Source organism: Notolepis coatsorum (assembly GCF_963971535.1).
Source record: "Notolepis coatsorum genome assembly, chromosome: 5".
Lineage (NCBI taxonomy): Eukaryota > Metazoa > Chordata > Actinopteri > Aulopiformes > Paralepididae > Notolepis > Notolepis coatsorum.
This window is the reverse complement of record NC_140169.1, coordinates 125564415-125852772: the sequence shown is the minus strand read 5'-3', so window position 1 is coordinate 125852772 and position 288358 is coordinate 125564415. Positions and strand designations below refer to the sequence as shown.

The window sequence follows — 288358 nt, the reverse complement described above, 5'->3', positions numbered from 1 at the left end:
GTTCAGCTAGCATCATACGCTAGGATGATTTGTCTAAGAAACTTTAACCTGCAGGGACAAAGGTCTGGTGTTTTTTAATAAAATAAAAAGAGATTGATTGTCCTGGCTAGCAGAGGATTACTACTACCACCACTACTACTACTTAGTGTTGTCACAATACTGGAATTTCGACTTCGATACGATACCTTGAAAAGTATCGATAATTCGATATTATTTCGATATAAAAAAAAAATATATATATATATATATATATATATATATATATATATATATATATATATATATATATTTTTTTTTAACAAATTTAGCTTCAAATTTAGCTTCTCTCTGGTACTATAAGAGAAGATAAATATAACAATTTTAAAACCCTTTGTTTATCTTTAGATCACACATTTAAAAATAACTGTTCATCTCACTTCAATCATTTTTATTGCAAATGCAGAACATGGTATTTTCTCAAGCAGACAGATGTAAACACTGTAATCTGTGTTGCATGTACCTGACAAACTGAACTGTTTGTATTACAACAGTATTAGTAACAGTTTCGATTTTTATTTAAAGATAACGAGAGAGAGAGAGAGAGAGAGAGAGAGAGAGAGAGAGAGAGAGAGAGAGAGAGAGAGAGAGAGAGGCTATGCTCGGAGCATTTTAGTAACGTTACATTTTCAACAAGATTGCTGCTATTTAAACACTTGATGGAAACGGGGTAACGTTAACCTTATGTCGACTGTAGTATTGTATGACCTCGACATAACGTTTAAACGTTAACGTTACTCCGTTTCCATGCAGTAGTTATAAAAGTGGCCAGCTAAGCTAACAGAGCTAGCAGTAGCTAACGTTAGCTGGTAGCTGTAACGTTACAACGAATCAGCTGTTGATATTATGCGCCATCAGTAGACAACGTATCATGTATTAAACTAGAGTTAATGGTTTAATGCTTCAGTCACAGTGACGTTGAAAGAGCAGCTGTCACGAACCTCTTTCATTTCTTTATGGAGATCGGCGCTGGCACTGCTCTAACACCGCTTGCAAATAGCATTGGGGCATTTGTAGCTTGTCCTTCGTTGTTTACTTGAAACCCGAAGTACCTCCAAACAGCACTTCTGCTGTTTTCTTTATCCACAAGCACAAGTTGCGGAGGCTCTGCATTTACCATCTTCAGCTAAAATGTTTGTTTACTAACTGAAGACTGCTCTCTGTGACTCTGTGAGGGGGAGGGCTGGACTCGGAGGAGCCGGGGGGGCAAGCGCGCTGAGCGCTCTGAACAGCGCGTCAACAACTTGCGGTAGAACACTCTATGTATATATGTATCGATACTTCGATATTTTTGACAACACTACTACTGCTGCTGCTGCTGCTGCTGCTGCTGCTGCTGCTGCTGCTGCTGCTGCTGCTGCTGCTGCTGCTGCTGCTGCTGCTGCTGCTGCTGCTGCTGCTGCTGCTGCTACTACTACTACTAGTCGCGGCGTGGCTCAGGGGTAGAGAGGGTCGTCCAATGATCAAAGGGTTGGTGGTTCGAATCCCGCTCAAGCCCATATCCATCCCACTGCCGTTGTGTCCTTGGGCAAGACACTTAACCTACTTGCCTCGTATGAATGTGTATGCATGTGAATGAATGTTGGTGGTGGTCGGAGGGGCCGTAGGCGATGATTATTCGCCACGCTTCCGTGAGTCTGCCTCAGGGCAGCTCTGGCTGCAATTGTAGCTTACCACCACCGGTATGACTGTGTATGAACGAATAATGGACTCTGTAAGCGCTCTGGGGTCACTGGGGTGTAATGAAGAGCGCTATATAAATCCAATCCATTATTATTATTATTTTACTACCACTACTACTACTACTACTACTACTACTACTACTACTACTACTACTACTACTACTACTACTACTACTACTACTACTACTACTACTACTACTACTACTACTACTACTACCACTACTACTACTACTACTACTACTACTACTACTCAATAAAAACTTAAAAATGTCAGCCTATAAGGCAGAGCAGAGAACAATATTGTACTGCTAGGATTAGCTCAAAGTTATGATTTTTCATTCATCGTCTTGCTCTGATGAAGTAGTAAATATAACTTAGAAGCTTCAAAGCAGCTCAGGGTTATTTAATTATCTATGATAAGCTTTAAGGAGATTTAAACCTGCACTGCCAAGCACATTTCTGTCTCGCTAGGAGTTCAAATATGTTGACCTTTTCATTTCAACAGTTGGTTTTCATTTTATTCCAACTCTATCTTTGGCTCCAAGGCTCAAGCCGTGGGTCAGAATCAGAAAACAGTCCAAGTTTCACAATTACGCCCATATTTCCTATACGTCTCTCTTGGATGCTCTCTTCTCTAAAATAAATGGGGGGGGGTCAAGTGGGGTCTTTGCTAAACAAGTGACCTGAGGGCTGATAATAATAATACACTTTATTTGTATAGCACCTTTCATACAAGAATTGTACTTCACAACAGTAAAAAAGAAAAGAAAAAAAGAGAGGCATAGAATTAGCACGAAATTGGCAGATCAAGAGCAATGCATAAAGTGCATAATAGCATAATCATAAAAATAGATAGCAGCAAAATAGACAAAGTCAAGGTAAGGCATCTAGTAATTTCTTTATTATTGCATAACAAAACATTTCTATGTACTGTTTTGACACCAAGAGATGTCAAATAGAGGGTTATTTCACTTACATGGCATCCACTACAGTTCAGCTAGCATCAGAAGCTAGGATGGTTAATCTAAGAAGGTTTAACATGCAGGGACAAAATAGCTGGTGTTAATACCTCTTCCTAAACAAGTGACCTGTCATGAGGGCTGATATCTGGGCTTTACCCCCCTCCATTCCATTACATGTCCCACCCTCCTCCTCCAGCCTCACATAGACCTCTACTCGTGCCACAGCTAGTGAAGGTAAAGGTGCAGAGATGTAACCCCCAAATGGACCAATCACAGTGCGTGATGCTGGGGTGGGGATGTCCGGCCCCCTGCCAGGTCAGTGGCCTTCTCATCTGTGTCATGGGCCCTGGTTCTCTTGCTCAAAGGAATGCCAGATGGGGTGATTCTACTAGGCCACTTGCCATAAAAGCCCCATATTCGTAGAGACTAATGGCAGGGAGCAGCTGTGGAAGACCTTTGGACCAGCCAAACAGAGGGCTCAAAGTTCCTCTCCACTCTGTTTTCACGAATCCCAAGTAACTTGAACTATGGGTTGATTGACGTCGACGTGAATAACAGGGGTCTCATTTCCACTCTTACGACCGATTTTATTTCTTTATTTATGTGCATTAGATGTGAAACCAAAACATAATCAGCAGGGAGAAAGACGAAGCTGATAAAAGTGATGTTTATCAGGACGTCGTGAAACCGACACATTATTGACAAGAACCGAGCTCCGCTGTCGGGGTCAAAGTAAAAAATATTGTTTCAGTATCGCAGACTGCTGAGAGGGCCCACTGTGCTCTGGAGTGTTGTGGAAGCTCTGTCGGCTGACCCCTGGTGGCCGTGGGGTCCGGAGGGTGTGAAGGCTCTGCCTTGCTGCTGGATATTGGACCGGGCTTTGCCAATATTACATTCAGCGTCGTGAAGTCCTCCAAACAATGACTTTGACACTGTGACTACTACGCAGCGGCGTCTATGTCTGTGAATTCCTATACGTCTTAAAGCTGCAGTAGGCAACTTCTGAGAAATTAGCAGGTACACACAATGTGCAAAACCACCTGCCGATCAGAGGCTGGGAATTATGTTTTGTTATATATTTCTTTGAATTCAGGTTAACCGTCTGTAGTGTGGTAGTGAAAGGGTTAACCTTCTGCATTGTCGCAGTAAAAGGGTTAACCCTTTGGTAGTGTGGTAGTGAAAGGGTTAACACTTTGTCGTGTGGCAGTGAAAGGGTTAATCTTCTGTATTGTTGCAGTGAAAGGGTTAACCCTTTGGTAGTGTGGTAGTGAAAGGGTTAAAGCTGCCGGTGCCTCTGGGAGTCTGTGGGAAATCTTTGTTGCGCCTGCATGGACATGGAAAGTGATGCAGAGTGCGCTCTATTTCTGCTGGCCAGGTAAACTCACTCTTTAATTTCTCCAAAGTTGCCTACTGCAGCTTTAACAAAACAAGCGTGACACTATGTTCGGCAGCGAGTGATTTACACTTTCCTCGTTGTTAGCAAATGAGGAAGCAAATGAGTGGCGCTGCAGCATTGAGGGATCAAGATGCATGTTGAAGATAATCCCACATCTCAGCAGCACAGAGCTCTTCCTCTGGATAATCCTCCCCGGCTGTCTGCTGGCAAGGTGGTTTGTTTAACCCCGACCCGAGAGTTATTATAGATATGTTACGGTCAAGGCTTGGAACGCATGGAGGACAAGAGGAGGAACAGGGAACAAGGTGGTCCCTGGGTGAGGCCTTCCTCTCTCTGTCCTCTGTGTCTCAAGGTCCACAGTTCACCTATCCTGGCCCGAGGCGGAAAAACATGCATGTGGTCCCGGCGAGGGTCCTGCCATGAATTGTTCAAGAGGAAATCTTAAACGGACCCCTTAAAGCTGTATGACAATATCACTTTCTGTAGACCCTTATCCTGGGCTTAGCCCCACTCAAGCACACATTCCAGGACAGTTTCAAAGTAGACATTAATGACCTATGGCCTCCTGGGTTTGAATTGAACAATGGATCTGTTTTCACTGCGCTGTTGCAGTAAAAGGTGCATATAAGACCATAGAGCCAGGTGTGCAAACACTTTGTAACAAGCAAAATATGTTTTAATTTTTTTCAAAGCAACAACGCATGGATCAAAGCTCTCCAAAAACGTTGATCTACAGTCGCACACACAAGTTAATATTCAACAGGACATTTGATCTCTGTCTAGTGTGAGTTTGACTTGAGTTCAGGTGAAGGTTGTTGAGAGATAAAGCGCAGAGCGGGTCAACACACCGCCAGCAGAGCGCAGCTTCGGGGGCACAAGTGACGATTGTTTGACTTCCTAGCCGTGACAGTCATCATCAGCCCATCGACTGAGGGGCTGTAAAACAGACAGCAGCAAATGGCAGATGATGACATACAGTAGCCTTTATAATGTAAACATGGGGGTTAACTGGGAGGAGCCACTGATACTTCAGCCCGCTGCAGAGTAGCCCTCCCCAGGTAAAAGAGCCAGAACACCCCCCCCTGACCCCTTCACACCTAGGAGATAACTATAATATTGAAATAGTTATTTAGAATATCATCGAAGAAATACTGCATCTTCAGGTTTATTTGTGTAGATCAAAATCACATTACAATGGGCTTCAGAAGCCCATGACGGAACAACACCCCCTAACCAAACGCTCAGTGAAGATGAGGAGATTGTTTATAGTTATAGTTACCGTAGAGATGTTCCGATACCATATGATTTTTTTCCTTCCCGATACGATACCGATACCTGAGTTTTGGGTATCGGCCGATACCGAGTACTGATCCGATACCAGTGCATACTTACATTTCTTATACAAATATTATTATATAAATTATAAAACGTTATATATATTTTTTTACAGCTACAGATACTGTTTTACATATTGTTTTTTAGTAATAACTAGAAAGTAATGGTATTTATTCAACAACGTTGATTGTATAGATTAGTATCATTAATTGAAAACTGTGCTCAATGAGTTAGGGCATTTGCCATGTTGTATGGCAAAACACACGGAACTGTTGTTGGGACATTGGTTCCGCACGGATGTTATACGTTGTTGCACTTGCTATCCTGTCGGCTCCGGTTCAGTTAGCTACTGCTAGTAACGCTCTGTCGGGACGATGGCATTTGCTGTTAAAATGACAAACAGCATTGACACTTTAATTCACGGTCGATTAAAATACGTTTGTTTTATAATGCTCACTCTCAGCAGGAGGATACCACACGTGTTGTTGATAAATTACGTCATATGGGATCGGAGCATAGATTTGACGCATACTCGCCGATACCAGCATTTTAGGCTGTATCGGAGGCATTTCCGATACTGGTATCAGTATCGGAACAACTCTAGTTATAGTTCTCTGTTAGCGTTGGGGTAGGTGTGCTGGACCCATGTGCAGAGGAGAGTCGGAATTTAAACGATGGTTGCTCTTTCACAATTTAAACAATGTCTTTATTGTGAACAACGGAGGATAGAGTGGCACGTAGCAAATTATACGGGTGAGATGCGCAGTCTCCACAACCCGGTATAATGAAAGGAACGAAAAGGCGAGACAAACAATCTCCGCAAAAGTCTAATACGAAAATAAATACTTTAAACAGGGGAAAGGAAATGGGAGACAGTCAGTCTCCAAAAACGGAATAAACAATCAGAAAGCGATACTGGATGATGTTGCAGGGCACACATAAAAAAAGGTACATATAATAAACACAAACACAATCAGGCTAAGCACGATACCGACCGCGGTATGACGAGTATCCTCCAAACGGGAGCGATTGCAAATGCTTCTGATAGAGTACTCACGTAGGTGATCAGTGAACAACTGACAACGTTAACAGCATACCAGGGGAACATATGAAGGAGGGCACACAAGACACAGCAGGCATTAATCAGAGCAATTAGGACAATCAGGACAGAAGGATAGGTGATATACCCCAGGGCAACGCCAGGGCTTTTGCTCCCAGGTGAGAGCAAAAACCCCAAAGGTCACAGTTCTCTATAGTTTATAGAGGGTACGTCACAGTTCTCTATAGTTTATAGTCACAGTTCTCTATAGTTTATAGAGGGTTAGGGGTACTTTGCCGTGACAGTAGATCGGTGACTCGCAGTTGGTTTTCGGGGAACCCTTTTTCCTGGAACAGACGACCATAACATTAGAACTCTAACATTAGAACATGCATAAAGGCACAAGTAAACTCATCTGCATCAAAGGTGTTCTGTGATGTGGAAGCCATCCCCAGGAATAGTTTATCTGACACCTCTGGCTCTGTTGAGATTAAAATAATATTGGTTCACTAAACAACTCCTTTGAATAAACATCGGCCACCTGCATGTGTGTCCTGGCAGGTTTACATGGCAGTAGCCTACTTTTGGTTTGGGTTATCCCTCTCTCCCAGGACATGCGACTGGGTTGGGTTATCCCTCTCTGTACCAGGACATGCGACTGGGTTGGGTTATCCCTCTCTGTACCAGGACATGCGACTGGGTTGGGTTATCCCTCTCTGTACCAGGACATGCGACTGGGTTGGGTTATCCCTCTCCCAGGACATGCGACCGGGACGCGTCATTACTTTTACCAAACGGTTCGTGCGTTTTGCGAATCTGATTGGCCACTGACGTTTCTGGTCCGTTTCTGGTCATGTGACATGTGCGCCCAATCGTGTGACGGCAAGTTCTTTGGACGGTTAAGCTTAGGCGCTCTTTCGAAGTTGGTTAAGGTTAGAGTTTGTCTTAGAGCATGGCGATAGAACGCCAGCCCTGATTCCAAACTCTAACCTTAACCAACTGCGAAAGAGTTGCCTAAGCTTAACCAGTGATAAACTAGGGCGGCGTTAGGTCGTTTGCAGGCTGTTCGACGCGGAAATGGGCTAAGACACTGCTCGTCATGCGATTGGGCGCACATGTCATATGACCAGAAACGTGTGTGGCCAATCAGAGCGCAAAACGGGAACGTGGAAACACGAAACCGTTTGGTAAAAGCATAGACGCGACTGGGACAGGCAGCCCCTGCCTCCGTTCAGCTTGTGACAAAGTGTCCGTTTTGATTGAACCGCACTCAAACCGATATTGAAATGTTAAAAACCACACGTGTGATCAATTTAAAAAGAATCATCAAAAGAAAAATGTGATGCTTGATGGTTGAGATTTGGCCGGCGTGCAGGGATCGGACTCCAGCTGTTATGCAGATTTTCGAAATTGGAACTGGAGATAGTGACTACCAGGGAAAAAGGCGAAATGAGAACCATGCATTAACTGTGGCCTGGTGGGGCGGCTAGGTGGTGTAGTGGGCAAGGCGCTCGCCATCAACGCTGGAGACACTGGGTTCGAATCCAGCTCTCGGCGTTGCTATCAGCTTGGCTGGTCGTTCATACTAACACAATTGGCAGTGTTAGGGGTGGGAAAGCTGATGGGTGGGTCCTGGGCGTTGTGGACAGCGACCCCTACAGTTCGGTCGGGGCGCCTGCACAGCGAGGGTAGGATCTGGAGGGAGGTAGTGTGACCTTCCACACGTTACACTCTCCCGGTGAGAATCTGCGCTGCCAGGCTGGCTGCCGGCTGGCTGCACATGCGTCGGAGGAAAGCATGTGACAGTCTCCGGCCTCCTGGACCAACAGTAGGGGGGGGTGCGCAACAACCAGGAAGGGGGTTGGGAATTGGCATAACGACTAAAACAGTGGGATGGGAGAAAAATCGGAAAAAAGGAGGGGGGAAAAAGATAAAAAAATTAATAAAAAACTGTGGCCTGGTGCCATTTCTACAGAATGTTCGAAGAGAGGCGGAGAAGAAAACTCCCCAATCACCAGCGACCCTGCGCACGCCACCCCCTTCCCTCGCGTCTGAGACCCTCACACAACTCCCGCTTAATATCTTACACATGGGACTCCAGTATGCTTTGTCATTAAAATGCCATGCTAAGCATGTGCTGGTGTGTTTACCCCTTCGCTTGAGTTCAAGTCATACATTCCTCTGCACCCTGCCAACTCTATTTCGCAACAGCAGAAACTTGTGGACGTTCCAGTTCCACTTCTCTTCACTTCTCCTGCGGCCGTGAGGCCGGAACACGCAAGCCGGGTTTTCGAAAGTGCTGGCCATGTGTGTTTTTCAGGCTGACCTCGCTGTTTCTCAGTGCTTTCGAGTTCCTCTTTCCAGAACCTCCTATAGAAGGCCCCCGGTGTAATGGCTTCCAGCTGGGATGGAGTCGAGGCCCGTGGCAATACTGTACGGTCGAGTTTAGTGAGGCCCCGCTTTTGCGTTCTGATTATGAGGGTAATTGCAGGCCAGGAGCTGCGGTAGTGCACACCCAGGGCTTTTCTCATTAATGGTGACATCACAGGGGGCAGGGCTGGCGTTGGGGGGTAGAGCTGGCGTTGGGGGTCAGGGCTGGCGTTGGGGGGGTAGAGCTGGCGTTGGGGGGTAAAGCTGGCGTTGGGGGGCAGGGCTGGCGTTGGGGGGCAGGGCTGGCGTTGGGGGGGTAGAGCTGGCGTTGGGGGGTAAAGCTGGCGTTGGGGGGCAGGGCTGGCGTTGGGGGGTAGAGCTGGCGTTGGGGGGGCAGGGCTGGCATTCGGGGGCAGGGCTGGCGTTGGGGGGGTAGAGCTGGCGTTGGGGGGTAAAGCTGGCGTTGGGGGGCAGGGCTGGCGTTGGGGGGCAGGGCTGGCGTTGGGGGGGTAGAGCTGGCGTTGGGGGGTAAAGCTGGCGTTGGGGGGGCAGGGCTGGCATTGGGGGGTAGAGCTGGCGTTGGGGGGGCAGGGCTGGCATTGGGGGGTAGAGCTGGCGTTGGGGGGGCAGGGCTGGCGTTGGGGGGTAGAGCTGGCGTTGGGGAGGCAGGGCTGGCGTTGGGGGGCAGAGCTGGCGTTGGGGGGGCAGGGCTGGCGTTGGGGGGTAGAGCTGGCGTTGGGGAGGCAGGGCTGGTGTTGGGGGGTAGAGCTGGCGTTGGGGGGTAAAGCTGGCGTTGGGGGGCAGGGCTGGCGTTGGGGGGGCAGGGCTGGCGTTGGGGGGTAGAGCTGGCGTTGGGGAGGCAGGGCTGGTGTTGGGGGGTAGAGCTGGCGTTGGGGGGCAGGGCTGGCGTTGGGGGGTAGAGCTGGCGTTGGGGGGGCAGGGCTGGCGTTGGGGGGTAGAGCTGGCATTGGGGGGCAGGGCTGGCGTTGGGGGGGTAGAGCTGGCGTTGGGGGGTAAAGCTGGCATTGGGGGGCAGGGCTGGTGTTGGGGGGTAGAGCTGGCATTGGGGGGCAGGGCTGGCGTTGGGGGGGTAGAGCTGGTGTTGGGGGGTAAAGCTGGCATTGGGGGGCAGGGCTGGCGTTGGGGGGTAGAGCTGGCATTGGGGGGCAGGGCTGGCGTTGGGGGGGTAGAGCTGGCATTGGGGGGCAGGGCTGGTGTTGGGGGGTAGAGCTGGCATTGGGGGGCAGGGCTGGCGTTGGGGGGGTAGAGCTGGCGTTGGGGGGTAAAGCTGGCATTAGGGGGCAGGGCTGGTGTTGGGGGGTAGAGCTGGCGTTGGGGGGTAAAGCTGGCATTGGGGGGCAGGGCTGGCGTTGGGGGGTAGAGCTGGCGTTGGGGGGGCAGGGCTGGCGTTGGGGGGTAGAGCTGGCATTGGGGGGCAGGGCTGGCGTTGGGGGGGTAGAGCTGGCGTTGGGGGGCAGGGCTGGCGTTGGGGGGGTAGAGCTGGCGTTGGGGGAGTAGGGCTGGCATTGGGGGAGTAGGGCTGGCGTTGGGGGGTAGAGCTGGAATTGGGGGGGTAGAGCTGGCGTTGGGGGGTAGAGCTGGAATTGGGGGGGTAGAGCTGGCGTTGGGGGGTAGAGCTGGCGTTGGGGGGTAGAGCTGGAATTGGGGGGGCAGGGCTGGCATTGGGGGGGTAGAGCTGGCGTTGGGGGGTAGAGCTGGCGTTGGGGGGGCAGGGCTGGCGTTGGGGGGTAGAGCTGGCATTGGGGGGTAGAGCTGGAATTGGGGGGGTATGGCTGGCATTGGGGGGTAGAGCTGGCATTGGGGGGTAGAGCTGGAATTGGGGGGGTATGGCTGGCGTTGGGGGGGTAGAGCTGGAATTGGGGGGGTAGAGCTGGAATTGGGGGGGTAGAGCTGGCGTTGGGGGGGCAGGGCTGGCGTTGGGGGGTAGAGCTGGCATTGGGGGGTAGAGCTGGAATTGGGAGGTATGGCTGGCGTTGGGGGGTAGAGCTGGAATTGGGGGGGTAGAGCTGGAATTGGGGGGGTAGAGCTGGCGTTGGGGGGGCAGGGCTGGCGTTGGGGGGTAGAGCTGGCATTGGGGGGTAGAGCTGGAATTGGGGGGTAGAGCTGGCGTTGGGGGGTAGAGCTGGCATTGGGGGGTAGAGCTGGAATTGGGGGGGTATGGCTGGCGTTGGGGGGTAGAGCTGGCATTGGGGGGTAGAGCTGGAATTGGGGGGGTATGGCTGGCGTTGGGGGAGTAGGGCTGGCGTTGGGGGGTAGAGCTGGAATTGGGGGGGTATGGCTGGCGTTGGGGGAGTAGGGCTGGCGTTGGGGGGTAGAGCTGGCGTTGGGGGGTAGAGCTGGAATTGGGGGGGTATGGCTGGCGTTGGGGGGGTAGAGCTGGCGTTGGGGGGTAGAGCTGGCGTTGGGGGGTAGAGCTGGCGTTGGGGGGGTAGGGCTGGCGTTGGGGGATAGAGCTGGCGTTGGGGGGTAGGGCTGGCGTTGGGGGGTAGAGCTGGCGTTGGGGGGTAGGGCTGGCGTTGGGGGGTAGAGCTGGCGTTGGGGGTAGAGCTGGCGTTGGGGGGGCAGGGCTGGCGTTGGGGGGTAGAGCTGGCGTTGGGGAGGCAGGGCTGGCGTTGGGGGGTAGAGCTGGCGTTGGGGGGCAGGGCTGGCGTTGGGGGGTAGAGCTGGCATTGGGGGGCAGGGCTGGCGTTGGGGGGGTAGAGCTGGCGTTGGGGGGTAAAGCTGGCATTGGGGGGCAGGGCTGGTGTTGGGGGGTAGAGCTGGCATTGGGGGGCAGGGCTGGCGTTGGGGGGGTAGAGCTGGTGTTGGGGGGTAAAGCTGGCATTGGGGGGCAGGGCTGGCGTTGGGGGGTAGAGCTGGCATTGGGGGGCAGGGCTGGCGTTGGGGGGGTAGAGCTGGCATTGGGGGGCAGGGCTGGTGTTGGGGGGTAGAGCTGGCATTGGGGGGCAGGGCTGGCGTTGGGGGGGTAGAGCTGGCGTTGGGGGGTAAAGCTGGCATTGGGGGGCAGGGCTGGCGTTGGGGGGTAGAGCTGGCGTTGGGGGGTAAAGCTGGCATTGGGGGGCAGGGCTGGCATTGGGGGGTAGAGCTGGCGTTGGGGGGGCAGGGCTGGCGTTGGGGGGTAGAGCTGGCGTTGGGGGGCAGGGCTGGCGTTGGGGGGGTAGAGCTGGCGTTGGGGGGTATGGCTGGCGTTGGGGGAGTAGGGCTGGCGTTGGGGGGTAGAGCTGGAATTGGGGGGGTAGAGCTGGCGTTGGGGGGTAGAGCTGGAATTGGGGGGGTAGAGCTGGCGTTGGGGGGTAGAGCTGGCGTTGGGGGGTAGAGCTGGAATTGGGGGGGCAGGGCTGGCATTGGGGGGGTAGAGCTGGCGTTGGGGGGTAGAGCTGGCGTTGGGGGGGCAGGGCTGGCATTGGGGGGTAGAGCTGGCATTGGGGGGTAGAGCTGGAATTGGGGGGGTATGGCTGGCATTGGGGGGTAGAGCTGGCATTGGGGGGTAGAGCTGGAATTGGGGGGGTATGGCTGGCGTTGGGGGAGTAGGGCTGGCGTTGGGGGGGGTAGAGCTGGCGTTGGGGGGTAGAGCTGGAATTGGGGGGGTATGGCTGGCGTTGGGGGGGTAGAGCTGGCGTTGGGGGGTAGAGCTGGCGTTGGGGGGTAGAGCTGGCGTTGGGGGGGTAGGGCTGGCGTTGGGGGGTAGAGCTGGCGTTGGGGGGTATGGCTGGCGTTGGGGGGTAGAGCTGGCGTTGGGGGGTAGGGCTGGCGTTGGGGGGGGTAGAGCTGGCGTTGGGGGGTAGAGCTGGCATTGGGGGGGTAGAGCTGGCGTTGGGGGGTAGGGCTGGCATTGGGGGGGTAGAGCTGGCGTTGGGGGGTAGGGCTGGCATTGGGGGGGTAGAGCTGGCGTTGGGGGGTAGGGCTGGCGTTGGGGGGTAGAGCTGGCATTGGGGGTAGGGCTGGCATTGGGGGTAGAGCTGGCGTTGGGGGGTAGAGCTGGCATTGGGGGGGTAGAGCTGGCGTTGGGGGGTAGAGCTGGTGTTGGGGGGTAGAGCTGGCATTGGGGGGGTAGAGCTGGCATTGGGTGGTAGAGCTGGCGTTGGGGGGTAGAGCTGGCGTTGGGGGGTAGGGCTGGAATTGGGGGGGTAGGGCTGGCATTGGGGGGGTAGAGCTGGCGTTGGGGGGTAGGGCTGGCGTTGGGGGGTAGAGCTGGCATTGGGGGGGTAGAGCTGGCATTGGGGGTAGAGCTGGCGTTGGGGGGGTAGAGCTGGCGTTGGGGGGTAGAGCTGGCATTGGGGGGGTAGAGCTGGCGTTGGGGGGTAGAGCTGGCGTTGGGGGGGTAGAGCTGGCATTGGGGGGTAGGGCTGGAATTGGGGGGATAGGGCTGGAATTGGGGGGTAGGGCTGGCGTTGGGGGGCAGGGCTGGCGTTGGGGGGTAGAGCTGGCGTTGGGGGGGTATGGCTGGCATTGGGGGGACAGGTCCAAGCAGCGGTGGAGAAGGAGAACAGCTGGGTTGGTAGCAAGAGGAAGGCGGTGCCATAACGGTGCCATGACTGGTTCAGTGTGACACTCAAGAGGCCCCCGGAGAATGTTGCTGTTTTTGGCTCAGTTTCCAACACACATTTCCTGTGAGGTAAAAACAGTTCTAGAAAAATTGTTGAGAATGAGTCCGTGCAACCTTCATCTTTCTTTCCAACGCAGCATTTTTGTGAATACCAAATCGTTCGCATTGGAAATGATCAGTGGAAGGATTTGCTGTCTCTTAGCGGTGAATAGCTGTGTTTTAGCAGTGAATACCATCGTGGCTGCTCTACGTCTGCAGTTCCTCCACAGGCTCCCAGGGGAGACATAAGTAATGAGCCTCGGCTATGTGCCAAACATGTTCAGCTCAACACCAGGCCACAGCACACAAACCCATTAACCCTGGTGGCTGGTCCCCCCCCCCCTCTCTCTCTCTCTCTCTGAACACTCTCGCTGAACACTTTGTATTCTCGCTCTGTAGTTTAGTTTTTCCGCTTAGTGAGAGTTTGGTCGTAGTGGTTGGTTTAGGATTGTACAGTTAGTGCAGTCATCTTTATCATCATCATCATCATCATCATCATCATCATCATCACCACCCTCAACTATGCCGGCAGGCGTTAGCGATCGTGATTCTCCACAGGTGTCGACCTTGTGTTAAGTGTTAATAGTTCATTCACGTTGCAGTCAAGTCCATCTTTTGAAGTGACCCGCTAGCGTACATCTCCGTCTTCCTACATTTCTAGTTCACTTCTATGTATCCTGTTGTGATCAGGTTTTCCAGTCCATCCGCATCAACGAGGTGCCCCGCGGAAACTCATTTGTCTTTTAATAATCATTCTCATTAGTCTCAGCATTCACTCCTGATATTCTCCATACTCCTGATCTCAGTGCTGTACAGCTTCTGAACCCAGGTCACTGGGTCTAAAATTAGTCTGTGTGATCATAATGGAAGATGACTGTGAGGGCTGGCGGGGTTGTCTTTACTTCCACCCATGGAGTTGCATTAGGTCTGAGTCACGGAACTGAGGTGGGCTTTTCCTAGTGAGTCGTGGCGATGTCCCGCGGTAACCTTGAGACTGCTTGCATAGAATGTCTGATGGTGTTGTCAAGGAAACAATGAGCGTTGTGTCCTGTGTGGGCCATGCGTGAGACTCACCAGATAAGAATCTTGCGTCACAACGGCCGCCAGAATGTTCATCGTTCAAATGATGCTGTTGCCATGGCAACACTTCAGTTCCCTGACTCTCAGCGCTAATTTCCATGACCGATGCCGTTTTCTTTCTCTTTACATTTTTTTTTTTTTTTTACATTCTACGGCAGCCATTTCCAGTTGTACCATTCGAGATTCAAGTGTAAATTGGAATGGATATACAGTTGTTCTTCCAATCAAAATTCTTTGGTCCGAGTCCTGTCCTGAGATGACTGCGTCCCTGCTCTCCAGCACGAGCCTGGCCGGAGGTGCTCACCGGCCCCGCAGGAGGTGCTGGACCTATGCCAGTTTGGCAACATCAAGCAGCTTAGTTTCCCCAGATCAAACCAAGCAGCACTGATAGCGGGAGAGGCCCTGTGGAGGCTGCTGCTGCAGACTGAGCTCGTCCAGCACCTTCTTATCAAACATCTTTCCCTGGCATCGCTAGATGTCATCCTACATCACCACACTCTTGATTGATTGATTGAAAAGTTTATTAACAGATTGCAGAATGGGTACAGTACAGTACAGCTCAATACATACAATTGTTAAGGGGATGCAGACCAGAGAAAGACTTTCGTCTTGTTTACATCAGGGTCCCCCATTTTCAATTCATCATAACATATAATACATGACATACAGATAGACAGTACTGCTACATCTATACATTTATGACATATCAGATTTGCAAATACAGTACTGTTTGTGATACAAAAGTGTCCAGAAAAAGAGTGTATATACATTTGACGTAGAAACTGTACATTGGAGGAGGTTGGGTGGGTGGGGTGTGGTAGGGTCGGTGGGTGGGGGATGTACATTGGAGGTGGGGGGGGGGGGGGGGGGGGGGGGGTTGGGTAGGGGGGGACACACATTGTACACTGTACATTGGAATACTGACAAAGCCATACTTGGTCATTTACTGTACAACTAGGTTAGGTTAGGTTGGGTAGGGGGACACACACACATTGTACACTGTACATTGGAATACTGACAAAGCCATACTTGGTCATTTACTGTACAACTAGGTTAGGACATTTGTAGGGGCCAGTTTTGAATTGCAGTCTCCTGCAGGTGTTTTTTGAGAGTGTTTTTGAAAGTGGGTAGTGATTCACATTCCTTTACAGCTTTGGGTAGGGCGTTCCACATTGATGTGGCATAATTGCGAAACGTGTTTAGTCCCTTGTTTGAGCCGAATCTGGGTTTAACATGATTTGTGGAGCTCCCTCTGGTGTTGTGATCGTGGTATTCACTGACCTTTGGGAAGTATTTTGACATGTACATGGGTACCTTGGTCGCGTAGTGTATCTTGTAGACCAGGCCCATTGCAAGTTGCTGTACTCTGTCGTCTACTCTAAGCCATCCTAGGTTGTCAAAGTGGGCAGTGGTGAGGTGGGTTCTAGGAGTAAGGTCAAGCAGTAGTCTGACCAGCTTGTTTTGAGATGTTTGTAATTAGTTTTTTAGTGCCTTTGAGGTGCTTTGGTACCATGATGTGCAAGCATAGTCGTAGTACCCTTGAATGAGTGCTCCTGCTAGAGTCTTCAGGGTATTCTTGTTTACCAGAGAGGAGATCCGGTACAAGAATCGAGTTTGTTGGTTGACTTTTTTTATTACATTGGATGCCATTTTGTCACAGGAAAGATTAGCCTCTAGGATGGAACCCAGGTAGGTAATTTCATCTTTCCTTGTGACAATATTGTCACCCACTGTAACTGAGAAGCCGTCGGTCTTGCTGAGTTTGTTATTTGAACCGAAGAGAATGGACTCTGTTTTGCCCATGTGTAATGATAGTTTGTTGTCGGCGAGCCATATGCAGATTTTGCCTAGTTCCGAGCTGAGGGCTTTTTCAACCTGTAACTTGTTCTTGTCAGAGACCAGCAGGGCTGAGTCGTCCGCAAACAGGAACAAGTTGCAGTCACAAGCTGACGACATGTCATTTGCATAAATTAGGAATAGTAGCGGTCCTAGTATGCTTCCTTGTGGAACACCACAGCTCACTGTGAGGGGGGGGGATAGGGTACCGTTTACCTCCACCATCTGTTCTCTCCCCTCCAGGTAGGATTGTATCCAGCTCACTGATAAACTATCAAAACCAATTGCTTTTAGCTTGTCAATCAGAATGGTGTGATTGACAGTGTCGAAGGCCTTTTGTAGGTCCAGCATGACCATGCCGCAGTATTTGCCCGCGTCCACCTCTTGTTTGATGTGGTCGTTCAAATAGAGAAGGCATGTGTCAGTGGAGTGGGATTCAGCATGGACATTTGTAATGTATTTAATATACAATTAGATTTCAGTCCCGATTTGTACCGTTCATATTGCTCATAGATGTGTTTTTCAGTGAACGTGAGACTATGCACCTATGTGAGCTAGATAAGGTCTCAGCCTACTTCCTGGTTGTTAACCCTAACACCCCGCACCTTCACTCCACCCCCAAGTCCAACCTTTGCAGTTTTGGGGACAGCCTTCTGCAGGGCAGCTCCCAGGCTCTGGAACTCACTACCCAGGACAGAGCTCTTCTGCAGGGCAGCTCCCAGGCTCTGGAACTCACTACCCAGGACAGAGCTCTTCTGCAGGGCAGCTCCCAGGCTCTGGAACTCACTACCCAGGACAGAGCTCTTCTGCAGGGCAGCTCCCAGGCTCTGGAACTCACTACCCAGGACAGAGCTCTTCTGCAGGGCAGCTCCCAGGCTCTGGAACTCACTACCCAGGACAGAGCTCTTCTGCAGGGCAGCTCCTAGGCTCTGGAACTCACTATCCCAGGACAGAGCTCTTCTGCAGGGCAGCTCCCAGGCTCTGGAACTCACTACCCAGGACAGAGCTCTTCTGCAGGGCAGCTCCCAGGCTCTGGAACTCACTACCCAGGACAGAGCTCTTCTGCAGGGCAGCACCCAGGCTCTGGAACTCTCCCCCCCAAGTCATTAGAGACTCAGAGTCTCTCCCAATTTTCCAAACCCGCCTTAAGGCCCATCTCTTCTCCACTGCGTTCTCTTAGCCCCCCCTCCATCCATCCTGGTGTGTTTGTGTTACGCTTGTCTGTTGTTTGTCTCACTACCACCTTGTCTGTTGTTTGTCTCACTACCACCACCCCTTGGTGTAAAGTGACTGAGTTCTAGAAAATGCTCCGTGCAATCCATTCTTTGTGGATCTAGCCCTAATTAGTCTAGATGTTAAACTCTTTTTCAAGAGTAGTCAGGTGTTTTACCAGAGTTAAAGTAAAACAAAATAACAGTCAGTTCTGTCGATGGTTAAAACAGTGAAAATGCTGAAAATTACTCGTTCTGCATGAAGTGAGTGCACAGTGTGTGCATTATGTAACAGCCTCTGAGGTGGCCGTTCTGCAGACTGTTGAGTCTGTCTTGTCATTCTCTATAACATGCCTTGACCGCCTCTAATGAGTAACTGAGTTCATATCACCGGCAGCCTCTTTCCCTCTGCTCTCACACTTTCTCTTATTTTTGACCATCACTGGCTGCACTGTAACAAGTAGTGATTGACCGATTCATCGGTCTGGCCAATTAATCAGGCCTGTATCTGGCTTTTTCTTTTATAATCGGCTGATTAACAAGATATGTTAGTTGATTAAAACAATTATTCTCAATCAATTTATTTTGTTCGATTCATCTGTTGATTTAAAAAATAATGAATAGAGTGCAGATCTACTAAAGAAAACACACTTTCAAGTGTTTTGAGGGAATATTTTAATAATGTGTTCATTTAAATTCAGCAATTATGTGTCAGATTTATTATTAAATTGTTGTATTTTATCCTATGCAACAAAAAGAAAAATCATTGTATCGCCCATCAGCGGCCCTGCTCTCTAAATATCAGTCTCAGTCACTGAAAGATCAATATCGTTAGACCACTAATACCAAGTATCACAAGGAGGCCGACAGACGGGGTTCCTCTGGGATTCACTCGTGTTGCCGTATTTCGCTATTGAGTGAAAATTATATTCCAACCCAAGTCTCATGGGCTTTACTACTAGGGAGGCACCAACACCTCTTCTTCACTGCCCATTTCAGTGCTGATCCAATCCCTTACTTCACAGTTTACAACAGTATAGACTTAGACCATAGGCTTCCTCTGGGGGTTATTGGACAACAATCATAGAAATATAGGCTAATCCATTGTTTCACCATTAAAGACACTCTTCTCAAACATCAGATTTTAATATTGGAGAAATTCTCTGATACCAATACCCTGGGCTGATGGATTATCCCTATCTACTACCCTGGGCTGATGGATTATCTCTATCTACTACCCTGGGCTGATGGGTTATCCCTATCTACTACCCTGGGCTGATGGGCTATCTCTATCTACTACCCTGGGCTGATGGATTATCCCTATCTACTACCCTGGGCTGATGGGTTATCCCTATCTACTACCCTGGGCTGATGGGTTATCCCTATCTACTACCCTGGGCTGATGGGTTATCTCTATCTACTACCCTGGGCTGATGGGCTATCTCTATCTACTAGGGGTGGACGGTATAAACGGTATACGGTATAAACGGTATGAATTTGCTCTACGGTATGGATTTTGACTATACCGAGTAACCGGTAGGGCAGCTCTAAAATAGCAATGACGTCATGTAACCACAGCGCGACTATTTCAATCGCATTTGCCCCTAAAAATAGATCGAATTAGTCATAGATAATAGATATGTGCAAACTGGAAAAAGTTATTTAGGAGGCTTCGCGCAGTGGGCGCACTGGGCGTGTCAACACGCAATTGTCATTTCATAATAAACACATATCACCGCGGCGCACAGCAAGTTTCAATTTCAGTTCCTGGCATTTTTAACCAGTGGAGAAAGGTAAGAGATCTTTTTTACCTTTTCTTATATGAATTATTCTACGTTAATAAAACATACCTGGTGATCAACTACAGTTTGCTGTAAACATTATGATATGTGTGTAGTGTTATGATAACGACGGGAGGACGGCTGCTGCAGCAGTGGATTTGCGAAATAGCATGCAGCTGCAGAGCCGCAGAGCCAGTGGCTCTTTCAGGTCTGGTCACAGGCCCGCTCAACAGCGCCCCCCCACCAAATGGCTGAACGACCTGAAAGAGCCACTGGCTCTGCGGCTCTGCAGCTGCATATGCTTCTAGCAAAATCCAGCCCCGCTGTTTGCAATGGGAGCAGCACGGAGTCTCGACTCGGGACTTATTTTATTTGGAATATAATGACTTTATACGCAAAAGTAGCCTAGTTTTAAGTTAAAATATTATAAATCTACATGCCTTGAGGATGTCATTCTTTATATAGCCTGCCTATTAGGCAAAAAAAAATATTCTAACGGAAACACTGATACCGTGATATATACCGTTACCGTCTATGCTTTAAATTATACCGTGATATAAATTTTAGACCATACCGTCCACCCCTACTATCTACTACCCTGGGCTGATGGATTATCCCTATCTACTACCCTGGGCTGATGGGTTATCTCTATCTACTACCCTGGGCTGATGGATTATCCCTATCTACTACCCTGGGCTGATGGGTTATCCCTATCTACTACCCTGGGCTGATGGGTTATCCCTATCTACTACCCTGGGCTGATGGATTATCTCTATCTAGTATCTACTACCCTGGGCTGATGGGTTATCCCTATCTACTACCCTGGGCTGATGGGTTATCCCTATCTACTACCCTGGGCTGATGGGTTATCCCTATATACTACCCTGGGCTGATGGGTTATCCCTATCTACTACCCTGGGCTGATGGGCTATCTCTATCTACTGTACTACCCTGGGCTGATTAAGAGTCTCCTCTTTGACAACCTAAAATCAAGCCATATTATTTGGTCTTGTCCCTTATAAATGGATACTCTTTTCAGTGTTAAATCATTCTCTCATGATTTATAGAAGTTATTATTAGATATTGGCTAGATTTTTTAAACAACCGACTTTTGAAGTTTAAAGTCCCGCTGATTTTGAATTTCTTGTGGGTTAACCGTCTGTAGTGTGGTAGTGAAAGGGTTAACCTTCGGTAGTGTGGTAGTGAAAGTGTTAACCTTCTGTAGTGTTGTGGTGAAAGGGTTAACCTTCTGTAGCGTGGTAGTGAAAGGTTTAACCTTTGGTATTGTGGTAGTGAAAGGGTTAACCTTCTGTAGTGTGGTAGTGAAAGGGTTAACCTTCGGTAGTGTGGTATTGAAAGGGTTAACCTTCTGTAGTGTGGTAGTGAACGGGTTAACCTTCTGTAGTGTGGTAGTGAAAGGGTTAACCGTCTGTAGTGTGGTAGTGAAAGGGTTAACCTTCTGTAGTGTGGTAGTGAAAGGGTTAAGAGGGTTGCAGACGCATAACAATTTATAGGCAATAATGTTTACGTCACAAGGTTGAAATATAGTTATGGAGTCCAGAGCTACTGTACAGAGGAGAAGCAGCTCAGGCAGAACAGTGGCAGCCAGACAGACTCGTCTCCAGAACATTCAGAATAGATTTAAATGCACCCAATGAGACCAGCTCCACAAGATTCAAATCATTCTGCAATACATTCCAAGTAGAGGGAGCAGCATACATTAAGGCCCTTTTTCCACACAATACGTAGATGTTATTAACGGACAACACAAAACGTTAGGTTATGACTATAACCAAGTTCTGTTAGTATAGCGACGCTCGGCGTCACTCTCTGCACTGTCCTCGCACTGAATAAAGACCACAATGTACCTTTAATCCCAATATTTGTCTGACCACACCCCTATCAGCTTACCCATATAAGCAGGGGTGGGGCCACCCACTCGCCTCCTTCCCAAGCTTTCACCACAAGGCGAGATCAAGGGCTGCAGCGGCGTCGGACGCCGAGCGTCGCTATACTAACAGAACTTGGTTATAGTCATAACCTAACGTTCTGTATCGTATAGCTCTCGCTCGGCGTCACTCTCTGCACAAGGGAGGCCGAGCGAGAGCCATCGGCCGACAAATACACCCCGCTGAAAGCCCCCCACAACCATCAGAACAGGGAGGGCCGAGCCCCCCCGACCCACCCTAATGGAGGGCACCCCCCCTATTGGGGGCTTCACGGGAGGGCGACGGACCCGACCGTGCGAAGAGGCACTCAAGCAACTCAACGCACAGGGTGAGCAGCCGTGGCTTGACCCCACGACTACACACACGCACAACCCGCATGCCACCCGGGAACGAACGGAGGGAACAACCTCGTTACTGCCCCCAGAATCACGGGGTCAAGGGCAAACCCAACCCCGTGGCAAGGCCGTAGCAGCGGAGCGCGAAGGAAGACCCAGACCCACCAAAGGGACTGGACCCCCTGGAACGGGGGCCCGGAGAAGTCCATGATGCCAGCATCAAGACCCCACCAGGTGGGCACTTAGTGACCCCGCCCCCCACATCGCCAGCGTATTCGGACAAAGGCCCCTCAGCCGAGCGGGCCCTGTCCCCCCAATAGTACACCGCCTGGCACACTGACCCTGCAGAACAGGCAGTCAGCATGGCCGTAAGCACACAAAAAAGGTTAACCAACGGAAGCAGGCAGCGCACCGGGGAAAAACCAGGCAACAGGCTGTTAACCCTAGCCTGGAGACTGCGGACGAGACAGGCGCCAGAGGGGACAGCTGAACACAGCCGAAGGGGCCTAAGCTGGCGGTGTTGCATGACCAAGCCTCCATTTAAAAAAAACCCACCCAGAGGGGTTGAGGCAGAGAAGGCTGACACGATTGGCAGACGTCATGAACGTGCAGGGGCACCCTCAAACGGTGAACCCGGGAGTTGACACTGCTCCAACACACCAGGGAATCAACCACCTTGGTGTTACCCAATGCGGTGGTTGTTCCTATAACCCCTCAAGAAAAAACTCCAAAACACACCTGCGGGTATACACCGGCTATACCGCAGTACAAGTGTTTCAGTTTTTCAAAAAAGGGTTAACCCAGGCCTACGGGTCGACGAAAAAATTACTTCGGACCGGGCCCGGCGATACGGGAAGCACAGGGTCACCAGAGGAGGTCAAAGACCACCCCAACAGGCCCCTCTTCGCCATGCGTGAGAGAGGAGCGAAAAAGAATGGAGAACCAGCCCCTAAGCACACCGTACTTGGTATTCCCAGGCGGTCTCCCAACCAAGTACTAACCAGGACCAACCTGTGTAGCGGCCGAGATCTGACGAGATTGAGCGTGTACAGGTTGGCATGGCCGTAAGCCATTACGACAATGCTGAGTAAAAAACGTACCCAACCAGGGTCTCCATAGTGCTTAACCCTGTGACACCCGGACCAACCTGGCATTTTTCCCCCTGAAAAAAGCCCAAGTCCCTCAGGGTACCAGAACAGCAGATCTGCATCCCCGGCGGACAACGGGTTCAACTGATCCGGACCAGCGTGACCAGAACCAGTCCCGTGCCCTAACCACGCCGACATGCCTACTCCAGGAGAAGGGGCAGATATGCGTGTTGATCTCAAACATGAAAAGAAGGCGCCACCCAGACGTTCGGGCGAACCGCGCCCGGTGGCCCACCCCCAGGGCGTGAGACCCCTCTACATATGTTCAGATCCATTCCGTCATCATCCCCCAGACATGAACGAGAATCCGTCGATGACAAAAAACCAGGTCGTTGGATTTGGTCGTCGGAAGAGGAAAAACCTCCATCCCAGTTGCTTTATAAAAACGCCGTTTTAACCTCAAGCAACCAAGGCGTGCCAGTCAGTCGCCTGTTTACAGAACACCCCGAGCTAGCACTATACGTGCGTCGGGACACACCCACATCAATGAACAGGCTATTTAGACCTGTCATTGAATCCCCAAGGCGCCATGGGGAACGACAAGAGGGGTGTGACACCTAACTCCAACTCTTTTTAGTAGAAAAGAAGGAAGCACCAACAGTATGTATCCCAGTCTACACAGCCGGGGGTAAAAATTGTTCACATTTTTACATCCCACCACCCTCCCATAGGAAGGAGATGGGAATCCCCAGAGAGACTTCCCACGCGAGCTGTACAGATTGAAAAGAATATATTGCACCTTGAGCCATGTAAAAAATTGGATTTAGGGCTCTCCGGGGAGGAGGCACTGAACCCATACACACTCAATAATCGATTTGAATCGAATACATACACAATAGAGTAGGACTCCTTCTAGAGGGTCCACTCACCGTGACAATCTGAGGAGGAGGCTCTGTACTCTGAAGGAGGCTCCCTCACATGGAAGGAGGAGTCCCGACTCACAGAAGGCCCGAATAGGAGCTTGGTGAGGAGGAGCCCTGACCACCCCCCGAAACAGATCCATCACATGGACCTGAACAGCACACGGAAGTCCTACCAACAGAGACGCGCACGGTGACGTACTCTATGGCGGGGGAATTTCTGCAGTGCACACGCCCAATATTCCAGGCCGTGGGACCATGAAACTCCCCCCCCCCCCCTCCCCCCTCACCCCGTAACGTGCGGGACCGCAACGTGACAGGAACCTTGAAGGACAGGGGGTGTACCCCTGACCAACAGAAAAAAGGGGGAGAGGAAAGGTTACCAGTTCACCCCTTTACGACCCCACACCCATGATACGATGTAATGACAAAAAGAGAGTATGACACAGTCATAGTCAGCTCTATGAAGCGTCTGACAGCTTCACACAGCGCATGAGCTAACCTGCTATCTGATTTTTACTAAGGAAAAAACACAGAATAGAGAGGGCTCTCTAAGAGCCCCGGTCCAAACTTACACATGTGCTTCTGTGGCCAGTCCAACCCAGTTGTAGGTCACATGACACACACAACCCATCATCACCTATAAAAAATGGCAAAAACACTCTACAGAGGAACGCCGTTTTTCATAATGAGAGAATACATAGTTCTCGATTAGTATCGGCCACAGGCCTTGCTAAGCACACACGAAAGCGACCAAACAATCTTTTCTTTTAGGAAAATAAAGTTTCTCCAGCAGTCTTAGCACAACCTCAGCAATCAAGCTAAGGGTTACATCGCATCCCTACCACACAAAGACACAATGTAGTGCAACAACATGTCTGATAGGAGGATGAAGAGGTCCCCAGGGAACCGGGGGGAAACACAATCCTCCTACTTTACCCTTAATACGGCCAGTTAAAACAGGAAAACCTGTTAATATGTGAACACACTGTTCATTGTCATTACAGGCTGAGAAAAGAATATTCTTTACTCATTTGTCACTAAGCATAGCTTTATAGGTTAGTTAACCCCCTTAGTTGTGAGTACACGGTACATATAAACACACATGATGTTTCTCAACACAACAAACCAGATCATTTTCACATCTGAAACAACAACTCGATTTGCACGGAGAACCTAAATACCTAGTGACAAGACAATTCACACACAACTCGCGTCGTATCCTAAATGTAGTGCAGTAACACTCGTTTTGGAAAACATCGTTATTTACAAAACATTTAGAAGGGAAAGCCAGAAGAAGTGTACAAGGTCTGGTCAGACCTGGCCTACCCGGAGCGTAGATCAACGAAGTGCAGTCTCAAGACACCGTAGAAAACACAGCCGTCCTGTGTTGTTCGATCTGGGCAGCGTCGCCGCTCCAGCCCGTCGCTACGGTCCCCTTTGTTGACGCAGGCTTTGCCGTCCTGGCCCAGGGCAGGTTCGACGAACATCCTCTGTCAAAGATGACGTCGTAGTCAAGAGTGTTTAAAACATGTTATAATCAAAGCACGTTCAACAGAGTAGCATTAAGCTAACGGCCGCTCCAACCGTCGGTCGCTACTGCCCCTGCCCGCGAGACGCCGAGCAAACGGCGCACGCGACCAGAGGGGAGCTTGCGGCGGCGCGCGAGGAGCCAGAGCTACCCCGCGCTGGGCCTTGGCCGATAGCAGCAAGCTAACGTTTCCTAGTGATCACAGCAGGCTAGCGCCGCAGCTAACAGCTGACTGGCTAACAGTAGGCCCAACCTATGTAGGCCACGCAGTGATCACAGCAGGCTAACGCCACAGCTAACAGCTGCCTGGCTAACCGTAAGCTAAGCAGCTATCACCTGAACTTGTACACAATGATATAACACTCACCCAGACAGGCCGCCGTTCTGAAACCCTCCTCACTTTTAAGAGAAAAGAGAAACAAAGTTTTACAATGGTGATTTTACCAACACCCGACGGAGCCAGCACAATACCCAACTGGCCTGTGTAGCTGACTTGAACACAGATCTTCCGCTATCGAACATCTATGCCCATATCTCCTCGTGAGGGAATACTCTCATTTGGATATGAAAGATGGGGCCTTAACACGGTGACAGAGAGATATCCACTCGTCCAGAAAACACAGGGATCACCAGTGTTAATGGTCGTGGCCCACTAGTTAAAACTATAATGGGCTTCAGACCAAGGTCTTCTGTCGCCTAAGAGGCTGAACAAAGGACCCTAGCCTGGGGCCGGTTTTCATAAACATTGTCAATTAGCCCCCATAGCACTAACAGACAAGTGGAGCCTGCCAGCAAAACATAACTCACCAAACCTGGAACCCACCGCTTCTCACAACAGCGGCGCGTCCTACAGCCCAGCTGTGCCTTTACCGCAACCAGCACACAGCAAGGACTGCAGTTGGAAAAGCATGTAGCGGCGCGAACTCCCAATACGAAAACCGGTGGAGGATTTTTAGAATGATCATCATCTTCCAGACACTCCAGTACGAAGAAAATATCGCCGTATTTTCTCGAAAATAGTGAGAGAGAAAATAAAGATATGATGTCAACGTATCCTTGCTTTCCAACTCTTCTCCTACCATCACATCACTTCAAGTGTGGGGATCTACCGAGGCACTTCCTTGTGGTGAAAGCGAGAAGGAGGCGAGTGGGTGGCCCCACCCCTGCTTATATGGGTAAGCTGATAGGGGTGTGGTCAGACAAATATTGGGATTAAAGGTACATTGTGGTCTTTATTCAGTGCGTGTGCACGTGTGCGAGGACAGTGCAGAGAGTGACGCCGAGCGAGAGCTATACGATACAGAACATTGCCTCTTTCTGAAACATATACTGCCCCAAAGTCCCGTTCGTCATGTTGACTCTGTGGGTGACTTGACTTGGGCAGTGAGATACAGCTGGCTTCCCTGCTACCTAGTTGGCAGAGTGTGCGGTTGGTTTCTCAACAGATCCTCGTCTTGACCTCATGTTTTTGCCAGGGTAATAGGGTGAGATGAAGAGCGGCGCTAGGTCAAGCAAGCTTCCCTGGCTGACCCGGGTTTCTGCTGTTAAACGAAGCCGGTCTTCTTTTGCTGTTGTAGAGCATCAGGAACATTAGCTTAGTAATTATTCCCAGAGCGTGCCGGGAGGACAGCTTGTTTATTGGACCGACTCAGTGAAATGGCCTGTGGTGGAATCACTGAAGAAGTAGCAATACGAGCCGCTCTGCCCGGCCATTAAATTTTTCCATTGGCAAGTTAATAGTTAACCCACCGTCCGACTAAAGTGGTCTAATGTGGGCTGTTTGAATTTACTGGAATCGGGTCAAAATCACCGGGATCCATTAGCGCTCTTAGACCACTGGACTGTGCTTTAGACTCTGGTTTTATTTGATGTTCTCTCTGACTTCTTTGGGGACAATGTGGGGAAATCAGCAGGAAACTAATACCGTTTTATTTTTTTATTTTTTTTATTGACTGGGATCGTTACGAGCCGAATCGCCAGCGTACCAATGAGATGGGGTTTACAATCACTTACAGTACATTGGGAACAAATGATGTGAGTTCAAGGAAGGACCCCCAAAGCCAGAACAAACTGGCTCAGAAACAGTTTCTTCCCCAGAGCCATCACCACCTTGAACTCTAATATGCACCAATAACTCCCCCCTCCCCCCTACTCCCACACTGTGCAACATCCCTCAAGTGCAATATCCACAGTGCAATACCCACCCACTACCGTCTGACACTGTGATTGTTATTTTCTATTGTTATTTTGTATATTGTTATTTTGTACATTGCGTGCGTGCGTGTGCGTGCGTGCGTGCGCCGCTGGGCTTCTCTTTTTTCGCTGATGTAGGTTTGATCTCTTGTGGGGTGAACTGGGTTCAGCGGTGCAGACAGACAATTTAGCGCAGCTCTGCCCCAGTCTGCCTGTGACCCAGCGGGGCCCGCGGCGGCCAGCGGATGTCACCTGGAAGGAGAGCATCCTGATATTACATTTTCAATTTGGAATTCCTCCTCGTCTGAAAGCGTAAATGCTCTTTAAATCGAGAGAGCCGGCAGATGAAAACGGGACAGCAATTTCCTGTTGACTTTGAGGGATTCCTTGCCCCCTTTTTTTTCTTCCCTCGGTGTCCACTGCCATTATTACTGAGGCTACGGCGGACTGATGTCTCAGCAAATGTGAGACCCACTCAGCAAAGAGGACTCTGTTGAACTCTGAGGCTTCTGCGACTGTCTTGGTCTTTGGAGTGGGTTGAGGAGGCTGCCTTGGCATGTCAATGTGTTTACAAAGATAAACGTAAACAACGGGAAGAGGCTCAGGACATTACGCAAGAGGGTGGAAAACTAAATTTAGACGACACGCTGGCCTCTCCATTAATAAATAATACACGAGGAACTATTTCAATACGTAACACAGCTTCTACCGAGGAGTGATCTCACCTGCTTTCAGTAAACAAGCTTCTAAGCGACGTAGCAGAAATGTCTGTAACCTCCCCCGCTCAGTGCATTTAAATAAATAATTTCATTTGGATGATCAGCCTATTCCTTTTCTCTTTTTTTTTTTTTTTTTTTTTTTTTTTTAATATTTTTGCACAAATCTTACAAATATTCAAAGATATCTTTCAACAGCATAATATGCAAATTCCAAGATTTGTTTTTTTTTCTTTTTCGTATAGACATATAAAACATACAAAAGACTTATACAGACATACCAAAAACAGACATGGAAATTATAAAAAATACTTACAAAAAAAAACATTACTATATGTGCATATATAACCAAGATGCATATACGTTAATGCATATACATACATAATACAATATAAAGTATAGGTACCATCAGGTCAGATCCCATTTTTCACCTTCATCATTGATAATACTGAAACCCCACCTTAATCATTCGTCCCCAGACCGTTCAGTCAGGTGTAGAAAACTGTCCCATACCTCAGCGAAGATATCCTCTCTTCCTGCGACTATATGTCACCCTTTCATATGATGCTGTCCGGAACATTAGTTCCATCCATTCTTTAAAAGTAATATCAACAGGTGATTTCCAATGTCGTAATGCAATTCTACATCCTGATATCATGGCCATTCTATACCACATTCCCCGGTATTTAGGCAGTTTAATCCCTTTCGGTACTATACCCAAAACACATGCCATTGGGGCGTTATTTATCTTCACATTCAGAACCTTACTTATGAATATCACAATTTGATCCCACATTTTCCGGACCTTCTCACATTCGTATAGCATGTGTAGTAAAGTGCCTGTCTCCTTCTCACATCTCCAGCAGATGTCACTGTCCCTTAATTTCAGTCTGGCCAGTTTACTAGGCGTCCAATAGCTTCTGTTCAACACTTTGTAAAAAATAAGTTGTAATTGCGCCTCCCGAGAGAATTTACCCCATTTGGACACCAGCTTCTCCCACATTTCCTCAGTAATATCCTCACGTACATCGTTCTCCCAGCTCAGCCTCAGACCCGCCAACTTGGGTGCATTGTATTCTCTTATAACATCATAGAATCTTGACGCACCGCCTTTCCTACGCCATCCTTTATAAAATATTTCTTGAATTGCAGTAATCGGGCCACACTTTGGCCCTCCCATTGATGACGATATACAATGTCTAATCTGTAGGAATTTATAGACGTTTTTATTATCTATACCAAAATCCTCTTTAATATCCTCAAAAGGTAAAACCCCATCTTCCCCGGTTATATCACCTAGTACATGTATCCCCCTTTTAATCCAGTCAATCAAATATGACTGATTTCTTACCAATCTTTAGTTTTTTATTATACCATATAGAGGCTCTTGTAGTCAGATATGGGCTATCACCAGTCAGCCTGTGCGACTGATTCCAAGTTTCCCTGGCAAACACCATTAGAGGGTTCTTAAGAGGTATAGGTCTGTCTGATTGTGTCAGGAAGGATTCCAGAGACGAGGGATACACCATTTCCTCCTCTATCTTGACCCAAGCAGGTGCCTCCTCAGTCGAGTGATTCAATTTGGAGAGCTGGGAGAGCGAGAACGCATAGTGATACCAGTCTAGCTTAGGCAGGGATAAGCCGCCATTTTCCTTTGCTGCATACATTTTGGCCCGACCAAATAGTGGCCTTTTGCCCCCCCACAAATATACATTAATGACTTTGTCATACTGTTTGAGTAACTGAGTCGGGAGAGTCAGCGGCAGCATATATAGGATATAATTTAATTTGGGAGCCAATATAATTTTTACTAAGTTTATCTTCCCCAAGGAGGGACATATTCATCTTGGCCCAATTCTGGGTCAGAGCACTAACGTGTTCGATTATAGGGGCAATATTGGCTTGTACTATCTCTTTCAGACCTGGGATCAACTTTATTCCTAGGTATATCAACCCTGACGGCATCCACCTGTACTGCCATCCCCTCCTAATAGCAGGGGGACAGCACTTAGAGAGAGGCATTGCTTCTGATTTGCTCCAGTTGATTGTGTATCCAGAAATTTCGGAGAAGGACTCGATAACAGTTCCAATGACCCCAGCTGCTGTTTGGGGATTGCTGGACACCAATAAGATATCATCCGCATATAAAAATAGTTTATGTTCCACCTGTCCCGCTACTACCCCTTTGATGTCTTGATTAGTCCTTAGTGCGATAGCAAGTGGTTCAAGGAAAAGCGCGAACATTTGGGGAGAAAGCGGAGAGCCTTGTCCCCCGTCCTAGATTAAAGGGCGAGGATACGATCCTGTTAGTCAAGACAGAGGCCATCGGATTTGTGTACAACAGCTTTACCCAACCAGTAAACGATGGTCCAAATCCGAAGCGCTCTAGCGTGTGAAATAAGAATGCAAATTCCACCTTATCAAAGGCCTTTTCGGCGTCCAATGAGAAGGCCACTGTAGGCTCTACATCATTCCTAACCTTCCACATTATGTGTAGGAGTCTGCGAATATTATCAGCTGAGTTTCTCCCCTTCACAAAACCCACTTGGTCTGAGTGTACCAAACTTGGTAGTACATCTTCTATTCTATTCGCTAGTATTTTTGCCAATACTTTTTCTTCCAAATTGCTCAGTGATATAGGCCTATAGTTCCCACAGTATTGAGGGTATTTGCCCTTTTTCTGTAGTAACGTAATAGTGGCCGATCTCAGGCTAGTGGGCAAGCTCCCTTTTAACAGTGAATCTTGATATACTTTCAATAGTCTTGGAGAGATTATATCACTGAATTGTTTGTAGAAATCGGGAGTAAACCCATCGTCTCCTGGTGCTTTACCTAATTTAAGGCTGTTGATTGCCGCATGTATTTCCTCTATCGAGACCTCCCCCTCCATTGACTTTACTTGTTGTTTCGATAACAACGGTAATTCAATCTTGTTGAAGAACTTGTCCATTTTTACCTGATCCACCGCTGCCTGTGGGGTATATAAGTCCTGGTAAAAGCACCTGAAAACATTATTAATTTCCTTTTTGTCCGTAATAATTTTGTCATTCTTATTACGAATTGAGGATATAATGCTTTGATTTTGCATTTGTTTAACCCGATTTGCTAGTATTTTACCCGCTCTCTCCCCTTGTTCATAATATCTTTGGTTGGTCCTAAATAAAGCATATTCAGCCTTTTTTTGGTATATGTTGTTCAATTCATATTTGGATTTGTTCAAATTTCTCCACGTTTCTGGGTCTGGTCTCTGACTGTGCTGTTTCGAGAGTGCTTTAATTTCCTCGTCCAATGCTGTCATTTTTTGTTTCTCTGCCCTTTTTAGTATTGCACTGTATTGTATGAGTCGTCCTCTCATGTATGCTTTACATGTGTCCCACATTATGCCACTATCATCTATTGACCCTTCATTAAGTTCCCAGAATTCCTTAAATATAGTTCTAATGTATGCACATGACACTTCATCATTCAACATTAGGTTATTGAATCGCCATCTCCGAGACCGTTGCCCCTCCTCTATGGATGTGACTACCAAATCAACCGGAGCATGATCAGATATTACAATGTTCCCTATCCTACTATCTGCTATTTGTTCTACCAGTGCGCTAGAGATCAGGAAATAGTCAATTCTAGAGTATGAGGCATGTGGGTGAGAGTAAAACGTGTAGTCTCTTTCCTGTGGGTTCAGAACCCTCCAGATATCCACTAGACCCAATTCCTCTACCAGTACACCGACCGCAAGTCTCCCTGCGTTGTCAGCGGTCCTGGGTTGAGATGACTTGTCCAGCAAGGTGTTTCCAACCAGGTTGAAGTCCCCCCCTATGATTACGTTGCTATTCCCTATCTTCCTAATCACCTCACATACTTCATGAAAAAAGTCTGAGGACGACACGTTGGGCGCATATATATTAGCTAATGTAGTTCTCTGTCCCTCCAAATCAGCATCCAATATAACCCATCTCCCCTCATCATGTGAGAAATTGTTGTGCACCTTAATGTCTATGTTTTCTCTCACTAATATTGCCACCCCCCTCTTCCTAGAAGAGAACGTACTATAGAATATTTGTCCCACCCAATCCCTCTTAAGCTTGGCCGACTCTTCCTCATTCAGGTGTGATTCTTGAATTAGTGCAATATCCGTCTTTTTTTGTTTCAAGAACGTCAGTATTTTTTTTCACTTAATGGGATGATGACATCCGTCTATATTCCACGATACTATTTTAATCAGCCCCATATCCCTTGTAATGTATCTCCCCTGTGCACTCCTGCACATAGTGCTTCTATGTCTGGGGCGCTATATCCCATATTTCCATATCTAGGACCTGAGACTGTGATGATATACATACAACAGCATAGTATATGATGAAATAAAAAGGAACACATAAAAACATAAATACATTATATTATTTTATTATTACTCACCCGTGCACTTTGGTCCCTCTCGTCTAACAGAGGAGTGCATTTGGCACAAGGCAGGTTGCCCAAAACTGTGCCCCTACTATTTTGTATACCCTAATGTAACGTATGGTTCACACTGTAGTCTATATACAGTGTGATCAATTCAACTGAACTTGTCAAAATGGTGACGTTTTTTCTCTTCCAACAATTAACATTTGTATATCCCCTAGAGATACATATTGGTACATTGTAACTTCTATGTCATATCCATATTGGACTGTGGTTCATTTCGTCATCCCTTTTTTATCTATCCAGGATATATATATATTTGTTTTTTATACAAATTGGCACTTTGCGATGTTTGTTACTCTATGACGATGCCCCTGCGACTTATCTGTATCCATGTGCTTCTTGATCGTTATCTTAATTGACCGCCTCCGACTGTCCCCGTCTGAATCCCTGGGCCCTCATTCATCAATGTGTGCGTAGAACATGTTCTATTTCCACACGTAAGCACGGAATGTAGAACCAGTGTACGCACAGGGAAGTCGGGATTCATCACACGTGCGTACGCAGGCTCTACGCACACCTGTCATGATGAATATGACTTTGATCCTACGTTTGAGCTCGTGCACTGTTTTAAGTATTTGCATACCAGAAACGCCCCGATTAACCATATACGGTAATGGAATACACCCATGAAATGTGGAAAAATGGACTAAGCCGAGGGAAGCGTGTCATGAGACAGGCTGACAGACGTATACACTTACGGTGTATACGTATACACTCAGTAATATCCTCACGTACATCGTTCTCCCAGCTCAGCCTCAGACCCGCCAACTTGGGTGCATTGTATTCTCTTATAACATCATAGAATCTTGACGCACCGCCTTTCCTACGCCATCCTTTATAAAATATTTCTTGAATTGCAGTAATCGGGCCACACTTTGGCCCTCCCATTGATGACGATATACAATGTCTAATCTGTAGGAATTTATAGACGTTTTTATTATCTATACCAAAATCCTCTTTAATATCCTCAAAAGGTAAAACCCCATCTTCCCCGGTTATATCACCTAGTACATGTATCCCCCTTTTAATCCAGTCAATCAAATATGACTGATTTCTTACCAATCTTTAGTTTTTTATTATACCATATAGAGGCTCTTGTAGTCAGATATGGGCTATCACCAGTCAGCCTGTGCGACTGATTCCAAGTTTCCCTGGCAAACACCATTAGAGGGTTCTTAAGAGGTATAGGTCTGTCTGATTGTGTCAGGAAGGATTCCAGAGACGAGGGATACACCATTTCCTCCTCTATCTTGACCCAAGCAGGTGCCTCCTCAGTCGAGTGATTCAATTTGGAGAGCTGGGAGAGCGAGAACGCATAGTGATACCAGTCTAGCTTAGGCAGGGATAAGCCGCCATTTTCCTTTGCTGCATACATTTTGGCCCGACCAAATAGTGGCCTTTTGCCCCCCCACAAATATACATTAATGACTTTGTCATACTGTTTGAGTAACTGAGTCGGGAGAGTCAGCGGCAGCATATATAGGATATAATTTAATTTGGGAGCCAATATAATTTTTACTAAGTTTATCTTCCCCAAGGAGGGACATATTCATCTTGGCCCAATTCTGGGTCAGAGCACTAACGTGTTCGATTATAGGGGCAATATTGGCTTGTACTATCTCTTTCAGACCTGGGATCAACTTTATTCCTAGGTATATCAACCCTGACGGCATCCACCTGTACTGCCATCCCCTCCTAATAGCAGGGGGACAGCACTTAGAGAGAGGCATTGCTTCTGATTTGCTCCAGTTGATTGTGTATCCAGAAATTTCGGAGAAGGACTCGATAACAGTTCCAATGACCCCAGCTGCTGTTTGGGGATTGCTGGACACCAATAAGATATCATCCGCATATAAAAATAGTTTATGTTCCACCTGTCCCGCTACTACCCCTTTGATGTCTTGATTAGTCCTTAGTGCGATAGCAAGTGGTTCAAGGAAAAGCGCGAACATTTGGGGAGAAAGCGGAGAGCCTTGTCCCCCGTCCTAGATTAAAGGGCGAGGATACGATCCTGTTAGTCAAGACAGAGGCCATCGGATTTGTGTACAACAGCTTTACCCAACCAGTAAACGATGGTCCAAATCCGAAGCGCTCTAGCGTGTGAAATAAGAATGCAAATTCCACCTTATCAAAGGCCTTTTCGGCGTCCAATGAGAAGGCCACTGTAGGCTCTACATCATTCCTAACCTTCCACATTATGTGTAGGAGTCTGCGAATATTATCAGCTGAGTTTCTCCCCTTCACAAAACCCACTTGGTCTGAGTGTACCAAACTTGGTAGTACATCTTCTATTCTATTCGCTAGTATTTTTGCCAATACTTTTTCTTCCAAATTGCTCAGTGATATAGGCCTATAGTTCCCACAGTATTGAGGGTATTTGCCCTTTTTCTGTAGTAACGTAATAGTGGCCGATCTCAGGCTAGTGGGCAAGCTCCCTTTTAACAGTGAATCTTGATATACTTTCAATAGTCTTGGAGAGATTATATCACTGAATTGTTTGTAGAAATCGGGAGTAAACCCATCGTCTCCTGGTGCTTTACCTAATTTAAGGCTGTTGATTGCCGCATGTATTTCCTTTATCGAGACCTCCCCCTCCATTGACTTTACTTGTTGTTTCGATAACAACGGTAATTCAATCTTGTTGAAGAACTTGTCCATTTTTACCTGATCCACCGCTGCCTGTGGGGTATATAAGTCCTGGTAAAAGCACCTGAAAACATTATTAATTTCCTTTTTGTCCGTAATAATTTTGTCATTCTTATTACGAATTGAGGATATAATGCTTTGATTTTGCATTTGTTTAACCCAATTTGCTAGTATTTTACCCGCTCTCTCCCCTTGTTCATAATATCTTTGGTTGGTCCTAAATAAAGCATATTCAGCCTTTTTTTGGTATATGTTGTTCAATTCATATTTGGATTTGTTCAAATTTCTCCACGTTTCTGGGTCTGGTCTCTGACTGTGCTGTTTCGAGAGTGCTTTAATTTCCTCGTCCAATGCTGTCATTTTTTGTTTCTCTGCCCTTTTTAGTATTGCACTGTATTGTATGAGTCGTCCTCTCATGTATGCTTTACATGTGTCCCACATTATGCCACTATCATCTATTGACCCTTCATTAAGTTCCCAGAATTCCTTAAATATAGTTCTAATGTATGCACATGACACTTCATCATTCAACATTAGGTTATTGAATCGCCATCTCCGAGACCGTTGCCCCTCCTCTATGGATGTGACTACCAAATCAACCGGAGCATGATCAGATATTACAATGTTCCCTATCCTACTATCTGCTATTTGTTCTACCAGTGCGCTAGAGATCAGGAAATAGTCAATTCTAGAGTATGAGGCATGTGGGTGAGAGTAAAACGTGTAGTCTCTTTCCTGTGGGTTCAGAACCCTCCAGATATCCACTAGACCCAATTCCTCTACCAGTACACCGACCGCAAGTCTCCCTGCGTTGTCAGCGGTCCTGGGTTGAGATGACTTGTCCAGCAAGGTGTTTCCAACCAGGTTGAAGTCCCCCCCTATGATTACGTTGCTATTCCCTATCTTCCTAATCACCTCACATACTTCATGAAAAAAGTCTGAGGACGACACGTTGGGCGCATATATATTAGCTAATGTAGTTCTCTGTCCCTCCAAATCAGCATCCAATATAACCCATCTCCCCTCATCATGTGAGAAATTGTTGTGCACCTTAATGTCTATGTTTTCTCTCACTAATATTGCCACCCCCCTCTTCCTAGAAGAGAACGTACTATAGAATATTTGTCCCACCCAATCCCTCTTAAGCTTGGCCGACTCTTCCTCATTCAGGTGTGATTCTTGAATTAGTGCAATATCCGTCTTTTTTTGTTTCAAGAACGTCAGTATTTTTTTTCACTTAATGGGATGATGACATCCGTCTATATTCCACGATACTATTTTAATCAGCCCCATATCCCTTGTAATGTATCTCCCCTGTGCACTCCTGCACATAGTGCTTCTATGTCTGGGGCGCTATATCCCATATTTCCATATCTAGGACCTGAGACTGTGATGATATACATACAACAGCATAGTATATGATGAAATAAAAAGGAACACATAAAAACATAAATACATTATATTATTTTATTATTACTCACCCGTGCACTTTGGTCCCCCTCGTCTAACAGAGGAGTGCATTTGGCACAAGGCAGGTTGCCCAAAACTGTGCCCCTACTATTTTGTATACCCTAATGTAACGTATGGTTCACACTGTAGTCTATATACAGTGTGATCAATTCAACTGAACTTGTCAAAATGGTGACGTTTTTTCTCTTCCAACAATTAACATTTGTATATCCCCTAGAGATACATATTGGTACATTGTAACTTCTATGTCATATCCATATTGGACTGTGGTTCATTTCGTCATCCCTTTTTTATCTATCCAGGATATATATATATTTGTTTTTTATACAAATTGGCACTTTGCGATGTTTGTTACTCTATGACGATGCCCCTGCGACTTATCTGTATCCATGTGCTTCTTGATCGTTATCTTAATTGACCGCCTCCGACTGTCCCCGTCTGAATCCCTGGGCCCTCATTCATCAATGTGTGCGTAGAACATGTTCTATTTCCACACGTAAGCACGGAATGTAGAACCAGTGTACGCACAGGGAAGTCGGGATTCATCACACGTGCGTACGCAGGCTCTACGCACACCTGTCATGATGAATATGACTTTGATCCTACGTTTGAGCTCGTGCACTGTTTTAAGTATTTGCATACCAGAAACGCCCCGATTAACCATATACGGTAATGGAATACACCCATGAAATGTGGAAAAATGGACTAAGCCGAGGGAAGCGTGTCATGAGACAGGCTGACAGACGTATACACTTACGTGATGTCGGATATGATATCTATTAACCATTGCTGCCTGGGCAGCGCAAACACTAATAAATACCGCGCTGGAATATGACTGCCTTTTCCCGTGTTGTTTGATTAATACCCAGGGATTAAAGTTATCCTCAATTTTATTCCAAATCGCGATGGATCTCCCGTCAATTTTCTACCTGCTGCATATGATTTCTAGAGGCATACTACAATCTATTTTGATGTCAGTATTGGGTAGCCTATATAAACAATAATACGAGAGCATATACAAGAACAATGAATCTCACTGCATGTATGATGTAGCCTGCCTTTCAATACATGAACTTGAATTCCATCATGTTTGTGTGCGGGACTCACAAGGCTGTTGTTACAATGGGTGGTACCGGTACAGTAATAATAACAGTCCACACAATATCACGCGATCCATGCCATAGCCTATGTTCTATTAGGACATGATCTGTGACGACAAATGTTCTAGAATGTTTGATTAAGATATCATACTCTGACAGCATGCCTATGATCAACAAAAACGCGAACTTGAATCCCATCATATACATAGTCTGTCCGCGTGAATATTTTAGGCAACCAACTTGTGTTTAGCGTTTCTCTGATTGGCCAATACGCCCATGTGACCATGGCAGCGCGAGAGAGCGGCAGCGCGGAAATAGGCTGTCTATTGCCTCGCGCTGCAGCGCGGAAATAGGCTGTCTATTGCCATTCTCTAAGTCAAACTCTAACCTTAACCAGCTCCTTAACAGCGCCTAAACTTAACCCTTCTAACCTTAAGCAACTCCGAAACAATGCCTAACCTTAACCAACTCCGAAACAATGCCTAAACTTAACCGGCGAAATGAATGCACGTTAAAAAATATTGCCATTCTCTAAGTCAAACTCTAACCTTAACCAGCTCCTTAACAGCGCCTAAACTTAACCCTTCTAACCTTAAGCAACTCCGAAACAATGCCTAACCTTAACCAACTCCGAAACAATGCCTAAACTTAACCGGCGAAATGAATGCACATTAAAAAATATTGCCATTCTCTAAGTCAAACTCTAACCTTAACCAGCTCCTTAACAGCGCCTAAACTTAACCCTTCTAACCTTAAGCAACTCCGAAACAATGCCTAACCTTAACCAACTCCGAAACAATGCTTAAAGTTATGCCTAAACTTAACGGCGAAAGAATGCGAATGCACGTTAAAAAAAAAATATATATATAAATTGAAGGGAATCGAACTAGCCAGCAACGAGCCGTAGGATCCACAGCCATGCAGCGTTGCCAATTGAGCTATTTCTGGATACTGAATAAGGGGCGGTTACTGGCATATAATGCTGCCGCGACGGAGCTCCGCGGCCGAGCTCCGCTCTGCCGCTACGCTCCGTGGCAGAGCAGCTCCGCTCTGCTGCTGCCGCGTCGCCGCGGGGGCGTGGCTAGACGCAAGTTGGGCGTGGTTAGACACAAGTTGGTTGCCTTTAATATTTAGGCAGTCTGTCCACTATCTGGTGTCATTGCAATGCGTTTTCTATTCTTTCTTATACAGTAAAAAGGGGGAAGAACACTATATTCATATGACTTGTATTCTGCTTACAGCTTCGAAATTCCACTTGTTTCGTTTAACGTAAAGCCTTTTAAATATAATCAAAACGTTCCCGTGTTTCTGCCGCTGCGGTCTGTGCGCAAAATAATAACGAGTTGAGCTTTATGATTTATGATGAATTGAAAATGGGGGACCCTGATGTAAACAAGACGAAAGTCTTTCTCTGGTCTGCATCCCCAATTAACAATTGTATGTACTGAGCTGTACTGTACTGTACCCATTCTGCAATCTGTTAATAAACTTTTCAATCAATCAATCAATCAAGCTACGCGGAGCGCAGTCAGTCAGTAGCCTACACCCCGTATATTCCGATAACGCTATATAAACCATGCTGCATTCATTCTGAGAGAAAGATCTATTATTCCAAATGCTATTTATAGGGTTTTGACCATAATTACACTACTGTTGCTATTTTACAATGAACTATAATGAATTACGCTCCGCCAGTGTTATTATGCACAGAAGCTCATTTCCTTGTTGTAATAATATATTCTACCACTGGGCGTCAGGTAAGTGTGCTCTGACCTGTGCGTAGACGTAAGCACGGAGTCAAGTTCAAGTTGAAATTGATGAATCCCACTCTTTGCTTAGAAATGATCGTACGCACAGGGTAAGCACAGATCTGTGCGTAGAACACGTTGATGAATGAGGGCCCTGGAGTTTCTCCCGGTACCCGTGCTGTTCATTGCCCTGCTGTGCGGGGCCTTCATTCTCCATCGCCTGTATGCCGCCTCCCGGTCCCCGTTTTCTTCCCACTGTCTGCCAGGTAGACAGCCGCAGTATCTCCTCTCGATCTGGGTCGGCAGTAGGGTTCACCACGGTGATCTTAAAGCCACGTCTTGCCATATCCGCCGTCGCCTCCGCCGCGTTCTGGTACAGGCAGGTGCCATCTTCGTAAAATACCCTAATTTTCGCAGGATACGGTGTCTGGAACTTGAGATTCCTCTCCTTCATCACTCTCTTGGCCTCGGCATATTCTCCTCGTTTCTTCAGTATTTCAGTGGGGAAATCATGATCGACAAAGAAACGTTCATTGTCACATGAGACGTTTTTCTTCTGCCACGTCCGGCGTATTATCTCTTCCTTCATTTTGTAGCTCCCAAACTTAACCACGATTGACCGTGGTTTCAGCTGCGGGCTGGTAGGCCTTGGGGCTAATGCCCGGTGTGCTCGTTCGATATGAAGGTCCATGTCACGAGGCAGGCCGAGTGCGTCCTTAAACAGGCCGTCTAGAAATCCATGCATGTCTTTTCCCTCTTTATCCTCTGGGATACCATATACTCGTAGGTTCTCCCTCCTCGCTCTGCCCTCCTGGTCGAGCAGTTTAGCCTCCGTGTCGGCCTGTCTTTGTATTAGCTTCTTGATCAAAACCGTCGCCGCATCAAGCACATCTTCATTTTCTCCGATTCTCCCCTCCGCCTCACCAAGTCTGTCGTTCATTTTGTTCATCTAATTTTTTATTTCCCGAAATTGACGCTCATTATCTCTTCTGAACTCTTTAAGCTCCCTGTAGATGTTCAACAGCGTGGCTTCTTGTTCAGATTCATCGTCGCCATCTTTTCCTCCCGTTGTATCGCCATTCTCTGCCATTCCGTCGTCTTTTCCAGTTGTAATTGTGTTCGCCCTACGTCTTGTGATAGCCCCTTCTTTCATCCCTATTAAATATATACCCTGGTGTTGTTAATAAATGTTTTCCGGGGCTATATCATTTTGCTGTCGGGGAGCTCGTGAGTTAAGCTGCCATTTTCTTCCGCGGTCAAACCGGAAGTCATTCCTTTTCTCTCTTTTTTTTTTTAAACTTTGACCAGTCACCTGGTTCTTTTTAGCGTTTATCGCTTTTTCTTCGCATTCATACTTGGTCAAGTTCGACCGACAGATGCAGGCTGAAAGGGTTCAGATGGGGGGGAAAGACACTCTGGGAAAGGCACGGCTGCCGTCCGGGATTCGAACGCGCTCAGCCCCAGATCCGCGCGAGCGCGGTTGTCCACGGCGCTGAAATAGCACTCGCGGTACGTGGTGAGCTACTGGAGCTCCCCATTCCTTTTCTCTCTTATAATCATAGACTGTATCTGTTAGTGGTCTCCACACTGGTGGGGGGGGGGGGGTGCAGATATAGAGGAGAGGAAGGAGAAGAGAAGGGAAGAGGTGGACAAGATAACCTTTTCAGAGCTCTTTTTGTTTCATTGGTCGATGTCGTGAGTCATCGGGAGCGATGTCTCCTTGTCACAAAGGTTCAAAATAACACAAAGGCGGAGCAAGAGGTTCGTGCTCTCGCTTAGAACTTCCAGTGAAAGCGTCCCACGCACACAGTGACTTCCCCCCAAACAGGCTACTCACCCTCTGCCAAAATGACCTCTCTCTCGTGGTCATCTTTGTGATCAAAGGCCACTCACTGTGTGGCCTTGTGTTGTGAGTGAGTGAGTGAGTGAGTGAGTGAGTGAGTGAGTGAGTGAGTGAGTGAGTGAGTGAGTGAGTGAGTGAGTGAGTGAGTGAGTGAGTGAGTGAGTGAGTGAGTGAGTGAGTGTGTGTGTGTGTGTGTGTGTTGTGAGTGTGTGTGTGTGTGTGTGTTTGATTGATTGATTGATTGATTGAAAACTTTATTAACAGATTGCAGAATGGGTACAATTACAGTACAGCTCAATACTAACAACTGCTAAGAGGATGCAGACCAGAAAAATCCTTTCGTCTTGTTTACATAAGGGTCCTCCATTTTCAATTAATCAAGTGTGTGTGTGTGTGTGTGTGTGTGTGTGTGTGTGTGTGTGTGTGTGTGTGTGTGTGTGTGTGTGTGTGTGTGTGTGTGTGTGTGTGTGTGTGTGTGTGTGTGTGTGTGTGTGTGTGTGTGTGTGTGTGTGTGCGTGCGTGCATGCGTGCGTGTGTGTGTGTCTTGTGAGTGTGTGCATGTTGTGAGTGTGTGCGTGTGTGTGTGTGTGTGTGTGTGTCTTGTGAGTGTGTGTGTGTTGTGAGTGTGTGTGTTGTTCTTATCCCATGATAAGAATAAAGGCCGGAAACAATATTTCTGACGGCCATGTGATCTGTTTATGTCTTCTAAGTGTTCTCAGAAATAAGCTAGTTTTTCCAGACATATGTACGCCGGTGAACGACCACCTGCTGTGACAGACCAGCAATAACATCCTGATACCTCTCCAACGTTTTTTCAGGCAATGTACTGTAACTTAGCGGGTGGGTCACAGGGTACTGTAAGTTAGCGGGTCACAGGGTACTGTAACTTAGCGGGTGGGTCAGAGGGTACTGTAACTTAGCGGGTGGGTCACAGGGTACTGTAAGTTAGCGGGTCACAGGGTACTGTAAGTTAGCGGGTCACAGGGTACTGTAACTTAGCGGGTGGGTCACAGGGTACTGTAACTTAGCGGGTGGGTCACAGGGTACTGTAACTTAGCGGGTGGGTCACAGGGTACTGTAACTTAGCGGGTGGGTCACAGGGTACTGTAACTTAGCGGGTGGGTCACAGGGTACTGTGACTTAGCGGGTGGGTCACAGGGTACTGTAACTTAGCGGGTGGGTCACAGGGTCCCGTTAGAACGTGGATTGTTTTATATTCTTGCGCCGAACCAGATTCTGATATATGCCTGTGTCCCTACACATTGGCGAATGAAGTGATTCTGACTATATGTTTTTCAACATTTTTAGGCAATGTGAGTTAGGGGAGTTAGGGTTAGGGGAGTTAGAGTTAGGGGAGTTAGAGTTAGGGGAGTTAGGGTTAGGGGAGCTAGGGGTAGGGGAGTTAGAGTTAGGGGAGCTAGGGGTAGGGGAGTTAGGGTTAGGGGAGTTAGGGGAGTTAGAGTTAGGGGAGCTAGGGGTAGGGGAGTTAGGGTTAGGGGAGTTAGGGTTAGGGGAGTTAGGGGAGTTAGAGTTAGGGGAGTAGTGTTAGGGGAGTTAGAGTTAGGGGAGTTAGGGTTAGGGGAGTTAGAGTTAGGGGAGTAGTGTTAGGGGAGTTAGAGTTAGGGGAGTTAGGGTTAGGGGAGTTAGGGGAGTTAGAGTTAGGGGAGTAGTGTTAGGGGAGTTAGAGTTAGGGGAGTTAGAGTTAGGGGAGTTAGGGTTAGGGGAGTTAGAGTTAGGGGAGTTAGGGTTAGGGGAGTTAGAGTTAGGGGAGTTAGAGTTAGGGAAGTTAGAGTTAGGGGAGCTAGGGGTAGGGAAGTTAGAGTTAGAACGGAGTTAGGGGTAGGGGAGTTAGAGTTAGAACGGAGTTAGGGGTAGGGGAGTTAGAGTTAGGGGAGTAGTGTTAGGGGAGTTAGAGTTAGGGGAGTAGTGTTAGGGGAGTTAGAGTTAGGGGAGTTAGAGTTAGGGGAGTAGTGTTAGGGGAGTTAGAGTTAGGGGAGTAGTGTTAGGGGAGTTAGAGTTAGGGGAGTAGTGTTAGGGGAGTTAGAGTTAGGGGAGTTAGGGTTAGGGGAGTTAGAGTTAGGGGAGTTAGAGTTAGGGGAGTCATGGTTAGGGGAGTTAGAGTTAGGGGAGTTAGGGTTAGGGGAGTTAGAGTTAGGGGAGTTAGAGTTAGGGGAGTAGTGTTAGGGGAGTTAGAGTTAGGGGAGTTAGGGTTAGGGGAGTTAGAGTTAGGGGAGTTAGAGTTAGGGGAGTAGTGTTAGGGGAGTTAGAGTTAGGGGAGTCATGGTTAGGGGAGTAGTGTTAGGGGAGTTAGAGTTAGGGGAGTAGTGTTAGGGGAGTTAGAGTTAGGGGAGTTAGAGTTAGGGGAGTAGTGTTAGGGGAGTTAGAGTTAGGGGAGTAGTGTTAGGGGAGTTAGAGTTAGGGGAGTTAGAGTTAGGGGAGTAGTGTTAGGGGAGTTAGAGTTAGGGGAGTTAGGGTTAGGGGAGTAGTGTTAGGGGAGTTAGAGTTAGGGGAGTCATGGTTAGGGGAGTTAGAGTTAGGAGAGTTAGAGTTAGGGGAGCTAGGGTTAGGGGAGTTAGAGTTAGGGGAGTTAGAGTTAGGGGAGTTAGAGTTAGGGGAGCTAGGGTTAGGGGAGTTAGAGTTAGGGGAGTTAGAGTTAGGGGAGTTAGAGTTAGGGGAGTTAGAGTTAGGGGAGTCATGGTTAGGGGAGTTAGAGTTAGGGGAGTAGTGTTAGGGGAGTTAGAGTTAGGGGAGTTAGAGTTAGGGGAGTAGAGTTAGGGGAGTAGAGTTAGGGGAGTCATGGTTAGGGGAGTAGTGTTAGGGGAGTCATGGTTAGGGGAGTAGTGTTAGGGGAGTAGTGTTAGGGGAGTTAGAGTTAGGGGAGTTAGGGTTAGGGGAGTTAGAGTTAGGGGAGTTAGAGTTAGGGGAGTAGAGTTAGGGGAGTAGAGTTAGGGGAGTCATGGTTAGGGGAGTTAGAGTTAGGAGAGTTAGAGTTAGGGGGTCATGGTTAGGGGAGTAGTGTTAGGGGAGTTAGAGTTAGGAGAGTTAGAGTTAGGGGAGTAGAGTTAGGGGAGTAGAGTTAGGGGAGTAGAGTTAGGGGAGTCATGGTTAGGGGAGTAGTGTTAGGGGAGTCATGGTTAGGGGAGTAGTGTTAGGGGAGTAGTGTTAGGGGAGTTAGAGTTAGGGGAGTTAGAGTTAGGGGAGTAGAGTTAGGGGAGTCATGGTTAGGGGAGTTAGAGTTAGGAGAGTTAGAGTTAGGGGGTCATGGTTAGGGGAGTAGTGTTAGGGGAGTTAGAGTTAGGAGAGTTAGAGTTAGGGGGTCATGGTTAGGGGAGTAGTGTTAGGGGAGTAGTGTTAGGGGAGTTAGAGTTAGGGGAGTTAGAGTTAGGGGAGTTAGAGTTAGGGGAGTTAGAGTTAGGGGAGTTAGAGTTAGGGGAGTTAGAGTTAGGGGGTCATGATTAGGGCGTTAGAGTTAGGGGATGGGTCATTGTTTTCTCTTCCGACAAATAAGACCACTATGTACAGTATGTAGAGCCCACCCTGGTATAATATACACTCTATCAATAATATCACTATGTGTGTATGTACAGCCCACCCTGGTATAATATGCTCTATCAATAATATCACTATGTACAGTATGTAGTACAGTCCACCCTGGTATACAGATTCTATCCTAAGTCAACCCCAGCTAACTTAAGTGTACTCTGTACAAATATACAATAATTCATACAAAATCTTAGTATATCCTCGTATAAATAAACAGATTAAACAGATTATCAAAAATATATAAATGTGCGTATACAAATATAATTGAAGACGTGAATGAATGAATGATATGCAAGTCCCTGCGCCAGAGTTCATGCACATACCTCAGGATGTCCTATGTTTTCCCTGTCCTATTTGCTGTTGACATACTAAGTGTTGTTCCTGATCAGTCCTTCCGTTTCCCTGGATGTGTCTTCCTGCTTCTCTGTCCAGCCTCCCTATAACTGGGAGCAAAAGTCCTGTGACTTTAGTGGACTATGACACGTGTCTTTAGTTGTGGACAGCTCTAATGACTATGTTAGAGCATATCTGGGTCTAGGACAGAGTTTAGTGCTCTGAGTTCAAAGGTCACATCCATCTTCATAACCTTATTATGCCAGAGAGCGTTTCAGGAATAGATTGCTTTATATAACCTTATACATAGCTTCATGTGGAATTGTAACCGTCCCATAAGCATGGAGAGTTAGCAAAGAAAGACCTTAAGTCAACTCTACTGTTTGTTTTTTTGACAACCATAATTCATAGTGTTTGATGGTGATCACCTTTATGGAGGGTTCTACTTTAGGAGCAAACATAAGGCAAATCAAACCCATCAGATATCAAATCCTGCCTGACCTTGATGACCTCCTCCTTTAGCGTTACCTGCACTTTTCATAGACCTCACCCACCTTAACCCTAACCTTTAAATCTAACCCTAACCTCAACTAGAGATGAGAAAAATATGTTTTTGTTACCGCTACTTCCTGCAAAACCATGCCAAATGTTCAACAACCCTATCGGCTCCAACCTACCTATTTGCACTGTGTAACAGTATGCAAATGTTATGCTATTGTCTTCTGTTTTAACGTTTTACTCTCTCTCTCTCTCTCTCTCTCTCTCTCTCTCTCTCTCTCTCTCTCTCTCTCTCTCTCTCTCTCTCTCTCTCTCTCTCTCTCTCTGTCTCTCTCTCTGTCTCTCGCTCTCTCTCTCTATCTCTCTCGCTCTCTCTCGCTCTCTCTCTCTCTATCTCTCTCCCTGCAGCCTTGGTGGGCTCTCTCTCCATGGGGATGATCTTCTTCTGCTCTCCCATCGTCAGTGTGTTCACAGACATCCTGGGCTGCAGAGTGACAGCAGTGGGCGGGGCCGCCGTGGCCCTGGTGGGCCTCCTGGCCAGCTCCTTTGTCAAGTAAGGATTGATTGATTGATTGATTGATTGATTGATTGATTGATTGATTGATTGAAAAACTTTATTAACAGATTGCAGAATGGGTACAGTACAGTACAGCTCAATACATACAATTGTTAAGGGGATATATTGAAATTCTTTATTGGGAAAACCACATTGAGATACAGTATCTCATTTTCGAGAGGGTCCCACATTTTGTGCAATGTAATTCAGAATCAGAACACATAACACACAACAAAAAAATTAAATAAAGGACACGTACAAAAACACAACAGAACATGTACACATTATAAGAGGATATGTCTCATTATAAGAGGATAAGAGGATATGTCTCAATCTCCATCATAATAGGCCCACTCCACGGCAGTCACATGACGGTGCCACCGCAGGGCAAACAAATATGCTTTACCCCGCGATGACACCGCCAGGCAGCCGCCACGAGAAAGGCCCAACAAAACATTCAAAGGGTTAGTAGAATACAGGATGTAATAGATATTGTAGGAGAAGGCCAGTCTAAGGTTTGATACATAGTACAATGGTGTGTTTTGAATGGACAGTCAAGAACAAATCTGCATAGTCTATTGTAAGCCACATTTAGAGGTGATAAGTGGGTTTTGGAGGCAGCTTGATAGACAACATCAGCATAGTCCATTAATGGCAAAATAAGTTGTTGTGCAAGTTTCTTTCTAACAGTGAAGGAAAAACAATGTCTAGCTCTATAAAGGACTCCAATGCTGCAATTCATTTTAATAACAGTAGAGGTAATATGGAAATTGAATGAGAGTTTGGGGTCAAGCCATACTCCCAAATACTTGATGCGTTCAGCTTTTTGCAGAGGTGTATTATCTCGGCACATAAAATAATGCATGCCTTAGATTCGGTTGCCTTCAGTTTTTTCCGAGTACCAAAAATCATAAAGTGTGATTTGGTTTTGTTTAGTATTAGTTTATTTTCAGCAAGCCATTTCTGTAGTGTCTTAAAGTCAGATTGTAAGGCTGATTGAATCTGCTACATTCTTTTTGGATGTATACAACACTGTATCGTCTGCATAAAGATGAACGCTGCAATCAGAACAAACAGAAGGTATATTATTTATAAATATTGAAAAAAGAAGTGGACCAAGTAAAGGGTTGAACCTTGCGGCACACCACGTTCTTGGACCATTGTATCCGATTGGAACCCTTGGATGACAACACATTGTTTTCTATTATGAAGGTATGTGTTGAACCAGAGTAATGCATTGCGTGATAGGCCAACAGAGTGAAGTTTATCTAGAAGTAGGTGGTGGTCAACTAAGTCGAAAGCTTTGCTCAGATCGATAGAAATTGCACCAGTTAATTTACCATCGTTAGTTGCAGAGAAGATGTCATTCGTGAGCTTTAATAGAGCTGTTGATGTTGAGAATTTTGACCTAAAACCAGATTGATAAGGTGATAAAATATTGTACTTGTCAAGAGATTTAGAGAGCTGATTATATATCAATTTCTCAAACACTTTGGCAATAGAACAAATAATTGCGATTGGTCTATAATTATTTATTTCATCTCCACCTTTATGCAACAGGGTTTATTATTGTTGTTTATTGTTTAAAAGGATCCCCATTAGCTGTCACCTAAGTGGCGAGCTAGTCTTCCTGGGGTCCACACAGAAAGACAACAGAAAACACAAAACATAACAACATGAGATACATATGACAATCACAATTAACAATGATAATCTAAAAACAGTAAAACATTGTAGACATCATTAGAATCAGAATATTTTGCTCACATATTTAAGTAGTGCATTCTCAGGTGGTATTTGAAAGACACTTTACTATTCAATTTACTTATGTTCAGTGGGCAGTTATTCCAATGATTGATGGCACGATAAACAACAGTCCTCTTTAAAGCATTTGATTTTGGACATGGTAACATAATCTGTCCATCATCAGCTGACCTAGTAAAATAAGAATGAACCTGACTGCATCTGACAATTTGTTTGTATAAGAAAACAGGTTGAGATGAAAAGACAGTGTTCCTGAAAAATTTAACTGTGTTGAAAACCAGCCTATTCTCTACTGTTAACCATGAGAGTTGCCGGTGCATAGTGATGGTGTTTGTTCTCATGGAACAATGTAAAACTAACCTTGCAGCTCTGTTCTGGGCAGTTTGCAATTTTTTTAGTTGACCCTTGGATGCAGAGGACCATACTGGTGCACAATAATCTAGGTGACATAAAATTAAAGATTTCGCCACCTGTCCCACAATATATGTAGGGACATAAGAAAGACATTTCCTCACAATGGAGATACCACTCCCCATCTTCTTCACTATGGTATCAATGTGTTCTGCCCACGACAGCTGGCTATCAATTATTATGCCCAGTAATTTTACTTTATTTACCTGTTCTATGGGTTCGTCAGACACGTTCAAACTCATTTTTGGTATTGATGACAATTTATGACTCGAACCCAAGATAATTGATTTGGTTTTTGAGATGTTTAGTACCAACTTATTCCGTTTTATCCAATCAAACACCATATTTAACTCAGCTGATAAAACATTGTCCAGTTCACTGACAGTTTTTGCAGCATAGTACAATGTGGAATCATCAGCATACAGGGGTAATACGAGAGCACTTCCATATGTCAGGCATTTCGAATGTGGACAGTGACATATTAAACAGATCACATAATGGGTACATTAGAATATGGAATGCAAATTTGAGGAATTTAGATTCTAAACCATATAATCCAGGACCACCACTTACTTTTAGGCTATTGATGGCATCAAAGACTTCAAAAGGTAAAATTTTCCTGAAAGAGAAGCTATGATCAGGAGGCCTATTACTGAAGAGATCAGACACGGGATCGAGTGATGATGCAGCAGTGAAAAATGTTGGATAAATGTTGATCTCGTATAATAGTATTCACTTTTATCTGGTCAATAATATTATTTTTGGATACACCAGTTAAAGTTTTAATCTTATTCCAAAATTGCTTGGGATTTTTGAAATCACAAGCTAAGGATTCTTTAAAATAATTGGATTTGGCATTTCTGACCATAGTCTTGCTAACATTTCTCAGCCGTTTATACTCCTCCCAGACAGCTGGGTCCTTTTCTTTTCGGAATCTGGCCCAGACTCGATCCCTATGCCTGAAGCTGCTTATAAGATCCGGTGTTATCCATGGAAGATGACTTCCCTTAACTTTAACAGATTTTAGTGGAGCATGCCTATCCAACACTTCAGACAATTCTGAGTAAAATAAATCCCAAGAGTCATGAACATTTGGTATTAATTGATACCTATCCCAGTTGATTGAGATTAGGTCATTGATAAATTGATCCACATTCATTTTCTTATGTTGCCTGATTTGAATCACTTTGGGTGGTGCTTTAGGTAGTCTAATTTATAATAGAATGATCACTAAGGCAATCTGACAAAACCCCTGCTTTTAAAAATCTGTTGGGATGAGAGACTAGGATCCAGTCAAGCAAAGATTCACTGGTAGCTGTGACTCGGGTAGGCATATCAATTAACTGGGTTAGGTTTAAATTAAGAAATATATTTGTACCTTTGGTTAGTGATGTAGCTAGCCAGTTCTTATTGAATCACCAAGAACTATAAGTTCATTATTACATGAGATAGAATTTAAAGTAGCTTTAATAGAATTAAATGATTCTGCAGGTGCTGAAGGAGGTCTATAAATATTTCCAATAGTTATGTATTTATTCTTATGCAGGGTGACTTTGACAAAAATGCATTCAAAGTCTAGAGGCCCAACTTCAGGGATGATTAATTCAGAGACCAAGCTAGATAAGACACATAAGTGGCAACTCCACCACATTTATTAAGGGATCTGTTTGTTCATTTGTTATTTTATCGTTAAGCCAGGTCTCGGATAATGTAATTATGCTTGGCCTGTGTTGAAAAACCCATGCCTTAAGTAAATCCATTTTAACAGACTTCTGATATTCTGATGAACTATTTTTAGACCTTTAACACCATCCATTGGATGCAGACCAGATAAAGACTTTTGTCTTGTTTACATCAGGGTCCCCCATTTTCAATTAATCATAACATATATGACATACACGACATACAGATAGACAGTACTGCTACATCTATACATTTATGACATACCAGATTTGCAAATACAGTACTGTTTGTGATACAAAAAGAGTCTAGAAAAGAGAGTGTATACATTTGACGTAGAAACTGTACATTGGAGGAGGTTGGGTAGGTGGGGTGGGGGTGGGGGGGGGGGGGCTGTACATTGGAGGTGGTTGGGTGGGTGGGGTGGGGGGGTTGGGTAGGAGGGGTGGGTGGGGGACACTGTACAACTGTACAAGCAAAACTGTACATTGGAATATTGACGAAACCATACTTGGTCATTTACTGTACATTGGAGGGGGTTGGGTTAGGACATTTACATGGGCCAGTTTCAAATTGCAGTCTCCCGTAGGTGTTCTTTGAGAGTGGTTTTGAAAGTGGGTATTGATTCACATTCCTTTACAGCTTTGGGTAGGGCGTTCCACATTGATGTGGCATAATTGCATCTGCTCTGTCTTCCTTCTCTATCCTGGGTTCTTCTAATAGCGCTGTGAGGGCAGATGAGTCACACAGGCACCGTTATTAGGCAATGATAATAATTAATTTGGGAACGGATATCAGGAAAAGTATTTTGATAGAATGTAGGCTCCCCCCCTTTGCCTAACCGTAACCCTGTCTGACAGGGACTAGCTTACTGTAACTGATTTACCCCATAATGCGATTTTTTTAAACCTTCTGGATTCTCCATCCTGGGCTGTTTCTTTTATAAATCAAATCAAATCAAATGTATTTGTAAAGCCCGCAATCACAAGTTAATGTCCCCATGGGCCGGACAAGTCTCCTTTAAACAAGTCAAGAAGAAACATCACAATAAATCAAGAACAAAAAACGCATCATGAAATCCAAATACGACAAAAGAACATTTTATAATCCTTGACGGGGGACTTACATATTGTTCCGGGGTTCTGCTGACATGATATGATTCCCTTTTATACAATACTAGAATTCCTCATTCATGTCATTTATGTAACAACCTCACACTGTAAAACAGGTAACGTCAGCCAAGATACATCAATTATAAAGTCACAGTCCCTGATAGCCCCGGTAGGAGCTAGACTGAAGACTGAAGACACTGTGAGGTGTCTTAAACGACCTGATTACAGCTGCTGATGCAGGAAACTCATCCCTACTATTACTCCTTGACCTCTCAGCCGCCTTTGACACGGTAGACCACCACATCCTTATAGCTCGCCTCGAGCATTACGTAGGCCTTAGGGGCCCCGTCTTAGACTGGTTCCGGTCCTACCTGAGTAATAGGACCTTCTCTGTCCAACTCTGTGATCTCACTTCCTCTGTGGCCCCCCTCACCTGCGGGGTGCCCCAGGGCTCGATATTGGGTCCCACTCTCTTCCTCCTATACATACTCCCCCTAGGCCAGATCTTGGCAAAACACAATATCTCATTCCACTGCTTCGCCGATGACGTGCAGGTTTACCTCCCCTTAAAGCCCACCCAAGGGAAGACATCAATAGAACTACTGCTTGACTGCCTGGCAGAAATCAAGTGCTGGATGTCCGAAAACTCCCTGACATTGAACGAAGGGAAAACCGAGGTCATTGTTTTTAATAGTGCCCCCCCGCCCCCCCCTCATTGACGCACTTGGTCCCCTGGGCCCAAACCTCTCCACCTCTGTCAGGAACCTCGGGGTCATCTTCGACAGTAATTTTTAATTCGATAGACAGGTCAGCGCCGTAGTGAAAAACAGCTTTTACCACCTTAGACTCCTGGCGAAGACAAAGGCATACCTCTCCCAAAGTAACCTGGAGACGGTGATACATGCCTTTGTCACCACCCGCCTCGACTACTGCAATGCTCTGTACACGGCCATCGACAAGTCCCTCCTCCGCCGCCTACAACTGGTGCAGAACGCAGCCGCGCGCCTCCTCACCAAAACAAGAAAACACGAACACATCAGCCCAGTTTTGGCCTCGCTCCACTGGCTGCCTATTAGCTTCAGGATCGATTTTAAATTAGCACTAAATGTTTTTAAATCATTAAATGGCACAGCTCCCTCCTATCTGTCCGAGCTCCTGCACCGCCACACCCCCCACCGATCCCTCAGATCAGCTGACCAGATGCTATTGGTGGTACCCAGAACCAGGCTCAAGACTAGGGGAGACAGAGCTTTCTCCACCGCAGCGCCTAGACTGTGGAACAGCCTCCCCCTCAGCGTACGGACTGCCCAGACCGTACAGGCTTTTAAATCACTCTTGAAAACCTACCTGTTCTCCTTGGCCTTCCCCCCTACTTAACCACCACTAGACCCCTGGCCCCTCTATCCTCTTTGTTTTACTGTGTCCTACCAGTTTTTATTACTTTCATTGCTTTATTATGTTTTTAATCCTATATCTTGCACCATATTGTTTTGTTTTTGTTGCTTTCATTGCTTTGCTATGTTTTTTTTTCTTTCTTTTAATCTTATACCTTGCCTCACACTAATTTGTTTTTATCAACTTGCTTGTGAAGCACTTTGGTGTCAGCTGCCGCTGCCTGGAAATGTGCTATACAAATAAAACTGACTTGACTTGACTGAAGGTGCTTCTGTAGAACAGTGGTTCTCAAAGTGGGTTTTGGGGGACGCCCAGGGGGGCCACTACGACGATTTCATTTAATGAGGAATGTTTCACTATTATATGATTTGTTATTTTCACTTGGGAAGTTAGCCCAATGAGAGAATGTGTAAGAATGACTATTCTGATGATATCTCCCCACCACCATTATAGACAGTTGTGAAATTGTGGACTAAAAGTTTAAAACCATATGTAACAATAGACAACAGTACACAACAGTAGACAAAAAGATTGTGGAGAGGAGAGCAGAGCCGTGGCCGTGGTGATAAACAACAGTATAACCCGTGGCTTCGCCCCATCACAGGTCCCTCGGCCCCCTGTACTTCACCTACGGCATCGTGTTCGCCTGCGGCTGCTCCTTCGCCTACCAGCCCAGCCTGGTGATCCTCGGCCACTACTTCAAGAAGCGCCTGGGCCTGGTGAACGGCATCGTGACGGCCGGCAGCAGCGTGTTCACCATCACGCTGCCCTTCCTGCTCACCACCCTGCTGCACCGCGTGGGCCTCCAGAACACCATGCGTGTCCTCAGCATCTTCATGTTCGTGCTCATGCTGGCCGGGTTCACCTACACGCCCCTGCGGCCCAACAAGCCACGCAACTCCCGCACGGGGAGGCGCTGCCCGCCCATCGGTGAGATCTTCAACTTCAACATCTGGAGGTCCCTGGGATACCGCATCTGGGTGTTCGGCATACCCGCCGCCCTCTACGGTTACTTTGTGCCTTACGTTCACCTGGTGAGTCGGCGGGGGGCGTTCTAGAGGAATGTGTTTGTGTTTGTTTTACGTGCTTGTCGGATGTCAGGTGATTCATTGACATCCTGGCTTGTTTATGTGGCAGGGTGTTGTTTACGAGCGTTGCTCCTCATCCCTGGGCCGAAGGTTACTGGGATATTATATGATAACGTGTCTTGGAGAGAGAGAGAGAGAGAGAGTAGAGGTCCTACAGTATGACTCTCGGCCTCCGGACAGAGGGAATCCATCCTACGATTTCCCAGTATTCTAATCCTGTGTTTTGGACGTGTTCTATGTGAGAAGGGGAGGAATAGGCATGTAAAAATAAATGGAACTGTCGACCTGTGCGCTTCATCAACACAGATATGAAAATATATTAGTGACACAGGAGTTATATTAGTGTGAAAGGTGAGACGATGAGAAGGCTGTGTAGAGCTTCAGGGCTACATTGTGCATGCGTGCGTGTGTGTATGATGTATTACTGTTATTACCACAGACAGTGTGTGTATGATGTATTACTGTTATTACCACAGACAGTGTGTGTATGATGTATTACTGTTATTACCACAGACAGTGTGTGTATGATGTATTACTGTTATTACCACAGACAGTGTGTGTATGATGTATATATTACTGTTATTACCACAGACAGTGTGTGTATGATGTATTACTGTTATTACCACAGACAGTGTGTGTATGATGTATTACTGTTATTACCACAGACAGTGTGTGTATGATGTATATATTACTGTTATTACCACAGACAGTGTGTGTATGATGTATATATTACTGTTATTATCACAGACAGTGTGTGTATGATGTATTACTGTTATTACCACAGACAGTGTGTGTATGATGTATTACTGTTATTACCACAGACAGTGTGTGTATGATGTATATATTACTGTTATTACCACAGACAGTGTGTGTATGATGTATATATTACTGTTATTACCACAGACAGTGTGTGTATGATGTATTACTGTTATTACCACAGACAGTGTGTGTATGATGTATATATTACCGGTATTACCACAGACAGTGTGTGTATGATGTATATATTACTGTATTACCACAGACAGTGTGTGTATGATGTATATATTACTGTTATTACCACATACAGTGTGTGTATGATGTATATATTACTGGTATTACCACAGACAGTGTGTGTATGATGTATATATTACTGTTATTACCACATACAGTGTGTGTATGATGTATATATTACTGTTATTACCACAGACAGTGTGTGTATGATGTATATATTACTGTTATTACCACAGACAGTGTGTGTATGCTGTATATATTACTGTTATTACCACAGACAGTGTGTGTATGATGTATATATTACTGTTATTACCACAGACAGTGTGTGTATGATGTATATATTACTGTTATTACCACAGACAGTGTGTGTATGATGTATATATTACTGGTATTACCACAGACAGTGTGTGTATGATGTATATATTACTGTTATTACCACAGACAATGTGTGTATGATGTATTACTGTTATTACCACAGACAGTGTGTGTATGATGTATATATTACTGTTATTACCACAGACAGTGTGTGTATGATGTATATATTACTGTTATTACCACAGACAGTGTGTGTATGATGTATATATTACTGTTATTACCACAGACAGTGTGTGTATGATGTATATATTACTGTTATTACCACAGACAGTGTGTGTATGATGTATATATTACTGTTATTACCACAGACAGTGTGTGTATGATGTATATATTACTGTATTACCACAGACAGTGTGTGTATGATGTATATATTACTGTTATTACCACAGACAGTGTGTGTATGATGTATATATTACTGTTATTACCACAGACAGTGTGTGTATGATGTATATATTACTGTTATTACCACAGACAGTGTGTCTATGATGTATATATTACTGTATTACCACAGACAGTGTGTGTATGATGTATATATTACTGTTATTACCACAGACAGTGTGTGTATGATGTATATATTACTGTATTACCACAGACAGTGTGTGTATGATGTATATATTACTGTTATTACCACAGACAGTGTGTGTATGATGTATTACTGTTATTACCACAGACAGTGTGTGTATGATGTATATATTACTGGTATTACCACAGACAGTGTGTGTATGATGTATATATTACTGTATTACCACAGACAGTGTGTGTATGATGTATATATTACTGTTATTACCACAGACAGTGTGTGTATGATGTATATATTACTGGTATTACCACAGACAGTGTGTGTATGATGTATATATTACTGTATTACCACAGACAGTGTGTGTATGATGTATATATTACTGTTATTACCACAGACAGTGTGTGTATGATGTATATATTACTGGTATTACCACAGACAGTGTGTGTATGATGTATATATTACTGTTATTACCACAGACAGTGTGTGTATGATGTATATATTACTGTTATTACCACAGACAGTGTGTGTATGATGTATATATTACTGTTATTACCACAGACAGTGTGTGTATGATGTATATATTACTGTTATTACCACAGACAGTGTGTGTATGATGTATATATTACTGGTATTACCACAGACAGTGTGTGTATGATGTATTACTGTTATTACCACAGACAGAGTGTGTATGATGTATATATTACTGTTATTACCACAGACAGTGTGTGTATGATGTATATATTACTGGTATTACCACAGACAGTGTGTGTATGATGTATTACTGTTATTACCACAGACAGTGTGTGTATGATGTATATATTACTGTTATTACCACAGACAGTGTGTATGATGTATATATTACTGGTATTACCACAGACAGTGTGTGTATGATGTATTACTGTTATTACCACAGACAGAGTGTGTATGATGTATATATTACTGTTATTACCACAGACAGTGTGTGTATGATGTATATATTACTGTTATTACCACAGACAGTGTGTGTATGATGTATATATTACTGTTATTACCACAGACAGTGTGTGTATGATGTATATATTACTGTTATTACCACAGACAGTGTGTGTATGATGTATATATTACTGTTATTACCACAGACAGTGTGTGTATGATGTATATATTACTGTTATTACCACAGACAGTGTGTGTATGATGTATATATTACTGTTATTACCACAGACAGTGTGTGTATGATGTATATATTACTGTTATTACCACAGACAGGTGGTTCCCCATGGACCTGCCGTTCTTCAGGACTAGCAAGTTATTTTAACCCCCACCTCTTACTCTTCCACCTGATCCAGCTTTAAAAACGACTTACTGTAAACTCTACATTGCGATCATTCAAAATCCATGTAGTGTATTTAAACCGTTGCTTGGTCGCGATGATGTTTTGATTGATTGATTGATTGAAAAGTTTATTAACAGATTGCAGAATGGGTACAGTACAGTACAGCTCAATACATACAATTGTTAAGGGGATGCAGACCAGAGAAAGACTTTCATCTTGTTTCCATCAGGGTCCCCCATTTTCAATTCATCATAACATTATGACATACACGACATACAGATAGACAGTACTGCTACATCTATAAATTTATGACATACCAGATTTGCAAATACAGTACTGTTTGTGATACAAAAAGTGTCCAGAAAAATAGTGTATATACATTTGTCGTAGAAACTGTACATTGGGGAGGTTGGGTAGGTGGGGTGGGGATGGGTGGACATTGGAATACTTACAAAGCCATACTTGGTCATTTACTGTACAACTGGGTTAGAACATTTGTAGGGGCCAGTTTCGAATTGCAGTCTCCCGTAGGTGTTCTTTGAGAGTGTTTTTGAAAGTGGGTAGTGATTCACATTCCTTTACAGCTTTGGGCGTTCCACATTGATGTGGCATAATTGCGAAACGTGTTTAGTCCCTTGTTTGAGCCGAATCTGGGTTTAACATGATTTGTGGAGCTCCCTCTGGTGTTGTGATCGTGGTATTCACTGACCTTTGGGAAGTATTTTGACATGTACATGGGTACCTTGGTCGTGTAGTGTATCTGTAGTGTATCTGGGTTCTAGGAGTCAGGTCAAGCAGTAGTCTGACTAGTTTGTTTTGAGATGTTTGTAATTTTGTTTTTAGCGCCTTTGAGGTGCTTTGGTACCATGAGGTGCAAGCATAGTTGTAGTACCCTTGAATGAGTGCTCCTGCCAGAGTCTTCAGGGTATTCTTGTTTACCAGAAATGTTAGCTTATCCACTGCTCCTGAAATAGGATAACAGAGATATGAGATGTATCTGATGTTCTTCTTTTCCTTTGGAAGAGTTTGGTTGACAAAGGGTGAGTTTGTATCATATTTAGCAAGAGTGATACAGATGAGGGGGGAAAAAAGATTGAGAGCAACAGGCTCAAATACTGGAGTCGAAAAGTCAAGGTTGGTATGTTCCTCCTAGATGTTAAGTTTGCTAAAGCCTGCTACATTTTGCTTGCCAACATAGAAACTGTATTTCACATGAACGTCCTAATCCATTGGTAGGTATAGGCCAGACAGTCTCAGATGTGTGGTCCGTTGGATGTAAGTAAATATGGTAGGCAGCCTCAATTTCAGAGAAAAACAGAGAGTCCCATTTCAGTTACATAAACACGTGTCTTATTTTTCCAGCGTCCCACCATAGTATTTAGGCTATAAGATGGGAAAATCCGATTTGGGGCAGAAAACATCTTCTTTGGCGGGCCGGGTAGGAGAGGTGGTTTATGTGTGGGACAGGGGTCCGGGAGGTGGCTGTTTATTTGGACGTAGTGACTGTGTTATTTGAGGGAGGTCAGTCTCTCCTGGGGATCCCAACCTGTGTTTTCCTAACACTCCTACTGTGTCAGCTGCTCAGGCTGATACTCTGCATGATTCTGCCCGGGCCCAGCTGCAGTCCTGTCCTCTGCCCCGGCACCTGCCCCAGTCATAGACCCAGACCCCAAGCCCCATGCAGGCCCAGCGATAAGCAGAGGGGAGGGGGGGGGGGGGGGTTAGAGGACCCAGCCTGAAAGGCTGGATTGTTCAGTCTTTTTAGGAAGGGAGTAGTGCACAGTGTGAAGGGACTAACAGCTGTCTAGCCTACTGGGGAGAGCTGGCGAGGCTAGCTAGCTGTTTTCCTCTGTCTCTCACCCCCCCCCCCCCTCTCTCCCTGACCCTCTCTTTCTCTGGTCTCTCTCTCTCTCTCATTCACTCTCTATCTGTCTGTCTTTCTCTCTCTCTGTCTATGTCTGTCTTTCTCCCTGTCCCTCTATCTGTCTGTCTTTTTCTCTTTCTCCCTCTTTCTCTCTCCTTCTCTCCCTCTCTCTCTATGTATGTCTTTCTCTCTCCCTCTATCTGCCTGTCTTTTTCTCCCTCTCTCCCTATCTTTCTCTCTCCCTCTCCCCCCCCCCCCCCCCTCTCTCTCTCTCTCTCTCTCTCTCTCTCTCTCTCTCTCTCTCTCTCTCTCTCTCTCTCTCTCTCTCTCTCTCTCTCTCTCTCTCTCGCTGACTACAGCCTTTTTCATTCTAGCCCTCCTTAGCATGTGTACCTTCCCCCTTCACGCACAGCCAAGCCTCACCTATCAGCTCAAGACTATAGAGTGTAAAGTCCAGCCACCTCCATGTATTGCTGATATTGATGGATTAGATAGTCTTTCAAGTACAAGCGCGTTGATACTGTCGACAGGCTGATAATAGGTGTGGGACTAGCCAAGGACAGAGCGAGGTAACAGCCGTCAACTCTCACTTCTCACTTGGCAAATAATACTGCAGGATATGGAATATTCTCCTACGCAGAGAGTTGGATGACGTCATTCCACTGTCAAACATATTTTGCCAAAAGAGGAAGTGCTACCTTTACTTGTATCATTATGGTTATTTGTGATACTTTGATAAACTGTATAGCATACACCCAATTAAAAGTTAGAGTTTCTTATGAACTAATTTGGTCGCGGATGTCTGGGTGTGGTACGTATTTTTTCTCTCTTGGCTGTGACGTACACGGACGGTGTAGGATCAGTGACACCATGTCACCCTACAGTTACCATATTAGTTTCATCTATCAACACGGCTGCCCTCCGTTAGTCAATTGGTTGATTTTCTCTTTTTATTTTTTATGGTTTTGTTTCTTTATCGCTTTTTTTTCTCCAAAAATAATAGGAACATCACTCGCATCACACTAATATTCATAAAGAGGAAATGCAATTTTACAGATCCAGTGATTAAACAGACTATGTAGACGTTGGCTATTTGCTGATTAAGAACGTCTTCAGTGGAAGACAGCCCTGTTCATTAGTAGACTACATTTACTGCTTACTAGATGTGACAGTCGTCTTACTGGGAGCTAATCTCGACATGCTTTACGAGGTGCACCTGCTGCTGCATGCAGGCCGGAGAGGGCTGTGGTTAGTGGTGAAGCAGACGGGTGGGTTTAACAAGCTACCCAGCTCTGTGGAGCCGCGGCATAAAATTACAACATGTTAATGGCCATGTTTGTGTACAGTTAGTAGGCCTGGTGTGTGTGTGTGTGTGTGTGTGTGTGTGTGTGTGTGTGTGTGTGTGTGTGTGTGTGTGTGTGTGTGTGTGTGCGCGCGCATCTGTGTGTGTGTGTGCGTGCGTGTGTGTGCGCGCGTCTGTGTGTGTGTGTGTGTGTGTGTGTGTTACTGTTTAACCTATTGGGAATACAGTATTACAATACAGTTACTTGAGACAAGGTATAATGCTCTAGGTAAAATAATATTGTTTTAAATACATTTTCCAGTATTATCTTTATATTATGGTAGAAAAATAGCCTTTTTTGAGTACCTGATTGGTGGGGATACAGTATGTTTCAGGTGTCCTGTGTCCTTCTGAGAAAAAACAATAAGGTTTATGTCGACTGATTTTGTGTCATCTGCCTCAATGTGTGTATTTGTCTGTGTTTTATTCAGTTAGGATTAGATGTTCCAATAGAGCCACCTGGCTAGCACTAAGTAAGCTACTGTACATCACATGGTGCCAGGATACGTGATTGCAGACAAAAGTCAACATGACTCCAGAGAATTTGGTTCTTTAGATAGTACTGGACTTCTCTGGTTCAGGTGTGGATGTTAGTTCCATCTCATCAGATGCATCTGCTCTCTTCAAACAAACTGTTTTGACGGTTTGTTTGAAGAGAGAGAGGGAAAAGAAATCAACCCAAAGACTGACATAGCACTTGTTCCTGCGGTGCAAACCAGTGAGTAAAGCTTTAGTACACATACTAAAGAGCTCTAACCAGTGAATAAAGCTTTGGTACATACTAAAGAGCTCTAACCAGTGAGTAAAGCTTTGGTACGCACTAAAGAGCTCTAACCAGTGAGTAAAGCTTTGGTACATACTAAAGAGCTCTAACCAGTGAGTAAAGCTTTGGTACGCACTAAAGAGCTCTAACCAGTGAGTAAAGCTTTGGTACATACTAAAGAGCTCTAACCAGTGAGTAAAGCTTTGGTACGCACTAAAGAGCTCTAACCAGTGAGTAAAGCTTTGGTACATACTAAAGAGCTCTAACCAGTGAGTAAAGCTTTGGTACGCACTAAAGAGCTCTAACCAGTGAGTAAAGCTTTGGTACATACTAAAGAGCTCTAACCAGTGAGTAAAGCTTTGGTACGCACTAAAGAGCTCTAACCAGTGAGTAAAGCTTTGGTACGCTACGCACTAAAGAGCTCTAACCAGTGAGTAAAGCTTTGGTACATACTAAAGAGCTCTAACCAGTGAGTAAAGCTTTGGTACGCACTAAAGAGCTCTAACCAGTGAGTAAAGCTTTGGTACGCTACGCACTAAAGAGCTCTAACCAGTGAGTAACGCTTTGGTACATACTAAAGAGCTCTAACCAGTGAGTAAAGCTTTGGTACACACTAAAGAGCTCTAACCAGTGAGTAAAGCTTTGGTACATACTAAAGAGCTCTAACCAGTCAGTAAAGCTTTGGTACATACTAAAGAGCTCTAACCAGTGAGTAAAGCTTTGGTACACACTAAAGAGCTCTAACCAGTGAGTAAAGCTTTGGTACACACTAAAGAGCTCTAACCAGTGAGTAAAGCTTTGGTACATACTAAAGAGCTCTAACCAGTGAATAAAGCTTTGGTACGCACTAAAGAGCTCTAACCAGTGAGTAAAGCTTTGGTACGCACTAAAGAGCTCTAACCAGTGAGTAAAGCTTTGGTACATACTAACGAGCTCTAACCAGTGAGTAAAGCTTTGGTACATACTAAAGAGCTCTAACCAGTGAGTAAAGCTTTGGTACGCACTAAAGAGCTCTAACCAGTGAGTAAAGCTTTGGTACGCACTAAAGAGCTCTAACCAGTGAGTAAAGCTTTGGTACATACTAAAGAGCTCTAACCAGTGAGTAAAGCTTTGGTACGCTACGCACTAAAGAGCTCTAATCAGTGAATAAAGCTTTAGTGCATACTAAAGAGCTCTAACCAGCTAGTAAAGCTTTGGTACACACTAAAGAGCTATAACCAGTGAGTAAAGCTTTGGTACGCACTAAAGAGATCTAACCAGTGAGTAAAGCTTTGGTACGCTACGCACTAAAGAGCTCTAATCAGTGAATAAAGCTTTAGTACATACTAAAGAGCTCTAACCAGTGAGTAAAGCTTTGGTACATACTAAAGAGCTCTAACCAGTGAGTAAAGCTTTGGTACGCACTAAAGAGCTCTAACCAGTGAGTAAAGCTTTGGTACGCACTAAAGAGCTCTAACCAGTGAGTAAAGCTTTGGTACATACTAAAGAGCTCTAACCAGTGAGTAAAGCTTTGGTACATACTAAAGAGCTCTAACCAGTGAGTAAAGCTTTGGTACGCACTAAAGAGCTCTAACCAGTGAGTAAAGCTTTGGTACATACTAAAGAGCTCTAACCAGTGAATAAAGCTTTGGTACATACTAAAGAGCTCTAACCAGTGAGTAAAGCTTTTGTACATACTAAAGAGCTCTAACCAGTGAGTAAAGCTTTGGTACATACTAAAGAGCTCTAACCAGTGAGTAAAGCTTTGGTACGCACTAAAGAGCTCTAACCAGTGAGTAAAGCTTTGGTACGCACTAAAGAGCTCTAACCAGTGAGTAAAGCTTTGGTACGCACTAAAGAGCTCTAACCAGTGAGTAAAGCTTTGGTACATACTAAAGAGCTCTAACCAGTCAGTAAAGCTTTGGTACGCACTAAAGAGCTCTAACCAGTGAGTAAAGCTTTGGTACGCTACGCACTAAAGAGCTCTAACCAGTGAGTAAAGCGTTGGTACATACTAAAGAGCTCTAACCAGTGAGTAAAGCGTTGGTACATACTAAAGAGCTCTAACCAGTGAGTAAAGCTTTAGTGCATACTAAAGAGCTCTAACCAGTGAGCCATGATTACATACGAACAAGCTTTTGGTTACAGTGTTAGCTGTTCCAGTTTGACAACATGATATCATGGAACAAGATAATATTTATTCTCTCTCATGGTAAGAGTATTTCTATGATAATGGAAAGACACTTGAGGGTAGTGCAACAACAGCCTACCATAAACAAACCATTAAACCATTGGCGCTTTGGTTTATCGACTGAGCCCTATACCTAAGTGGGAGGGTCAGTTAGTCTGTGTTTATACATCATTGTACAATGATTAACTCAGATAACATGGTAATGGCTTGACCAAGATGTAACCGCTGCTGTCACTCCGTATTATAGTGACTGTTTAAGATGAAAGTGTATTTATTTTGCAAAGGAACAGCAAAGTCATAATTAGTTTAGTTTGGTTTAGCTTGTATTGGGCAACACTGGGATACAACCCCTCCACCCCCAACCTTGCAAACGAACAAAAGCCCTCTAATACATACAACAGACGTAGTGTATATGTTCAATGAGTTTAGGAAACGTCCCATGTGTTGCCTTACATTTTTTTTATTCTTTATTATTTTATTCCTTCTTACCAACAATGTTTTTTTTCCGCTTTAGTTTAGTTTTAAGATAAGATATTCCTTTATTGATCCCCTTTATATATTCCCTCGTCCTACTGTATCAGTTATTTCCATAAGCAAACATTATATCACAAATAGGCTGTAAAGACGGTCTATCTACTTGACCAGACGAGATGTAACGGTGTGTGATACTGGTTATGTGAAACTAGCCTACGTGTTTCAGACAGCAGACCCTAAAGCTCAGCGCTTTGCTTCGATGTCAACATGGCCCCTGATGGTGACTCAGCAATAAGAGATCTGACTGAAGTACTGCTGATCAAAGCTCGATTTTGAATGCCATCTTCCATTCACTGCTCTCTCAGGGCTTCTAGGGGTCAGAGTTCCTTTTTTTCTCTCAATGGTTTTTATTTTAGAGACAAATCTTTTGCTTTTCCTCGGATGAGGCTCTGTTCCCTCCCTTGCTTGACTGGTGATCTGTTGACCATGCACGCCTCTGCCCAATGCTTGCTTTGGCTGGATACTGTGCACCACAGTGCTGTGAGGTTTGTCACAGGCTGCAAAGCTCTCTCACCATTGCACGTAGGCCAGAGTTCAGTGGCCTTCACTGGCCTTGTGCAGTCTCACTCATTGGCGCATATTTATTTATAAGTCCATTTATGGTCTGCTTCCCTCTTACCTTTATGTAGGCTAGTAAGTATTGTCAAAGCACTCAAATGACCATCCTCTTACCCCTAAGGTTCGCACTTGTATGCTGTTTGCTACACTGTATTGCTGCTACCTTGGCCAGGGCTCCCTCAAAAAAGAGATCTTGTCATCTCAATGGGACTCACCTGGTTAAAGGTTTAATGATAAAATAATAAAAAGTGTGTTTACAAACTTTATTATGTTTTTATCATGTGTTATCTGATCGCGCAAACATCCTGCCTTCAGGATATCCTTGGTTTCCTTTGTATTGGGGGAAATCGTCTGCTTCCAAGTCAATGAAGACAGAGTTAGCCGTACTTGACATAAAGGAGTCTCTGGTTCATTGTCCTGTCTCAGATAGCGAGTTAAGAGATTAGCAAAAAATTCGGATCATGATGTCATAATGAAGCCACGGCTGTGTTTGGATCCTGGTTTCTTTCAACAATAGGTCAGGTCGGACAACCAAAACGATCTGTGGGGCCGTTTCAGAATCCTACAGATTTCTGTTCAACCATCGTCTGGCGCAGTGGCGCAGTGGTTAGCACTCTTGCCTCATAGCAAGAAGGTCCTGGGTTAAAATCCCAGCAGGGGGACTTTCTGTGTGGGGTTTTGCATGTTCTTCCCGTGTTTGCATGGGTTTCTTCTGGCTACTCCGGTTTCCTCCCACAGCAAAAGACAGGCTATGTTTCCTGCCATTGCCCTTGACCAAGGTACTGGAGTTACAACTGGAGTTGGTCCCCGGCCGCCTCACTCTGTGGCTGCCCACTGCTCCTAAATAGTTAGGATGGGTCAAATGCAGAGGATGAATTTCCCCAAGGGGATTAATAAAGGTTCAACTTAACAACCTAACTTAACCTATGGGTGATGGTGATCAGCAGAAGAGGAAACGTGTCTTGACCATGTGAATCGTTTAACACAAAGTCTCTTTGTTTTGAGTGGGATCATATTGAGATATCATGATACACAAATATGTTGTCTACATTGATCATAACAAAGCTTTCTCACAAAATGGGATCTGAAATATTTGAGAGAAGTACATTTCTCATTTGAAAAGTTTAGTTTTGTATGTGTTTTACTTTATATTACCACGCAGTTCAGTGAGATGCACTGGATTACATATAACCTGCGATTTCATATACGTGAGCAGATATCGTGATGTACTTTGAAATCAAGGACAAGTCCTTATGATTATCCATATCACCCAGCCCTATGCCTCAGTGGAAAACTACCTGAGGGAATAGCTGCTGGACTTATCATGAAAGTTAAATTTGAAGGGCTGACGTGATGAAACTTGTGCTCCAACAGAGCGTTCCGGTCCCATCTGCTGTTACCTCTGTGGTGTCACATGCTCCCCAGGAGGGGGGGGGTTCACGTGCACTGAGGGGAGCATCAGAGTAACTGAGCAGCACACACATGCACACGCCCAGACACACACGGCCACATATATATACACATGCATAATATGCACGCACATGTGCACATATATTAACTAGTGCTGTCAGGCGATTAAAAAAATGTATCTAATTAATTACAGGATTTGTAATGAATTTATCTAATTAATCGCATTTTAATCGCATAACCATTTTAGGCCTGATATTCTATATTCTATAATCATATTTCAAATTGCATGTGACCGGATGGCAGAATTCAGTACTGTATCTACAAAACCTTCTGTTTAATCATCTTCCCTTTATTCATTTGCTTAGATTTTTCAGGTCTGGTCAATTTTAGCATGGTGTTATTCACAGTCAGAGAATTTTATTGATATTCTCATTTGGTTCATTACAATTTACTCAAGCCTAGTAACAGACACAGTATTTCTGACACTGGGAATACATTCCCTGAGATCCATAGATGTCCCTAGAATCAGATAGCAAATTAAATTTTTAAACGTCTGTAAATGTTTATTATACGTTCTTATGGAATGAATGAGATTAAAAAAAATGTAAAAGATTTATAATAGGGGCGGTCAGGTGGCGTAGCGGAGATTGCGTTCGTCACCAAACGCCGGAGACGCTGGATTCGCCTGTTCGAATCCAGCTCACAGCTCCGGCGTTGTCACCAGCTTGGCTGGCCGTTCACACTAATACAATTGGCAGTATTAGAGGGTGGGAAAAAGCTGGCGGGGTGGGTCCGGGTCGTTGTAAACAGCGACTCCTACAGTTCGGTCGGGGCGCCTGCTCAGCGCGGATAGGATCTAAGGGGGGTAGTGTGATCCTTCCACACGTTACACCCTCTCAGTGAGAGTCCGCGCTGCCAGGTGAAAAGAAGCGGTTGATTGGCTAGACGTGTGTCGGAGGAAGCACGTGATAGCCTCCACTCTCCCAGACCGACTGTGGGGGGTAAGTGCGCAGCGACCAGGAAGGGGATTGGGAATTGGCATAACGACTAACATTGGGATGGGAGAAAATCGGAGGAAAAAGGAGGGGGGGAAAGAGCAAAAAAAAAAGAAAAAGAAAATTTATAATAATAAAAAAAAAAAAAATGCGATAAACTGACAGCCCTAATATTAACTCATTGACTGCCACGCTGTTTTCCCATCTTTACTTCAATGTTACTCAGCGTTATTGAGCGTTTTCGCAATGTTTGCGGACCCATCGTGTGTTCTGTATTATAGCTATGGAGTATGGCTCATTTGACAGGCATTGTTCATAGTCCAACATTGACAAACCAGTTAATTTCTACATACTTTAGTTTGTGCGCTATTACACGCTAAACATCGCCCCTTTCCAAAATAATCCAGTCTTTTTTCATAGATCGCAAGATATGACGCGTTATATGCATTATGCCCAAATCGTTCGGGTTGCTCGCCTGAAACCCCAAATACTTCCAAATCAATCAGGTATATACCATATACATATGTGTCTTCACAAAATCATCAAGGGGGGGGGGGGGGGGGGGGGGTCGTCTTACCCCGAAACTGCGATTGTTACCAAAAGCATGTTTTAGGTTAGGTAAAATAGACATAGAATAGACCTTACCTTAGCCAGAAGGTACTCCAAAAAGAATAATCCCGGTGATCCCATCGCGATCGCAATTACTTGTGTATATGTGTATACTCATGTATACGGGAAACAATAGGTTTGAGGCGATAAGCGATTGAGCGATTGCTCTGTCCTGATTCCCTCTGAGGGGGAGGAGTTCTTGCAGACACTCCCCACACTAAAGTGGCCCCACACTAAACTATCCCAGTTCAAAAGGTAGGCGCCACTGCCACCTGGCGGGATTCGATCGTCATTGCAATTCCAACGTAGGCAGCTGTGCCAGGGAGACCCAGACAGCTCCGAGCGAGTGTTTAGAACGGGAATCAAAGGAAAAATATCAAAGGATCAAAACCAGAGAAAAGAGTTAACACATTTTCAATACTTCACAGATTATACATCTCACACACACACAGTCACACACACACACACACACACACACACACACACACACACATTACTAACTGAGGTTCCACCATGCTTTCAAGGACATCTCATGAGTACAAAAACACATTGTCTCCACCACTCTGCACACATACACAGTCACACACACATACCATGTGGCCTCCATCCTATCCCACCAGCCCGTTGATCCATACAACATATGGTGGAAAACCCCTCGGAGCAGCGAAGCTATGAATAGTAAATGTGTTTTCGGCAAAAGATGATGATCGATCTAGAGGTCCTAATGGAGGAATGTGTGGCCTGCAGGGAAACACAGGGCTTGGGATGGTGGGGGGTATAATACAGCTAGACTCTTTGACTGCAACTGGGGGGGGTGGGGGGTTGACTCTGGGGCTTCACTTCATGCTCCACGTCGCCCTCTAGCTGTGGTCACAGTTGTCAATTCAATGTGACCGCTGAGATGTGGTCATCGTAGCGATGCGACGTGGTGGTGAGACGGTATTGTTGTGTGTGTCCACGCTCGGTCTGAAATCGGCCGTTACCGTTACGTCAAATTTAAGTCTGACGCCACGTTCTCGCTCTCTCTTCCTGTCCTCTGGATTGCGTCCAGATTCTGTGCGATTCTGACCGCAATGCGAGGCCAGGCCACTTCATGGTTGTGGTCCGGTTCATTAGATCACAATGCGAAGGTGATCCGAAGGTGATCCACCTCCAGAGAGTGTCCAGACCTCACCGTGCGTCCCGGGGGGGATACAATGATCACATTAAGATAAGACGTGCAGGGGTGTAAAGTACCTGAGTAATTGTACTTCGTATAGTACATGCACCATAGACATGCATGTTATGAGTGGGCGTGCTCCACCCACGCAAGATGGCCGCCATGTGGCAACCTCGGTCTCCGTTGGCCAGCAGCGCAGGTGAGTCATCTAGTGATATATATCTATGGTGCTAACCACTTAGATGTGTAACCATAGCCTCTCTCTCTCTGCTCGCCTGGCTGTGGGGGTGACAGATTTGTGCTTACCGGTCAGAGGGACAAAACAGCTGGAACCAGGGACCGAAACTAAAGCCCGCCGCCCGCCAGGGGCGCTCAGTTTTTACCTTTGGCGCTTGACACTTAGAGGGCTGCCCGCCGTGTGGCGTGTAGACGTGTAGTTCATAACGATACTCTTATTTTGATTGTGCGAGTACAGATTATAGCCTCTCGTCTTTTTTTTCTCCGCTGCGAGATCGTTAAAAAACTACAAGTCCCACATTGCACTCAAGTCAACGGTCCAATCACAGTAGAGTGACGTGACAGGTTTCATGAGAAAGAAAGCAAATGACCAATCGGAAGCTCTCATTTGGCTTGTTTACTTCCTGAAACGCCACCATTGCGATATGCAGGCAGTCTGCTCTAGTCTATATCAGACCTCCATGAGCTACCGTTACTGTTTAAACAATGACCCAGTCAACTATTCACTTTTAGTTTAATACATGACGAGGCATTGTCTAACGGTATCTAGCTGGCTAGCTACTGATAGCTGCTGATATCAACAAATGCTCCAGCAATAGTCTACTCGAGTGCATAATACCTCCGTTCCCTCGTTAGCTAGCTCACGTTAGCTAGCTCACATTAGATCTATCTGTCCCAGTAAACTAAATTGTCTTAACGTTATCTACCGGGCTAGCAGTAGCTACAGATAGCTCCTGATATCAATGTCTTATAACATTGATTGAATGCGTATTCTAGCTGAGGGCATGTTGAATGTGATTTGACAAAAGAATCGTAATGTTATACCAATAGGGTCCAGCTGCATCGCCGGAGAATCCTTGCATGCTGAATGTAGGGTCTAGCTGAATATAGGGTCTAGCTGCAGGGCCGGAGAATCCTTGCTGGAGCTGGAGGCTACTCAAGTATACACAGACAGTGGAGCTGTTTGCAGATAGCGAGCATTTTGACTTATTGCGTGGTGGCGATGTCTCGCAGATAATACAACTACAAGTATGATTATATAATATATATTTTATTTAAAAAGTTTTTTTTTTATAAAATATATATATATATTTTTTTAATCAAAAAAAATTTGGCAGGTAAGAAATATGCTTGGCGGGTAGATTCTTCCCATCTACCCGCCACTGGCCGGTGAGTCAAAAAGTTAATTTCGCTCCCTGGCTGGAACACTAGCATCTGGACTGTATTTCTCTCACTCAGATAGACAGAGGCGGGCAGGAGCCGCGTGATAGCATGGAGAACACTCCTCGTTGGCTGAGGGAGGAGAGTGGGTGTAGACTAGAGCACAGCCTATATGAAATATGGCTGCAGATATAATAGATGACGGTGGGACTGTAGGGGTTGGCTTTGGATAGGAATGGCGCTGCCAGGCCAGACCCCCGCCTGTAAAGTGAGCGTGGAGCAGGGGGAGGCAACCCTCCCTCTCTCTGGGGGCATGTCTGGAGAATGGGAAGGCTGTGGAGCCCCTTGAACTGGCCCCAACCCCACCCCGCCTTAAACAACCATGAACACATACTTGATACTGTACACTCTCTCTCTCTCTCTAACCCTCACATACAAACCCGTTTCCAACAAAAAAGCAGGCACTGTGCCGACGCGCTCATAAAAGTGACAATTCCTCCGAAGTTGCGTAAGAATCTTCTGCGCAAATGTCCTCTTCCTGTTTTTCACAGTAAGCCTTTTATTTGACACCATCTCCTCTCATCTTTCCATGAATAAATCCCATCCTTTTATAATTTCCAAGAATGGAATTTGAAGTGCTTCTTCCACATTCTGACCCCCAACCCCTCCCAATCCCCTTGACATGATCTCTTACTGGGCGAGACGTTATACTGTACGTACCAGGCACTACTGTACTGTACTGTAGGTATCAGGCAGATGTGCCGTTGCGGGTTCATGAAGAGGTCTGCTAGTACATTTTTATGTTGTGATATGTCGTTCATGATTTAATGTCCCTGTGCATCTCAGATGAACCACGTGGAGGAGCGCTTCGGGAAGGACGCCAACAAGGAGGTTCTTCTCATGTGCATCGGCATAACGTCCGGAGTGGGCCGCCTCATCTTCGGCAGGGTGGCAGACTACGTCCAGGGAGTCAACAAAGTCTATCTACAGGTGAGTGGCCAGCGACGACTCACAGGCCACCCTTAATGTGAAGAACAAAAACATAGGGGCTCTTGCCTCTGGACCTAGTCTAAAAAGAAACTCCATCATACTAGTGTTCTAGTGTGGAATTATACAGTTCCCCCCAAACATACTACCATCCCAGATTTAATCCCCAATACCCAAATGTCCTGTCAGTAAATCCCTTTGTCTCCCCTGATCAATCAGGCACCACCCTTTGTCTCTCACCTCCTCCCCCCTTCAACCCTCTCCAGCCCTTTCCAACTCACCTAAACCACCCCCCTCCTCCCTCCTTCACTCCTCCAACCCAATCTGTCCTATCTCTCACCTGGCCAGTGGCCACAACCCCTTTTATCCTAGTATAAAGTCTACGTTTAACATGATTCCTGGAGCTCTATGGAGGATACTAGGCCTGTGTCTTCCTGGAGTCATCCGCCATAACTCTTGTATTCCGATACTCTGTTTGAGTTAAATAAACCTGTGTTAACAAAGTCTATATTTGACTGAGTACATCCTTGATCCGGTTAAATTCCTCCACACTAGTCATGTGGGGGACCCAAAGTAAACGAGCGTGTGACCCGTTTTGGGTCCGGATCTCATGTCTTCTCAACCCTGGGCAACATGTCTTCCATCTCCGTCCTCTCAGGTGTCCTCCTTCTTCGTGATCGGCCTGATGTCCATGATGATCCCCCTCTGTCACATCTTCGGCGGCCTGATCGCTGTGTGCCTGCTGATGGGGCTGTTCGACGGCTGCTTCATCTGCATCATGGCACCCATCGCCTTCGAGTTGGTGGGCTCCAACGACGTGTCCCAGGCCATCGGCTTCCTGCTCGGCATGATGTCCGTGCCCATGACCGTGGGACCTCCCATCGCAGGTACTGCGGATCGGCCCATTTTGCACAGTGACAAAAGCCTCTCGGCATCTGTGGCTTCAAGTCGCCACCTCCTGGCGGAAAAGGGGACTAATAATTCATCTGAAGGAGTTCAAGCTCTTTTGCGCCGCCTCACGTTCATTTGTTTATACTTTTATTCAATATATGTATGCTTAGAGTGAAAGAGACATTGTTTTCACACATTCCTTAAGCTTGCGTGAGCAGCATGTAAATAATTCACCCGGCAAACGGTTCACCTCTCAAAGATAACAGGACATAAAGAGGAGAAAGTTCTACTCTGTCAGCGTGGCTTTGAAATATATCGTTTATATAAGTGCCCATGGGCTGCTCTGGTGAGCGACATGGAAGATGTATGTACATTTCACCACAGGAAACGCGATTGGACAAACTATCTATTCATCTGAAGGTTTACCCAACCTAGATATCGTTCATATCTGTGTGAGTGCATGCAGGGCCACCTGGGAGAAATGCGAGGCCCTGTGCGAGATTTAAACGCGAGTTTAAATCTCTTTTACCCTAAAAGGTAAAAAAAAAATATATATATACATATATATATATAATTTTTTTTTTTTTTTATACAGTCAACATATTCTTAAATAATAGCGCTGCCCGAGGCTGGGCATGATACAGTCAACATATAGCAAGAGAGAGAGCGAGAGAGAGCTCCCGTTCTACAGTCAATATACAGTGTTATCGCTGCACAGACCCGGCAATGCCCCTGACCCTCCACCAGAGCAAGGCCAGAGAGAGAGAGACACATTGGAAAGAAACAACCCAAAACCAGAGCAAATTGAAATGCTATTTGGCCCTAAACAGAGAGTACACAGTGGCAGAATACCTGAGCACTGTGACTGACCCAATACTAAGAAGATCCTTGACTAGGTACAGACTCAGCGAGCACAGCCTAGCCATCGAGAAAGGCCGCCATAGGCAGACCTGGCTCCCAAGCGAAGACAGACCCACTGCACACAAGATGAGGTGGAAACCGAGCTCCACTTCTTAACAACCTGCCCACTATACCAAGACATACTTCCCACAAATTGCAAACACCCAAAGAGACTTTGAAAACATGGTCAATAACTCAAAACTCCCATACCTACTGGGAGAAATACAAGAATGTGAAATAAAGCCCATTTGAATTGAAGAGAGAGAGATAGATAGAGCATGTCTGTGTGTGTTAGAAAGAGAGAGAAATATATAGAGAGAGAGCATGTCTGTTTGTGTGTGTGTGTTAGAGAGAGAGCATGTATATGTGTGTTAGAAAGAGAGAGAAATATAGAGAGAGAGAGCATGTCATTTTGTGTGTTAGAGAGAGATATAGAGCATGTCTGTGTGTGTTAGAAAGAGAGAGAGAGCATGTGTGTTTGTGTGTTAGAGAGAGAGAGAGCATGTCTGTGTGTGTGTGTGTGTGTGTGTGTGTTAGAGAGAGAGCATGTATGAGAGAGATAAGCAAAGATGAGCCCCTAAAGGATATTCAACTTTTAATGGAAGAACAAAACAGAAGGAAAAGATAACTTCACAAAGGCAACATGAATATACATAGATCCAAAAGGACAAAGATCAACACTTAAATCCAAAGAGAAGGGGGTCTATACCAGAGAAAACAAAGTAGCAAGGAGCCAATGGCCGACATCAGCTAAATAGGCTAACTGCAAATAGAGTAGCCAGGTACTGACACCAGGCCACACACCGTTAGCTACTACAACAGCTAGCCGGCCCGTTTGGCTCAATATAACGTTAGCTACGTTAGCTAGCCGGCCCGCTTTGGCTCAATATAACATTAGCTACAACAGCTAGCCGGCCCGTTTGGCTCCCGAGAGAGAGAGAGAGATATATCCACGGCGGGAATAGAATAGAGTGCATTAAAAACTCACCAAACGTCCAAGAGGATGGAGACAACCGCGTGGAGTTGACGAAGTTCATCTGCCGAATGACCGTCCTCTTCACGCGCTCTCTCTAGGTTAGCTAACGCTAGTTAGCCTTTAGCTAAGCTAGCTACTAGCCGACATCATCATGGCTATCCCGACTGAACCACACGTTAGCACTCGATATTATAACGTAGCTAAAGCTAACTAGCTGTCCCTGCCTTTAGATAAGCCAACATGGCTAGCCTGACTGAACTGTCTAACATGCAACAACTTTCATCTTCAGTCCATCTGCCGAATGACCGTCCTCTTCGTGTTGGCTGGCATAACTAAGCATAACCTCAATGCTGCACGTGCGAAATAGTCAAACGCAGCTGACGCACGCCGGCGTACACATGATGTAACCCCTCCCTTCGTTGAAACCAATAGTATGTCTGCTGCAGAGCCCCAGAGCTCCAATAGTGAGTATGTCTGCTGCAGAGCCGCAGAGCCAGGAACAAGTCAGACACATTCTACAAACGTGTCTAATGTGAAATATATAAGCAAAACTAGATTTTAGGTCTGTGATGAAAAAGGGCCTCACGGGAAGGGGGGCCTCGCAAAAAATTTAAAGCAAATAAAAAAACAAAATAAATAAAAAATATTTTTTCTTTCTTTTTTTAATTTTTTTTTTGTGCGAGGCCCCCCTTCCCGCGAGGCCCTGTGTGACCGCACTGCTCGCACACCCCCTGAGGCGGCCCTGAGTGCATGGGCCGCGTGCAACCTGTGCAAACAGTACTATAGACAAGGCGTTCCTTTTTGCTCAGAATATGTGATATGTGCATTCCAGGGCGAATTAAGACAAAGTGATAGTGAGAGACCATGTCTCGAAGCCGTCCTGTCTTGTCAATGCAACGCTACAGTATGAATCATGCCCGGGGATGAAGGCTCAGGAATACAGCTCAGGATCCAGCGTTTGAATTAGTTCTGACCCTAATCCACCCACTGTTAGCCTGCTTCTAATCAGCTCTGCTGTCTTAAGACACAGACACCTTGCTTAGTATTACTCCAACTGCTGGCCTCTTAATGATTCATTCCTGTACATTTTATTACATGACAGATCTGACTGACTGACTCACTGTGTGTCTGTCTCTCTTTCTCAATTCAATTCATTTAATTTCAAAGAGGCTTTCCTGGCATGACCAAAAGTTTAAGGGAAAATATGCCCATTTTAAAAATGCATATACTCTATTCCTGTGGTCTAAGACAGTCGTAAAATATTTGTTAAAATAAATCGAGAGTGCTAAAACTGAGATGTGTGGTGTCATTGCTGTATTAAGTCGGAAACAGCTCCCTAGACAGAGATGTTTTTTTTTATCCACTTTTTCTCCCATTTTCTATATTTTCTCCCATCCCAATTTCGTATCATCCAATTCAACCCTCCCCTGTCACAAACGCTGTTTCTTGCCTCCCACAAGCCGGCTGCAATGTGGACTAAGTCATACATAGCACAAGTCCCCTCCGGTACTTGAGGTAACAGCAGTCGCATCTTTTCACCTGCGCAGCTCGATCTCTCAGTGGCGAGGAGTAACGCGTGGGAGGCTCACGCTGCCCCCGACACTTCCTGATTCTACTGCGCAGGCGCACCAACCGACCTGTAGGAGTCGCTGTCCACAACGCCCGATCCCCACCCATCAGTTTCCCACCCCCTAATACGGCTAATGTGTATTAGTATGAACGACCAGCTAAACTGAAAGCAATGTGGAGCGAGCCCAGCGTCGCTGCATTCGTGGCGAGCGCCTTGCCCACTACGCCACGTAGCCGCCCCCCTAGACAGAGATGTTAAAGGTGAAACAGGGAACAATCAGGGGATCTTTTAATACATGAATACAATGTTTCAGAACTGAGAACACTACTATGTATAGAATAAAGCTAATTTGGGTATTACAAAAATAAAAAAGAACTAGAAAACAAACTGTTGGTCCACAAAATCAGTCTCCCATTCATTGTCAGTGGAGCACGGAACTGGCAGTGTTGTAAATCCGCTGGATCGCATGGGTTTGATGCATTTCACGACAAACAGATGTCACATTGTCAAACTTCAGGCACTTTCTGCAAAGTGCCTGCTGGTGCAGAGCAGAACCTGCACCTTCCTCCTCCAATCTTCTTTGGACGAGCGCTACCAGTCATCGATGGTAGGCCGCCTGTGGTTATTCCTACGAGCGATTTCCACGACAGACCAGCTGCCCAATCGTGTCACATGGTGGCTGAGATATACCCTTGGCCTAGCATGGGGAAAGTAACTCTTCTGTCACTTGAAATGATCATTAATACCGTGGACAGAAATGACAAGCTTTGCATCTAAAAACTAATAATCTCTCCCTCTCTCTCTCTTCGTCCGTCTCTCTCTGTCTCCGTCCAGGTTACCTGAGAGACAGGTTGGGGAGCTACGACGTGGCCTTCTACCTGGCAGGTATCCCCCCCATCATCGGAGGAGCCGTGCTGTGTCTGATACCCTGGGTGGAGGCGAGGCGCAAGAGGAGGGAGAAGGAGGAGGCTCTCAAGAAAGGAGAGGAGACGACCCAGAAAATGCTAGACTACGAGAAGCCTCAGGGAGACGCACCTTTCAAGGGCGGAGACCCCGAATCTGTCTTCTAAGTCTCTGCCACAAACAAACTAAAAAACAAAGACACACAGAGGAGACTGCTGACGAGAATATTTTATGATACAAGTATGTATGTATTTACCTGTGTATGTATGTTATGTATGTATGTACGTACGTACGTACGTATGAACCATATTGTAGTGGCTGCCTTCATAAGAGAATGTGGAAAAGAAAATGCCAAAGTAATGATACATATCAGATATAGAGTAATAGGATGAAATACAGTATACAGCAGGGGTCTCAAACTCAAACTGGCCTATCTCAAACCCTGTCCGCTTTTCTTGGTCCTCCAATCACAACGGTTGCGATTGCAAAAGAGAGCAGAGTTTGAGATAGGTCCATCACCTGTGGGCCGCTGACCGTCCAGTCTTCTGACAAGGGGGCCTCTTCAAGTAGTCTAACCAAACTCAACATTAACTATTTACAGGCATTCTTGGCTTTTCTTGCCTAATGCTTGCTCTGGAAAGGATGGAGGTCATTCTCTCAGAGATTGTCCAAGCATGTCTGCTTTCCCATAAGCCTCTCTGAACTTGGCTTTGAGCTCAGCACTGCACTGCAGGTCACCGAGCTCCATTTGTGGCACACTGGGGGCATTTTGCACAGCGAAGGAGAAGAAGAAGAAAAGAGACTTTTGCAAACGTCTGGAAAGTGGCACTGTGTGTCCCAATGTCTGCAAACCGCTGGTCAAATCCCTGCTGTAGCTTATTCATGGGATCAACATCTGTGCCCTTCCTCCACAAGAGACCTGCATGCTGGGAAATGGCAGTTTCTTTCTGTTCTCAACTCAAAAGAAACCTCTTCAGGACATTTCCCTTGCTGAGCCAACGTACCTCTGTGAAGCACAGGTGGTGCTGCAAAAGGCCCTGGATCTGATGTGATGTTTCACGACGACAGACAGACAAATCCTTGTCAAACTTCAAGCACTTGCTGCAAAGTGCCTGCTGGTGCAGATTTCCTCCGTCTGTGTCTGGTGCAGAGCAGAACCTACACCTTCCTCCTCCCCTCTTCTCATTGATGGCATGACAGACCAGCATGCTCAATTGTGTCACACAGTTGAAATTATATCCATGGATGTGGTATGGCCTTGCATCAGGGGAGTAACTGTTCTGCCACCTTGAAATGGTCATTAAGCATGTTTTAGCACTGAGAAAAACGCTATATAAATTGAATGTATTATTATTATTATTATTATTATTATTATTATTATTATTATTTAATACCACGGACAAAGATGCCAAACTGAGCCTTATCAGTTAAGTCTGTGCTCTCGTTGAGAGCCACAGAGTATGCACTGAAACCTTTGGCTTTGTCACGTAACTGATCACATGTCAGTCGTTAGCTCAGTAATCCTCTCTGCCATTGAATTGGCTGACAGACTGACTGTTGCTGAATTGACTCCTCTTTTCTGGACAGACAATATTTGCAACCTGTAGCATGCAGTCTTTTAGAAACAGGCCTTCAGTAAATAGCTTTCTTACTCTGGCTATCATTTCACTTACCACATCATTTACTTCAAAAGCCACACCGGCTTCCTTGCTTTCTGGGAGAGATTTTGTTGCATCGATAGGCCTTTCTTCGGCTGTGTAGCTTGTTTCTTCCTCTCATTCCACTACATGTTACTTCACATACTGCTCCTCATGTTTAGTTGATTCATGGCGCTTGAGGTTATATTCCTTTTGAACAGCGATTTTCTCTTTGAAGTTGAGGCAGGTGGCATTTCCATTGAATCCATCACCCACTTCTCCTGAAACTGCCTGTACTCTTCATCAACTTTTCTTCTGGCTTTTGAAAGAGACATCTTGGACTGTTTATGTGCAATACAAAAAACAAACAATGAAAGATAACGTTAGCATGCCAAATGTTCTCTCTTTCCACATGGTTCCACTCTGTGGTTAGCCGCTAACCAAACAGAACATGGAAGGCAGTGGTTAGCCGCTAACCAAACAGAACATGGAAGGCAGTAATTAGCCGCTAACCAAACAGAACATGGAAGGCAGTAGTTAGCTGCTAACCAAACAGAACATGGAAGGCAGTAGTTAGCTGCTAACCAAACAGAACATGGAAGGCAGTAGTTAGCCGCTAACCAAACAGAACATGGAAGGCAGTAGTTAGCCACTAACCAAACAGAACATGGAAGGCAGTAGTTAGCCGCTAACCAAACAGAACATGGAAGACAGTGGTTAGCCACTAAAAAATATCACTTGGGTATGCAAATTAGTCATTGTGAACAACCACTAATTTGCATACCGAGGTGATATTTTTTTATTTATAATTTCGTTTTTATGTATTTGTTGTGTGGAAATTGAATAATAATAAGAATACATTTATAAATAAATAGAATAATAATGAGAGAACATTGCGGGCCGGATTTCCCTATAATTTAATATCACATGGCGGGCCGTATAAAAACTGCACCGTGAGGCCGTGTCTGGCCCGTGAGTTTTAGACCCCTGGTATACATGAATGTGATCTTGAAGAACTATGCATCGGATTGTTGCTTGTCGTTAATCTTCCAGCTGTCAAATTAACTTGAAAAAAAAATGGAAAAGAGGAAAACAGATTTTATATTTCTTACAAGGGAAAGCATGCTTTACTGAGCTGCATTATGAAGGCCGCGAGCACAGAAGGATTGGCCAGTTTCACTACCAAATTCCCCAATTTTCAACAATGCATTCTTTGGTATCGGGTTTCTACGTAATCCACTGCTCTTCTCAGCATGATGAGCTTTTAGATGTATAACTTAAAGGATAAGACCGGTGTCATTTGTTGGATTGTCAACATGGATATGAGCTATAATGGCTGGACGGACCTATACATTGTAGGTTTAGGTCTTTTCGTAGGCTATGTTGACACAAGGACATTTTATTACACAGGTCTTATCCCTGTGAATAAATAAAAGAATAACTAGGAAGAATATTATAAGTAATGTACATGTAACTAAAACACTTGTTGGTAAATATCCATTGTTTTTCTTCTAAGAACAACGTTGTCAATGCCAAGCAGACATTGGCTGCTCAAGATTTAAGACAAAGTTATTGAAAGTTAATCACCGTTTTCTCCAACGGTGCCTAATGAGATATTTTGTGTGCACATGATTTGCGTGCACATTCTTAAAGCATGCCAGGATTGTAAATGTTGGGGAATTTGTGAGTGGTATTTTGAGGAAATATGAATATCACTTCAAAGAAGTGCTTTTGTGAAATATCTGGGTTTTGAGGTAAATTGTAGTGGTTATTCTTAGTGCTATGATTGTCTCAATCTTAAAGGTGGGTGGAACACCTCAATACCAGAGCAGCTTAACAGCACAATGACATCACAGTGTCCATCGTCATCTCAAGAAAGAAGTCTTAATAGGCCTGTTTGTTCCCCAGGCTGGATCCAATGAATCTGATCTTTGATAGAGTACAACTTGAATGATTAATCCATGAGGTTGCCTTTATTATAGTACGCTCACTTGACACAGTGCCCAATGATCCTCATCAGCTTTTTACATCAGTATCTTTGACACTGTCCTTGTCATTCACTCTAGCCAGCGCAGGGCAGGATACCAAAGTGTTTCGCTATGCAACGTGTCCAATGGATGAACGTGAATATTGATTTATAAATAACTTGTTGATATTGTGTTTGTATAACTGCATTTTATTAATTGGTTTTATTTTTGAGGTAAAGCAGTATTCATTTGAACCACATACAATCATGAGGAAAAAATATATTTTTTGTTGTTTTTTGGGGGGTCCATTTTGAATTGTGTTCCATCACCCCACAAATCCAAATACGTAGATAAGCCATAATGTCAAATAATAAATTATTCAAAGGCATACTACTTTTTCCAAAACTATAGTACCCCGACTGAGAAAAAGCAAATTCATTCGTTGTTAAAATCACATTTGTAGCTCATTTTGCTCTGGTACAATGTGGACTACATGGTTGGCTTAATGATTACCATCATGTCCAGGTCAGGAGGAGCAAGCAAAGCAACCCATAATCATTAACCTATAACACAACACTTAATGTTGATAATGGGTCATTTGTTCTTCCCATTGAGTTTAGAGAGAAACTAACAATGCAAATGAGTACCATTTACAGTATATTACCTACTTGAAGCCTAGTGTTATGGTAACAGGTGATGTTACGGGCAGCTTGACCCTAGACATCAAGTCAGCCATTGAGCTGACCATCTATTCCACAATGCAACAGTGGTGCACTGCCAGTAAGCAAAGTCTACTCTAAATGTGTTTTTTACTGATAGTGGTTTTCAGCTGGACTAACACAGTGTTGTTGATTTGTTGAAATAATGAAAACATAGTGTGCATTTACAGTGTATATATATATATATATATATATATATATATATATATATATATATATATATATACAAAAAAAATCATCCCCCCATCCCAAATAGACCACAAAACATCTCAAACGCAGCTCTCTTTTCTTGATCCTCCAATCACAACTGTTGCTTTGCTGTCTGAGGAAAGCAACAGTTGTGATAGGAGGATGAAGAAAAGAGGGCAGGGTTTGAGATTAGCAAGACGTGCACATACTCTTTCTCACCACTGTGTTTTACAGTAATGATATACATTTACATAAATAATAGTTTCTTATGATTTGAGATTCAGTCTCCACCATATTTGAAATATAAGTGAAGACATAACTTTGACTAATCATTAACAAATTGACCATTAGTCGTGGTTAAGTCAAGTTAACCATTGACTATGGGCTTGGTTCATGAACCTCTGTCATAAGAAAAAGGGTGTTTGTTTAGATTTTCATATTTTCATACTTGTATTTATTTTAATTTTTTTTCTAGAATTTGTTTAGCATCGATGTCATGCCATAATTAACGGGCATTTGCCTTTAGCATTCATTTATTGGAGACCAAATGTTTGAATTGAAAATGGCTTACTTCATCAATTCTATTTTCCAAGGACCATGCTGTCATGCCTACCTATAGCCCCCCCAGGATAGTGTAACTCAGTGGTTTTCAAACTGGGGTCCAGGGACCCTCAGGGATCCTTGAGGGCCTTCCAGGGGGTCTTCAGAAGAATGGGGAATCGTAACGTCTTCACTAGACGTTAAAGGAACATGCCAACTTTTTGGGAAATTAGCTTATTTGTCATCTACCCTGGAGTTAGACAAGCAGATACATACCCATTCTTCTCTGTGCATGCATTAGGCTTAGGGAACAGCCACACCGTTCCACGTGGTAAATACACAGGTCACAACATGTTTATAGGAAAGTTTTGGAGTTGTATTTGGAGTGTATTTTGTGACTGTTGGGAACTAGGCTACACTGGCACACCTACTTCCAGTGAATGACGCTAAGCTAGGCTAACGGTGCGGCTGTTCCAAGCCTAATGCATGCACAGAGAAGAAAATAGTATGTATCTGCTTGTCTAACTCCAGGGTAGATGGCAAATAAGCTAATTTCCCAAAAAGTTGGCGTGTTCCTTTAACAATGAAAGAATGTATAAGAATGGCTCTCTTCTGTTATCTCCACACCTAGAGACAATCAAGTTTCAAGTTTGTTTTTTATTTGTACATGTACTCATGGAATTCTAACTTAGATAACTTCATATCTAACAACAATATCCTATCAGATTGGGGGTCCCTGGGACAAGATCTTATGAAATGGGGGTCCCTGGCCTACTACGTCAGTTTGGGGGTCTTTGACATCAAAATGTTTGAGAACCACTGGTGTAACTGAACCATCTCAAAATGTTTGGAAATCACTCATTAGCATTTCGCCAGCTATTGACAATGACTGGCTGCTCTCGGAAAACTCAGTGACCCACTCTTTTCAGAGTGAAGGATTTAAATCAGACAATTCTTTTGACCACTAAACAGTCAGAAAAGTCATTCACTATTGCAAACTTAAAGCACCAAGCATTGAATGACTTGGGTCAGTGATTTTTTCATAGCAAGACTTGTGACACTATCTACCTCAGATGTCATAAAGAATTTGAATATTATTTCCCCTGCTGGACAATGTTCCATTCCTAAACGTGTGTGTGTGTGCTCGTTAAGATGGACACTAGCCTTCCTGCCCTCACCGTGTGTGCACTGTAAGCAATGGCAGGTGCCTCCCTAGCCAAGCAGTAGCTCTCCTCCCTCTCAGGATCAGGGGTCGAGCTTCCAACAGGGCAAAAAATGATTGCGCTCTCCCTCCATGAGGCCCTGGCCTAACTAGTTGCATCACCATGAAGCGTTAACAGTTGAAAAGAGTATATGTTTTTTTTTACCATTCCATCATTTTCAACACAGCATTCCGCGAGTTAGGCGAGTATGGTTTCTTTTTCTGAAAAACTACTCAAAATGGCCACGCTGGCTCTTCTCCGGCTACTTCAGTGGGTGAATGGCAGGTATCAGTGCGCTGTGGCACGTAGCACCATCTATTGATACCAGCCATTCACCCACTGAAGTAGCCCAAGAAGGGCCAGCGTGGCCATTCTAAGTTATTTTTGAGAAAAATAAATGTTACTCGCCTAACTTGCGAAACGCAGTATTGAAAACTATGGAATAAAAAAAAAAGATAATAATAATAAAACATATACCCTTTTCAACTGTCAACACTCGTAGCTTCATGGTGAGTACTTTTTATTTAATTTTTGTAGCTAGTTAGGAAAACAGGTCTCGTGGAGGGAGAGTGCTTCTTTGCCCATTGGAAGCTTGACTAATGATCCACGAGAGAGGAGAGAGAGCTAATGCTTGGCTAGTGCCTACAGTACCTGTATCACAGAGCAATGTTTGTGTGGCATGCTTATGGAATTTTGTGACTGGGGAAAATAAATCACAAATTCTGTAGCTGCATCTTAAGGTTTGGTGTTTTGTGTAGCTTACCCCCCCCCCCCCCAGAATCAGAATCCCCCTTATGCACCAAGTATTATGAATTTAACTTAGTGTTTACATCTTTGCTCCACAGTTTATGTTTTCCTTTGCGTATATGATTAGATGATACCAATCTGGGGAGGTTAGCCTGTCATGTCAGGAAGACACCTTTCCGTTTGCTTATCCAGAATCTACTGGAGATTTACTGTTTAAACGACCTATCATACATTATGTTCCTCATGTCATGTTGATTCGTATGTTTGATCGTGTTGATGTGGATGCATAATCAATTTCCTGCTCTTTTTTACACTATAGAAGTGCTATTTACCAATGAAAGCCTCAAGTGATTTCTTCGGTGAAAGAAATTACTTAATTTGTACCTCAGAGGTTGTGTGTGAAGCCTCTTTGCCATACATGTTGTTGATTGTTTTAACATAGTTATTAATTCAGATTCATATCTTGAAATACTCCTTGCCATCCAAAGAAGTTTAGTCACTTGGGAAATGTCCCGATATAAACGAGACTCAAACTTTTGTCTATACATGTTGTCTTTATGAAGTAGTGTCTTTGGCTTGAGACCAAATTCAGCAGCATATTGTTTTAATGTTATGTGATAAATGTTTTACAGTATATAGTTCATAGGATATGCAGTACATGTGGGTTGGGAAGGGAAATGGGGATCTTGTGCCTTCATTTTTGGAGACTTGTAGTAGCACCCTTGTTCAGATTTGTGTGTGTGTGCATGTGCGTGTGTGTGCTCTCGCTTGTGTGTGTGCTCTCGCTTGTGTGTGTGTGTGTGTGCTCTCGCTTGTGTGTGTCATCATCTCGTCTAACGCCTGGCTTTATTAAAATAAGAATCTGTATACAAGTCATTTCTGTGCATACAATGATATAACTTAATTCTTGTATACTGTTATGTTGCAAGAATATACATCCTTGCTGCTTTCACCCCATGTTATATATGCCTTGTTATTGTTTTGTCTCACTTTAATGTTCATTTAGATAAATATGATTTAGTTAATTGCTACATGTTGCATATTGTTGATAATTCAAGTCTTTATGCTTCATTCAAACTATGTTGTGTTATTCTTTCATCTTTTTCTCCAGTAGTGTATGATTTGGGGCTTTGATTCATGCAACAGGATGTATCGTATACTACAGTACATGCAATGTAGCACAATGTATAACAAAAATGATTCACTATTTTCAAGAAAGTAAAAGAAAAATATGTTAAAGTATTCAGTGCCATTCTCATTATTCATCCTCTTATCTCTGGGCAGTCATGCTACAAGACACATTCGCTTTTAAAACGTAAAAAAAGCCACAATATATATATATATATATATATATATATATATACATATATACAGCCTATAGAGGTACAAGCCAAATCACTTATATTGATGTTATGACTCATGAACTGGAAAAAAATATGAACATTATCATCAGCAAAAAACACTTTATCACCCACAATACCTTATCGCCTAAAACAGTGGTTCTCAAACTTTTTCATGTCACAGACCCACAAATTGATATGCAATGTCATGTTGTCCCAGGGAGGGACCACTAGCTGAGAAGATAGTTGTTGAATATGATTTAGTTGACTGTAGGTGTGGATATAGGAGAGAGTGGAATCAGTATACCGTAGTCCTTGTGCATTTTTGCATTGTGTTTACTTCTGAAGAAATTATTAGTGCAATTCAAATTCCCCATTTTGCTGGGGATCCCGTGGAACCCCCACAAGGAGAGCTGGGTGTCCTCGGACCCCACTTTGAGAACCAATGACCTGGAATACCATTATGACCAACAACACTTTATCACTCAAACCACCTTATCACTAGGTATGCGCAGAACGAGGCTTTCAGAAAGATAGAACAGGATTGTATACAAAAAGGGCAGCTAATTAGACCCAGGCAACTACCGCCCTGTTTCTATTCTCACCTCCATCTCGAAAGTCATGGAAAAAATTGTCTACGAACAGGTCGAAAAGTACCTAGCGGAAAAAAATCTAATCTACGAATTCCAATCTGGCTTCAGAACATCCCACTCCACTGACACATGCCTCCTCTATTTGAACGACCACATCAAACAAGAGGTGGATGCGGGCAAATACTGCGGCATGGTCATGCTGGACCTACAAAAGGCCTTCGACACTGTCAATCACTCCATTCTGATTGACAAGCTAAAAGCAATTGGTTTTGATAGTCTATCAGTGAGCTGGATGCAATCATACCTTGAGGGGAGGGAACAGATGGTGGAGGTAAACGGTACCCTATCCCCCCCCCCTCACAGTGAGCTGTGGTGTTCCACAAGGAAGCATACTAGGACCGCTACTGTTCCTAATTTATGCAAATGACATGTCGTCATCTTGTGACTGCAACTTGTTCCTGTTTGCGGACGACTCAGCCCTGCTGGTCTCTGACAAGAACAAGTTACAGGTTGAAAAAACCCTCAGCTCGGAACTAGGCAGAATCTGCATATGGCTCGCTGATAACAAACTATCATTACACATGGGCAAAACAGAGTCCATTCTCTTCGGTTCAAATAACAAACTCAGCAAGACCGACGGCTTCTCAGTTACAGTGGGTGACAATATTGTCACAAGGAAAGATGAAATTACCTACCTGGGTTCCATCCTAGAGGCTAATCTCTCCTGTGACAAAATGGCATCCAATGTAATAAAAAAAGTCAATCAACGAACCAGATTCTTGTACCGGATCTCCTCTCTGGTAAACAGGAATACCCTGAAGACTCTGGCAGGAGCACTCATTCAAGGGTACTACGACTATGCTTGCACCTCATGGTACCAAAGCACCTCAAAGGCGCTAAAAACAAAATTACAAACATCTCAAAACAAACTGGTCAGACTACTGCTTGACCTTACTCCTAGAACCCACCTCACCCCTGCCCACTTTGACAACCTAGGATGGCTTAGAGTAGACGACAGAGTACAGCAACTTGCAATGGGCCTGGTCTACAAGATACACTACACAACCAAGGTACCCATGTACATGTCAAAATACTTCCCAAAGGTCAGTGAATACCACGATCACAACATCAGAGGGAGCTCCACAAATCATGTTAAACCCAGATCCGGCTCAAACAAGGGACTAAACACGTTTCGCAATTATGCCACATCAATGTGGAACGCCCTACCCAAAGCTGTAAAGGAATGTGAATCACTACTCACTTTCAAAAACACTCTCAAAGAACACCTACGGGAGACTGCAATTCGAAACTGGCCCCTGCAAATGTCCTAACCCAACCCCCTCCAATGTACAGTAATTTACCTAGTATGGTTGTCAATATTCCAATGTACAGTTTTGCTTGTTTGTACAGTGTCCCCCCCCCCAACCCCCTCCAATGTAAATTACCTAGTATGAAGGTCAATATCCCAATGTACAGTTTTGCTTGTACAGTTGTACAGTGTTTCCCCCCCCAACCCCTCCCTACCCAACCCCCTACAATGTACAGTTTTTACATCAAATGTATATACTCCCTTTTCTGGACTCTTTTTGTATCACAAACAGTACTGTATTTGCAAATCTGGTATGTCATAAATGTATAGATGAAGCAGTACTGTCTATCTGTATGTCATGTATGTCATGTCCTGATGAATTGAAAATGGGGGACCCTGATGTAAACAAGACGAAAGTCTTTCTCTGGTCTGCATCCCCTTAACAATTGTGTGTATTGAGCTGTACTGTATTGTACCCATTCTGCAATCTGTTAATAAAGTTTTCAATCAATCAATCAATTGAAACACTGGCTCGTTGCTTCATGAAACGCTCAACATCTTTACTCGACAGTGACATCTGGTGGCAGCCACAGTCATAGCAGCTATTGAGGGTAAGATTCTGTAGTCAAGTGACGTGTAGGTTTTGTCAGCAATTTAATAGGCGTGGTATAGATTCATTATCCAGGTATTTAGCATTTTGCCCAAACTGTTTCTTTGAATGATTTGTGTGCAACAGAATGCTCTACACAACAACAAATGTCTTTGCAATGTAACATTAAACAAGTGGCATGCCTATTGTAAAATACATGTTTGAGTGAGTGGATTTTGAGCAATAGTGCAGTTATTGGCAGCCACAATCATACAGTACCTAGCCTTCTCAAACACTGAGACAATCTACTGGCAGTCACAGAATCTATTGAGGGTTTTGTAAATCTATTCTGTTGTCTATATGACGTTTCTGTGGTTGAGCAGTAAGATGCTGGTCTGCTAAATAACATCATGATATAAAAACTAGGCTTTTACTTATCAATATTTGTCCAAAACTGTGTTTCATTCATGATTTGCATGAAAGGGAATGTAAAAATGTCTTTGTAAAGTGTCATAGGCCTATAATTGTACATGGTTGAGTGGGTTGATTTTGAGCAAGAGGTTTCATAGTGTTTGTTCAGAGAAGAGTTACTGGCAGCTGCAAGCATATCGGCTTCTGCTGAGACTCTGCCAGCAGCTATTGAGGGTCTTGTGGATATAGGATATTCCACAGATGTACATTAGTTTCATATGCCATGATGCCAAAACAGTTTCATTGAATGATTAATTGAATTGTGTGAAAAATAATGTAACAATTGACACAACAACAAATAACTTATTGTGAATGAGTGGATTTTGAGCAAGAGGTTTCATAACATTTGTTCAGATAACAGTGGTACACCTTATCAGCCACAACACTTTATCACCACCGTATCACCACCTGGGAATGTTTTTTTTTAACTGATCTGTAAACGTTTGCCGCCATTGTAACCGACTGAACTGAACAACTTCCATATTGGAAACAAAGTCATGCGAGCGACTTTTGATGTTCATGTGGTCATGCATGTATTTTGCAGCATTTACACAAACGTAATTGTTTGTTCACAGCACCCGTGTTTTTCAACCGATTCAGCTGGGTTGGACAAACAATGCATAAATATGTCCCCTAAACATATGCAGAAAGTTTGGTTCAAATTGGGGCAGTAAATAGCCTTGTATTTTCCTCTCTGTGCGTTCAGTAGAAAGCTATCTGGCTGCACGTTAGCCTAGCTTAGCACAATGAATGGAAGCGGACAGTGCCGGTTAGCTTCCATTCATTGTGCTTGTTCCTTTAAGTTCAAGTTCAAGTTCTTTAATAGTTGTCATACAGAAGTACAGAATACTTTCATACAAAATGCTTCTTACTGTTACGCTCCAGAGACTGTGCTAGACAAGATAGTATCAAATAACATAATATAGCATGTAATTTAGAAGAAGAAAAATGAGGTCACAGTGTTCGGTATAGACATATGTACAATGTTCTGAGTTACCATATAATATACAATACTATGCAGTGTACTAATGTACAGTACTATCTAGTGCAAAGCAGAAATGGGATGAGGTACAATTTTAGGTACAATTTACAGTAAGGTGTACGAGTTGTAGTGCAATCCTTCATCAATAAATATAAAGTGTGGGGAGTGGGTGCTACAGTGTGTTTGTTTAAAGTGGGTGTGTGCTATAAAGTGTGTGGAGTGGGTGCTACAGTGTGTTTGTTTAAAGTGAGTGTGTGCGTGTGGATGTGTGTGCTATGTGCGTTTGGTGGTTGTTGTTGTGTAGTGTTTTGTTCGTTTAGCAGCCTGATGGCCTGGGGATAGAAGCTTCTTCTGAGTCTTTCTGTGCTCGCCTTGAGACTCCGGTATCGCTTGCCTGACCGCAGCAGTTCAAAGAGGCAGTTGTTCGGGTGACTGGAGTCTTTAATGATTCTCTTAGCCTTGCCCGTGCAACGCTTGTTGTAAATGTTCTGGAGGGTGGGGAGCCCCCCTCCAATTGTGCGTTCGGCTGAACGTGTCACTCTTTGTAGTCTGCTTCGGTCTTGTGCAGTGCTATTCCCAAACCAGGAGGTGATGTTGCCGGTCAAGATGCTCTCAATTGTACATGAGTAGAAGTTCTTAAGGATCTTCTGACTGACTTGGAACTTCCTTAGGCGCCTGAGGAAGTAGAGGCATTGTCGTGCCTTCTTCACAACACTGTCAATGTGTGTGGTCCATGTCAAGTCCTCGGATATGTAGGCTCCGAGGTACTTAAAGCTGTTGACTCTCTCAACCGGTGCCCCGTCGATGCTGAGGGGGCTGTAGTCCTTGACCCCCGACCTCCTGAAGTCCACAATCATCTCCTTTGTTTTGCTGACGTTCAGGGAGAGGCTGTTTTCCTGGCACCATCCCGCCAGGACCTTGACCTCTTCCAGGTAGGCCCTCTCGTCGTTGGCAGAGATCAGGCCCACCACCACTGTGTCGTCAGCAAATTTGATGATTGTATTGCTACTCCGCTGAGCCACACAGTCGTGTGTGTACAGGGAGTAGAGGAGGGGACTCAGAACACAGCCCTGGGGGGCCCCTATGTTGAGGGTGATGGATGAGGAGGTGCAGTTGCCTGCTCTCACCACCTGGGGTCTGCCAGTCAGGAAGTCCAAGACCCACTGGCAGAGGTCATAGCCCAAGCCCAGGTCCCTGAGCTTGGCTATGAGTATGTTCTAGTTAGATATAATTGCAGTATCCCTAGAGAGGAAACCAGGTACATTTCAGAGTAGGTTATTTTCTTTCTAAATTTCTAGTGGCAGCATGTGGTGGCATTCGCTGGCCTTTGCTTTCTGTGTGAATGTAGGGCGAATTTTCTGTGTACGTTTTATTTTGTTACGTGCTGTAGTTCCTGTAAATCAATATAGTTGTGTTCTTTTAGAACATTTGTAACCCTGAATAGACTGGCAGTATGTATGTATGTATGTATGTATGTATGTATGTATGTATGTATGTATGTATGTATGTATGTATGTATGTATGTATGTATGTATGTATGTATGTATCGCTGCTGTCGGGACAAAACCTCATAACTCCATTTTTTTTAATTTTTTTTTTATTATGTAAATCAACTCCGTAGATCATCCTCCATATGTGTGTGTGGGTTTTACAAAGTTTAAACAATGGGAAAGCATTAAACCGATCATCTGTCTAAACCTCCTAACTCTATTCACCCTCAAATCTGTGTTAGTTTTTTTCATCTGCTGAAAAGTTGGGTTTTTGGAGTTATGAGGTTTTGTCCCGACAGCAGCGGTATGTATGTATGTATGTATGTATGTATGTATGTATGTATGTATGTATGTATGTATGTATGTATGTATGTATGTATGTATGTATGTATGTATGTATGTATGTATGTATGTATGTATGTATGTATGTATGTATGTATGTATGTATGTATGTATGTATGTATGTGTGTGTGTGTGTGTGTGTGTGTGTGTGTGTGTGTGTGTGTGTGTTGTGTTGTGTTGTGTTGTGTTGTGTTGCGGTGTGTGTGTGTGTGTGTGTGTGTGTGTGGTACCGTGAAGCACAGTCACGATGGACTTCAAATGTTGTGAAGTGGCTGGGGTGAGTAGCAGTACTATGGGTTAAACTCACTCTCACCCTTAAAAGACACATAGACACGTTGCAAAGAAGTGAGTTCACCTCTTGGTATAGCGGTCTGTGCTGTTGCCCGCGGTGTGGGAGACCACGGGTTCGAAACTCCCTCGGGCATCAAAGTTTAAGGTGACGATATGACTACCGTTACATGTATGTATGTAAGGGTAGCTGTACTGTGTGGCCTGGAATTGTTTTGGGTACTGTTACTGTTATCAGTCTAGTGCTTTGTAAGTCTTGATTGCTGACTCTTGACTTTGTGTAGACCCATTGTTCATTGTCCTCTACTTATAGGTAAGTGGCTTTGAATATGGGTTCCATTGTGAATGACTCCTGCAAGGTACATACAATTGTTTAATATTATGAACTTGACCTTGGTGGAAAAAGGCTGTGTTCCGGTGGTGCGTCAAGCCATCCGAGTACCTGTTAGCCAGGATGTTTGCCACAGAATACTAAGCATGGTAGTGCCTGCTTGTTTTGGCTTAGGCAGAGCTTTGGTGAAAGTTATGGCATTTTGGTTTCGAATGCTGCTCCTATGGGGGCAGGGGCCATGGTATGTGTGTCTGGAATTTGTTATCTCCTATGCAAGGCCTGTGCTGTGAGGAGAGAGAGATGGGTCAAGTCAAAGGGGGTCGCTATGGTGACCAGAGATATACCTTCACTCACACACCACGACCCTCCAGATATGGTGGAGGCACTGGTCTTCTGACCTCTCCCTCATGGACTACAGGCATAATATCACTACATGATCTCATGCAGTATCTGTCTTTAGTCCATTTAGTTGTTATTCTATATCACCCTCCAGGTCCACTAGATAGAACACTTTCCAGATCAGCTGGACATGCTTTTAAGATCTTTCCCAGAAGATGGCACCCCACTGGTGCTAATGGGTGACTTCAACCTGCCTGACTCTTCCCAGTCTGCCACAGTGGTCTATCTCCTACAATCCTTCGACCTGTCTCCCACTGCCATGCCTCCCACCCACAAAACTGGCAGCTTCCTGGATCTCATATTCTCTCGTGACTCCAGCATACAGTAATTAACACCACAGTAACTCACCTCCATATATCAGACACTTCTTTGTATCCTTTTCACTGACTATTTTAAACCCTAAACCACCCACTCCTATCCCCCCACTCCCCACTCTCCTCTGACATCCTCAGCTCTACCCTTGAGTGAGACTTTCTCTACTCTCCCCCCAGATACGGCAACCTCCACCCTCCTCTCAGCCCTCTCAACCTCCTTCGACAAGCTCTGTCCCCCGCCAAGAAGCCTGTCAGCTGTTCCACACCCAGACCATGGCTGACAGATGCAGTGAGATAAGAAAGAAAAAGAGTGGCCGAGAGGAAGTATAAAAAGACCTGCCTCACTACTTATCATAACCTCTTGTTAGCATTCTCCAAAAACATTACTACTGCAAAGATTGAGGCCTTGGCTAAGAACCTCCACAAACTGCACACGACCATGTCCTCCCTCCTGACACCCCCCCCCCCCCTCCACTCTCTCTGCGAAGGACTTTGCCACCTTCTTTGGGAAAAGGGTAGAGAACATCTGTAGCTGCTTTTCCCAACCCCCACCTACTTCAAATGATGAATCGAGTCATTATCTGTATCTGTATCTGTATCTGTATCTGTTCAACCAACAAAATTATCTGTATCTGGATTCAGATTCAGAAATGGAGATGGTTTATACCAGATTTATTGTAGAGCAGGGCTGCATCAAAGGAGCTCATAACATTACAAATATGTTTCTATTTCTAATATTATATCTGTGTAATACAAATATTTGTGTCCATTCTCATTATCTGTGCTTTCCCCAATTCATATTAGGATTCGGGCTTATCCCTACTCCAGACCATAGCAACAGACATCCTCCCATTCCTAACTGCATTCTGCAATCAACTCCTCTCACAATTCCGGGGTGGTTGCCACCAACCCTGAACCCCACCTTCATAGATAACTATCACCCTGTCTCTCTTCTCTCTTTCCTCTCTAAATCACTTGAACATGCTGTATCCAACCAGCTCACTGATTATCTATTACAGCCACTCAACTCCTCCTGCAATCAACTGTCATGTCTTGCCTCGACTACTGCAATGCACTGCTAGCTGGTTTACCGGCTACCATCACCACTTTTTTTTTTAACCTTTATTTAGCCAAATAAAACATTAAGAACCGGTTTCTTATTTACAATGTTGATCTGGTCCAAGAGGCCCCAACAGGAATACAATATATATATATATATATATATATATATATATATATATATATATATATATATATATATATATATATATATATATATATATATATATATATATATATATATATATATATATATATATATATATATATATATATATTATTATTATTATTATTATTATTATTATTATTATAATAAAAACACATCATACACATAAACAAACAAATAAACACATGCACAGCCTACAGTATGTACAAAATAAATACACATGGGAGGAGTAGGGGGGGGGGGAGTATGTGTGTGTGTGTGTGTGTGTTTCAAGTTTCTTTAATAGTTGTCATACAGAAGTACAGAATACTTTCATACAAAATGCTTCTTACTGTTACGCTCCAGAGACTGTGCTAGACAAGATAGTATCAAATAACATAGTATAGCATGTAATTTAGAAGTAGAAAATGAGGTCACAGTGTTCAGTATAGACATATGTACAATGTTCGATGCAGAATAGACGTAACTGAGTTACCATATAATATACAATACTATGCAGTGTACTAATGTACAGTACTATATAGTGCAAAGCAGAAATGGGATGAGGTACAATTTAGGTACAATTTACAGTAAGGTGTACGAGTTGTAGTGCAATCCTTCATCAATAAATATAAAGTGTGGGGAGTGGGTGCTACAGTGTGTTTGTTTAAAGTGAGTGTGTGCTATAAAGTGTGTGGAGTGGGTGCTGCAGTGTGTTTGTTTAAAGTGAGTGTGTGCGTGTGGATGTGTGTGCTATGTGCGTTTGATGGTTGTTGTTGTGTATTGTTCATTGTTCGTTTAGCAGCCTGATGGCCTGGGGATAGAAGCTTCTTCTGAGTCTTTCTGTGCTCGCCTTGAGACTCCGGTATCGCTTGCCTGACCGCAGCAGTTCAAAGAGGCAGTTGTTCGGGTGACTGGAGTCTTTAATGATTCTCTTAGCCTTGCCCCTGCAACGCTTGTTGTAAATGTTCTGGCGGGTGGGGAGCCCCCCTCCAATTGTGCGTTCGGCTGAACGTGTCACTCTTTGTAGTCTGCTTCGGTCTTGTGCAGTGCTATTCCCAAACCAGGAGGTGATGTTGCCAGTCAGGATGCTCTCTATTGTACATGAGTAGAAGTTCTTAAGGATCTTCTGACTGACTTGGAACTTCCTTAGGCGCCTGAGGAAGTAGAGGCGTTGTCGTGCCTTCTTCACAACACTGTCAATGTGTGTGGTCCATGTCAAGTCCTCGGATATGTAGGCTCCGAGGTACTTAAAGCTGTTGACTCTCTCAACCGGTGCCCCGTCGATGCTGAGGGGGCTGTAGTCCTTGACCCCCGACCGTGTGTGTGTGTGTGTGTGTGTGTGTGTGTGTGTGTGTGTGTGTGTGTGTGTGTGTGTGTGTGTGTGTGTGTGTGCGTGTGTGTGTGTGTGTGTGTGTGTGTGTGTGTGTGCATGTGTATGCAAACAGATGCATGTGTCTAGGTGCCAGTAGCACTTGGGAATAGCACCGCACAAGACCGCAGCAGACTACAGAGAGTGGCCCGTTCAGCCGAATGCACAATTGGAGGTGGGATTCCCATTCTCCAGGACATTTATAACAAGCGTTGCAGGGCCAAGGCTAAGAGAATAATCAAAGACTCTAGTCACCCGAACAACTGCCTCTTTGAATTGCTGCGGTCAGGCAAGCGCTACCGGAGTCTCATGGCCAGTACAGAGAGACTCCGAAGGAGTCTATCCCCAGGCCATCAGGATGCTCAATGACAATGAGTCAAGTGAGTCAAGTGCCAGACAGACATCAATTTATCTCCCTCTCCGGCCACACCTCTTCCCCCTCCCCAGTCACACAGGGGGTCCCCCAAGGCTCAGTCCTAGGCCCCCTGCTCTTCATCTGCTACATTCTCCCCCTCGGTCACATAATTCGCAAATACAACCTCAACTTCCACTGCTATGCTGATGACACCCAAATTTACATCACTACACAATCCCCCCACAGCCCTCCCCTCAGTCACATTGAATCCTGCATCACTGAACTACAAACCTGGATGACCCATAACCTCCTCAAATTAAATAGCGACAAGACAGAACTCTTCATCATCGGCACCAACACCACCCTCACCAGATCCGGACCCATCACACTCACCATCAATGACTCCACCATCACCCCCTCCCCCCTAGTCCGCAACCTCTGTGTCATCCTCGACCCCACCCTCTCATTTGACCCCCATGTCTGCTCCATTGTCAAAACTTCATATTTTCACCTCCGCAACATTGCCAAAATCCGTCACTGCCTCTCCCCCCCTGCTGCTGAATCCCTCATACACGCCTTCATCTCCTCCCGCCTGGACTACTGTAACTCCCTCCTCACTGGCATCACCTCCCGCTCCCTCCATAAACTGCAGATGGTCCAAAACTCAGCCGCCCGCCTCCTCACTAACACCCGGTCCCGCGAACACATCACTCCTGTCCTCCACTCTCTCCACTGGCTCCCGATCAAGGAACGCATTAACTTCAAAACACTACTCCTCACCTTCAAAGCCCTCCATAGCCTGCCCCCCCCACCTGACTGACCTCCTTCTCCCCTACCGCCCCACCCGTTCCCTCCGGTCCTCTTCCACTCTTTCCCTCACTGTCCCGTCATCCAAACTCAAAAGTTTCGGTGACCGGGCATTCTCACGAGCTGCACCCCGACTCTGGAACTCCCTCCCTCAGACCATCAGAGACTCTCCCTCACTCTCCACCTTCAAATCCAGACTCAAACCTACCTGTTCTCCCAAGCATTCAACCTTCCTTACCCATAACCACCCTCCTCCAACTCGCCACCATTTCCCCCTACCCCACTTTCTCTCCTCTCCTGCCCCCCCCCAACCCCCTTGGTTTTTCCTTACTCTCCTCCCGACTGTCTCCCCTACTCACTTCCGTATTTGTTATCCGTTACTCATGGTTTTATGTTTCCTGTGCATTCTTATTGTCCTCCGTTTCCCTGTGGTTCTGTTTCTTTGTTTTTCTTTGTTTCTTTTTTGCCTATTGTCAGCGACTTTGGGTCTTTGAAAAGCGCTATACAAAATAAATGAATTATTATTATTATTATTATTATTATTATTATTATTATTATTATTATTATTATTATTATTATTATTATTATTATTATTATTATTATTATTATTATTATTATTATTATTATTATTATTGTTACAAAGGGTCAGATTAAACCGAATATATGTATTTATTGATTGATATATATTGCATGGTATTTGTGTATCGTTTGATATCCCTTGTATATTCCTTGTACATATACACGGAATATCCCTTTAGCCTACTATAGCCCATAATATTTCATTCTCCTATTGGATGGCGTGCCACCAGCGCCAGTGCCGTGCCTCTAGAGCCGACTTGAAAGCTACCGACAGGACTTGTCTCAACATGCCCGCTTCTGCCCAGGGCTACGAGACAGTGAGCAGGCTGGCACTTGATTATTCCCCGTACATATAAATATGGCGTAGGTGAATACTGAGTTAGTTCCTTTCAGTTCGAGTTGGAGTTCAGTCTTGTTCAGTTACCCAAGTGACGTCTCACCCACTATGCAACGTGCGGCAGAGTAGGGCTCGTATTGCCCCAAAATAGAGTCGTGTTATCCTACTACGTTTGTTCAACGTATCGTTCGCTATTTATTATACAAAGACCACGTGAAGTGAGTAATTGTGCGTCTACATAGAGCACTTATTGCCGCGTGCTAATAGGATAGTAACGTCAAGTTCAACCGTGGACCACCGCGCACCGGAGGATCTCCCCGGCGCCAGCAGAGCCACTTTCCGGCAGGATTATTATTATTATTCTTCATTGCTTTGACTGTGGCTGCTGGAGCAGAGAACCGTCTACCCCGCTGCTGTGTGGGATCTACCGTGAGGACATCATTCGAGCCCGTCTCAAGGAGAGACTCCACGGCTTCACCTGTGCGGCGCGCACCCTGGGATTACAGCTGCCGTTTTCATCCGCTGCTCCAGGGAGTAAGATCGCCCCCCGAGCAGGGCTTGTTGAAGTCCCCGTGGACCCATTGACTTTGCATAGAGCATTGCCTCCCTCTGCTGGCTTACAACCGGTAGTAAACCCCCTTCCCAGAGTACCAGAGATATAATTCCTAATATCCATATTGACTTGCCTACGCACATTCTTTGCCTTATAAGCGCATCTAAGTAATGTAATATAATACCTTTGCTGTAATAAATATTCTAAACGAGTATTTGTGTGGAAACCGTTTCATTGTGGAGGTGTTCTCATCTGATATACTTGTGTACGGTATGGCCAGTAATGTACATACGACGGTAGTGGTTTAATGATACCATACTTGATTAATACAGTCAGGGAATTGTACCCCTCAGTTACAATTATTATTATTATTATTATTATTATTATTATTATTATTATTATTATTATTATTATTATTATTATTATTATGTAACAACCCATCATCTACACTCACTGCACACACATCCACATGTACACACTCACTTTAAACAAACACTCACCTTACTCACTTTAGACACTTTAACACACTTTATATTTATCTATTATTAAAAAGATTTGCACTACATTCATACCTCATTTGCACCTTACCCTAAGTTTTGTACCTCATCTAATTTCTGCATTGTACCTCACTGTTACTCATTTTACTCTGTATTATATATTATATATATGTATATTGGCTGAACATTCCTTTACTTACTTTTTCTACTGTATGTAGCACACTCTCAGGGGCTCATACAGAAACAAGCATTTCATCATAAAGTATTATGTATTTTATTATGACAAATAATAAACAAACTTGAAACTTGAACTTGAACTTGAGTATGAAGATGAATGAGTGCTTGTATGTTGTCTGTGAGAGGGAGGGTGTATATGCAAGTGTGAAACTGGGGTATCAGCAAGAGCAGGAGGGGTCTACTAAGAGCATGTTGAGTATATTCTTGAAAGCAGTCAGTGAAGTAAGAGCTGTACATTTAAGGGTGTCTTGAAAAGCGTTCCAGTCATAAGCTGCTGCAAAGTGAAAGGAGTTTCGGCCGAAGGTGGTCTTGGATCTTGGGATGTTTAGTTTGATGAGTTCGCTTGATCTTGTGCCGTAAGTGCTATGAGAAAGGTGGAGCAGGGAGGAAAGATAAGGTGGGGTCTTGCCCAGGATTGTCTTGTAAATGGAGTGGAACCAATGTTGGAGTCAGTGGGTGTGGAGGGAGGGCCAGTCAACTAGTTTCACTTCAACTCATACAGAATGCAGCGGCCACCTGATCTCAAATCTACCAAAGTCAGCCCACGTTACCCCACTTCTTAGAGAGCTGCACTGGCTTCCTATTGCTGCATGAATCCATTTCAACGTCCTTGACCTGGCATACCAAGCAGCGATGGGAACAGCTCCCTCCTATACCTCCAGTCAATGGTCTCTAACTACACACCCTCAAGACCCCTGCGCTCTGCATCTTCGAGCTCCTGGGGGGTCATCAAAGTGAAGTAGGCTATTCTCTGTCCTTGCTCCACAAGATTCAAGATTCAAGAGGTTTATTCATCACATACATACACAAGACATATAGTGAAATGAAGGTGGCCATGCCCTCTTCGATTGTGCAAAAAATACAAATAATAATAATAGAATAAAATATAATAGAAATAAAATAGACATGATCAAAATAAAGATAAAATATAAAAGGCAATGAGTCCTAGGTACACTTTCTATACAATATACAGTTGTGCCCTATGTAACTGTGCTATCCTAACTATACTATACAAAAACATTCAGTTATGTTTTGTTTTTTTCCTTTAAAGTGACCTTTTTCCTTTCTTTTAAAGTGACCTCTTCTCATGTGATTAAAGTGACCTGTGGTGTGTTTGTGTGTGAGAGAGTGCAGATGTGTGGTGTGTGTGTGTGTGTGTGTGTGTGTGTGTGTGTGTGTGTGTGTGTGTGTGTGTGTGTGTGTGTGTGTGTGTGTGTGTGTGTGTGTGTGTGTGTGTGTGTGTGTGTGTGTGTGTGTGTGTGTGCGTGTGTGTGTGTTCATGTGTGCTTGTGTGTGTAGAGATCAGTGTTCAATGTTCTGATGGCCTGGGGGAAGAAGCTGAGCTGTTCTTGCTGCGTGTATATGCAGAGGCGCTTGCCTGACTGAATGAACTTCCCACCACAGTCAGGACAGCCCAAACCCGCCCAATTTTCCACCATCGACTAAAAACACACTTCTTCAATCAATATCTGAAGAACAAAATAAATAAATACTAACCTTTGTACTGCCTTTTACTATTATGCTCTTTTCTACTAAGTAATCTACCTTGCCTATATTACTACCTACTACTATGCTAATGTAGCAGCCTGAATATTCTACAAAGTATTCAGTAGTGCTAACTAACTGTTACTTTCCCTGTGTGTGTATAACGTGTGATTGACAGTGTTCCTTTGGATAGCTCACCCAGTCTAACGACGAGGTGAGGTGCTACTCTTCTCCGGCTGCAGTATGGATTACTAACAATAACATTGAGCCCTTTTTCCCTTTCTGGAGCGGTCCTTGAGTGGGACCAGTGGAGGTTGCCAGCAGGGGGCGGAGTGGCAGTGGTGGCAGGTGGAGCGGTGGAGAGAAGCAAGCAACGAGGAAGAGGGAGTTACCTGGAGGCAAAGGGAGCAGGAAGCTCTCTTCGGCGTTGGACTTGGCCGTGAACAGTCGCAGCCACAGCGGGCGTGTGCTTTGGAATAGCCCTGTTGAAGAAGTTAATGAAGGAGAGCCCCGCTGGAACGAGCAACGGGTGATGAGAAGTACTTGCTAGTGATGGGTTATCCTAGAAGTATCAGCGATAGTGTGTGAGTAAGAGAAACCGAACCAAAGGACTAACGTCTAGAGTTAACGAGACTAACGTCTAACGTTATCGGGTTATAGTAGTTACTGTGTGCGGTATAGTAGTATGCTGCTAGCGGCTCCGTCTGACTTGAGTAGACTACCGGGCGCGCGGCGCTGAAGAGACCGGTGGTATAGCCAGCCACGTTGCGTTAGCAGTGTAACCGATATAGCAGGAGGGTGCGTCGAGACCCAAAGCTTAGCTGTGTTTAGGGTAGCCACAGTATTATCTCGCTCGACAGAAGCAAGCCAGCAACAGCAGCGGTGGACGTTTCCCAGACGGTACAGAGGACGCCTCTTCCCACCAGCAGAGGACGCCATACAGCACGCTCCTCCAGCTAACCACTGCCTGCTGTCCGCCCAGCCTGCTGGCTGTGCTCGCGGGATCGCCGACGTCATCTTGTCACCCGGACGAGCGGTGACAAGAGCGGGTCCGCCATCTTGGCTAAGTACTAACAGTACCACGTGTATCAACAGCAACGTCCATTGAAGTGAACGCTAACAACCAGTGTCTAAGGGGTACCCCGAACAATTTAAGCCGGCTTAGGTTAGGTTTTCTTTTGGTAACGTGGGCCCACATTTACTTGGTTTTATTTTGTTATTTGTTTATTTGATTATTTGGTTCTTGAATTCCCAATGTGTCTCCATTTTATGCCTGGGTTCCCCTAGTACAAGCGGGGTGTTTTAATGTATTGAGCACTCGGTGCCTATGGTGGGAAGAGCTTCCCCTACATTATAATAACAAGAGCACCCGGTGTCATGTATTAATGAATAACAGTGTAATGGATAACATGCCCAGGCTTCTATATAAAGTAGACATAATCGGGATCATTGTGTGTGTCTGTTTCTTCAAGTTCCATTTGCTATTCTAACCCCTGGGTAAATATTGTGACTGCATAATTATTTAACCCTTACACCCCATTTACAGAATAGCATTTGAAGGGTCTATACAGGTGGTCAAGGAAGGGTACTGCTTAAAGGGAAGCCCAATAATACTATTGAACTGACAGTCACTGGGTGTGGGAGGGCTGTCGGAGGTACTGGGGGAAGTGAGGGTGTGTGGGGAGCTACTGCTGACCGCCTTGGAAGGCAAGGGAGACCAGAGTACCAGTCCCCAGGTTAGTAAATCCTGGGCCCCATCCACTCCAGCTGCAAGCCCTCCAGAACGACGTTCCGGGCCAAAGACGGGGGTACTTATAGGTCCAATACTATAGTATCCTACTACCCAGTGTCTGTGTACTACTACTCCCACAAGCAGGGATAATCCACCCTTCTACACTAATATCTATACTACTATGCACTCAAGACTGTAGCACTCAAAGTTCAAACAACTTACCCTTAGCTACCAGAGTTGTACCCTTCCTGCTGACCTGTTGTACAGAACTTGTAAATCACTTTGGATAAACATATTGGTTTAGAATGTTGTCTGACTAAGTATTGATAACATATCTTACAATTTTTATTTTTTTTATTTGATGAATGTGGGCACTGATATGTGAAAATGAACTAATGGTGTTTTTATAAAAATGGGTTTTATGAATGAATGAATGAATGAATGAATGAATGAATGAATGAAAACTTTATTTAACAGATTGCAGAATGGGTACAATACAGTACGGCTCAATACATACAATTGTTAAGGGGATGCAGACCTGAGAAAGCCGTTTGTCTTGTTTCCATCAGGGTCCCCCATTTTCAATTCATATAGACATTTATGACATACACAACATACATGACATTTATGGCATAGGGACATATATATTTAGTACTGATACATTTGTGACATAAGCGGTATTCAAATATACAGTACTGTTTCCCCTAGATCCTGACAGAGTATATACATATACACATTAGGAGGGGGTGGGTGGGTGGGAGAGAAATATACATACGGCGGGGAGGGAATATATACATGCAGTGGGGAGGAGACTGTCTATTAGGAGGTGGTGGGGGTTTTGGGCATTTACGGTGGCCAGTTTCGAATTGCAGCCTCCCGTAGGTGCTCTTTAAGAGCGGTTTTGAATGTGGGCAGGGATTCACATTCCTTTACAGCTTTGGGTAGGGCGTTCCACATTGTTGTGGCATAATTGCGAAACGTGTTTAGTCCCTTATTTGAGCCGAATCTGGGTTTAACATGATTTGTTGAGCTTCCTCTGGTGTAGTGGTTGTGGTATTCACTGACCTTTGGGAAGTATTTTGACATGTACATGGGCACCCCGGTCGTATAGTGTATCTTGTAGACCAGGCCCATTGCAAGTTGCTGTACTCTGTCGTCTACTCTAAGCCATCCTAGGTTGTCAAAGTGGGCAGGGGTGAGGTGGGTTCTGGGGTTCAGGTCAAGTAGTAGTCTGACCAGTTTGTTTTGTGATGTTTGTAATTTAGTTTTAAGCGCCTTTGAGGTGCTTTGGTACCATGAGGTGCACGCATAGTCATAGTACCCTTGAATGAGTGCTCCTGCCAGAGTCTTCAGGGTATTCTTGTTTACCAGAGATATATATATATACAGTATATAAATGACGTCTCGACTCAAATAATCTCAGTTGACTGATGGGTCTCTGACTGAGGAGTCAAAGCATCGACTTTCGCAATGGAATACACAAACATCATATAGAAAACATAATCAAAAATGCATCTCAACAACACAGTCAACTTTAGCCTAACTTGCAAATTATGCTCAGCATAGAGAACGTTTAATTTAATGACAGTTTGTATGACATCAGTGTGTGTGTCCCCTTTAATTTCAGTAGTTCAAATTAAAAGTGTGAAATATTGAAGGAGGGGTAGCAGAATGTATTTCATGAGTGAGTTAATAAAAAAAACACATGTAACCTACATTATTATTTTCTAACTGTAGATGACGCCATTTCCCTTCGACTTTAATCGTGTGACAGCCACTTCCTGTAAGGTGACGCGTCAGTTCAGTTACGCGACCGGGCCGTCCGTGTTGTAAAGATTTGACATATTATGGACTCTCTCCGCGACTGCTCGGGTCCCATTGCCTCTTTAATGTCCACATGTTCATGATGGCTGACTCAATTTAGCGACTTAATTACAAAACCTTCCGCGGGGGGAACGGAGGTTCACTTCAACGTTGAGCGCGAGCCTGTTTACCTCTTGATATCAGTCCATCACCATCTGACAGGTATGTCTGCGTCGGCCCGCCGAGATCCCGCTGGTGTCAAAAAGAAGCATGTTCATTTCGCCAGAATGGAGGACGAGGAGGACAACGACGACCAAGAGGAGGATACCCTATTTGACAAGAGGAAAGACACTAGGCGAGGTCTGAAGAGTGCACTGAAAGCGGCCAAGAGGAGCACCAAACCGGGGTTGGATGCTGTTAAGATCATCGGTGGAAGAGGCGGTCGCTGGCTGGTCACCTTAGCACTGTGTGCCTCCTTCCTCGGATTGGTAATATGGTTTAATGGTTGATTGTTGTCATTATATGAAGTGTAATTTGAACCTGTCTGCAGGGAGATACATCATACGAGGGCTAACCTTACCCCCGTGACAAGTATTTTCCAGTCCGGAGTCCGGACTAGAACAAAAGTATTTTTTATAACCCGTCATTTGAATGGGGGCTAAAGGAGATGGCGGTTATCTTTGTAATTGTTACTCTCTGGCAAGCAGTGTGTATGTGCAGACTAGGTGTGTATTTTTGTATTAGCTGTACTGGGAGAACAGCAAGGCTACTGTCAATAATGTATGCAAAACTATTTTCCTCAATGATCTTCCAATTGCACATTTACGTTGTTATTATTGTGTAAATAATGTCTGTATTACTACACAACACTCATGAAGTTATTGTATGACTTCCTTCCCATCCCCCCAATCAATGTGACTGCTGCATCCTGGCCCAACAGGATTTTGCATAGCTGTAAGACTGGCTCTTCAAGTTCTCGTCCACATCAGATTACCTCGATCCAAAAAAAAAAAAAGCCTACTTACCGTATTTGCCTATCCGCTTTGTGAAGGCTGCTAAGCGTGTTTGCTTTTCTCTCTGTTCCAGGGTATGAGTATCTCTGTTCTGGGCCCTACGTTCGAGGACCTGGCTGTGAACGTCAACAGAAACATCAGTAACATCTCCTACATCTTCGTGGGGCGCTCTCTGGGCTACATCGGGGGCTCCCTCCTGGGAGGCTTTCTCTTCGACTGCATGAACCCCCATCTCCTGCTGGGTAATAGCACCCATTCAATATATTCAATGTATATGTTGTTGCAATTATGACCTTTTTTTATTTGATATATTGCAGTTGCAATATCTGGTCAAATAATGGCAATATGACATTTTGTCGATATGGTTCAGCCTTCCTGGGTAAGGCTCAGTTTATGTACATACAGTACATTTATGCAACAAAAGATCATTGTAACCAGGTACCACAGGTCTTTATTCCTCACAGCAATACGGCTGCTTTATAGAAGGCTCCCTACTCCCTCTGCCAGAGGTGGACAGAGTGCTGTAGCTCAGAGGTGGACAGTGGTTTTCAACCCTTTTGGTCTGCGGGTCGCAATCCCTATAGAGGCATGCCTGTATAGTCGAACCCTCTATATAGTCAAGCATAGTGACTTTCTTTTGGTTTTGGTTTGAGTTGTTATGCCAATACCCTCCTGGTCATTGTGCTGCCCTACTGTCGGTCTGGGGAGGGTGTAGAGACTACCACATGCTGCCCTACTGTCGGTCAGGCAAACGCCTGCGAACACCAGCAACTAGGACAGAGAGACTTCGGCTCAGCTTCTTCCCCCAGGCCATCAGAGCCTTGAACACTGAACTCTCCACACACAAGCACACATGAGCACACACACAACACACACACTGTACACGCTCACACACTAGTAGCCACTTTAACATGAGCACACACACACTCATGCTGCACACGCTCACACTTATGGTCACTTTACAAAAGGAAATGTCACTTTAAGAATAGTATAGTATAACTTGAGATTGTATAATATAGCATTGTATAGCAGTGTACATAAAGACCCAGTGCCTCATCCGTAGCTAACAGTGTATTGCACTACCACAGGACCTAGCATGTCCTTATCATGCTCTGTAAATAACTCATGTACATATACCGATATGCCCTACTTTGTTTACTTGTTTTATTGCACAATGTCGTTCTATTGGATTCTTATTATATATTACTATTGTATTATGCACAATCATTGCGGGCAAGACCCCCCGCATTTCATTGTATACTTGTATGCCATGACAAATAAAACTCTTGACTTGACTTGGTCTGGGGAGGGTGTAGACTACCACATGCTGTCCTACTGTCGGTCTGGGGAGGGTGTAGACTACCACATGCTGCCCTACTGTCGGTCTGGGGAGGGTGTAGACTACCACATGCTGTCCTACTGTCGGTCTGGGGAGGGTAGACTACCACATGCTGCCCTACTGTCGGTCTGGGGAGGGTAGACTACCACATGCTGCCCTACTGTCGGTCTGGGGAGGGTAGACTACCACATGCTGCCCTACTGTCGGTCTGGGGAGGGTAGACTACCACATGCTGCCCTACTGTCGGTCTGGGGAGGGTAGACTACCACATGCTGCCCTACTGTCGGTCTGGGGAGGGTAGACTACCACATGCTGCCCTACTGTCGGTCTGGGGAGGGTAGACTACCACATGCTGCCCTACTGTCGGTCTGGGGAGGGTAGACTACCACATGATGCCCTACTGTCGGTCGGATGAGGGTGTAGACTACCACATGCCTCCTCCGATACATGTGGAGTCGTCAACCGCTTCTTTTCACCTGACAACTAGGAGCATAGCTGTCAACATTGGGATTGTAAAATAAGGGAGATTTACCTGTGAGGGATTTTTTTTTTTTTTTGGGTCAAATCAGTTGCGCAATAGTCACTTTTGGTGAGTTGTTTCTATACAATTCACTTATATGACATAGGTATGACACAGGACTACAAAAGCATTTAGTATAGAAATGTGTCAACTGACTAAAGCAGGGAACCACAATATTTTGCATACAAATTATGCTGAGCAGAATGTAATATCATAACTGTATATAATTTTTCTTGAAATTGAGCCAATTTTCCTTAGGTACGGTTCTGAGGTGTGTTCAACAGAATGTAGTATCAAAAACACATTCACAAAAAGTATGGGTTACTGAATGCTGAACTGCACTGTTATAATCACTAAGCCATTGTAAGGCCGTACCTGTGTCCCTGTATCACTTGTCTCTGCTGCCCTTTGACAAAAAAACTTCCCTATGTCCATTTTCCTTTTTTTTTTGGCATATTTGAGTTAGTCACCTAGTAAAAGTGAGATAATTGACAATATCAAAACATGCTAGGGCTGTACCGAATAGTTCTGTTGTGGAATATTTAAAATGAGCCATGACAGTAAGCTGTAGAAATTGAGATTGAATCAGTTGTTATAAAAATACAGAAACAGTAGTGTTTGAGGTTTTGAAAAGCAAACTGCATATTTTTCACAAAATGAAGCAATGAGACACTAGACGATTGCATGTTAGTGTGAAAACATGATAATTTAGTGTCCCTGTCCTTTACAGTTAGCTAGCTAGGATAACTGAAAACAACGTGAGACCAGATAGCTAATGTTAGCTGGAGAGTTTTAACTATCTCACCCAGCCTGCCCGTCGTCTTCACAGCGGGTAATGTAGCCTTTTTAGTAAGAATCGCAAAATACGGGAGATTTACGGGAAAATATTTAAACGGGAGGACGGCGGGAAAGAAGGGTGAAATACAGGAGAATCCCGGGAAAAACGGGAGGGTTGACAGGTATGACTAGGAGCTTCACTGGGAGAGTGTAACGTGGTGCGGTGGTTCACACTATCACCCCGACACAGGCCAGACTGACCAGTAGGAGTGGCTATTGCAACAACCAGGACTCATACCCCAACGGCTTCCTCTCCCACGAACACTGCCAATTGTGTTCGTAGGGATGACTGACCAAGCCGGAGGTATCGCGGTTAACCATCTGTAGTGTGGTAGTGAAAGGGTTAATATGATCCCATGTCAAAGACAGTTTTCCGTCTCATGCATTGAGAATGTCTGAATCTTAGCCTCTTTTATTACTGTAATACACAAGTCCTGTGATCTGACTGGTTTCTCATATTGAATGCAGTTTTCCTCGCTCCATCTCACTTCCCAGGGTTTTCAATGTTGGTCACAGCCTTTGGAATGTGTGCCATTCCTTTCTGTAAGAAGGCTCTTCTCCTCACTGGTCTCATGTCCAGCATTGGAATGTCTATGGGTGTTCTAGATACAGGTAAGAACAATATTTGTACGTGCCATTTGGCATCACTGTAATATATGTTTTCATGTACAATAGTATGTATATTATGTGCAGGAAGTGACGTTTTCTCCCCTCCGTTCTTCTTGTCAGGTGGTAATGTCCTGATCCTGAACACATGGGGCGACCAGGCTGGTCCTCACATGCAGGCTCTGCACTTCAGCTTTGCAGCCGGGGCCTTCGTGTCGCCCATCATAGCCAAGCTGCTGTTCGGTCCCGACTTGGGTAAAAACAGCAGCATGGAAGCCATACTAACTACCACCATGTCTCCTGCCACCACAGAGCAGGCCACCAAAGTCCCCTTCACTCTCACACTCGTCCGCTACATCCACAGCAGGACCGGCTCGCTCAGATCCATGTGGGCTTACATTGTGATCGGGTCCTTCATCCTCCTCACCTCCCTCCTCTTCTTCATACTCTACTACCGCAGGAGCCCGTCACGTGACCGAGCTCGGACACCGTCTGGGAAGAAGCCCCTGGTGGCCAGACATCACACGGCTCTCATCGTCCTGCTGTTCTTTTTCTTCTTCTGGTACGTGGGAGCCGAGGTCGCGTACGGCTCCTTTATATTCATCTTCGCTAAGGACTACGCCGGGATGGACCAGCCTCAGGCGGCGGGGCTCAACTCTCTGTTCTGGGGGACATTCGCCGCCTGCCGGGGCCTGGCCGTCTTCTTCGCCGCCTGCGTGTACCCGGGCACCATGATCCTCCTGAGCCTGGTGGGCTGCACTCTCTCCGCCCTGCTGCTCTGTCTCTTCAGCGCCAAGTGGGCGGCGTTGTGGGTTTGCACCGCCATCTACGGCGCCTCCATGGCCACCACCTTCCCCAGCGGCATCTCCTGGGTGGAGCAGTACACCACGGTGACGGGTCGCACGGCGGCCGCCTTCGTGGTGGGGGCGGCCCTGGGGGAGATGGTGCTGCCCGCTCTGCTGGGGTTCCTGCTGGGGAAGTTTCAGGAACACCCCCTGCTGATGTACCAGGCCCTGGTCGCCGCGACCATAACCTCCATCCTTTTCCCCGTCATGTACAAGTTGGCCTCCGCCCCTGCCGGCCAGGGTTTGAAACCCCACATCAGGGGCCGCCCCGAGGCCGATGACAGCGAGTACCGCCAAGCCTTGCTGGACTCCGGAGCCAATGAAGAGGAAGAGGAGGAGGAGGAACAGGGAGACGACGAGGCGGCCGACCAGTGGAACGATGCAGACTTTGAGGTCATCGAGATGGATGACACCAGCCTTATGAATTCGCCTAACAAGGAATCTTCCCCTCCTCACGTCACGTGTCCAGCCTCCTCCGTCCTCTCCCCTAGCCAGGCCACAGACCCCTCAGCAGGAGCCTCCTTCTCAGACTCTCTCCCCCTGATAGGAGACTCGCCCAGACGCAAGCTACTGCTCTCCCTGGACAGGGAGAAAAAAGACTAAAGGCCTTTGGGTGTAATACCCCCCCCTAAGTGCTGTCGAGACATTACTGTGTACTAGATGAGCCATGTCCTCAGAGGAACCTACCTGTTCATGTATGTGATGTGTGATCGCCCATGTGTCCAGGAAGCCTGAATACTTTAGACAACAAATGTTTGTTTCCGTGTTCGAGTTTTGCGCTCCGATTGGCCAGGTCATGTGACATGTGCGCCAATCGTGGGACAGCAAGTTCTGCGCCTATTTCCGGGTCTAACAGCCTGCAAACTACCTGGCGTTCTATCGCCCTGCTCTAAGACAAACTCTAACCTTAACCAACTTCGAAAGAGCGCCTAAGCTTAACCAGTGTAGAAACTTGCGGTCCCACGATTGGCGCACATGTCACATGACCAGAAACGCGCGGGCCAATCAGAGGCGCGGAAACAAACATTTGTTGTCAAAAGTATTCAGGCGTCCAGGAATCCTTCGAGTTTGTTCACACACTACCATGTAAATGTATGAGACTGCAGATTTACTGTGCTTTTATATTAAATATCGACTTTTCTCTGAAAACATACAGAATCAGCTTTTGTCTGCCATACAAATTAGTCTGTTTGGACCCCAAATGTACAGCCTGAAACAGCCAATAATTGTAACTGTTTTAAGCATTTAAACCATTTGGACAATGGATTAAAATAAATTAATATTTATGAATGACTAATACGTTTAGTTTGTCATTTTCTTTTGCACAGAGTTTAAAGTGAATTAATTAACAGCAGTTGGTTACATCTAGCCTAATGGCTTGCTTCGTCAGATCTGAATGAAGTATGGTGTTTGCACTTTTTTTGTAAAAACCTGCATTTTCTAAATATTTTCTGTTTGTAAATGCATCATGTGGTTTGCTGTAGTCCATATCAGATTTGTTGTCATGAAGTTGATTTTTTTTATGGAATCATTGAAATAAATACATTTGAATACATTGACTTTTTATTATATCAATCTCAAACCTCCACCCACAGCAACGTTCATTAAAAACGAACCAAAAAAGAACACATTTCCTTCATATGTATTTTTTTCTTTTTTTTCTTCTTTACATTTATACAAATACACAGATCCTGTGTACGGTTGTACAGAAATTACAGAATGGATCTTTACATGATTGATGACAAAACCGTTTTGAGGTGGAGAAAGCATTATTTAGAAATGTATACAAAACAATATGCACAAGGAAATAATATACTCTTCATGCCATAAATTATCAAAATACAGTATTGCAACAGTCCCAGATGTAAAAACTGAAATGAATACTCCAGTCCACCCCCCATCACCCCCTCTCTCTGGATAGACATCAGAATATAAAGTGTTAAGTCAATACAATCAGTATGCATAAAAAAACTGTTCTGATCTCAAGTGGCTGAAGCCTTATCAATGCTGATGCACAGTGAGATTTTAAGATAGCTGCTGTACAGTAACTATTTACAAAACATTGCAGTTGGTATAAAAAAAAAAAGTAAAGTCAATCAGTGGTTTAATGTTGTCCATCTTTAGAGAAATGTTTATCAGACTTTCAAGTCTTGCATTTACAAATTGCTACAGCGCATACAAAATGAAACTAAATATACTGTTGATTGGACTGCATGTAATGCCATATGATGCAGACGAGACTAGTGTCTCCAGAGACACAATCTGAAGACAACATCAGCTTCACTCACAACCAATAGCAGCTAATGGAGATGGCAGCGAATGAGCATGGAAACCAACACAAGCCCCCGGGGGGGTAAAAAAAAAAAAGGATACCTTGCCTCCCACAGAAGGTCAAAACCAGACAGTCTGCACACGCAGAGAAATACTTGTATAACAAATAACAATAACAAGACAGAATGAAAACCCAACAGGGTTCAGTCAAAGCACCATTGAAGAGAACACAACTGAGAGGACACACAAACACTGAGCTGGATGGGGCAGCGTTTTAGCACCAAAAAAAAAAATAGCAGTAAGCTCCGGGACGTTCAGAACTGCTCCAGGAGCTGGCGGAGGTAGGGTGCCTTAGAGAGCTGGCGGTTGACCCGGGACAGCTTGTAGAGCACGGGACAGTCCAGCGACACGCAGGGAGCCTGTCGCTCTGCACTGCCACTGCAGTTCCTACAGATCTGGAGACACGCAGACAAACATGACGTTAAAAAGAGTTTGAGCAGAATTACCTGGAGCCTAGTTTCTTAAAACTATGACGTTAAAAAGAGTTTGAGAATTACCTGGAGCCAAGCTTCTTAAAACTATGACGTTAAAAAGAGTTTGAAAATTACCTGGAGCCAAGTTTCTTAAAACTATGACGTTAAAAAGAGTTTGAGAATTACCTGGAGCCAAGCTTCTTAAAACTATGACGTTAAAAAGAGTTGAGAATTACCTGGAGCCTAGTTTCTTAAAACTATGACGTTAAAAAGAGTTTGAGAATTACCTGGAGCCAAGTTTCTTAAAACTATGACGTTAAAAAGAGTTTGAAAATTACCTGGAGCCAAGTTTCTTAAAACTATGAAGTTAAAAAGAGTTGAGAATTACCTGGAGCCAAGTTTCTTAAAACTATGAAGTTAAAAAGAGTAAGCAGAATTACCTGGAGCCTAGTTTCTTAATTAAAACTATGAGTCACAACTAAGTAACTCTTCTGCTGGCTCCCCTCATGACAACAATGACATGTTTGTGATATATTTCAATACGCCTGGGTTACTTGAGAGGTTTAAGACAAAGAGATGTTTTTTCAAGTTCAACTTTCTTTGTCCCTGAAGGACAATTGGGTTTGCAGCATGAAAACAAACATGAATTAACTCACATGACTAAGAGTAACAGACTCAGCAGAACTGCATCAATCAACAAGCATAACCATCACAACACCGATAAGAACAATACAATGATGACTATCCTGTCATCCCCCTGCATAAAGTATGACCAGCATAGCATCACAATCAAAATATAACTATGATAGCATGTCCAATAATGCTGTACATTACATATATTTACCATATATATATTTCCACATCTGTCTGTATATACCTGCATATAACCCTTTTTACATACCCGTAGATACATACTATATCTGTACATATCCATTACCTACTGTTACGAATTATGCCACTGGCCAGTATGACCCAATAACATAGTGTCTTTATACCTGTATCACTGTACATAATACTATAACACTGTACATACATCTGATGAAGCACTATTACTCAGTAGCACTAATTTATATCCAGTTTAATCACCTGTACATTGTATATTGCACTTTACTGTTCAAATGTTATTTTCACATTCAAAAGTGAGATTGATACGATGGTGCTCTGAGAGGGAGGAGGGTGGTGCTGAGAGGGAGGAGGGTGGTGCTGAGTGGGAGGAGGGTGGTGCTGAGAGGGAGGAGGAGGGTGGTGCTGAGAGGGAGGAGGGTGGTGCTGAGTGGGAGGAGGGTGGTGCTGAGAGGGAGGAGGGTGGTGCTGAGTGGGAGGAGGGTGGTGCTGAGAGGGAGGAGGAGGGTGGTGCTGAGTGGGAGGAGGGTGGTGCTGAGAGGGAGGAGGAGGGTGGTGCTGAGAGGGAGGAGGGTGGTGCTGAGAGGGAGGAGGGTGGTGCTGAGAGGGAGGAGGGTGGTGCTGAGAGGGAGGAGGAGGGTGGTGCTGAGAGGGAGGAGGGTGGTGCTGAGAGGGAGGAGGGTGGTGCTGAGAGGGAGGAGGGTGGTGCTGAGGGAGGAGGAAGGTGCTGAGAGGGAGGAGGGTGGTGCTGAGTGGGAGGAGGGTGGTGCTGAGAGGGAGGAGGAGGGTGGTGCTGAGAGGGAGGAGGGTGGTGCTGAGAGGGAGGAGGGTGGTGCTGAGAGGGAGGAGGGTGGTGCTGAGAGGGAGGAGGGTGGTGCTGAGAGGGAGGAGGAGGGTGGTGCTGAGAGGGAGGAGGGTGGTGCTGAGAGGGAGGAGGGTGGTGCTGAGAGGGAGGAGGAAGGTGGTGCTGAGAGGGAGGAGGAAGGTGGTGCTGAGAGGGAGGAGGAAGGTGGTGCTGAGAGGGAGGAGGGTGGTGCTGAGAGGGAGGAGGGTGGTGCTGAGAGGGAGGAGGGTGGTGCTGAGAGGGAGGAGGGTGGTGCTGAGAGGGAGGAGGAAGGTGGTGCTGAGAGGGAGGAGGGTGGTGCTGAGAGGGAGGAGGGTGGTGCTGAGAGGGAGGAGGGTGGTGCTGAGAGGGAGGAGGGTGGTGCTGAGAGGGAGGAGGAGGGTGCTGAGTGGGAGGAGGGTGGTGCTGAGAGGGAGGAGGAGGGTGGTGCTGAGAGGGAGGAGGAGGGTGCTGAGTGGGAGGAGGGTGGTGCTGAGAGGGAGGAGGAGGGTGGTGCTGAGAGGGAGGAGGAAGGTGGTGCTGAGAGGGAGGAGGGTGGTGCTGAGAGGGAGGAGGGTGGTGCTGAGAGGGAGGAGGAAGGTGGTGCTGAGAGGGAGGGTGGTGCTGAGAGGGAGGAGGGTGGTGCTGAGAGGGAGGAGGGTGGTGCTGAGAGGGAGGAGGGTGGTGCTGAGAGGGAGGAGGAGGGTGGTGCTGAGAGGGAGGAGGGTGGTGCTGAGAGGGAGGAGGAGGGTGGTGCTGAGGGAGGTGCTGAGAGGGAGGAGGAGGGTGGTGCTGAGAGGGAGGAGGGTGGTGCTGAGAGGGAGGAGGAGGGTGGTGCTGAGGGAGGTGCTGAGAGGGAGGAGGGTGGTGCTGAGAGGGAAGAGGAGGGTGGTGCTGAGGGAGGTGCTGAGAGGGAGGAGGGTGGTGCTGAGAGGGAGGAGGAGGGTGGTGCTGAGGGAGGTGCTGAGAGGGAGGAGGGTGGTGCTGAGAGGGAGGAGGGTGGTGCAAGTCTTACTGCACTCTAGGTGTTTGAATAAAAGGTCAAGCAAGGTGGCAGTAAGTAGCATCCTGTACACCCGGCCCGGCCGCGTGTAGCCTTTTTACAACGCATCCGCGTTTCCGGCGCTCTGATTGGCCAGGTCATGTGACATGTGCGCCCAATAGCGTGTTTGCCAATTTCCACGTCAAACAGCCTGCAAACTACCTGGCGTTCTATCGCCATGCTCTAAGACAAACTCTAACCTTAACCAACTTCGAAGAGTGCCTAAGCTTAACCAGTGGCAGAACTTGCCGTCGCACGATTGGCGCACATGTCACATGACCTGGCCAATCAGAGCGCAAAACGGGAACCCGGAAGCGTTGTAAAAAGGCTTCAAGTGGCCCGGCCCTGTATGCAAACTGAAACTAATCAAGAAGCCGTCAGGTTTAGTCCAGAAGTTCCTATTTTATCAGTTTCTCAAAGCACTTCATGACCAGGGAGGTCGGGGCAGCTGACCTGTAGTCATCGAGGACCTTTGGGTGGTTGTTCTTGGCAACCGGACTCACAACAGACTTGTTTACATTATCTTTGGAGCCCTCTGCTGGCCGTGTGACAACATGAACACAGGATTAAGAATGGGACGTAGCGAGGCTTCCTGGTGGCTCACCACACAGTGGCACATACCACAGGGTTACAACGTCCTGTTTTATAGGCAGTCAAGTTCTGAACGGTTGCCCTGCATAAGTGCTTGTTTTTTTTTATTTTATTAATTTAACAAACCCTTCAGTGACTTACTGACCCAGAGCTTACTATTCTGGTAAATCTAACAACATCAGTAAATTCATCGATGTCAACAAACACGACCCAGTCAGAGTACAGTCCATACTCCCGGAGGGAATTTTTTTCATAGTTCAGGAACTGTTGGAGGAAGTACCCCCTTTTTGTTGTGTCCGCACTGCAGGAACTGAAGACCATCGTAGTTCCTGATCCCCGTTTTTCTGGGATTTTCCCATCTCATGGCAGGGCTGCTCCCAGCACAGAGGAACCATGAGTGACGCAAGTGTTGGTCCAGCATTCTCCCAAGTGTGCTCAACCTCGTATTATAATTGAAATACCAATAAATGAAGTGCGGTCAGAACAGTCTCATATTTGTAGGTTATGTATTTCAAGTTCGTCATTGGCCATTATAGCGCTCTCCTCTTGTGTGATCTCCGCTCTCCGGGGAGAGAAGGCAGGGTTGGCTTACGTCACTTCAGCGTATCTATTGATGGCATGAGTGCAAACAGAAGAAAAGCCCTGAACATATGTACTTCTCTCCCCAGGGGGCAGTACCACTCTTCCAGAACAGAGTTCCAGAACTCCAGTACAGAGAGGTGACGTGCAGGGCTGTGTGGTACAGAGAGGTGAGGTGAGGGCTGTGTGGTACAGAGAGGTGAGGTGAGGTGAGGGCTGTGTGGTACAGAGAGGTGAGGTGAGGACTGTGTGGTACAGAGAGGTGAGGTGAGGTGAGGGCTGTGTGGTACAGAGAGGTGAGGTGAGGGCTGTGTGGTACAGAGAGGTGAGGTGAGGGCTGTGTGGTACAGAGAGGTGAGGTGAGGGCTGTGTGGTACAGAGAGGTGAGGTGAGGGCTGTGTGGTACAGAGAGGTGAGGTGAGGTTAGGGCTGTGTGGTACAGAGAGGTGAGGTGAGGGCTGTGTGGTACGGTGAGGTGAGGTGAGGGCTGTGTGGTACAGAGAGGTGAGGTGAGGACTGTGTGGTACAGAGAGGTGAGGGCTGTGTGGTACAGAGAGGTGAGGTGAGGACTGTGTGGTACAGAGAGGTGAGGACTGTGTGGTACAGAGAGGTGAGGTGAGGGCTGTGTGGTACAGAGAGGTGAGGTGAGGGCTGTGTGGTACAGAAAGGTGAGGTGAGGGCTGTGTGGTACAGAGAGGTGAGGTGAGGTTAGGGCTGTGTGGTACAGAGAGGTGAGGTGAGGGCTGTGTGGTACAGAGAGGTGAGGTGAGGACTGTGTGGTACAGAGAGGTGAGGTGAGGACTGTGTGGTACAGAGAGGTGAGGTGAGGACTGTGTGGTACAGAGAGGTGAGGTGAGGACTGTGTGGTACGGTGAGGTGAGGTGAGGGCTGTGTGGTACAGAGAGGTGAGGTGAGGACTGTGTGGTACGGTGAGGTGAGGTGAGGGCTGTGTGGTACAGAGAGGTGAGGTGAGGACTGTGTGGTACAGAGAGGTGAGGGCTGTGTGGTACAGAGAGGTGAGGTGAGGGCTGTGTGGTACAGAGAGGTGAGGGCTGTGTGGTACAGAGAGGTGAGGTGAGGACTGTGTGGTACAGAGAGGTGAGGTGAGGACTGTGTGGTACAGAGAGGTGAGGTGAGGGCTGTGTGGTACAGAGAGGTGAGGTGAGGTTAGGGCTGTGTGGTACAGAGAGGTGAGGTGAGGGCTGTGTGGTACAGAGAGGTGAGGTGAGGGCTGTGTGGTACAGAGAGGTGAGGTGAGGGCTGTGTGGTACAGAGAGGTGAGGTGAGGTTAGGGCTGTGTGGTACAGAGAGGTGAGGTGAGGGCTGTGTGGTACAGAGAGGTGAGGTGAGGTTAGGGCTGTGTGGTACAGAGAGGTGAGGTGAGGGCTGTGTGGTACAGAGAGGTGAGGTGAGGTTAGGGCTGTGTGGTACAGAGAGGTGAGGTGAGGGCTGTGTGGTACAGAGAGGTGAGGTGAGGGCTGTGTGGTACAGAGAGGTGAGGGCTGTGTGGTACAGAGAGGTGAGGTGAGGGCTGTGTGGTACAGAGAGGTGAGGGCTGTGTGGTACAGAGAGGTGAGGTGAGGACTGTGTGGTACAGAGAGGTGAGGTGAGGTTAGGGCTGTGTGGTACAGAGAGGTGAGGTGAGGACTGTGTGGTACAGAGAGGTGAGGTGAGGGCTGTGTGGTACGCGTGAATACTTTCCCTAAGCCAGTTGTACTTTTGCGCGATCCGATTGGCCACTGACGTTTCTGGTCATGTGACATGTGCGCCAATCGTGGGACGGCAAGTTCTGCCACCGGTTAAGCTTAGGCACTCTTTCGAAGTTGGTTAAGGTTAGAGTTAGTCTTAGAGCAGGCCGATAGAACACCAGTCCTGATTCCAAACTCTAACCTTAACCAACTTCGAAAGAGTCGCCTAAGCTTAACCAGTGATAAACTAGGCGTTAGGTAGTTTGCAGGCTGTTAGACCCGGAAATAGGCGCAGAGCTTGCCGTCCCACGATTGGCGCACACGTCACATGACCAGAAACGTCAGTGGCCAATCAGATCATGCAAAAGTACAACTGGCTTAGGGAAAGTATTCACGCGTGTGGTACAGGGGTGAGGTGCACCGTGCTCAGCGGGTAGGCGTGTGGTAGAGAAGGAGGTCAGAGAGGTAGGAGGGGGCCAGGTGATGGGCTTTGAAGGTGATGAGTAGAATTTTGAACTGAATCCTGTACATGATGGGGAGCCAGTGGAGATCGTGGAGGATGGGGGTGATGTGGTCGGAGCGGCGGGTGGAGGTGAGCATGCGAGCAGCAGAGTTTTGGACGTATTGTAGTTTATTGAGGATTTTTGGTGGATGTGCCATACAGAATGCTGTTGCAGTAGTCCAGTCGGGAAGTGATTGGGTCAGTGTTTCGGAAGCAGAGAAGGATAGTGAGGGGCATAGACGGGCAATGTTCCTGAGGTGGAAGAAGGCGGTTTTAGTGATCTGGATGACATGCAGGAGGAAGGAAAGGGTGGGGTCGAGAATGATACCTAGGTTGCGGACGTGTGTGAAGGGGGTGACAATGCAGCTGTCAACGTTGACTGAAAATGGGTTCTTCTATGAGTACCCACGAGCCCCCCCCCCCTTTACAGACGCCCACTGTATGCTAATCCCATGCAGTTTGGGGTAAGAGCCATGCAGTTCTTTGCACAACAAATGTAGTACAAATGTGTTATTTTCACCTATTCTATGTGTATTCATACTGTCCCTGAACAGTATGGGTATGACTGGAAATCTGAGACTCTCGTCTCATCCAATGAGCCCAATGATATTCATGTGTGATGATGTCAATCCCCATAGTAGCCATTTCAGTGTAGTGAGACAATTATAATTTTTTTTAACTTGACCTCACTGTATAAAATGACCGATTGTGACCTCTAGTCTGTGGTTTTATGAGGCTGTCATTATCTTAAGAGACCTGGGGCTTCAGGCATTCATGTATGTATTTTCTAGGTTTATTGACCATCAGGGGGGTTTGAGCAATTTCCAGAACAGAAGAGCTCGCCATCCAATTGCAGAAAAATGCAATTCTTACAGAAATATCCAAATGTCAAATGTTTTATACCAAATCACAGCATGACATTTTCTATGGTGTTCAAGGTCCTGGTGTGGTATTTGAGGGATTTTTGACCATGTTTATCAATTCTTGAGTTGTCAAAAATAGTTAGATTTTGCACCAAATCAATCGTTTAGTTTGCGATGCATTTTTTTTCATTATAACCATGAAAATAATACAATGTTAGGTGTTGCCATGATTATCTTGTTCACAGATAGGAATGTAGCCAGGAGGGGCCCTTTGTACATCAGTAAACCTGGACAGACAGAAGTCAGAGACCATGATGTATCATTCACATTCATTTTCCCAAATGTACAGGATGTGTCAGATGCGTGTGCGAAAGTTCCCAGCACTACGCTGGGTTTTACATAGCTACTAGTATAGCAAAACATTTCATATTGTTTCAGTATTTTCAACTGTTGGTGTGGTTGATATGTCTATTGTTGACATGTCTTATTTGTACATGAAAGCTTTGCTTCGTTCACACAATAAAGATGCTGTTTGTGAAAAAATAATGTATCATATCTGGACTGATTCACAGTGCCCCAGGTAGCGATCCACTGTACCCCGTTACTGGGGCACAGTGGATCAAATATATTTTTACATTCAACCCCATCTCAGCATCTCATATTTGGCAGTTGGCAGGATATGATAGACATGTTTTATAGAGAACATATTCTGCTATCAATTCCACAATAGACCAGAACCATGCTGTCATCAAGCCAGGAAAAAAGCTGAAATCTAAGATTTCTGATCCACTGTGCCCCGGTCTCCCCTATAACAAATGGTATCAATTGCTGCAACAACGTATGAGACATAACTGAGCATGGGAATGGCTATCATATGCTTCCATCATAATGTCCCTTATACACTCTACACTTTCAAAATCTTAACACTTGTGCCGCGGACGCTTTGTCATTCGTTCGTGCCGTCAGTTGAATGCCAGCAACGCTATATAGCGTTTGTTTGTCGTATTTCTTTTTATTAGCGATTTTAATTCATATTTCATCAATTGAGCCTCACGCTAGTGCTGCAGACTCTCTCTGAGCGCCATTAGGAAAATACCGCCCCCTATCGTCTCTCCCTGTGGTACTGCACCCCATTGGATTAGACTGATGGGGGGGGGGGGTCCAGTTTCCTCATTTTACTTTTCCGGCGAGGCATCTGAAGAGACCGAAGTGATTGCAGAGCCGCAAAACAACGTGGAATACATATTTACAGTACCCAGCGCTGAATCAATAAACACGATTGATATTTGGAATGGCGATCAGGAATTGGAATAATCTTTTTGGAGAACATCTGATCTGAGGTAAGCAATTTATTTTACCAGTCTTGGGGTAATCGGATCTGTTTTCACCTATATATCAGCGTTTGCCCCATGTGTGTATGTGTGTGTGTGTGTGCTGATCAGGAAATGAGAATATATTTTTCAGCCCGCTTCTCTAGCGTGCATAAGTACAAATATACTATCGATAATCTAGCGTTTATTTGAAAACTATTCATAAATAGGCCAAAAAATTACAGTTTTGTGTATTCCAGAATATTCCAGTAAATGCCGTTTATCACGGAATCTATATATTTTCCTGAAACTTAAGAAAACGAGGGCTTTTCAAAATGCTATAAAACGGAAATTAACCGATTAAAAAACAATCCGTTTCAACAATGTTGACTGCAAACAAGTCATTGATAAGCGACGGGCAGATTAGACACATAGCCATAATTTAAGACATAGATTATGCGTTTAGAGCGCTATCATTGAAGTGGCATTCAACGATAAATAGTGCACGCCATGCTGGCAATCAAAGTGTTAATGGGCGACTACCCGACATCTGACATCTAGCCACACTGTCCTAACACAGTAACCACCTGGACATGACATCTAGCCACACTGTCCTAACACAGTAACCACCCGGACATGACATCTAGCCACACTGTCCTAACACAGTAACCACCTGGACATGACATCTAGCCACACTGTCCTAACACAGTAACCACCCGGACATGACATCTAGCCACACTGTCCTAACACAGTAACCACCTGGACATGACATCTAGCCACACTGTCCTAACACAGTAACCACCTGGACATGACATCTAGCCACACTGTCCTAACACAGTAACCACCTGGACATGACATCTAGCCACACTGTCCTAACACAGTAACGACCTGGACATGACATCTAGCCACACTGTCCTAACACAGTAACCACCTGGACATGACATCTAGCCACACTGTCCTAACACAGTAACCACCCGGACATGACATCTAGCCACACTGTCCTAACACAGTAACCACCCGGACATGACATCTAGCCACACTGTCCTAACACAGTAACCACCTGGATATGACATCTAGCCACACTGTCCTAACACAGTAACCACCTGGACATGACATCTAGCCACACTGTCCTAACACAGTAACCACCTGGACATGACATCTAGCCACACTGTCCTAACACAGTAACCACCCGGACATGACATCTAGCCACACTGTCCTAACACAGTAACCACCTGGACATGACATCTAGCCACACTGTCCTAACACAGTAACCACCCGGACATGACATCTAGCCACACTGTCCTAACACAGTAACCACCTGGACATGACATCTAGCCACACTGTCCTAACACAGTAACCACCCGGACATGACATCTAGCCACACTGTCTTAACACAGTAACCACCTGGACATGACATCTAGCCACACTGTCCTAACACAGTAACCACCTGGACATGACATCTAGCCACACTGTCCTAACACAGTAACCACCCGGACATGACATCTAGCCACACTGTCCTAACACAGTAACCATAACCACCCTGACATCTAGCCACACTGTCCTAACACAGTAACCACCCGGACATGACATCTAGCCACACTGTCCTAACACAGTAATCACTTCGACATCCGACAAGTAACCACGCTGTCCTAACAGGATGTCCACCCTGTCCCCGTTCCCCTCTAACCACTAGGGGCTCGGGAGTTAGAGCAGTCGTCTGGTAATCCGGAGGTTCCCGGTTAGATTCCCGCTCCTCTCTGGCAGAGTGTCGAAGTGTCCTTGAGCAAGACACTTAACCCCTAATTGCTCCAGATGAGCAGGTTGGCGCCTTGCATGGTCGCCTCTGCAGTCGGTGTGTGAATGTGTGAGAGAATAGATACAAATGTGAGGAACAAAATTGCTTTGGATAATAAATCACAAAAAAAGAAATGCACCATTTACCATGACATCTAACCACCCTGTCCCCGTTCTCCCCTAACATCTAACCACCCTGTCCCCGTTCTCCCCTAACATCTAACCACCATGTCCCGTTCTCCCCTAACATCTAACCACCCTGTCCCCATTCTCCCCTAACATCTAACCACCCTGTCCCTGTTCTCCCCTAACATCTAACCACCCTGTCCCCATTCTCCCCTAACATCTAACCACCCTGTCCCCGTTCTCCCCTAACATCTAACCACCCTGTCCCCGTTGTCCCCTAACATCTAACCACCCTGTCCCCATTCTCCCCTAACATCTAACCACCCTGTCCCCGTTCTCCCCTAACATCTAACCACCCTGTCACCGTTCTCCCCTAACATCTAACCACCCTGTCCCGTTCTCCCCTAACATCTAACCACCCTGTCCCCGTTCTCCCCTAACATCTAACCACCCTGTCCCCGTTCTCCCCTAACATCTAACCACCCTGTCCCCGTTGTCCCCTAACATCTAACCACCCTGTCCCCGTTCTCCCCTAACATCTAACCACCCTGTCCCGGTTGTCCCCTAACATCTAACCACCCTGTCCCCGTTCTCCCCTAACATCTAACCACCCTGTCCCCGTTCTCCCCTAACATCTAACCACCCTGTCCCCGTTCTCCCCTAACATTTAACCACCCTGTCCCCGTTCTCCCCTAACATCTAACCACCCTGTCCCCGTTCTCCCCTAACATCTAACCACCATGTCCCCGTTCTCCCCTAACATCTAACCACCATGTCCCGTTCTCCCCTAACATCTAACCACCCTGTCCCCGTTCTCCCCTAACATCTAACCACCCTGTCCCCGTTCTCCCCTAACATCTAACCACCCTGTCCCCGTTCTCCCCTAACATCTAACCACCCTGTCCCCATTCTCCCCTAACATCTAACAACCATGTCCCGTTCTCCCCTAACATCTAACAACCATGTCCCGTTCTCCCCTAACATCTAACCACCCTGTCCCCGTTCTCCCCTAACATCTAACAACCATGTCCCGTTCTCCCCTAACATCTAACCACCCTGTCCCCGTTCTCCCCTAACATCTAACCACCCTGTCCCCGTTCTCCCCTAACATCTAACCACCCTGTCCCCGTTCTCCCCTAACATCTAACAACCATGTCCCGTTCTCCCCTAACATCTAACCACCCTGTCCCCGTTCTCCCCTAACATCTAACAACCATGTCCCGTTCTCCCCTAACATCTAACCACCCTGTCCCCGTTCTCCCCTAACATCTAACCACCATGTCCCGTTCTCCCCTAACATCTAACCACCCTGTCCCCGTTCTCCCCTAACATCTAACCACCCTGTCCCCGTTCTCCCCTAACATCTAACCACCCTGTCCCCGTTCTCCCCTAACATCTAACCACCCTGTCCCGGTTGTCCCCTAACATCTAACCACCCTGTCCCCGTTCTCCCCTAACATCTAACCACCCTGTCCCCGTTCTCCCCTAACATCTAACCACCCTGTCCCCGTTCTCCCCTAACATTTAACCACCCTGTCCCCGTTCTCCCCTAACATCTAACCACCCTGTCCCCGTTCTCCCCTAACATCTAACCACCATGTCCCCGTTCTCCCCTAACATCTAACCACCATGTCCCGTTCTCCCCTAACATCTAACCACCCTGTCCCCGTTCTCCCCTAACATCTAACCACCCTGTCCCCGTTCTCCCCTAACATCTAACCACCCTGTCCCCGTTCTCCCCTAACATCTAACCACCCTGTCCCCATTCTCCCCTAACATCTAACAACCATGTCCCGTTCTCCCCTAACATCTAACAACCATGTCCCGTTCTCCCCTAACATCTAACCACCCTGTCCCCGTTCTCCCCTAACATCTAACAACCATGTCCCGTTCTCCCCTAACATCTAACCACCCTGTCCCCGTTCTCCCCTAACATCTAACCACCCTGTCCCCGTTCTCCCCTAACATCTAACCACCCTGTCCCCGTTCTCCCCTAACATCTAACAACCATGTCCCGTTCTCCCCTAACATCTAACCACCCTGTCCCCGTTCTCCCCTAACATCTAACAACCATGTCCCGTTCTCCCCTAACATCTAACCACCCTGTCCCCGTTCTCCCCTAACATCTAACCACCATGTCCCGTTCTCCCCTAACATCTAACCACCCTGTCCCGTTCTCCCCTAACATCTAACCACCCTGTCCCCGTTCTCCCCTAACATCTAACCACCCTGTCCCCGTTCTCCCCTAACATCTAACCACCCTGTCCCCGTTCTCCCCTAACATCTAACCACCCTGTCCCCATTCTCCCCTAACATCTAACAACCATGTCCCGTTCTCCCCTAACATCTAACCACCCTGTCCCCATTCTCCCCTAACATCTAACCACCCTGTCCCCGTTCTCCCCTAACATCTAACCACCCTGTCCCCGTTCTCCCCTAACATCTAACCACCCTGTCCCCGTTCTCCCCTAACATCTAACCACCCTGTCCCCGTTCTCCCCTAACATCTAACCACCCTGTCCCCGTTCTCCCCTAACATCTAACCACCCTGTCCCCATTCTCCCCTAACATCTAACAACCATGTCCCATTCTCCCCTAACATCTAACCACCCTGTCCCCATTCTCCCCTAACATCTAACCACCCTGTCCCCGTTCTCCCCTAACATCTAACCACCCTGTCCCCGTTCTCCCCTAATATCTAACCACCCTGTCCCCGTTCTCCCCTAACATCTAACCCCTCTGACGTCTCTCACCTTTAGCAGCTGGTCTTGCTGGCTCTCCCACAGCCGCATGTCCTGGTACAGTGTGACGGCCACGCGTTGGGGCTCAGCACGGCAGCGCGCACACACCCCCAGCTGGGTCAGCTCGTCGCACACGGGGCAGTGCAGCGTGGTGAAATACTGAGAAATGGTCCCCTTCCTGCCGGCTTCCTCCCCCCCTGCCGCTGTGGAGCAGGACGCCTTCTGGATCTGGACACGGAGACGAAAGACGTGGTTAGGAAACACCGTCTAGGTTCTTCAGTAAAAAAAAAGGGTGAGCTCATCATTAATGTTGCGCTACGTAGCTCAGAAAAAGAACAATGAAATCTATGAGATATTTTCATAACCGCATAAACGGATTGTCCTCAGAAAATTGGGGCCCTGTAACACAGGTTTCCAAATACATGTTTTCTATTTAAAGAAGCATCTTCTACTTGGGCTTAGTTTAGGTTCAAACTGCATCAAAAACATTAAGTCTTGATTGATGGCAAAAGATAGAATAATTAAATTATTTTATATCTACTTTAATATCTTTAACAATAGCTTTAATATCTACATTTAAGATGTTAGACTTACTTCATGCACCAAAGCATCAGTGGAACCTGACAACATGGTTCATGTATTCATCTATATTCTGTCTTCCACTCACTACCACCAGATGGCGTCTGTGTGCCGTTAAAAAAACACCCTCAACTACATTTTCTAACAAAGACCAGGGCAGTGCCACTGCAATTTGATGACTCTTATTAGATTCCACATGTGTAGCCGTGGACAGAGGTCCCTCCCATTTAGTTGTCCCTCTACAACAGTCTAGACGAAGCAAACAAGAGGTTTATCTCAGCCTCACAAGGCTCCTTATTCTCGGCAGAGCCAGTGGGCAAGTGGCCAACGCTTCACTTTCAACCCCATTTTTATTCAGCGAAGACGATCGTAAGACATCGATCAGGGCGGGCCGTTCAATCGATTCCTTCAGGCCGAGCCGAGCCTCCCGTCCCCTCCGTGGTCGCCTCACCCTGGGGAGCTCCTGGTACCAGCTGGACACGTCCACCCCGATCAGCTGGAACATGCGGCCCAGCGGCGGCAGGATCTGCTTGGTGATGTAGTAGGTGGAGTTGAGGCGGAGGCTGGGGTCCTGCAGCACCTCCAGCGGGCGCCGAACCAGCTGGATGAGCGGCATGCCGGGCACCCCGTACACGATCACGTAGGGCACACGCTCGCCCACGCGCGGCTCAAGGCGCCGGTCGTATGACATCATACGCCTGGGTGGTTGGGTGGGGATGAGGGGAGAGATACACAAAGAGGCGTTGTGTGAAAAGAGCTTGGGTCAGAATTGCCTCGACTTCCAATGCATTTTTTATACAACTTTTGTCCAAATGCAGGATGTGATTAAAACACGTTTAATAATTCAGGTTGTACATGCTTTATAAAAAAAGCAAAAGTGTCTCATAATGTGTTAAAAGCAGCACCAAACCTCCACCCCTCCCTGCCGGCTAGATAAATACTGTACCCAATATTGGTTTTGCTCATGAATAATGCTGAATACGTCCCTCTCTAAACCATGTCTCTGAAATCAGATTTTTCCACCCATTAAGGGGCTGGGTTGCTAGGCAACAGTCTCAGGTACAGTAGTACACGCAGGCTGATTCGAATGCAGGCAGACAATGAGCAGTGTGGAAAACCAGTATGTGGATTCCCACTGTACTGCTGTAGCTCGCAGTTCTCTTTCTCCCTCCGTCTCTCCCTGTCCAATACTAAAAGCCTATTTTCAGGAGGTGCTTTTCGTGTTCACTCTGCCATGTGTCCACATGTGAGAGAGAGACACACACACACACACATACACACAGACACACACAGTTACTGTACCTGCTGAGCTCCAGTGCAGGGACGCAGGCGCCCGGTCGGTAAGAGCCGCTCCCTCTGTACTCCTTGGCGAAGGTGAGGTCCAGCATGCTGGCCCTGCCCTCCAGCACCTTCACACACTGGTGCTGCACAAACTGCTTCACCTGACTGATGTCCCGGGTCTCAAACAGCAGCTTGATGGAGCGCTCCAGAATCTACGGATGAATGAACGCGATGAATGAGCGGGACAGATTCGGAATAATCGGGGCTTTGTTCAAACGCATAATAACATGAAGTGACGTCGCTGCTCGTTAACGGCGGTGATAAAAAGCCGCGTCTGAATCTGCAGAGGGAACTCGATGTTCTGCGTCTAGACAGACAGACAGTCGGAGGACCTTTGCCCCCGGCTGAATACACGCGCCTGCCGGTGCCAGCAGTGAGCTGGCGGGAGATCCGGCAACGACGGTGATTGGAGTAGTAGAGTGGGCTGCAAACGCTGCCGGTTACCTTGGAAACAGCAGGACATCCATCTCGGCGCACCGTCTCGATCCCCTTGGCGTCGAACACCGGCTCCTTCTGCTCCAGGCTCTCATACATGTAGCCCACGTACCGCTTCTTAGTCTGCAGCACGCAGGGGAGGTACACCTGGAGCGCACACACACACGCACACACACACACACACACACAGAACAGTAACTAATGAGGAAAATATGTGGATGCAGAGAAAACTGAGGATCAAGAAGAGAGTGCAGGGTTTCGACATAGGCCAATTCACACACGCATATATCAAGATGTGCACAACACGCACATCTACAAGTGCACAAACGTCTAAAATGCTATACCTTCTCAAACTTCAGCTTGATGGGCTTTGGGTTGGTAGCAGTCACTGCCTCTGCGATCTCGTTGCCAATCTTGAAGGCCTGCTCTTTAGTCGCTCCCTTCAGTAATACAAACATACTGTAGAACATCACACACACACACACACACACACACACACACACACACACACACACACACACACACACACACACACACACACACACACACACACACACACACACACACGTAGTTAGAGGAAGCAAACCATCAAAACAAGTCATCAAAACCTCTCAACTTAAGTTGCAGGCTACTGAAATGTTACATTGATCGTCAAGGAGACATCATCACTATTAACGACGAACTGCACACCAAATCGCAGCAGTTTCAACCAACCAAAATAGGTTCCAAAATATGAAGACGGGTGTCGTTGCAACTTGTTGATGCAAGTTAATGAACACGCTTGCACCTACTTTAATAATCTCATCTAACTATGGCTGCATTTTTACAAAGAAAATGTAAATAAAACTATATAAATATATACAAACGTATTAGAGTGAAGCCCAATGTATTTATACTTAATCAAATTGACCTCCTCCCCTCTTTTCTTGATCCTCCAAATCAGAACCGCTTATTTCCGAAAGAAACAGTTTGTGATTGGAGGATCAAGAAAAGAGGGTGGGGTTTGAGATAGGTCATTTATAATCGAGACTCTCCTGACCTGTCGGTATCTCCATACACCACGCGGGCTCCCCACTTCTTGGTGTCGTTCACCATCTTGATGGCCCTCTCCAGCGTCTCCCTGGCCTTGTGGACTATACTGTCTCCAACCTGAGGACACCCGGGGGAAAGGACAATGGTGAGGACAAAAGCTTCCACTGGCAGTGTTGTAGTCGAGTCACTAAATCTCGAGACCGAGTCGGGTCTCGAGTCCCCAGTGTTAAGAGACTGAGTCCAAGTCTGAGTCACCAAAGAAGAGCCCGAGTCGAGTCCCCATTACCCTAGTCCAAGTCCAAGTCATCAAGGTTGAGTTCACTCCACTCTGGCAGTCAAAGAGCTGACATACAAATAAAAAAAGGTCTACATTAAACATACGATCTAGCAATGCTCTTGCTGGAATTTGATGTAAAATCTGTGTAAGCAAAGCACACGATTCGGGGGGTCTCTTTAGGCATATATTTTTTTTTAAACTTTGACCAGTCAGCTGGTTCTTTTTAGCGTTTATCGCTTTTTCGTCGCATTCATACTTGGTCAAGTTCGACCGACAGAAGCAGGCTGAAAGGGTTCAGATGGGGGGAAAGACACTCTGGGAAAGGCACGGCTGCCGTCCGGGATTCGAACGCGCTCAGCCCCAGATCCGCGCGAGCGCGGTTGTCCACGGCGCTGAAATAGCACTCGCGGTACGTGGTGAGCTACTGGAGCTCCCCTCTTTAGGCATCTTAAGTACTGAACATGAGGGTATCGACGTGAATCTGCATGTAGGTGGAACACACGTGTCTGCCCTTGCACGAAAATTAAATAATGTTACGGTATTAACTCATTGGACGCCAGAGGTCGCTGTGGGCGTATGGCCGTGTGTGCCAGCACTTTGTTCAATGGGGATAACTGCCGGTGTTTGCAGTGCTAAAACTATATTAAATATTATAGCTATGGATCTAATAACATTGTCATTGAGTTTCTTCTGGTCAAGATGCAAAAAACTAAAAAAAATGTCATCCATACATTTCCGTTTTATACCGCTGTGAATATGAGTATAGTTTTAGAGTGATTCTGTGTAATCCCAGGAAACGCCGCCAAACAGCGTTTTACTGCATTTCATTATAAATCGTGCCATTCCTCGCCTGGATCAATAATCAATCTGAAATCAACGCTAGATTATCGGTATTATGTTTCATCATGCATGCATGAAAGGGTGGGGGGAGGTTGTTTTTCTATGCTTCGCCAACGGAATACGCTACACAGTACATTACAGACACACGCTCCGATCGCGGGAAAGTATTATCCAATATCTGATCGCCATTCCAAATACTGATCGCGATCGTGTTTCCAACGTAATCCAGCATTGAACAGGGGGGGGGGGGTGACCCTCGTCGATGCATCAGTAATAACAGCTTGTCTTGCCGGAATTTTTAGACCCCACCGCACGCCGCAGCTCGGTCCAAACAAGCCACAGTTTCAAATGGAGTGCAATAGAGGCCGCAAGGCGTTAGGCGGCGGTATTGGACGTTTGCGATCTCAGACCCATTCCCAATGATAACATCAGGCTGGATGTAGGGCTGGCCGATATGGCCTCTAAATGATATCGCAATGGCGATCAGGTGGTGTAGCAGAGATTGCGCTCGTCACCAATGCAAGAGGCTGCGGTCTCGACTCCCGGAGTCATTGCTTGGGGCTTTGGCTGATCGCTATACTAACCCGTTTGGCTGGGTTAGGGGGAGGGCAAGTCATGGGTGGGAATCTGGCGTTGTGGACAGCGACGCCTACAGGTCAGGTCTGGGCGCTTGCTCAGCGGAGGCAGGACTTGATGAAGGCAGCGTGACCTCCCACACCAGGGTTCGAAATTAACGGGGGCTTGGGGCAAAGATGCCCTCGAAAATTTACCAAATGCCTTCGAAAATCAGTTAAGGGGGGCAAGAAAAGCCCCAGACAGTTTACTAATTATATATATATAATTATATATATGCTCTACAGTGCGAGCATTTCCCTCGTATTTGCCCCTAATAATATGTGTGTGTGCGAACCGGAAAAATTATTTACTCGCAGTGTGCGAGACGAGTGAATATTACAAAATAGCTCCGCTGTTAATAGTTCAGAAACTGGACGGAAATTCAGTTTTTGGGTGAAACGTTTGTTGCAAGGAGGGAGGGAGGCGGGGACCGCTGCGTGTTACAGGTACTTGAGAGGTGCGAACGCAGACAGACAGAGCTCTGCTTTCATCAAGCATGCATAGTGTAACATTAAGTTACACTGCTATCTTAACGTTAGCAAGCTAAGCATCTGCATAGCGCGACCTCTGTAACGTTAAGTAACTTGTGTTCCGCGGGGAAAAAACGTTCCATTTGTAACACAACTTCAAAGAATAACATCCAAATCCGATCCCGATGCGCATTTCCTTCATTCCACAGCGCTGAGCGCGCAACGTATTTCATACTCTGGCCAGAGCCTATACTCACAAACGTTCCAGTGCTGTCTTCGGGATAATTTTAATCGAAACGTCCATTCAAAACTTGTATTATGAAATAATTCTGGGATGTCTGACTATTTCCCTATGCATTGGTGCGAGTTCAGCTGACAGTCCATAAAGTCCATGACATAAGTTCATGAGATGCTCTGTTCTTTTGTTGTGTTTGAGGTGGATGTTGTTGAGTGTGTGGGGTTTTTCATGTATCAATTTGAAACAAGCCTCTTGACTGTTGGAATTAGGGATGTTAAAAATAGCTAATAATATTATTCAATATTAGACATTCATTGATCCAGAGGCAACCGGCTATTTGTAGATATATCAAGACAACAACACAACTTGCCCTCAGGGACAATCATATTTAATCTATTTAGATAGAGTATGTATTATTTACAGATAATTGAAGGTACCTCAAAACATGAAACCAAGCCATGTCACACATTGTGTGTGTGTGTGTGCGCGCGCGCGCGCGTGTGTTACTTGAACAATTTTCACTGTGCTCCTAAATTTCTTTGTGTGCTCCTAAATTTGTATTTAGATTTTATTTATTAACATTTTATTTAGGAGCACATGTGCTCCTTGGGAAAAAGGTTAGCGTAGAGCCCTATATATGGAGACATTAACATTACGTTATCAAACATAGGGACGAAGACTGTAAAAAAAAGTTTCAACAATGTTTTATAATCTTTGTTAATTTATCATAAAAAATCTGTGCCCCCGAAATACAAAAAAAGCCCCCTGAAAATCAATTAAGGGGGGCAAAAAAAGCCTTTGAATTTTTTTTTAAATTTCTAACCCTGTCCCACGCGTTACACTACACCAATGAGAGTCCTCGCTGCCAGGTGAAAAAAGAGTCACTGGCTGTCGCCGCACGTGTCGGAGGAAGCGTGTGGATGACTTCAGCGTTCCCTTGTACCGACCAGTAGGAGAACATGCGCACAACAACCAGGTAGGGGAGGGGGGGAATTGGCACAACGACTAAATTGGGACGGGGAGAAAACAGAAAAATATATATTAAAAAAAGATATTGCGATATTTTTTTGCCATATCACGATACACAATATATATCGCGATATTTTGACATTCTCTAAAGCACTTAAAAATGCTTGATTTAACCCTTTGATGCATACAGTCACGCCAATATGATGATTATAATAAGTCCCTGCAACATATGTTTGCATTATTAAACCATGAAGATGCTTTAAAAATGAATTAAATGAAAATGTACTAAGAGTAGTCTACTGACACACTAATAAAAAAAAAAAATACAATTTATTTTAGGGTGCCTAAGACTTTTGCACAGTACTGTGTTTTATATCCACTTTAGCCAAACACACACACATTATATATATATATATACACACTACTGTGAGAAAATAATAATCACACACAAAGGGATAATGGCTTATAGCAGACTTAATGATTTTAGAATATTTCAGATAATGAAATTAAATGTTTATATCATCAACTATCCAGTTAGTATTTATACTGTAACGTTTGGCTACTTTAAATCATTGAATGTAAGAGAGAGAGAGAAAGAGAGAGAGCGAGAACGCGCGAGAGCCAGCCCCCCCCCCCCCCCCCCCCTCGGGTTTTGTTCTAGGTTTGCGTTTTGAGCGTCTAAGCTACCGTAGGTGATGATGTCACACTCGAATGTCAACACAGGAAGAGTTTAACACACAGAGATGGGAACTGGATGCCCAATATAAAGAAACGAATAACCAATAAATATGAAGTTATGTCGTGGAGTCCGCTTTGAGCGTTTCCAGGGTTAGCAGCTAACGCTAGTTATCTTAGCCTAGTGATGGGATAAGTTAGCAGCTAACGTTAGCCCATTGCTCGCGTCAATTAAATTGCATGTCATTAACACATTGGACACCAACAACGTGATAATTCGTTATTGCCCGCCATGCGTTGAACGCCAACAACGAATAAACACGTTGTTGGGATCAATATAAAATAATTCATAATTCATCCAGCCTCCCTGCGGGACTGCAGCTGCACCCTGTCTGATATTGCAACGCCTCAATACCGCCGCCTGGTGGATGATCGGGCGAGTTACACTCCACGCCAAACCGGAAGTGGCGCTGGTGCACCGAGGAAATCCCTCAGGCAGTAATATCTTGTTACGTGGATCCAGACAAACACTCGAGTGCATCGGATCACTTTCGCAATAATCTACCATTTGTTTCAACTGTAGCGGGTACCAGGCTTGTATTAGGAGGAGGCCTGTATAAGAGGGAGGCCTATATTTCAAATTTTCAAACGGATCATAATGAATAAATCAACATTTTGTGTCAGTTTGAACCCAGTAAAATGTACTGGGTTCATTTATTGAAACCAAGTACTGTATGAAATAGTAAACAGTGCAATTACAGGTGGTCACTGGTCATTTCAACGTTTTCAAAGTGAAATCAAGTAACTAGCTAAGTATGCAGCTCAGTATATTAGTAACCCGGCTTGTATTAGGAGGCCGGCTTATAATTGCTTAGCTCAAGAGCGCACCCGGCCATTAATAGAGACCCGGCTTGTATTTGAGACCCGGTTACTATTAGAGGAATTACGGTATATGATTTTGGCGTTTATTGCGTCATACAAACGGGAAATGGATCTAGCAGATCGACGTCAAATTATTGGAATATTTTTCCTCCAGTCTCATCGGCGAACGGTAAGAGGAATATAACGTTATTTTCAGCCCGATTGTTTATTCATTTCACGGCAATCCATCTGCTCAACATATCAACCTATACTAAATAAAGCCGTTACCGATGATCAAGGAATTATAAACGACTCCCCCCCCCCCCCCTTTCCTTCACGCATGATGAAGCATAATGTATGCCGATGATATACATTTGAATTTTTTAATATAGCGTGTATAGGAAAGAAACACCAATCGATAATCTATCATATGCTTCAGGGCCTATAACTCGCGTTTTTGGAATTACAGCAGAAAACCTTAAAAACATACTTATATTCTCGACGGTATTAACACAACAATGTATGAATGAAAAAATATAACGTTCCCACATCCGGAACGATAGATACCCGATGTTGAATGGGCCATAGTAATGTCGATATAGCTATAATATTAAAAAAGTTATAGCCCTGCAAAGAAGGTAAACATCTCCATAGGCTTACAGCGGTGGCAGACTGGACCCAATGATGGGTACAATGCACGGCGCCCAATGTGTTAAAGGTCCGCGCTAGTCTGTGTCTAATGAAATTACAATTGCATGTCATTTAAGGTCCGCGCTGGTCTGTGTCTATAATGAAATGAGGACAGCTGTGCGCTAAAGCAAGTCTCATCTCAGCCGCGACGTGACAACATATACTCGATGTTCACGATATAGTAGTTTACTACATCTCATGTAGAACAAGCCGCGATACATCGAGTATACTCGATATATCGCCCAGCCCTAGCTGGATGGATGAATTATGAAGGGAAATATCGAATAAAAGAAATAACGAGCAATACCCGAGAAATCTCAGGTCTGGCACGCAGCGCATAGCGAGTTAACCCGACTCATCTCGGGTTTGGCCCCGAATGAGTTAATATAGCCATCAATATCTTATGCCAAATGATTAGGGCCTATAATATATTTTTTTTAATGTTATGAATAACTTTATCAATTAACAAGTCTGAGTCCTCGTCTGCACCTTCCGAATCCGAATGCAGTCAATGCTCGAGTCCAAGTCCGAGTCATCAGTGCTCAAGTCCAAGTCAAGTCAGAGTCCTGGACTTGAGTACTACAACACTGTCCACTGGATTAACACGCTGTTCATGTGAATAGTGTGCAGGGCTGTGTGTAGGGCTAAAAAAAAAAAAATTCGACTGTTGATTTAGAATTCGAATGTCAACATTATGAACGAAGCTTCAAAGCTTCAAACTATTCGGTACAGCCCTAATAGTGTGCACTCCGTCTGATCCGTCGTCTCACTCTCAACACATTCACAATGAGGACTTCAGCTCAACGTCTGTTGTGCAAAAAGTGTTAAAACTCACTATACCCGATGACTAGTGATGTCATCATAAGGTATAAGGTCTGGAGCTGCTCCATAGACAATGAATTGGGAAAGGTGATATAGGTGACAGAGCACTCTGGAATGTTCTGTGTAACCAGATACATGTTCCACTATGTTATATCACTCTATGGTTTACCCATATATCAATTACAGTAATTTAGTTTGGGGTAGTAATCATCAGACCAAACTTGAGCCCATATACCGTCTGCAGAAACTAGCTCTAGAAATAATCAGCTGTGTACATCAACGTCATTCTTCTCAGCCTCTATTCCATAAATTAGATATCCTCAGTGTTTATCAAGTGAATAATCTCCAGATTGGATTATTTGTGTATAGTTCTTTAAAAAGAGCCCTTTCCCCCTTTCTTTCATGACATGTTTGCCCACAATTACCAATTTCATAATTACTCCACAAATAGCTCCTGTTTTCTTAGACCACCCCATTCCCGCACATCATAATCTCAGTTTTGTATACTCTACAGATGGTCAAAGTTGTGGAACTCTTTGCCTCCACATATTTTGGATTTTTCTTTTCTGAAGTTTAAAAGAGCACTGAAATCACCTCTCCTAGCTCACCAATATTTTCCATATGGGCTCCCTTTACGAACTGTGTTCTGATGGCTTTCTTTTCATAGAGCTTATATTGTCATTATTTGTTTCTTTACTTTATTTTCTCTAAACATGAAGCCGTATGGCATAAGTGCCTACTTCAGTGTCTATCTGTAGATCTGCTTGTATGTATTATGAATGAATGTTCCTTGTGTTTTTATTTTTATTGTAATTTTATATGTCATTTTCTATTTATTAATTTATATGTAATCAGAGTATAATTTTGCTTCTTGGAGAATGCCACATACAAGCCCATAGACTAGAGGGTTTTTAGACAATTCTCCTTCACATCTCTTTGTGGATTATATTGTATTATATGTAATTGTTTTTATATGTGTAAATAAAAAATAAATAAAAAGAAAAGTTCTGTTTCAGAGCGGAAAACACTACTAGACAAAGCTCACAAAACCTCAAACATTCTTCATTTGGGGCGGGGCTTCCCTTTAACCTATGAAATATAGTTATACAGCACATGTCCAGAGATGATGTAGTGGTTAAGACCTAGGGATGGGCGATATGGCCTCTAAATGATATCACAATAATTTTTGGCTCTATCACAATACACGATATATATTGCGATATTTTGACATTTCCTCTAAAGCACTTAAAAAAAAATTATTTAACCCTTTGATAGATACAGTCACGCCAATATGATGATTATAATAGTCCCTGCAACATATGTCTGCATTAAACCATGAAGATGCTTTAAATAAATATGCGTGTATGTGCGTGTTCGTGACGTAAATTGGGCGAGTGTGTGTCTGTGAGGGAGAGAGGAAAGCGCTGCACTAAAGTAAGTCTCATCTCAGCCGTGGTGGCTTAGAAGCTGACGTGAGGGTTTGTGCAAAACATCACGATATCCACGATACGTTTAAAAAGTGTATCGTTAATACCCGATATTTATTTAATATAGTTATATCGCCCACCGCTATTAAGACCCCTACTGGCCTGGGATGGAATCCTGCCTGAGCCTCCTCTCCCACATCTCCCCTACTCCGTCTCCTGCTCTACCCTCCTACTTTTCAAAATAAAGACTGCCCACTCTCCTTTAACCCATTTAGACCTAAAACACCTGCATATACACACAAATGTGTTTCCCGGTTTCAATGGTGTTAACCCTTTCACTGCCGCTCTACCAAAACGGTTAACCCTTTCACTGCGACAATACACAGAAGGTTAACCCTTTCACTGCCACACGACAGCCGGTTAACCCTTTCACTGCTGCACGACAGAAGGTTAACCCTTGTGTGATAGTAAACGGTTAACCTTCTGTCGTGTGGCAGTGAAAGGGTTAAAACACCAACAAAAAGGAATACGCTGTACACCTATGCGAGGACATGGTGACGGTGTCACAGGCCTCCCCCAGCAGCCCTCTCACCTCCACGCTGGGCATGCGTCCCGAGTAGCTGGCGGCGGCGTAGCCGAAGGTGACGTTGGCGATGAGCTTGAGGCCAAGCTGCCTGGCGTGCAGCAGCCTCGACAGGGCCTTGTCCTGCTTGTAGGTCTTCATCGACTGCTTCACCATGATCCGCGTGTTCAGGATCTCCTCCAGCATGCTGGGCAGAACCCCCTGGCGCACCGTGGACTGAGCAGCGGAGAAATTTAATTAGTCCCGATTAGGACGACTCAAGAGACTCCATTCAAATCGTATTATTTGTGGGAAAACATGATGGCTTTCAAGGGCACATTTTGTTGTCGTTTTTTTTTACCTTTAATTAACCAGGGTAGGTTATCGGAACACGGATGCTCTTTTTGAGCAACGCCCTGCTTCACACTCACACAGCTCCACTCATTCACACCTGTCCAGTACAACCACAGCCTGACACCGTTGGCCACTGAGCAGCTCCACTGGAGTGGTTGGGGGTTAAAGGAACACGCCAACATTTTGGGAAATTAACTTAGTCTTCTCCAGAGAGAGACAAGAAGATAGATACCAGTTTCCTCTCTGTGTGTTCAGTAGAAAGCTATCTCGCTGCACATTAGCCTAGCTTAGCACAATGAATGGAAGCGGACATGACTTTCGGGAGAGGCGTTAGTTGGACAATGCCTAGGCTAACCGGCTATGTCCGCTTCCATTCATTGTGCTAAGCTAGGCTAACATGCAGCCAGATAGCTTTCTACTGAAAGCACAGAGAGGAAACTGGTATCCATCTTCTTGTCTCTCTCTGGAGAAGACGGTAAGCTAATTTCCCCAAATGTTGGTGTGTTCCTTTAAGTGCCGCTGCTCTGACCTTCAGGCCACCGCTGCCCCACGACTACTTGTTAAACGCTCGTTTGAAGTCACCTTGACAAACGCGACGCCGTTGGGCGAGACGGTGATGTCATTGCGGAGCTGGTAGAGGAGCTCCGGGGGGACCCTCAACGAGGTGCAGCCGAACTTAAACTCATCAGGCCTGAAACACACACACACAAGCAGAACGGTTGGACGGAGATTTGACACAGAACATCATCATCTTCTAGGGCTGGGCGATTAATTCGAATTAATGATTTAGGACGATTTTGACTATTTAAAATCGATTTTCAAATAAAATATTATAATTATTATATATATTTTTTTAAGAGTCACCTTTTATTTTACAAAAAGTGATGTTTGGTGAAAGTTCGATTTGCACTTTATTAATCCCAATAGGGAAATTCATTCTTGTTTGATGATCAAGAGGCACCTTTTATTTGTTTTAAGTGAAGTATGGTGAAAAAGCTAGTTATTGCACTATTAATCCCAATAGGGACATTCATCTTTGTTTGATCAAGAGTAACCTTTTATATTATATATAATTTTTTTTAAGTGAAGATTGGTGAAAGTTAGGTTTGCACTTCAATCCCAATAGGGACATTCATCTTGTTTTTGTGTCAAATAAAAACAAAGTTTTTTTTTTAAATTTTAGCTCTCAAGAGAAAAAAAATCTATTAAAATCGTAAATCGGATTTAAAAAAAAATTATCTGGGATTTTATTTTTAGGCCATATCGCCCAGCCCTATCATCTTCTATTCATATTATGCTTCAAGCCGACGAGGTTGGGCTCTTCTGTCGTTCCACTTTCTATAAGAAGGCAACACTGTTATCCAGAAGGGTATTATAATTATATTTATTAGCATTTGAAGCCAGGACATTTGGAAAAGATAGTTTATGCAAATGATGTTTGAGTGGCTGAGTAGGAGGAGCTTAGCTGCAACATTTGCTTCAGGCTCTCATAGGAAATAAATGCGATGTTGGGGTTGAATGCATCATCAATAGTAGCAGGAGAGCAACGAAACAGCCGTAGAGATAATCTAATTATGAGTCTATACTTATGTTACAATAAAAAAGACAAAAAAAAACACAAAAGGTAAACATTTTCATCCTTTTCACTCTTTCAGCCAAATGCTGAATGCGTTGTTAATTGCTATTTTTCTGCAGAATATTCGGTGCATCCCTACAATTAAGTAAAAACAAAATCATATATTAATGTTTTCGAGTAGTATTCGAATAGTTCCCAGTGACTATGGAATAATTTTGTGAGTTTTTCCCATCCCTAATAGTTAGTATCTTACCATGAAGTTCAGCAAGAAATAAAACGGCAACCTCAAAAAAATGCACAGGGCAAATAAAGTGAACACAAGATACATTTTTAGTGATGTGTTTCATGCACACGTCTGTGTTTGAATGTATCCGTGTAGTCCTGCATCCTTACGTCCCCAAGCCGTCCACGTGGCCCAGGCAGGTGGAGTAGCAGTAGTTATACGCGATGACGATGGAGGGGTAGAGGGACTGAAAGTCCAGCACCACCACCGAGTTGCTATAGAAACGGGACTCTGGCTCCATGATCAGCGGGAGACACTGCGCCGCCTTCTGCCGGGCTCGCTGCTGCACGCTGGGCGTCACAGGGATGTAGTTCATGGGCTTGGCCAAGCGCAGCATCATGGACTCGACGCGGTACTGTGGGAGGAGCGACACAGGGGAGTCCAGGATGAGAGCGGCTACAAACACAGGCCACTTGAAAGCAGACGCACCAAAGCACAACTCTCCACCATCACAGAACAGATCAGAGGACCGCAACAAGGGAACTCTGCAGGTTAGATTCGATTCAAAGTACAGTACAATGTAAAGAAGTTTAGCATCCGACCAGAGTGCACATGTAACAGTAAAGTGCAATAGTAATATACAGGTGATTAAACTGGAGATAAAATGTATACGTTAGTACTACTGGGTGTAGTGCTAATCAGATGCATGTACAGAGTTGTACAGTGATACAGGTAAGACGTTATGGTAGTAAGTCATACTGGCCAGCAGCGTAACTAGTAAGAGTATAGGTAAGGGATATGTACAGATATAGTATCTACAGATATGTAAAAAGGATTATGTGCAGGTATGTACAGACAGATGTGGATAAATATATATATACGGTAATAATATATATATATATATATATATATATGGTAGACAGCATTATTGTACATGCTATCATACAGTTTTATAGAGGTGTATAAGTAGGTATATAGAAGGATTCAATATAGATATAAGTAGGTATATAGAAGGATATATAGAAGATTCAAGGTTACATTGCGATTACTACACCCAACCACCGCTAAGAGAGCTCCGAGAGGTTCTAACCTGTGATCCGCGAGTCAGAACGTGGTAGAACTGGATGCCAAACACCCTGGCCAGCTCACTGGTCCTGCCGATGATGTCATGCTGCTGTAGCAGCTGCATGGTGCCGCACACACGGCTCACATAGTGGTCCACCATCTTCCACCTGACACACACACACACAGTGAGTTCCATTTATAAAGACATGATGGGAGCTGTCAAATGTCAGGTCTGGATCCAGCCCTCTCGCATGCTCATTAACCATGCCTAATATTAATGCCTAATCTTTCGTAGCGAGCCCGTGCTCTGAGGGGGGGGGGGGGCACTTGTGCAGGCATCAAACACCCTGATTGGACAAGCCAATTTGTGGGCCTGACCACTTAACTTTAATTGAATTTAGGTTTTGTGGATGGGACGAAAAAATTGGATGACGTGCGGTTTTGGAAATGTTCCTGACTTGATGGGAGTGCCCACTGTCTCAAATTTCACATGAATCAAAACAAGGCAGTGAGTAATCGTTTCCCCACATTCAAGCTAAGTGGCCACTTGATCAAAAGTGTCCAATGGGCTGAATGATTGATGTGAGACTGGACCCTGGAACCAATGTTAGCCTGAGTTTATGTACCTTGTGAGTAAAGCAGAGCTTGTGAATTACAGATGATTCAAATATCACTGGTCCAGGGGACGATCTGATTGCTGATGAATTCCTTTAGCATAAAATAACAGCCAAAGATGAGCAAACTAAAGAAAAATTTATTGCTCTAGTGCAAAAAAATAAAAAGGTGTGGTCTGATAACAAAAGTTATTCAGGCAAATCAAATCTATGATTTTCTATTAAAAAAAAAAAAAAAGGATCAAAGACAGTTTTTTTGTGTGCAAGATAAACAAAACATAAGAAAGCAGCAAAAGCCCACATTGCAGCCAAATACTGAAATACCTTGTTCTGAAATAAACTGGACCTCTGGCGATGGGAGGACGTCACCTACCTGTAGAGGTCAGTGTTGTGGTCGAACCAGTCCGACAGCGAGCGCGGGCTGTACAGGGGGAACCGTTGATGGAGAACATGGAAGGCCACATTCTCAAAACTGTAGTTGTTTAACACCACCTGGTAAATAACAACAACAATAAAATACTACTGAATACAGACTTGCTTTCAAATCCACAACGGAAAAGTCAGTCAGGTGAAAGTCAGGTGACGTCTTTTATGGGTTTAAAGTGTCACATAGGGCACATGAATCCCACTTAAATCCCATTGTATAATAAAAATATCAATGTGACAATCGGGTAGTTTTACTTCATTCCTGAAAGTCATGTTTAAGCTGTGAGGTTTGTTAAGGTGAGAGGGTTGAAGTTAAATAGGCTGAAAGACTAAAGGAGTTAACAGAATGACTAATCCAGCTGCTCAAAGACCAAGGTCGCTGCGGCTGCTACCTCAGTCTTCATCACTCGCCACAGGTTGAGGGTAATGCGGCCGATGATGTTGATCTCCGTCATGGTGTCGGCTCCGTAATCGTCCCGGTCTGCGCTGAAGCGGTTCTCTTTGGAGTCACCTGAGGACAGCAGCCAGACAGACACCCATTACTCCAGCAACTGAGTACGTGTGCAAGGCACGCACACGCACCTTTCCTATTGACCTGGATGGAATGACTTGCTACAGACTGGAGGGAGGGAGCCTTTTGAAGATTCAGATTCCTTTATTGTCACTTATTTCAGTACTTTACAGCAAGAAGAGTGAAAAACTATTTATTGTGGTCCCTCGACTATAGCAGCTTCCAATAATAAAAAATACAAGCATTTTAGCATCGAATAAAATATGACTAAAATAAAGATCACTATACAGTTGTAAAAATGTGCAGTGCAATACAATACATTTAGCATAGAATAAAATAAGATGACTAAAATAAAGATTACTACGGTATATACAGTTCTAAAAAAGTTGAAGTCTGTTGACGAGTCTGATGGCTTGGGGGAAAAAACTGTTCTTCAAGACTGCTTGAAAGCGAACATGCACACGTTCGGAGAAGCCGTGTGTGTGCGTACAGACACACACAGATGCAGTTTTAGACTATTTAACTCACTTCCCACACTCATATAGCAACAGATTCAATAATCCACTAATAAGTACTTTTGCTAAATCTCACTCATAAGATATGTACAGCTATGTGCTCGACAAACAAAATATGCCGGTGCTAGTTTGTTTTAAAAAAAGAAAAAGATAAAAACATAATAATCTTGTATCAGCCAGGGTTTATTGGATATGAGTGGGCAGAGAGAGCTGTGCTGTGGCAGAACCAGACTAACCTGGCACCCGAGAGAGCTGCTGGCAGAGGTCCACTCCCAGCACAGAGGCCCGCTGGAAAAGGTAGCCCCAGGAACGCATCTGCACCTCATAACCCACCAGAATGTCTGGGTCAAACCTAACAAGGCATAAACAGGCGCATTAAACAGCAGGAGAGTGACTGGCGGAAGCGTATGCAGATGAGATAACACTAAAATATCACATGATCCAAAAGCATGACTGTGAAATTGAAAATATTCACACATGGTTGCAGGGCAGCCGGAACTACTGCTGTCACGGAAGTGAATGTTAAAGTCGCTACAGTGCTTTACTCTTCAGACTCGTACATCAGGGTTTCTTAAACTGTGGGCTGGGACCCACGTTTGATTTGGGCTCGTCTCTGGTGGGCCCCCCCCATTGGATAACAATACCAGAATGTTTTCTCATGTTGACTGGGTCCCAGAGTGAGAGTAACTGAATCAAGCCAAGAGCCCCATGCTGGACCAGTTTAACAAGCCCTGATCTAGATCCTAGTGCAGGTCTGACACCGGACAAAGAACAAAGTGTACAAAAGCATTTTACATCCAATTTTTTTTGTGTCCAATCAAAAAAGAAAGCTGTAATTGATTTGAATTGCATAATATCGGCCATCAGCCGATCTATAATTATCGGCAATTAAAAAACCATATCGGTCGAACCACGTTTGAAATGTCACATGTGGTGGTGATACCATGCGGTGGTGATACCGTCCGTGAGTGCATGATCTAGTGCCCGGACTCTATCTTAGCTTTTCTTTTTCCTGACGTACCTCCTCATGACGGCAACCAGCTCCTGAAACAGCTTGTTCTCATCTATGGCGTAAGTCACCTGCAGCCCTGAGACACCTGATCTGACCAGCAGGGGCGCTGTTCCCCTGTGACCTGGAAAGTGCGCAGACACAGATATGTCAGAAACGCAGAGACCTTGCAAAAGTGTTGACAAACATTGCAACACGGAAACTGAAAACATAGTTGTAAGCTACCATCACATCTAGCACTATAATTATAAACAATAGCTAACCTATAAGACCATGTTCAGAACACCAAACTGTGTGGAGTGGACCAATGTCTTTCTACGTAGAACTCAATTAAAGAATGGTTCATTTCACTCAGGTAGGCAATATAAGTATATTACCATCTGACCCAACAGCTGTATCCCACACTTCTGTGGATCATACATCTCACCATGTTATTCTACCCTCACAATCAAGTTTGTCGTGTGATCGGAAAACTGAGGAACGTTTTATAACCAGCAAGCAGTAACGTGCATTTGTTTACCATCTCAGCAAGAGGTAGAAAGAGAGGTAGAGAGATAGAGAGAGAGAGGTAGAGAGAGAGAGGTAGAGAGAGAGATTGGAAAACTACAGCACTTCAGATAACACAGTGGTGAATGAGCCTATGGCCCACTCGTCTCTGCAGCATTACGTAAGGGATAATGTATAGCTACGAGGTCATTGTCGCAAAATAATTGACGGACACGGAGTTTAGAACACAGAGGCGCCTCGCAGAGAGGTGTTCTTTAAACGTGGTGAAGGTCAATTATTTTGCGACAATGACCGAGTATAGCTATACATTATCCCGCTTATTACATGGCTAACTTACTAACAATATACAGAATTAATTTTACACCATCGACAAGACGAGATCAAATGCAGACGCAGTTCTGTTCTGTCGCTCCGCTGTCATCGCCGGCAGCTTCGCCAGCAGCCGGCAGGTGTGTCTGATTGGCTGCACTGATGCAGTGTGTGATACAAGTATTATTACATGGCGTTTTAACATTCGCCGAAATGCTCGATTGTGATTGGTCAATAGCGCTCGTCAGAGGTCCGTTATTACTCGATAACGGACCTCTGCCGAGCAATAATGACCGCTGTGCGCAGCTGTAGCAATCAAGCCCACTGACACACACTGCATCAGTGCAGCCAATCAGACACACCTGCCGGCGAAGCTGCCGGCGATGACAGCGCGGAGCGACAGAACAGAACTGCGTCTGCATTTGATCTCGTCTTGTCGATGGTGTAAAATGAATTCGGTATATTGTTAGTAAGTTAGCCATGTAATAAGCGGGATAATGTATAGCTATACTCGGTCATTGTCGCAAAATAATTGACCTTCACTACATTTAGAACACCTCGGCGAGGCGCCTCGGTGTTCTAAACTCTGTGTCCGTCAATTATTTTGCGACAATGACCTCGTAGCTATACATTATCCCTTACTTATGAACTGGGTGTCTGTGGCGACGTTCCCAGGAAAATATTTACATATTGTATCAAAAGTGTACAATGTGTATGTATAATAAATGAGTACATATTACATAATAAATTATATGCATATTGCTGTGTGTGTATCATTCGTTTAGTAGTCAGACTCAAGAACACTTGCCCCCGATACAGAACATCATATTTCTTATACAACACATAAATATATTACTTATGTAACATAACGTACATTATGTACCTTTTTTCCTTTAGTCGATGACACGTTTTCGGAGCACTATGCGGCTGTTCTTACCCTTAACACGGGCACCGAAATGAAAAGCAAGATGTTGCACTGCTGAGGCTGGCGGCATGTTTCAGGGATAAAACATAGTTTCACTGTATTATAACTATTTACAGTTATTGTTGTGGTGGGAACCGAATCTTTTTATAGTTAAGTTATCAATGTAGTCGTCCTCCTAGCTGTGAAAGGGCCTTTAAGACTATATGTTTTATTTATTAATTTGTCCTTTATTTATACAGGTAAACATGAAACCCGAGATCTTTCATGTATGACCCATTTACAATATAGACATCAAACATCAACAAACTAATATAAAACGAATTGCATATCAATTAAATCTAGTCTTGCATAGCAGTACCTCTCTCCACACTATGTTAGCACTGTGCCAGTGTCAGAGAGGTCTGGCTGAACCTATTATCAGTCGGGTATAGGGGAGGAAAAACGCTCGGGCTTGTTTTGTATTTCTTTAAACTAATCATAATCTCTCTGGGCGGCACTAAGCAGCGACGGTGGCCTTGCAAAACAGGTAGCGGAGAGGGAGGAGAACTCGACTGAAATAGTCAGCCAATGTACAAAAGTACAAGCAACAGCTAAAATATATAAAATCTTTGAACGGAATGAACTACCGAGTTTTCCGTAGTTCATTCCATTTATATGGGGCATAATATCTAAACCCAGTTTTGCCCAATTAGCCTGTTTGGGGGGGGGGGGGGGGGGGGGATGAAGCAGCACCTGGGTCACAGCCTTGCTGGTCCTTGATCACAATGATGGCGCCAGTCAGCTGGGTCTTGTCCGAGTCCGGTAGGGGTGCATCAGAGCTGAGGCAGTAGAATAAGGCACATATGTGGTCAAACTCTGGGTCTGGTTCCAGGTCACGCCGGGTCCTCGCGTGGAGCTCCATGCTCATCGTTGTCAGGTACTGCACCTGCAGAGAGGCAAGGATGGCATGTTAGAAGGAGCAGGCAGAGCAAAAAAACTGCTTAAAAAAGGACAACATTATGGGAAATGCGCTTACGTCTTCTGCAGAGTAGAAGAAGATGTATACCAATTTCCTCTTTCTGCGCGCAAACTAGCCTAGGTTAGCACAAATTAATGGAAGTGGATACAGATCAGCTAGCCTAGCTTATAGTTCAGGGAGAGATTGGAGTAGTGGAGTTAGGATCTACGAAAGCAGCTGTAGACACCCAGTGTTTTCTTAAAATGTTCACCATTAAAAAATGTGCAGCAAACAAGTGTTTCCAAAAAGGAAAGAAAATTTAAATGTTCAATAATTGTATTTGTGATGCGATGTCATTAAAGATGCTGAATACTTGTGTTGTGTTGTGTTATGGCTCAATGAAATTAAGCTTCATGGATAACATCTGTAAAATATAGTTTTCAAGTTAGTAGGTTGTTTTATGTACTTTGTTTTGTTTCCAAAAAAAACCCTAAGCATTACAACAAAAATATCGAATAAACTAAAGATCGTGGCAATAACTTGGAAAATCAACTGCAATACATACAAAATAGAGTTCAGATGTATTATAAGTGAAATGCCCCTTTAACCTCTTAACTGGCAATGGCCCGTATACTCTTGAGGACGATTTGCCCACCAGCGCGATGCGCCACTTTGCCGACCTCTAGCGGCTCGGGTGTGCATATTTAATACAATATATATATTGAAGCCCTATTTGTTGCCTGTCGATTGCCGTTTCAGGCGACAAAATCCGTTCAGCGGTTCTCGAGTTACATGCCGATAAGTGAGGCGTGCGCCGAAGTACACGGCAGACTTTTCTTTTTTTCGAATACCACCGCGACTCCCGAGGGTCTACCTCTGTCAATCATTTGGCGATCTCGAAAATGATTGGACAGGGTTGTAACCAATGAGTCTGGCTTTCCAATGATACCCCACGTGGGAATGAGCGAATCAGGGATCTAGGTAAAAAGTCACGAGCGCAAACAGGAAGAGAAATTATTACGGGATGCATTGGAGTCAATGAGGAAATGGTTTCCTGCAGCCTTTTTTCTCTCACTTTTTACCAAAATCGCTCCTAATCACTCATTTCTGAATGGATTTGGGTGTTTTTTGAGCCATACCAGTTTTTTTTGGAAATACTACTTCTGGACTACTAAAGAAAGTGAATTTTCTTCAGAATGTCATCTTTCAAAAGAGACCAGGCTCATGCATGTGCTATAAGTATAAAGTATAGTATTTTGGTTTGCAAGAAAGGTATGCAGTCCTCAAGTTCAAGTAAAGAAATTGCCCCTTTTGGGGGCGCCAGTTAGGAGGTTAAAGGGACCATAACAGTCTTTTTGACATGTGGCTTCCAAGTCATTCTTGCCTTGATACAACTGTTTTTCACCCGTGGTGAAAATCCACCTAAATTATATACCTGGGTAAATGGAATATTGCTCCACTTCCACAAGGTTAATTTGCATATTCTTGGTATCTAGGTACATCTATGGACCTCAGGGAATGTATTCAGTGTCAGAAATATTGTGTCTATTACTAGGCTTGCTTAAATTGTGATGAAACAAAGGAGAATATGAATTATGATTTTTCTTTGCATCTTTGACAGTGAATAACACCATGATAATAATGACCAAACTTAAAAAACTGCCACTGATCTCGTTCAGTACCTTCTTGAGATCATGTGTACAAAAAATGTATTAATAAAGGGAAGAGGATTAAACAGAAGGATCTGTAGATACAGTACTGAATTCTCCCATCCGGACCAATGCAATTTGAAATATTATTATAGAATAGGAGGCTTATAAATTACCTTATTATAGCCAATTCGCACATTTATATATATACACATATATTATCTTTCAAATGCCCGAGTTCAATTTGGATTTAGTATCACCAGGCGTGCATAAGAACAGATAATGATGTCTACTGTAATTTACTGTACTTTTTTATTTTCACCACAGTGCAACCATTTTGAAACAAATTTCAGATCCAATTGTTGCTACATGCCAACAATAGGGAGGAGAAACTTAACTGTGTTTCAATATTTGTCAAAAACGTTACCTTTTGTGGCTTATTATGGCGAATAATAACAGTTATTGATATAATTAATTCAGAACGCTGAACTTTGAACCCCCACAGAATCTGCCAGGAAGTGTAGTTCGGAAAAGTTCCAACACTGATCAACAGCTATGCATGTCCTCTTCAAAATGGCTGCAAAAAGACTACAATTTCCAAAATGGTCGCCGTCTAGCAATAGACTTCAGCAAATCGAAAACTTAAAACTATCTAATGGCATTTTAACCTATTGCTAAACTAACGTATTGATGATAATATACATTCTACATGCTTTTGTGACATGTTAGTGATGTTAATACTTGAAAACCTTTGATTTTAAAATCGCAACTTTTTTGCATCACTCTGAAAAATATTGATTTATGACCAGATGCCATTTTGGGACCGGATCCGGTCCCGTCGGGTGGAACAGGTTAAGTTATGTTCTGCCGATTCACCACATAAATAAAATAAACACCACATAACCGCACAGCATGCAAGTAATTTTCCATTTTTGTCATATGTGGTGACTTTCATGGGTTTAAGTGGTGTTTTAACACTTTGAGTGCCAGCCCCCCGCACGATTTAGCGCTTGAGTGCCACCACTCTAATCAATGAGAGGACGAGCACATTTGCGAACGCATAAACTATATCTTAAATTATGGCTATGTGTCTAATACGCCCGTCGCTTATCAATGACTTGCTTGCAGTCAACATGTACGAAACAGATTGTTTTTTCATCTGTACATTTCCGTTTTATACCATTTTAAAAAAGCTCGTTTTTGGAAATTTCCAGAAAAAAGAGATTCCACAGGAATCGCCCTTTAGTGGAATACACAAAAAAGTTGTAATTTTTCGGCCTATTTATGAATCGTTTTCAAATAAACGCTAGATTATCGATAGTATATGTGTACTTATGCACGCTAGAGAAGCGGGCTGAAAAATCGATTATCTATTTCCTGATCAGCACACACACATACACATATAGGGGACACGTTGAGATATACGTGAAAAGAGCTCTGATTACCCCAAGACTGGTAAAATAGATTCCTTGGGGTGCTCCAGTAGCACACCATGTTACCGCGCTCGCGCGGGACTCCGTGCTGCGTCACGGATCTGGTTGACTCCGAGTTCGATTCCCGGACCCGCCGTCATTTGCCGAATGTCTCCCCCTGCTCTCTCTCCCGTTTCACCCTGCAACTGTCGGTCATGCTTGACCAGGAAAGCGATAAACGCTAAAAAATAAAGTTTAAAAAAAAATAGATTCCTTACCTCAGATCAGATGTTCTCCAAAAAGATTATTCCAATTCCTGATCGCCATTCCAAATATCGATCGCGTTTATTGATCCAATGCTGGGTACTCGAAACACATAATCCACGGTGTTCTGAGGGACCACAATGACTGCAATCGGCTCGGGTTACATGCCTGAGAAGTAAAATGTGGATTCCGGATTTTTTTTCCCCCCATGCATTTTCATTCAGTCCAATCCAATGGGTGCATTACCATCCGGGAGACGATAGGGGGCGGTATTTTCCTTGTTCAAGCTCAAAGCCAGTCCCAATGTAGCCCCTTACGTGACTGCGGTTTGCAAGCCTGGGGCTTTTGTGACCGCAGTCACTTGCTGGTGGGACGCAACCAGTTTAAAAAATAACAACCAAGCGTGATCGCGGGGCTGGGGGTGTGTCAAAAATATATCAGATATGAATTTCAAAGATACCCAGCGTACAATATGGGTTTAACACAGCTTTACAGTGGGGTCTGGAAGCTCGGCGTTGCTAATAAACAGTTTAAATCATTGTTACTCCACGAGTGGTACTCAGAGCGAGCCGTGTATTTCCGCCATTGGTGTCACCGCGCATGCGCACCAGGCATTTGGCTGCCTGGTCCAGGGATTACAGGCGGAAATACACGGCTCGCTCTGCGAGTACCACTCGTGGAGTAACAATGATTTAAACTGTTTATTAGCAACTCCGAGCTTCCAGACCCCACTGTAAAGCTGTGTTAAACCCATATTGTACGCTGGGTATCTTTGAAATTCATATCCGATATATTTTTGACACACCCCCAGCCCCGCGATCACGCTTGGTTGTTATTTTTTAAACTGGTCGCGTCCCACCAGCAAGTGACTGCGGTCACAAAAGCCCCAGGCTCGTAAGGGGCTAGTCCCAATGGTAACGTGAGGCTAGATTGATGAACAATTTATGGAAATCGCTAATAACGATTAAATAACGCGATTTCTCGTCCTTGGCACTCAATGCATGGCATGAACTAACGAGATTTCTCGTGGCTGGCACTCAAAGTGTTAAGACACATTTTCAGTAACGGTTCAAGATTATGAAAAGAAAATAATGGCAGTGATTTTTGTATCATGACTTGGAACCCACATGTCAAAAAGACTGGTATGGTCCTTTAAGGTTCAGTTTGCCGAGTTAGAAAACATCACTTCTATACACACTAGACAAGGGCATTGCCATTATTGCCAAGGAGTCTGGGATTCAGAGGTCAATAACTCAATGAGTAAATTCATCTTTGTATCTTGATTTGAAAGTCTTGAATAAGGGAGACATCACCTGCCTGGAGATAGATTGGCATCGTAAAAAAAAGAAAAGACAACAAAACAATAGAATAAATCTGAAGCAAGGGCAATTTCATTAGCTTAGATTTCTTGTCAATTAAGTTTCCCTGGGGAAGTTTGTCAATATCTTGCATGTGGACACCGCTGACTTCAAGGTGAGCATGTGACAGAGGGCCGTCTTACCTCATGCAGGGCTTTAGCGTCCTGAAGGTTCTGCATGCTGACTTTGAAGCCATATGAGTTGCTGATACTGGGGCCCTCGATATCAGAGTTGTCTTTCTTTGGCACGTTCAAAGCAGCAAACTGGTTCTGTGAAAACGCAAGAGAGTGAAAAGACGGCCTGGTCAGATCAAATCAGTGGTAAACTCCATTGGGAACATTTAGCTAATTTCTCACTTGGATTCTGCTGAACAAAAGATTGGGTCTTGTTTACAGAGAACTACAGAGAGATGCCATCTAGGTTTAATATAGTGCACTACTTTTCATTCTAAAACAAGGAATGTGAAGAATGTAATGACAAAGCAGTGACACATTGTCCGAAGTGAGAATGCGTTTTTTATGGATCTTTCTCAATAAACCATTTTCTATTCCTCACCCAAGTGTGCCACATATCCTTTCTTATGTACTTGTACCATTTTATTTTCACTGAACCAGAGATGAGTCACTGAACTTCAATCTAATAAACAACAAAAGCTCAGAGCCAATTATCTGGCATTTCTTTCGGGACCCATCCATGCAGATCCCCCCCGGTTGATATTCTGAAGCTGTACCGCTAATGAGGGTAGACTGGTAGCACCGGTGTCTATAAAAGGGCTCTTTGACGTGGTGAGTGGCCTAAAGGAGTGAGACGTTGTGGTCTGACCTTCATCTGTGTGGTCAGGAGCACTCTCCTCAGAGGCTCCGCTTGGCTCCTTCTCCGGTGCTGCAGCTTCTGAGACACGGGCTCTGATTCTGGGAGAGGAAGACAGGAGGAGCACAAAGGATGAGCTGAGAGGAGCCGTGGTGAATACTAATTACACACTTCCAGAGGACACAAGAGAGAAAAAAAAATTAAAACACAATTGCATGCGTTAAAAGATTGCCCTCACAATGAAATTAATTGACTTAATTACCATGAAAGATAAAAAAAAATCCCTGGCACACTTGATTAATATATTAGTCTTAAATGGCAGCCAAGCTAATTTTAAACTTTGGGGTAATATAGTTGAGTTTAATACAAGGGAATATAGATGCAGCTTATAGCAGCCAGAGTGTATAATAATTAAATAATAAATAATAGTACGGTAAATAATAATTACCAGTTTGTTTGTTTGTTTGTTTGTTTATTTATTTTTTACCCAGGGACAGTGCACATTAATGAACATCTTTAGTTTCCACATCAATGTAAATGTGCCAGATTTTAGCTAATTAGCTAGTTTCCATCTGTAGTCCATGCTACCATGCATGTCTTTATTAAATTATGTATCACATTATTAGTAAGGCATGAAAGGTTTTGGCCACTGTTAGCTTTATAGAAGGGCTAAAGAAATGTTGGTAACCTTCAGTCTTGGGGGTGCTGCACACTGGCTCTGGCCCTCCCCTGCCCCGCCGTCTCCTCAGGACGGGGGTGCTGTGCAGGGGGCTGGTCCTTCCCTCTTCCCCGTCCATCGTGAGGAAAGGAGAGCGACTGAGGAAAGGCTTCTCCTCCGTCCTCTCTGGCGAGCTGCAGAGCCCGGGTGACGGGGGCTCTGCAGAGGTCCTCTCCTCCACCCTGCCGGGCCCAGAGGGGCTGGGTCGCGTGGTCACCTGCCACGGAGGCAGATCTGGGGAGTCCGGAGAGGCGGTCTTACCACTGCCGTCTTCCTCTTCCTCGGGGTCCGGAGTGCCTACGTCCGACATGGGACTCACCCCCCTGTCCTGAGAATCCGCGTTGTCGGGGGGATATATGCGTAGGGACAGGTTGTGTCTCCTGCTCCTCTGAGTCCTAATGTTGGCCAGTCTGTCACATTTCTCATCCTTTGCTGCTCGACAACCGAGAGCGGCCGGCTGCCCGGTCCCCTCTGAAAGCTCGCCCGGCCTCACCCTGACCTTCTCCACGGCCACCGTGTCTCTCCTCCCCCTCCTCAGATGCTCGTACTGCTTCCTGGCCTCCAGCCAGAGCTGGACGCGCTCTCTGCTGGGTGGGCTCCGGCAGGGAAGCAGGATGACCTTCTGGTCCCCCGCGGAGGACGGGCTGAGCTCCGCCCGCTTTCTGCCGGCCTCCGCTCCCTGGAGGTGGAACGGGGAGGAGGAACCGGGACGGATCATGGCAGAAAAGGCAGTCTTCCAGAAGTGTAGGCCCTCCAGAGACAAGTCCCCATTAAACTCCCCCAGCTCCTTGGCTAATCTGGTTTCCACCGTCAGCTTGCGGCCACCGACCTCCCTGGGGAAGAAACGGGGAAATGTGATTAATGACATATTTAGATTTTACACTGCTATAATTCATCAAAGGCTTGGAAATGCATAATTCATGATTTTTGGTAATGGAATGCCATAGATTATAGAATAACGTTTTATGGAATGAAATATACGTATTTGTCAGTATTTAACCCTTAAGTGTGTCTTTATATTAGATTAAAAACATTTTATATCGTTAGAAAAAGTAACATTGTGTCGAGCGACTGCATGTGGCCTCACATGGGTTTCCCGGGGGCATCAGAGGGGTCGCTGCAGAAGGGCTCCTGGAAGGTGGCCTCGGACATCTCCAGGTCCAGGAGGGTGCTGAGGATTTCCTCCCGGCTAGGAGGGGACATCAGGGGCTTGAGGATGTGGGCTCCGCCTCCAGTCCCCCGCAGAAGCTGGCCGGCCCTCACCTGAGACAGAGAACTGACGGAGCGGGGAGAACTACTCGGCGTAGTTGACGTTAGGCCATCGGTCCCCTCCAACAGGTCCGCTGTTGGTGACAGTTCATTGTCCATAAAGGAGGCAGAGCTTAAAGGCATTGGTAGGATGGGGTCAAAGGCTGAAAAGAGCAGGTCTTTTCTCTCACAGTGAAAGTCTTGAAAGTGGCTGAGGCCATGGATTTTACCTAAAGAAGATCCCCACTCTCTACCTTTCAGGTGACTGGATACAGGCTCCCCATTCTCCAGCCTATCAAAGAGGTCAGGAGTGAGAGGTCCGGCCCTGTGACAGTTGGAACCCATTTGCAGCTCCTCCCCTGACCCGGACAGCCTATCAGGTCTTTTCTCCAAACCCAGTGCAGGGAGCGCCTCCTGTGTGACATCGCTTAGAAACTTAAGTGGTAGAATTTTATCGGTCAGGACGAACTGACTTCCCATGTACGGGCTGGAGAACTCAGTCTGATCAATGGCATTTATGTCAAAGTTATAGTTGTGAGGGAGCTCTGGGGACAAGCTATCCTCTATGAAGTAGCAGCTGTCCAGGCCCGGGTCGGACAGAAAAATGGGACTGTCATCCGACAAGCTGGGCTCCTGCTTCACTGGTAACTCTGGCGGAGTATCACTCGCCTTCCCCTTCCTGCTTCTGGGCTTCTTCTCCTTGGGAGTGGTGGGTTTCGGGGCCCTGGGTTTTCGGGTGGTAGAAGGGGCTCTCCTGGATTTCGCAGGCTTTGCCATGGCCTGAGCTGTGGCAGTGGAGCACTGTGTGCCGACCACCTGGTGAGCGAGGCTCTGGCCGTGTCTCTTCTGCAGGAGCTGCTTCAGGACGGCCAAACCAGAGGGGGTCTCGGACAGGGTGGGGACCTCCCCGTTCCTAGGGCCAGAGTGTGGGGAGACCTCTGCCTTTACCACGGTGGACTGGCTCTCTTCACTCTGCAGCTGGCCTGGTGGTGAGAAGCTTTGGCTGACCTCCATAATGGAGGTCTCACAGTCCTCCGTCTTTGGTTCTATGGACAGAGATAGTGAGCGGGAGCTGCTCTGGGCTTGGCTTGCTCTGCTTGCTTGCTGCCGAGTGGGAGAGACCTCCCGACAGGGGTCCTCAGCGGGAGACAACTCATCCCCTGAAAAAAGCAGCTGGGATTTATCACAATCTTTGCTGACTGGTGGGTTTTCAGGCTCCACAACATTCTTTTTTCGCGACCTTCTAGGTTTTGTAGTGGGTGTGGAAACATCAGCAGTCTTTTCGGCAGTTTCAGTCTCTTTCTTTCTCCTCCTTGGAGCAGCACCGCTGGTTCTCCTTGAATTCTCTTTTTTGGCTTCCGCTTCATCGGGAAGCTTATCAGCAGCCTTACTAGCTCTCCTTTTAGGGCATTTCTTAGGTTTGGCAGTTTGGCTCCGCGATCCTCTGGCCGAAGATACTGTAGGGGCTTCCTGAAAGACTGAACTGAGGCATGGGTCATTGAACGGGTTCATCAGCTGGTCTGGGCAGCTGGAGTCCATGAGGGGGTCACTAGGGGACCAGCAGCGCGGCGGGGTCGAGTCCGCAGGGCTGGCAGATCTCTCCGACAGATAACCCAGCTCCACCATCACGTCGGTGTACTCCGAGTCATGGTCATCTGCTAGCTCACAGTAGCATGGTCGAGGGGGGGGCAGAGAGGGCAGGTTCAGGCCTCTGGAACAGCCTTTAGTCCTTTTCGCCTTTTCGCCCTGCCTGACCCGAGGTTTCGGGGAGCTGCCGACAGCTTTCTTTGCTGTGGAGTTGACCTTAGCCTTCCGTTTGGCCTGCTTCTTAGCCTTTGGCTCAGTGAGGGGGAATTTGACGACCAAGGACTCGGGAACCTTGGGCCAAAAATGCTTCAGAGGGGCCAGCTTCGTGTACTGCTGCAGCTTATCTGGCGTCAGCATCACCCACGGCTCCTCCACGTTCACTTTGGACATCTTCACCAGCATGTTCTTCTGCCCTTTGAACCGGTTGATGATGATGTACTTGATGATTATAGGAGGTTCCTTCTTCTCCAGCTTCCGCCGTTTCTGATTCTTGAGCTCCTGCCCGTTCAGGACATGGCCGTCTTTGAGGCCGTCTTTGACAGAGACTGGGTTTTTAAACCGAGATGTGCCTGAGTGTTCTCCATCCTCGCTGTCATAGCTCATCTTGCGTTTGGCTCTCAGGGTGTATTTGCTTCCAGGCAGACCTGAGGACTTAGTGCAGGTGACTGTAGAGGGAAGCTCAGGCAGTGGAGTTAACCTGTCATCCACTGTGGTCTTAGTTGGTCCAACAAGCACTGGGACAGGGGTGGGTGAAGGGGGCTCTGGCAGTGGTTCTAAGGGTTCAGTTACTGGCTTCTCCTCTGTGACTATTCTTTCTTCTGTGAATGGCTCTACCTTAGTTACCGGCTCCTCTTTAGTGCTTGGCTTCTCCTCTGTGATTGGCTTGTCCTCTGTGGCTGACATCTCTGAATCCGTGCTCGATGGACAGGCAGGGGTGATTGAGGTTAAGGCGGTGCTAACCTGGATGTCCGTGGCTGCACTCTCCACTGCATCATCTTTGTTCCTCTGGGCTCCAGACCTCCTCTTACTCAGCTTTAGCCTGGGCCTGCGAGGCTGGGACTGCTCCAGCTTACTGCAGGCATCAGCCAGCTTGTTGCCCCCGGCCTTTTTCCTACTGAGGCAGTTGGAGAGGATGACGCTGGGGAAGAACTTGTAGTGCGCCTCCTGCTGAGCCACGATGGTCCTCTCGGTCTTGTTCTCCTGATAGTCCTCGTACCGGATCTTGAGCTCCCCCACGTCCCCCTCCTCACTGTCCTGACTCGTCTCGCCCTCCTCGGGGTCCAGGAGCTCATCCTCCTCCATGGGCGAGGGGGCAGAGGTCATGCTCCTCAGGAGGGGGCTCTTGCAGTCCTTCCGGCTCAGTTCCAACTCCGTTTTGCTGGAGCAGTTCCTCAGCTCCGAGTAGCACAGGGAAAAGGTCCTGTGGTTCTGGAGGATGGATAAACAGTTTTTCTCTACATTCTTAATGCTGCTGTACTTCTTCCTGCTCTGGGTGATCTTCCCATTACCGAACGGGAAGCCCTCCAGGTTTGCGTCGTCGAGAGCCATCTTTGTCTTCTCGTAGGTGTACAGGGGCCGGACGTCCTCCGAGTGGTTGGCCATGTTGCAGGGGATGGGGTGTTTGACCGGCGGGATGTAGGGAATCTCTTTATTCACCTTGAATCCTGTTGAACATTCATTGCCGTCCTGACTGCTCTTAGAGAGAAAGTGCTTGTCGGCCGGTTCCTCCGTGTCGAGGGAGTGGCCCTGCCTGTGCTCGTGGTGCGTGCACTCCTGAAGGATCTTGGCTGAGGAGGGGGTCTCCAGGTGGACAGTCTCTGCAGGGAACGGGTTCCTCTTTGCCAGGATCTTGTCTGTGACTGTGAGGGAGGAGTGGCTCCTCGAACCGCTGTCAGTTAAAGATGAATCTGGGGGGGAAGAGAGGGAGGAGAGCAGAAACATCAATACATTAGCAGGAGTCTCAATTCAGATTATTTTGTTTGGCTGTTCACATTATTATTATTATAATATATATATATATTTTTTTTAATGGCAAATATCAGATTCCAGTATGAACTGGTCATGGTCCAGAACTGACCCACATGTGCAAATTAACAATAACAAAGATGGATGTAAACATGTAAAAAAAAAACATTAAACATGACTAATTGACAAACAAAGTATTGGTCGACTGAGACCAAACCGACCGATTCATCGACTGATTGACAGCCCTGATCTCAAACTAGCAATACTTTAGTGCTTTATTTTTATTTTTTTTATCTACTTTTTCTCCCCATCTTTCTATTTTTCTCCCATCCCAATTTCGTACAGCCCAATTCAACCCTCCCCTGTCTCGAACGCTGTTTCTTGCCTCCCACAAGCCGGCTGCAATGTGGACGAAGCCATACATAGCACGAGTCCCCTCAGATACTCGAGGGAGCAGCCGTCGCATCTTTTCACCTGCGCGGCGCGATCTTTCAGCGTCAGGGGTCTGCGCTTTGGAGGGACGCCGCCCCCATCGCTTCTTGATTCTACTGCGCAGGTGCACCAACTGACCTGTAGGAGTCGCTGTCCACAACGTCCGATCCCCACCCCTCAATTTTCCCTCCCCCTAATACTGCCAATTGTATTAGTACGGACGACCAGCCAAACTGAAAACAATGTGGAGAGCTGGGCTCGAACCCAGCGTCTCCAGCATTGGTGGTGAGTGCCTTGCCCACTGCACCACCTAGCCGCCTACTTTAGTGCTTTATTTAAGCGTCTGCAGCCGGCTTTGACTTGACTCACCACTGTTCTCATCTGCAGCCCCGTCCAGCTGAGGGATGGACAGGTTGGCGAACAGCGAGTTGTTCCCGTTCCACTCCATGTCCTCGTCAGATGAGTCCCGTGGCTCGTCACTGTCCTCCGCTTCCTTCACATCAGGCCTGTGTAGTCAGCAGCGACAAGAGGCACTAATTAAACACAGAGCACTGCTTAAAAGGACCATACCCCCCCCTGTATACTGGTGTATACGGTGTGTGTTTTAGCCAATATCGGCTTATCTTACTAAACACCATTCACACGGCCATTGATGTTGAAAAGGAGTGGGAAATACTTCTTGAAGGTTGTTTGAAAGTTGCTAGGCGTAGGTAATTCATCCTTCTGAAAACCACAGAGTTGTTTAACTTTTGCTACACTCTACTACAAGCCCTGCATCTCAAACATCTGCATTCCGTTGGGTGCGCTTGTTATCAACTCTCGGGTGCTCCCGGTTGCCGCACAACATTTGAATAGCTTGTAGTCCAGTAACGATAGCAAAAATAAACGGTAGTGATTTTCACAAGGGTAAATTACCTATGCCTGATGACTGTCAGATTTCATGGAGCATATTTTCAACCCTTTTCAACATCAATAGCAGTGTGAAAAGTAGGCTGAGATCTACCAAAACATGTAATCTAACAAACACTGACGGTGATTCATTAATTAATTGTTATTAATGATAACAAAACAAACACTACGCACCTTTGCCTGGACGACTGCTCCGGGAGGTTGCTGTCCCACCTCTGTGACATCATCATGCTAAGCTCCGCCTCCTCCTTGTCCAGCTCTGGGCTCGCCTCCTCCTCATCGCTGTTGTAGTGGCCGCCCCCCGTCCCAGGGAGCCGCTGTGGCTGGGAGTTCCGTCTCAGGGGGGTCACCCGGAACCCATCATCCTCCAGGCCTGCCAGTAAGTTCACCATGGCATGCTCCTGGCTGCTGTCTGCTAAGACAAACACAGGAGCATAAAGAAATGAAAATGTTCTTCTTAAATAGGTTTATTTATTTATATTTTAACAGGCAGTGTTTTATCTGTGAAGCAGTAAAAAAAATAAAAATAAAAAAAAGTTATTAATTTGTTTAGATACAGATATTTTGTGATACTAGTACTAGGAAGCAAAGCATATTTACATGTGGCCCTCGCTGGCATTTGAACTATGCCATTGGTTAATGCATAAAACTGGCAGATATACCAATCCTCGATGGTCTTGTTGTTGCTATTACACAGTTTGTTTGTTTGTTTGTTTGTTTGCAGTATTCAATTGGTGATTTCAACAGTCAAGAGATGGAATTACAGGATGTGACATTACTGCAATTACAGTAGCCGAGTGACTGCTAGAGTGCTGCTATCCAAAGTTCTCTCTCCATCGCTGCACTGAAACCCACTGTAAAGACAACTATTGCACCTAGTATGGGGGAGTGTCTGGATCTCTGGGAGGGTGGGAGGAAAGTCTGACTGCTTTCCAGCACACTCAGGATGGCCTCCTCGTCAACAATGGCCTCCTCTGGGCTTTTACCGACCCTCTTCAAAGAGTCTGAGGGCAGAGAGAAATAGAGGGAGAGAGGTAAAGAGAGAGAACAATGTTAGCATTACAGACACAAACACACACGGGATGAGTGGCATGGTTCAGCCACTCCGTCTGGCTCCTTGCGTCAGTCTGTGTGTAAACGCCGTCACTGGCATTTCCCCATGTCCTACGGGAGACTTGGCAGACTCATGCGGCAGATTAGCCTAATATAAATAACACACTTTCACTTTCAAACTCTGGCTCAGCGAGAGCGATAAGCAGAAATAAAACAAATGTAAATTTCACATCCCACCACTTCTGGCAACCAGAGTCCCAACTAGCATGAAAAGATGTGGAGTGGAGGCAGGAGAAATGCATACAAGTGATAAAGAGTGCAAGTAAACTAAATTAATACTAAACAATACAAAAAAACAGACTTGTCCTTTTACTATTATGTACCATAATACTATGCTACTATTGTTCTAAAAGCGTCAGCGAAATGATTAAATTGTAACTAAACTGGACTAACAACTAAAGGTGAAATAACGCGGTGTGGGGCGCTCTTTACCTGTCTGAGAGTCTTTATGCACCTCCACCATGTTGGCAGGCGTGCACCGCGTGTCCTCTGGCGAGAGGGTGTCTGGATGGAGCGACAGTTCACCGGGGAAAGCCTCCTGTTCCTCGGCGTCGGCAGCAGACCCTGGCTGAGTCCTGTTTAGAGACACACCGCAGGTTAGGAGCGCACAGCATGGTTCAGGATGAGGCAGAGGTGTGCAATTACCGAGGTTATCACCCATGCGCCAGACTGGCCCTCTGGGGACAGAGAGCTCAGGCCGTCGCCATTTATTAGCATCCCTTGCCGTCTTAATCAGGGGGAAATGTCCTGTGTTTCTGTGAGGACAAGGGCATTTTGTCTAGTGTAGTGTGTGTTTAGTAAGCGCGCGTGCGTGGGAGCAAGCTGTAACATGTGTGTGTAAGTGCGTGATTGTGTGTGTGTGTGTGTGTGTGTGTGTGGAGGGGGCATGAATGGAGAGCTGGCAGCCAGCCAACTGGCCTTGGGTTCTCTCCAGATGCTTCTAAGCTACAGGAGTTGTCCTGATCAGCCTCTCGTATCCACGGCTGCAATTGCCTAGCAACTCGCCACTTAGCAACACTGAAATATTGAAATCTACACAGACTGTCTGCATCACGCAGGTGGAACACGAAAAAAAGAAAAATGTCAGGAGCAGCCCACTGGACCCAGTATAGATTGATAACCACAACACAAGACACTGTTGACAAGTTACCGCTATCTGCCATCATTGACTGAAAACTCACCTGGACTAAGGGTGCGGTTACACCTTTCGTTTCATTTTCGTATCATTGTCATATGCGTTTCGCCGCGACGTCGTGCGCCTCGAGTCACACTTTCGTTTTTTTTTCGTTTTTGTCACCCGAGCACACTGATGTAGTACACTGCCAAAGCAGTAGGTGGCAAACATGAAGGCAATTTCAACCAATCAGAACTTGAATGTGCCTGCAAAGCAAATGTCAACAAGGCGGCCACCATCTTTTGCCTAGTTACCCAATGCAGCAATTCTTTTTCAGCAAAGCCTAATAAAAGTGCAATAAACAAAACGGATACATTCACTGTGTGTTCTGCCTGTCATTTGTTGATGAAACAAAACTAACATCAACACAAGTGACCACCAAGAGCGGATAGTTTAGTCTAAAAAAAGATCGGTAGCATTGTTAGCTGCATGCTAACGTCAATGGAGTATGCCATTATAACAATATAGCATTGTGGCTAGAAGCTAACGTTAGCTCACGCTACTTAGCCAGCACCAAACTGATGATATCGCGAGCTATCAGTAGTTAGATAACATTAGAGACAACGCTGTGTGTATTAAACAAAGGTGAATAGATGACTGGGCCATTTTGTTTAATGCTTGTTAAGTTGAAAGAGGAGCTCTGAGCTAACAGGGTCTGAATCCTGATAGCTCACGTTAGCCAGCTGCTCATGCAATCGGTAATGCTAGCAGAATGAATGGATGTAAACTTTATTTAACATATTGCATATGGGTACAATACAATACGGCTCAATACAAACAATTGTTAAGGGAATGCAGACTGTTGTAGCTTGGACTGGGGTCCTTATAACAATAACTTGACAACACATGGTAGCTGAAGCTATTTGGGACACGGAGCTATGTCCCAAACACACACACTGTTGTCACCGGAAGGGCACGCAGATGGTATCTACTGCGCATGGGCGTTTTCGCAACAACGGCTCCGTGCAGACTACACGGTGTTGTCGGCGCGTATTTTAGCGTTTCTCCAAAACGCAAATACAATTTAGCGTTTCAGCCGTATCCACAAAAAAACGCATTTCTGTGTAATAGGGACATGAAACGTATTCAAAAACGTATAAAAAAACGCCACAAATACACTAGTCTAAGGGTGCGGTTACACCTTTCGTTTAATTTTCGTATCATTGTCATATGCGTTTCGCCGCGACGTCGTGCACCTCGAGTCACACTTTCGTTTTTTTTTTCGTTTTTGTCACCCGAGCACACTGATGTAGTACACTGCCAAAGCAGTAGGTGGCAGTAGGTGGCAAACATGAAGGCAATTTCAACCAATCAGAACTTGAATGTGCCAATACACTTCCTGGAAGCTCCAGCAAAGAAAATGTCAATACGCCAGGCGCGTGCCTATGCCGCGCCACCATCTTGCCTATTTACTCAATGCAGCAATTCTTTTTCAGCAAAGCCTAATAAAAGTGCAATAAACAAAACGGATACATTCACTGTGTGTTCTGCCTGTCATTTGTTGATGAAACAAAACTAACATCAACACAAGTGACCACCAAGAGCGGATAGTTTAGTCTAAAAAACGATCGGTAGCATTGTTAGCTGCATGCTAACGTCAATGGAATTTGCCATTATAACAGTATAGCATTGTGGCTAGAAGCTAACGTTAGCTCACGCTACTTAGCCAGCACCAAACTGATGATATCGGGAGCTATCAGTGGTTAGATAACATTAGAGACAACGCTGTGTGTATTAAACAAAGGTGAATAGATGACTGGGCCATTTTGTTTAATGCTTGTTAAGTTGAAAGAGGAGCTTTGAGCTAACAGGGTTTGATAGCTAACACTAGCTCATGTTATCCAGTGGCAGTGCCAATCGGTAATGCTAGCAGAATGAATGGATGTAAACTTTCTTTAACATATTGCATATGGGTACAATACAATACGGCTCAATACAAACAATTGTTAAGGGAATGCAGACTGTTGTAGCTTGGACTGGGGTCCTTATAACAATAACTTGACAACACATAGTAGCTGCAGCTATTTGGTTTGGGACAGCTCTCTGTCACCGGAAGGGCACGCAGATGGTATCTACTGCGCATGGGAGTTTTCGCAACAACGGCTCATGCAGACTACACGCTGTTGTCTGCGCGTTTTTTAGCGTTTCTCCAAAACGCAAACACAATTTTGCGTTTCAGCCGTATCCACAAAAAAACGCATTTCTGTGTAATAGGGACATGAAACGTATTCAAAAACGTATAAAAAAAATGCCACAAATACACTAGTCTAACCATGGCCTAACCATGGCCTAACAGAAACTACACCTACTGAGGAAGCTACACAATGTCAGCAGCTCAACATTACACCTTTTTCTTTTTTATCAAAAACCTTAATTGAAAACAGTCAGATTTCTCTCCAGGGTTAGTGCTCTAACACAGGGGTGTCAAACTAAATTACCAAGGGGGCCAAAATGAAAAATACAGATGATTTTGCATCCGGACACAATAATGTCAGCAGCTCAACATTACACCTTTTTCTTTTTTATCAAAAACCTTAATTGAAAACAGTCAGATTTCTCTCCAGGGTTAGTGCTCTAACACAGGGGTGTGATTTTGCGTCCGGACACAATAATACCTAAAAAAGGTACATTTTCCTGAGGTCCCTAGCTTAATTGGTCATTTTGTTTATCTATTCAATTTGCGCATAGTAGCTCAATATGTTGTTGTAAATGTTGTGCGGGCTGTTAAAAAAGTGGGTAAGAAGGAGGCATCATTTATGAATGAATGAATGAATAAATGATCATTGAATTTATATAGCGCTTTCTAGACACGCTTTACAATGTAAGATGGAAATGGCCTCCTTCACCACCAATGTGTAGCACCCAACCTGGGGCTGTGCAGGCTGAATGGCTGCCAAACACAGACACGAGGCACACATCACACTACATAATGGCTGAAAGGCTCATGGGACAGGGATTTATATCAGCCAATTAAGGGGATTTATTATTTATAGATTATTGGCTTATTATAGATGTATTCTTTACAGATTTCAATTAATTATTCACCCACAAGAGTTTGTAAGATTAGCAGTTATAGGGTAAACTGGTCCTGGACATGGAGATGTCGAGTTACACGCCGTTAACATAAATATTTAAAGTTGTGATATTTCATACACAGGCGGAGGAGGTAGGCTTTCTGCACCATGCCCTCGCTCTAAGGTGCCACACCTCACCTAAACCATCTGCCCCAGAGAATCGCATGCTGTGTGAATTTTGTACGTCTGAAAAGGCAATTCCCGGCAATGCATGCACCCGATTCTCCGCACATTATCTCGAGTCCATGTCCAAAAAGGGTTTAAGTGGAACACAACCAGCAACACAGAGAAAAACTAAATCTCACCGCAGGATCTCTTTCTACCATAGCTTTCACTTGTCTTGCTCAAAACCAATAATTTCCCATGGATTTTATTTCAGAGTAGGAATGAAGAATTAGCAATAATTCACTTGATAAAGTAAAATTGGATGCAACCATTTTTATAATTGTACCGTTCTCTTAGAACAATTAGGGGCCGGTTTGTTGGAGCCAGATTCGGTCCTTATTATTTATGCAAAATATATTAAGCAATATCGTTTGAAAAAATTATTGGAAATTTATTTAACTTGATAACATCTTTTGTTTGGTGCGATTTGGATGCATGGAGGTGTGTCTGGAGGACCAGCCCATATTTCACAGGAGACTATAGCGCCTGAGCTGGGGAACACAATTTAACCATAGGGTTGGTGCCCTAGTGAGAGGAACACTGGTATGCAAGGCATGCAGCCCACACAGGGTTTGAATGCAGCAAGCGCTAATTCAAAATTGGAAATAAGTACACCGAGCAACGTGAACGAGCCGGCACACTTCCATGTTGTACGGTAAGAACAAATCCACGCTAAAATCAAGCTTCAAGTTACAATAAATACCCTTTTGATAACACAAACCAACTCAACTCCCCTGATTTCATAAGGAAAAGCACTTGAGCATGTCAACCAAGGCTGTACCAAATAAGGACTTTACAAACACCATGGCTTGAGTCGCTTGATTTCTATCACGGGCCAGTTGAATTCCGCCTGGGAGAGAGGCAGAGGGCCAAAATGAAATCGATAAAGAGAGTTCAAACGAGAGAAAGAGAGAAAACGCCAGACGGGCCGTGTTTGACCCGCAGGCTTCGAGTTTGACACATGTGCCCTACCAAGTTGTCAACAAAAACAAGATTACAAGAATCATTAAAGTCTCAAACTAAATCTGTGGAATCAAATGCAGGGACATTACACTACTTTTCAAATCACTGCAAACATAAGGCTGTCCAAATCATCATGGACACACTGTACATCCACTCAAGAGCCAATATGAATTACTCTCATAAGCACGCAGATTTACCACTCGACAGGATGGCGAGAACAAACAAAACATTCCAATATCTAAAGTAATGATTAACAATGGACTCTAACCATCTCTAATGTGTATGTGCCTTGTCAATGTGATGTCTGTCCTGTGTTCATATTGTAATGTGTCCCCATGTGGTGACATCTTGATGTCTCAAGTTTCCAAACATGTTTATGACACTGATGATTGTATTGCGAGGACAACGGACAAATAAATCAAATTCAATAGAGAAGAAATCTACTTTACTGGAGAAAAGCTGCACAAGTCCAAACCCTTTGGGGGGTGGAGGTTGTTGAGCATGTGCCCATTGAAACCAGTGGGTCACAGCTTCCTCCTAATACGAAACAGGCACGTCGCATATATGTATTCCGTAAAACAGCCCCGTACGGTTTCATTTGAGCTGAAATTCCTTTATGTTATCATCAAGACAAATGCAACAATATATCCCACATTTAATAGACCACATTTTTGCATAGCGGCATATTTTGTAAATCACATCCATTTGGCTTAAAGGGTTTTTGGATGTGGCCAAGTGAGGTTCTGCTGCATCCTCATCATTCAGAGACTTCTGTTCCGTGTTGGGCGTACGAGAGAGGATGAGAGAGAGAGGGCTCTGGAGAGCAGCGTGTGCACAACTGTCTGCTTGTCTCTTAATTAGTCTGGTCACTAACGACTTCAGAGACAACTGGGGGGGGGGGGGGGGGGGGGGGGGTCAGAAAACTCCTGCAGCGATTAACACATTTTGACTACAGACCACACCCACTCCCGCCACTGGCTCGCCTTTGCCACTGGAGCCTGACTGACGGAGCAATCAGAGCAACAGAGAGAGGGAGAGAAAAAAAAGAAGATTCTGTGTTAACCCTTTCACTACCACACTACCAAAGGGTTAACCCTTTCACTGCGACAATACAGAAGGTTAACCCTTTCACTGCCACACGACAAAGGGTTAACCCTTTCACAACCACACTACAGAAGGTTAACCCTTTCACTACCACACTGTGGTTGTGAAAGGTTAACCTTCTGTAGTGTGGTAGTGAAAGGGTTATGGAGTAAGTGGGGGGATTAATAGGAGTGGGAAAGCTGTGAGGTATGCAAAACGACGTCAAAGTATGCAGCACCAAGCGAGACATGAGAAATGTAGTGTGGATACTAGTTTGAATCAGAGAGAAAGACAGATCATCGGCCAGCTCGGTGAGTAAGTAAGCCAGTAAGCCGCTCAGCCGGTACGATGCCGCTCTGGCTGTGATGGAGTCGTCTCACTCTCTTCCTCCTCTGTTGTCTTCCTCTGTGGTATGGGGTTTACATGTGGTAAGGGGGTTTAGTGAATGGAAGCCATCTGGTTTGCTGATGTAACAGCACGCAGGGGCGAGTCCAGCCAACTGTACTTAAAAACTTTATTTAAAACAGGAAACGCTCCCTGCTCTGCTGCACTGAGGGCAGGGAGAGTAAAGAGATGGAGAAGACAATACTGTAACCATACTGTTCCTCCCCAGGGGCAGATAAGAGTCAAATATACTACTCAAGTACAAGTATTGTTGCATCCGTTACATTTGACTGCAGAAGGTGTATGAGTACTTATAAATAAACACGTACAAAAAGAAAAAGAAATAGTAGAAATCAGTGTTTTTAAAAGTGCAAAAAAAAGCTTACTTCTACTCAATTACAGGAACAGAGTAAATGTAATCAGTTACTTTCCATCTCTCCTCCCTGCACTGCCTCCCTTCCCTTAGTTCCTCCCTCCACACTTCATTCCTTCACCCCTTTCCTGTCTCATGACAGCCCCCACCCCTCCCTCCCTCCCTCTCCGCTTACCTCACTTTCTCCATCCATATTCTCCTCCATATACGCCTCCGCCTCTCCCTCCACCACCACCCCAACCCCCACCCCCGCAGTCTCCTCTGGCACAGCGCGGAGAACAACCGGGACAAGCTGTACTGTACACCTCATATACAGACATAACCAAGTAGGCATGGGCGAACTGAGGACACGGATCCATATAGTTAAACAAAGACGCAAAGATAAACCAGATGGAACCCCTCTCTCTCTCTCTCTCTCCGACTTATGTGGTCTCCGGCTGCAGACGCCTCGTCTCGCTAATGCGATTGGAAGCGTCTTCCGTTTACTTTTAAAAAGAGACAATTATTCCCCTCTTTCCGTGTTGCAAGCCATGGTCAAAAATAGAAACTGGCAATTGTCTCGACAAGGACTTTTTCAAACTCAACAGACTGTGAACACAGGTGGACAGGACATGTGTGTGTGCGGTAGACCTGTCCCCGACTAAGACCCTGAACACCGGTGGACATGTGTGTGCGGTAGGCCTGTCCCCGACTAAGGATTTGTTGGGGGGTGCTTAAAGTCCGAAAGCATGCTTTTTGGTCCACTGATGGATACTGTACATCTTGATATTTGTCTAGTAGTGTGTTCATTAGACGGGTGAAATCCTCTTTCAGTGCCTCTGTGCCCGTTTTCTTAGGCAGTTAGCCTCGCTGGTATGCGCGCCATTAGTGTTAGCCACGCTTCTAGGCCTCTGCTTTTGGAAAAAATTATATAAAAAAAATATATATATATACTTTTTTCTTTTTTTGCATTCGACTAAGAGGTTTGCAGTCGACTACGGCTCCTTTCGATCGATTAGTCTATTAGACTATTCGACTAATAGAGGTCAGCCCTAGCGTGCGGCGAGTGAATCCAGAGGTCGGGAGGATGCCGCTACTTACACATCGAACTCGTTCTCCTTCAGGATCTCCTTGAAGCGCTTCATGAAGACTCTCTCGCTCTCCGTCGAGAGGACGAACCCGCGATCTGGAATGGCATTGAAACGCAGAGCAAAATTATGTTAGTACACTTTTATGTGGGTCTCCAGACGGGCAAAGAGGAGATACGTTATGAATGACTCAGGCCTGTCAGACGGGCCCCCTGTGTTATTTATTAATCCTAGCATCATTCCAGCGTGCGACAGCTCATACTGGAGTGGGGATAACTCTGCACTTAAATCGGTTTGGCAAGATAAAGGTTTTATTTGCCGTTAGGAGGCGCAACTGCGTCGTTAATCACAGAAGTGCTTCTTCAAGATGTCGCCAAATTCAGCTTAAAGGGTAAGTTCAGAATTTCGGACCCCTGGCCCCATTTCGTACTGACCGCTGATGTAGTCTGTAATTGGTAGAGTCCTTTCTCTGCACGACCCACGCTTCATACGTCCACTGCTCCGGCTAGTTAGCCACAAAATGTATGTAAAGTAATGGAGCCACTTTTCGGTCAGTACGAAAAGCCAGGAAACCTACCCCAGTGTCCCCAGAGCAGAGCAGAGTTTCCCCTGTAGCCCCATAAGAGATTCATTTGATAGTTATAAAGGTTGCATTTGCTAATGGGCTGGATAGCCTGATAATCCATCAAGTTGGTTAATGTTAACAGGATTCAGAAAGCTAGCAATGACGTTACTAACAGGGAACAACCGTTAATGATTTACTGGGAGATCATAAGAGCAGGCTGTGTAATGAAAGTAAGCTCCTACAGTAAGCATAACGTTTACTTGGGTTGCTCTTTTAGACACCTGAAAACTAAGTACCAGTATTACAAACGTAAAGTCCTGGTAGCAGAGTTCTTGAGTGAAATAGTGTGGAGCGCTCATCCACACTCCGATTGCCATTTCGAAAGGCATCATTTCATACGGTAATTTTGTCATTAGGCCTAATTCATTGCATACAATAGTCTTTAGTCAGCCTTTTCTAAATTTTAAAACTTTCAATCTTTCTTCTCTTTATTGAATATCAGAATATGATCATATATACGTTGTCTATCAGAGTTTTGACAATGTAAAAAAAAGATAAAATTTATATGCATACATCAGGACGATTGTCCTTGTCCATTTTTTTTTTACGGGTTTTAGAAATGCATACATCAGGACGATTGTCCTTGTCCATTGTTTTTTTTAAATTTTTATATATATACACTTTTTCTCCCATTTTCTATTTTTCTCCCATCCCAATTTCGTATCGTCCAATTCAACCCTCCCCTGTCTCGAATGCTGTTTCATGCCTCCCACAAGCCGGCTGCAATGTGGACGAAGCCATACATAGCACGAGTCCCCTCAGATACTCGAGGGAGCAGCCGTCGAATCTTTTCACCTGCGCGGCGCGATCTTTCAGCGTCAGGGGTCTGCGTTTGGAGGGGCGCCGCCCCCATCGCTTCTTGATTCTACTGCGCAGGCGCACCAACCGACCTGTAGGAGTCGCTGTCCACAACGTCCGATCCCCACCCCTCAGTTTTCCCTCCCCCTAATACTGCCAATTGTATTAGTACGGACGACCAGCCAAACTGAAAACAATGTGGAGAGCTGGGCTCGAACCCAGCGTCTCCAGCATTGGTGGTGAGTGCCACCACCATTGTTTTTTTTTTTTTTACGGGTTTTAGAAAAAGGTTAGTTTGGAGTCCTGGTATGACCAGGCCTGAAGGAAATTCTAGGGGAAACACTGGAATGTGCAGAGGAAGGACTCTCCCCTTCGACAACATCAACAAGTTGGAAATGGGGACACAGGTCCAGAATGGTGGACTTTAACACCTCCTCCTCACCGCCGCCGCTCACCTTGTGACTCCGGGGCCTCCACCTGAGACGCCTGGTTCTTCTCCCTCCTCCTCTGCTTCTCGTCCTCCCAGATGGCCTGCAGACCGGGGTTCCTGCCTATCTGATCTGGAGAAGACCAAGAGAGAGGACTTAATAATACCATCACGCCGCCATCTGCAGTTATCAGATATTATATTACTTCTGTCTGGGGTTCTTCATTACAAAAGATGGGACTTTGATGTTTTTCCCCCGTTAAAAGCGGCCCGACTGCTCGGAAGAACCCGGCCAAAGAGCTCGAATGACTCAAGATCATTCCGCGGCGGTTCCATCTCCACCGGTAGGTTTTTAAAACACTCCAGTGAAGCAGATGGAAAACTTTACACTGGGAACACATGTGCTGCTCAGCCCTGGAGTGGCCTCCTCCTTCTCCTCGCGCAGATAATTGGTGTGGCCGACAGTTCTGCAGCGCAGCCTAATGGAGAACACACCCGGGCGTAGAGCAGCTTTCTGCTGTGTCATCGTTGTGTTGCTCTGATATTAATTACAAAGAGCAGGGGAGTGTGAGTGACGTGATCTAAGGTCTTGGAAGACATTCCACAGACACGTCGTCTAATCAAACAGGAAAAGGTTCCGTGTGGGTTTGGCAGAGTGCGCCGTCTGCTTTATGTCCTCCTGTTCAAACTTCCGTCCTCAACTCCCGGTCTCCCCTCCTCGCTCTCCCTCTGCCCCTGACAGGAGGTGTCAGACAGACGGTGGAGCGAGTTGAGCGTTGTTTGTTTTGGGCCGGTAACCGATCTGACGCGAAGGAGGAGGGAGCTGGAGCCTGACAGAGGAGCGCAAGGCAGACGCTGTTTGATCTGGATACGGCTCCCTTTCACTCACCGGCGCCTGAGGTCCATATAGCAGGGGCTGATTCAGCAGCCCACGTTTCCATCTCTTGTTCTACCTCTGTGCCAGGCCGGCCTGGGGGGAGGGGGGTGGATATATAACCTGTGGTGGGCTGATAGTGGTGTGTGGTGGATATATAACCTGTGGTGGGCTGATAGTGGTGTGTGGTGGATATATAACCTGTGGTGGGCTGATAGTGGTGTGTGGTGGATATATAACCTGTGGTGGGCTGATAGTGGTGTGTGGTGGATATATAACCTGTGGTGGGCTGATAGTGGTGTGTGGTGGATATATAACCTGTGGTGGGCTGATAGTAGTGTGTGGTGGATATATAACCTGTGGTGGGCTGATAGTGGTGTGTGGTGGATATATAACCTGTGGTGGGCTGATAGTGGTGTGTGGTGGATATATAACCTGTGGTGGGCTGATAGTAGTGTGTGGTGGATATATAACCTGTGGTGGGCTGATAGTGGTGTGTGGTGGATATATAACCTGTGGTGGGCTGATAGTAGTGTGTGGTGGATATATAACCTGTGGTGTGTGTGTGTGAGGGGGGGGGTCCCGCTTACTCTCTATCTCCAGACGGTTCAGGATGTCTGCAGCCACGGCGTCGGCCTCCAGCTCGCAGGTACTCTGCCTCTCCGCCTCGTCTAGAAGCAGGGAGCTGCGAGGCACACGGGAGAGAGAAGAGCAGCACTGGTGTGTCAGAGAGAGAGAGCAGAACTGGTGCATCAGAGATTCAATCAGAGAAAGAGCAGAGGAGGACAAGGAGGGAGAAATATTCAAGAGACCATGCACAACAAAAAGAAACAAAGAGAAAGTCATCAAAAAGAAAGAAGAAAAAACACAGAAAACATGTTCATCCAGCTCAGTGGGGGGTATCCTGCTCAGTGGGGGGGGGGGGGGGGGGGGGGGTGGTATCCAGCTCAGTGGCGGGTATCCAGCTCAGTGGGGGAGTATCCAGCTGAGTGGGGGGGGGGGGGGGGGGGGGGGATAGATATCCAGCTCAAAGAAAGCCCAGTCAGCAAGGTATGGTTTCCGTGTGATTCAAGATTCAAGAGTTTATTCATCACATACATACCAGGGCATACAGTGAAATGCGGTTGGCCATGCCCGCTACGATTGTGCAATAATACATTATATATTTTATACATATATAGTTTTTGTTTTGCATATATATATATATATATATATATATATATATATTTTTTTTTTTTCTTTTCTTTTCTTTTCTTTTTTATGTTTAAAATAGTACACTCATTTGAGTAGTGGAAAAGGGGTAGGATTAAATAAGTGTATACTTCTTCCTACTCCTTTTCGAACATGCAGATTAGATTGAGTTGTTTTTCTTTTTTGTTATTGTTTGTTGTATTCATTGCATGTTCGAAATAAAGACTTCAAATCAAATCAAATCAAAACAATAGTAATAATAAAAAGATAACTAGAATAGAAATGTTATTAAATCACTTAAAGACACTGGATCCTATGTACACTCCTATACAATGTGCAGTTTTTCTTCTATGTCCCTATGCTATACTTGCTGTTACTAACTATACTATGCAACAATCACAACAAGTTATTTTCTTAACGTGTCCTTTTCCTTCCTTTAAAGTGTCCTTTTCTTGTGTGTTTAAAGTGACCTATGCTATGGTGTGGTTTGTGTGTGTGCGAGTGCATACTGTTGTGTTGTGTGTATGTGTTAAGGCTGTCCCCGAAGCCTGTTTTTGGGATTCGAACTTCGTCAGGGTTTTACGAACGAATGTTCGAACCTTCGTTTTTAATAAAAATTAAAAAAAAATCAAAGTTTAATAAATATCATCAAACTAAATCCTCAATTTGAATAAAGTGATTAATCTGATTAAATGAGTCTCTTTTTTATTAAATCAACTTTCTTTAATGAATATAACGTTTTTTTTATACTATAATATTAGTGTAGCCTAATCTTTGACTGCAACTGTGAAGAAAAACCACATTGGTTCAAACAGAATGAATAGACTCATAAAATAAAATTTAAAATTTAAATTGTAAACATTTAAAATTCAAATTTTGATTTAGAATTCGAATGTTAACATAACAAACGAATGTTCGAACGTTCGGGCTCAGCCTTAGTATGTGTGTGTTCATGTGTGCTTGTGTGTGGAGAGATCAGTGTTCATTGTTCTGATGGAAGAAGCTGAGCCTTAGGGGGCTTTCACACTAGCCATTCGGGGTCGAATCAGAGCGTGATCGCACAAAAATAGGGGTGATGAGAACGCTCCCCCGCGTCCCCGGGGACGCTGATCGCTCCAAACCTGGACCGCTGGAATAGGTGGTCTCGGGTGCGAACCAGCGTCCCCGACGACGGAGCGGGGCGTGGTGTGCAAGCTTACTGTAATGCTTTCATGCTTGCTTGAATTTTGGGCAGATAAAAACATACAGCAACAACTGGACAATACCCACAAAAACGATAAGGTCAATTTGGCGAGTTCAGACCTCAACCAAACAAGCATGTTGAGCCTCATGGCTCAGTGGATGAAAACTTCGAGATGAAGCCACGTTACAAGCCCAAAACTTCCCTGGCTCGCATTTGGCCATTGCTATGTCTATACATTGGTTTCTTGTTCGAATGCATTCATTTCTATAGACCAGTGGTGCCCAACCAGTCGGCCGTGATCGACCGGTAGATTGCAGGCTGATTTTAAAGTAGGCCGCGAGATTATTTTTATATAACATCGAGTATGTTGTCGCGGCTGAGATGAGGCTTGCTTTAGCACAGAGCTTTCATCTCATTTCATTATAGACACAGACCAGCGCGGACCTTCAATGACATGCAATTGTAATTTCATTAGACACAGACCAGCGCGGACCTTCAATGACATGCAATATAATTGACGCGAGCAATGGGCTAACGTTAGCTGCTAACCAAGTTATTCCATAACTAGGCTAAGCTAACTAGCGTTAGCCGCTAACCCTGGAAAACGCTCAAAGCGGACTCCACGACACCAGTTCCATTCGTGAGAAAAGGGGGTGGGTTATATTGACAAGGCTTGACAACAGAGGTTCAAATATAACTTCATATTCATTGGTTATTCGTTTCTTTATATCGGCATCCAGTTTCCATCACCGTGTGACATTCGAGTGTGACATCATCGCCTACGGCAGCTTACACGCTCAAAACGCAAACCGTAAATAAAACCTGGAGCGAACCAAGACTGCAGTGTGTACACAAACCAGAGGGGGGAGAGGGAGGGGGGGGGGGGGGGGAGAGTTCGCACTCAAAGACGGAGCAAGGACGGAGCGGAGCACCCGTTCCTAATGAGAAAGCCCCCTTAGTCTCTGTTCTTGTTGCGTGTATACGGAGGCGATTGCCTGACAGCAGCAGCTTGAACAGGTTGTTGTTGGGGTGGTGAGGGTCCTTCATTATTCTGCAGGCTCTGGATTTGCACCTCCTATTGTATAAGTCCTGCAGGGGTGGTAGTGCAATACCCGTAGTCCATTCTGCTGAGCGCACCACTCTCTGTAGGGCCTTCCTATCCTGGGCCGTGCCGTTTCCAAACCAGGCAGTGATGTTCCCAGTCAGAATGCTCTCTACAGCCCCGGAATAGAAGGAGTGGAGTACATAGATATAGTTCTATAGATATCTATGGTGTTGTATCTTCCCTGATACTACTTCCTTAACACATTCAGAGCCGGCCGGATATGACCAAATTAGGGCTTGTAGGCCAGCGCTTTAATCAATGGGAGGACGGGGATATTTGCGAACGCTTAAACTATATATTAAATTATGGCTATGGGTCTAATACACCCGTCGCTTATCAATGACTTGCTTGCAGTCAACATATACGAAGCGGATTGTTTTTTCATCGGTACATCGGTACATCAACCGTTTTATACCGTTTTGAATACGAGTATAGTTTGAGATTTCTAGTAATTCCAGAGAAAGACGCGATAATAGCCCTTTAGTGGAATACACAAAACATGTCGTAATTTTTCGGCTGATTTATGAATAGTTTTCAAATAAATGCTCAATTATCGATAGTATATGTGTCCTTATGCACACTAGAGAAGCGGGCTGAAAAATCGCTTATCCGTGTCTTGCTCCGCGCCAACGGCACGCACACACACACACGCTCCGATGGCGGTGAAAGGAACATCTGATTAACCCAAGACTGGTAACATAGAGTCCTTACCTCACATCAGATGTTCTGCAAAAAGATGAATCCAATTCCTGATCACCATTCCAAATATCGATCGCGTCCATTGATCCAACGTTATAGTCCAAAACACATAATCCACGATGCTCCCAGCCTCCCCAGTCAATGTGGTAACACGATACTGCATGCCCGAGAAGGGAAACCCGGACCGGATCTTTTCCCCCTGATGCACATACCCAGCCAATCCAATGATGTGCAATACCATCCGGGAGACGATAGGCGGCGGTATTTGCCCTTTTGCAAGCTCAGACCCATTCCCAACGATAACATCAGGTTGGTTGGATGGATGGATGAAAAGAGAGAGAGAGAGAGAGGAGAGAGGAGAGAGAGAGGAGAGAGGAGAGAGGAGAGAGAGAGCGAGAGAGAGGTTATGCGGTGGAGACTCACCAGGGTATGGCGTCCTCCTCCCAGCGGACAAACGTGCCCCCCAGGGAGCTGTCGTTTAGCTTGGAGGTGTTGGGGCTCTTCAGAGGGCTGGCGCTGGGACGACCCGTGGGAGCCTCTTTACGCGGGGCCGCCAGTGAGCCTTTCAGTGTGTACACACGCACAAGCACACACACATATTACTGGCTGCAAACCTTTATAGTAGGGGGAAATGTGTGAAATTCTCTTGTTGTACATGCTGCGGTGAGACTTTTATTTTTTTTTGAAGTCGACACTTGATGACAGCGTTCAAGCTATGTGCGGTGCGTCAAAACACATTAAAGTCCATTGAGCTGAACTTAAGTTTATATTTTTTTGCTATCCCAGGCTCCCCTTGATCACACATGCAACTTGAGCCCGGATTACAAAACTTGTTTTTTAAATTGAGCTGAAGGGGGAGAAAGTGTCCACAGGTGCAGCATTATCACGGCCTTTTCTTCTCTGTTCTCAAGCGCTCGTAATGCTCTTTCCATTCATTGCGTCAGTCCAGAGGCAGATCAAACATGATGGCTACGTCTTTTGTCTGGGAAGTGTGTGGCGTGAACATTTTGAAGAGAACCTTTATTAATCTCAAATGGGGGGGGGGGTTTCTGTCCCGAGTCATTAACGCCTTCATGCGTGGTGGTGTCCTGCCAGACCCCCTGTCGGGAGCGGGAGAGAGAGGACGCCCACTCAGGCATTAAGAGCGGAGGTACCTGTCCAGGATTAGGGCTTAGCCATGATCAAACGGGACCAGCTATCTGGGGCTTTATTCCCAGCCGGGAAGCAGGAGATATATGGGCCTGCAGGGGTCAAGTTCAGCCTGGATCTGAGGGGAAGGCCCTAGTCTGCTAGTCTCACTGAGAGGGGCCTGGATGCGTTATTTCTAAACATAGCCGCATTTCTGGCAAGACGCTCTCCGATTGGCCGACGCCTGTTTCTACACTGGTTAAGCTTAGGCACTCTTTCGAAGTTGGTTAAGGTTAGAGTTCGTCTTAGAGCATGGCGATAGAACGCCAGGTAGTTTGCAGGCTGTTTGACGTGGAAATGGGCAAAAACACAGCTTGTCACGCGATTGGGCAAACGCGTCAGTGCCAATCAGAGAGCGTCTGCCAGAAATGCGGCTAGGTTTAGAAAAAACGCGGCCTGGATGGGGCACAATGTACAGTGTAAAATGTGTGTGTGTCCCCTACCCAACCCCCCCCCCCCACCTCCAATGTACAGCCCTCACCCAACCCACCCAACCCCACCCCACCAACCTCCTCCAATGTACAGTTTCTACGCCAAATGTATATACACTCCTTTTCTGGACACTTTTGTATCACAAACAGTACTGTATTTGCAAATCTGATATGTCATAAATGTATAGATGTAGCAGTACTGTCTATCTGTATGTCATGTATGTCATATATGTTATGATGAATTGAAAATGGGGGACCCTGGTGGAAACAAGACGAAAGTCTTTCTCTGGTCTGCATCCCCTTAACAATTGTATGTATTGAGATGTACTGTACTGTACCCATTCTGCAATCTGTTAATAAACTTTTCAATCAATCAATCAATCAAACAGGTTCACTACCTCTAAAAGGGAGAGTTTAAAGCCCAACCCCCGCCCCCCCCCATACAGCCTTCAGTTCACAGTCTTGAGTTTTATCTGGCAGGTATCAGATTACCAGCTCTGCCTGAGGGGTTGTTTGGGTTGGCATGAGGCGGGTAATACTATGCATATGCAGCCCACGGTACAGCGGCAGTGAATGGATGAGTTCAGAACTGGAAATCAAATAAACCCTCACAAAATAGTGACTTCTGCTTCTCTAAAATTGATTTTTAATTGCTCATTCCATACAGTAGGTCCAACGGCCAAAACAGAGATAGAGACAGGAACCCCATGCGGCAGGGGGAATGTGCCTCAGGCAGGTGGGTAGGGAGGATATTACATCACGGCTGCCTTCTGCGGACACTTTCGCGGCAGCCATTTTGCATCTCTCCCTAGTAAACAAGCGCTTATTTAACGCTATCGAGGGCGCTATTCTATGCCAAGGATATTTCATCATATATTCTATTTAATCACATATGAAAAGTGCACATTATAGCAGTATTATGAAGAATATGCAATGGTACCCGAATACGAAAGGAACTTGAATAATGAAACAATGACGTTAAAAATACTACACATCCCAGGCTAATTTGTAGTGGAGAACATTTTTATATTGTTCAAATATCATTATACCATTAAAAGATAAGAACCATATGGACCCAGGTCTAATATGAACCGGAGAGAGGAAGTAGATGCGGGGAAATCTGTGTAATCATACACTGCCGTACACCGTCAGCTGCAAGTCAATTAGCTAGCCTCAACATACATGTCGATGGCCGAAGAACAAAACCTCCTATCTGCATAAGAAGTAGGGGTGGGAATCACCAGTTTCATCATGATACGATATGATATCGATTCTTTGGACAACGATACGATATTTGCCGATATCACAAAGTCTCTCACGATACAATACGATACGATTAGATTCAGGTGCCTGCGATCGATATGAGATGATATCATATGCCCATTTAACACAATCGGTAAAATTTAGATCAACAAAAAAAAGGTAATGAAAATATCATTTGACATTTGTATTTTTGAGCTCTTCCAGACATTTAAAGGAAAATCAATCTATTGTTTTTAATACAAATAGACCTCCTGTTCACTGTAAAGTGCCACGTTTTTATATATTGAGCTTTAAACTTTAAGCTACATTTTTTGGAACTCAAAACTCACAACCTCCCTCTCCCAAACCGTTCCTACAACAATTTGTTGATGTTGCATGATCATGTATAGGCCTACATTTATTATGTATTATATTGTTTATGTTTAAATAACATTTAAACATCAAACTCCTCTGACCTCATCTTGTCTTTCCAAAGACACGCGCACACACACACACACACACAGAAAGGGAGAATGCTATGCTGTAACATCTACACACACGGAGCTACTGCTGTTGTTCTTGGGCAGATATGAGACTCGCCACAGGATTTTCAAAATAAGAGTATCGATATGAATCGATCTTATTACATCGCATCGATCCGATTCGATTGTTGATAATTACATCGATGTATCGATCTGGATCGATGTATCGTCCCACCCCTAATAAGAAGAAAAGTGGGGGGAAACCATTATATGCACTTTGTGAGGCACTAATACCTGGTCGGTATTGTTAACACATAATATAGTAATATAGTCCAAAAACAGTGTATTGTATAACCTTAAAAAATATTGCATTCTGCAAGAAAACAACAAGAATTTTTCAGATAGGAGGTTTTGTTCTTCGGGGACTGCGTTTTTCTAGCAGAAAAGGGGCCTCTAATTGACATTAATAATGAAGTCTTGTACACAGAGTGATACAAATGGCTAGCACTGCCCCGAAGAACAAAACCTCCCATCTGAAAAATTCTTGTGTTGTTTTCTTGCAGAATGCTATTTTTTCTTGCCGTGTCCCTCACCTCTCTGCTGGCTCCTACGGAACTTGACGGCCCCCAGGTTCAGCAGGTTCATGCCGTAGAGGTTGTAGTCTATGAAGAGCTGCAGCAGATAGGGGATGTGGCCCTCGTGGGGCTGGTAGCTCTTGTTCATCACCGCGCCGCCCTGCAGCAGCTCACACACCCTGGGGGGAAACAAACCCACAGCCAAGATTTGAGATTGAAACACGCAAAACATTTGAAATACACAACAAGACTATTACACAAACAAAGTTGTGTGCCTACACACACAAAATAGGAATTCATGAGGAAGTCATCTGCTTCGATAACCAATCTCACATAAAAAGGTTCCAGTCGTAATTCTGCTTGATAATGAAAAAGAAAGAGGGGGAAGGATTCACATGCAAACGTTCAGTCTGTCCTGGAGACAGTTCCCCTTTAAAAAGGTCAGAGATCTGTGCCGATTGATTTGACTGACTGATCAGGGACACAGGGCTGAGGACATCAGAGTCTCTCCCCATCCCTCTCTCCTTCTCTCCCCATCCCTCTCTCCTTCTCCCTCTCCCTCCCTCTCCCCCTCTCTCTCCCTCCCTCTCCCTCTCATGCAGCAGCATGTCTCCTCTCACAGGGGCACCGCTCTCACGGACAGCCCCCCCCAGAGACCAACCTGCATCTACCACTCGCACCCATCGACCTGTACAACTGCGTACATCGCAATTGATTTCAGTTTAGTGTGTCAGAGGAGAGCGAGTCGTGCGTACGGTACGGTTGAGATTAAACAATGGAGGGGACAAGCACCGCCTCCATTCAAAGCGCTTCTCACATAGTGTGAACACATAGCCCGACACGTCAGACCAACGGAACGCACGCAAGATAGCTCTCCATTGGGTCTGGAAGCGGCACATTGAGAAATAAACAATTAGGTTGCCGGCTAAAAATGGTCGTCAATAAAGTCAATTTGACTTACCATGGTTATGTGATGGTGTCTTGTTACCATGGTGATGTGATGGTGTCTTGTTACCATGGTGATGTGATGGTGTCTTGTTACCATGGTGATGTGATGGTGTCTTGTTACCATGGTGATGTGATGGTGTCATCCTGCCATGTGATAACATTAAAGTGTGGGGGAAATAAAATGTTGTGCCCCTCCTTGTACTAACAACAGCAGCATTGCTTTAATATAAAAAACCCTCGTCTGACAGCACACAGCCTGTTTCCTTGGTAACGCAGATAAATGAATAAATCATGTTTTTCCTGTACTTTAATGTAATCAGTGCCAGGAATTCATGGCAGTATGACGTCGCTGGCGGAAGAAAACCTCGTAACTCCAAAAACCCAACTTTTCAGGAGATGAAAAAAACGAACACAGACTTGAGGGCAAATAGAGTTACGAGGTTTAGACAGATGATCGGTTTAATGCTTTCCCATTGTTTAAACTTTGTAAAACCACACACACATATGGAGGATGATCTACTGAGTTGATTTATAAAAAAAAAATTAAATGTTTAAAGAAAAATAGAGTTACGACTCCAAGGTTTTCTTCCGCCAGCGATGATGAGACAAGACACCAGCACATCAAACTGACTTTATTGATGACCATTTTCACCGGAAAGCTTTTAGTTTATTTCTCTGCCGCTTTCAGACCCAATGGAGAGCTAGCTTGCCTATGTTCCATGGGTCCAACTTGTCAGACTAGGATTCACAGTGACCTTTACCTTTTAACCATCTGAGGATTGTACAGATAGATCTTCATGAACTGCTTCTCCCTGGCATGGTATCCATAGAAAGGCCTGTGTGGAGAGAAGAAAAGGGCACCACAAAATAATAAACAATCAATCAACATACCTCATACGGTATAAACCTGGGACCGCATTTCAGATTCTCAAGTCTTCTAAACTAAATGTCTTTGAAATGATCCAAATCAGAGGTTTTGGTTAGGTTTCCCTTTGCAAATTGACAAACGTAAAACAAACCATACTTTATAAACAAAATCATGTGATCATGCAGGCCAGCTGTTTATTCCACAACATAACAGTCTAGTTATTTCCACTTCATCTTGTACAAATGTTACAACATATTTAAGTTGTTCAATTCCATGTCTGTAATTAATAATGCATGCAATTTGGTATTTGTTTAGTATGATGTTATTTAGGCATTTTTAAACAAAAAGTAATGATCTCGTTTAGGGTTGGGTATCGTTTTGATCCCGGTGCCCAAATAGACAAAACGATACCAGTTATTAACACTTTCGCGGCCACTGGGATCAGTCTAATCTCACTCTATAAGGCCAGTTTATCATAACAACCTTTCATTGTGCGTGAGGCTGTTTGTAGAGCTAAATCTATACTTTATATTATTGCTATCTGTCCATTGTCAATTGACACTATAAACCGTCCCTTCAATATGCCTTAAATAAATATGTTTTTCATCAATACGTTCCCATTTTATAGCGTCGTGAATATGAACTATATACCACAATGTTCTGGGGTATTTCCTGGAAGGCGAGATACAGGGTGCTAAGCTAATAATAACGTTAAATCGAATGGCGTTTCGGCTATACACAAGCTAGAGCTAAAACTATCATGGTCCACCATGAATGCATGAAAGGGGGGGGGGCGGGGACGTAGTTTCTCATTATTGATTACCAATAACGGCATTAGCCTCATTCGCTGATCGGCTGGTCGGCTATCAAAGCAAGGCCCGATCGGGCTGTAATTTACGTGAAAAAGCTCTTACCGTGGGCCGGTTGGATCCCAAACAGGATTTCCCAGTTATCGATCGCCATCTGGTAGATCGATATGTCCATTGGCTGATGCTATATTCCTTTACTGCATACTGAATTCAGCGTCGCAAAAAGTATTCCAGGTGATCTGCTAAAGCCATAGCTTGAGGCTAACAGAAAAGTCCACCCACGATGAAAAAAAACAAAACACCGGTCTGTAACAAGGAACACTGCATTATCGAGACAGCGCCCCTACGAGGATCTGGCGGCCGGTAATGCACTTTTCCGAATCCCAAGAGTAGGGTAAATCTGCAGTGCCGCTCTGTGACATCGAGTAGGATATTACAATGGAATAAAAGCCAAAACAACCTTACCACGTATATATAAGTGGTTGGCGCTCAAGCGTTGGATCCCAAACACGTATATATACATGTGGTTGGCCACGAATGTGTTAAACGGTTCCAAAATCTATACAACATTTATTATCTTGTTTATTTTAATTATGTGGTAGGGGTAGGACACCACAGATAATTTCTAGGTCATAGTCTGTTCCAGGGATCCTGATATATCACATGTTAAGTTCTCAGAGGTTCAAACTTCTTTCCTAAAGCTACGTAGTGCAGCTTTAAACTTGAATTGCCTCTCTTGGGCGAAAATACAATCGTAGTTACACGCAAAACCCAAAATCGCTCACTCTGTTCCTTCTGTCCTGCCACCAGGGGGACAGTCCCTCAGCTCTGTCCCTTCTGTCCTGCCACCAGGGGGACAGCCCCTCAGCTCTGTTCCTTCTGTCCTGCCACCAGGGGGACAGCCCCTCAGCTCTGTCCCTTCTGTCCTGCCACCAGGGGGACAGCCCCTCAGCTCTGTTCCTCCTGTCCTGCCACCAGGGGGACAGTCCCGCAGCTCTGTCCCTTCTGTCCTGCCACCAGGGGGACAGCCCCTCAGCTCTGTTCCTCCTGTCCTGCCACCAGGGGGACAGCCCCTCAGCTCTGTCCCTTCTGTCCTGCCACCAGGGGGACAGTCCCTCAGCTCTGTTCCTCCTGTCCTGCCACCAGGGGGACAGCCCCTCAGCTCTGTTCCTCCTGTCCTGCCACTAGGGGGACAGCCCCTCAGCTCTGTCCCTTCTGTCCTGCCACCAGGGGGACAGTCCCTCAGCTCTGTTCCTTCTGTCCTGCCACCAGGGGGACAGTCCCTCAGCTCTGTTCCTTCTGTCCTGCCACCAGGGGGACAGCACCTCAGCTCTGTCCCTTCTGTCCTGCCACCAGGGGGACAGTCCCTCAGCTCTGTCCCTTCTGTCCTGCCACCAGGGGGACAGTCCCTCAGCTCTGTTCCTTCTGTCCTGCCACCAGGGGGACAGTCGCTCAGCTCTGTCCCTTCTGTCCTGCCACCAGGGGGACAGCCCCTCAGCTCTGTTCCTTCTGTCCTGCCACCAGGGGGACAGTCCCTCAGCTCTGTCCCTTCTGTCCTGCCACCAGGGGGACAGTCCCTCAGCTCTGTTCCTTCTGTCCTGCCACCAGGGGGACAGTCCCTCAGCTCTGTCCATTCTGTCCTGCCACCAGGGGGACAGCCCCTCAGCTCTGTTCCTTCTGTCCTGCCACCAGGGGGACAGCCCCTCAGCTCTGTTCCTTCTGTCCTGCCACCAGGGGGACAGCCAGGGCTCTACGCTAACCTTTTTCCCAAGGAGCACATCTGCTCCTAAATGAAAAAATTTAGGAGCACACAAAGAAATTTAGGAGCACACAAAAATATTTAGGAGCACAATGAAAATATTTCAAGTAACGGAGTTTATTATTTTTTTTCAAAAATAAATGTATATTTGCACTGTGCGTGCATGTGCAGACGGGAACGGGACACACATCTGTGCAATAGCACATACCACCAAAGTCACTGGCCCACTGTGTGCGTGTGTGTGTATCTGCGTGTGCAAACGGGAATGGGACAGACATTTGAACTATTAAGTGATTAATGCCTACTGTGGCAAAGTTGTAGCCAACAACTAGAGACCTAATAAAAAAGGCAGTGACATTAAACAAAAAGGAGACACTGGCATTACCACCAGGGCCATCAGTAGAGGGGACTGTAAGGTGCCTTTTCGGTATACTAACTTTGCTAAAACTGTGTTCTCTGTTAAAGGTGGTAACTACTGGAATAGCCTACCAGTTGTGATTAGAGAGTGCCCCACATACTCCATGTTCAAGACCAATCTTAAACTGCATCTTAAGGCAAACCAGAACTGTGATCATTTTTAATCTGATTTCGTTTATGTAACTTGTTTCTTGTTTTTATTGTTGTTTTTATCATTGATTGTCACAATGCTTTTACCCTAAGCAGGCTATTTATTTATTGAAAGAGTTTTGCTGTCTCCTGGTGTAAATTAGCTCTTGCTACAACCCTGCATGTTTACATTTTGTATTTTGTACTTGATGTTCATTAACACTTTGACGACCGATGGGCTTAGTCTAATTAGTGGCTAGAGGACCGGGGAATGTAAACAAACAAGTGGGTTTTCTAACAGCTATATCTATACTTTATAGTGTTGCTATCTGTCCATTCTCATTGTCAATTGAGTGCATAAACCGTCCCTTCAGAATGGCTTAAAGGAAAAAAAATCCATCAGTAGGTTGTCATTTTACAGCGCCGTGAATAGAAACTTTATCGCAGATTTCGTATCATCTATTTTCTGGAAAGCTAGTTATAGAGCTAAAGGCTACTAACGTTATATTCAACGGCATTTCCGTTGTATATATGCTAATGAAATAACATAAACTGCTTATGATCCGGACTATCCCAGAGCATCTATGGATGAAAGGGGGGCGGCGGGGGATGTCGATTAGTATTATTGATTACCAATACAGCGTCCGTGTAAGTAGCCACATTCACAGATCGATTGCTAGCGTTGCACAGCAAGCTCCGATCCGGCTATAAATTAGGTGATAAATGTCTTACAGTCAGCCCGTGTGATACCCGGGAGCATTTCCCTGTTATCGATTGGCATCTGGTAGATCGATATGTCCATTGGTTGATGATAAATCCTCTTATTCCATGGTGAAATCTGCGATTCGAAACGTAATACACATGCATGATGTTCGTTTCGGATCAGGGTAATAGGGTGATAGGGTGATACTCCGTTGGAGGGTAAAAAAAAAATCCATTCGCCCACAATGATACTGCAGTGGAGCGATGGCGCCCCTAAGAGGATCTGGCCGGTATTGCATGTTGCCGATTCCACAGAGGCGGGTAGATCTGCAGAGTCGATCGGGGATCTTGATCCAGTTATTAATATGGAATAAAAGTATAACTTGCCACGGCTATATACGTGCCTCTGGTCCACAACGCATGGATTCGAAACACGTATTTATACATGGCCGGTCCCCATTGTGTTAACATGTGCCGTCCCTAGGGATGGGTACCTTTCACATTTGAACCAATACCGGTACCGGTACCTGTGAATCGATACCGGTACCTTTTTTCGGTACTTTAGTCTCCAAATTTTATCTACCTACCTCAGTTGTAAAAAAAATTATCCAAACTTAATATTTAATAAATAAATTATGTATTATTATTACTTTATTATTATTTACATCTTACTGATGTAAAGTATTTTACAACTGATTCAACAAACAAACAATCTAGCAGCAATGAACTACTCTGCTGCTGGTTGAGTATTCTAGCAGTTATTTTTGCTCCACCCCCGCTTTGGAGAAGACCCGCTCTGCGGTGTGTGTGGCTTGTTTACCGACGTCACATCCTCTACTCTTCTGAGTTGTGCCGGCTTGCACTGTAGCCCTAGGAGCTAACGTTATGTCCGACGGTTAGCTCAGCTAACGTCAGCTTAAGAACGTCAAATGGGTTACAAATATGTCAAACTATGGAAGGAGTAAGCCGACAGCTAAAAATAAAACCCACCGCGGCAGCGCGAGCACATAGCAAAAGAAGAGTGGAAGTTTGGAGATAGTGGTGTTTCAAGAGACTGGCTACAGTAATATGATGCTGGGCTGTAGTGATCAGTTGTTCCGTGTGGCGCAAGTATGTCAAAAAGAAAAACAGAAACAACACGTTTGTCATCTCATCTGTAGTAAATAAATTAAGCTGGAATCCATTCGTGACCATGAACAGAGCCAGTGTCCCATTGTGTCCCGGATTCAATCTCCTCTCCTCTAAAGATGCTCTGTCGCTAGGCTAACAGCCATGTCAGACAGAGCAGATGTGGAAACTGAGCTACACTTTCTAACAACCTGCCCACTACCAAGATAGATATCAGAGACATATACTCCCCAGTCCCCAGTCCCCATGAATTGCAAACACCCAAAGAGAGTTTGAAAACATGTATTGTGCCTTAACGTGCGGTTTCATTTTTGCGGTCAACAAAAAGTGACGTCAGACTCTTTTTTTTTGCGCATTATACCGAAAGTTGGCACCGGCGGATCTCACGTGAATCGATACTCGGTAGTACCGACGTGTTTCGGTAGGTACCTTTAAAAGTACCAAATTCGGTACCCATCCCTAGCTGTCCCCATCAAATAAACTATCAAATCAAACTACTGCTACAAAAGTAACAGTCACTTAACTTTAGCCCCTTTTATGCATACAATGCCTATGTTTTGGCTGTGTTGCTCTTCTAGAAAAATAATCCTTTCAGGGTTGCCTATTGAAATACTGTACACCTCCAGTACAGAAACATTGTTTATGAGTTTGCGTGTCAGGTAGACCATTGATTGACAGTCGATTCTGCCAATTACGTCACACCGCCTGCACCCACCTCTGCTGTTGATAACGCTAGCCAAGTTAGCACACACACATACAGACACGCACAGTGGGCCAGTGACTTTGGTGTGACTTTGGTGCAATGCATCGATCCTAAGGGGAAAAGTCAACTGCATCCATTTGAAAATGTTAGAATCGATTATCGCAATTTTAATGTGTACACAGTGTTATGTTGTTATCATGTCCATTACAGCCAACACAACGACATATACGCTACTGCATCAACGTTATGATTAACAAAGCAAGGCATTCGTTTTGTTGCATTAACGTTATATTACTATTGCTATCGATAAATCTAGGTGTTCTAAAATCTATTGCTATTGGTAAGACTAGAATAAGTTACTGTCTCGGGAAAGTCTCGCATATAGCAATGGCGGACTTTCAGGAAGAAAAAAAGCACGACTGAGGCTGTAATCTTCACTCGCACAGTGCGTGCGAGTGAAGTGCGAGTAATTGATTTTTCCGGTTCGCACACACATATTTCTAGGGGCATATGCGAGCAATATGGTCGCACTGTAGAGCCCTGACAGTCCCGCAGCTCTGTTCCTTCTGTCCTGCCACCAGGGGGACAGTGCCTCAGCTCTGTTCCTTCTGTCCTGCCACCAGGGGGACAGCCCCTCAGCTCTGTTCCTTCTGTCCTGCCACCAGGGGGACAGCCCCTCAGCTCTGTTCCTTCTGTCCTGCCACCAGGGGGACAGCCCCTCAGCTCTGTTCCTTCTGTCCTGCCACCAGGGGGACAGTCCCTCAGCTCTGTCCCTTCTGTCCTGCCACCAGGGGGACAGCCCCTCAGCTCTATCCCTTCTGTCCTGCCACCAGGGGGACAGCCCCTCAGCTATGTTCCCTTCTGTCCTGCCACCAGGGGGACAGTCCCTCAGCTCTGTCCCTTCTGTCCTGCAGTGGATCTAATTGTCTAGTTGTTGTACTTTAGTCACTGAAACTCCAGTTGAAAAAAAAAAGGCAGGACGTTTCACTGGCTGTCCCCTGCATCGTCACTCTGGCCTGTTCTGGTTCAGGATATGAATTGTGTCTTTCCGTCTCATCTGCTTGTGGCTGATTTACTTAAGCACTATACAGGGGGGAGAGACATATTTTTCTTGGAATGCGTCGCAGAGCGTTTCTGTAGCCTATACTGTTCGCAATGGGATAGAGGGGTGAAAAAAGGGAGAGAGGCGCTCAAACTAGACACGCACAGTTTAGCTCACGCATTCGATTAAATTAAGAGACTTTGATACTGGGACGGACAAGGTATATTTGTTGTGTACCGTATGAACAAATCTTGAAAGTAATTTTGTCGTTTGAAAATCACATGAGTAGGAGAGTACTCTCACCGCTATCTAACTATGAGTATAGTTAAGGTTAGTTTTAACATTCGCTTAACGGTTAAGGTTAAGATTGAATATGTAATATATGTACTTATTTGTAATACTTGCACGTTACATGTTTGCTATAACATAACGTACATTATTCCTTTTTTCCTGTGGTGGATCAGTACTTTTGACTCTTTATTTACAAATCTTTAGAGAGATGCGACCAGGGTGCTCTTACTTATTAGGACGTTCTCACCCCCCTAAACAAACCGAAGAGGGTTTATGCTCCAGGTGTGAAAATTGCCCTCGGATAGAGCCATATGAAATCAGTTTTATTTTTTTCCAAATTCCATTTAATTTTTTTCCAAATTCCGTTTTTTCCGTTTTAATATTTCAGAATTCTGTATTTTGCTTTGTACGCTCATTTTACCATCAGAAATACCGGTAGTGTCTAATAAGTGGGAATGAATAAATGTCCACAATTTAATAAGATATAACAGTCCATTTAATAGGGCTGTCTTAAATACTTCGAAGCTTCGTTCGATGGGCATGGGATTCGAATATGAAAATAAAATTTGATTATTTAAAAAAAAATAAAAAATTATATATATTTTTGCAAAATCAACTCTGCCTCTCTTTGTTAACTACAACAAGCAATGCTGTTTGTTATTTAAGATGAGGTCGGACTCGGCACTGACAGATTTGTGTTCATTATGCTGCTTTTATAAAGCCTCAAATGACGGCTTACAATATTTCATGAAAGCAAAGTGTTTTGTTTGTCTAAGATTTTAAAAGGTTTAAACTTTACAGCACTGACAAAGTTGAACAAAGTGCTGTACAAGTCCCACAACATAAAAAAAAAAAAGAAAAAAAAAAAATATATTAAAAAAAAAAAAAAATTATAGTTGATTCCATTTTTATTGCTCAATTCCGCGATTCCGTCCGCGATTCCGTGATCGCGGATTCCATATGGCTCTAATAGGCTCTAATGATGCCTAATGATGACGAGGCCAGATCTCATCGCACATACTGGATGAAATGGTCCAAGGGGCTGTGGTCAGTGGTCTTTGATTAGCACTCTATTCCAAGAAGCTTCACAAATTTTTTATGCATTCCCCTTCTAACGTGCAAAATAAACGCAATTCTCACCCAGGAACGTGCTTCCAGCTCTCGCCTAGTGTTCACAAAACAACCCTATAATGGCCAACTTACATGCCGGAGACCAGCGCCACCTTGAAGACATGCTGGGTGTTAGAGGATGGGTTCCCCCTGGCCACGTTGAGGGCCCTGTCGATGCTGAAGGCCACCTGGCGCAGGTAGCGCTCCGGCTGTTGCCCGTAGCCGTCGTAGGGAACATAGATGTAGGGGAATACGCCGTGAAGGTGGAGACACGTTTTCTGGCCTGAAACACAGAAACAACAAAAGAATAATGAAGACTTCATATGAAGATAACAGTATAATGAAAAGGTTGATGGCAAGTAGTTTTAGCGCAGCTCGTTGTGGAAGACTGCTTCATACAACAGCACCCCAAGGACAAGAGTGGACAAGTGGATGAGAATGCTCTCCAACGCTGGTTTATAAAGCCCATAATATTTTTTTATTTTTGTGGTCTATTTACAAACATTTGCATGTTTCTATGGTCAAAAAAGCATCTAGTTACAGCTGTACAGGCTGAGCCATTCAGCATCAGCCTCAACCTGTCAGTTTTGACTCCTGTCTGTACGGTGGCACTTCCTGGTTCACGAAATTCAGATCAAACTGTAAAAGTAGGTATTGCAGATCAGATGCAGCAATTGTATATCTTATTATAAGATATATAACTAAAGAAACATCTTTTAGTAAACCGGTTAGGTGGGAAAAGAGAAAGAAAAGAGTTTACAAGCGATTCACGATTTTTACAAAACAAAGAAAACGCAAGTCAGGAATCAGACCAGTGAGTGCGTTATCTTTTTTATTCTTATTGCATGAGTGAACAATAATAAACATCACTATACCTCCAACCATAAAACAGGCTAAAGGTAAGGGGAAAATACAAAAAGCACAACATGTCCTCTTTAAGTTGACAGACGGGCAGCATACAGGCCTGACACTGGCACAGAGTCAAGACTCGGAAAGGGACATTCTGCGTCCCCAAATAATATAAACGAAATCCTACATACGTTCCATTTAGCAGAAAGCATCAGCGGCTTTCGCTGAACAAACAGTAACCGAGATGCAGTAGTCTCTGACGTCAAAGCTTTTACAGAGACTGTTAAAACTACAGACGGAACCCAATTGAGATGGATGGTGTGTGTGTGTGTGTGTGTGCTGTGTGTGTGTAAAATGCCTCTTTCTTTGCACACTTTCCAGCCAACCACTGCGATACTGATGCCAGTAGCCCGCCTGGGCAGCCTTCAGATACTGATGAGTGAAACAAAGGCCTGTAAAAAGGCATGACTCATGACTGCCAAGGCACAGTGTAAAGCAGGCCCATTAGCTAAATAACTAAATGGGCTTTTGGAGAAGCACCTGGGAGTGTGAGGAGCCCGGGCTCCGCCGTAGCCGTGTGGAGAACCAGGTCATCCGGTTGCACCAAGTGGGTTCTAAGAAAGACGACGACGTGACATCATCGTTCCCAGACAAACACTCTAAGCCGGCAGCCTGAGGAGAGACGGTCATACGAGGTGAAATGATGTCCTCCGCAGAGCGCGCGTCGGAGACGCTCTCATTCTGTCACTCAGCGACCAGCTGCGTCGTCGGCAAACTGCTTCCAGGGCCTGCGTTGAGTTTAATCACGTTACATAAGGGGAGGGAGGGGGGCTAACATCAATGGACTAATATCCAGTAGGGAGGCACCGATCCGATATTGATATCGGCCCCGATATGACTAAAATTGCTAGATCGGGTATCGGAGACAATTGAATTTTCTTTTCTTTTAATAAAAATTACCTTTTTTTTTATCTTTATAATAAATAACAATTCAGTACATCATTTGTTACATTTTGTTTCACTAAGTTAGGATGTTTCAAGTCAAGCCTGATGTTGCCTTGCACAAAAGAATGATCCCAGTCTCTTCCACACAGTGAGGCATACAGTTTATTAATTGAACAATGGGTATCGGTACGAGTCGGTATCGGCCGATACCCAAAGCCCAGGTATCGGTATCGGGACTGAAAAAGTCGGATCGGTGCATCCCTAATATCCAGTATAGAGGTTTTAAAAGGAAACGGCTCCTCACACGCAGATCAACGAGACACGGTTGGACAGAAGGAGGCAGTGTTGAGTTCCACACAGCAGCAAGCAGACCCTCTCTCCTGGATGTGTCTGCCCATGCTCAGAGACATGCCCAGGCTTCCCCCCCTCATCACCGCTGCTCGTTTGTTGGGGTGTAGGAGGGAGGGCACTCTATGTTGGTAATTGAGGGGGAAGGGGGGGGGGGGTTCATGGACTTTGGCACTACCATCTCCCAGCCCCCTATGCGGTGCGACAGATGCCGTGTGCGATGCAATGCCGCAGTTGTTGAATCTGGACCCAAAGTGTGGGTTTCTGTGGAGAGCGGGGGGGGGAATACCTCTCCACGCCCGCCAGCCCGGGCCACGTCTGACCATTATGAATTGAAAATGGGGGACCCTGATGTAAACAAGACGAAAGTTGTCTTTCTCTGGTCTGCATCCCCTTAACGATTGTGTATATTGAGCCGTACTGAATAGTACCCATTCTGCAATCTGTTAATAAAATGTTCAATCAATCAATGATCATTACCAGGCAGGCGTTGATGAAGAGGAGAAGCGGTTATGTTGGAAAGATGAGGAACTCAAATACGCCCGGCACCACATAATCCCGTTCCACTCCGCCTGGTAAACCGGTGGAGAGGAACCCCCGTGGCTCGAGGTGGCAAACAGAACAGCATGGACTGGAGACTAATCTCTACGGGGGAAAACATCAACAAACCCACCAGGCCAGGAGTCAATAATCTGAGAGTCCACACTGAAACAGAGAACGGTGCCCTATCTGATGCACTATTGTACCATATCTGATGCACTATTGTACCATATCTGATGCACTATTGTACCATATATCTGTCTGATGCACTATTGTACCCCATCTGATGCACTATTGTACCATATATCTGTCTGATGCACTATTGTACCCCATCTGATGCACTATTGTACCATATATCTGTCTGATGCACTATTGTGCCCCATCTGATGCACTATTGTACCTGCTAATATAGCATGTAAGATTCAAGAGCTCCGCCTTTTCCTTCTTCGGAAATGAAGCTATATGTTGGACTCCAAAGATTCTATCCTTTTCGATCCATTAAATGGAAAATGGAGGATGCAGATAAAACTAATCACAAAAAATTTAATGGAATATGAGACTGTGACATGCTTGTACAACAGGCAGGCAGCCTCTAGGGAGAGACTGAGGAAGCATGAAGTACAGTCTTGTGAGCGAGAGTGTGTATTAGTGTGTGTTTACGTGTGTACGTGCGTGCAAGACACATCCCGGAGCCACACAAAGGCCGCCTGCCGGCACACTGCGACGGGGGAGCGGAGCGGCGAGGGAAGCACGCGCTCGCCGTCTCGCCTCGGCCCGCCGTGTCAACGCACAGTCACACCACACAGCCAGCCCTGCTGTTGCTAGGCAACGGGGCCAGTGAGAACAAGCCCCTGACTGACAGCGGGAGAGAGAAAACAAATGATTCTTTCCACCCAGAGGGCTGAGCCGGAAAGAGGGAGGGAGGGAGTAGAGAGAGAATGGTTAGAGAGAGTAGAGAGGTGAGAGTGTAGGTAGAGAGGGAGGAGTGTAGGTAGAGAGGGAGGGAGGGGGGAGAGTGTAGGTAGAGAGGGAGGGGGAGAGTGTAGGTAGAGAGGTAGGGAGGGGGGAGAGTGTAGGTAGAGAGGGAGGGGGAGAGTGTAGGTAGAGAGGGAGGGAGGGGGAGAGTGTAGGTAGGTAGGGAGGGGGAGAGTGTAGGTAGAGAGGGAGGGAGGGGGGAGAGTGTAGGTAGAGAGGGAGGGGGAGAGTGTAGGTAGAGAGGTAGGGAGGGGGGAGAGTGTAGGTAGAGAGGGAGGAGGAGAGTGTAGGTAGAGAGGGAGGGAGGGGGAGAGTGTAGGTAGGTAGGGAGGGGGAGAGTGTAGGTAGAGAGGTAGGGAGGGGGGAGAGTGTAGGTAGGTAGGGAGGGAGGGGGGAGTGTAGGTAGAGAGGGAGGGAGGGGGGAGAGTGTAGGTAGAGAGGGAGGGAGGGGAGAGTGTAGGTAGAGAGGTAGGGAGGGGGGAGTGTAGGTAGAGAGGTAGGGAGGGGGAGAGTGTAGGTAGAGAGGTAGGGAGGGGGGAGAGTGTAGGTAGGTAGGGAGGGAGGGGGGAGTGTAGGTAGAGAGGGAGGGAGGGAGGGGGGAGAGTGTAGGTAGAGAGGGAGGGGGAGAGTGTAGGTAGAGAGGTAGGGAGGGGAGAGTGTAGGTAGGGAGGGAGGGGGGAGTGTAGGTAGAGAGGGAGGGAGGGGGGAGAGTGTAGGTAGAGAGGGAGGGGGAGTGTAGGTAGAGAGGGAGGGAGGGGGGAGAGTGTAGGTAGAGAGGGAGGGGGAGAGTGTAGGTAGAGAGGGAGGGAGGGGGGAGAGTGTAGGTAGAGAGGGAGGGGGAGAGTGTAGGTAGAGAGGGAGAGGTGAGAGTGTAGGTAGAGAGGGAGGGAGGGGGAGAGTGTAGGTAGAGAGGGAGGGGGAGAGTGTAGGTAGAGAGGGAGGGGGATAGTGTAGGTAGAGAGGGAGGGGGAGAGTGTAGGTAGAGAGGGAGGGGGAGAGTGTAGGTAGAGAGGGAGAGGTGAGAGTGTAGGTAGAGAGGGAGGCAGGGGGGAGTGTAGGTAGAGAGGGAGGGAGGGGGGAGAGTGTAGGTAGAGAGGGAGGGAGGGGGGAGAGTGTAGGTAGAGCGGTAGGGATGGGGAGTGTAGGTAGAGAGGGAGGGGGAGTGTAGGTACTAGAGAGGGAGGGAGGGGGGAGAGTGTAGGTAGAGAGGGAGAGGTGAGAGTGTAGGTAGAGAGGGAGGCAGGGGGGAGTGTAGGTAGAGAGGGAGGGAGGGGGGAGAGTGTAGGTAGAGAGGTAGGGAGAGGTGAGAGTGTAGGTAGAGAGGGAGGGAGGGGGAGAGTGTAGGTAGGTAGGGAGGGAGGGGGGAGTGTAGGTAGAGAGGGAGGGAGGGGGGAGAGTGTAGGTAGAGAGGTAGGGAGGGGGAGAGTGTAGGTAGGTAGGGAGGGAGGGGGGAGTGTAGGTAGAGAGGGAGGGAGGGGGGAGAGTGTAGGTAGAGAGGTAGGGAGGGGGGAGAGTGTAGGTAGAGAGGGAGGGGGAGAGTGTAGGTAGAGAGGTAGGGAGGGGGGAGTGTAGGTAGGTAGGGAGGGAGGGGGGAGTGTAGGTAGAGAGGGAGGGAGGGGGGAGAGTGTAGGTAGAGAGGGAGGGGGAGTGTAGGTAGAGAGGGAGGGAGGGGGGAGAGTGTAGGTAGAGAGGGAGAGGTGAGAGTGTAGGTAGAGAGGGAGGCAGGGGGAGTGTAGGTAGAGAGGGAGGGGGATAGTGTAGGTAGAGAGGGAGGGAGGGGGAGAGTGTAGGTAGAGAGGGAGGGGGAGAGTGTAGGGAGAGAGGGAGAGGTGAGAGTGTAGGTAGAGAGGGAGGCAGGGGGAGTGTAGGTAGAGAGGGAGGGGGATAGTGTAGGTAGAGAGGGAGGGGGATAGTGTAGGTAGAGAGGGAGGGAGGGGGAGAGTGTAGGTAGAGAGGGAGGGGGAGAGTGTAGGGAGAGAGGGAGAGGTGAGAGTGTAGGTAGAGAGGGAGGGAGGGGGAGAGTGTAGGTAGAGAGGGAGGGGGAGAGTGTAGGTAGAGGGAGGGAGGGGGGAGAGTGTAGGGAGAGAGGGAGAGGTGAGAGTGTAGGTAGAGGGAGGGAGGGGGGAGTGTAGGTAGAGAGGGAGGGAGGGGGGAGAGTGTAGGTAGAGAGGGAGGGGGAGAGTGTAGGTAGAGAGGGAGGCAGGGGGGAGTGTAGGTAGAGAGGGAGGGAGGGGGGAGAGTGTAGGTAGAGAGGGAGGGGGAGAGTGTAGGTAGAGAGGGAGGGGGAGAGTGTAGGTAGAGAGGGAGAGGTGAGAGTGTAGGTAGAGAGGGAGGCAGGGGGGAGTGTAGGTAGAGAGGGAGGGGGATAGTGTAGGTAGAGAGGGAGGGAGGGGGGAGAGTGTAGGTAGAGCGGTAGGGGGAGAGTGTAGGTAGAGAGGGAGGGAGAGGTGAGAGTGTAGGTAGAGAGGGAGGGAGAGGTGAGAGTGTAGGTAGAGAGGGAGGGGGGAGTGTAGGTAGAGAGGGAGGGAGGGGGGAGAGTGTAGGTAGAGAGGGAGGGAGAGGTGAGAGTGTAGGTAGAGAGGGAGGCAGGGGGGAGTGTAGGTAGAGAGGGAGGCAGGGGGGAGTGTAGGTAGAGAGGGAGGCAGGGGGGAGAGTGTAGGTAGAGAGGGAGGGAGGGGGGAGTGTAGGTAGAGAGGGAGGGAGGGAGGGAGTAGAGAGAGAATGGTTAGAGAGAGTAGAGAGGTGAGAGTGTAGGTAGAGAGGGAGGGAGGGGGGAGTGTAGGTAGAGAGGGAGGGAGGGGGGAGAGTGTAGGTAGAGAGGGAGGGGGAGTGTGTAGGTAGAGAGGTAGGGAGGGGGGAGTGTAGGTAGAGAGGGAGGGGAGAGTGTAGGTAGAGAGGTAGGCAGGGGGGAGTGTAGGTAGAGAGGGAGGGGGGAGTGTAGGTAGAGACGGAGGAGAGTGTAGGTAGAGAGGGAGGGGGAGTGTGTAGGTAGAGAGGTAGGCAGGGGGGAGTGTAGGTAGAGAGGGAGGGGGGAGTGTAGGTAGAGAGGGAGGGGGAGAGTGTAGGTAGAGAGGGAGGGAGGGGGGAGAGTATAGGTAGAGAGAGGGAGGGGGGAGAGTGTAGGTAGAGAGGGAGGGAGGGGGGAGAGTGTAGGTAGAGAGGGAGGGAGGGGGGAGAGTGTAGGTAGAGAGGGAGGGAGAGTGTAGGTAGAGAGGGAGGGGGGAGAGTGTAGGTAGAGAGGGAGGGGAGAGTCAGTGTAGGTAGAGAGGGAGGGGGAGAAGGTAGAGAGGTGGGGAGGGGGGAGAGTGTAGGTAGAGAGGGAGGGAGGGGGGAGAGTGTAGGTAGAGAGGGAGGGAGGGGGGAGAGTGTAGGTAGAGAGGGAGGGGGGAGAGTGTATGTAGAGAGAGAGGGAGGGAGGGGGGAGAGTGTAGGTAGAGAGGGGGGGGGAGAGTGTAGGTAGAGAGAGAGGGAGGGAGGGGGGAGAGTGTAGGTAGAGAGGGAGTGAGTGGAGAGGCAGGAACCGACACAACTGGGCAGTGGGGGCTGCCCGCTTCCCCCTCAGATGCTGTTCCTGGCCCAGCCACACATGAAGCTGCCTGCCTGAAATATTTGTGAATGAGGGTGAGAGAGAGAGGGAGGGAGGGAGGGACCTTTCTAGCTCCGGGGCCTATGAGTCGAACACAGAGTTACAGAGGCAGAAGAGATCAACTCTGCCAAAACTCCTCCCATCCTGTTCCCTCCCTCCCTCCCTCTCTCTCCTCCCTTCCACCTACAGTGGGATATGCAACACGGCTGAATGACTCAGCAGCAGTCTGTGCAGTGGCCTCCATTCTGTACAGTCTGTTGCTACTGTCTGCCGTCCTCCCGGCCCCATGCAGACCTGTGGATCGCATCATGTATAGACACAACTATGACTCACTATCTCTGCGTAGTACCCGAGCAAGCTGCGATCAGCGCGGAGACGAGCCAATCAGGCGGTGCGGTCACTCTTCCTGTGTCTGTGTGTGTGTGTCTGTCCTCTATCAGCCAGGCCCCTCCATCTTAATGAATGCCCATTCATGCAGTGGACTAGAGTCTGATTGATGGCAGGAAGCCGTGGGTCACACAGTGAGAGCATGTGCTTCACAGAACACCATTGGGCCCTCAGGCTAATGCCACACAAACGCATGTGCGCACACACGCATACATGCTAGTAGTGGCTCGGTCAACCTCACTAGTAGTGGCTGGGTCAACTCTCGTTCCGTTCCCGAGAGTGATAGTCCCCCCTCCCCACTCGGCCAGCTTTCACACTACTGTACCAATCTCGTTTAGTTCCCGAGCACACTTGAGGGAGCAACACCCCGATACAGCAGGTGGCGGTATGCACCTAGTTTGTTTGCGATCCGCCAATGAACACAAGAGTACACTTGCGTCATCTAGTATGCGACAAGTCGTTAAGAGAAATAGTCAAAGCCTGTAGAATAGAGTCGTCCTTTGCATCAAGAAATGCCTTTATTCTGCTAAGATGCTACTCGCGTTCATCAATAAGGTGAGAAACAGACCTATTCTCTTTTTTCCACAATGGACAGTCGAATAGTTATGACGTCATGTCGTCGTCACGTTGTTACAGCAAGCCTCTTCCGTGTTTTGGTACAGTTGTGTTCACACTTTAATCGTTCCGTGGCCGGGGACGCCTGAATCGTTCCCCAGACCACCTTTTCAAGTGGTCCCGACTCCTGGCCACGGAATGGTTATCCGTTCCTGGGGACGGAACGCAGCGTTCACACTAGGGCTGGGCGATTATTTGATGAATTCGAATGAATGATTTAGGACGATTAAAGAAATAAAAAATTATATATTTTATTTTTTTGAGTCACCTTTTATTTTACAAAAAGTGATGTTTGGTGAAAGTTAGATTTGTACTTTATTAATCCCAATAGGGAAATTCATTCTTGTTTGATGATCAAGAGGCACCTTTTATTTGTTTTAAGTGAAGTTTGGTGAAAAAGCAAGTTATTGCACTATTAATCCCAATAGGGACATTCATCTTTGTTTGATCAAGAGTAACCTTTTATATATATTAGAGCTGGGCGGTTAACGTGCTGCGTTAACGCGGGACTATTATCGTGCGATAATACAATTGATGCCGTTAATCTACGGTATTTCTCAAAGTTGGGTCTGGGAGTGTGATGTATTGTCCTTAAATACTTGCCGTAGTTCCACGCTGTGGTCCCAGGAAGTGATTGCACGTATGTACCTGAGCTGTAGTCTGAATAAGGTGTCAAACTAAAGTAGTGGTCCGGTAAACATTGTTATACAGGTGAGGTTAAGAAGTCCTCAGGATATAACACAATTCGGCGATGAGGACGTCTGAATCTGCGCAATGCAAGAAAGTAAAGTCAAGTCAAGAGTTTTATTTGTCACGGCATACAAGTATACAATGAAATGAGAGTGGTCTTGCCCGCAACGATGTGCAATACAGTGGTACAACATATAATAGAATCCAATAAAAAACATTGTGCAATAAACGGGTAACAAACCGGTAACATGGTGGGACATCTCGGTATCTGTACATAGTTATTTACATAGCATGTAGGACATGCTAGATCCTTTGGTAGTGCAATACACTGTTACTGTTGCTATGCTATTTTTAAAGTGACCTTTCCTTTTGGCCATAAGTGTGGGTGTGTGCGGCATGAGTGTGTGCCTGCTCATGTTAAAGTGGCTGCTAGTGTGCGAGCGTGCACAGCGTGCATGTCGTGTGTGTGCTCATGTGTGCTTGTGTGTGGAAAGTTCAGTGCTCTGTGGCACTCAGTGTTCAGTGTTCAAATCGATTTTCCGAGCTTGGATATCAGCACACGCACACTAACAACCAATCAGTGAAGGAGATGGCGACAGCGAAGGAGACCCGTGGTGCACCTCTGGGTAGTAAACAAGACTGGCTAGGATCATTAGCTTTTTATAGTTTACGTGCGGAGTGGGTGTGTGGCGTGAATTCTGAGGGTAACGGTTAGAGTAGTGTGGGGTATGCTGCGCCGCGGTGGACGTCGTTGCAATGTATTGGGGCGGAACGGAGTATTTTAGGGTGATAGTACATTGGAAACAAGGCTGGCTAGGATCATTAGCTTGCACGCCGCTATTTTATAGTTTACGTGCGGAGTGGGTGTGTGGCATGAATTCTGAGGTAACGGTTAGAGTAGTGTGGGGTATGCGGTGGACGTCGTTGCAATGTATTGGGGCGGAACGGAGTATTTTAGGGTGATAGTTAGTAGAAAAAATCTGAGATTTTATTTTTAGGCCATATCGCCCAGCCCTAGTTCACACTACACAACTTTTGGGGCAATCGTGCTCGGAAACGGCCCCCGGGTCCCTAGTGTGAAAGCGCTCTTAGTTTGGAGCCTGTGAATGGATTCGAGACAATTACCCACACTATACTGATGATGACCGGAGACTCCCGTCTCGTGTTTTCAGAGTAGGGCAATTGAAACCGGCCACACGGTTGAGTAATCTATTGTTGTCCGAGTAAACTCCGAGGGTGGGAGTTCACAAGGACCTCATGAACAACGCTGCGAATATGGTCCATGCTGTGGAGGAGATGGCGCTGGTCCAACTCTCTCAGTCATCGTGCCTCTGCTGGGACAGCTGCCGGAGGAGACGTGGCCCACATGACTCCGAGGACGGACCTCAACACTTCTGTATACAACAACTTCAACGTCTGCTTACATAACGGGGCTAGTGTTGTCACGATGGAGATGTTTTACTTCGATACAGATACCAGCCTAGGTATCGACGATAACGGTTCTAAAACGATACCACGGCAAAAACCTAAAATATCAGGAAAAGTAATGGAATATATTAGGGGTGGACGGTATGGTCTAAAATGTATATCACGGTATAATTTGAAGCATAGACGGTAACGGTAGATATCACGGTATCAGTGTTTCCGTTAGAATTATTTTTTTTGCCTGATAGGCAGGCTATATAAATAATGACATCCTCAAGACATGTAGATTTATAATATTTTAACTTAAAACTAGGCTACTTTTGCGTCATTTTGTCATTATATTCCAAATAAAATAAGTCCCGAGTCGAGACTCCGTGCTGTCCCAACGAATCCCAATAATATGCAACTGCAGAGCCACAGAGTAGGGGCGCTTTCAGGTCCGGTCACAGGCCCGGCTCAACAGCGCCCCCCACCCAACGGCTGAATTGCCAATGGCTGAATTGGAGTACTGCACTGTGCCGGTACAGATGGGTGGGTTATGGTGGATTCTGCGGCTCTGCAGCTGCATATGCTTCTCGCAAAATCCAGCATCCAGCCCCGCTGCCTAGCCGTCGTTATCAGAACACTACACACATCATAATGTTCACAGCAAACTGTAGTTGATCACCAGGTATGTTTTATTAACGTAGAATAATTCATATAAGAAAAACGATAGGGAAATCTCTTACCTTTCTCCACTGGTTAAAAATGCCAGAAACTGAAATTGAAACTTTCTGTGCACCGCGGTGATATGGGTTTATTATGAAATGACAATTGCGTGTCGACACCAGCGTTTCCGTTAGCCGGTAATTACCGGTATTTGACCGGCAAAATCTGTTGAAGTCCGACATATTTAATCTCTCCGGTCTTAATGTCCGGTGAAAATAATTCCCTGAGTCTAAGCACAATTTGATTATTTGAATTGTATTAAAATAGGCTAAAATTAAATAGCCTATGCGATGAACGAAACGATCATTACATTTGTTTCCTCGTTGCTTCTAATAATGACAACGACGTCGTCAGCGAGAGCTTAGTGCTGGGTGTGCGAACTTTTGTGAAGCTGCAGAGCCAGAGCACTATCAGCACAATGCAGTATTCCAGCAGTACTCCAATTCAGCCATTTTCAGCCAATGTTGGGTGGGGGGCGCTGCTGTGCGGTTCCCAGAAAAGAGCCAATAACACTGAATCAGCTTCTCTGCAGCGCCATACTCTTTGCAAATAAGTCGTTGCGAGGTGGAGAGAGTCGTCACGCAAACCACGATAATGTTGCCGTCTCTCTGCTTTCTCAGTTCTTCGCTTGATATAATTAATACAAATGTCCAATATAACGGAATTCGTTAGCTCATAAAAATGTGATTATAACAGACTGCTGTTTAGTGTCGGACCGACTGCCCACATACGCGGTCTATTTTATTTCAAGTCAGCAGCAGCACGGAGTATCGAGGGACTTATTTTATTTGGAATATATTAATGACTGTATACGTGAAGTTGAACATTATGATATGTGTGACGTGTCTGATACAACGAGGTGAAGCGATGTCGACTCAAGATTCATTTGGGGGTGCGTGTGACAGAGCTGCTGCAGCGGGAGCCTGCGGGGCGGGAGCTTGATGCTGGTAGCGTATCGCACTAACTTGAGAGGCGAGAGATAGTAATTTGATTCTGCAAATCAATTTCTCATTCTTGGCTTGATGTAATTAATACACATGTCCAATTATAACGGAATTTGTTAGCTCATAAAAATGTGATTATAATAGACTGCTGTTTAAAACTCTGACCGGAATATCTCGAATATGTCCGGTGATAGAAATCTTGCAGGACACTCAGACCGGCACGAATATGTTCTAACGGAAACGCTGGTCGACACGCCCACTGCGCGAAGCCTCCTAAATAACTTTTTCCAGTTTGCACATATCTATTATCTATGACTAATTCTATCTATTTTTAGGGGCAAATGCGAGTGAAATAGTCGTGCTGTGGTTACATGACGTCATTGCTATTTTAGAGCTGCTCTACCGGTTACAAGGTATAGTCAAAATCCATACCGTAGAGCAAATTCATACCGTTTATACCATATACCGTCCACCCCTAGAATATATAATATTAGATGACAGAACATGACAAATTATTAGAGGGAGAAAGCGATTCGAGGATGTCAATTCAGTCGACACACCCACTATGCAAAGTATAATCTCACACACACACACACACACACACACACACACACACACACACACACACACACACACACACACACACACACACACACACACACACACACACACACACACACACACACACACACACACACACACACACACACACACACACACACACACACACACACACACACACACACACACACACACACACACACACACACACACACACACACACACACACACACACACACACACACACACACACACACACACACACACACACACACACACACACACACACACACACACACACACACACACACACACACACACACACACACACACACACACACACACACACACACACACACACACACACACACACACACACACACACACTGCTCCGGTCACGCATTCACTCAACTCATAGAAAATACGCATCAGGCTATTATTCTAAAAGTATCGATACTAATAAAATATTGAAGTAAAGTTAAAGTATTGAACCGATTTTAACAGCTGGGTAGGGTATCTCGATACTTTCCTAGTATCGGTGTATCGTGCAACCCTAGTATGGGCAGAAACAAATACATTGAGCTTTGTTTATAAAAACACAAGACAATGCAATGGGTTTCTAGCAAAGGCTGATTTGTAAGCCCATGTTCCTTATACAGATACAGCATTCATTCTCAGAGAATCGCTTTCATATCCAATCAAAATTGGTACTGTAGATGAAATATCCCGAATCCCGAAGTACTAGCATCACCAGCCCTAGTAAAGAACATTCTGTAATCAAACCAGGGAATCACAATGGAGAAGGGGTTCAGGGCACAGGCTGGCTCCTGCGTGAATGGCGCGCCGTTGGGATGGATAACTCAATCTGAAACCCCCGGAGTGGACGGTGGGGGGGAGGAGCGGTTAATGGCATTTCACCACCTGTGGGGAGAGACATGGGAGTCTGGCCCAACTGCTCTCAAGCCAGGAAGAGGAAGGGTCGGAAAATAATAGTCAACAGCTCTGGCCTGGGGTGGTGGAGCAGAGAGAGAGCGAGAGACACACACACATAGGGTTGAAGAGGTGACCTACTAGGCTAAAGGGGTGACAGAAATTCACAGAGCAGCGTTGGGATCTGACACACAGTGTCTCACACACACACACAGAGCAGCCTAAGGGAGCACCACACTGGCAGAGTGCCAGCCAGTGAGTGGGTCTGAAGGAGAGAAGTGAGGGTGGAGGAGTTTGGGGGGGGGGGGGGGGGGGGCGGAACAGATGCACGGGAAGGGAAGGGAGGAGAGGGGAGATTCAGAAGGAGGATGATGGTGGTGGTGAAGCAATTCTCTCTCTGTTCCCTTCTCAATCTGGGGATTGCACCTGGTCACGGGAAGAAAAGAAAAAAGGAAAGAGCTTCCTGGCCACTTTCCCCATGCAGGCCACATCAGACACACGTCGGCCAGGCCAAAGACCGCAGCACTTAGTTATACTTACAACTAAACCTTAACCTACTAAATACTCACCCACATGTACACACACACGTGTCACGGACCACGGTGAACCTCAAGCGGAGTGGAACCGGGTGTGTTGCTGTACGGTGGCTCCGCGGAACCATGTAGCGTAGTACGACGATAAGGACTGGGTGTGCGCTGCATGAAGGGACCAGCCAATCAATAGTGCTTTTGCTAGCGTAGCAACATTGGCACCATCGCTCATGCTTCCTGGCATCGCTCTAATGAGTTAATTGCTGGCGGTGTGCTTCATAACAGCCCGCCCTGATGTAGCGGTCGTTCCAAACGCATTACAGTAAATACTGGCGGAATCCAGCTCTGGTATTCTAACAATAAGCCTCCGTACTCATTAATCATGATGCGCAGGGGAACTGTGACAGTCTGCCCTTCATGCCTTAGGGGATTGGTGGCAGTGTGTTTTGTGTGTGTGTCTCAATGAAGGATAAAATTTGTTTTGCACCTTTCGCATTCCTTGCACAATTGGTTCTCAGAGTACGGTCCGGGGACCCCCTTCAGGGGGTTCCAGGGGAATGCCCAGCAAAATGGGGAGTAGTTTTGAGAGTAAATTCGACTAATATTCTATTCACTAGAAGTTTAGCACAATGCACGAATGACTATTCTGATTGTAGGTTTCACCATCTCCATGGTCATCTCTCCACCTACGTAGACAGTTATGAAAGTCTGAACTCAAGTCCATGGCTTGTTACATATCAATTTGGGGGTTGTGGACATGAAAGAGTCCGAGAACAAAATGCCTTACTTCCCTTTTACTGGAACACACCACCACCACCACCACCACACACACACAAAGAGGACCCCCCCCCCCCCCCCCCCCCGGTCCAGTTGGTCTCAATCAAAGAAAGGAGAGAGCGGAACGACTGCGGTGAGTGGAGGAGGAGTGAACAGAGGAATGACGGCCCCTCTAAATCACATCTCTGGAATGGATTTACTCCGATCCTCTGCTCTCTCTCTCTATTAACTGCAGGGCAGCCGGTGAGCGGGGTCTGCGCTAGAGCGACCGGCCTGTGAGAGGGATTTATTATGCCCACTGCTTTAGAAGCTAATTACGCAAGCTTGCATAGTGTGCGCTCCGTCCTCTCCAAGAGGCAGAGCCTCTGAGGTGCTGCTGAGTCGTCAGACCACTATTTAATGTGGTGGTGTGGCTGGTGGCATGGCTTAAGGTGCCAGGTTTGCCTGTGTGAGTATTTGCCATGTTGTGGAACAGCAGATCCCACCGTGTCTGGGAGGTTTGAGCGGCCTAAAGCGAGAAAGACTGTCTGTGTCTGTGTGTGTGTGCATGTGTGACACTGATGAGGGCAGAAGAACCATGGTGGGTTGCTTCTATTTTTGGCCTGCTGATGTACCGTGCATGTACTGTGCAGCCAAACAGGCATGGGAGGGAGGAGCTTCATGCGTTTTTTAATATTTAGACCTCTTCTCCTCTCCTGCTCTATGATGACTAGGGATGGGTACCGAATTCGGTACTTTTGAGGTACCGAACCGAAACACGTCGTCGGTACTACCGAGTATCGAATCAAGTGAGAAACCGAAAAAAATATGAAAAAAAAATATATATATTTTTATTATTATTTTTATTTTTTTATGTCAACATTCACACGCACAATATATGCTTACCTAGGATTTGACTTGATTCAACAACAAAGCAGTCGGAGCAATGACGAGCCGAAAACTGTCGAAATTGTAGTTATTTGAAGTTTGGATTTTTTTTTTTTACGACTGAGGTAGGTAAATAAAATTTCTTGAGACTAAAGTACCGAAAAAAGGTACCGTTGGGTACCGGTATCGATTCACAGGTACCGGTATCGGTTCAAATGTGAAAGGTGCCCATCCCTAATCGTAGCACCGATCACGGCCATCCCGGGTGGATGTGAAGGTGGGAGTGAGCCTGTGCCAGACGGGGCCCAGGCAGCATCACAAACTATATATTAAAGACCAGTCATTTAGTGCAAACTAGCCTTTGTTTTCACCTTCAGGCAAAATCTTAGAAATCCCAGTCTGTCCCAAGCTTAACAAAGTACATGCCAAGTGTGTGATGGTGTTTGTGTGTGTCAGGAGATGCTCATTTACCACCCACCGTGCAAACACTTACCCTCCTCTCCCCACCCCTTCCATCACACACACACACAGCAGCAATGCAATTTAGAGCTGGAATAATGCACACGCCATGCCTTCCGCCAGCACCATTCTTCAAAACTGCTTATGCAAATGGCTGGTTTTGTGCAGATCTCGAATTAAACAAAGGCATAAGGAGAGACGCCTGCCTCCTTTATGGCCGTCGGTGGAGGAGTCGTCTGGCAGCGCGCGCTGCTGCCTTCCTCCTGTTAAGATCTCTCACCCTCCCTCTCCACACACACGAAAACATGAAGTTTCACTCAAGACACACACACACACACTCCGCTCTTAACATGAAACAAACAGAGCTTGTTATGCCTGAATGTGACCGCGCTGCTCTAAACAGCAGTGCCTCATCCTCTCTCACCCAGCTCATATAAACACACCAGCTCCAGAGCGGTTAAACAAGAACCTAACAAGCCAACATCGCCACTGGCTGGAGGTTGAGGAAAAGGAGAGCTCCTTATAAAGCCTGACGAGAGGTTAATAATGACTCTCGTATGCCTTCAGTCCCTCTCTCTTATTCTTCCATTCCTCTCCTCCCTCCCTCAGTGTGTCACTATCATTACACATGGGCAAAACAGAGTCCATTCTCTTCGGTTCAAATAACAAACTCAGCAAGACCGACGGCTTCTCAGTTACAGTGGGTGACAATATTGTCACAAGGAAAGAAGATATTACCTACCTGGGTTCCATCCTAGAGGCAAATCTTTCCTGTGACAAAATGGCATCCAATGTAATAAAAAAAGTCAACCAACGAACACGATTATTGTACCGGATCTACTCACTGGTAAACAAGAATACCCTGAAGACTCTGGCAGGAGCACTCATTCAAGGGTACTACGACTATGCATGCACCTCATGGTACCAAAGCACCTCAAAGGCGCTAAAAACAAAATTACAAACATCTCAAAACAAACTGGTCAGACTACTGCTTGACCTTACTCCTAGAGCTAGAACCCACCTCACCCCTGCCCACTTTGACAACCTAGGATGGCTTGGAGTAGACGACAGAGTACAGCAACTTGCAATGGGCCTGGTCTACAAGATACACTACACGACCAAGGTACCCATGTACATGTCAAAATACTTCCCAAAGGTCAGTGAATACCACGATCACAACACCAGAGGGAGCTCCACAAATCATGTTAAACCCAGATTCGGCTCAAACAAGGGACTAAACACGTTTCGCAATTATGCCACATCAATGTGGAACGCCCTACCCAAAGCTGTAAAGGAATGTGAATCACTACCCACTTTCAAAAACACTCAAAAAACACCTACGGGAGACTGCAATTCTAAACTGGCCCCTGTAAATGTCCTAACTCAACCCCCCCCCCCCAATGTACAGTAAATGACCAAGTATGGTCTTGTCAATATTCCAATGTACAGTTTTGCTTGTTCAGTTGTTCAGTCCCCTAGGCCTAGGCTTGGGCGGTATCCTTATTTTCAAACCGGCAAACCTTTATGTTATAATACCCCGGTGCACGGTATTTGACGGTATGACTTTCATTTTCATCAGCGGGGGGGGGGGTTACGTGTTACCAAGTAAACAAATCATCGTCAGCTCTCAGAATGGTAGTCCCGCACCGGTAGAAGCCCGCACCGTTTTAGCGTTAGCATCTAGCCTATAGCCATGGCAGACTATTTGATTACTTAAGGGCTAGAAATTGCCTGGGTTTTGGTCATATGCTCCCGAAATGCTCCCGTTGTTTGGCTACTTCTATGTGCAGTGAAAACTACTCGAATGCTTTATAACCTAGTCATTGATTTAGTTCAGGGTAATCTAAGATTAGCCGCAGAGCTAACGCTACTTAACGTGAGCTAACGCTAGTTATTCAAGCTCAGTAGCTCACAGAGAGAGATAAACAGCTGACAGCGGATAGTACAGGACGGTACAAATACAATAAAAAGGCGGGTGGGGGCTGTTGTGTAAACCTTGTACTCTTTAGTTCACATATAATAAGAGACGGATTGCTCCACAACACTGCTCTCGTCACAACGCTTTACGGTATTTTCACAGCACTGTCGCAACATTACCGTAAAACGTGAACACCGTTGTGACCCACTCGCTCCACTAGAGCGGTCTCGCCCTCTGCTGGCGCGTGTGTGCACTACACTCAGTGTGTGCACTACACTCAAAACTCTGTTTCACTGTTATAGAAACTGAAGCGCATCTGTGATTTTGACGGTGACGGACGGTATTGAAAATCAATACCGTAGGTATTTCTAAATACCCTGGTATACCTTAATACCGTCATACCGCCCAAGCCTAGTGTCCCCCACCCACTCCTCCTACCCAACCTCCTCCAATGTACAGTTTCTATGTCAAATGTATATACTCTCTTTTCTGGACTCTTTTCGTATCACAAACAGTACTGTATTTGCAAATCTGGTATGTCATAAATGTATGTAGCAGTACTGACTATCTGTATGTCATGTATGTCATATATGTTATGATGAATTGAAAATGGGGGACCCTGATGTAAACAAGACAAAAGTCTTTCTCTGGTCTGCATCCCCTTAACAATTGTATGTATTGAGCTGTACTGTACCCATTCTGCAATCTGTTAATAAAATTTTCAATCAATCAATCAATCACAGGTTCCACTGTATCATAGGAGACCGTCCTGGCTGGCACCAGTGACTCCATGCTAATGGGGAGGAGAGATGTCGAGTCACGCAGGCAAACCTGGAGCCGGCTGAATGACTGGCTCTCTCGCGCCCCGACTGTGTGTGGGCTTCGTTTGCCGGGAAGATAGGTGGCCCTCGTCATCTCGACGGAGCCAAGCCTGTCCTGGCTCCATGCCCAGGCCCGGACTGGAGCAACAAACTAGGGGCTGAGGGGGAGAGATGACGTTTTAGCATGGATATTCCCAAACCCAGTTAGAGGACTTCCTGCATTAGTCCAGTACACTGTTCAGTGTTTCCCCTACAATTCTTTCTGGTACTAGGGCTCGAAAGTAACTTTTTTCCACCACCAACCCAAAAAAGAATGTATACAATTGTCCTGATGTATACGTCGATATACATGTTACTTTTACATTATCAAAACTCAGACATCAATCATCTGTGAGCATATTCTGATACTCAATAAAGATAAGGTTTGAAATTCAATTCAAATTGAGAAAAAGCCCAATGTATGCAATGAATTGGGCCTAATGACAAAAAAAGAGCGTATGAAATGACGCCTTCCGAAATAGCAAAGTTGAAATATCCAAATAGTTTGGGGCAGTCCTAAGTTAGTTAAGACTGTGCGCTCCAACCACATTTCCAATAGTGTTGGAGCCAGCTGTGATTGTTGTCAGACTCAGTTACAAGCTAAATAGACAATCTAAGAGATCAAACACAATGAATATAATTAGAGTTGTTCCGATACCGATACCAGTATCGGAAATGCCGCCCATACTGCCTAAAATGCTGGTATCGGTATCGGCGAGTACCCTCTAATGTTGCGCTCCGATACCATATGACGTAATTTATCAACAACACTGCGGACGTTGGGCTCTGTAGATACTTTATATACTCATACTTCGCTGGGTGAGCATTATAAAACAAACGTGTGCTTAATCGACCGTGAATTAAAGTGTCAATTGCCATTAACACTTTGGCTGCCATGGGTTAAATTCATTATCAACCGTAGGTTGCCGGCTCTATTTGTCTATAGAGAAAGTCCCCTTCTTTGCAGGGCTATAACTTTTTTAATTCTATTGCTACATTGCCATTATTAGGGCCCATTCAAAGTCCTATATGTATTGTTCATTGTGTAGCAACGTTAAACTTTTTCATTCACATATTCATAGTAGGGCTGCACGATTTTGGGAAATAATCTAATTGCGATTATTCTGACAGATATTGCGATTGCGATTTGCGATGCGATTATAACATATTTAAAAAAAAATTTACAAGAAGAATGTTGCTGCTTTCTGTAGTCGGGTCCCAACTGCAAAATTACTGTATTACCCTGTATTATACACTTTTACTACCATGTAGACTATTCTGCTTTGTGTTTACATGTGATGTATTGTATACATGCACATTTATTATGTTCTTGTGTGATGTATCGCACATTTTATTGCTGTGTGATGTATTGCAAATGTTATTGCTGTCATCTTGGCCAGGTCTACCTTAAATAATTTTTTTTTTTTTTTTTAATTGCAGGCTTGGCGATTTGATAATTGCATCATTCCAAATCGCGATTTCGATTAAAAAACGATTAATCGTGCAGCCCTAATTCATAGTAAAGTATGGTCTAATGTATAATAGGGCTGCACGATTAATCGTTTTTTAATCGAAATCGCGATTTGGAATGATGCAATTATCAAATCGCCAAGCCTGCAATTAAAAAAATAAAAAATAAAATAAAAAATAAAAAATTTTATTTTTTTTATTTAACCAGGAAGTCCCATTGAGATACACGATCTCCTTTGCAAGGTAGACCTGGCCAAGATGACAGCAATAACATTTGCAATACATCACACAGCAATAAAATGTGCGATAAATCACACAAGAACATAATAAATGTGCATGTATACAATACATCACATGTAAACACAAAGCAGAATAGTCTACATGATAGTAAAAGTGTATAATACAGGGTAATACAGTAATTTTGCAGTTGGGACCCGACTACAGAAAGCAGCAACATTCTTCTTGTAATTTTTTTTTAAACATGTTATAATCGCATCGCAAATCGCAATCGCAATATCTGTCAGAATAATCGCAATTAGATTATTTCCCAAAATCGTGCAGCCCTAATGTATAAGTATGTTTTCATCTCTTTCTGCAGCTTTCTCCAGAACGTGATCTATAGCCCCAAATACATTATATTGATGATGCAATACAGTTTTATGGCAATCAGCGTGATATAAAAAATTCCATCTAGACGTACTTCTAGAAGTTACTACACGTCATCTGATGTTGACCGGATGGGCTAGGGGGCGTTTATAAATTCCGTGGGCAGCGTTATACCAATCATCTAATGTGGGTCAAATGTTGATAATAGCAGTTAGTATCGAAGACGGTAACTTTACACGCTAAAACTCACCCCAGTCTCCGCGCGCCGTTGGGCGATCATCGTAGAGTAGACATTTTATCATTATGGGATGTAGATTTACCCGGTCCATCTCCAGCTTGTATAATGGTATATACGTCCAAATCATGTTGTTTATCGAGTTATTGGCAATCGATCGCTATGTAGTGTGACGAGCCAGAGTCCCGGGACATGTACCGAGTGCCCGGAAGTAATACGGCCGTCCAGCACAACCTCTACGGCACTTCCTGTTAAGGGATTGCGCCGATCGGCCACCAGATGGCGCTCCTGAACCGCCAGAGAGCTCAGTGGGTCCTCCTGGTGGATCTCAGGCCAGCGGAGGAGACATATGAATCCGATCCCAGATTTTTGAAATATTGATATTAAAGACGCTGTAAAGCGTCTTCGGCAACTTGAGCATGGCCGGGAATGACGTGTTTAAGCGTTTCCCGGCACCCAAAGTGTTAACAGCAGAGCAGATACTTTCTTAAAATGCCATTGTCCCGACAGCGCTGTTGACGGGGAGCTCTGATGAGTTCGCTTGGTGGCTGGTGTTATTAGCATTGAACAGCTAACCGAAAGCTAGCTTTGACGTTACCTTGGCTAAAGTTGGGGCTATTCATAATCCAGCAATAATGACTGCAGATCTGCAAGCAAAGTACAGCAAGTTGGCAAAGGAGTATTCCAAGTTAAATCACAATGTCACCGGCAGTAACGTTACAGTCTTTCCATATAATAATAATAATGCATAATGCAGGACCTGTTGCAGAGGTCTTTATTTGGCATGCAACGACACTCAATGTTTTTAGTGGTACACACAGCGGTTAGTTTTTAGCACACACACCGGAACACACACGCATGCATTGTCTTTTTAGGATCGCCGATGCGATTTGTCTCTGCGATTAACCCATCCCGTCGTCCTTCCCCCCCAAGGGCAGCCGGGAGCAGACAGGCGTCAACGTGAGCCGCGCCAGGGGACCAATCCAAGTGCTCCTGTCCGTCTTCGTCAAGGACGCCACAGCGTTAGCGATCTGTTGTTGTGCATGTTTTTCCATTGGGTTTATCTTATCGGGGGGGAAACCCTTGCGAGCACGGGGAGAACATGCAAACTCCACACAGAAAGGCCTGGGAGATACCCCACCTGGGTACCTGGCATCATGGAAACCTGGTGCCCAAGCGGGAATCGAACCCTGGACCTTCTTGCTGTGAGGCGACAGTGTTAACCACTACACCACCGTGCCGCCGTATAGCGGTAGCTCATGCTAGCTAACCTAGCTCACGGTAACGTTGTCATTGCACAATTGCACGTCGCGTACACAATTAATGACATGTTGCGGACAGCCATATCGGCGACAATGTTTCGCTTTTAGTGCCAAATGATAAGAGTCTGAGGCGGAGTCTCAAAAGAGAATGTTGAATATTTATTGTGCAAAAATCACAACAACAGAGCCTCTGGTACTAAACGGAGCCTTCTTGTGGAAGCAAGTGCAGCAACGAATAATGTCTGTGTGGAACTAATGTGCCAACAACCTTTCCGTGGGTGAACTCATTGAGATAGTTTTCAATTACTGATACTAATCTATACAATCACCTGTTGTTGAATAAATACCATTACTTTATAGTTATTACTAAAAAACAGTATATATAAAAAAAAAAAAAACGTTTTATAATTTATATAATATTTTTAAATTTTTTTAATGTATGCACTGGTATCGGATAAGTATCGGTATCGGCTGATACGCTTAGGTATCGGAATCGGAAAGGAAAAAATGGTATCGGAACATCTCTAAATATAATGGGCTCTCTCCTTCACTTTCTCCCTCACTTTCTTCCAATCAGAGCGTGGATCTAGGGCTGGGGCGATATATAGAGTATACTCGATGTATCGCGGCTTGTTCTACGTGAGATGTAGTAAATTACTATATCGTGAACATCGAGTATATGTTGTCACGCCGCGGCTGATATGAGACTTGCTTTAGTGCAGAGCGTTCCTCTCATTTCATTATAGACAGACCAGCGCACTCCACGACACTAGTTCCATTAGTGAGAAAAGGGGGTGGGTTATATTGACGACGCTTGACAAGAGGTTTAAAGACTAGGAGGCGTTTTAGGTCTAAATGGGTTAAAACAAATAAAAGGTGCCTCTTGATCATCAAACAAGAATGAATTTAATAAAGTGCAAATCTAACTTTCACCAAACATCACTTTTTGTAAAATAAAATAAGATTTAAATATTTTTTGAAAATCGTCCTAAATCATGAATTCGAATTAAACGATAAAGTCGATTAATCGCCCAGCCCTAGACTAGGAGCTTACTCTCATTACACACTCTGCTCTTATGATCTACCAGTAAAGTGGCGAAATTTGTGATAGAGCAGAGATTCAGACCTGGGAATCCAATACAGTATCTAACATTATCTCTATCTTAGCTTGATGGATGGAAGCACAGACACACGCACAAGTGCAGCAACGTTATGTTACTAACATTGTTAGGAGTCTGTTGGTAACGTTATTGCTAGCTTTTGTAATCCTGTTAACCAATTATCAGGCTATGCAGCCCATTAGCGAATGCAACCTTTATAACCATCAAATCAATGGTAGCAGATTCAGATAGTCAAGAGGCTCATCCTTGTACTTGAGTTGTAGTATTGACAGTGCAAACAAGAGACAAATACAGCAACATTGTGGTTCCATGAGGAAATATATAAACATGTTAACCTTACTTTAACTTTGAGATGACTGCAAGAGGAATCTACGAAGATATAAAACTCCAGCACATCTCCAGTCCACTCCACCATTAACTAGATGTTCCGATACCATTTTTTCCTTCCCGATCAGATTCCAATAACTAAGCTTTGGGTATCGGCCGATACAGATACTGATCCGATACCAGTGCATACATTAAAAAAAAAGATTATATTATATAAATTATAAAACATTTTTTTCTTTTTTTACATCTACAGATACTGTTTTATATATACTGTTTTTTAGTAATAACTAGAAAGTAATGGTATTTATTCAACAACAGGTGATTGTATAGATTAGTATTAGTATCATTAATTGACAACTATGCTCAATGAGTTCACCCACGGAAAGGTTGTTGGGACATTGGTTCCGCACGGAGTACGGACGTTATACGTTGTTGCACTTGCTATCCAGTCTGCAGAGGCTCTGGCTAGTAGTAGCGTGTATGTTGTGATTTCCGATGCAAAATAAATATTCAACATTCTCTTTTGAGACTCCGCCTCAGACACTTATCCTTTGGCACTAAAGCTAAACATTGTCACCGGTATGGCTGTCCGCAACATGTCATTAATTGCGTGCGAGAGGTCGATCAGCGACGACACTTAGGTTAGCCACGTTAACGTGAGCTTTGTGAGTCGTCTCTGTGAAAAGTGCTATATAAATAAAATGTACTTTACTAGATGGAAATAATGTAACGTTACTGCCAGTAACTTACTGGTGAAAGTGATTTACCTTGGAATACTCCTTTGCCAACTTGCTGTACTTTGCTTGCAGGTATGCAGCCATTATTGCTGGATTATGAATAGCCCCAACTTACGCCAAGGTAACGTTAAGCTAAAACTAGCTTTTCAGCTAGCTCTTCAGCTAATGCTAATAACACCAGCAAGCGAACACATCAGAGCTCCCCGTCACACCGCTCTGTTGGGACGATGGCATTTAAGAAAGTATCTGCTGTTAAAATGACAAACGGCATTGACACTCTCAGCAGCAGGAGGAGGATACCACACGTGTTGTTGATCAATTACGTCATATGGGATCGTAGGGCTGGGCGATATGGAACGCGATAACGATATGATAATTTTATTTTATTTCTCGATATCGATAATTATCGAATTGTTATAAGTATAAAAAAAAAAAAATAATAATAATATTTTTTTTTTTTTTTTTTTTTTTAACAACAGATGTATGTTTATTTTGCAGCAATTCTTTGTCATTGCCGCCATCTTTAGTGTTACATCCCCTCACACTCCAGTTCTCAGGCTGCAGCTGGTTTAAAAGCTAAAGTAAACCGGCTTCTCTGCTGGCTGTGGCTCCAGAGGAGTTGAACAGTTCTGGCTCTGCTAGTTTATTTTCGATCTTTTGGCTCTTTTTTGGTGGACAAACCACCGCACATGTGCACTGTGACTCGTGACTGGAGTCTAGTTCTGCTAGCACACATAGCCTACTGTGTACAGACGGTTTCAAAATGTATTTTAAATTAGAAAGCAAACAAAATAAATGGACAAGAGAAAAAGAAATCTGAATTTGGTCAGTATTGTCATTTGGACAAGCAAAGCCATTACTTTAAGTTGCAGGCAAGAAAGACAAGTCTGTCCACTGTCTCTGGTTTTAAAACTGCCCTGTTGCAGGTAAAAAAAAAAAAAAAAAAAAAAAAAATTATTTTATTTTTCGATATTCGATATCAATTATTAAAATATATCGCGATATTTATCGTTATCGTTATATCGCCCAGCCCTATGGGATCGGAGGCTAGACTTTCGGCATACTCGCAGATACAGATACCAGCATTTTAGGCTGTATCGGAGGCATTTCCGATACTGGTATCGGAACAACTGACATTAACTGCAGTGCATCAATACCCTTATGCAATTTTTTGGCATTCAAATAGTTCTCATTGTGCAATGGCAGGGGAACACTGCTGTTCTGTAGCTGCTCACAGCCACAGCATTTCATCATCTTCTCACAATGACAATTTTTGCATACAATTGCAGTTTCCATTGTCCAAGTAACTTGAGGAACTTTTTGTAAAAAGGAAATGTTCCCATGTGTTTTGTCACTCTTTTGTGAATCTGAGATATGCATCGACATGCTGCACGAGACCAGAACTGATTAAAAAGCTGACCAGTCACAACGGAGAGTGCACCGCTAGCTCCGCCCCCAGTATTCCTGAAACTCTCCTTTAGTAGCACCTCCTGAGCTGCTCCACAATGTAGTTCCAAAGAACGTTGTGTAGAACCTCCAGGTTTACCACGGAAACCCTTTTGGAACCCGTGAGCTCGGTTTGACAGCGCGGTTCGCCACAGAGAGTTCTTACCGTGGAAACGGGCCAAATGTGTCTCGTTCTCTCTGGCTCAGTTAACCAAAAGCATGGTGGGCAGGTCTGCTCTCTCCGGCTGGTGAGGTTTATATCAGAGCCAGTCATCTGACCAGACAGGAGACCGACCAGATGGTCAACTTAAATGGGTTTTATGCCAGAACCTTCCTCAAGCAAACAAAGAAATATTACAGCTCGCCCCCCTATAACACGGACAGAGAAAGCAGAGGCTCCAGTTCTGAATGTGTGAGTTGGTGTTTCCTCTAGTGCATTCATTATCCCGCCTTCCCTCGTGAAATGTGTGCACTTGCTTGGTGAGAATGGCCTGCAGATGGAGGAGATAACAGGGGCTGAGACTGCCTGGGCTCGGTATCTCTCCCTCTCTCTCCCCCCCCCCTCCCTCTCGCTCGGCTCCCTTCCATCAGTCTTCCTTTTCTCCTCTGCCGTCTGCGACGTGACTGAAAATGACAGGACCAGCTACTTCATTCATCAGACGACGGCTCCGCAGCACTAACGATCCCGCAAGGTTGATTAACAGCAGAGACGGCGGTCCGTGGTACAGTACTGGGGGCGGGGGCACAGGGTTGACTTACCAACCCTAAACTGTAGAAAATGTCCTGTGTTGATTGACCGGAGACTACGGCCAGTGTGGAGAGCAGGGTCGAGACACAGGTCCTACTTGGATCAGCTTTATGGAATTTTTTTTAATTTTATATAATCTCTTTTTATTAGTATCATCGCATTACAACAGGTTGCCGTATGAGGGTTGACATTGTCCTCTCTGGTAAACAAGAATACCCTGAAGACTCTGGCAGGAGCACTCATTCAAGGGTACTACGACTATGCTTGCACCTCATGGTACCAAAGCAACTCAAAGGCACTAAAAACAAAATTACAAACATCTAGGGCTGCAACTAACGATTATTTTGGTAGTCGACTAATCTGTCGATTATTTTTTCGATTAGTCGACTAATCTAACGATTATTTCTGTCACACCCTCCATCTCTGATTCCTGTGGGCGCGGCTCCTTCGAAACTGGCCCCTGCAAATGTCCTAACCCAACCCCCTCCAATGTAGGGATGGGAATCGAAAACCGGTTCCCGTTGGGAGCCGGTTGCTAATTATCCGATTCCCGGAATCGCATGCCTCCGTGACTATCGATTCCCTTATCGCCGGCCAGGTTTTTCCTACAGTTGCGCATAACGTTAGCGCCACGCATGTAGCCATGGCAGACTATTTGATTCCTTAAAGGGGAACTCCAACATTTTGGGAAATTAGCTTATTTAACATCTTCCCTGGAGTTAGACAAGAAGATACATACCTTTTTTGTCTCTGTGCGTGTATTTTAGCTTTGGGAATAGACGCTCTGTTAGCATAGCTTAGCTTCATCACTGGAAGTGAGGCAGGACAGTAGCCTTACAGTGCCTTACAGTGTATTGCAAGGTCTGACATTGACCAAACTTGATATGCATGACCTTGGTGGGCTCTAGGTCAACTCCTGAAAAGGGGGTCAATGTCAGACTTTGCAATCAAAAGTTAGGGGGCTAATAACCCTTGCCATAATTTCAGTGCGCCCCCTAACGTTTGATTGCAAGGTCTGACATTGACCCCCTTTTCAGGAGTTGACCTAGAGCCCACCAAGGTCATGCATATCACATTTGGTCAATGTCAGACCTTGCAATACACTGTAAGGCACTGTAAGGCTACTGTCCTGCCTCACTTCCAGTGATGAAGCTAAGCTATGCTAACGGAGCGTCTATTCCCAAAGCTAAAATGCACGCACAGAGACAAAAAAGGTATGTATCTTCTTGTCTAACTCCAGGGAAGATGTTAAATAAGCAAATTTCCCAAAATGTTGGAGTTCCCCTTTAAGGGCTCGAAATTGCCTGGGTTTTGGTCATATGCTCCCGAAATGCTCCCGCTGTTTGGCTGCTTCTATGTGCAGTGAAAACTACTCCAATTAGGGCTGGGCGATATGGCCAAAAACGTTATCACGATAAAATTATAAAATTATTTTCATATAACTCGATATCGATAATTATCGTCGATATAATGTCTGTCAAGTTTAATTAACTTTTTATGCCCGGCGCCGATGGACGAGCTATTAATAGACTTGTTTTTCTGCTGTGAATGTCTCGAGTTGATGTCGTCATCAGTCCGCGCACGTTAGCAGTTAGCCAGAGCGAGCAGTGTATCCCATGACAATGTACTAAATAAATATCCCTAAAATACTCTGTTCCGCCACAATACATTGCAACGACGTCCACCGTATACCACACACTACTATAACCGTGGCATCAGAATTCACGCCACATACATACTCAGCACGTAAATATATAAAATAGCGCCGTGCAAGCTAAGTATCCTAGCCAGCTTCGTTTCCAAGCGATGTATTCCATGACAATGTACTAAATAAATATCCCTAAAATACTCTGTTCCGCCACAATACATTGCAACGACGTCCACCGTATACCACACACTACTATAACCGTGGCATCAGAATTCACGCCACATACATACTCGGCACGTAAATATATAAAATAGCGCCGTGCAAGCTAAGTATCCTAGCTAGCTTCGTTTCCAAGCGATGTATTCCATGACAATGTACTAAATAAATATCCCTAAAATACTCTGTTCCGCCACAATACATTGCAACGACGTCCACCGTATACCACACACTACTATAACCGTGGCATCAGAATTCACGCCACATACATACTCGGCACGTAAATATATAAAATAGCGCCGTGCAAGCTAAGTATCCTAGCAGCCTTGAGTCTGTGGTGCGTAAGCACGTCATCACGTAACGTTGGTTGTTGTTAGTGAGTGTGCTGAGCCGAGGCTGAACGGAGCCAAACTTGGAAAATCGATATATCGAAACTTTGCGACCACGTTTCATGTTTATTTCGAGGAAATAATTTATCGCGATATTTATCGTTATCGTTTTATCGCCCAGCCCTAACTCCAATGCTTTAGAACCTAGTCATTGATTTAGTTCAGAGTAAGCTAAGATTAGCCGCGGAGCTAACGCGAGCTAACGCTAGCTAATCAAGCTCACAGAGAGAGAGAAACAGCTGACAGCAGGTAGTACAGGTACAAATACAATAAAAAAGGGGGTGGGGGCTGTTGTGTAAACCTTGTACTCTTTAGTTCACATATAATAAGAGACGGAGAGCGTGTGATGATCACGTTGACTGTTGTTTACTAGTCGGTAAGCCAGGAAGTACCGTGCAACATACAAACATGTCCGTGTAGCAACACAAGCCAATACCTTTACAGGACAGGGGCCCGGGGAGGGAGCTCTGTGTGTGTGTGTGTGTGTGTGTGTGTGTGTGTGTCTCTGTCAGAGGAATAACAACCTGTTGAATGCAACTACGGTTCAATAGATTAAATTAGTTTAAGATATTGAACTGTAGTTACATTCAACAGGTCGTTATTCAATAGATTAAATTAGTTTAAGAATAAAAAAATAAAAACATTTTAAGAGAATCTCAAATACATTATTTTATTTAAGTGTAGGCTATAGTTAATGTTTTATTTTTTACAGTTTGTATTTTTCTGACATGGGGGCTCAACAATAAATGACAATCAGAAATGTCAAGTTGCATGTTGTTATTCTAACCAGCTTAGTTCTGTTGCATTTCCAATTTATTTATTTAAATTATAAATTGATCAGGAATCGATAAGGGAACCGATAAAGAATCGGATCGATAAGCAGAATTGACAATGGAATCGTATCGATAAAATCCTATCAATTCCCATCCCTACTCCAATGTACAGTAAATGACCAAGTATGGCTTTGTCAATATTCCAATGTACAGTGTACAGTGTGTCCCACCCACCCACCCCCTACCCCCTACCCAACCCCCACCCACCTCTAAGTTACAAGTTGTCCATGATTGGACTACTCTCATCTCTTTTTCTTCCCCCCCCCCCTTTGCTATCCCTTATAAAGTTAATGTGTTAAGTTTGTTCAAAGTAAAGCATACACCCACCCGCCCCCAACAAAGGGTTTTTATGGTAGACCAGTGTTGAAAGACAGCACTCCCTTGGCTTTGGTTACGGTGCATTTAACAAGTGTCCCTGTTTATTAGGGATGGGTACCGAATTCGGTACTTTTGAGGTACCGAACCGAAACACGTCGGTACTACCGAGTATCGAATCAAGTGAGATACCGGAGGAGAAAAAAAAATAACTTTTTTCTTTTCATGTCAACGTTCACACGCACAATATATGCTTACCTAGGATTTGACTTGATTCAACAACAAAGCAGTCGGAGCAATGGCAAGCCGAAAACTGTCGAAATTGTAGTTATTTGAAGTTTGGATTTTTTTCACGACAGGTAGGTAAATTAAATTTCTTGAGACTAAAGTACAGAAAAAAGGTACCGGTATCGATTCACAGGTACCGGTTCAAATGTGAAAGGTACCCATCCCTACCGTTTCTTTGAATGAAGTTGTACATTGCAAATAGTTGCACGCAGCTTTCATTTGGCGATTGAGAAAACAGAATTAACTAGGGATGCCCCGATCGATCGGCCACCGATCGTTATCGGCCGATAATCAGTATAAATATGCGATCGGTGATCGGTGATAATGCTTTATTTTCGCCGATCGTCAAAACCGATCTCAAGTCGCTCGTCTCGCTGAGTTCTGTCTCAGACACCGGGAGCTGTGCGGCGTCTGCTCCTCCCTCCAGCCCCTCCCGCGCGCATGTAAACACGGGTCTAGTAGTCTAGTCTAGTGGGACGGGAGCCGGGAGGACGGCGTCTCCCTTAGCTAACGTTAGCTACCGTTACAAAATGACCCAGTCAACCATTCACTTCCAGTCCAATACATGATGAGGCATTGTCTAACCGAACGGTATGTAGCCGGCCAGCTACCGATAGCTCCTGATATCAACAAACGCTCCAGCAAACTCTAGTAGAGACGTGTATGATACCTCAGCTAGCTCATGTTAGCTGACGCCAGCTCACTGTTCAAAACGAAATGTCCCACTGAACTAAATAGTTCAGAGGCGCTGTATCAACGTTATATAGCCGGCCAGCAGTAGCCACAGATAGCTCCTGATATCAATGTTTTATAACACTCATTCGATGCGTATTCGAGCTGAGGGCATGTTGTTGAATATGATCAATAGGGTCCAGCTGCACCTACGGAGAATCCGGGCCGTAGCTGCAGGCTACTCGAGTATAGGGTCTAGCTGCAGCTCCGGAGAATCCTGGCCGTAGCTGGAGGCTACTAGAGTACACACAGACAGTGGAGCTTGTTGCGTGGTGGCAATGTCTCGCAGATAATACAAGTAAAAGTCTAATTATATAATATATATATTTTATAAAAATATATATATATATATATATATATATATATATATATATATATATATATATAAAAAAAATTTTAAGGGCGGCTACGTGGCGTAGTGGGCAAGGCGCTCGCCACGAATACGGAGACGCTGGGCTCGCCTGTTCGAGCCCAGCGCTCCACATTGCTTTCAGTTTAGCTGGTCGTTCATACTAATACACATTGGCCGTATTAGGGCGTGGGAAACTGATGGGTGAGGATCGGGCGTTGTGGACAGCGACTCCTACAGGTCGGTTGGTGCGCCTGCGCAGTAGAATCAGGAAGTGTCGGGGGCAGCGTGAGCCTCCCACGCGTTACTCCTCGCCACTGAGAGATCGAGCTGCGCAGGTGAAAAGATGCGACTGCTGTTACCTCAAGTACCGGAGGGGACTTGTGGTGCTATGTATGACTTAGTCCACATTGCAGCCGGCTTGTGGGAGGCAAGAAACAGCGTTCGTGACAGGAGAGGGTTGAATTGGATGATACGAAATTGGGATGGGAGAAAATGTAGAAAATGGGAGAAAAAGTGGACAAAAAAAAAATCTTTTTTTAATCAAAAACGATCGGTATCGGATCGGTATCGGCCGATATGGCTCACGACGATCGGTATCGGTGGCAAAAAACGTGATCGGGGCATCCCTAGAATTAACTCTACAAAGTGAAAGAACAATGTCTGCCATGTTGAACGATGACTGTACAACACATCCACTTTTGATCGTGTTAAAATGCAACAACCCACTCGGGATGTTATGATGGAGGAAATAAATGAGCGGATACCAGGCATACATGGTGATTAGTCACGACCTGGGACCTACTCTGGTTTGTGGCTCAGTGTCTGAAGTAGACTTTTATCTGGCCAGCGATGATAAACTCTGCAAGGTTATAAATATTTTCACAATTTGCACTAACGTTAGTAAACGTCAATGTGTTGTCACGTTATGGTTCTTTTGGATGTGGTTGTTCTCCGATAAATCATGTGCTCAGTTGAACGTGCACTACACTGTCCAGCATTAGCTAGCACCATGCCTCCAGAGCCACCGATCTGGGTTTAAAAAAATTTAGGGTTAATATATCAGATAGCCAAGCTTCTTCAGCAAAGTTCCAGTCTTAAACCAGCAAACAAGAAGCTCCCAACGATTGCTTTGTTCGGTGTTCCGCTCATGTTTAAACTTGCCAAGGTAGCTGCGTCGTCTTGCTGCAGACTGTGGCAGAAACACAGGCTGGTTAATGATGTTACAGTACTTCCTTTTCTACTTCTGTTCTCTGGCTGCCGACATAGGCATATAGCGCTGCTGCGCTGGACTACCACGGTCACTGCATGTCATTCAAAATCAGCGAAACAGCGGGATCATTGTCCAAACTGGGCTGAAGTAGTTCAGATGTAGTGTTACCAAGGTTACCGTTCAATCCAATGTGTGGTTACAGCCCTCCATCTCTGTACAAGTCAGCCTGCACAGTGGAGGGAGTTGTATAACATGATGACAAACAATGGACATTTGGGTGGAAGTCAATGGTCTCACACAGAGTATCACTTTCACCCAGACGCATCACACTGGCTCATGCCTTGTCCGCACACACATATTTTTGAAATTGTTGATTTTTCTATGTGGTTTGGCCTTTCGTCCCCAACGCAAGTAAGTAACTGAAAACGAAGAAAAAAGATTATATTTTTTTTTTTACTCCTGCCAGGGTGTGGATTTTTAGTACAGTGTATTTGTGTGGACGGGTGAAACCGGAGCTTATGGAAACCGCTAACATCATGACTAATGACCCTGTCCATACGTATACACATGTTTTTCACTTTCAGTATTTTTCAATCATTACCAAGGACTCCTTCCAGCCTCCCATCCAGGTCATTTCATGCAAGCGCTTTTTGCGATTGTCGTTTGTGGACGGAGAGATTTTCTAAGACATGATGGGTGTGGATTATAATTTGTTTTTAAACAAAAGGAGGAAAATAATACCTGTGGTGCATGTGTGCACTAGGCCTCAGTCACATTAACACATTGAGTGCCAGCCACGAGAAATCTCGTTATTTAATCGGTATTGCTTTTATTAGCGATATCCAAGATTTTTCATCAATCTAGCCTCACGTTACCATTGGGACTGTCTATGAGCTCGAACAGGGAAAATACCGCCCCCCATCGTCTCCCGGATGGTAATGCACCCATTGGATTGGACTCAATGGAAATGGATGAAAAAAGAAAACTCCGGAATCCACATTTTACTTCTCAGGCATGTAACCCGAGCCGATCGGATTCATTGTGGACCCTCAGAACAGCGTGGAATATGTGTTTCGAGTACCTAACGTTGGATCAATAAACACGATCGATATTTGGAATGACGATCAGGAATTGGAATAATCTTTTTGCAGAACATCTGATGTGAGGTAAGGAATCTATGTTAACAGTCTTGGGGTAATCAGATGTATTTTTCACATATATCTCAACGTGTGTGTGTGTGCGTGTATGACGTTAGCGCTGACCAGGAAATAGATAATCGATTTTTCAGCCCGCTTCTCTAGCGTGCATAAGTACACATATCAGGGTTAGAAATTAACAGGGGCTTGGGGCAAAATGCCCTCGAAAATTTACCAAATGCCCTCTAAAATCAGTTAAGGGGGGCAAGAAAAGCCCCAGACAGTTTACTAATTATATATATAATTATATATATGCTCTACAGTGCGAGCATTTCCCTCGTATTTGCCCCTAATAATATGTGTGTGCGAACGGGGAAAATCATTTACTCGCAGTGTGCGAGTGAAGATTACAAACGCTCCGCTGTTAATAGTTCAGAAACTACAAGTCCCACATTACACAAGGCGCATAAACGTCCAATCACAGTAGAGTTTCCTGCGGCTGGTTTCATGCGAGAGAAAGGAAATTAAAACACAAACACAGTACGCGCTGGAAAAGAAAGTCACGGTACCATAGGCAAGTTATACATTCAAAATCAGACAACACAAAAAAGTCAGCCAGCCATGAAGCCCATTCATTTTTATTTTTAGCAAAAGAGAGACGAGGAGAAAGAGGAATCCGGCGAGGCAGCTAATGTTACTGAGGCGGATAACGTTAGCGAAGTTAGCACACACACACACACTGTGGGCCAGCCAGTGACTTTGGTGGTGTGTGTGCTATTGCACAGATGTGTGTCCCGTTCCCGTTTGCACATACACACACACATAGTAAGCCAATCACTGGGAACGCTCAGAGGAAAGGGGGGCTGAGAATATCTGTGTCTATCTGTTAGGGGTGTAACGGTACGCGGATCAGGGTTTCCGTTAGAAAAAATTGTTGCCGGTCTCCGTGACCTGCAAGATTTCAATCTACCGGACAAATGAGATTAATTCCGGTCATAGTTTATTGAGCTTTAAAACAATTGATAGGCAGGCTATATAAAGAATGTCATCCTCAAGGCATGTAGATTTATAATATTATTACTTAAAACTAGGCTACTTTTGCGTATACAGTCATTAATATATTCCAAATAAAATAAGTCCCTCGATACTCCGTGCTGCTGCTGACTTGAAATAAAATAGACCGCGTATGTGGGCAGTCGGCCCGACACAGCAGTCTGTTATAATCACATTTTTATGAGCTAACGAATTCAGTTATATTGGTATATTTGTATTAATTATATCAAGCGAAGAACTGAGAAAGCAGAGAGACGGCAACATTATCGTGGTTTGCGTGACGACTCTCTCCACCTCGCAACGACTTATTTGCAAAGAGTATGGCGCTGCAGAGCAGCTCATTTAGTTGTTATTAGGCTGCCACGATAAAAAATTTTGCTGGGCGATTAATTGCCCCCGAAAATATCGCGATAAGCGATATTATTGCGACCGGTTAGAGAATTTTTTTTTGAGAAATTTATTTCCCAAAACTTTTATTTTGAAGCCCACCGCTCCGTCTTTTCCGGTGTTTTAGACTTTTATTTTGAAGCCCACCGACCGGACCTGAAGTATTGTTGTTATTATCCTAGCTTGCTGATGCTGCTGGTGGACTGGGGCCAGCTAACGTTAGCTTGCTGATGCTACTACTACTTCGACATGCTGCTAATGGGCTGGGGCCAGCTAACGTTAGCGTGCTGATGCTGCTGGTAGATCGACATGCTGCTAGTGGACTGGGGCCAGCTAACGTTAGCTTGCTGATGCTACTAGTAGATCGACATGAGCTAATGATAAAACAAATTTTGAGATTGTTGGTGAACAACTAACTTTAAGTTAGTTTTAACGTTAGCTACTAACGTTAAAACGCTAACGTTACACTACAAATAACGCTACTTGGTTAAAAGGAGCAACACTATTGAGAAATGTAGTTAAGCTATGTGGTGTTGCCCCACGGAGCTCCTGTGCTGTGTTCTCTGCTCTGTAGTAAAGCCAGCGGCCCGCCTCCCAACACGGACAGTGACTGACAAGGGGCACTGGTTCCGCCTCATTAAAACAAACGCGCAAATAGCAATTAATCGCGCCCGTCAAAATCATTGCATTAATTTTAATTATCGCGGCAATTAATCGATTTATTGCTTATCGCGGCAGGCCTAGTTGTTATTGGCTCTTTTCTGGGAACCGCACAGCAGCGCCCCCCACCCAACATTGGCTGAAAATGGCTGAATTGGAGTACTGCTGGAATACTGCATTGTGCTGTTGTTGCTCTGGCTCTGCAGCTTCACAAAAGTTCGCACACCCAGCAGTAAGCTCTCGCTGACAACGTCGTTGTCATTATTAGAAGCAACGAGGAAACAAATGTAATGATCGTTTCGTTCATCGCATAGGCTATTTAATTTTAGCCTATTTTAATACAATTCAAATAATCAAATTGTGCTTAGACTCAGGGAATTATTTTCACCGGACATTAAGACCGGAGAGATTTCATATGTCGGACTTCAACAGATTTTGCCGGTCAAATACCGGTAATTACCGGCTAACGGAAACGCTGACGCGGATACGTACTGTACCGCCTCAATGTGGACCTCCGGTACAGTACAGATGTTTAGTCCTTAGTATGCACACGCACAGTATAATATGCATGTAATAAATAGTTTGTTAATAAACTCTGTTACTTGAACAATTTTCACTGTGCTCCTAAATTTCTTTGTGTGCTCCTAAATTTTTATTTAGATTTTATTTATTTAAATTTTATTTAGGAGCACATGTGCTCCTTGGGAAAAAGGTTAGCGTAGAGCCCTATATATGGAGACATTAACATTACGTTATCAAACATAGGGACGAAGACTGTAAAAAAAACGATTCATAAATAGGCCGAAAAATGACAATGTGTTGTGTATTCCACTAAAGAGCTATTATCACGGAATCTTTATTTTTTTCTGGAAATTTTCCAAAACGTCCGTTTTTCAAACCAATCCATGTCGACTGCAAGCAAGTCATTGATAAACGACGGACGTATTAGACACATAGCCATAATATAGAATATAGAAATAGCTATCGGAGAAAATCAGTCTCAAATGGCTGGCAAATCGTGCGCCCCCTGCTGGCACTCAAAGTGTTAATCAGGCGGGACAAATGTGTCTGTGTCCATGAAGGAGAGACCTGCGTTAGTGGCTAAAGCAGCGGTCGTTGCAGATCGATTCAAGTCCATGTGCTTCTCCCACCGCGGCCGGCGACCAGAGCCACAAACACGGCAACATACTAAGCAAATCAAAGCCTCTGCTCGTCCCAAACTTTAACAAGGAGTCGAAGACGGCAAATTAGCCGTGAGTTACACGGAAGGAACACAGAAAGGTGGGGAGAGAGGCCAGATGAATGTGGGGGTGACGTTACGTGACTGCCATTCAGAGCCAGAGAAGCCAGGGACTGCATAATACTGCAGTGTTAGTTCCGTTAAGAATGAGAGGAGAGAGAGAGAGAAATGGATCAATGCATGGTTATCACCACTTAACGCAAGGGTTCACTTACAACAGCATTAAGTGTCACTTACAACATGTGTGACAAGGGTCTGGGGAAGAAGAATTAATGTAAATAAAAATTTAATATCAACGTATCCCTTTGAGTACTTTGAGAAAACAGCACAAAAGAGAGAAAGAGGAGGACATACCGGGAAAGAGGGGGACATACCGGGAAAGAGGGGGACAGACAGGGAAAGAGGACAGACGGGGAAAGAGGAGGACAGACAGGGAAAGAGGAGGACAGACAGGGAAAGAGGACAGACAGGGAAAGAGGACAGCCAGGGAAAGAGGACAGACAGGGACAGACAGGGAAAGAGGACAGACAGGGACAGACAGGGACAGACCGGGAAACAGAGGGACAGACAGGGAAAGAGGAGGACAGACAGGGAAAGAGGACAGACAGGGAAAGAGGGGGACAGATGGGGAAAGAGGACAGACAGAGAAAGAGGACAGACAGGGAAAGAGGGGGACAGATGGGGAAAGAGGACAGACAGAGAAAGAGGACAGACAGAGAAAGACAGACAGGGAAAGAGAGGGACAGACGGGCACAGAGGAGGACAGACAGGCACAGGGAATGACAGACCGTGATATCGGCAGCAACACAAGGTCAGACGACGTTCATTTATGGACACTGTGCATCAGCTCCTCCTCCGTCCCCTCTTTTCACCTCAAGCTTGTGTGAAACAAGATTCCATTACCACAACGTGGGGTTATATCACGCCTCGTCTCCACTTCCCTCAGCACAGTGACAAAAGACAGCAAGGCCGAGGAGAAAAAGAAACAGAGAGAGAGAGAATGAGAGTGGGAGCGAGAGAGAGACAGAGAGAGTGACGGGAGTGAAAAGAGCAGTACTGTCCAGTGAGAGTGTAATTAGCAGGCTTAAAGGTTTGACGGGAAGAAGAACCCTGTGAACCTGGCCTGCTGTATATTCCCCACATAGACTCTCCAGCTCCTCCTCTCCAGTCTGTTCGGCCAGAGAGCCCTGGCCGCTTAATGATGGGGAGCATCAGGGCAGGCCAACCAGGCCTGCCACCGCCTCAGGGCAGGAGGAGAGAGGAGCAACAGCCATTGAGGCTGGAGCCGTTCACTGCAGTAGCAGAGAGGGGGGGGGGGGGGGGGGGGGGGTAGGAGAAGTGGGCGTAGAGTAGGGAGGAGGAAAGAGCAACAGCGAGAGGAGGAGGAAGGGATGGGCGGAAGGAGGCGGAGAAGGGGCTTTAATTCAATTACTGTAGGCTGAACACGGATGCATAGTGGGGAGGTGAAACACAACGCCTCCTGCCCTCCTGATTGAGAAAGCAAACATAGGGATGATGCACCGCTACCAGACACTGGTGTGGGATATAGGGCTGATACCAGGATCAGGGTTTCCTCAATACTACAAAACCCAACAACAGACCGACGGAGAGCAAACGCAAGTTAGCTTTCCCTTGGGTCTGAAACAAAAGCTCATGGTAAAAGATTGTTGTTTCTAAAGTCGCTTTAGGCTTACTGTGGTGGTGTGTTGGTTGGGTCTCAGCTCTCACTCCGCAATTACTTCCTGGCGAAAAAGAAGATTTCTCCATTTCTCTCTAGAATAGCCAACAGCTTTCCCTACTGTAAACAAGCTGTGTGCACAACTGCACATGGAGCTAAACTTCCAATATAAAAGCCCCTCCTAGGATTATTATTATTCTGAAGCCCCTGTACGCAAACCGACAGCCTGTTGCCTTGGTAACTAGACGAAAAAGAAAAACATAGAAATGGTCTTTTCCCTATACTTTAACGAGATGACATCTCCGGGAATTAATTGCGGGATGAGAAATGAGACGCAAAACACACCACCATGTTATCAAAGTGACTTTATTAACAAACCATTTTCACCAGGAGGCTATTTGTTCAATATGTCATAAAAGAGATTAAATGAAAATGTCATCTTAGAAAAAACAGATTGTCTATATATTTTTATTGCAGTTTGTAACTATGTTTTCCATTTGGGACATAATTAATAATAAAGTTGCGGTCAGTGTGTGTTAAAGAGGCACTATGCAATTTGTGACGCACAAGTATCTGATAAGCCAATTCTGTGAATAAACACATAATTCCAGCTTTTTGCCTTTTTATGGGTATTTTTTCTTCCTTCAGTTACACAGATAGTGATATATTGTTCTATTGTGGATCCCCATTAGTCTACTACACCAAAGTGAGACTACTCTTCCTGGGGTGATATATCATAGATGACGTTGCATGCAACCTATCAATTATTGCAGATATCGTGCATCGTGAAACTATGGTTATCGAGGGCAATGTGTTCGTCACAGTATCCTATCGGGAGTTCCTCGTATCATCACACCCCTAATCCTTAGTATCAAGGCTGGGAAAACCCAAAAACAAACAAAGAACTCCTCTGTGGTCAGTCAGCGAGTGGCTAAACCCAAACGCCCGGCGCTCTGCTTCAGCCAGGCTGCATGTCACACCAACCATCAGCACTGAAGACAAAACAAAGGGCACCTGCACCCCAGAAGGACCCGTCCAGTTCAGTTAGCGTACGCAACACCCTTTCACCCTCTGCACCTCACTAATGAGTGCCACTGTGTTGGACCCCAGGTATGTGGGACAAAGTGATCGGGGGGGGGGGGGGGGGGTTAAAGGGTAGCAGGGAGTGTGGATCGGGAGGGGGAGAGGAGGTTGGTGGGGGTTGGGGGCAAAGGCCAGGCCGGCTCCACTCCCTCCCACTCAACACGCATGGATGGAGAAAGGACACCGTCTGACCGGTCACCTGTAGGGACACGTTGCCTCAGAGCCGGGAGGAGGGGAGAGAATGGATGGACGAATATTGAGGGAGGGGGGGGGATGAAAATTGCCACTGCATGAAATAGGGAACAGGGAACAAAGAAACAGAGAGATGATGGCAGAGAGGAGGAGAGAGCAGGGAGGACGGAGAGGAGAAGATAAGAGAGTGGCCAGTCACACAAAGAACCCAAGTTAAATCTCTCTCTCTCAATCACACACACTCATAAGTCATAAACCACAACTGCTTTGCAATGGCGGTTATCGGAGAGGAAGGGGCTGCAGTGCCATTAGACTACACAGTGAACCCCTTTCTTTATTCCAGCCAGCCAGCCACGGGCAGATATTGCAATCCAATCCAGACACCGGGGCAGCAGCGCGACGTACAGTCACTGCGTGGAACATTTTAAAAGGATGCACTCGGACACCGTCTAGCCGGTACGGAGCCGGCACCCGGGAAAAATAAATAGGCTAAGCAATGAATACATAAGCCTGCTTGATAACGGGGAGCGGTTGCATCAAGGCTACATGCAATTCCATTATATAATGCATTATGCAAATCGCTTCCCGCCAATGCTGGAAATTGGAAAATCAAGTCTACTGTGTGTTTCCATCTTAATCTGCTTGACCGAGACGCATCACCTAGCCTCTGGTAAATTCATATCAGTGTGGCTGGCCGGCAGGCAGACGGAATATCGAGCACCATGAGAGGAGGAGGAGCAGGACGACAGACAGAGAAAATTGAAAAGGGAGAAGAGATAAGACATCGAGATCCAGTCGGCGTGTGGAACTGGGCAGAGCTGAGCGGTTGCCATGGCTCTGTTGTTTTACACTGCAGGACAGTGGAGTGAAAGGCAGCAGCCAGACAAGTCTCCCTCTCTCCCTCCCTCCCTCCCTCCCTCTCCCTCCCTCTCTCCCTCCCTCTGTCTCTCCCTCAGCCCTGATGAAATCCGATATTCATGGCGTGTTCGAGAAGCGGGGACGACGCGATTGGTGCATTACACGAGTGAGAGTCACACGTGCGCTCACTTGCTCTTCCGCTCTCTCTCCCTCTCGCTCAGGAACAGACAAAAACACACAGTAAACTGCAGCTGAGATACTGCGGTGACTTGGAGCAGATTACAGCGAGGGAACAAAAGGTCTCCGGGAGAACAGGTCTAGACGGTTTCTCTTCCAACGCAAAGTAGTTTTCACTTCTGAAAAAAGGACAATGAAACCAAAATGCATTCCATATAAAAAAAGAACATCATCGTGAGAGAATTCTCTGACCAGTCAGCGCCTGATGAGGACACCCACCTCCCCCCGTGCAGTCCCACTTACAGCACAGACAGGAGCAAGCTCGGTTGCATTTAACACACAAAAAACAAAAACAAGCAGTGCTATTTTTAGAGCCAGGCTCCCAGAACCCCACCCCCCCTCCTTTTATTAAGCCTGCTTTCGCACACACAAGACTGTGCTGTGGAATTAAAAATTTATCAATAAAGCCCCTTTGATCTTTACAGCAGATTGAGGTGAAAATATAGAGAAACCATGGTGACTGTTGAATAAAGCAAGGCTTCCCTGTCATGGCGGGTCCAAAGCTTTTAAGGACAGCAAGCGGAGAGCTGGGCTACTCCACCCCTATTGGCAGATACCTCAAATCCTACTGATGATAACTTAATCCTTTTGTGTATGTGCGAGAGAGAGAGAGAGAGAGAGAGAGTTAGTGAGGAAGCAAGCAAATGAGTGAGTGAGAGTCTGTGTACACACCCATCATTAACAACCATATTGAATGGCACAGCATGGCAGGTTCAAAGCATTCTCCCCCTGATCCAATTCAAGCTCTGGGGCTGCCAGATTCTTACATTCTTTTAAACAAGGTCTTGATATGCCTGATACACTGCAGAGTTTTAGAGTAGCGGTGAGAGTGGAGGGGGCAGACGTAGGTGTGTGTGGGGGGGCGGTGGGGTCCTCATACACAGAGCTTCAATGGGCAGTGCAGGGCCCCTCTCATTCAGTGGGGACAATGGGACAGGAGGAGAGGAAAGAACTCAACACTAAGCAGGGACCCAAAATGACCCAACTCCACGTGCCAACGCTGGGCCCTTCAGGCCACACTGGAGATACCCGCTTTCAAAAAGGGGCTCCAGGGGGGGGGGGGGGATTCAAGACTATGAACCCATTTACCCCACAACCCTTGGTCATCGTCAGCCGCTCCACATCAAACAGAGGGACTTTCGGTTTCGTCCCAAAAGGACGCACTTCCCGTTTCTGGAAGTGTCTTGCTCGCTATGCCGGGGATGAACTCATCAACGCGTTACCTGGTTGGCAAATGCTGAGCCGCTTCTGCCTTAAAAACAACAGCAACCCTGCCCAAGGCCTACCCATACTCCCTCTCCCTCACTATAACACAGTTAGGGCCGGTCATTTGAGGACGAGCTCTTTATTACTGGTGGATGAAACAGCAAAGAGAGGCTTCCTGACTGCCCTGTCCTCCAGTGATGTGCAGCAGTATAAAGTAGCAGAGCAGATGCATTGACCAGCGGTGGCAACACCGGTGGAAGGCTGGCTCTGGTCACCTCCCCAGGCTGTGTGTGAATTATTAACACAACAGCCCGTCTTCCATTGATCAAGCCTGATGAAAGTGCAGCCAAATCAAACGGTGCATAAAGACAGTGCCTCTCACTCAAAGCAGTTTATCTGGCCACAGAGGTGGGTTAGACGGTCAAGATGATTGCCAGCCAGTTAACACAGACAATAATATTCAGTGTCATATCATGGCTTTTTTTTCCTTTTTTTTTTTTTACAGTTAGCATATAAGTATGAAAGGACAGCTCTCATTGCACATCTCATCCTGTGTGTTGTTGTTGTTGTTGTTGTTGTTGTTGTAACCACTGACAGAACAGCCAGCACAGACGAGACACTGTTGCCCCAGCCTGGACACATCAAGACAGAAGGACAGAGTGGAGGGTTGGTTGACTGTTGTAGTTCTTCTTCCCTGGAGGGGTCAGGATGGGGGATCTGGGGTCAGGAGTGTCCCGTCTCATCGGGAGGAGCCGTCTCATCTGTGGGTTCATGAGGTGGTACAGTATGGAGTGGGCAGAGTGATCTCCCTCTGCAAGATTGACCTTGACACAGCCCCAAGGGAGGGCGCCACCTCACAGAGCTCCACTCTGGGGACTGAGCCACAAATCAAATGGACGGCAGGAGACGTCTACGGTCCTCTGTGTGTGTGTGTGTGTGTGTGTGCTTGGATCCCACATGCCCATAGCCTGGCAGTGCAGCACAGTGAGCTCAGGTTGAGTCCAGCTCATTGTGCTGCTGCTCAGCCAGGGAGTGGGCTGTGACCATGTTGTCACATTCAATTCCCTGCGCTAATGAACCTGCCATCCGTCACATTATGTGACCAGCCAGACTTTTCTGCCTGCATTTACCATTAGCTGCTGAATTTTTACATTAGATATATACACACACACTGTAGATACACCCACTTAAAAAAAACATAATTTGGAAATTCATAAAAATCAATGAACTACTAACTAAGGTTGCCATTTCCTTTTAACTTGCAGATGAAATGGTACTAAGTGATTAAGACTGAACGCTAGTGTTAAGTTGTGGAGATGAGATAGAGGCTAGCCCCAGGCCCATCCGAGAGCCAGCTACTGTATGTAATATGAAGATGCTAGTGTCATTTGGCTCGCAACGGTGTGAGGCGAGTAAATGCATGGCGGACAATAAGTGCTGCCGCAACAGACTCTTGCCCTCATGGCAACGCCTTCAGAAACCCACTGAGGAACCGTTGGGAGCTGCTATTAAAGCCATCAATCAGACTGACTGTGGCTGCGGCAGCAAGGACACTGAGGCGGTGAGGCAGGTACCGTGCTGATGCAGAACATCTCAGGAGAACACAGGGGGACGGCAGGAGGGGATGTAAAGGAGCCTGGACAGGAAATCCTTGTACCAGGACAGGACAAATATCAGTTACCCTCATAGTCAAGTAGGTCAGCTACTGGCTAACGGTTGGTATGGAGAGACTACAGTTAACGCACAGGCAAACAGTAGGCTGTACTGCATCCAGTGTACAGATTCACATAACTCAGTCTCAACCCTTGGCCTTGACCAGAGGAAGCTGCAAATCATTGAAAGAGCTGAACTAATTCAGCCTCTCTGCACACTGCACAGTGATGCTCCAGAAAAGGCCACCTGTGGTATTAAGGCATCGAGACAATCAAAACCACCTCCCTCATTTACATTTGATTCATGCCCCTGGGTGGGGGGGGGGATGGTGCCCATTTACCCCTTTAAAGCCGCTCAATGCTGCAGTCAATCACTGTGTTTCGGCAACCCTTTGAAACCAAGCTTTGGACTGTGTAGGCCCCCTATGACAGACGTGGCACAGTGATGTCACCAGCATAAAGAATCATGGGGTGTGTCATCACCGTCTTGCATACACTAGGGCCCATGGAGCTATTATAGAAGACCCACTGACTGAACCACATTACAAGAGGGGGCAGCTGAAAGGCAAAGCCCAGGGAGTAAATAAAAGGATAGCATTAGTGCATGTGTGTGTGACGCGTTCACTGGACTCCCCCTCCTGGTCGGCTTTTAAAAGCCCGGAGGAGTGCCTGGGCCCCCGGTTCTAGACAATAACATCACAGGCTGGGGGATTAACGGGGAGTAGAGTTCACACTGGTCACCACCACCACAGTACTACTCCCTCCAACAAGACATTCCTCACCTCATCTGCAGTACAGCTAACATATACACAAGGTTATCAAACCAGACATTCCTCAACAGATCAGAAAAACTGAAACGAGTCAAAACATGGACAAAATGGCACCTTGCACTATCATCAACTGATTAGAACCAACAGGGCAGCAATTGCAGGAACGACGTAACCACCAGTGCAGCCAAAATAGAAACCGAGGTAAACAATTGACCAATCTCAAACCCTGCCCTCTTTTCTTGATCCTCCAATCACATCTCAAGCAACAGTTGGAGAAAAGAGGGTGCTGCTTGAGATAGGTCCATGGTGGGATACAATGACCTTCTAGCTAATGAGCCGTCGGCCCTTTGAATACGCCTCTTATCTTGTTAATGGATCCGGGAGGAATTCCTTAAGATGGCATTAAGAGTTCCCCTGGAGAGGGAGAGGAAAAGCAGGGGGAGGGAGAGGCCCGTTCATCCCCTTCTGTGTGTTGCTGCTTGACCCTCATTCAGGTCAATTGGTCATGCACTTTCCCCTTCCCCTACACATGCATGTGTGCGCGCGTGCACACACAGAGGAGCAGCCGAGCAAAATAAAAACAGTGTGCCCTACTCCACTCACGGGATCAGCAGCAGAGGAATGCCTGTCAGTGGATCTAGAGGCCGAGCGTGTGGACAATCAAGGCAGGATCAATGCTGTCAAACCTCAAAGACTGCAGCAAACCGCAACTCCCAGCAGTGTGGGAGGGAGGAGAAGCTCGACACTAATTTACCATTCTGAGATTAGTTTTAGATTGGAGCACTCGAATCAAGCAGGCATGCAATTCATAATGCAGTAATGATCATTGATCACTAATGCCATTTTCAAAACACTGGAAACTTTCATATTTTTATTTCCAGAGCCTCGGCTTGCTTGCGTGTGTGTGTGTGTGCTACAGGGGTTGGTCACTCACTGAAAGCAAACAAAGAAAAAACAGGAAGAGTGGTTTCAAATAACAGAGGGAAGAGTACTGAGTGTGTGTGCGCACTGCGCATGGCTTGGGTCAGAGCAGGACAGGGAGGGGTTTAGAGAGAGAGAGTACCAACACGTTACTTAAAGCACACAAGAACAGACATCCCAATAAAATGAAGCGTTGATACAGGCAGAAGAACTGCGCTCGCTCACGCGGCTCTTCTTTTTCGGGTCAAACGCGGCACTAAAAACAAAGGCTACCCTGAAGACAACGGGGAAAGCTTATAATAGTAGCCCATTCACCTCCATTCTAGTAGGTGTGGCTCAATGCTGAGCGAGGCCTTTAAAAAGACATCACAGAAAGACATGGATAGAATGAAAGGGATATTTGCTTAGATGTATTCCAGATGGCAGGGCTGAACGATTGGGGAAAAATAATATGCAACTGCGATTATATTGTTATTTGAGATGTCAGTCACGATATTAGGAGAATGATAATCTATTATTAATTATCATTCATTGGAAAAATACATCATCATGGTGTGATTTTTTTGCAGGGATCTGTACCAAACAAAGATGTTTTCTTACGCGTGTAGAAAGGGATTTGTAGGCCAGAGCATCTCCACAACACCACGATACTTCCTTCAGAATGGACTTTTGATATTGCACTAAGCCATATCGCAGATTTCGATTAACTGTTTCGGTCCTACCAGATGCCAGGTGATGTAATTTTATCTGGAAAATAAATCTAAAGCCAACACCAACTTGACCACAGGTGATGCATGAATAGAGTAGAAGATAATTACTGTAACACAATACCCTCTGCCTACCATACAATCCACAATCGTAGTGTTGTTGTGTGGAACAAAAATAATCTCAAACAGAAAGGTTTAACGAATTAAACAAAATTAAACCACGCATTTAAAAACAGACCACTGCACAAGAAAAACTACCCTACAAATCTTAAATCGCCTATAATATTTTCAATGTGTAGAGTAGACTATGAACACCAAAGGAACTAATAAATCAATAACAAAACAAGATTCAGAGTGAGTGGGCGGGCAGACAGACAATAAAGGTGAGCACTTGGATGATGAGGGAGAAAAAGAGGCACTGGTGTTAAATGTATTTAGTTATTACCCCCATCTGGTCAAAACAAATCACCTGACAGAGAGAGTAGTCAGGCTGTCTGGCTGCTGGCATACAATACATGATGCACCGCTGCTAATAATATGATGCATGGAAGCATGTGGTTCGTCAGAGAACCAAGTTAGAACTGACACCATGACACACTGTTCCCGATTTCCTGGTTCAAAGTCTTTAAAGCCAGTGGGATAATAACAGAGTTCAGTTAGGATAGTGACCCTGTGCAGCCAAATTAGTACATTGTTTACTGGCAAAAGGTACCACAAGACAAGTAACAAAGAGTGCTGTGTGCAACAATGAAATCAAGGCGTGAGTCGAGTCTCAAATCACAACCACGGCCCGGAGGCAGGCAAATGTAGGAGCCAAGTAGGAGCAAGTGTAGTATGCATGTTGTGTCAACATTCCACAGGTAGCTGCAAAAACAACACGGGTAGAGGGGGCTGGTCATATCACATGCGACATTAAATGGCACAAGTGGAGTTTTAACAATTACATTTTTCAGTCGTTATTTATTATAATTGCATTTGTCGTCTTATTGCTATTTTTACTATCTTATCCAATTGTTTTATTACCATTTGAATGTCTCATCATTTCCATCCTTATTTTATGCGTTTATAATTATTTTCTTGATGTTCTCCTTTTGTTAAGTTTTTTGTGTAAAGCACTTTGAGCTGCAATCTGTATGAATGGTGCTGTATAAATAAAGTTATTATTATTATTATTATTATTATTATTATTAAACGCCGAATGCCAGTCTTCGAGTCTGTTCACCGCCCTCTCTCTCTATCGGAGCACGAGACTGAAAACAAAGCATCCGAAGGCTCCACTGTGTTGCTTATAGAGTGTCAACTCCCTTATCTTCAATAAACGTCCGTCCACTTTGATTATCGCCAACTGTAATTCCATGATTAACGAGGCAATGCGTTAAAAAAAAACACACACAACCAACAATACTCAACAACACGCACCGCATGGCCGTGTACTACTTCAGGGCTGCAGAACGTGACCACCGCGATTTAAACAAATCTGATGATGAGCTAGCCCCACAGTCACTTGCTCCTCAATAGGAAACCAACCAAGATTTACCATGAAGGACTGGTTCTGGCCAAACCGTTCGTTATACAAGTATCACAGAGAAATGTCAAAGGCACTCACAGTTGCACGAGGGTTTCGGACAAAAATACGTGATGGTTTGAAAGCTCGGCGTTGCTAATAAACATTTTAAATATTTTTTATAAACTGCTCAACACTGCACTATTTCCGGCGTTGGGTGCATGATGCGCATGCGCTGTGATCAAAGCGCAGGCGCGCCAGGCAGCCAACGCCGGAAATAATGCCATTTTGAGCAGTGTTGACCAGTTTATTAAAAATATTTAAAATGTTTATTAGCAACGCCGAGCTTTCAAACCATCGCGTATTTTTGTCCGAAACCCTCGTGCAACTGTGGGTACCTTTGCCATTGCTCTGTGATACTTGTATAACGAACGGTTCAGCCAGAACCAGTCCTTCATGGTAAGTCTAGGTTGGTTTCCTATTGAGGAGCAAGTGACTGTGGATTCACTCGGTGCATCAGTCACGAAAGGGGCTAATGATGAGCATATAGCTACCTGCTGGTGTTGCCCCGAATATCCGAACCACTGGCACTTTCTTCACGTCGCTCTCTCTGAAGTCAGAGTAACAGACGTCCACGTCCTTCAGGGGACTCGCGGTGTAGTAGTCTGCGGTCACGATGCGCACAGCGAACATGATGCCTGCTGCTGTGTGCAGAACTGCCGGGGGACTCAACTAGGAGGAGTGCGCGACGCGAGGCACAGACCGGGGCGACATTCAACACCAGGGGAGGGTAGTGTCTCCGTCACGATGTGGAATTTAACACAAAATTATAAACTAACGTTAGACGAAGACAAAAGATAACAGATATATATCCCTTGTGTACACGACGAGGAAGCTACCAGGGGTGTTGTATCGTCAGCGTGGGAATGTTCGGTGTCCAGCCAGCGTTAGGTCTGCTAGCTAAATACTCCTCGCTGCAGCAGCAACACTGTCGAGCCCATAATACTCCAAGTGGAATGGTTGTGCCCCGTGTTTCACGTTAGCTTCTTCAACTAGTCAGACATATTGCCACGCTTCGGTATAATAACGTTAACAACTTTCAAAAACAATGTTCCAAAAAAACGGGCTGCAGCCACAGTCCCTTCTCACCCTACGTGCCACCATAGAGATAAAACTAGAGAGAGGAGACACTGCTGTTGATGGTGTGGGATACAAATGCAGCCATCTTACCTGGGTCAACTATCAGGTAACTATTAATCGGTGGTATGAGGTTTGATTTAAGCTAAAACTGGGAGAGAAACATTTCAAATGCTTGATTTATATCTTTATGTATTTGTATATATTTCCTGGAGCTATTTTGCATTTGTCTTTAGTTGACCACTTATACAGCTGGGAGATGCAATTTAAATATGTCCCTTCAACCAGTTAATCTGCAGCTCCAAAGAAAATGTACATTAAAAACTATTCATAAGTCATCACCTTGGCCACTATTAGCAAATATGATAACTAGGGAGAAACCAAATAGTCTAGTATTATGTTTACCTAAGAAAGTGAGATATGGACCTATAAAACCATTACTCAAAAGGAGAATTTGTTTTTGTTGTGGCAAACTAAATGCATTTAAATTGTACTTCCATGTTAGCTGCTCTGTAGAAAATGTATTCCCGTAAGATATTTCAACTATTGTAGACACCTTAGGTGGTTAAAAATATAATGCGATGCATTATAGCAGTTAATGAAAGGCGTATGTAAATATAGGAGAAGTGAAAGCACCATGCATGTTACTTCTCATAGGCTTAGCGGTTTAGAACTGTACCCAGGTAAGATGGCTGCCATATGGTTCCATCCCAGGATGGCAATTCATTATGACATGTCGCATCTACTGTTTTATATCTATGCGTGCCACATTATCAAGTGGGGATATGGTACGGCCATGGCTGGCTGGCTAGCGGCGGAGCTACGTTGGCTCTTGCTGGTAGACACAGGCGAAATAAAACCCGACTTTCTCGTCCCTCTCTCCGATGTTCGAAACTAGGATTGCCGCATATCCGTTATATGAAATTATTTCCTCAGGGAAGGTTTCATACAGATTCAATTTGCACGTCCTCGGCTTGCAAAACAGGATTGTCTAAAAAGGAAATCAATTGTGGCAGCAGTCCTAATCTGTACGTCTCTGGATGTGTTCGAGATGCCACCGCCGCCGGTACAACAAACGAGATATTTCACTTCTCTGAAACACGACTATCAAAAAACACAAACACCCGTCGGCAACCTTGCAAAATTCCTCCCCGGTAGACCGTCAACTGTCCTCCGTCTCTCTCTCCGCTGATAGACGGGATCTGCGTGAACCCGAGGAGACCAGGGACGTCACGTGATCGTTTTAAGACCCGCCTGGTTCCGGAATAATTTAGTCCTATATGGTGTTTTTACCATCATAGGAGTTTCTCAAGGTAGCGGGTTTATTATGGTTCCACTTATTCAATTGGTTTGACATGTTTTGACGGGAGCAGAGTTGAGCATAATTAAATGAGGGGAGCAGAGTTGAGCATAATTAAATGAGATATGCGTTTGTACATTTGAGGAAAAACTAGAAAAAGGTCATGGGCAGCACAAGTCTGTACCTAATGCAATTTAATCTTTACTCGTTTCCATGGTAACGAACTACTACAGTAACAATACCCATAAGCATTCGAGCTTCCCCTCTAGGGAGAGACTAATAAATGTTTAAAATTATTTTTTAAATGTGTAGTTACTGGGAGTAGTTAAAGGTAGAATCTGTAATGTCATTAAACAGCAACCATAGGCAAAAGAGCCCTGCTTGGTATTGTATTTTGTTTACATTTTCTGTTTTGGTCTGATGTTTGTTCGAGTTCATGTTTTTGAAATTTTATTGATGGCTTCAATGCAAACAAAGATGGCGGTGATGCCGCATAACCAACAAGAATTACAAGGAATACCAACGTCAGAGTAGTTGTACTACTCTTGTGATTGGTGGAATATTGGTGAGACTTATTTGTGCACTGTAGTAGTTACCATGGGAACAAGTAAAGACTAGTTCAAACATTTACCTTTATTGGTTGTAACAGTCTAATAATTAAATAATATATACTGTACCGCCGTCAAAGATTATGAACCTGCACAATATGGTTTGGCTGTAGCCTAATACTTTTTTTTCTACTTTCTCCTTTTTTCTGTATTTTTCTCCCATCACAATTTAGTCGTTATGCCAATTCCCCCCTCCCCTTCCTGGTTGTTGTGCGCATTTGCCCCCCACTTGCCGGTCTAGGGAGCGCTGAAGTCTATCACATGCTTCCTCCGATACATGTGGAGACAGCCAGCCGCCTCTTTTCACCTGACAGCGAGGGTGAAACTCTCACTGGGGAAGTGTAACGCGTGGGAGGATTACACTACCTCCCCCAGTTTCCTCCCTCGCTGTGCAGGCGCCCTGACCGACCTGTAGGAGTCGCTGTTTACAACGACCAGGATACACCCCACGGCTTCCCACCCGCTGACACTGCCAATTGTGTCAGTATGGACAACCGGCCAAGCCGGAGGCACCGCTAACAGCCGGATTCGATACCAGTGTCTCTGCGGTGGTAGACAGACGCTTAGTCCACTGCCTAATACTTTTTGATCTTCAATGGGTGGCTACAATGGGGGAAATTCACAGGTGGAACCTTGACCTCACTCGGTCTATCTTCGGTCCAGAGTTTTCAAAATAAAATTGCACTTTATTATAATTAATTATACTTTAGAGTATTGAAAGAGCCTACATATTATGGCCTTGAAGCAAAAAAAAAAAAAATTGTAAAGTTTTACAATTATATAGATTATTCGCTAACCCACCCCCCTGCCCTCATGGGCAAAACAGAGTCCATTCTCTTCGGTTCAAATAACAAACTCAGCAAGACCGACGGCTTCTCAGTTACAGTGGGTGACAATATTGTCACAAGGAAAGACGAAATTACCTACCTGGGTTCCATCCTAGAGGCAAATCTTTCCTGTGACAAAATGGCATCCAATGTAATAAAAAAAGTCAACCAACGAACTAGATTCTTGTACCGGATCTCCTCTCTGGTAAACAAGAATACCCTGAAGACTCTGGCAGGAGCACTCATTCAAGGGTACTACGACTATGCGTGCACCTCATGGTACCAAAGCACCTCAAAGGCGCTTAAAACAAAATTACAAACATCACAAAACAAACTGGTCAGACTACTACTTGACCTGAACCCCCGAACCCACCTCACCCCTGCCCACTTTGACAACCTAGGATGGCTTAGAGTAGACGACAGAGTACAGCAACTTGCAATGGGCCTGGTCTACAAGATACACTATACGACCGGGGTACCCATGTACATGTCAAAATACTTCCCAAAGGTCAGTGAATACCACAACCACTACACCAGAGGAAGCTCAACAAATCATGTAAAACCCAGATTCGGCTCAAACAAGGGACTAAACACGTTTCGCAATTATGCCACAACAATGTGGAACACCCTACCCAAAGCTGTAAAGGAATGTGAATCACTACCCACATTCAAAACCGCTCTTAAAGAGCACCTGCAATTCGAAACTGGCCACCGTAAATGCCCAAAACCCCCACCACCTCCTAATAGACAGTCTCCTCCCCATCGCATGTATATATTCCCTCCCCGCCGTATGTATATTTCTCTCCCACCCACCCACCCCCTCCTAATGTACAGTCCCCTCCCCATCATATATACCCTGTCAGGATCTAGGGGTAACAGTACTGTATATTTGAATACCGTTTATGTCACAAATGTATCAGTACTAAATACCTATATGTCCCTATGTCATGTATGTTGTGTATGTCATAAATGTCTATATGAATTGAAAATTCTGCACCTGATAATCTCGGTTTTGCTGCAAGTGAGAATAGACTACATAGGCTTCATGTTTTGCATATGACGATCAGCCAAGTCTACAGAGCACAGTGACACCCTTGAGGAACTTTTACTTTTGTATGGTAGCCTGCTTACATGCTCTTAATTAGCAAACAAACCCAAACCACAAGCTTGGCTACCTCGTTTGCCTCTACCGGCCGCATCCTTAAAACTCGGGTCAGGAGTAGCCTTGGCATCAGACCAGCCCAAAAAGCTGCAAGTCTCCTTTGTCACTGGTGGTTATCAAAGGTACATATTTGTCACAAATTACTTTCTGGCGCAGTGGAAGATTTGCTCTGACACAATTCACCTTCTGGATAGGCTACACCACCGTCCACCATACAAGGAAATCTGGGAGTTCTAGAATTAAATTTTTCATATTGCATGTGTAACCCCCTGGATAGGAAACCAAACATCCTCCAAGCGGAATCCTGATCAAGGGGAGATGTTGTCTTCACAAGATGTGCAAAATAATTCCTACTTAACTACATCCTATGCTAATGCTGCAGATTAATGAAACTTAATTATAGCATTAGGCCTAACAGGTGTGTAGTGCTCTACACACTAATGTAGCCTGGTCTACTTGTCAACAGGCACTTCTTTGGGATTGTCCTTTGCCTAAATGTTGGGACCCCCATACTGTTCGATATTCCATGCAGATTCACACAATAGCGTAAAGCAGGCATGCAGCGGTTGTGGATGTGCTGACCTCACCGCTTTCCTCTCCACTGAAAGGGCCATAAACCTCTTCAAACAGCCAGTTCGGTCCGGTTCACACTGGGGACATCACACTCAATGACTCTCCGATGATGAAACATTTTTCATTAGCATTTTTCATCTAGATGGAGTGCGAGCGTCTGTCAGCGGGAGTGTGGTCTGACCTTGAGTGAGATCCAGGCCCTGCCACTGGAGAACGATCAGCGGCAGGTTAATATGGAGGATAATAATCAGCGTTCATCTGTTTATATATGGCAGCAGCAAAACTGAGGGAACTGGGATGGCGGTGGTTACTAGGCCCTAGTCCTTATCTAGAGTCACACAGCCCAGTTTGCTCCTGTTAATCAGTCACTCACCTCGCTGATAAGCAGACCAGTTTGGTTTAACACGCGAGACCGATGGCAAAACGCCTCGTCCTATGGTACCTCCATTAGCCTACTACAGGCCAAAACAGGGCAACTGCGGTTGCATTGGCCCGACCAGATAAGGCTTCCTCTAGTGTGGCATGAGAGTGCTGGAACAGTAAAAAGCGATGGATTTATGAGTGCCGGAGGCTCCTGTGTTTATAGAAAGCAGCCCTTTGCATGAGCAGATAATGCTTTGAGGAACGGTTCCTTTTTACAGACGCTTCTATAAGCAATTCTGTTTCATTGTTACGTTTGGTAAATCACTGGACAATGAACCAAAGCTCTCTGTGTGCATTGAGAGGCTCGGTAACAAAGTGGATGGCGTTAAGTTCCAGTACCCGCTGTGTCAGTAGCAGAAGATGGATGCCCTTGCAGACCAGTATTAACCATGAGAGAGGAACGATCGAGTCGGCTCAGCCGGATGTCTCAGTGACAGTCTTCCTCTGGCCCCCCCAATAGATCCTTAATCAGAAGCCATGGAAAATCTATTTGCTTATTTGAAGTACAGTCATAATATAAATTCTATATGTCACTGATATACAATAGGCGATTCAGACAACAAGGCAATGAGTTAGAATAACCCTATATTTATTTTCAAGTCAAGAAATCATCTTGAAAAACAAACAATGCTGAGGAGAAAAGAACAGCTCCCACGAGGAAGCAGAATAACTCTTTTCACCAGCTAACCATAGGGAAGGTAATCATTAGTTAGGAAATACTGCCATCTTGTGGTTACTCAGGTACCTACTTAGTGACATAATGGGGTGCTACGTGCAATGCTTTAAATGTCTTGATTATCGCTACAAAAGCCAAGTAACTGAGCTAATTTGAAATACTGTCAATGATCGACGGGGCTCTTAGGATAGTGGCTATTCAGAGAGGCCGTACGGTGAGGGTCAGCTCCTTTCCCAGACGGGGTGCGATGTAACGTTCCTCTCTGAGCAGCCGAAGCAGGATGTCTTGGGTGTCCTGGGGCCAGCGGTAAACCCTGGTGCTCTGGAGCCAGTTGGGAACATGCTTCTGCAAGCAGGGTTGGGAAGTAATGGATTACATGTAGTGGGATTACAGTAATCTGATTACCCCAAACATTTTAACTGTACAGTAGTTTACAATAAATGTTTTCTTTTCTTTTTACAGTTATTGTATAATAAAAACAAACACTCATTAACAGGTTGGATTACTAAGAAACATGGTTGAAGGTAAAAAGGTATTTTCTTTTTAGGATTATGCAATCTATAATATATACATTTATATGTTTAGTTGTGATTGTAGATGGAACAGATTATAACAATACGAATGTTGAAATTGCAATCGATTTAGAAGAAAAATAAATAAATTGTCTAAAGGAAGCGATGAGTAAGGACAGTCTTTATTTGCAGAGTACAGTTTACTTAAACCAGGAATGTCTCCACTGCATTTAACCCATCCTAACTAGCTAGAAGCAATGGGCAGCCACAGTCCAGCACCCAGGGATCAACTCCAGTTATAATGCCAGTGCCTTGGTCAAGGGCAATGGCAGGAGTGTATACCTAACAAACATGTCTTATTATCCTAGTTTCTTATCATGTGTATTTTGGAGGGAAGGTAATCCAAAAGTAATTGAAAGTAATCACATTCAGTTACTGAGTTGGATTACATCACTGACTATTTTGAGCAGATAATCAGTAGTCTGCAACAGATCGGAATTTCCAACTATCTGTATTGAAAAACACACGGTTAGTGGTAGGTGTGTTAGCATTGTGATCATTAAACCATAAGATGATTGCTCCCGATGAGCAGGTTGGCACCTTGCATGGTTGCCTCTGCCGTCGGTGTGTGAATGTGTGAGTGAATGGGTAAAATGTGAGTAACAAATTGTAAAGCGCTTTGGATAAAAGCGCTATATAAAAAAGTAGCCATTTATGAGGGGTTGTGGAGAATTATTAGTGCTTAGGTTTTATCTGCCTGAACGTTGTGTCAAATAACCTGATCACTTGTACCCACCTTGGTTGCTGAGGGAAATAACACTGGTACCAGTCTGAAATTCAGGCAGCGCTGTTGGATGAACTCATTTTGGATCTGAATCAAGTGAGAAGAGATGATGATAAATTCTTAGTCCTTTATAAGTGGTGATTCGGTCACTGTGACCATGAATAAAAGATTCCATATCAAATTGAAGTAACTGTAATCATATTTGGTCACTATATGTTAATATGATTAACTACCACCAACAGATCTTTTTGGTACAGAAGTCAGTGAAATCCGTGCAGCTTGCCTATAAATACGGGTTTTTGAATGTTGGGGTCACACAAATTGTCCAACCTCAGTGTGGGGTCACCTGTGTATAAAGGTTAGGAAACCCGGTTATAAACATTCATGGAATGTACAATCAACATAAGTTTCATTCATGACAACTGAGAAGTTTCTGATGTAATGACGTCAGAAGAACTACGGCCTCCTGGCATTCAAGCATTCTGGTCGGAAAACATGACGCAGGCTATGGCAGCAATTACCGGCACACAGCCACCAGAGGTTGCTACTATACTGTTTGCAGTAACAGTTTGTCCCTCAATTGTATATTTTCAACATACTACAGCAATGAAAATAGCTAAAAGCAGATACAGCATACCTAAAATAGAGCTATTTAACCCTTTCACTACCACATTAACCTGTAGTGTGGTAGTGAAGGGTTAACATTCTGTAGTGTGGTAGTGAAAGATTAACCTGTAGTGTGGTAGTGAAAGGTTAACTGTCTGTAGTGTGGTAGTGAAAGGTTAACATTTTGTAGTGTGGTAGTGAAAGGGTTAACCATCTGTAGTGTGGTAGTGAAAGGTTAACCCTTTATAGTGTGGTAGTGAAAGGTTAACCCTTTGTAGTGGGGTAGTGAAAGGGTTAAAAGTGAGACCACGAATGGCACCAGTTAATGTGATGACAGCTGACTTTCCCCCTCAGAGGTCCCAGTTCCATGCAGTCATTCTAGACGCATTTTTCCTACTTGGAGGTCAGAATCCTTCCCAGTTCTGTCTTTTTGTGAATGTAGCTATACCCTTGATTCACAGAGTACACATGTTTAATTCCTATGCTACTACTTCATGGGATCATGGGCCGATTGTTGCAACCTATAATCTATGAAATGTAGCCGCACCCCCCACCCCCTAGGGCCAGAGCCTTCTTATCTAAACATCTACCTTGCCTTGTGCATGTGACAGTGTAACACTGTGACTTTGAACTTCGGATTGAGACGTTGGTTCAATTGCAGCATTGGACAAGGAGCTGCCCTGTTTTCCAAGCTGCGGGAGATAGTATTTCCTCATTGTTGTGTATGGGATGCTTATTGCTTATTAACAGCGGAGGAGTGCTGCCGAGTGCTTCCGCGTTTTCCCTGATTGGCTGCGACACGCCCCGCGGCAGGCGCGGCAGCCGCGGAGCGAGCGGCAGAGTTTGCGGCAGAGTTTACGGCATTATGTAGCCGTAATCCGCGATGATGGATGGGGAGGAACTTCAATGGCACCACTAAGCCACAAGAGGGAGACATTCAATCAAAGGTTTCAGCCTCAACAGTTTCTAAACAGTTTCAAAACAGTTTCCGATGCCCAAAAAGACCCCATACGTCTGCTACAGGGGCGGATTTAGGATTGTAGGAGATCCGGGGCTTAGCCCAGATAGGTGCCCACGTAAGCGGGCACGGATTTTTTTTACTTCGACACCACAACCTTTAACTTATACCACCACCTTAAAGCGGACAAAAGGCACTAGAGAACACTTAAATTCACACCCTTTAATTAATGAAGCAAACTATAATAATTTATAATAATAATAATAATAATAATAATAATAATAATAATAATAATACACTGCGTTTGTATAGCACCTTTCATACAAGAATTGCAGCTCAAAGTGCTTCACAGCAGTACAAAAAGACAGGCATAAAATGAGCACAACATTGGCAGATCAAGAGCAATGCATAAAGTGCAGACATAAAGCATAAAATAGATAGCAGTAAAATAGACAAAGTCAAGGTAAGACATAGAACATTAAATCACATCGTTTTTCATATTAGGATCTAAGATCTAGGGTTAGCTCGCATAATGTTGAGCGCCAGGACCCCCGAAAACCAGAGTTTTGATTGATTGATTGAAAAGTTTATTAACAGATTGCAGAATGGGTACAGTACAGTACAGCTCAATACATACAATTGTTAAGAGGATGCAGACCTGAGAAAGACTTTCGTCTTGTTTCCATCAGGGTCCTCCATTTTCAATTCATCATATGACACACACGACATACAGATAGACAGTAGGCCTACTGCTACATCTATACATTTATGACATACCAGATTTTCAAATACAGTACTGTTTGTGATACTAAAAAAATCCAGAAAAAGAGTGTATATACATTTGACATAGAAACTGTGCATTGGGGGAGGTTGGGTAGGTGGGGTGGGGCTGTACATTGGAGGTGGTGGGGGGGGGGGGGGGTTGGGTAGGGGGGACACACACTGTACATTGAAATACTGACCTACATTTGACATAGAAACTGTACATTGGAGGGGGTTGGGTAGGTGGGGTTGGGTGGGGCTGTACATTGGGGGGGGGGGGGGGGGTTGGGTACATTAGAATACTGACAAAGCCATGAGCCAGAGTATAGTCAGGTTTTCATCATTGTTTCTTTTATTCGATATTTCCATTCATAAAGACATGCCGGCAGCCTGTGTTATCACTGGGGATGGGTCTGAGATCTCAAACGTCCAATACCGCCAGCTAACACCTTGCGGACGCTATTGCACTCCATTTGAAACGATGTGGCTTGGTGTCTGTCATTTTGGAAATGACACCAGACCACCCTGAAACTATACACTCATATTCACGACGGTATAAAAATGGAAATGTATGGATGGAAAAATGATCTGTTTTTTGCATCTTGACCGGAAGAAACTCAATGACAATCGATTATATTATTAGATCCATAGCTATAATATATAATATAGCTTTAGGCCTGCAAACACAGCCACGTATCCCCATGTTAAAAGGCGCTGGCCTTTCAACAGTAACAGTAAACAGCGCCATCTGCCGCTGAAAGTGTTAATATGCGTCTTTGTTTACGGTTTGATTATCACTGATACAAAGTAAAATAGTGCAGTGCAATAAAATAGTTAATAAAATAGAATAAAATAATGCAATAGTGCATTGCAATAAAATAGTTATCATCATATTTTTTCGGGAGGCCGGTAAGGAGTGCATTACAGTAGTCGAGTCGGCTTGAGATAAAGGCATGGATCTGGTTTTCAGCATCCTTTTGATTTATAAATGGCCGTACTTTAGCTATGTTTCTAAGGTGGAAGAATTATGCTTTTGTCAACTTGTTGATTGTGATTTAAAGCTTTAGGTCTGAGTCTACCATACACCAAGACTTAACTCACTCAAATACAGTTAGCAGCTGGATAGACTACAGATGGAAATTAGCTTCTGCTAAATCTGGTGCAAACATATGTTCATGTAACAATGATTAATTGTCAAAAAAAAAATATATATATATATATATATATATATAATTTATTTATTATTATTTCTTTTTTAAATAGATTCGGGGCTTTTCAGAAAACATTCAGGGCTTGAGCCTAAGTAGCCACCCCCTAGCCCCACCCCACCATTATGGACCCCTACTGACCTGGGAATGGATCCCATAAATATATAAAGACTAGATGGCTCAAGGCGGAGTCTCCCGTGTGCGTCTCTACTTTTCGTAGCTCCATTTCTGCAGACCCCTCTCTGATTGGTTGAGCCCATTTCTGCAGACCCCTCTCTGATTGGCCGAGCGTGCGCATGCGCATGAGCCGCGACAAGCTCCTCTAGCTTCGAAACTCCGTTAAGCTCCAGAGAGAGAGGCTGAAAACCCACAGTTCTTGGCCGACGGATGGGAGCCGAATCCCGGATCCGAGTTTTCTGATGAATACCCTAACCTAAAACATGGAGGTCGCGAATGCAATTTATACGCATGGAAGCATTGATTACGCCATAACGAATCATTAAAAAAATATACCGTTAACTGGAATATGTTGTGTGTGCCTTTACACATATGTTGGATTATGTAATTGGTTTGTCATTAAAAACCAATAATAATCGCTCGCATCCCGGCTTCGCTGACCAGAGCTCTCTCAGATTCAAAGTTTTAATTGCAGCCTGGAACATACATGTTTCGGAACCAATGTGTAACTAGACAGTTACAATATAACATTTATATTAATTAACCCAGTTAATGCCTTAAGAGTAAGAGTCTGGTGGTCAATGTCACCTCAGATTGCTACGGAAATGTTGTGTCTTACTAATAATAACTAATTCCTTGGTCAATAGAAGTCTCTGTGATACTTTCTGAATATGATTTGGGAACATCAAATGGGCAGGGTTATAATAGAAGAAAGACAGTGTAAACAATATAATTAACTCCGAATATAATAATGAGGAAAAATAAACAGGATACACAACAAGGTGCATGAGATGAGGTTATATGTAGAACATGGTACAGTTACAGTAAGTGGGGAGTGTAAACACTAAACAGTGATCTAAACAGTTTCTGACAGCTGGGCTGTGTTGAACTTGTCACGTGAAATAACGTTATGTGAATAAACCGCGGAATAACATAACGTGTTATAATAATATAATGTTATAACGTTACAATGTACAGTTTCTGACAGCTGGCTGTGTTGTGAAATGTGCATAACGTTATGAATAAACCGCGAAGTCACGCGAAATAACGTTATACGCGAATCTGGTAGTACATTTCTTTTTATCTTCTTGATATGATAACATTACATCCGCCTTTTACCGCGTGACGAGCTAAACCAATCAGAGAGGGGCTTCGCTCAACCTATCAGAGAGGGGCTTCGCTCAAATGGGCTCAACCAATCAGAGAGGGGTCTGCAGAAATGGAGCTACGAAAAGTAGAGACGCCTCCCGCGTAGTTTACCGGCGGCCATCTTGCTACAGTTAACTATTCTGGTACGTATTATAGTAGTTGCACGTATTGTGAGTGATCTGCACAAACAAAAATACTCTTAACTCGCTGAAATCTTGACGGATTTACAAACGGTTTGCTTTATTACAAACGTTATTAACATGGCTATGGTTCTTTCTTGGAAGCATTTTTATAAAAAAAATTATTATTTTCATATGAAAGTCCATTATAAGTATGCAGTATGATAACTACATGACGTTTTTAACAAACCAAACGGTTGAAAATGTAGCAAGCTATGGTTATTTCAATGCACTATAGACATTCATGTTATGAGTGGGCATGCTACCTGTAGCAAGATGGCCACCATGTGGCAACGTCGGTCTCCGTTGGCCAGCAGCGTGGGTGAGTCATCTAGTCTTTATATATATCTATGATGGATCCTCCCAGAGCCTTCTCTCCTGTGTCCCACCCCATACTATGAGTCCGTCTTATCCATCAGAATATAATCTCCCAGTAAAAAAATAAATAAATGAAAGCAATTACCCAATAACTGAAAGAAAGAACCGGTTGAAGGACAAAACACTTGACATCGATTTGAGGTTAATGACACGGAAATCGAATTAATTATGTCGTTGAGGAGAATTTCTTGATCGCCACCTGGCCTTGCAAACTCTCATAATTTCATCATCATCTGAAATGTAGGTGTAAATGTTCGAATTTGTTCTAAAGTGGAATTACTTTTCTATGCAAAGTGCTGACCTGATTATGAATGTACTTTGTGTGGAGGCCGTGTTCATCCTCTCCGTCTCCTTCCACGTCTCTCTTGTATTTGGGGCTTATGACCACGATGATCAACACAGATTTCTGCAGAAAACCACAACACTGTCAGATGCACTTATGCAGACAGCTGCTGACATATACTACTCACCATTTCTACTCTCATTAGAAATGTACTTGATAAATATAAAACTAGCTATTCCCAGTCACATTTAGACTTACATCGTTCAGATAATTGTCCATCCATTTGGTGATGTCCATACTTCGCACGGAATCATCAAAGATATCAATCTATCAAACAAAAACAAACAAATAAATAGTACATATATTTTATTTTTCTAAAACTAATACATAAATACAGTTTAACTGACCACACTTACAGCTGGTCTGAACCCCTGGTCGATCAGAAATTTGGCAAATGGAATCATCTCCTTGGCTGTGTCCACTGAATATGTGATAAAAACATTTCCTGTAATGACGTAGAAAGACAGCATGCTCTCTTAGAAGTTATACCATCAGATCAGGAAGATAACAACAACATCCTTGTGTCAAAAGCCACGCTGTTAATAATACAATTATTGTAATACAATAATACAAACTTAATAATAATAATAATAATAACACAGTAGCAAACCAAGGTTATTACAACTAAAGATTTAAAATAGCCATGTTGGCGTTGTTAGTTAGATAATTGAAATATGAAAAAAAACTAGATTCAATAGAGAAAAGAAAAGTTTGCTTCCCCATAAAAATACACCTGAATTCTTTTAAGTTTTAGCGATTTGACGTTTGCCATACTGTGAGTGAAATGAAGTGAACCCGCCTGTAGTGAATGGATTGTGTAAAAACGTGGTACATCATGTACCTTGAACTTACTGCACTCTTCAGGTAGGTTGATGGTTCTTCTCTGTATCTCCTGTGTTGCTGCCTCTGCCCTTGCCCCACCCGGCTGCCTTGGATCGGCATGGTACGACAGCCCCACGTGCACCTCCCCCATTACCTCCCTAGGAGAGGCAGCACACTGTTGGACGTTTATACTTAGGGCATTGGGGACATCTTTCTCAAACAGCCTGTTTTGAGTCGTAGGAGTCCTGGAGAGGGACATGAGCAAAAACAATGAAGTGTTTGTTAAATATATTGCGTCAATCATTTATGGCAGCATCAGGTTTTGACGATGAATGGTCAGGATAGGATAGATCTGTCTTATACCAGCATGGGGGGTGCTGCTGAAACTCTCGCTGCGGCTGTTCCAGATGGTAATTATGATTGTAATAATTATGAGGATTATGGACGTGATGAGGATAATTCACGGGCTGCTGGCATGCACACTGTCCGGTATACCTGCCATGTGTTGGACTGGGGCCTGCAGAGAAGCAAACAATAAGACACAAACTTAATAATGATAATAATAACAGTAGCAGAGCAAGTTTATTACAACTAAAGATTTAAAATAGCCATGTTATTGTTGTTAGTTTGAGAATTGAAACATGAAAACTAGATTCAATAGAGAAAAGAAACGTTTGCTTCCCCGTGAAAATACACCTGAATTCTTTTTTCATTTGCCATATTGTAAGTGAAATGAAGTGAATCCGCCTGTAGTGAATGAATCCAGATCAATAATCAATACATTATGAATACACTGATACACACTTTGTCCAGCTAAGTTGACGAGTTTCTGTTAGAATGAACACAAAACACCTCCAACGCGTTCCACAAGGGTATGACATACAAACACTACCACTGTACTACTCGCCAGAATGGCTGTGATTACCATATTATTCTATGTTCAAACTGACCAGGTATCTGCTACTCGTCAGAATGGCTGTGATTACCATATTATTCTATGTTCAAACTGACCAGGTATGTTGGAGGTGGGATGTGGTTGATTGACACAGTGGATCTGGTTAAAGTCAGTCATGAGTGAGAGAGGGGGCTCCAAGTACTCGGACCCCTCAAAGGAGTTGTTCCTAGGCCAGCTAGGAGGGCCCGCAAAGCCTTGGTCAACCTCAAGATGGCCATAGACACTCCTCTCCCTGCCGGTATGTAGCCACAGCCTCGCAGGTGGCGTGGCTTTCAACAGGTCCGGATGGGGTTGCGGGAGGCAGGGGGGCCTGGGACCGGGATGGACGTGGGATTTGGGTTCTGGTTGATACCAGTGCTGATGCCCCCCCAAGGGGCTCCTCCATTGTTCCCCAGAGAAGTTCATCTGGCCAATGTCATTGACCGTCACTCGGGTGGAGTCAACGCCGTTTACTCCTGGTATCTCCCTGGGGTCCACACACACACGGCCACCCGAGCACTGTTGACAGGAGGAGGGCCAGGCCAAGTCCAGAGTGGACGATGTCATTGACTCATCCGTCTCCACCGGAATGCTTCCATGAGGGCACGGCCCTGACAACAATGACAAACAAAACTGGTTTTCAGTACAGCTGGAAATGTAGGGTAAGGAACAAAGGTAGCAGTTTGCGAGTGTTGTTGCGTAGGAAGGTATGTGGATGAAGTTGCTTGAACTGTACCTGTAGAAGAATACATTCTTCCAGAGTGTTGGCTTTCTACTGCTGGATAACCGAAAATGAAACAAGGTTACAGGAATTATCCTCGAGTGAATTGTTGCATGAGTCAAGATATTAAAGAGACACCCCAAAGCAAATCTTATACAATCACAATAGGTAAGAAACAGCTACAATTCAAACTATTTACCATTGTGAGTTTTTCTTTGTAAGTCTCAATGTGGTATTAAGATTACTGATTTATAAGCACATTCAAGTAGATAATTTGCCCACCAAACTTGAGCCTTCTCAATAACATACAGTATTATCGACTGTCATGGTCATGAACAAACTGCAAACCTGAATGTTAAACCACTACCACACCTACCTTTTGTAGGTGCTTCCGCTGTCAAAGTACAAGCCTGTTCTGAAGCGACCAGGAAACATTCCCACTATTTATGCTTCTGAGGAAGAGCAGTGCATGTAAAGCAGGCAAGTCTCTTGGGCCTTTTTTATGCAAATAATGCGGGGCCTAGAGTCTGCTCGGCCAATCAGGTTGTAGTTTAAACAACTGGGGTGTTTTATAGCCAGTCACCTTGTACCTTGTAGTTGAAAGGAATGAATCTGTCTGTGGGAGGAAAGGCTCAAATTGCTCCGACACTCCTCCCTCACACAACAATAAAAAACACAGACATAATAATAAATTGACATCACATTTACTTCACGTTACCGGTATACAGTCATTTGTGGCTTTTCAATTATTATTGCCATTTTTCTGCATCAGCTTTACTACCATTGGCATACCACTGCGGTGGCTGCTAAAGAACTCAGTTGACTAAACACACAAAAGCTATGTTGAGGCGGTGCATAACAGTTCTGTACTTCCATGAAAAAGTGTTTGTTTTGCTTTTTGAAGTTTATTCATGAAGTCATTTCCGCAGGGAGCTGCATTTCATCCTCTTTATGTTTTATGTTTGAAGACACCTCCCTTCTCCCTTCTCCTCCTCTACCTCCCGCACCTCCTCCCGCATACTGGCTCTGTTTGAGATCGACTAGGACCACAGTGACAGGGTTCCTGGTCGACGGGACCTTGTGGTCTGCGACGGAGAAGACCTTCATGGTGGTGTACTTCATGGTGGTGTAGGTGAGGCGGGAGCCCAGCTCCCCCGCCCCCCTCGCCTTGCAGGTCAACGCTCGCAGCAGCTCCCGGCGGAAGCGCCGGCTCACCATGCAGTAGAGCAGGAAGTTGGTGGTGGAGTTGAGGTTCTGCAGCATGTTGGCCACGTCGCCGGCCACGTTGATGGGGAGTCTGTAGTCGTCCCGGTTGAAGGCCTTGTTGTTGTGCTTGGTGCGCAGGATGCAGTAGGTGATGAAACGAGGCAAACTGAGCACCACGAAGGCCACGGACACGGTGCCCAGCACCAGGATGCTCCTCCTCACCATGCCCTGGGCGCTCCTGCCCCCCATGGCGCGCCTCTCCTCCTTAGTGAAGAGGCGGCTGGCACGGCTCAGGTGGTAGCCCACCAGGTAGTTGAAGATGATGACCAGCACGATGGGGATCCCCCCGGACAGAAAGGTGGTCGTCCACACCAGGGCGGTGGAGTAGGTCTCTTCGCTGTACCGACACCTGGGCAGCGTGAAGTTCCCCTCCTCCACGGTGAAGTTGACGGACGTCACCTCGTTGATCCAGCCCATGGGCACGGAGAGCAGGTGAGACACCAGGACGACGCCCACACAGGTCAGCTTGGTGACCCAGGCCTGGGACAAGCGGCGTTTGGCGGTCGTGCTGCTGAGGACCAGGTAGCGTTCGATGGTGAACACCACCACGATCCAGGAGGAGCTGTAGAGGGAGCCGTACTGCAGGAAGGCCAGGATGCCACACCACGGGTGGGAGTGCCAGAAGGGCTGGAGCAGCCAGAAAGTCAGAGTCAGGTCCACCAGGATCACCCACACCAGGTAACATGTGTCTACGATGGCCAGGCAGCTCAGGTAGATGACGGCCGCCTCCGACATACCGCACTTCCTGAAGCAGATCATGTAGAATGTGAAGAGGTTGGCTGGAGGTAGAGCATAAGAACAACATTATTTGTGATACATGGTGTTTGATTGGATAAGATAAGATAAAATGATCCTTTATTAATCCCATTGGGGAAATTCAGGTGTCAAAGCAAGCAAGATACAGAGCTTCACAGTCCTATATAGTCCAGTATCTATATACACTATAGATACAATATAAAAGGTACAAAATACAAGATAGTCCAGTGAGTGCACGTGGATATGAGTCTCTAGTTCTCATGTCTCTAGTTCTCACTGATGCAGACACACACACAGTGGCGACAGTGGCTCGGGAGGTATAGCAGTCGTCTGGTAATCCGGAGGTTCCCAGTTCGATTCCCGCTCCTCCCGGGCAGTGTGTCTTGAGCAAGACACTTAACCCCTAATTGCTCCCGATGAGCAGGTTGGCACCTTGCATGGTCGCCTCCGCAACCGGTGTGTGAATGTGTGAGTGAATGGGTAAAATGTGAGGAACAAATTGTAAAGTGCTTTGGATAAAAACGCTATATAAATGCAGCCATTTACACACACACACACACACACACACACACACAGAGCGATAGACAAAGGGCAAAATAAGATAAAATATATACAGACCTGGAATTCCAATTGTGCAAAGTAGTGGGTAGTAGACCCTTTGGACAGCGATGAACATTTCACTGGCTCCTTCCATGATTCACTCCTCAACGCCAGGCAACAGCACACACAGTAATACCTGCAATAAAGCCATTAGGATGTGCTGGATGTGATGCCATTATTGATACAGGGAAGAGAAGAGTGCAATGAACAAATACGGATAATAAGTTATATTTTATTATATTATATACACATACAAATTATATGACATACAGTAAGATGAAATAATTAGTTGATCGTGTTTGAGCTTGTGCATGAAGACCTGTACAGTATCCTACTGTAAAATATGTAAAACAAGCCTATTAAGTACTGGTTTGATACAATGCCAAACACAACCAGGGCACGAGCACATCCCTAACAGCACACGTTAAAGGTCAATGCTTGGGGTGTGTCAAATCAGTGTCAGCTGCCAAATTACATTTTAGTTTGAGATGCTTTCTTTCAACTGTGGCAGACCAGTGGCTACTTTATCTACTTATCTGCAACTTTCACCCACATTGTGACAAAATCATATTTCCACCCATACATTTAAAGGCCCAATCTGTGATCCAAAAGTGAACAAATGGGTAACTCCACCACTAGGGCTGGAAATGCAATACCTTTATGGTAGCAATTTAATTGATTCAATACTATCGAGTATCGAACAATTATTTGGTATGGAAATTTGGTGTCAAATGACACTGTCATTCGATATCAAATTTCGATACCCAAGTAGTTAATCTCATCATTACGCCAATAATATGTTTGTTTCAAGATATGCAGTAACTTTCTTCTGTTCAACCACAACCGAAAATCATCCAAAATGTAACAAAGCCTCAGATTGGCTCACACGCACATAACTCTGAGTAAGCAAAGTAAGGTGTCGGGAAAAGTCAGCGTTTGGTATCGGTATCGAATCCCAGGTATCGGTATTGGCACCGGTATTGAAAATCCTCAAACGATACCCAGACATATTTTCAGTATTTAGTTGATTGACTGAGACTAACACAACATATGAGTATAATTGTATTTGCTGTAATCTGGGGCTGTGGCTAATATGTTTGTTTTGTATGTAGCCTACTGTAAACACTGGAGGTAAACAGAGCTATATTCTGATTAATGGTGGGTTTAAAACATTCCAAAAAGCACATTTTCCAACTATAGATCAAACTCTTCAAGACTATCAGTTATCAATATTTTCAAAAACATCATGGATTGAGGCTTTAAGACAACCAAAATCCTAATACAAATTTAACTTAAATCGACTCAAATGTCCCAGCACAGAGTTTGTTTTGGTTTCTACAGCTACCCCTTGTGATATATAACGATGTGAAAACAAGGAATATATAAAATAATATCCCCCTTCTGAATCAATAAAGCAATACATCTGATCCCATGATGTAATATATTACACAGAGTGGATTACTTACACAAAGGCACATTCCTGCTTGTTAAGATCCCACAGAGACAGCAGTCCAGCACAGAGCTGTAGTTGATCTGATGAGGGATGGGGTTGTGAGACCGCGCTACAGCCACTGGTGACTGGTCATATAAGGCTCCTTGTGATCCTGTAGGAGGGACCTGCTCCAGTGTCGCCACCTGAGTCACAGGTAATACATGGGGGCAGGTAGACTCACACAGTGCTGTCTGCAGACCAACCGTTGCCACCTGCAAGCGTATTGATCCGTGTGACCTGTGTAAATCAATGTTTTCCCCCACAAATATCCTGAGGATAAGTATCAAAGGGGAACTACTATGCCCCCTTTTTGAGAATTCATGCATGTTGTTCCTCTGGTCTAAGACGGTCTGAAAATATGAACATGAACAACTCTCTCCCAAATCCCAAAACTAGGATGTTAAAATTCAAACTTGTGATGTCATCAAGTATAAAGTCTGGAGCTGGTCCAAGGACAATGACTTGAGGCAAAGGAGACACAGAGAGCAGTCAGGGGAATGTTCTGAGTATATGGGTACATTTTCTGTTTCAGAAGTGAGATTTTCGACCCAACTAAAGGGTATTAAAAGATCGTTGTCAATGGAGCAGCTCCAGCCTTTATACTTGATGACATCACACGTTTTGAGTATTGATTATCTGGTTTCTGACTTTAGGAGGGAGTAGCGCATGTTCACGAATACTGACCGACCTTTCCTAGGCTATGGAAATGACATATTGGAATTGTTAATGTGGGTAGTGATCCCCTTTAAATCAATGATGTGGAATGATTTGCTTTAGCACATTTAGTTTAGTTTCAGCAGATTTAGCAGAAAGCATTGTAAATAAAATGGCCAAACTTAAAAGATGGTTTGATCATGGTATAAGGATGAATATGTTGTACTGTCTATACTGTAGATGGAGTTGATATAGAAATTATTTTAGATTTCTGGGTGCAATAATGGATGACACTTTGACACGGACATCTCACATAGCATTATACAAAAACAAAGGTGTCTAAGAATATTTCTGTTTTGAACAAAGCAAAGCATGTTACCTTACAAGGCAATGCACATCTTTGTATTAATCTTATTTTGCCATATTTTAGTTACTCCGTAGTATGGGGCAACACTATTTCTTTTTTCTTTTCACTCTTTCATGTTACTGTAAGTATTGATTGTTAAATAATTGAAATTGACATACCATATATTTATTCTCTATATATTATAACATTGTCTATTGTTTATTAACCTCGTTCCCAGTTTTATCTCCGTGAGATAAATTGTTTATTTGTGTTTTGAACAAGGGGCAGGCAAAATACGATTTTTTTCTCCCTGCTTCTTATCGGTCATGGAATGTGCAAATTGAAATGTGCTTTGATCAATAAATGCTTTTTTTTCTTTTATGAAACTGTGCATTACTGTGGATAACCATGAGTGGAACAAATACAAAATTAATTAATGGATTTGCGGTATTGTAGATGGATCCGGTTGGAAGATACAAATGCAAGTGTCTTTTGGACACTTCCTTGGTATCCAATTCATCCAATACTAGGATATGTTTCCTCTTTCACAGAAAGGACTCCCCCTTCTGGCCTTCTTGCGTATGACGCTAGGGGGGCCATGTCGTTTAGTACTGTTGAGAATTTGGTTTTGAAACCAAGCAATGTTTCTTCAACTAGTGTTCCACTGAGCTCTTCTGACAAGTCCAGGATCTCCAGTTCTAGGTTAAAGACCTCGCTAGAGTAGGTTTTGAGGTCTCTAGATGTGACTGTTTTGTGACAGACGGCTTTTTGTTTTAGCTTTTTGCAGGTACAGAATATCATATAATGATCGCTTAACCCGCATGCTGGATAAGCTGGTCAGGAAGGCCAGTAGCGTGGTTGGGTGGAGCTGGACTCTCTAGCGAGGGTGGCGGAGAGGAGGAGCCTTGCTAAACTCCAGGCCATCAGGGAAAACCCCTCCCACCCACTATACACAGACTTGGCTGACAGGAGGAGCATGTTCAGTGCTAGGCTCACACTACCTAAATGCAGCACTGAACGGCACAGGAAGTCCTTCATTCCAACAGCCATCAGACTATACAATGCATCACTGTGCCTCACTGCATCATGCCTAAATAGCACACACACACAAATGACGACCCTTCATTGATTTGACCAATTAAATCCATTTTTATCATTAAGGGGGAGGTGTAGATAACACAGTAGAGAAGACAAGTTAAATATGTTTGAGTCTTGAGATGTAGATATCCTGTGCAAATGGAGGGGTCTGGATAAATGTTGTGTCATAATTTGATGTGTCTGTTCACTGCATTCCTCTCTTGCCTACCTGGCAACATTCCTCTTTTATTCAGAAAGAGGCTTTAGTTCTCACGTACCAACCATTTATCACCTTCTCTGGTAACTCTCCCATGATGTGCCTCACTGCATCACTGAGCACAGGGTGACAGACAGTACAGCCTGGCGAAATCTTCCTGGACACTTTTCACTTTACATTTTTACACTTATTACTGTACATTTTACTGTATATTTCTGTATATTTTTGGCTGGATAGTTGTATATTTAAGATTTTAGAATGTATATACATACCAGAATGTGGGCGGCTGGGTGGCGCAGCGGACATTGCGCTTGTCACCAACGCAAGAGTCACCGGGTTTGAATCCGGCTGTCGGCGTTGCCACGGCTTGGGCCGGCCGTCATACTAACTCAATTGGCAGAGTTAGTGGGTGGAAGTCGATGGGTTGTGGACAGCGACTCCTACAGGTCGGTTGGGGGACGCCTGCACAGCAGAGACAGGAAATGGCGGGGGTAGTGTGAGCCTCCCACACGTTACACCTCGCCAATGAGAGTCCGTGCTGGCAGGTGAAAAGATGCGACAGGCTGCCTCCTCATGTATCGGAGGGGACACGTGATGCAAGGCTTTTATCCTCCCTACAACCGGCCAGTGCGGGGCATATGCGAGCAACGTTCAAGACAGGGGAGGGGAGAATTGGCACAGTGAAATTGGGATGGGAGAAAAATAGAAGAGAAAAAGTAAAAAAAAAAAAAACATACCAGAATGTAGATCCCAGACCGTATTTTATTCTTTATTCCTATTTTTAATATTCTCATGTTCTTATTCCTATTTTAGTCCTATTGACTACCTGTCATGGGGCTATCCCATGCCCTATAAGTAGGGATGCACATGGGTCTTAAGTGGTTTGACCTGTTCCCACATGTGGTCATGCAGCCAAACATTTAGTTTAGGCCTTCGGCCTAGTTTGTTTTGTTATGTTGTTTTGTAATACAGACACATTGGTTTAAACTTAAAGCATAACATGTTATGTAGAATTAAAGTACATGCATTTGTTGATAAATACCGTTTGTCTGTGCTCCCACTTGGTTCCTTGTAGGATCTCTGGCTGCCCAACCAGAACTGGGAGAGGCCAGGGCCTTTTCTGGAGGAGAGATTTGGAAGGAACCAAGTGTGGTAGAGTACAGGGGGGGGGGGGTTTCATAATGAGAGGGGAATAGGTTTATGAAGCGCCCTAAACACAGTTTAGTGTTTGGTGATGATAGACCATGATGGAGTGATGTATCCATGTTGTCCAGAGTTATTGGATGTGTAAATTGATGTCTGTATTGATTAATTGATTGTTTTTTTTGGTTTGTCCCTGTAGGAGGAGCTTCCAGCATAAAGCCAGGGATGGAGGCTCCTCTCGGGAAGAAGTAATGACAGGCTTGGAAGCGAGACACAGCCGTACTAAGACCTAGTTCCCTTAGCCAAGGGCCTAGTTGTTTATATTTGTTAAAAGAAAGTTTAATCATTTTGTATTATTTTTGTATTTATGTTAAAATATGTTTTCCCCGTTTTTTCCCACTGGGGAGCAAAAGAACAAATAGAATAAAAAACCAACCACCGGGTGATGGAAACCTGACTCTGACTGCATTTTTCCTTCGCTGGGCCGCCTCCTCACAATTGGTGTCAGAAGTAAAGCGGACTACAAGCTTCAGGGATGCCTCCCAAAAAGCAACAGCAAGAGCCTGCAGCGGAGGGTGCCACAGGGGGAGCCTTCGAGGATGGCTTTCAATCGGCAAGTGGCCCCACTGCAGGTCCGGAGGCCAGCTTCGCCAGGTTGGCGCGGATGTTTGAGATGCATATGCAGTACCAGATGGATCGGGATAAAAGGCAGGAGAAAGAAGCAGAAATAAAAGAACGGGAGTTCAGTGCTATCAGCGACAAGGTCACCGAGCTTCAGTTGGACCTGGAGGCAACCAGGTCTGGTCCACCAATGGGACGAGCCAGTGGGGTCCCAGGCGGAGAACCCAGGATGGTGAGGTTAGAGGAATCCGATGACGTTGAAAAAATGTTGACCACTTTCGAGAGACTGGCAGCAGTGTATGGCTGGCCACGACAAGAGTGGGCTGTCCGCCTCATTCCTTTGCTGACTGGTAAGGCCAGGAGTGCCTTTGTAGCTATGGACCCAGCTCATACCAGAGACTATGACATTTTGAAAGCAGCAGTTTTGAGGAAGTATGAGATCAACAGTGACACTTATTACCAATGGTTCCGCTCCGACGACACACCACCAGATGAGGCCCCCCATGAGCTCTACACCCGCCTCAAGGACTTGTTCTGTAGATGGGTGGGTTATGGCACCTCCACCAAAGAGGGGATCATGGAGAAGCTGATCCTCAAGCAGTACATCAAGGTGTTGTATCCAGAGGTTAAGACCTGGGTGAGGGAGCGCAACCCAGAAACGGCGGCGGAGGCTGCAGAGCTTGTGGAAACATATGTGACGGCACATGGAGGTCCACGGGGCCACCGCTACGCTGGCGCACTACACCAGGCCAGAGGTAAGTCTGAGGGTGTTGGGATGGGTGGTTCAGGTAGTTACTCTCCTAGGCAGCCCGGTTACAACCAGCCCAGTTCGAGCCAGACTAGGCCAAAGCCATTTGTAAGAGGATATGCCAGGAATAGGTCAGAGGTTGTATGTTACGTCTGTGGTGAGGCAGGCCATATCAGTCCAGTTTGTCCCGTTAGAAAGCCAGAGATAGCAAGTCTGTGCTATGTACCTAGGCCAGCTCTAGGCGCCTCCCCTAAGAACAGTTCTGAGTCACCAGTCACGTCTGTCATGTTGAATGGCAGGCCCCTGTCAGCCTTATATACGGGTTGCACACAGTCTCTGGTACAGGCCAAGTATGTCCCCAGGGAGTTGTGGAGTGAGGAAAGAGTTAAAATTGTCTGTGTCCATGGGCATGAATCAGAAGTCCCCATAGCGGAGGTATATGTTGAGGTAAACATAGGGATGGGTACCGAATTCGGTACTTTTGAGGTACCGAACCGAAACACGTCGGTACTACAGAGTATCGAATCAAGTGAGATACCTATTTTTTATTTATTTTTTTACTTTTTTCTTTTCATGTCAACGTTCACACGCACAATATATGCTTACCTAGGATTTGACTTGATTCAACAACAAAGCAGTCGGAGCAATGGCAAGCCGAAAACTGTCGAAATTGTAGTTATTTGAAGTTTGGATTCTTTTTTTTCACGACTGAGGTAGGTAAATAAAATTTCTTGAGACTAAAGTACAGAAAAAAAGTACCATTGGGTACCGGTATCGATTCACAGGTACCGGTACCGGTATCGGTTCAAATGTGAAAGGTACCCATCCCTAGGTAAACAACCAGGCATATCTGGTGAAGGTTGGAGTGGCCCCACAACTGCCCTACCCTATTTTGCTGGGGACAGATCTGCCTATTTTGCTAGACCTCATTCATGAGAGTAAAGGGAGATTATGTGGGGTAGTTACTAGGTCCAAGGCGAGAGAGCACACTAATACACCAGTCTCTGTGACACAACCACTGATTCAGCCAGACACAACAGACACAGAAATACCCACCACTATCAGGCCAGACTCCGATTCACCAGCTACCAATGCGGACACAGTGCAGCTGATGCCATTTTTTGGGGTAGAGGTAGGTGGAGTGCCAGGAGTCACACAAGAGGAGAGATGTGAGAAACGCAGGGAGCAAGTCAGAGGAATTGTGTTGCAGTCAGCTGACCAGCCAGATCAGGATATGGAGTTTCCAGGGCTGTCGGTAAAGGAGGTTTTTTCTGGGGATCTTGCCAGACAACAGAGAGGGGACCCCACTCTAATAGACTGCTTCAAAGAGGCAGAGAAGGATTCCAGTTCTAGTCCCCTTAGCAAGCGGTTTCTGCTGGACAATGGGTTGCTTTATAAACAGAGTGAATATGACAGGCAGCTCATACTGCCAAAGGCATGCAGGGAGGAAGTGCTGAGGCTAGGCCATACTATTCCTTGGGCGGGTCACCTAGCTTTTGAGAAAACCTTCCAGAGGATTTCAAAAAGGTTTTTCTGGCCAGGAATGTATAGCCAGGTCAAATATTACTGCAAGACATGTCCAGAGTGCCAGCTTACAGCAGGGAAAGCTACAGCCCCTGTACCCCTTATGCCACTCCCTGTGATAGGCACCCATTTTGAGCGGATAGGGGTGGATATTGTTGGTCCATTAGAGAGGAGCCAGGCAGGCAACCGGTTTATCCTCATAATTTGTGACTGTCACCAGATATCCAGAGGCCTTTCCATTGAGAGAAGTGACAGCCAAGCAAGTAGCTACAGCTATGCTGCAGTTTTTTTCTAGGGTTGGGATCCCGAGGGAGGTACTTACGGACCAAGGGACCAATTTCATGAGTCGCACACTCAAACAGGTCTATCAGCTGTTAGGTATCAAGAGAGTAAGGACCAATCCCTACCACCCTCAGACTGATGGCCTTGTTGAGCGTTTCAATCAGACCCTGAAACGTATGCTGAAAAAGTTTGTTTCTGAGTCGGGGAAGGACTGGGATAAATGGCTGCCGTTTCTGTTTGCCTACCGTGAGGTTCCCCAGGCCTCAACTGGGTTTTCACCTTTCGAGCTGCTTTATGCCCACCAGGTCAGAGGTCAATTGGATGTGCTGCGAGAAACCTGGGAGGAGTTGGACAAGCCACAGAACATGAACATCATCTCTTTTGTCCTGAAAATGCGAGAGACGCTCATGAGGACCACCACAATGGCACGTGAAAACCTTCTGAAGTCCCAAGCCAAGCAGAAGGAGTGGTATGACCGGTCGGCAAGACAGCGGAGCTTGGAACCTGGGGAGGAAGTCTTGTTGCTTTTGCCAACGTCAGAGCACAAACTGTTGGCAAGGTGGCAGGGCCCATACTGGGTCAAGCAGAAGATGGGGCCGGTAACGTATAAGATCCACATGCCAGAGAGGAGGCAGCCACTTCAGATTTTCCATATAAACATGCTCAAGAAATGGCACCCCCGCCCAGTCTCTGTGACACCTGTACCGCACTCGCTCTTCATCCAGGCAGTGGAGGAAGAGGAGGAACCCATGGAGCAGTACCTACCCAGTCGGGAGGAGGGGAAGAAGCTGGACATGGACCACCTTTCAGCAGGAAGGAGAGAAGAGCTCCTTCGGATCTTGCCCCTCCATCTCTTCATGGAGACTCCGGGGCGCACGGACATGGTGCACCACCACATCACTTTGAAGGAGACTAAGCCCCTTCGTCAGCCAGTCTATAGGGTGCCAGAACGTCTGTTACCGGTGCCGAGGAAGGAGTTGGAAATGATGAGGGAACTGGGGGTGATTGAGCCCTCCTCCAGTGAGTGGAGCAGCCCAGTCATCTTGGTCCCAAAGAAGGATGGCACCCTGAGGTTTTGTTTGGACTTTTGGAAGATCAATGGGGTGAGTAAATTTGATTTGTACCCCATGCCCAGGATCGATGATCTGGTGGAGAGGCTAGGAGGTGCCAGCTTCATTAGCACTCTTGATCTCTGCAAAGGGTACTGGCAGGTTCCCCTTACAGCAGGGAGCAGAGAGATCACGGCTTTCCGAACCCCCTTTGGTCATTTCCAGTTCACGGTCCTTCCTTTCGGCCTCCATGGAGCGCCGGCGACATTCCAGAAAATTATGGACAAGGTCCTGTCGGGCACAGAGGCCTTTGCCGCTGCTTACCTGGATGATATAGTGATCTACAGCAACAGCTGGGAGGAGCACCTGTGTCATCTCGAGGAGGTCTTGCAGAGGATCAGGAAAGCAGGCCTCACCATCCGCCCTGACAAGTGCTCACTGGCCAAGCAGGAGACCAGGTACCTGGGTTTTGTGTTGGGGAAGGGAAGGGACTGATCCGACCACAGGTGGGGAAGGTTGATGCTATCAAGTCCGCTCAGAGGCCCACGGCCAAGACTCAGGTCAAGTCCTTCCTGGGTTTGGTTGGCAATGGCTGGTACAGGCGTTTTATACCCGACTTCTCAACTGTTGCTGTGCCTCTCACGAACCTCACAAGGAAGAACGAGCCGAACAAAGTGCGGTGGACGGACGGGTGTGAGGAAGCCTTCCAGTGTTTGAAGACCTCGTTGTGCGGTGAGCCCCTGCTTAAGAGTCCTGACTTTGAGCAGCCATTCACAGTCCAAACGGATGCATCGGATCTGGGTATTGGAGCCGCCTTGTTGCAAGGGAAACCGGGTAATCTCCAGCCCATTGCTTACATCAGCAGGAAGCTCAACTCTCACGAAGTCAGGTATTCCATCGTGGAAAAGGAGTGCCTTGCCATCAAGTGGGCACTGGACTCTCTCCGATACTACCTGTTGGGCAGGAGATTCAGCCTGGAGACTGACCATCGGGCACTGTCTTGGCTGGGGAACATGAGGGACACCAACTCCAGAATCACGAGATGGTTCCTTGCCATGCAGCCTTTCGACTTCGAGGTACTGTATAGGAAAGGGAAGGAGAACTGTACAGCAGACTACCTCTCCAGAACGCCACGAGTGTCTACTCCAGAAGGGGGGGGTAATGTCATGGGGCTATCCCATGCCCTATAAGTAGGGATGCACATGGGCCTTAAGTGGTTTGACCTGTTCCCACATGTGGTCATGCGGCCAAACATTTAGTTTAGGCCTTCGGCCTAGTTTGTTTTGTTATGTTGTTTTGTAATACAGACACATTGGTTTAAAGCATAACATGTTATGTAGAATTAAAGTACATGCATTTGTTGATAAATACCGTTTGTCTGTGCTCCCACTTGGTTCCTTGTAGGATCTCTGGCTGCCCAACCAGAACTGGGAGAGGCCAGGGCCTTTTCTGGAGGGGAGATTTGGAAGGAACCAAGTGTGGTAGAGTACAGGGGGGGGATTTTCATAATGAGAGGGGAATAGGTTTATGAAGCGCCCTAAACACTGTTTAGTGTTTGGTGATGATAGATCACGATGGAGTGATGTATCCATGTTGTCCAGAGTTATTGGATGTGTAAATTGATGTCTATTGATTAATTGATTGTTTTTTTTGGTTTGTCCCTGTAGGAGGAGCTTCCAGCATAAAGCCAGGGATGGAGGCCATAGATATCTATATAGAACACTAGATAGCTTAAGGCGGAGTCACCAGCATGACTGGACCGCCGCCATCTTGCTCGAGTCAGCCCTGAGTGAGGGTGAATGAGCTGCACAGACAAAAATACTCATAACTCGCTGAAATATTGACGGATTTACAAATGAGTTGTTTTATTACAAGCATTATTAACGTGGCTATGATTGAAAAAAAAGAAAAAATGCCTTTAAGTAAAAAAGTAGACATGAATGTTATCAGTAGCTGAGCTGCCTCGAGCAAGATGGCCGCCCTACGACGACGTCGCTCTACATTGGCCGGCAGCGCGGGTAAGCTATCTAGTGTTCTATATAGATATCTATGATGGAGGCTCCTCTCGGGAAGAAGTAATGACAGGCTTGGAAGCGAGACACAGCCGTACTAAGACCTAGTTCCCTTAGCCAAGGGCCTAGTTGTTTATATTTGTTAAAAGAAAGTTTAATCATTTTGTATTATTTTTGTATTTATGTTTAAATATGTTTTTCCCGTTTTTTCCCATTGGGGAGCAAAAGAACAAATAGAATAAAAAACCAACCACCGGGTGATGGCAACCTGACTCTGACTGCATTTTTCCTTCGCTGGGCCGCCTCCTCACACTACCTAAATGCTTATTGTTGTTCAATGTGAGCGATCTTTAGTGCCGAATTTCCCTCGTGATTATTAAAGGATTTCTATTCTATTCTATGTACCAGGAAACTCCCCGTAAAACCCCTACTGTCATCTGCCCCGTCTCTCACCACCCTCAAGTGATGTTGTGACAAACACACAGAAGACCACATACCGTACACACACACACACACAGTGTGCAGCAAATTATATCGAAATTAAGTGTCTGGGAAAAGAGTGTAAAATGTTTATTGTTCTTTTTGAATTCCGAACGCCAAGTCACCGAATTAACAAAACAGAGTTAAAAAAATGGAAATGAGTAGAAATAAACGAGGGAAGATACTGACACGTAGAAACCATTTAGCTGTACAACTGAAAACAAAACAAAACAATAAGCCATAACCATCCATAATTAGTGCGCGTACGCAGAGCCGAGTGTCTGTAGCGGGTTCCCCTGATGAGACACAGAACAACCGACTCCTTCAAACATCTGTCACTTGAAAAGGTTAAATAAAAACATACTCTTGTAAAAACCGAAAGACTCGAGGCTCCTAGAATATATATATATATATATATACCCATGTCAGTTAAACATAAAATAAGGAGAGATAACACAAAGGGGAGGTGGTCCAAAGAGGTGATCTGAACCGGGACGTCGGTGCAAACGGTGAGGATCCGTGAGGCCGGGAACGTGTCGGTGTCCACAGAGACGCAAACATGGAGCAACTGAGGGGAACCATGGTGAGAGTTGATGCGTTGGAATGACTCGTTAAAATGGGAACCCCGCGAATACAATTTAAAATGAGACGTACGTACATCCTGTTCTCGAACGAACCGAAGGGCCTTCCGGGGACATGACTGAAACACAAACACAAGGATGTGTTGAAATGACACAGGACTCCGTCATCCATAGCTAAACACGTACGGATGTGTTCCTGGTGCATTGAAAAGCCACACACGCCGCGTGTTAATAACAACACGATTTGTGTTTTGAATTTCTTTTTTTATTCTATTTATTTTTGGGCTTTTTCTGTATTTTTCACCCATCCCAATTGAGTCGTTATGCCAATTCCCTTCCTGGTCGCTGCACGCATTGCCCCACTGTCGGCCTGGGGAGGGTGTAGAACTACCACATGCCTCCTCCGATACATGTGGAGTCACCAGCCACTTCTTTTCACCTGACAGAGAGGAGTTTCACTGGGGGGAACGTAACGCGTGCGGAGGTTCATGCTATTTCCCCCAGATCCCCTCCCTGCTGAACAGGCGCCCCGACCGACCAGTAGGAGTTGCGGTTTACAACGACCAGGACACATACCCCACCGGCTTCCTACCCACTAACACTGACAATTGTGTTAGTAGGGATGACTGACCAAGCCGGAGGTACCGCTGACAGCTGGATTGGATCCCAGAGTCTCTGCGGTGGTAGGCGAGTGCTTAGTCCACTGCGCTACCCAGCCACCCTCGATTTGTGTGATTTTGAACACATCTGTAAAACACCTGCGTGTGTTTAGTTAAGGACAATACTGACTGTGTTATTTTAACACATGCGTTTTGATTCCCACCCAATTGTCTTTTCCTCCTTAAAACTTTGTTTTAGCCAAGAGAGATATGTTCAAAAGTATCATACTTACACATTTTGGCTGTAATTTACAAAAATGTAATATACATCGCTTGTAAAATAACCTTTTGTACAGCAGTAGCCTAACATCTAATACTTTGAGGGCAAAGCGTTTTGCCTTCACATGGGATGAGCAGAAAAGAAAGTCAGATCAGTAAGATTGCATGAGGCAGTGCAAAACAGGAAGGCAGATGAGCGTGTCATGCTCGCTCGAAGCCTCAGTGTGTTTCAACGGAGGGTTTAATTACAAAGCGATGGGCTTGGGAGTGTATCACTTCTCGTCACTTATTTTTAATACGTTATCAAAACTGGAAAAAGAAAAAAATATATAGAGGCTTCCGATTCAAATCCTAAAAAAAAATTATATAAGAGCTATGATACACCTACGGTCATCCCGACACTATTCAGGTGCACTTCTGAAAATGGTTATTTCCACCAACCATTTCTTTACCGTCACCATCGCCATCACCATCATCACTTTATTATTGTGCACAAGAAAATAAGTCAAAATGCTTTAACAGAGGCAATCAAATAAAAAATAAAAAACCAAGCCTTTCTTATTTACATTATACAGGCATTATGTTGAATCATCATGATCCCAACCAAACCCGACTTCCTCTCTCTCCCTCCCTCTCTCTCTCTCCCTCCTTCCCTCTCTCCCTCCCTCCCTTCCTCTCTCCCTCCCTCTCTTCCTCTCTCCCTCCCTCTCTCTCTCTCCCTCCCTCTCTCTCCTTCCCACTTTTCAGACCCACCGTAATTCCATTCCAGACCCAAATTCCACATACTGATTCTCTCTCCTATGTGTCACATTCGCAGAGTCTATCTCAGGATTGGCCACAGACACAGTGTGTTGGAGGCCGGGGAGGGGTGGGGCTTAGGGGGAGGGGCTGTGTGTGGTGTGGTGGGGTGGGTAGAACTGAAACACTCAGTCGAGCTGAGAGAAAGCTGTACAGGTCCCTCAAGGGTTGAGGAGGCTCCAGAGTTTTTATTAAAAGCCAGTCCGTGTCCCAGCGTGCGCCTGGCCCTAGACGGGCCCAGAGGGGTTTAGAGGTTGTCCCCCGGCTGGTACTGAGGCTCCGTCGCGGTGAAGTAGTCTTCCAAGAAGGCCTGAAGGTACTCAAAGGTGGGCCGCTCCTCCGCGTCTTTCTTCCAGCACTGGACCATCAGCTCATGCAGGGAGGGGGGGCAGTCCTGGGGGCAGGGCATCCTGTAGCCTCTCTCTACCTGCTCCAGCACCTCACGGTTGTTCATGCCTAAATAGCACACACGCACACGCACACACACACACACACACACACACGCACACGCACACACAACCCTTCATTGATTTGACTAATTAAATCCATTTTGATCATGAAGGGGGAGGTGTAGATAACACAGTAGAGAAGACAAGTTAAATATGTTTGAGTCTTGAGACGTAGATATCCTGTGCAAATGGAGGGGTCTGGATAAATGTTGTGTGTCATAATTTGATGTAGCAGTTTGCAGGTCATGTCTTTTCACGGCATTCCTCTCTTGCCTACCTGGCAACATTCCTCTTTTTCTCAGAAAGAGGCTTTAGTTCTCACGTACCAACAATTTATCACCTTCTCTGGTAACTCTCCCATGATGTGCCTCACTGAATCACTGAGCACAGGGTGACAGTACAGCCTGGCGAAATCTTCCTGGACACTTTTCACTTTACATTTTTACACTTATTACTGTACATTTTACTGTATATTTCTGTATATTTCTGGCTGGATAGTTGTATATTTAAGATTTTAGAATGTATATACATACCAGAAATTAATGTAGATCCCAGACCGTATTTTATTCTTTATTATATTTTATTCCTATTTTTTATATTCTTATTCCTATTTTAGTCCTATTGACTACCTAAATGTTTATTGTTGTTCAATGTGAGCGATCTTTAGTGCCGAATTTCCCTCGGGATTATTAAAGGATTTCTATTCTATTCTCTGTACCAGGAACCAACCCCAGGTAAAACCCCTGTCATCTGCCCCGTCTCTCACCACCCTCAAGAGATGTTGTGACAAACACACATAGACGCACACACACACACACACACACACACACACACACACACACACACACACACACACACACACACACACACACACACACACACACACACACACACACACACACACACACACACACACACACACACACACACACACACACACACACACACACACACACACACACACACACACACACACACACACACACACACACACACACACACACACACACACACACACAAAGTGCGCCAGAGGATTTTCAACCAATCAATATGTCAGTTCAGTGGAGAGGACATTTTAGACTCTGTGTCGATGACCTTCAGTATGAACAGAGACTGAGCTTTAAAACCACAGTGCAATTTATCTCCGCTCAACATCTGGTTAATTGAGAGGGGGCAACCCAGGGGACTGTTTTAGTGATTCACTATCTATTTCTGACTCGCTGGGGGACACGGCCAGTCTCTCTCTCTCTATATCTTCTCTTTCTTAGGACTACAACGATTTCATGACGGCGCCATGCCCTCGCGTCTAAATCATCCGGTTTCTGATGTTTCTAATAACACTTAAAATCATTGCTAAACAAACGTAGTGCTGAAAATATACACTTTTGACTGCTGTTTTAATAGGGTTAGGGTCTTTACTCTTGGCTACATTTGAAAAAGAAACACAACACCACTTAATACGGACTGTATTGATCTATTTGTGACGTGAAATAAATCTTGTACCGGTTCCGGGCCGATCGAGGCTTAAGAGGTTAAAGAACCTTTTTTACTTTGATGGCAAAAGTGCAGGAGGTGACTATTGTCATAGTAGCGTGTGGCTGAAGTGGTACTCTTTGTTTGACACGGGGGGGGGGCTTATCCTTTTATCATGCAGCGTCCTGTCCGGAGCCATTCCAGGTCAAAGCTACTCCGTCCATTTAACCCTTTCAGGTGTACCGTCTCACACGTGAGAGATCATTTTGGGAACTGTAATGCACCGTGTCCCTCCTCACCTGGATAGGGCACCCGTCCCTTGGTGACCAGCTCTGTGAGCAGGATGCCAAACGACCACACGTCGGACTTGATGGTGAACTTCCCGTACAGCGCCGCCTCCGGGGCCGTCCACTTGATGGGGAACTTTGCGCCTGGGAGAAAAGCACGGGAAACGTGGTGCACAGTATGAATGAGAGGCCTGTGTCTCCATATGGTTTCTCTTTCTGGAGTCGGGGAGTGTCAGGGAGTGTCTGGCTCGGGGGAATAGGGCCGACACTGAGCACATGTCTGGAGCCCACATCTGTTTGTAACTGAACAGGGGGGGCCGTGGACATATTTCACACCACTTTTAAAATATACAGTAACACTTGAAACACTTGAAATGTGAAATTAGGAGATGCATGAACAATATATATATATATATTATATATATACATATATATATATATACACACACAGTATATATATGTATATATATTCATGCATCCCCTAATTTCACATTTCAAGTGTTTCAAATTGTACAGCCCAATGAGAGATTCCTCCGAGTCTGCGCCTTGTGTGTTTGTGTGCACATAATATGTGTGCACGTGCTGTGTGTGTGGAGGATGGAGGCGAGGTGTCACCTTGCCGGGCTGTGTACTCATTGTCTTCGATCAACCTGGCCAATCCAAAGTCGGCGATCTTGCACACCAGGTTGTCTCCAACTAGGATGTTGGCTGAGCGCAGATCTCTGTGGATGTAGTTCATCCTCTCGATGTACGCCATGCCCGCTGCCACCTGTACCACCACACAACAACAACACACTCAATTAAAGATCTTGGGAAATGGAATTCTTTGAAAAAGAAAGTCCCCCCCCTCCTCCATTTGACCCCTTTTGTTTGCACCTAAGTTAGTTCTTTTCAGTCACAAAAATCATTTACTTTTCTCTTCCTGGAGAAAGTACCTAATCCGTAAATTGCATCACTCTGAAAGCAAACACCAACATAAATTGTCCAATAAAATGTTACACTGAACCCCGCCCCTCCTCCATCTTTGTAAAAATGTACGTAGTTCAGGATATCAATCAAATGTTAGCGTAGCTTAGCACAAATTAATGGAAGCAGATATGGACCAGCTAGCCTAGCTGTTGGCCAAAAACACATCTCTCAGAGGTTTAAGCTAGGCTAGTGGTCAGTATCAACTTCCATTCATTTGTACTAAATTAATGAATACTACTAGCTTGCAGCCAGATAGCTTTCTACTGAACACACAGAGAGGAAATTGGTATCTATCTTCATGCCTGACTATGGAGAAGGTAAGTAAATGTTCCATAATGTTGGCATGTTCCTTTAAATTCCTACACTTCTCTTTGAGCAGCTGGGCATATAAAACTGGGGACACATTGATACCGATAGTGGTATCAGATATCGGGCCTTTAGCCGGCTAAAACAGGGGTGACGGGTATTTCCCCAATACTATAATACGATACCAACAACTATGTGTAACATGTCAAAGCACGTCAAAGCAACTTGATCCTTTTTTTCTTTTTTCTTTCTGGCACATGGAAGCATGGCGGGAAAATGTATTACATTTTGGTTCAATATCTATACTGGTCAGTAAAAGTAATGGATCGGATCAGTAATCTATATGGGCCAATACGTTTAGGACACAGAAGTTATAAGTAAGTATCCTATAGTAAGTACTTAAAAAGCTGAATCTCTCTCTCCACAGAAACTACAGGAGACAAAAACAAAGCACTCCACTGAAGGTCCAAAGTGCTGAGTTCGTCTCTGGGACAAAGTGACGTCAAACAGAGCGCAGCTGTGTAAGTACTTCATGAAGTGTACCTGGGCTGCCATGTCCACAAGGTTAGGCAGCTTCAGTCCTCGTCCTTCTCCATCCTTCAAGAATTCCAGGAGGCTTCCTGAAACACACACAGAGGCCGTCATTCTGTCATTCCACATACAAATGTAAACAATGTAACAGTCCTTTCCCACTGCAAGCACTGCACTGCAACAGTGAACTACTGCTCAACCTCCACGCCAGCCAGCCAATCCATCTCCTGCCCCCTCCAGCGGCACACCCCGGCTGCGTAAGGAAGAGGGACCACATGTGTCGCTCCGCCCGCTAAAGGAATGTTAATTCACATTAACAGTTCTATTTAATATCATTTGAGGCGAAACAGCCTGCAGCCACCTCCGCAGTATTAACAAAGGCTCGCTGCAGGACAGATGTACACGGTGGGGAGCGATGGCTAATACTGTGTTTGGCACCGCAGCCCCTTTAAGGACGCATGCTCTTAAGTCCCCGGTTCAGAGTCTGACCTAGATGTGCTGGTTCCCTGCAACCCAGCGAAAACAATGATGCACATCAAAGTTTCCACTCCCGCTCTCCGTCTGTGTTTAATATGCGTCCACCGCTCTCTCTTGTGGCACTCTTAAATTCCAGTATTTTGGCATGCCGATTCGCAGGCTCTCATTATTGCCACTTTGAAGACCACTACCGTGCCAGAATAGTTCAAATCAGCGTGGGCTGAAATGGATTAGAAACTCACTTTCTTCTTTAAATGAAAGGAAAACGTGGCATAGTTTTGAGCAACAAGTATGTTTAAGACCTGAACATTTCACTTGTTAGCGTGTGATTTATTATCTTCTAAGTAATAGTTTGTGTGTACGTCTATGTGTGTGTTCCGTGACTTAGAACTATAAAATTGGGGACACATTTCAGACTAACTTAAAGCAAACCCCAGCTGATTAGAGACAGCTTGTCCAACAGGGGACAAAAACACAGTGCGTTTTGGAAAAAGTTTTTAGATTAGTGGTTAAGGTTAGCATTAGATTAATGTGGCTAGGGGCAATGTAGGCTACCCAGGTTTGACCTAAATAAACATATGTGTGTGTGTGTGTGTGTGTGTGTGTGTGTGTGGTTAACTACCTTGGCCCATGTACTCAGTGACGATGTATATGGGTTCCTCAGACACCACGGCGTAGAGCTGCACCAGCTTGTCGTGGCGGAGTTTCTTCATGATCTGAGCCTCCTCCAGGAAGGACTCCGGGGACATGGTGCCTGGCTTCAGTGTCTTCACCGCTACCTTAGTGGTACCGTTCCACGTTCCTGATACCCACATACACACACACACACTGGCTTCAGTATCCCAGTCGCATCCACCTCATGGTCATCATGCACAGTGTAAGACCATTACAGAGCGAGACTTGACAACCCAGTTGTGTGATGTAAATTGTTATTAGTGGGTATATGAGGTCATTGCGGTTGAAAGTCAACACAACAAGGGAGAAAGTCTTGCTTTGAAATGACAAGAACACAAATGATAAAAAAAAACACAAGATATGAAATGTCCACTTGCCTTTAATTCACATCTAAAAAAAAGGATTGTCCTGAAGGACAATTAAATGAGATTTCTGCCGAACCTTGATTTAAAAACAGCTTTCAAAAGCCAGGAGATCCAGCATGCCTTTTAAAACCCCACACTATACCGACAGGGGAGCAGATAATCCTTCGTAGGATGATTAACAAAAGCAATAGCGCTGTAAGCTTCTTTCTGGTCGTGTGCCAGTTACTGTAACACACTTAAGACCGTGACACCGTTTTGCACCGCCTCTGGCTATTGTGTCAAGGCACCAACAGTAAGAAATGGATCATTGTAATCGCTCATGTACAGCAGTGTTTCATTTATCTTGCTCTGGGGCCATAATGAATGCAGAAATACCAGCAGTGACCTAAAGGCAAGACAGACCCCAGTCAGTTGACATTTGGACGATGCATGCATTTCCTATGGAGGGACGGTGGGGTGTAAAGGGGGGGGGGGGGGGTAGTTTAAGAGCATGCTCATAAATCCTGGAGAGTAGGTTTGATTAGTGACACAGCTGTGCAGCCATTTTGGGATTCTGCACTAAAGCAATGGCTGTTCTGAGGTCACCCTGTGAGGTAATAGGATCCTAGAGGACTGGGTGTCAGCTGGGAGTGGGACCAGGCCTCTGTCCAATTGTGAGAAGATAACAGAGCACACTCCTCATTCGCTGCACAGAATATACAACGTGATACATTTCAGAGGGGGGATAATTGTAGTCTTGAGGATATGATAACGCATGCAAATGCGTTTCTTTGTAGTAAAAAACTTGGGAGGGGGCGGTCAGGTGGCGTAACGGAGATTGTGCTTGTCACCAATGCAAGAGGCTGCGGTCTCGACTCCCGGAGAGTCAGCATTGCCTTGGCTTGGGCTGATCGCTATACTAACTCGTTTGGCTGAGTTAGGGGGATGGAAGTCGTGGGTGGGTCCCGGGCGTTGTGGACAGCGACCCCTACAGTTCGGTCGGGGCGCCTGCACAGCGAGGGTAGGATCTGGAGGGAGGTAGTGTGACCTTCCACACGTTACACTCTCCCGGTGAGAATCCGGCTGGCTGCACGCGTGTCGGAGGAAAACATGTGACATTGTGACAGTCTCCGGCCTCCCGGACCAACATGGGGGGGGGGGGGGTGCGCAACAACCAGGAAGGGGGTTGGGAATTGGCATAACGACTAACAGTGGGATGGGAGAAAAATCGGAGGGGGAAAAAGATAATAAAAAAAAATTAAAGATTAAAAATTAACTTGGGAGGGAGGGGGGGGGGGTCGAAATAATTATCCTATTTTCTTCAAGGATACTCGACAAGTGACAATCAAAGCAACAAAAAAAAATATTACAATTTCTTTTGGTTGTAATTCCTTACCACACCACACATCAGCAAAACATCCCGACCCCAGCTTTACTTCCAAGTTAAGGGAGTCTCTGCTGATCTCCCAGGCGTCGTGAGTCAGCCCCACGGTGTCAGGGATGTAGTTCACACATACGCCGGTTAAGTTAGAGCACAAACCATCCGCACTCTCTACATGGGGGGGGAGGAAGGCAAGGCATGCAGGGTTAACTACCGGGGAGTGGAACATGCACGGAGGGAGATGGAAGGCCAGCCATCGTTGGCCATCAGAGTCTCTTGACATGTTGGAAGCTTTTTGACTTCCTAGAATGTTTTGGGAGGGCGTCACAAACACAGCAAAGTGTTTCCCGGGCAACGTCACTGAACTGAAAAACCGCCTGATGCTTCCTTTAGGACGGCTTCTTTGAATATCATCATCAGGGCTTGTGACTGTAGACTTGTAGCGCTAAAGTCACTCCTGGACTGTGTGCACATTTTTCTTTCAATACAGGAGAGCAAATAATGATTTGAGAGATGTTTGTACATTTACTGTTCAAAAAGCTAAGAAAGGGATTAAAAGGAGATGTATTTCTATCGTTGGTCTTAACTTGTGGAACAATGCTGATATACATTTAAGAATAAGTCATTCGCTTCTGTTTTTTGTAGAGCTATTTTTGAGGGTTACAAATGTGAAGAATTTTTATTTAGTCATTATTGTTTTGCTTTTTGTTTTGAAGGTTTAATCTGAAAAGAATATAGGAAAGGTATGCTTCAGCCTGTACCTTTTCAGTCACTACCAAAATCAAAGACCGTTGACAGTCTGGAACGATTGTGCCTATTGTATTGTGTGTGACGACGACTGAATAAAACGACTACTACTACTTGTGTAATCAGAGGTATCCATCAAAGGTAAACTAGGTCTGCAGCCAAACCTGACATTACATGACTTTACTGGCTGAGATTCAGACATGCTGGCTGAAGACACAAGATTTCCTGGCCTGGAAAACACTATTTATGAAATATCAACCCTCCTTTCTTCCTCTAGTTTCCTATGTTGTCGCCGCTCCTCCCCGGGCCAGATTGTTTGCATGTCGGGTTTGAATGTGTCTGGAGTCTCTGCTGGCTCAGTGATGGAGGCCCTTCATGCACCCGCTGGCCGGTCTGTCCGTACCCATCCAGACCTCCCCAAACTGCCCGTTCCCAAGACGCTTGATCAGCTGCAGCGACTCCCGGGGAATCTCCCACACGTCTTTGGTTTTGACAGAGAGGTCTGTGAGGCGCGGCATCCCTTTGTGACAGGGCACCACCAAGCGACAGCAAAGCCCGGCAGCGCGGTCTGCACACACACACACACACCACCGCGCGAGGAGCGTCACGCGCACACACACATCACCGTGCGAGGAGCGCCACGTGCACACACACACACACACACACACACACACACACACACACACACACACACACACACACACACACACACACACACACACACACACACACACACACACACACACACACACACACACACACACACACACACACACACACACACACACACACACACACACACGCAGAAAGAAAGATACAGTATATAATGAGACGGAGATCAATTAATAGCTGGAGGTTCCTGGGGAAGAGAGAGAGAGAGACAACAAGGAGAGAGAGAGAGAGAGAACAAGGAGAGAGAGGGGGAGAGAGAGAGAGAGAGACAACAAGGAGAGAGAGAGACAACAAGGAGAGAGAGACAACAAGGAGAGAGAGACAACAAGGAGAGAGAGACAACAAGGATAGAGAGAGAGACAACAAGGAGAGAGACAACAAGGAGAGAGAGAGAGAGAGAGAGAGAGAGCAGCAGTACAGGTAGAAGTAAAGACAACAAGGAGAGAGAGAGAGAGAGACAGAGAGAGAGAGCAGCAGTACAGGTAGAAGTACAGACAACGAGGAGAGAGAGAGACAACAAGGAGAGAGAGAGAGAGAGAGAGAGAGAGAGAGCAGCAGTACAGGTAGAAGTAAAGACAACAAGGAGCAGCGCAGAACGCAAACATCTACGTGGTAAAAAAAATCTATTCCTGTCTCTTGCACTTCCTGGACTAGAGAGAGAGCACTTCCAGGTTGTAAGGTCGACCACTAATCTGTCTAATGCACTCCTTCCTGATCCGTACTGATCACCGAATCAGACAGAGTGCTGCTCCATCCCCCCCATGTGTCAGTCTGAGCAGCACTGCATTAGGGTTCTGATGGTGGAGCGTCACGAGAGAGAGAGAGAGAGAGAGAGAGAGAGAGAGAGAGAGATATACTGTTTACAGTCCCAGAGCACTCATCCTAATCATGTAAATCAGGACCGCGTTCAATGTCACTGATGGTGAAACTGTGGAGGCTTGAATGTCAACGTTACGCGCGCACGTGTGTGTGTGTAGCGATAGGTCTGTCTGGTGGCCATGATGGAGCTTAAGGTGATGGCTCACTTTGGACTAATGGGATGTACAGTACAGTATGAGTCCTGTACACTTTTTACGATAATGATGGTAATTGCTAAACGATAGCCCACATATTGGTGGGAGGGGGGTGTTATGTGCACAACAGGCAGTTAAAGAGCACCCCCCCCCCCCCCCCCCCCCATTGTGTCATCGCAGACACTTTACCTGATGACAGCATGCCGTTTATGACACGGCAGGCGCCCCTTTCTCGATACCTTCAGAGGAAGCGAATGTGTTTACCCGTCATCGATTAAGCCAGGCATGGGCCGATGTTTCCAAACCCCCCCCCCCAAGGCAAGAACACAGACCCCCCACCCCCACCCCCAGTGATAAAGCCCAGGCTGTTTGTCCAGGGCAGTAATGGAGAAGATAAAAGGAGTCCGTCTCTTTCCAATGGGAATGTTCAACCTGTTAGACATTAAAGCCCGTCTGCTGCTGCTCAGGCCCGAGGCATCGATACTGTACTCTATGTACCTCTCTTCTCCCGTCATAAAACCTGTTAATACACCGGATCCACACATTTGTAATAAGCCTGTTACAAAAGGGTCTGACATCCTCAAATGACGACATCCGATTGTTAAGACTCCCCTGATTCTAAAGCTCAGATTCGTATGATTCTAACTCTCTCAAGGCTAGAGGTATTGTGCCACATATTCTTCAGATACACTGATTATAATTTATTTTAAATAACAAGGACCCAAAGTGTCATTGATACGAAGCAAAGTGCCGTGCCTGTGAGCCGACTGCCTGACACGTCAGATCCATGGAACGTACTGTACATGCAAGCTAGCTCCCTGAGAGTTTGAGTTGGCATACAGTGCGTTCCATGGGTCTGATGCGTCAGGCCTGTGAGCAGGCAGAGTGACTGACTGACTGAATAAATGAATGACTGAATGTGTGAGTGAGTTAGCAACATTGCCGGCCTACGAGGTTCTTCGCATCCAACAAGTGGGAAACTAGTGGAGAGCAAAAAAGAGTCAATGAAAGCACGCACCCTTAACAAGGGTCAAGGTCATTAGGAGAGGTGTGCTGTGTGTGAACTTCATATGTTATCCAGAGTGGCAATGAAGAGCACCAGCTGAGACTGTTAATGCACTGTGACACAAACGCATACAGTAAATCCATAGTGTTGCTTTCACTGCGCTTTAAACAACGATAAGTCAATGTGCCAACTGGAGCATGCTGGGGGGGAAATATCATCCTTCTCATAGCTCATAGAGAGTGAGAGAGTGTGAGAGAGTGTGAGAGAGTGAGAGAGAGAGTGAGAGAGAGAGAGAGAGAGAGAGAGAGAGAGAGAGAGAGAGGGAGAGAGAGAGAGAGAGAGGTTAGCTCGTTAATCCCAGCCGTGTGGAGAGGGTGCAAGTGAGAGAGATAGAATGGGGATACTAATTGAATGAAAGACAAAATGAGAATCAGTGAAAAGAAAAGAGATGGTGCAAGAATGAGACAGAGACGGAGTGAGGACAGAGAGAGTGAGGAGAGAGAGAGGATAGAGAGAGTGAGGACAGAGAGAGAGAGAGAGGACAGAGAGGATGAGGATATAGAGATGGAGTGAGGACAGAGAGAGAGAGTGAGGACAGAGAGAGAGAGTGAGGACAGAGAGGATGATGATATAGAGATGGAGTGAGGACAGAGAGAGAGAGTGAGGACAGAGAGAGAGTGAGGACAGAGAGGATGATGATATAGAGATGGAGTGAGGACAGAGAGAGGGTGAGGACAGAGTTAAGCCAGTGTGTCATCATGGGAGTAGACGTGATCGTCTCCAGAGAACAAGGCGCTGGGCCACTGGGACACTCCAACTACATCACAGAGCCACACGGCTGGGATTAACGATCTAACATAGCAGAGAGAGAGAGAAGGGGAAAGGGTGTCATCCTAGCTCAGACTTTGAGATTTATAACCCGCTGTGAGCAGTGTTATTATTCAGCAGCATCAGGAAATACCTCTGTCATTTCTTCTCCCGCTGAATGGTGTAAGAGCTGTCAGTAAATTAAATCCTGCATTGTTCTGATGGATCTCTCTCTCTCTCTCTCTCTCTCTCTCTCTCTCTCTCTCTCTCTCTCTCTCTCTCTCTCTCTCTCTCTCTCTCTCTCTCTCTCTCCTCGTTGTCTCTCTCTCTCTCTCTCTCTCTCTCTCTCTCTACTCTATGTGGCTCACCCCTTGTTTCACAACACATAAGAGTGGTGACAAAGGATATAATGGTCTACTGTACCACTCTTAATTGACCATATTCACACGCCGGCCATTTTGCTCATGTCATGCTCAGGATTGGGTTCCTTTCCACCCTGTTGGATGACATAAGAGCAAAATGGCCGCAATGTGAATATGGTCAATACTGCCATTTCCCCTTTAAATGAACTAGTTGAATGTGATAATATTGGTTATCTCGTGTTCAGTTATGTTGCACATTATAAATGAAGGTTGAAGTAAACGGCTTTAAAATCTCACTTGGCCTCCATTATATTGATGTCTTCCTGTTCTGGTAGAATCCCCCCCTCTATCCCTTGCATTGGAAAACATAACGCAGTTAAGTAGTGTAACAGTGTCCGCTTAATGCATTTCCGAATCAATCCTTGGAAATGGATACCAAGTGCAACAAGAGGCCCGTTGCCATTTGGGCTTTTCAAACGGGGGCCCGCAATGTCAACGCTCCGTCTCCACGGCGATGCCTCTCGTCATAGCGACGCCATAAAGTTGACTTGATAATATGAATGGTCCTACCTGAGTAGTGCAGCACCAGCTGCTGTAGCGTGTCAAACTGAGCCCGGGTGGTGATGTAATAGCCCCCGCTGTCCAGCTTGCGGATCTTATAATGCTTGACGTGGTCTCCTTTCACGTCATCCCAGTCCCGGATGGACAAGGAGAAGGCTCCTAGGGGACACAGACAGGGGAGGGGGGGGGGGGGGGGGGGGGCTGAGTCATCACAATGACTGGAACTGGGGCTCTCGACTTACATTACACAGTTAAATACTGTGGTGGTCAGAGGAGAGGAATGGATGTAACAAGGTCAGTCAGCTGTTCCCTTAGCTCAGGGTGGAGCGGCATAAAGACACGCACACGCACACGCACACACACACACACACACACACAGTTGGAAAGGTTACTTTTCAAATAAAATCTGTAGTCAGTTTTAAGTATCAAGAGAGTCAAGAGTCAAGAGTTTTATTTGTCACGGCATACAAGTATACAATGAAATGCGGGTGGTCTTGCCCGCAACGATGTGCAATACAGTGGTACAACATATAATAGAATCCAATAAAACAACATTGTGCAATAAACAGGTAACAGGTAACATGGTGTGACATCTCGGTATCTGTACATAGTTATTTACAGAGCATATAGGACATGCTAGGTAGCTTTGGTAGTGCAATACACTGTTACTGTTGTTATACTAATTTAAAGTGGCCTTTCCTTTTGGCCATAAGTGGGTGTGTGCGGCATGAGTGTGTGCCCGCTCATGTTAAAGTGTTAAAGTGGCTGCTAGTGTGTGAGCGTGCACAGCGTGCGTGTCGTGTGTGTGCTCATGTGTGCTTGTGTGTGGATAGTTCAGTGTTCTGTGGCACTCAATGTTCATTGTTCAAGGCTCTGATGGCCTGGGGGAAGAAGCTGAGCCTAAGCCTCTCTGTCCTAGTAGCTGGGGTTCGCAGGCGTCTGCCTGACCTCAGCAGCTGGAACAGGCTGTTATTGGGGTGGTGGGGGTCTTTCATTATTCTGCATGCTCTGGATTTGCACCTCTTGTTGTATAGAACCTGCAGGGGAGGTAGTGCAATACCCGTGGTACGCTCGGCTGAGCGCACCACTCTCTGTAGGGCCTTCTTGTCCTGTTCCGTGCTGTTTCCATACCAGGCAGTGATGTTTCCGGTCAAGATGCTCTCTACAGCTCCTGAGTAGAAGGACTGGAGTATCTTCCCCGATACTCTGAACTTCCTTAACTGTCTCAGGTGGTAGAGGCGCTGCTTCGCCTTCTTTACCACTGTGTCTATGTGTGTTGACCATGTCAGATCCTCTGAGATGTGGACCCCCAGGTACTTAAAGCTGCTCACCCTGTCCACGGTAGCCCCGTTAATCATCAGTGGTGTGTGTGTCTCCTGCTGTCCTCTCCTATAATCCACGATCAGCTCCTTGGTTTTACCAATGTTCAGGAGCAGGCTGTTGTCCTGGCACCAGCGTGCCAGTACCTCAACCTCCTCCCGGTAGGCCTTCTCGTCGTTGTCCGAGATCAGCCCCACCACCACCGTGTCGTCTGCGAACATCACTATGGAGTTGGAGCTGAACTTGGCCACACAGTCGTGTGTGTATAGTGAATACAGCAGGGGGCTCAGAACACAGCCCTGGGGGGACCCGATGCTCAGGGTGATGGTGTTGGAGGTCTGACCCCCCACCCTGACCGCCTGGGGTCTTTCACTCAGAAAGTCCAGTACCCAGGCGCTCAGAGCGGAGCTCAGACCCAGCTCGATCAGCTTGTCCACCAGTCTGGTGGGGACTATGGTGTTGAACGCTGAGCTGTAGTCAATGAACAACAGTCTCACATAGCCCCCCTTCTGACGGTCCAGGTGAGAGAGGGTGCTGTGCAGTACTTGGGAGACCGCATCGTCAGTGGACCTGTTTGGCCTGTATGCAAATTGCATAGGGTCCATATCGCTGGGGAGGGAGGCACAAATGTGATCCTTGACCAGCCTCTCGAAACATTTCATGGCCACAGAGGTGAGTGCCACCGGTCTGTAGTCATTGAGACCTGCTGGGGAGGGTTTCTTTGGTACCGGGATAATGGTAGACATCTTGAAGCAGGCAGGGACCACTGACTCCTTCAGGGATCGATTAAATATGGTGGTGAACACAGGGGCTAGCTGGTTAGCACAGGACTTGAGTATGCGTCCTGTTATTCCATCTGGGCCAGCCGCCTTCCTGGTGTTCACCTGCATAAATGCTCTTCTCACACTGTGTACCGTCAATGAGAGAGCGTCCCCGCCCCCCCGCGAATGCCCCCCCCCCCCTCCACAACAGCCGGCACACCGGTGACGTCACTAGCCGTTGAGCTAGCAGTGCCACAGTGATACATCTCTTTGGATAACACCAACTCAGGAGTCGTATCTTCTAATCGGTTTTGGATGTTTCTTTTCTTTTACAGTAAAGGATTACAGACTAGTTACCCTTTTTTGTAATCCCATTACATGTAATCCGTCACTCCCCCAACCCTGCACACAAACAACGCAGACACATCAGCTCAGAGGGAGGCTGTGAGCACGGCGGTGGTTTTACCCTTCGTGGTTTCACTCTCTCGGATCAGATAGGTGCCGCGCGGGTTCCCGGTGGACAGCAGCTGCCTCTCCGCGTCCTTCCGGCCCAGTTTGCCAAAGTACCAGCTATAGAACGTCGGGGGAGAGGAGCGACAATTAGCGAGGGACACATTTTTTTAAACCGATCAATATTCATTGAAAAGTCCCATTTGACACTTTTTTCTAACATAACTGATGAATGGTGTATTTGGAACACTGAGGTACGACACACCGCTTAGCATTTTAATTGTGACAGAAATGAATTAGTGATAAATGAGAGTTATGGTTCCTAAAACAAGAGAACACATGGATGCACTAACTACCCGAACTACACACTGAACGTAAAAGAATATATATATATATATATATATATATATATAAAAATAGTCATATAAAAGTCGAGTGATACGACATACAAAGTGTGAAGTGATTATTTTGCAGTCGTAGATCCACGTTGATAATGCTCTCTCTCTCTCTCTCTCTCTCTCTCTAACTCTGACATGCCACAGAGGGGCTTGTAATAATGAGTCTCTGCCATCGCAGCGCTCCAATAGAATAATCACTTCATTATCCAGTGGGGAGGTTGCCTGGATAATGATGGGGATGGGGCCCTGCACACATTACAACAGACAGGTTTATAATACACACACTCAAGAGGAAACACACACACACACACACACACACACACACACTCACTCACTCACTCACTCACTCACTCACTCACTCACTCACTCACTCACTCACTCACTCACTCACTCACTCACTCACTCACTCACTCACTCACTCACTCACTCACTCACTCACTCACTCACTCACTCACTCACTCACTCACTCACTCACTCACTCACTCACTCACTCACTCACACACTCACACACACACACTTCAAATGACAGAAATACAACTTTTATAACCCCTTTTGTTGTGGTATGTCATAAATGTGTGTGTGTGTGTGTGTATGGGGGGGATCTTACACAGTATGTGCATATTTGGTCATATTCTGGGACAGTTAAAGAGAGGAGATGTGGGGATGGACTGTCATTCGGTGGCCTTGTGTCTGACCCTCCTGCTAGCTGTCAAGACCCACTGAGAGGTGACATTCAGTGCACACGGCATGACATCAAAACACATACACCACAAACACATATGCATGCACACACACACGCACGCACACAGAGACAAACACGTGCACATACAAACTCCCAAACGCCCACACCCACACACACGCAGTACACATATTACTCACTCCTCAGCCTGGATGGAGTCCACTGGAGCCACGTAATTACTGGGAATGTAGCCGTTTCCTCCAGTGGTGAGAGAGCGAGCATCCCACCAGTCCCCTTCACTGAGAGAGAGAGAGAGAGAGAGAGAGAGAGAGAGAGAGAGAGAGAGAGAGAGCATTATCAACGAGGCAGAGGAAGATAGAGAGAGAGAGAGATAGAGAGACAGAGAGAGAGGCAGAGAGAGAGGCAGAGAGAGAGAGAGAGGCAGAGAGAGAGGCAGAGAGAGAGGCAGAGAGAGAGAGAGAGGCAGAGAGAGAGAGAGAGAGGGGCAGAGGAAGATAGAGAGAGAGGCAGAGAGAGAGAAAGAGAGAGAGACAGAGAGAGATAGAGAGACAGAGAGAGAGGCAGAGAGAGGCAGAGAGAGAGCGAGCGAGCGAGCGAGAGAGAGAGAGAGGCAGAGAGAGAGGGAGAGACAGAGAGGAAGATAGAGAGAAAGAGAGGCAGAGAGAGAGGCAGATAGAGAGAGACAGAGAGATAGAGAGACCGAGAAAGAGAGAGAGAGAGAGAGGGGGAATGGGGGATTTGACAGAGAACAGGGTGTGGATCAATACATCATATTCCCTATTGACTGCTATGCTATACCATCCATCAAAGGGGGGCACCGCTATAGCTCTGTGCAGAGACTATTGTGCGTTTTCTTATTCCTTACAGTCTCAGCACCATCAAAAATAAGAATCCATCACTCCTCGGTGTGTCTCTGACTGCATCACATGCAATATAGAATGTCGAGAGCTGAACATTCCAATGATGACGTGTCACGCCGGCAACCGAACCGGTTCAAAAAACAAAACCCCGGGAAGGGTTAAATAAAGCACGAAACCCGTCCGGTGCCATTAGCAATAGCCATGGGAAAACACAGGGGAATCAAATCACTGTACTACAGTATGTTCCGCTATGTGGGAGAGGAGGACTATACATAGAAAGTGCGTTCAGAACCATCAATAATTCACAGAACACGTGAATACACTGCAAGGTGCAACATGCGGCATGGGGAGCGGCCGGCGTTCGACCAGAGAGTTCTCGTAAAGTGAGATGACCCAACCTGCTACCGTGGATTTTGAAAGGTGTTCATTCTAACACCCCCGCCTTGAGCAGACCAATGGGATTCATCAGAAGCCCACCAATGGGAGCTTGAGAGGGTTCTCTAAAGGCCCCGTGAAAACGGAGGTATGTCTCGGACGAATGTCTGACACGACAATGGGGGCTTTGAACATTCTCACATCAAATTAATGTTTCTCTGACTTGTATATTGTTTGAGACAAAAGTGTGTGCGATAGTGCCAACAGCCCCGCCGCCCACTTAGAACACACCGGAACTATGACCATTTATATCCCATTGCTACAGCATGGAATTTGTCCTCTTTATCTTTTATCATATCGTGAAGGGTGGAAGAGCATCAATAATGCGCTTTATACAGAAACAGAAATAGTTTGGATACATACAGTATATTATATTATACTGTATGTATCCAAACTATTTCCGTTTCTGTATAAAGCGCATTATTGATGCTCTTCCACCCTTCACTTCATTACTGGACTGGAACTCTGGACCCTATCACACTTTAAAATTCAATACTTTAGTATCCATGGGTCAGTTTGAAGCCAATATAGTCAAACATTTCACCCCAGTCTGTAGTTGTTTTACTCAATTCAAATTGTTTCATTGATTGACTTTTCTGTTGCTATATTGTTGTTGTATTATGTGCTGCACCTCTCGACGTCATTGTAAATGAGAGCTCACTCTCAATGATCTATCGAGAACAAATAAAGATGGAATGAATGTCCACCCATCTTCACTTCGCAAGCCGATCGCAACAGAGGAAGAAGAGGAGAGAAGAGAAGTGACGATGGATGAGCGAGAGAGAGAGAGAGACCTTTAAGCCTGTACGCCTACGCGGCCATTACCGCCCTTCTCATGTCCTCCCTACTGCTCACTACTGCCTCCTTCAAGCTCTCCTCAACATCCCTCCATTCCCCTCCATACTTCTAAGTGCTTTCTTTCCTCCATACTTCTACCTCATCAGCCTGTCTCCACACCCTCCTCCTAGTCTATGTTCCATCCTTAATTAGCTCCGTTCACTGGATTCTTCATCTCTACAGAGTACCCCCTCCTCCTCCTCCTCATTCCTCCTCATTCCTCATTCATCTATTTTTGCCTCCTTGGTCCCCACCCTCTCGTCCTCTCTCGGGGTCATCTCTTCCTTTCTTTTTTCCTGTCCTCTCCTACTCGTTCCTCCTTACCTCCCTTCTGCTTACACACACATCGATAGGTGGCTTCCCTGAGGAGCAGCTAGGGGGAGTAATATGTTGCATTATAAATGAAGGTTGAAGTAAACGGCTTTAAAATCTCACTTGGCCTCCATTATCTCGATGTCTTCCTGTTCTGGTAGAATTCCCCCCTCCTCCTCATTCCTCCTCATTCCTCATTCATCTATTTTTGCCTCCTTGGTCCCCACCCTCTCGTCCTCTCTCGGGGTCATCTCTTCCTTTCTTTTCTCCTGTCCTCTCCTACTCGTTCCTCCTTACCTCCCTTCTGCTTACACACACATCGATAGGTGGCTTCCCTGAGGAGCAGCTAGGGGGAGTAATTTACCATATACCATGACTAAAAAGGCACACACACACACACACACACCCTGCACCCCCCCCCCCCCCACTAACAGACAATGTCTCTCTGACACACACAGTACCACCAGGCACTGTTTACAGCCACATCCCTCATGCACAAGTGGGGGGTGTAAGTCTCTCTGTGTGTGGGTGTGTGCGTGTGCGTGTGCGTGTGTGTGTGTGTGTGTGTGAGTAAGTAGTGGGGGAGGCTAACCACTGTGGCCTGGATGGAAAGAGAGGACAGAGTGAGGCGAAGGGAGGGGTACTGGTGGTCTTTCATTTGTGCTGAATAAAAACATGACGATTGCCTTGGGACGACATCATCACAGGCAGGAACGGGCCTGATTTCCTTTGTTCTGAGAGAGCGTGGCTGGAGAATCCCTCCAGAGGGACTGCGGAGGTGGGGCGCAGAGCGTGCACGCTAACAGCACAGAGGGATGAGGCACGCTAGAGGGATGGACTCCAGCTCCCAGCGATCCGTATCCATAGCAGAGAGAGAGAGAGAGAGAGAGAGAAAGAGAGAGAATGTTTGGATGTGTTTGTGGATGTTTGTATGCGTTTGTGTGTCTGCATGTTTGTGGATATGTATAGTATGTGTGTGTGTATCTATGCTGCCTATGTATCTGTGTGTGTATGTGTGTGTATGTGTATCTATGTATGTATGTGCATGTGTGTGTGTGTGTGTGTATGTGTATCTATGTATGTGTGGGGATGTGAGCGTGTATATCTATGTACGTGTGTGTGTGTGTGTGTGTGTGTGTGTGTCTGTGTGCATGATGCTCTCAGACCCACAGAGTAGCAGAAGGGAGACTGGGCTCCAATCTGTCACTCCACTACTCTTGTCTTCAGCAACAAGCCCCTTAAACCAACTCCGCTCCACCACAGAAAACAACAACAGCCGTAAACAAAGAACCTCCCTCTTCCCCGTCTTCCAAATGGATTCAAATCCCCCCCTCCCTGTGGAGACTACTGATGAGCGAATAATTAAACACAGGATTCTGTCAACGGAAAAGGAGTAAGATAGAGAGAGATAGAAAGAGATTGAGAGAGAGGGATAGAGAGAGAGAAAGGGGGAGAGAGAGAGGGGAGAGGGAGATAGAGAGAGAGAGAGAGAGAGAGAGAGAGAGAGCAAGAGAGAGAGAGGCTAGCCTGGAGATCCATCAGAACAATGCAGGATTTAATTTACTGACAGCTCTTACACCATTCAGCGGGAGAAGAAATGACAGAGGTATTTCCTGATGCTGCTGAATAATAACACTGCTCACAGCGGGTTATAAATCTCAAAGTCTGAGCTAGGATGACACCCTTTCCCCTTCTCTCCCTCTCTGCTATGGAGACAGATCGTTGGGAGCTGGAATCCATCCTTTAAAATATATCATAACGTTTATTAGTCGATTGATCGGTCAGTTTGGTCTTTGTTAAGTCGATTGGTCGATCGCTATGCTTTTTAGTTGCAGAGCGAAACGCTGGCAGCTATTGTGATTGCGCCGGACAGACAGAGGTGTTATGACAGTCTATAAGGGACTTTACAGCAAGAGCCTGGCAGTGTGCAGATGCACTGGGACAGTAGTTACAACAGTCTAACAGACTTTACGGCAAACAGTTGGGCACCATTCATCTGCCATTCAGTGTTCACAGCCAGCTGGTTTGTATTTAAAGACGTCACTACAAATATTGCATGTTGAAAACAAATATTTTACAGATTTTAATAGATTAGTCTACTAAATGAGTTGACTATTAGTCGAAGACAGCTCTGATTATAAACGTTCATGGGCTTTGGACAGTGGCCTATGTGACACATTGTATGTGTAATAATTAGTGCCGTCAATAGATACACTTTTCTTTACTAATTAATATCACAATTGTCTGTAATTAATCTAGATTAATCTAGATTAAAAATAGCATTTTTCTACTTAAGACCGAAGCATGTAACCGATATTTACTTGAGTAAAACCATGGAATTAATGTAAAATCAACACAAAGAAAGTATATTTAGATTCAAAGACTATTTTAATAGCCTTCTTTGAATACAGTTTCTCTCCTGTGAAATACAAATGTTCAACAAAACCACCAACATTGACTCAGCTAGCCCTCTTTCTTATATCCGCGGCGCTAAGATTGAAGATTTTTCACTCCATATATTAATCTAGATGAATTTATTTTAATGCTTTAAATCATTTAAATTAATCTCCAAAGTTAAAGCATTAATTTTGACAGCCCTAGTAATAATAAATTCCTGGAGGATGCATCACAATGCAAAAAGAACAACAGTCTGTTCTGTGTGCCATGTGGTGCTGGGCTCCCCTCACCAACCCCTCACCAACCCCCCCCAGGGCGTCCCATAGCTGCTAACGTGAGTGTCGCCTGGACAGGCATCTGTCAGTTACTGTCTGCCAGCCTGGGCTTTCTCTGAGGCCTACTGAAGCTGGTGAGCTTCCAGCATGTTGTTATTCCTCTTGTCCAGCAGGGGTCAGTGTGCTCAGCTGAAACAGCCCCAGTCAGACCCAAGGA

At 45.5% G+C, this 288358-nt stretch overlaps 6 protein-coding genes across 11 annotated transcripts in view; 2 read left to right on the top strand and 4 right to left on the bottom strand.

The window, feature by feature from the left end:
• Window positions 1-80576, top strand: part of slc16a10 (solute carrier family 16 member 10) — a 102235-nt gene extending 21659 nt beyond the window's left edge. Inside the window, exons 2-6 of the mRNA XM_084313818.1 lie at window positions 46123-46267; window positions 53237-53666; window positions 70566-70709; window positions 71365-71593; window positions 75878-80576. Coding sequence (XP_084169944.1) covers window positions 46123-46267; window positions 53237-53666; window positions 70566-70709; window positions 71365-71593; window positions 75878-76113 — 1184 coding nt within the window. The 3' untranslated portion in view covers window positions 76114-80576. The remainder of the gene's footprint in view (window positions 1-46122; window positions 46268-53236; window positions 53667-70565; window positions 70710-71364; window positions 71594-75877) is intronic.
• A 21766-nt stretch (window positions 80577-102342) lies between these two features.
• On the top strand, window positions 102343-109071 carry mfsd4b (major facilitator superfamily domain containing 4B). Its single transcript, XM_084314926.1, has 4 exons — window positions 102343-102844; window positions 103443-103611; window positions 106561-106677; window positions 106795-109071. Exons 1-4 carry the CDS (start codon window positions 102581-102583, stop codon window positions 108117-108119), a joined length of 1875 nt encoding a protein of 624 aa, XP_084171052.1. The 5' UTR covers window positions 102343-102580; the 3' UTR covers window positions 108120-109071.
• Window positions 109072-109215: 144 nt separating this feature from the next.
• On the bottom strand, window positions 109216-236050 carry rev3l (REV3 like, DNA directed polymerase zeta catalytic subunit). The gene is made up of 32 exons (XM_084314925.1): window positions 235128-236050; window positions 186534-186723; window positions 178244-178318; window positions 176553-176713; window positions 173040-173178; window positions 169029-169123; window positions 167593-167697; window positions 165728-165812; window positions 157864-158006; window positions 157194-157322; window positions 156493-156730; window positions 155779-155915; window positions 151265-154919; window positions 150148-151010; window positions 149472-149560; window positions 148793-148918; window positions 143762-143954; window positions 141301-141412; window positions 140516-140631; window positions 139646-139764; window positions 139201-139319; window positions 138239-138380; window positions 137319-137563; window positions 135932-136040; window positions 135026-135232; window positions 126557-126666; window positions 125862-125976; window positions 125527-125664; window positions 125044-125234; window positions 124193-124439; window positions 123175-123390; window positions 109216-110242 (listed from the first exon to the last, which is right to left on the bottom strand). Exons 1-32 carry the CDS (start codon window positions 235264-235266, stop codon window positions 110102-110104), a joined length of 8889 nt encoding a protein of 2962 aa, XP_084171051.1. The 5' UTR covers window positions 235267-236050; the 3' UTR covers window positions 109216-110101.
• A 5124-nt stretch (window positions 236051-241174) lies between these two features.
• traf3ip2a (TRAF3 interacting protein 2a) lies at window positions 241175-251246 on the bottom strand. 3 transcript variants are annotated; one of them, XM_084314468.1, is made up of 10 exons: window positions 251189-251246; window positions 250828-250869; window positions 250169-250702; window positions 249521-249674; window positions 249188-249402; window positions 248692-248780; window positions 248534-248602; window positions 248294-248398; window positions 242588-242662; window positions 241175-241624 (listed from the first exon to the last, which is right to left on the bottom strand). In XM_084314468.1, the coding sequence occupies exons 2-10, from the start codon at window positions 250841-250843 to the stop codon at window positions 241478-241480; spliced, it is 1404 nt and encodes a 467-aa protein (XP_084170594.1). In that variant the 5' UTR covers window positions 250844-250869; window positions 251189-251246; the 3' UTR covers window positions 241175-241477. The 3 variants fall into 3 exon arrangements, with proteins under 3 accessions (XP_084170594.1, XP_084170596.1, XP_084170595.1); XM_084314470.1 differs by having other exon boundaries at window positions 250828-250866; window positions 251189-251203; XM_084314469.1 differs by lacking the exon at window positions 251189-251246 and adding an exon at window positions 251012-251060.
• Window positions 251247-251721: 475 nt separating this feature from the next.
• On the bottom strand, window positions 251722-253548 carry LOC311228337 (putative G-protein coupled receptor 139; the record flags this gene model as incomplete). The annotated part of the gene is made up of 2 exons (XM_084314246.1): window positions 253453-253548; window positions 251722-252857 (listed from the first exon to the last, which is right to left on the bottom strand). Exons 1-2 carry the CDS (start codon window positions 253526-253528, stop codon window positions 251722-251724), a joined length of 1212 nt encoding a protein of 403 aa, XP_084170372.1. The 5' UTR covers window positions 253529-253548.
• A 13723-nt stretch (window positions 253549-267271) lies between these two features.
• Window positions 267272-288358, bottom strand: part of LOC311228786 (tyrosine-protein kinase Fyn) — a 94645-nt gene continuing 73558 nt past the window's right edge. For 2 of the 4 annotated variants that reach the window (XM_084314724.1, XM_084314723.1), the window contains 9 exons: window positions 283205-283303; window positions 281944-282047; window positions 279406-279555; window positions 275379-275543; window positions 272451-272630; window positions 271364-271440; window positions 270161-270314; window positions 269558-269689; window positions 267272-267792 (listed from right to left, as the gene is read on the bottom strand). In XM_084314724.1, the coding sequence (XP_084170850.1) occupies window positions 267584-267792; window positions 269558-269689; window positions 270161-270314; window positions 271364-271440; window positions 272451-272630; window positions 275379-275543; window positions 279406-279555; window positions 281944-282047; window positions 283205-283303 (1270 nt within the window). In that variant the 3' untranslated portion in view covers window positions 267272-267583. Of the gene's footprint in view, window positions 267793-269557; window positions 269690-270160; window positions 270315-271363; window positions 271441-272450; window positions 272631-274243; window positions 274400-275378; window positions 275544-279405; window positions 279556-281943; window positions 282048-283204; window positions 283304-288358 lie in introns of all 4 variants that reach the window. The other 2 variants (XM_084314726.1, XM_084314725.1) reach the window with 2 other exon arrangements.

Excerpts from the sequence above, each read along its gene's own strand:
- mfsd4b (XM_084314926.1), top strand. The coding sequence starts at position 102,581 with ATGTCTGCGTCGGCCCGCCGAGATCCCGCTGGTGTCAAAAAGAAGCAT. Across the intron at positions 102,845-103,442 it reads GTGCCTCCTTCCTCGGATTG|GGTATGAGTATCTCTGTTCT; the intron begins GTAATATGGTTT and ends TCTCTGTTCCAG. Across the intron at positions 106,678-106,794 it reads TATGGGTGTTCTAGATACAG|GTGGTAATGTCCTGATCCTG; the intron begins GTAAGAACAATA and ends TCTTCTTGTCAG.
- rev3l (XM_084314925.1), bottom strand. The coding sequence starts at position 235,266 with ATGTTCGCTGTGCGCATCGTGACCGCAGACTACTACACCGCGAGTCCC. Across the intron at positions 138,381-139,200 it reads CACAACACTGACCTCTACAG|GTGGAAGATGGTGGACCACT; the intron begins GTAGGTGACGTC and ends TGTGTGTGTCAG. Across the intron at positions 125,235-125,526 it reads GATGTCCTGCTGTTTCCAAG|ATTCTGGAGCGCTCCATCAA; the intron begins GTAACCGGCAGC and ends ATTCATCCGTAG.
- traf3ip2a (XM_084314468.1), bottom strand. Across the intron at positions 248,399-248,533 it reads TGGACAATTATCTGAACGAT|AAATCTGTGTTGATCATCGT; the intron begins GTAAGTCTAAAT and ends GGTTTTCTGCAG. Across the intron at positions 241,625-242,587 it reads TATTTCCCTCAGCAACCAAG|AAGCATGTTCCCAACTGGCT; the intron begins GTGGGTACAAGT and ends CCCTGCTTGCAG.